We start from the raw sequence: 251,959 nt of genomic DNA, 5'->3' as shown, positions 1-251,959 counted from the left end.
AACTCATTTTATGAGGCCAGCATCACCTTGATCCCAAAAACCAGACAAGGATCCCACCAAAAAAGAGAGCTATAGACCGATATCCTTGATGAACACAGATGCGAAAATACTCAACAAAATACTAGCCAATAGGATTCAACAGTACATTAAAAATATTATTCACCACGACCAAGTGGGATTTATTCCAGGGCTGCAAGGTTGGTTCAACATCCGCAAATCAGTCAATGTGATACAACACATCAATAAAAGAAAGAACAAGAACCATATGATACTCTCAATAGATGCTGAAAAAAGCATTTGACAAAGTACAACATCCCTTCCTGATCAAAACTCTTCAAAGTGTAGGGATAGAGGGCACATACCTCAATATCATCAAAGCCATCTATGAAAAAACCCACCGCAAATATCATTCTCAATGGAGAAAAACTGAAAGCTTTTCCGCTAAGGTCAGGAACACGGCAGGGATGTCCATTATCACCACTGCTATTCAACATCGTACTAGAGGTCCTAGCCTCAGCAATCAGACAACAAAAGGAAATTAAAGGCATCCAAATCGGCAAAGAAGAAGTCAAATTATCACTCTTCGCAGATGATATGATACTATATGTGGAAAACCCAAAAGACTCCACTCCAAAACTGCTAGAACTTATACAGGAATTCAGTAAAGTGTCAGGATATAAAATCAATGCACAGAAATCAGTTGCATTTCTCTACACCAACAGCAAGACAGAAGAAAGAGATATTAAGGAGTCAATCCCATTTACAATTGCATCCAAAACCATAAGATACCTAGGAATAAACCTAACCAAAGAGACACAGAATCTATACTCAGAAAACTATAAAGTACTCATGAAAGAAATTGAGGAAGACACAAAGAAATGGAAAAATGTTCCATGCTCCTGGATTGGAAGAATAAATATTGTGAAAATGTCTATGCTACCTAAAGCAATCTACACATTTAATGCAATTCCTATCAAAGTACCATCCATCTTTTTCAAAGAAATGGAACAAATAATTCTAAAAATTTATATGGAACCAGAAAAAAGACCTCGAATAGCCAAAGGGATATTGAAAAAAGAAAGCCAACGTTGGTGGCATCACAATTCCGGACTTCAAGCTCTATTACAAAGCTGTCATCATCAAGACAGCATGGTACTGGCACAAAAACAGACACATAGATCAATGGAAACAGAATAGAGAGCCCAGAAATAGACCCTCAACTCTATGGTCAACTAATCTTCGACAAAGCAGGAAAGAATGTCCAATGGAAAAAAGACAGCCTTTTCAATAAATGGTGCTGGGAAAATTGGACAGCCACATGCAGAAAAATGAAATTGGACCATTTCCTTACACCACACACAAAAATAGACTCAAAATGGATGAAGGACCTCAATGTACGAAAGGAATCCATCAAAATCCTTGAGGAGAACACGGGCAGCAACCTCTTCGACCTCTGCCGCAGCAACATCTTCCTAGGAACAACGCAAAAGGCAAGGGAAGCAAGGGAAAAAATGAACTACTGGGATTTCATCAAGATCAAAAGCTTTTGCACAGCAAAGGAAACAGTGAACAAAATCAAAAGACAACTGACAGAATGGGAGAAGATATTTGCAAACGACATATCAGATAAAGGACTAGTGTCCAGAATCTATAAAGAACTTAGCAAACTCAACACCCAAAGAACAAATAATCCAATCAAGAAATGGGCAGAAGACATGAACAGACATTTCTGCAAAGAAGACATCCAGATGGCCAACAGACACATGAAAAAGTGCTCCATATCACTCGGCATCAGGGAAATACAAATCAAAACCACAATGAGATATCACCTCACACCAGTCAGAATGGCTAAAATCAACAAGTCAGGAAATGACAGATGCTGGCGAGGATGCGGAGAAAGGGGAACCCTCCTACACTGTTGGTGGGAATGCAAGCTGGTGCAGCCACTCTGGAAAACAGCATGGAGGTTCCTCAAAATGTTGAAAATAGAACTGCCCTATGACCCAGCAATTGCACTATTGGGTATTTACCCTAAAGATACAAATGTAGTGATCCAAAGGGACACATGCACCCGAATGTTTATAGCAGCAATGTCCACAATAGCCAAACTATGGAAAGAACCTAGATGTCCATCAACAGATGAATGGATCAAGAAGATGTGGTATATATACACAATGGAATACTATGCAGCCATCAAAAGAAATGAAATCTTGCCATTTGCAACAACATGGATGGAACTAGAGCGTATCATGCTTAGCAAAATAAGTCAAGCAGAGAAAGACAACTATCATATGATCTCCCTGATATGAGGAAGTGGTGATGCAACATGGAGGCTTAAGTGGGTATGAGAAGAATAAATGAAACAAGATGGGATTGGGAGGGAGACAAACCATAAGTGACTCTTAATCTCACAAAACAAACTGAGGGTTGCCGGGGGGAGGGGTTTTGGGAGAAGGGGGTGGGATTATGGACATTGGGGAGGGTATGTGATTTGGTGAGTGCTGTGAAGTGTGTAAACCTGGTGATTCACAGACCTGTACCCCTGGGGATAAAAATATATGTTTATAAAAAAATAAAAAATTAAAACTTCAAAAAAAAAAAAAAAGAAAGGGCAAAATACAAGCCAAGACTGCCTCCAGGTGACGGCCATGAGAGGCAATCAGAGGTTGCAGGTTGGGCTCAATATTTACGAGTCCCCAGAAATAAACAAAAGATGACAGCTCTGGTTGATACTGGAGCCAAGTGTACTCTCAGACACCGTAACCCTCAGAGGTTTCCTGGCCCCCTCAGTGCCATCAGTGGTTAGGGAGGGCAAATAATTATGCTCAAAAAAGTCCCTTTGACACTCCAAATTAGAGTTCTTCACCATGACAACTGGTATTCCTTCAATACCAGAGAACATACTGAGCATATCCTACAAGGTCAAACTCTGCAAACCTCCATCAGTGAATTCCACCTCTGGGTTATACAGTAATCAAACCAGTCCTGAGGGGTAATGCCAACTGGGAACTAGTAAGTCCAACACCCATGAGAAAAATAGTATAAATTGCCTGGGAGCATAAGGAACTAAGAGAATTATCCAAGAACTGCACCAAACTAGTATTACATGCTTTGCTCATAGTGCTTTCAATAGCCCAGTATTGCCAGGTGGCTCATGGCAGATGTCCCGGACTCCCAAGAAACGAACAAGATAATGTTGGGGCGCCTGGGTGGCTCAGTGGGTTAAAGTCTCTGCCTTTAGCTCGGGTTTTGATCCCAGAGTCCTGGGATTGAGCCCCACGTCAGGCTCTCTGCTCCGCAGAGAGCATGCTTCCTCCACTCTCTCTCCCTGCCTGCCTCTCTGACTACTTGTGATCTGTCTGTCAAATAATAAATAAAATATTTTTTAAAAAAAGATAATGCCACCAGTCTACGTGGCTGTGACCAACATTGCCACCACCTTGAATACTTTGGCCATGGTCCTAGGAGTGCCCTGTGCTGTACTAGTTTTAGCCAGTGCTTTATTCAGTATATCCTTTGCTACCAAGTCACAAGATCAATTTGCCTTCATGTGGGAGGGGCAATAATGGACCTTCCCCAAGGATACCTCACAGCACTCCAGTATGTCTAGTGATTGTAACATGAGACCTGATCCTGTTCTCCTTCCCCACAACAGTTACACTAATGATATAATGTTAACATGTGGAGACTCCCCTCTGCTGCAGGACACCCTGAAGATTTTGCTGGAACATCTGCAAGGGAAAGGATTAATTCACCAGAAATTCAAGGCCCAGATACCACCACAAAATTTGGGGGAATTGTTTGGTCAGGTAAGATGCATGTTGGCCCAGAAATTGGGATTGATAAAATACAAGCCTATCCAACCCCTTGGTACATAAAAGAAATGCAAGCCTTTGTAGTAGACTGAGGGTTTGGTAGGACTTTTATTCCCCACTTGGCATGATGCCTCCACCCTTTAAAAGAAAAAAAAACAACAACAGGTGATCAGAGCTGCAAGCCACCTTTGAGAGGCAAAAACACTAGTGAAAGAGATTAAAGCTCTGGACATCTCCAAAGCAGATCTACCATGTGAATTAGATGTTTCTGTGACTCTAGAATGTGTGGGTTGGGCACTGTGCAGGAGACGACAGAAGGAGAAAATACCTCTAGGATCTGGGTCTTAGCCCTGAAAAGGGGCAAAACCCTGATATACCTCCATAGAGCAAGAGCTCCTAGCAATGTGCACATATCATGGTAAGAGCTTCCCTTTCTGCCAAGGGATGGGTAGAGACCATATTCCATGGACCCACTTCTGCCATGACTCAAACTCCCACTTTAAGTGGCAGGCCACCAGTCCACAGAAATGTGGGTGCTACACAGCCCTATAGAATATAGAGATCCTCCAAATGCCCCCACCCTATTCTGTGGCAGTCCCTGCAGTCTATAAAAAGGGCATAAAGAACACTGCTAATGCCTGATATCCCACAAGGAGTGCGGAGACTCCGCAGCCCAACACTGACACCAGCCCAATGGAAACAGAAGGAATCTGGCCCTTAACCCTTTACATAGACAGTGGAGTGGTTCTAAAAAGATTAACCCTATGGCTTAGACAATGAAAAGCTGAAGTGCAGATGATCATAAATAAGCCCTTAGGAGGTCAAGATATGGGGAAAAAACATTTAGGTTTGCCTGCAAGAGCCTGCGGCAGTACTCACTGTTTTCCACATCCCAGCTTGTGAGGCACGAACACTCTCTCGCCATCAGGGAACTGATGTCCTAGCAGCTAACTCCTCAGTAGATACAGCAGATGGGACACATAGAAAGAGAGGCTACCATAACACCCAGATTAAATGGCATTATTACCAAGAATGCCAGATTGCCCTTAAAATACAGTGGCCTGGAGCACCTGGGTGGCTCTGTGGGTAAAAGCCCCTGCCTTCAGCTCAGGTCATGGTCCCAGGGTCCTGGGATCAAGCCCCGCATCAGGCTCTTTGCTCAGCGGGAGGCTGCTTCCCCCTCCTCTCTCTGCCTGCCTCTCTGCCTACTTGTGATCTCTGTCTGTCAAATAAATAAAATCTTTTAAAATTTTTTAAATAAAATACAGTGGGCTGGTTAATGCAGTAATTAATCCTGTGTGTTCTAAACCATCCTCAAGGCAACTACCAAAGGGATCTGGGACCATCCACTGGAGTTTACAAATGGTGAAGGATTAGCAAACTGATCACATCTGCTCCCTCCCTCCAGGTGAGGATTCTACATATGCCTTCTTTCAGGTGCACTCTATGGCTGGCCTCCTCCAAGTTTCCACCAACAGGGGATCGTAGAAGCTGAGCACCATGTACAGCTCCTGTCATCAAATAGACAGCGATCAGGGAACACATTTCAAAGACCATGATATATAAGAGTGGACAAAGACATGACGTTAAACAGAAGAACATGCCTATAACATGCAAGCGGCAGGACTGATAGGGAAAAAAAAAAAAAGAAATATTAAAGCAGCAGATTAATTTACTATCAAGTAAAACCACCTGACCAAGTATTATCCCAGGCTTTAATACATTTACATGATCAGCCAGTAAGGCCCATTACCCAATATGCCAAACTAGGAACCCCTCTGCCAAGGCACCCAATATGGACCATAAAGGTATAAAAGTCAAGGGAGGGGTGCCTGGGTGGCTCAGTCAGTCAAGTGTCTGCCTTCGGCTCAGCTCATGATTCCAGGGTCCCGGGATCAAGTCCCATATCCTGCTCCCTGCTCATTGGAGAGTCTGTTTCTCCCTCTACACCTCCCCTCCTCCTCATGATCTCCCTCTCATGCTCTAATAAATAAATAAAATTTGTATTTAAAAAAAAAAAAAAAGCATCTGCCTTTGGCTGAGTTCGTGATATTGGGGTCCTGGGATCAAGCCTGTGTCATAGGGCTCCCTACTCAGTGGGGAGCCTGCTTCTCCCTCTGCCTCTGCCCCTCCAACCCCAGCTCATGTTCTCTCTTACACTCTCTCTCTTAAATAAATAAATATTTAAAAAGTTAAAAAACTGAAGTCAAGGGAGACAGCCTTTGCCTTGAGTCTTACCATAAATTAACATTCTATCCTGGGGCGCCTGGGTGGCTCAGTTGGTTGGAGGACTGCCTTCGGCTCAGGTCATGATCCTGGAGTCCCAGGATCGAGTCCCACATCGGGCTCCCAGCTCCATGGGGAGTCTGCTTCTCCCTCTGACCTTCTCCTTGCTCATGGTCTCTCTCACTGTCTCTCTCTCAAATAAATAAATAAAATCTTTAAAAAAAAAAATTAACATTCTATCCTGCTGAGAACATCCCCCATCACGCCTTGGAAGGGCATTTTGTCCCAGAATTCTCAATAAGACATCCCGCCAGGATAGATGAATTATTTCCCACCAATGCAAGCCCATTGTCCTGCGGCAAGCCAGGCCTGCTGAAATGCACTATACCCAGAGCAGAACATCCTCCATTGAAAGAGGGGAGCGTCCTGGTCTGGTGTATCCCACCCCCAGTCCATCTCCTTATTCCTGCCTGCTGCCTTCCCCAGCCAACATGTATGGCATGCACAACCAGGTCAAATTTCTAAAGCTATAGCCACATTAACATCTAAGGATCAGGCCACAAATGTAATTCAGAAGGACAAGACTTTCCCACACAATTACCTCTCTTTCACCCTTAGATTTCTGCTGCTCCTAGAGTATCCAGTCATGAGACAGACTCCTAATATAAACACATTTCTACATTGGGCCCACTTGTATGCCCAATGAAAGAACTACTCCAACTATCGGGTATATGAGCAGCTACCCCTTCTAGCTCATCAGGATTATCACCACTCCAAGGAGAGAATTAAGAAGTCCAAAAGCAGTATGTGAAAAAATAACAAGCTGGACTAGTCCTCTTAATTCATCTGATATTATAAATACAACTCCAGAAACCAGGACTATGGTACCCACTATCATTAACACTGGACATTCTTTTCTTGAGACTCAAACTACTGGGACAGCCCATCAAAAATGACCAAAGGGGCCCTAAAAAAATGCCATTTGAGCCACAGGTGACTGGGCTCAGAGTTGAGATATAGTCACAGGGCTCACCCTCAGTTATAGACATTCGAGCACTGAATCACCCGGAACCCCTATGTCGGGAACAGAAAAATCACTCTAATCAGAACCAACCCAGCTGTACCAGAAATATGGATGTCACTGAAACTAGTTGGTCATTCTGTCACACTGAAGGATGGCAGTTAGTTTGTCACTGACTGATCACATTGCCCAGATATTTTTTGGGAAGCCCCAAATGGAGCCCAGTGGTTTGGTGGCACAGATTTTTGGCCACAGTTTCCGCCTGTGTGGCTGGACCACTGAACCTGGCTTTCCCTGGGCACAAGGAGAATCGGCCCCGTCAGAGCAGGGGGCCTCCCTCTCCTCAAGGCCAGAGGGGCATGTCCTGTTTTCCACTGGTCATTTGGCTGCCATGTTTGTACCTTCCAGTGGCCTGGAGGACACTGAAACCCACACGGAAGCCCTTACTAAATTAACCCAGCAAGCCCTACCTGACAGCCAGTAAGGGAAAAGCCTGCCCTTACTAAACACCAAAATATCTCTAATGAGAAAAGCTGTCCCCCAACATAGGATCACCTGAGCATTATCACTGCCTCGCAAGGAGGCACCCAGGCCATCATCCAAACAGAAGGCTGGGCATTTATACCTGAGAAATCTGCTAATGTACCATCTCTATTAAATCACATAAAGAAACAACTAAATATCCTGAGTTAGCCAACCCCCAACCTAGAGGACCTAATAAATCAATGATTCAGGTCATGGGGCTCTTAATTTTAAAAATCACAACTTATTTTGGGAATCATTATCTTCCTCTGTGTTTTTTCTTGCCTATGTCTAAACTGTTGTTGTGGCACCTGCCTCCAGTGTGGCCAGAGTCACCCAACAGTCCACCTCCCTGCTAGTAAAACTCTTGCAGACTGCTCAAGGCACACTGCAAAAAAGGGCTACCTGTAATTACAGGAGCCAGCCCCAAGACGCAGAGCATTGGAGGAGGTCATCCAGAGGGTATGACCGCCCTTTGATCCTGGAGCTGGACCCAGGCATCTGGAGGCTCCTCCCCTCTCCCCCGTCCTTGATCTCAAGGCTTATTCGTGCACTCTACCTGCCTACCTGCCCTAAAAGCTGCCTCAGGAACACAGACTTGAGACAGTAATGTGTTGTTGAGACCATCCGGACATGCAGGACTGGATATACCATCTGGTAGACATGACTGAACCCGATTAAGGCCTCTGTATAAACTTTTAGGATTCTGACAGGAGGGTGTGAAGATCTGCTCCTTGCGCAGCCCCCCAAGGACGAGCCTCATGGGCAAGTCCCCTGGCTTCTTAAAACTGCCACCTACCGATCTGGCGGGCACTGCCTCTTTCTTGGGTCTGTTCTTGCTCCCCATGCCCAGGGTCCAATTTCAGATTTCACCCAGGAAACTCCCAAGGTCAGGAACCACCAGGGTGCAAGAAGAGGTTGTCGCCAGAAGAAGCCACCGGCCACTGGGCGCTGCTGGCCGCCCTGCCCTGAAGAGCTGAGCGCTGGAGATGCAGAGCACTGGAGATGCTGCTGGAAGAGCGGCTCCGCGCAGACGCCTGAGCGGAAACCCGCGCATGCGCCTGTGCAGCCGCCGGCCAAGCCCCCGACAAACGGAAGCAGGCCTGTTTTCCTCCTACGGTGTCTCTCTTGCCCCCTCTACTGACAAAGCTTAAGAGCATGGCCCGCCGGCAAAGGACACATTGAAAGGACCCAGATCGGTTCACAGGCTGGGCAGTGAACGGAAACCTTGGTCAGGAGACCAGCTCAGCGAGTCTTCAGGGAGAGAGTAAAGCCAAATAAAAAAACCATCACAGATCCTTCAGGAAAGACCTACAACCCTAGATTGAAACAAAACACGTGGCTGCACAGAAAAGAAAGCAGAGGGCGAGAGACAGGTGAGAGGTCTGATGACTGTGCTGTCCTTCGAGTAGCCGGGATGCATCCCCGTCCTTTGATTCTAGGAGACTCCTCTGTCTGTTTTTTGTTTGTTTGTTTGTTTGTTTTATATATATATATATACACACATCGATATTTATTAGCAATTTTCCTCTCAGAGGCACAGCAAGTATGGGATGGAATGCGATTTGCTCATTCCTTCATGTGGGAGACCCAATCCTGCTTTCAAACCACCCCTTCAAGTGCACACAATGTCTAAGATCAAAGGTAATTAAACAAACATGGCACTTACTGATACATTAATCAGAGAAACACTGGGCACACAATTCATGTGGTGACTTGAGAGCTGCAAATAGTCATCAAAGCATCAGGAGACCAGCAACATCCCCGTGGGATTTAGCCTTCCTATGCGAGTCACCACCCAGAACTCACATCACCCACTGTGGATCAACACTTGGTCACATCCATGCCCTAACTTGGAACGGAACGAGGGGTTCCAGGTACCCAGAATTTGGATGAGCAGTCGAGAAAGCGGACAGCTCAGCATCATTAACCATGTTGGGGTGGCAACATACGCACACAGGGAACTGCCAGGTGCCAGACACTTTTGTCAGTTTAAACTAGCTGGAACTGGCTTTAAGCCCTGCAGCAAAGTCGTCCAGGCCAGCAATAATAGGTCACTGAATTAAAATCTCAGTTAATCATTTTATCATTGCCAGGGCCTTGTAATAGATTACAGTTGTTTGCACCTGTGGTATTCTTACCCTGTCGAGTTTTCAGAAGCACTCTTCCTTAGGGACAAATACTATCATTAAACAAGTTAAAATCCTTTTTCCTTAGAGTCATTACTGCTCTCTAAGTGGTGTCGCTAGATTTCATCTGGGTCCTGTTGTTCATTTTCCCTGGACGTTTCCTCAGATTCCTCATTAGTATTAAGTTCTTGTAAAACCTATCAATTGATATTTTAGAGCAAGGCTATAAAGACTTCCTCGTTAGTCTCATATTTAATTTTATTGAATGTACTGTCATGCAGGCGATTAGTAAAATCCATCTGATCTAATAATTTGGGCAGGTTTTCTACCATCATTCTCATAAACAGTGAGACACAGTCTCACTGCTGTCTAATCATTCACCCACATAATGCTTCGATGGAGAGCTGTTCCTGCTGCAGCTTGTCTTGTAGGTTCTTGGATGAAGATGCTCTAGCCATCTTTTAATTTTTAATTTTAATTTAACTTTGTTTTCTCAACATCTGATTTTTCTTTTCACCAAATTCCTTCTGTCTCATGCACGAAGTCCATCTTTTCTCCTGGTGTTTCTCATTACAGAACAGCCTTGTTCACACGATCACAATCCATTTTCATCTTAATGTACTCCTTACAAGCTTCATGGTGTATGTGTGCTTCTCTATTCTGTTCCAGCTGGTGATTCCCTTTCATTGTCCCCCAGGATCCTATGTCTTGTTGGGACAGACATTTCTTCCATTTCTAATGACATTTCTAATGACAATCCCCTTAGTTGCGGGGCAGGCATCAATTACCCCCCACCCCTTTCTCACTAGGCCTGAGACCACCATAATAGGAGAGAAACACACACAGACGCTGCAGACTGGATCAGTGATTCCCGAAGCATGCTTGTTAAAAATGCAGACTCCTGGGTCCCACCCAGCCCTCCAGAATGCCGCCTACAATCTGCATTTTAACAATCTCTCCAGGGGATTTTTTTTTTTAAGATTTTATTTATTTATTTATTTATTTATTTATTTGGGAGAGAGAGAGAACAAGCAAGGGAAGTGTCAAGCAGAGGGAGAAGGAGAAACAGCCTCCCTGCTGAGCAGAAACTTGACGTGGGGCTCAATCCCAGGACCCTGGGATCATGACCTGAGCCAAAGGCAGACCCTTCACCAACTGAGCTACCCAGGCGCCCGCCCCTCTCCATGTGATTTTTATGCACCCTTAAGTTGAGCTGCCAGGGAGGAAGACCTCCCCAGATGGGTATCCTGTTCTAAAAGTGGAAGGCGCTGGTCTAAAGTTAGAAACAACCTTCTACAAAGTTTCTCAAGACCCTGATGCTTCCAGCAAGTATTACCTCCGCCCACAGAAATAAAGATCAAAAGTCCCCTTCTGAGGATCTCTGCCCTTAGGTGTCATAGCCATGTTTCAGAGTTCATCTCTGGAACTTAACGCTGGTTCCCATAAACAGTGAGGTCCTTCTAGCCGGACTAAGAAGCAAACTGACATGAGACATGTTAATAGGAGAAAATCAAATTTAATAGTGTCTGTAAGAGGAATCCACATAGGCATGGAAATTCCAAAGACAGTCAGGCAAAATGAGGTCTATATGTCATCCTGAACTAGGAAGAAGGGGTAGGGGTCTGCGATTTCAGATGAAAGGAATGGAGGGTGATTAGAAAATGAACAGATGTTTGGTAATCAGATGTTTGCAACACTATACAGGTGGGTCACTCAGATAAAATTTACCCTTTGCTCAACACCTTTATTCTAGGAAAGACCCCGAATTTTCAAATCTTCTTCTAGTTAAGGGAGGGGCAAAAGTTTCTCTTGAGGCCATAGGGTCTTGATTGCCTTGAGCTTAGAATAATCTTCATGCCAAAGTGGTCTATCTTGGGTAGCCTGCCCTCAGCCCCTACCTACTCCACCATAGGAACACAGGGGCAACATTAAAATTTGAGGACACATGATTGAAAGGGCCGTAGCAGTGGCCCACCAAATTCACATTTCAAATTCAGAGAACAACTGGAGTCACTGGAGCTGGCCAAGGAGCCTCACCACGCTTGCAGAAAGCACCATTTCATGAGATGAACATCGTTCATTTCATGAGAACTGGCCATGAACCCAACAGCCCACCTCATTCCCTGGGTTATCTAAGAGGAAGACTGGCTCTGTGAAGGAGGGAGAACACTTGACTTGTCCATCTGTGGTCCTCCAACACTGAGGGGCCTCCAACCACATCCCTCCATGGGTCGTGGTAAGGTGATTGTCTGAACAATTGCCAAGACCACGTGTCATCACTAGGGCCTGGAGAAGGGAGAAGGTAATTGCAGAGGGAAGAGAAAGAGTACTTGGATATGGCATAGAGCAGCAGACATTGTTACTACTGGCATCGGGAGGATAAAGGAATATCCTGAGAAAAGAGTGGAAACCAAATTAGTAGCAGGGCTTGAAACTGTTAAACCAGTAACTGAAGACTGTCTTAGGGCAGGAGCTGAAGAAGGGGAGAAATGGGTCCAGCCTGAGCTCCATCTCTCAATGGCAGGGGACTCATGACAAAACAGCAGCACTTGGGGGCACGTGTGTGGCTCAGTCAGTTGGACGTCCAACTCTTGATTTCAGCTCTGCTCGTGATGTTGCAGTCATGAAATTGAGCCCATGTTAGGCTCCACACTCAGTGTGGAGTCGGCTTGAGATTCTCTCTCTCTCTCTCTATCCCTCTTTGCTCCTCCTCCCACTTGTGCTCTCTCTCTCCCTCAAAATAAATAAATACAATCTTTAAAAACAAAACAGAGAGGGGCACCCGGGTGGCTCAGTGGATTAAGCCACTGCCTTTGGCTCAGGTCATGATCTCAGCGTTCTGGGATCAAGCCCCGTGTCGGGCTCTCTGCTCAGCGAGGAGCCTGCTTCCCCCCCGCCCCCTCTGTCTCTCTGCCTACTTGTGATCTCTCTCTGTCAAATAAATAAATAAAATCTTAAAAAAAAAAAAAAAAAAAAAAAAAACAGAGGCACCTGGATGGCTCAGTCAGTTAAGCATCTGCCTTTAGGTCAGATCATGATCTCGGGGTCCTGGATTGAGCCCTGCATTGGGCTCCCTGCTCAGCGGGTAGCCTGCTTCTCCCTCTCTTCCCCTAATGCTCTCTCTTGCTATCTCTATCACTATCTCTGTCTCCTTCTTTCTCAAATAAATAAAGTCTTTAAAACAAACAAAACCAGCAGTGCTTGCAGGCCTGCCAAGCAAAAGAACCTATGGAAGTTTGGCACTAGAGAGAGAAAAACAAGAGAAGGGTTCAACCTCCCCCTCCACTAATGTGGGCCTACCCACAAATGAGGGTAAACTGTAATCAGCCAAAACTGAGGAAGTTCACATGGCTGGTCTCCAATGACAGGGGCATAACTGACTGATGGTCCCAGCACAACACTCCGCAATCTGTTACTGTGTTCCATGGCTCACATCAAAGCCAGGCTTCCCTCAGGCCACTCCCACCCAATTACTGGGTGCAGCAAGGATAGTAAATTGGGGCTCATTCTTTTGATATGAGGGAATCCCCTGGTGGGTGGCCTTGGGTAGAGGACTCTCCAGTGGCCTTGCTGAGCTTTTCTTAGAACTGGACTGACACCAAAGATACCTCCACCCTGTCTTACTCCCTCCCATCTCTCCTCTGGTCAGGTCAGACTTGTGTCACAGTCTGCCAGCTCTTCCAGCCTTCTGCAGAGCTCTCCCCATTGTCTCTCAGGACTTTTCCCCCTCGTACATGTCTTCTTCCTATCTCAAGAGCCCATGCTAACACGCATGAGTTTGCTCTTTTGGCAACAGTCTCAAAATAGGTTTCTTCCCCACCCCAACACTGGTGCAGAAGAGCAGGGGAGAAGGAGGGGCATGGATGTGCAACAGACAAGCCACCTGTCAAAGAAAAATTGCACCAGAGTTCAACAGGGAAGGACGACTTTATTCAAGACTATTGCAATAGAGGAGAGAGAGATTGAACTCCACTTCAAGTACAACAGGGGCATGTAGGGATTTCTAGGCAATGGGCAGGATGAGGAATTGGATGGAAAACTACTAAGAAGAACTTGGTTAAGAAGCAAGGGCAGGGGGGAGCAATGTGATTGGATACCAAGAGTGGGGGGCTTCTCAATAAACCAGTTAAATAGGATTCTTTGCTAAAACTGACTGGGCAGGCGAAAGACAGACCCAGGATGACACCTCATTGAAAAGAGGGCGCAGAGGAGCCTGACTGAAGTGCGGGCAAGGGGGGAGTCCTTGCCTCACCCTGAACCAAAACTCCAGCCCACCAGCCAGCCTATTCTGGAGGGTTGGCTGGGGAGGGGGCTTGGAATTGAATGTCAATTGAAGTTTAAAACAAACAGGATGGGGCACCTGGGTGTCTCAGTGGGTTAAGCCTCTGCCTTTGGCTCAGGTCATGATCTCAGGGTCCTGGGATCGAGCCCCACATCAGGCTCTCTGCTCGGCGGGGAGCCTGCTTCCCCCTCTCTCTCTGCCTGCCTCTCTGCCTATTTGTGATTTCTGCCAAATAAATAAATGAAATATTTTTAAAACATTTAAAACAAACAGGACTGGGTCTGAACCAAAACGAAATGGTTTTCATAACTGATAGCTATTGCAAAGTTTCAGAATTGGACTGGGAATTGTTACAGGAGCCAGCCCTTTGTCCCCATGGGTCAGAGCACAGCTGGTAGCACCACCAGACACAGCGGGCGCTCAAGAAACAAGATTGAAAGAAATCCGAGCATGGCCTGAGCAGGCTCCTCAGGAAAGCGTTTCCTGTGTGGCAGGAAGAATAATGTCCCCTAATATGTTTGATGACTGCTGCAAGCTGCTGGACACAGCAGCAAGGAGAAACAGGTTTCAGGAGCTCTGAGAACGAGCGCCATCTAGTGGACAGAGTGCATAAACACAGAACCCAGATAAAAGGTGAGCTTGCAGGGCCAGCAGAGGCTCCAAAGGCTTGAAGGGACAGTAACTGGCCCACCTGAAGAGTGCTCATGCCTCCTACAGCACTTCCCCCACAGGCATAAAACGCTCCACCCCACAAAGGCTCTGGGAAATCGGTGATCCCCCAGATCCTAGGAAGAAAGCTTGAACCCAGGAACCAGCCAAAGAGTGGGGTGTGGAAGGGGTGGGGCGGGGGGGGGGTGTCTGAGTGAAAGATGCAGCTTCACTTGCCCTGATGGGGGCGCCACAGACAGAGCCGGAAACTCCTGAGAAATGGGGCTGAGGAATGGGGATGAGGAACCGCACAGCCAGGTGTGACCACCACAACCCAGGATGCCGCAGGCATGGGCCCTGGGACAGCACCTCCAGGCAGGGCAGCGCAAACAAAGGGAGTGAAACACACCTTCCTGAGTATGTCCTTGAGCACACTCTCCGAAACTTACCTTCATAGTGGAGTCAGCACATCCATGCAAATCGGCATCAAATTTAGGTTCCAAACTGCAATTGGATTCTGATGCTTTAAGTGAAATGGGGATAATAATAGCACCTGCCTCCGGTCGGGGGGGTGGGGGCCTAAATGAGATAGTCAGTCCTGTTCCAACACTTATTTTGAAAACGGAAATTGGACCGGATGCAATTGATGTAATAGGGGGACATTAGAGTCTTACCCAAGCTGCATATTTGATTAGGCAACTCATCCACCTAAAGTACTAGGTGAACTCAGGAAACCGCACTTGACTGAATCAAGCTGCATGGGAGCACACAGACCTAGCACACACCCCACACATCTGCCAGCGACCCCTGCAGACCAGGTGTCCTGAGCCTCATGCAGCTGCATCTGTGCTCCAGCTGTCCACCTGACTGCAGGGAACTCTCCTTCCACCTCTTCACAAGAACCCACACACTTGCTTCCACAATCTAACCTCAGGTCTGTGACAAAGGAAAAAGCCCTGTCATAGTATTTATTTCTTAATCATTTAACATGTGTAAAACTATGCTACCATTTTCTTTTTTTTTTTTTTTTTTTTAAAGATTTTATTTATTTATTTGACAGAGAGAGATCACAGTAGACAGAGAGGCAGGCAGAGAGAGAGAGAGGGAAGCAGGCTCCCCGCTGAGCAGAGAGCCCGATGCGGGACTCAGTCCCAGGACCCTGAGATCATGACCTGAGCTGAAGGCAGCGGCTTAACCCACTGAGCCACCCAGGCGCACTATGCTACCATTTTCATTAAACTTTTTATTTGCATTGTGTCACTGGCAACGTTTTTTTTTTTTTAATTATTTAAGACCTTTATTAATGGGTGCTTGCCGTTTGTTGACTTTTTTGAAAAAAATCAAGTTTTAAACTTTTATTACAAATTAAAAATGAGGTTCTTAAAAATCTCAACTTGACCAGATATGAAACAATTTAAAAACCTTTAAAGGTGTATTGAGAAAAACCAGGCTTTTTTTTTTTTTTTCTTAAAAAACACGTTTGTCATTACCAAAAAGAGACGTCTTTAGGTAAAAATAATAAAAACCCCATGCTGCATAGATAATGCAGATAGTTCTATTTATCTGGTCAATGGGCAAAAAGCAAGCACTTAAGGTCTTCAGCTCCAATCTTTTGTTCATTTCTTATTGCTGGAATTTCATCTTCATTTCTTCGTGTTGGATGACTAAACCGGATGATGGTAGAGATGGTAAGCCGGCATTTACTCAGCCCCGCCCTGCTCAGCCTCGGGAGAGGACGAATCCTCAGCTGGTTGATCGGCCGCTTTTGTCTCTTTGCCTTCTTGTGGTTTAGGGTTTTCTGGGCGTCTGCGTCGGTAATTGAAGTTGCGGCGGTACCGACGTTGAGGTGGCTGCTGACCCTGGGTCTCATCTCCTTGATTTTCCTTATCTTCCTCGTTGCCATCTTCTCTAGGTTGTCTTTGCCGAGGAGGAACCCTGCAGAATCGTTGTCTATAACCCCGATACATATTTTGTCTCACTGGTCTACCTTGTTCTCCTGCACCCTGGTTGTCAGCACCTTCCATCACTTCTCCCTGCACAGGAGGGTTGGAATACTGTGGTCGACGCCCATAGGATCTCCTCATGTAGTAAGGTGGGAACCGTCGCCTGCGGTAGGGCCGGCACTGTTGGGCCTGGCCTTCGGAAGCACTTTCCGATCCCTCGTTCTTTTCCCCACTCTCACTATTCTGGTAATTTTGCTGGTAATTGCGTGGAGGACCCCTGCGACGTGGATAGCGTCTATAATGGTTACGGTCTGCTGCATATTTACTGCCTTGTACTGGAACTCCACCAGGGCCTGTCACATTTGCTGCCTCCGCACCCTTTTCTCCTTCAACAACATCAAACTCCACAGTCTCTCCATCTCCTACACTGCGAAGGTACTTCCTGGGGTTATTCTTCTTTATGGCAGTCTGGTGTACAAATACATCTTCCTTGGTGTCATTCCTGTTGATGAAACCATATCCGTTTCTTACATTGAACCATTTTACTGTTCCCAAAACCTTCGTTGCGATGACCTTCTTGTCCCCTCCGGCAGGCGCCGCCAATGTGAGGCCGCCCGGGCCGCCGCTCCCTGCGCCGCTGCCGGTGGTGCCGGGCTTGGTGTCCGCAGCGCTGAGGGCGGGGGCGGCGGGCGGCTGCTGGGTCTCGGCCTCGCTGCTCATGGTTGCCGTGATGGTGACTGGGGCCGGCTGCGGCAGCTACGGCTCCTCCCGGGGTGTGATGGTCACTGGCAACGTTTTTGAGTCTGTGTCCCAAGCCCCACTTCCCATAAGCCCTGTGCCTGTGGTTTTGCTGGGTGTTGTGATTTTTAGTAACTAGGAAGTTATGTTATAGAACTGAGTGCGTAAGTAAAACACCCAGCTGTTGTTATGATCATAGTAACAATTATTATTGAAACTCCGATGCTTGAATAACACTGGCCCCCCTTTTTTTTTTCAAAGTTCTTTCCCAATTATGGATTGACTTCATCCTCATGCTTTGCTTGTGGGTTATTTTTCTGATTATACATAAAAGAAAACACAAACCCAGAGAAGTGACTTGCCCGAAATCACACCACCAAGTCCTAGCTGAAAAAGACCTATTCCTTGTCTTCAAATTTCTTAAGGAAAAAAAAAAAATGTGCAGATACTACTTGTAAAACCTACATTCAAATGTTGTAAAGCAAAATGTACATCAGAGCAGGGCCATTTGGGAGTCAAAGGTGGCTACGAGAAAGGGCAGTTCATCACAAAGAACCCTTGAAGAGGAGACTTGGGAATATGGAAAAAGTGGGTAGAAGGAGGAAAACTGCAGCATGGAGACAAATCAGTGGATAGCAAGGGTCTCAAACTCAAATGCCAACAGGGGCCATGCACAAAACAGAAATGGATTAAATGCTCCAGGTATAAATGGTAGAGAAGGGTGGGGACTGCAGTGACTCAGGTCTCACCGGAGGAGTAGCCTCTGGGAATTGCTGACCAATTTGTGCCATGCCTACGGAGTGGATCCAACATCTGATTTTTTTAGGAGAAGCAAAAAAACTGATTTTATATGACAATTTTGGGTTGGGATTTTTTTTTTTTTCCATTTTCATTGTGGTTTTCTAAACATTGGCAACCAATTCAAGTATTCTAGAATCCTCTTCAGGCCAAAGTCACACATGTATAGATATGGCCGTACAGATATGCCAGTATTCAACCTCTGATGAGAGATGAGGCTCAGGGCTTGGGGCCAAGCAAAGAACTCTGAACGATGATGGACACAAAATATGTTATTTATTGTCAATTTCTGCAAAGACACATTTAAGCAACAAAATATACATTTGTCGACCTTTTAGAATTTGTTTTATACATTAACAAATACAATGTGCTACCATAGCAATAAATTAAATGTACATTATTTACATTACATAGGCAGTCGGGGTCTACGAATCACCTCCTCAAGAAGAGGAAAGAAAGAAAAGTCATCAGCACACGGATCACCATTTCCGAGCTACACATCTTAAGTTCTATCACACAAAGGGATCTCTTCACACTAGAACATCAGCACTCCCCGGGCTGGAGTGTAGAAGGGAAATGCCCATGACGGGAGCGCTGGCATACATGCTAAGGAGCGGGAAGGAGGAACTGACCGTTCCAAGTGGAAATATTACAAAATCAAAGATGATGGCCTTTCAATTCCAGTCTTCCAGCCAAACACCCTCTCCTCAGTGCCACTAAGGCACAGGACAGAGCCATTGTCCCAACAGCCTCTCACTAGGCAGGGCTCTACCATCCTTGGCCCTGGTAGGGGTGGTCTCCTTTCTCCCAAGGGGCAGATGGTCTGACTGAAAGGAGGGAGATATAGTGTTGGGGTGGGTGAGGGGCGGTAGTAAAACAGACAGCAGAGCTTTTAATGTTCCTTGGCAGACTTGACAGACTCCACTGACCCACTCTCACCTTGGAGAAAGGGAGCTAGAGTTCTGGGGAGGAGTAATGGGTCCCCTGCCAGCCACCTACCTGACCCTGGCCGTTCCCCAATAACAACCTGTCTCTGTTGACTCAGAATCAAATGAGGAAGGTAGTGTTTGTATTGGCACCTTAACCAGTCAGTGTAAGAAAGTGACTCTGGCTCTCGTCCCACCTCAGCACAGGAGCCTATATTTTATTAACGACCCTTGTTTAAAGATCAGGGAGAAGAGTTTTCTTTAACCACTTTTCTTCTGAACTTGAGATGGGGAAACTGAGGGCTTGCTAACTGCTCTCTTCCCTGGCCTCCACCCCCATTACAGACCAGAGCTGAAGAACTGAGATTACCAGGAATGGTCCACTAAAATCTTTCTTTGCTCAAGCTGCACCCAAAACCCCAGCCCCCTCCCTGGAAAACTGAGCACATAAAATGAAGAGACTGACATCCCACATTGACCACAGACAGCTCCCAACCAATGCCGAGGTACTAGCTGGCCAGGTCCTCCGAAACTCAGGACCCCAGCAAGCGCAGCCACCAGTTCTACCGACCATGTAGGTGGAGCTGAAGAACAGGCTGGGCTGTGGGCTCCAATCCCAGCTTTGCCACTCGTTGGCTGTGCAACCCCCAGTGAGCCATGTCCCCTCACTGAGCCCAAGGTTTCTCAGCAGGATGAGAGTATGGATGGATTAGATGTCAGTAGAGGCCTGGAAGCCTTAGACATCGAGATGATACAAGGCTTTGTATTTCAACAAGGCTGAAACCATACAACAGTTTTCACTCATTTTTCATTCATTCGTTCATTTCCCTTCATTAGAAACTCTAGCTCCAACCTTCTCTCTCAAGCTCATTCTGCATCTGTAGTTAATTAAGTAAGAATCACTGAGCAGAGGCATCTGGGTGCCCTGCAAAGCCTGACCAATACAGCTTCTTCCATGAGTCAGGCCCTTCCCAGAGGCAGAGACATGTCCAGGAAACACTTCTTCTGTGTCCAGATCACAAGCAGAGTGCCTCAAATACCAGCATGAGCACCGTCAGGATGAGTCTGGTCCCAGGGACCAAGGAGACTTGAGCAAATCTTTGAGCCCCAAGATTGGGCGCAGCAATAAAAGGAAACTTTGGGCCAGAGCAGATGCAAGAGGATATGGGGGAAGCAGCCTTCATGAACCCAAGCTATCCACCCCATGGTCCAGAGGGGTGACATAAGACTGCCCACTCCCTGTCCTCCTCCTCCCCCTCAGCCCTAGGACCTCAGGGGTGCTCATGTGTACTCTAGGAGCCATAGATGGGCTGGGCTTTCTAAAGAAGGTAAAACAGGACCCAGAGAGAGGGACATTTCAGATTCTGCCCAGTGCACCCTCCAGTAGCTAAGAGCAGGTAGAGACCACTTCTCAGGTCTGTTTTGTAGGGAGCATGTCTGTGCCTCCCGGTGTCCCTGGACACTCTCAGCCATCCTGGCTCAGAGGCGGGGACACAGCCCTCCCAGCGGGTGGGGGCTGCAGAAGGAGCAGCCGGAGCAGCAAAGGAAAGCAGGTATGAGGTTCCCAATGCAGGTATGAGAACAGGGTGGGGATAACCAGGAAACTCCAGAGGACCTCCAGACCACAACACAACACAACCACCAAGCAGCTGTAAATACCAGCTACCTGAGAGGCAAGCCAGAACCTGGACTAGTTGGGCTTTTGTTATTGTTGTTGTTGTTGTTTCTTTTAAATGCAGTTTGACCTTTCAAGTTCCTTCAGCAAGCCAGCCAACAGAACATTGCCAGAATCCGCAGACCTCATTCCAGCAGTGGGTGCTGCTACAGTGATTTTTAATAAAACCTAAACAGACGTTTGTTGACCTTCTCACTGGAAGAAATTTTACCAGACTAGTATTTTAAGTAAACACATATCCCAAATAGTGTGAGAGGACAGGTCCACCCAGCCTGCAAACAGGATCCCGCCATGTCCACACAAGTGAGAGACAAAGGATCAAGGTTTTGCTCTAATGGCAAAGCAATGGGGAAACTGTCACATCAGTCAAAAACAAGTATGACATTGACTTGGGATTGCTTTGACTTTGGAATAGGCCCAGATCCCAATGCAGATGAAACAGGTGGTAGAAATCTGTGTCACCTGCTCCCAGAAGCAGGGGCCCAGCCTAAGGCCCCGGGGCTATCCCGTGTCACAGGGCCCCACACACCCGAAGTGCCAGCACCCACAGAGCTCTGAAGAAGACCCCCCGCCTTACCCTCCACCAGGGGCCGGGCTGCAGAAGGACGGTTTCCACCCTGCAGACAAGGACGGTTGAGATGCAGAGAAAGGGGGAGCTTCTCCCAATAGTGAGCTGGCTCTGGCCAAGGGGGCAGGAGGCAGGCAGCCTCTGAGCTGCCTCCAGCTGGGACTCACGTCATAAAAATCCCGCCAACATGACCATCGCCTCCAGACCCACGGTTGAAGGGAATCAGAGGACCAATCAGGCCAAAGGGCACAGCAGCTAGAAAGAGCCCCAAGGTAGTTCTGGGCCCACCACAGACGCCAAGAGTAGAAATCCCAGAGGGATGTCGCTCCTTCCTCATGCCTACATGCTGCGTCCACACATCGACCGAGGTGTACAGGTCAGCACCCCACCTCACCTCCCCGGCTGTGACCTCAGCGGGGGGTTCAGGCAACTCTTCCACTAGCCTCCACCACCAGCAGGGGCCTAATCCCCACCCAGCCAAGGCCCCAGAGCACAGCTCGCCAGCTTGTTCTTCCTCAATTCCTTCCTGCTTGAGGGTTACCCATCCCTCCTTAGGGAAAACACCCATTCCAAGGGGAGAGACCCACCCGGGGCTTGTCCCACAGCAATGACGCGGGGCCACCTCCACACACACATAGTTCTGTCTCGCCTCTGCTGCCGGCACCCAGGACACACTGGCCACAGGACCAGAGGCAGTGCCAGGCCCGAAGTCAGCAGGTGGGCACGAAAGCAGCCCCCAGCACAGAAGCACAAGGTGTGGGAACAACACTGCTGATTCCTGTCACAACATCATGGAGGATGGCTACAAATCTTAGTTCCGCCACCACTAAATGGATTCACTGTGCCTGCCACGTCCAGGGCACAGGCTGCCCCCCTCCCCATGTTGCACTATGCTGATGGCCCCCATGCCCAACCTCACCACTCTCTGCCCCACTAGTCTCTGACCAAGTCCCCAGGGCCCAGATCCCCCCAAGCCCAACTCTTTCCTCTGTGCACAAAACAAGATGACGGATGGGCCAGACACATATCACATGGGCGGTCAGGAGCAGGAGGAGACTGGAGGGAGGAGGCCTTGTCCAGAGAAGGAGAGTGCTCACAGAGTGCCTTAGCTAGGGGACAGGCAGGGCGGTGGCCAGATCGGGACATGGAGACAGACGGCTGGTCTGGTGGGCAGGTGGCTGGTGGGGCAGCAGGGCTGTGACGGTCAGAGTCATGGTTGGCACCCCCAAACTGCTGGGCAAGGGCCTTCTCCAAGACAGAATCGGGGCTTCCCTGGAGGAGAGAAGGAGAGAGAGGATGACCAAACACGGCATAAGGAAGGGAAGGAGAACTTGTGCCTATGGCTTCAGCCCCCTGAAAGGGCTTGGGACATGAGGGGCCAAAGACAAGGGTGCCGGACATCAGGCAGCATGAGCAACTGGACATAAACACCGATGTGGTGAACAGAGCCAGGTGAAGGTGAATGTGAGAATTCCCATGGTCTCTTCGGCTTTTTCACAGATGAGGTTTATACAAAGTGGCCCCCACTTGGCTCCAGCTGTGACTCAGCCCCCTCAGCAGGGAGAGGGCTGGGAAGGCAAATGGCTCTCTAGTAAATTTACCAGCAGGGGGGCGGGCCTTGGTGGGGACAAACTGGAACCAGGCCCGACTCTGCTGAAAACCACGCACTCCCGCAGTGGAGGAGCCTCCCTCGGGTCATCCCACACAATGTTGAGGGACTGGGACATCTCTGAACATGCAGAGAGGACACATTTCAGGCCAGAGCCCTGGCTGAAGATACAAGGAGGGAAAGGCTACCAAGAGCAAGGAGACAAGGGCACAAATGGAGGAATCCCTTGTCCAAGGGAGGAACGTGAGGTCTAGGCTATGGCCCGTCTGTCTCCTAGAAGCCGTCCCCTCCCAGGGCAGGGAGACTGGCTCAGTGAGTCTACAGATCATACCTGGCAACCCTTCCCACCTGCACCCGAGGCTCTCTGCTGTCTTCCTCCACCCAGACCCGGGCCCCATCCCAGAGGCTTCAGGGAGGAGGCGAGCGGTCTTCCCCAACTCAGGATCCCTTGGGTTAGTAGACCACGAGTACTCTGATCTCAACATGGACACATCTTCCCTCATGGCCACAGCACGACAAACACTTGACCCACCTTTGACAAGCGAAGGACTCCTCTTTCACATTAGTGACCCTGTTTCAAGAAAAACCCATACAAGAGTTTTAAATAACTAGACAACATAATCCCCACTGACTGAAGCTTCTGTGCGCTCAGCTCGCAGCTCTCAGGCGAGCTAAGGAAGGGACGTGAGGCCCCAGGAGCCAAGAGTTCCCAACTCACACCTGCATGTGTCTGAGGGTGTGATGCTAACACAGGAGGTGTGGCAGAGGTGGCCAGCACCCCTAGGCCATGTACCATGCATGGTACATGCCTATACCATGTGGGGACTGCGGCATCACCACCAGATCCGACCAGAACTTTCCTTCTCCCAGTGCGCTGTATGAGCCACCCCTTCCTCTGGCCCCCAGGAAAGACAGCTGGCTTTGGGAGGGGGTTGGAAGGTGGGATGAGGGAGGCTCCCTCCCACTCCCCCACCCCCTCCACCCCTACCCTCATGTCCCTAAGCCTTACCGCACTAGAGCTGGCGTGGCTGAGCTTATCAAAGCGGAATTTTAGGTTTGACCTCGGAGAGTTTCTGCTTTTGGGATCTAGGAAAAAGAGAAGTTTCCATGAAAGGTGGGCGGGTCTGCAGAGGTCACTAGGGCTGTTTGGGGGAGTGCAAGTGGGAGGGCCTCCTCTGTCCCCTAGGCACTCCAGGTGACCTGTAGCATTTTATCAGAGCCAACTCTCAAATCTTTAGAAATTTTTAGAAACGTGAGCTGTTTGGTAAACCCAGGAATTTTTTTAAATTAAATTACAGAAACTTATAATTCAATAAATGATATTCACCAAAGATAGTGAATACCCAAAAGGCCCCACTCCCTAATTATTGCACTGATTTTTACTGTTATCAGCTGTCGTTGGGTCACTTCTGTCCGTGGCCATCTGTCCGGCAGCGCACTGCGGGCCAGCGCTCAGCCGTGGTTGAGCCCTCCCAGGATGGAAAGCAGTGGATGCTCCAAAATCAGGGCTTGACCTACTGTTTCATTGTCTAGGCTTCAAATAATGAAGAAAATGTTAAAAAAAAATATACTGATGAGATCTGAAAAGGCGTCGGGTCTGCACCCATTACATTAGGACCAGTACAAACATGGGAGTCAGTTCTCATCTGGCCCTTAAGAATTGGGAGGTGATTCAGCAAAGAAGTGGCTGGCTGGCTTACATTCCTGACAAAAGAGCGATCGTCAGTCGTGTTAGAACTACACCTTGCTGGGGACGCCTGGGTGGCTCAGTCGGTTAAGCAGCTGCCTTTGGTTCAGGTCAGGATTCCAGGGTCCTGGGACTGAGCCCCACATCAGGTTTCCTGCTCAGTGGGAAGCCTGCTTCTCCCTCTCCCTCTGCCTGCTGCCTTCCCTGCTTGTGCTCGCTCGCTCTCTCTCTTTCTCTCTTGCTCTCTCAAATAAAGAAATAAAATCTTTAAAAAAAAAAATTACACCTTGTTGGTCCTCTGCAATTTTCAGTCATCCACACATAAAGAGGTTAGACAAAGAGCAATCAGAGTGCTTGGTGAGAATCATTTGGCAATATGAGATTTAGAATAATGAAGTCTAATGCAGCGTTACCTGTATCAGTACACAAGTGTGTGTGCACATGCACATGTGTGCCATGGGAAAGCTGGGCGTGGAACATGACCAGCACAGCCCTGGCAGGGGGAGCACTCGGCTTTCTGGCTTTCCTTTGCCTGGGGGAGTTTACAGGTCAGTACACTGCAGCCAGAGGCCACTAGCTTCCTTCTGGTGCTTTGGATGAGGGGCTCCAGCCAATACTGTGAGTACCTCTCATTCAGACCTGCCAATCCCCTCTCAGGACCCCAGGCACCCAGATGTGACATGACCGATGATGGGGGATCAGAGACCACAGATGCGGGACATCAGGCCTTCCCAGGGGATCCCCCCCCTCCGCTTGGCCCCATCTCTCCCCAGATGCAGCCAAGCAGCTTACAACAGGTTCCCAAAGGTCTGCAAACTGACCCCAGTCAGCGGGTCCCCAGCACAGCCTCCATGAGGCTGGCAGCAGGAGGCCAGGGGTTCAGTACTGCACGGGGAAAGGGCATGACAGCAGCCCATGTGTGGTGCAGGAAACCCAGGAGGGGGTCCTCCTATGCCCCGGGTGACCTTCAGCAAGTGGCAGACCCTCTCGAAACCTCCCACTACTCAGAACCTTCTTTGATTTGGTATTTATTTAATATCAAGTAGGAGCCAGGCTTGGTTACAGATTTTTTCATTCATTCCTTCAATATTTAATTACGTCTTATTAAAAATCACGGCATTTATATTAGAACAAGGAGTTCAGGTGTTTGGGGGTTTTACAGAAGGGGAGACTGAGGCTCAGAGAGGTGATCCTGTCCTTGCCCCAGCCAGAACTGGAAGCCAACCCTGCAGCCGCCTAGCACAGGGGCCCTGTGACAGGAATGGGCTCTCTCTATGCTTCTATCTTCAGACTCCAGTTTCTCAGCCTCAGCTGATGGATGTTTCGGGCCAGAAAATCCTTTCTTTGGTGGGGGCCTGCTCCATCCTTTGTCGATGTTTAGCGGCATTCCTGACCTCTACCCATCAGATGCAGGGCACTCTCCTCCCACAATCATGAAAAGCAGAAATATCTCCAGATGCTGTCAAATGCGCCCTCGGGAACAGGATGCCCCAGGTTGAGCACTATTAACTACACTATTGTTTTATTCCTGCCATTTAACCTAACCAACATTCAGGTTAACAGTTCTAAGTCTTTGATAACTGTGAGTTCATCTAATCTTCACACAACCAACCACAACGAGGTAGGAACTATTCTGCTCCCTCCAACCTTTGCTCGGGGAAACTGAAGCACAGAAAGGCTCAGTAACCTGCCTGGTGTCACCAGTAAGTCGCATATCAAGGATTTGAATCCAAACCCCACAGTCCTGCACCTGCCCCCACATGATGCTGCCCTCCTCGAGGGCCGGACAAGGCTCTGATTTCTGGGTGATGGTGCCCTACCATACCTATCATGCACGTCCCCTCCAGTGCCAACCCCTCCGCCCTCCCCAGAGCTGTTGCCTCATACTCTGTCTGACCACAGGGATCCCAGAAGCCCCAAGGGCCCAGATTCTTTGCTCTCCCTGAACCCCCACTACTGAGTGGAAGATTTTACCTCCTTGCTATCTCTTGCATCTACATCTTTCTCCGTTGCTCCAGACAGCCCCAACCCACAGCCCAGCCACCCTCACTGCCCACTGTGACCCCTCACTGATCTCCCTTCCTGCCTCCACTGCCCACCCACCCCGTCTACTCAGCCAGCTGCAGACACCTAGTCCAAATGGCACTTCAGTGGCTTCTCTTGCCAGCAGACAATACCCAAGTCCTTGCCAGGGTCTCCACAGCAGCCCCAGCCCAGCATCCTATCTGCCATCTCCTCTCATACCTGTCTCCTCTGCAAACTGCACCCCAAGGAACCACTCACGTTTCCCTCCAGCTGCAACACTCACCCCACTTTGTACCCTTGAACTTGTCATGGCCATCACTGCGGCCCAGGCACCCAGCATCAGGGATGGGGTGCAGCCAAAGAGCCTCCACTTTCAAATCCCAACTCCTCTACCCAATCACTGAGCTTCCAGAGCCTCGGTTGCCCCATGAGTAAGGAGATGATAAGAACACTCTGCGAATAGACAGAACGAGCTAGCAGAGCTTAAGGGCCTAACACTTGGGGGTTGGAGCGGAAACCAGGTGGTAGGGTATGGCTGGAGCTCAAGCCCATGGTCACAACACAGGCCCCGCCCCTCCAGCCCCAGGGCACACAGCCCCAGACCCCACTGACCTGTAGGACTCCGACTCATGATGATGGGGGTGGCTGCGGCCCCCAGGCTGGGGTTCTCGCTGCTCGGAGATGGGCTGTAGACAAACACCTCCTGCTTGAAGGGTGAGGTGGTGGACGGCTGGCTGCTCTGGGGAGAGAGGCTGGGTGAGTGAGGCCAGCTCCAGCCTCAGCGGCCCCACAGGGTGGCCTGTGCCATGGCAGGTCTGACACCGACACTGCCTCCCACATTCCGCATGAACCTGCTCTGTCTTTCTGCTGACCCCAGAAGTGCCCCTGATCCTCTCCTCTCTGGCCAGGAACCCCACAGCAGGGACCCCACTCAGTGTGGCCCCTGGCCCTCTGTTGTTATTCCTATGTCACTCCCAGGGAGAAGAAACAGCTGACTGGCCCATCTCTTTCTTGTTTCCATACCTTCCCTTCCCCGCCTCCCCCCACCCCCATCCCCAGAGCCTGGATGGGGCTCTACCCACAGCAGCTAGTTGAATGCACACAGCCGGAGTCTGGCTGGGCCCAGAGTGCCTCTCCCTGCTCCCCAGGGTTGGAGGGAGCCACACCTACCCCGCTGTCACACTCCTCCATGGCCTCCCCCTCCCCCGCCGTGCTGCTGAAGCTGCTGGTGCTGGAGGATGAGCGGGAGATGTTGGCTCGGCCATTCTCCTTCAACTTTATGAAGGGCCTGTGGGAACGGGAGCGGGACAGGCCTGGTCACTCACCGAGACCATCCCCCAGACAGGTCAGACCTGGCAGTGACTCCTCCTCCCTGTGGCCCCTGCCTGCTGGCTTTTGTGTTTCACAGAGTTCTCAAGGCAAAAAGGCTGGCTCTACCTGGTGCATTCCAGGGCTCCAGGCAGCTCCAGCCGGCCCTGGGCCCTGCCCCCACCCTCGCTCTCTTACTTCTCCTTGTTAGGGCAGATTTCCGGAGAACTGGGGTTGGATGAAGCCTCAGACTTCATCTCCTGAGAAGAGTGTGCACCATCTGGGGTCTTGGGGTTGCTGGATGCACTGTCACTGAGGAAAGAGGAATAAAGAGGGGTGAGGTCGCAGAGCCAGCCCCTAAGCCCCCATCCCACCCCCAGGCCCTAGACAGGCCCAAGCAGCTTTCAGTGCCACAGGGCCTGTGGGGTGACAGCATCCCCTGCCAGAGCACAGCCACCAGGACCTCCATTCCCCCAAGGCCCATTCGAGCTGCAGCGGACAGCAGGGGTCCCTGCTCCCTCAGTGGCTACCGCGGGCTCCTGGGTGAGTCAAGAGAGATGGAGCAAGAGTCCTGGCTGGATGCTTCCAAGCCTATATCCATTCCCCACTGACGCTGGCCATCCCACCTGGCAGGGCTCGAAGTCAAGAGCGGGAGGGCCTATGATGCACTTCCACGGTGGAGGGTGGGGGGAGTAACCCAATGGGCATGCACTCTGTGGCGGGGCAGGCAGGGTCGCTGTGCATGACACCCTTTATAAAGACCACAGGACGAGCTCCCTGGAACTGTGTGACAAGGTGGCTGGGAGGGGCATCTTAGCCAATGGGCTACTCTTGGCCAAGGGCTCAAGGGATTCCTTCTGCTGGAGTTTAACAAAGACCAGGTACTGCAGCCCACCATCTGTCCTGTGCCCCCTGCTGGGGACAAGGTGGCCTTGTCCTCAACGCAATTTTTATAGCTTTACTGAGAAACGATCCACATAGAATTTACCCAATTGACAGTGTCTAATTCAATGGTTTTCAGTTTACTCACAGAGTTGTACAACCATCACCACTATCTCATTTTGGAACAATTGAGACTCTCTTAAAGAAACTCCAGACCCACACATAACCGTTCTCTGTCCACCCGTCCCCCACCACCTGGAAACTACAGATCAGCTTTCCATCTCTCTGGATTTGCTGGTTCTGGACAGTTCATATGGATGGGATCAAATGACCTGCTCTGGTCTTTTCTGACTGGCTTCTTTCACTCAGCACAGTCTTTTCAAGGTTCATCCAAGTTGTAGGCATATACATATCTACATATATATAGATATATACATATATATAGGCATATATACATATATATAGGCATATAAAGTAGCAGTACTTTACTGCTTTTTATTGAAAAAAAAATTTTTTTTAATCCCATTTTCCAGAAACACCACATTTTATTTATCCCTTCACTGAGCCATGGACATCTGGATCCTTTCCACTTTGGGCTATTATGAGTAATGCTGCTAGAAACATCTGTGTGCTAGTTTCATGCCGACATACGTATTCTTTCTCTCGGGCGTAGACCAGGAATGGAACTGCTGGGTCATATGGTAACTCCACGTTTAACTCGCCAGACTGTTTTCCAAAGCAGGTGCATTAATATCCGATCCTACCAGCAAAGCCCAAGGATTCGAATTTCTCCACATCCTTGCTGACACTTGTCATTACATGTCTTTTTGATGACAACCATCTCAGAGGCATGAGTGCCTCAGTGCACTTTTAATGAGGCTGCTAATGACCTCCTCATTGTCCCCCCAAGCAAGGGTTTAGGCCCTGGTGTAGGGCTTCTCTGCACTTCTGACACGGTGGGCCCTCCCTCCTGGAATTCTTCCTCTCCAGGCTTTCTCGTCTTCCTTCCCTTTCTCCCCTTGTCCTGAGAAACTGGTGTTCCCCCAGGTATTCTACACACTCCCTTGGGGGAGTTGTATTCATTGATCCGTCTTTAAACACCACCTGTGCCCCAGTGACTCCCTTCTGCAGTCAAGGCCTCACTCCTAAGCTCAAGGCCTGCCGTCTGATCACTCAGAATTCTGCACTTCTCTTCTGGGTAGGCCATAAGGACTCTCACAAGTACAGGTTCCAAACAGAGTTTTTCATCCCCCTCCATGAACTTGCCCTTCACCCTGCATGCCTGAGCTCAGGGGCTGATGCCACCACCATCCAGGGCAGCAACCTGGAAGTCAACCAGGTATGGGGCTTCTGTAGTTCTTGCCTGAGCATAGACCGCAGCATGTAGCAAGCACTCGAACACTGCTTGCTGAATTAAATAACAAATGGGCTCACCATTAAAGGACGAGAAAGACAATTAGCAAGAACAGGTTGTTAAGGATGGTGCAATATGAAAGCTGCTTTTAATAAAAGGGAAAACATTCTAGAAGCCCTAACGTAAGTTCAGGGAACTATCTGGCAGAATCGCAGAAGGCTTCGATAAGAGTGAACATCTGAGTGAGCATTGGGAAAGCATTGGGAAAGGAGTTAAAGAAAAGAAAAGAACCCAAGCAATGTTTCTAGTTTGGGTCCAGACACCACAGACAGTTCTGGAAAGTCCCAAACAGAGCCTGGCCAAATCTGTCTCAGGGGGTGGAGAAGAGGGAGTGACCTAACGCAGGGACCAAGTCTAGAAGGCTGCCATCTACCAGAGCTGCACAAAGCCCTCCCCAAGGCTGGGCATCTGGCAGTGGTGGCAGGACCCACAAACACATGCTGGACAGTTACCATCGTGTCCGGCCATCGCCTTGGCCTTCAGAGCCTGTGTGCAGCCGGGGGAAGAGCCCTGACCGCCGCTTGATGGGGCTCCGTGACTGGTTCTTCGCCGCTGCTGCTGCCGACGCCGCCGGAGGCTGTCAATGAAACCACCGAAATGAGTGCCCACAGCCCACCTCGGACCCCGACTCCTTCCTCTCACCCCCTTTTCTGGTCTACAAACAGCTCCTGCAACCCCCAAGTCTACAGGAGATCCCAGAAAATAGGGAGGCCGCTTGGGAGGCTAGGATCTACGCAACAGGGGCTGAGACCCCAAGACTCCTGCCATGGCAGCCTGTTCCCCTGTGTGCTTAAACCAAAGCTCGTGGTCCCACGTAATAATCACCAAAGACCAAAATTCTTGGAGGAACAGGGGTCAAGGCCACCATAAAGACAGCCCGGCATACCAAGGTCAGGGTGTTTCAGGGGGTCAAAGACTGAGAACCACACGGCTGAGGGGGCCCTGGGAGAGACCTGGTCCAACCTCTTGCTTTACCACTGAGGAAGCTGAGGAGCCAAAGGACAAGGGGATTGGGCAAAGGTCACAGAGCAAATTGATGGCAGGAAAGGGACGAGAACTCAGGACTCTGACTCTCCTTCCATTCCTCACAAATAAGTGGGTCCAAGCCAGGCATCTCTATAACAAGATGGAACAAGAGCAGCAAAGCCAGGTCCACAGGCCAAAGGAACCTGCCGAGAACCCACCAAGAACGTGGCTCTGTGTCAGCACATGCGGGGGGATGAGCACGGGACTGAGGAAAGGGAGACTGCAGTCATTCTTCAAAGCCCACCAGGCCTCTAAATAGGCCCCAATCTCCTCATCCTCAGAACAGGGATAACTGTCCCGCCCTGCTCCTTTCATAGACCCTCTCGGTGGAACAAGATAGCAGCTGTGAAAATATCTGGTAAGTTCAATGAATTATGTAAGATCACTTAGAACACTAATCCTGAGTATCAAGGTAGGTGTATTCTATTTGAAAAGAAAAGAAAACCCTTGTCTATATAAATCCAAAGTCACTTTGTTTTTTATAAATGGACCAACTATGTGGTTCCTTCACCTGGCCAGTTGCTTGTGCAAGGAGACCAGGCCCAAACCCACAGCCACACCAGGCTCCGGCCTTGGGAACTGCACACACAGTGATTAACAGCAAAGACTGGGTCAGGGAGACATGGATTCAAATCCCAGCCCTTCAGCTTAGCTAAGGGCCCCAGGGCAGGTTACTAAGCCTCTCTGGCCCTCCTTTCCTCAAGTCTGAAATAGAGAATACATCAGTTCCCACTTCAAATAGCTGTTATGAGGATCAGATGAGAGAATGTCCATGAATTACTTCGCTCAGTCCCTAGTGCACAGCAAGGTGGGTTGGCTACTGTGATCGTTAATAAAAAAGTGAGGACACCCCTCCTGAGTCCCAAGACACTGGGCAGAGAAGTATGCCCCAGAACCACTCTAAGCGGTGAGCCCCAAAAAGGAGGCCCAGGTGTCAAGGGAACTCCCAGAACAGGACAATGGGTGGGCTTCTAGTCTGGGCCAGCTGCAGCAGTGCCTGGGATAGAGACTGTGAATCACAGGCAGGGCCTAGGGTCACCCTCAAAGAGCCTCGATCTCCCCAGTCCCTGCTCTGGACTCCCGGCCCAAGCCTGGGTGAACAGACCCTCCTTCACAGGCCTGGGGCAGGGATGGGGGGCCAGAAGAGGCACCCTCCCTGGGAACCATGTGCTGCCCCAGGGCCCGAGGCACTCACCGAGAAGGTAGTCTTGGTGACCTCCATACTGTTGTGTGAGATGCCCCCACTGAGGCTGCCAGGGATGCCCCCGCTGTGTTGCTTTTTCTGGCTGCTCACCATGGTCTCCATGGAGTGGCTGCGCACACGGATGGCCCTCTGCAGGGAAAAGCGACAGGGACCTGATCGATGGCGCTCAGCCCACCAGATGCCCCTGTCCTCCCAGGGGTTCTTTAGATACAGCCCTTCGCTTGGGCACGCTTGGGCACGCTCAGGCCACACAGGGCCCTGTGCCCACTTAGGACCACCAAAGAGCAAAGGGCACGTCGGCAAACAGTGACACATCCAGGAGGGAACACCAAGATGGTCAGGACTTGCTGGTCCACGTGCATGGATAAGAACAGCTATAGTCAAGAATGCTTTGAGACTACAGCAGGGACAGGCCTGGGAGGTGATGACTGCACCTCCAGCCCACTCTGCAGGTCTCTGCTGTTCTGGTACCAGACCCAAGAGTGGTGACCACAGTGAGGACAGCTAGTTAACATAGAGCAAATCCTCCCACAGGCCCTGGGCTTTAGAGAACTGCCCTAATTTTAGGAACACATCTGGTTCCCCTGACTGGATGCTCCTTAAGACAGAGGTCAGGCCTGACCTCTGACTCCTCTCCTGAGACTCCCCTGGTCCCGGCACAAGGACAGACACATGGGCAGCACGCGGAAAAGAAGAGTAGCCACGTTTACTGGGGACTTATGATCGCCAGACTCTCTGCGAAGAGCTCAAGTGTAATCTCACCACTAGTCCATGGTGTGGATCTCCTCCAACCCATCTCACAGCTAAGGCTCGGAGAAGCCAAGGGACCTGACCAGGGGCCCCCAGCTAGTAGGAGGTAGAACAGAGGGCAGACACATGCCAAGATACACAAATGGAGGTATGTGTTCCTCACATAAAATGGCCATCCCCACCATATTCCTCAGTGGCAGAACTGATGTCTTGTCCAATTTCACCTCTTCTTCAGTGGAACAAGGGGCTAAATCAATCAGTCTAAGGTGGTTGCCAAATCTCTCCCCTTGCTAGTGGGGCCTGAGGGGATGGTGGCTGGGAGCTCGAGGATGGCCAAAGAGAGGTGACATTCTGCACCAGAACTGCAGTAGCCACCCTGGGGTGTGGGGATCAAGCCCATGGGATGAAGGCAACAAGCCAAGATGGCAGAGTGGGGAAGGGAAAGAATCTGGATGCCGAGGACCCCACAGAGCCATAAGTCACCCCAAGCCTCCTCGTTAAGTGGGCTCGTGGATTTTCCTTACTGTGGGAGCCGGCTGAGATCCTCAGGAATGCAGTTTCAGAAAACTACCTCAGAAGGATAACAGTATGGATGTGGGGAGCCAATTCAGGAAGAACGGCCATCTGCAAACACGGCCGCCCTGGAGACTCACTACTTTTGCAAATGAGGCACAGAGCCCCCCAGCCTCCTGCCCCTGATGGGTGACCTCCAGCCCCTCCTGGGTGAGTCAAAGACACCGCTTGAGGGACATCATGGCTCTCCCTTTCTAAACCACAGAAGAGAATCGCCTAGCAACAGTTTGCAGCCCATACATTCTATTCATTCCAGCACAACATTAAGTCAACATTAAGTCGCACACCCTTTGAAAAACTGAGAGCAGGACCGGTTGTGGCACCACACTAAGATAAACACTGGGTTAAACAGCAAGGTTCCAAAAAAAAAAACCCGAAACAAACAAACAAACAAAAAAAACAGCAAGGTTCCTTAAGTGAGTCAGTTCTCCATAAACCTCAGCCCCGTGACATTCTGCTGGGGCCCTTGTGGGTGCCGCCACCATCAACGATATCGTGTGTGTTCTGACACATTCCTCACGGTCTCTTTCCAAGAAAGACCAGCTGTTGTGTGCTAGGATCTGGTCTACAGAGCTTCACAGATGTGGACTTACTGAATCCCTGCACCTCTTAGAGGCAGACAGGACAGGTACTCACAGAAAAGGTCCTTAAAGGCCAAGGAATGATCACCCAAGGTCACACTGCATGATTGAAACTAGGACCTAAACCCAGGCCTCTGGGCTCCAGATGAAAGGGTCCCTGGTATCCCAAAAAGGGGTCGAGATTGAATACCAAATTAAACTGGTGGTTGGAGAATTAGAAATCAAGGGCTCCTAGCCTCTTCTCCAAAAAAAGTCTCCAGGGCTGATGTTAGGAAGGATGTTTTCCCCTCAAATGACCTTGGTGCTGCTGTCTGAGTCAGCAAGGAATCTGAGGAAACAATGGGCTGGCAGAGAATCCCTGGGATGGGCATGGTGGCCATCTGCTTGCTGCTTGAAGCTAACAGAAAGAGGGCTGCATCCTGGTCTTCCCAACACCATGTATGAACCTCTCTGGCACATGGCCTCCTCGTCTATACAATGTGGTCATGGTCCTGCGTGAGGACGTTGGGAGATCATGCATGCCAGATGCCTGGTGTACAAGCCGCCCGCTGGGGGGCCATCTCTCCCCCCACCCACTCTGAGGGATGGAGCTGAGGGACACAACGGCTAACTCAAAACCTTGACATGAAGCCTGAGTTGGACAAAATCACCCAGTGATATGGTCTGAAGTATTTCACGTTTCAATGTGATGTTGAGCTGGAAACACTAGCCTTCTCAAACCGGGCAGAAAAGTCAGGGAAAGGGCCAAGAAGAGAATGGACAGACTCCCCTCCGCTTGCGTCTTCCCAAGACCAGGCTGCTCTTTACGTTCAAAACTGCCTTTTCCCATGGTAGAGAGCCTGACCTTGGAAAGGTCTTCTGTGCACTGAGCTGAAGTCTTACCAGTTGTAGAGCGTGGAGTCTTGGGCCAGTCTGTTTCGTATCTCACCCAACCGTCCCTCAACTGTCTGAGGACACCACTGTCCCCAAGAGTCTGCTCTCTTCCCAGTTGACCACCTCTGGTTCCGGTGTCCCTCCTCAGTCTGGATGGTTTTCCAACCCTCAGCTCAGCCCACAGCTTACCTCTGAACAGGCTCTCCTTTGGGCAGGGGGCAAGAAAATAGACATGGTGTCACTTTCTCTTTATCACTGCATGTCGGGCAGGGATATGAGCTACTAGTTAGCATTATGCAGGGAACAAGTCTCTTCTGGGCCCAGCACAGGCCTTGCTTCTTATGGGTTTGTGCTTCCTTATGCTTCCAGATGGGTTTTGGGAGTTGTTTCAATTCCACAAATTTAATGGACACGGAGCACAGACATGAGCACTAAGCGGGGGGTGGTGACAGGATGCTTATCAGGCAAGCAAAAGAGAGAGGGCAGCTTAGGGAGAAAGTTGCCAACTGCTTGCCTCCTGAGATCACACCTAATTGGGAGGCACCCTGAGGGACCTTGAGGACTGGAACGGGGTCTTCTGTTCCGCCTAGAAGGGCAAATAAAGAATAGAGGTTGACAGGAGAGGGCAATGTTCCCTCACATCTGCACAGACCAGAGCTCTGACCCGTGGGCCACTCAGGCTGCCCCAGCTGCCCCAGCTCCAAACCCAACTGGGGGTTGGAGCACACTGGCACCTTAACTGCCACTACCCCCCCAGAGTTCTGGGAGAAATGCACCTGCAGTGGTCCCTGTTTGCCATGGTCCCCATTCTGTCCCTGGGCCTCTTCCTCCCTGGTCCTCCATTTCCCCTTCTGCACGATGACATTAATGGAGGACTGGGCTAGCTCCCCGTTTCTCAAAATGTGGCTCACACGTGCTTTGCATATAGATCGTGCAGGAGCGCTACTTTTTCTTTTCATTACAGACCAATAAAAACTGCATCAACAGCTAGCAGTGATAGAGAATGGCATTTGAGAACAATGGTCTAGAGATCAATACTTTTCAAAGGTGAATAACATAGAGCTCTTTTATAAAGGAAAATATTTCTGCAAGACCAAGAATCCATCCACAGACTCCCCCTACCCCCCAACAGTGGTCCCACCGACTGCATTTGCAAGATACCTTCTTATGCCACACAAATTCTTTTCATTGTGAGTTTCAGTGCAAACGTTTGGTCTCTATAATTGGAAATATGTATATTTTTAGATTATCATCTAAGTGAAAATGCAAAAATTTTAAGTGTTGGTAGAACTGGCAGATTCCTGAGACTATCTCAAAGCACTCAGTTTGAGAAGCAGGTCTGGACATCCATAAACCAACTGTTCCAATTCTCATGGAAGAAAAGCTTAAATGACAGCCAGCAGAATCGAAGTGAGAAGGGAGGACTAGCCTGCCTGCATGGTGGGAGGTGCCGGGCAGCACTATCTAGGGCAGCGATCAGTCTGCTTCCTGGAAGAGGGAAGAACCATCCCAAGAGGCCAGGGGAACGGATGGCCGAGACTGCTTTTAGTCCTGGGAATTCCCAGTTGTTTCCACAGGAGATGAGACCTTTCACCAAAAGGAGACAGAAAACACAACTTTTTCTTCTGGAATCATTCTGTGCACTTGTTCCAAGAGGGATCCTTTGGAGGTGTGGGTAAGGAACTCCATGAGGAATGAAGAAATACCAAAATGAGTGGTTTCCTGAACTAGTTCAGACCTTAGACCTGGCCACAGGCACAGCCCAGGAATCCGAAAACCCCAGGATCCCCAGGTTCCATGCTGCTGTGCTGGCTGGCCCCTAGCTTCGGCCTCCACAGCCTGGGAGATGAGATGGTCATGGTGGAAGGGACAGGGCAAAAGAGCCCATGTTCCCAACTCTGGCAAGCTCATCTTAATGATCAGAGGCCTGAAGGCTTACTCTGTGTCACTGCTGGTGACAGCCCCTCCTTCACGCGGTAAGAGCTACCTCAGGGACAGGCGTGGAAGCAGAAGGCACAAGCGAGCTATCTTCATCTGCAAGTGGAAGGAGTAAGGGCTGAAAAAGAAAAGGCCCTGGACTATTGGATCAAAGACGAGTAACGATAAAGTCTTGAAGCCTCTCCCCTCCTAGAGACCCCTTCAGTTGGAGCCCCAGGAGTCAAGGGCAGATCAACAGCTTCTCCTCCAGAGGCAGGGGACCAGACAAAAGGCTTCAGGCCGCCCTCCTTCAAGACCCCCAGCTCACGTGTAGCTGCTGGGCCATTTTCTCCATGGGCACCATGGGCAGTGTCCAGAGCCCGCAGGCTTTTCTAGTTTATAAAAACCTTTGAAACTTGAGAAAAAAATCACGGTGAACTTCCAAATACAGAAAGAAACTTGCAAAACTGAAAACAACACACTCTACTTTAAAACCTGCAAACTATGCCACATGATGGCAGCTGAAGCCATATATAAATTCCAGTGGGACGTGGGAGCATTGTGATCTTCTGGAGGGGTGGAGCCTAAACGGGTGTTCCCATTTACGGGGCCTCACTCCCCACCCCACCACCACTGGGCTAGCTGACCTGGCACCTTCTTTCTTCCCCAGCCCTTGCCCTCCCTCACACCCCTTTCCTCTTGATCTCCACTTTCTCCTATTTTGCCCTGGCTGCCGCTGTCCATGAGGCCTGAAACAGATGCCCCAGGAGTGTCCCACCAGCCTGGACAGGCAGCTCAGCTCCCACCCTCCTACCCCCGCCCCTGGAGGGATATCAGCAGCTGCCCCAAAGGGGGGCCAACTGAGCTGTGCCCTGCTCTCTGCAAGGCCAGCTGAGCTGCCAGGGACAGACCCCAGGCTTGCCCAGGCATGGGTGGAATCTTAATGGACCTGGGAACCAGGGGCAAGACAGTGGAGAAGATGGGTTCTGCAATCCAGCAGACTCGGATTCAAATTACTTTGTCTCTTTAAGCCTGCATTTCCTCATGTATAAAATGACATGCATGACTCCTAAAACAGGAATGAATTAGTATCCCCATCAGAATGGCCTTCCTCACAGGGCACAGGAGGCACTGTGAGGCCTCACATGGGACGGTGCGTGTTCAGCATCCACCGGAGCCAACACCAGCCGCTGACACTCTCACTGAGCATCCAGTGTCCCAGGCAATGCGCACTCTCCCAGTCAGCAGGTCTTATTTCGGGGATCTCCTGTGGCCACTCCAGAGGTCCAATCTATCACTCCCATGTTGTAGAGGAGAGAGCCATAGCTCAGAGATGCAGATCACACCGAGCTGGGATTCTAACACAGGCACACAGTGTCACGTTACCAGTCACTCTGCAGTGGGCAGTCCAGCAGAATGCTAACCTAAGAACCAGAAAACCGGAGCTGTTCCTCTACCTCTAAGTAACTGTAAGGTGTTGAGCAGTCCTGCCACCTCCCTTAGCTGGTTCCCACCGTGTGCGTGTGGGAATGATGAGATCTGCCGCTCTGAGAGCACAGGAGAACAGCCAGAGTTGGTGCTGGCTATTGGGGCTGTGTGGACCACAGAGCACTCAGTAAGCGTGGGACGATACACCCCCTGTAGCTCACGCTGGCTCAGGGGCTGGCCGAGCTCTACTTGAATACCTCCAGGAACTGGAAGCTTACTGCTTCTCTTAGCAGCTTGTTATGTTATGACTGGAAGTTCTTCCTTTTGCGAAGTCCGAAGGGAGTTACTTGTCTGTAACTCCATCGCACTGGCCCTGGCCAGGTCCTCCAACACCCTGCCAGCTAGAAGAACTCATGGCAGTACCACACACTGGCTGCTAAAGACCCCGAAGACTGTGTCCTTGCTCAGGTCCTCCTGCCCTGGGCTCCTCATCCTGACACAGAAGATGACACTGAAGGCAGTAATGTGCCTGGTTTGTACCGGCTACTCTCCCACTGCTAACTCTCTCCCTGTCCCTGCTTCTCAGACTCCCTGGGCCCAGAGGTCATGATCTACATCAAGGAAGGATGGAGAGGACGCTGGAGACACCGCTGGCTGCTCTGACGGCTCGCGCTTCCTGAGGCCCCGCCCTCTGCCAACACTGCAATGCTGCCATGAGGGCTCTAGGGACAGGACCCCATGGACCTTGGGCCCTTTCCCTTGTGCATTCCCCCACCCCCACCATGCAATATGCCAGCCACTCTTGTGCCCATACCTTGAAAGACTCCAGGAATCCCCCATGGCCCCCATTCTCAAACTTGTCCTCTTCTGGGCCCAGTCCCAGCATAGCCTGAGTGTGGCTGTGAAGCTCATCGTGGAGGTTGTCCAGCAGGGCGGCCCTCGTCCGGTCCTAAAAGGAATGAGGGTGGAGATTACAGGGTGGGCATGGAGGAGGAGAGAGGTGTGTCCTCTCCTGGGGGCTGCCGACACCTAGCCACCAGCATCTGGGGCTCCATGCTCACAAACACTGCAGTTACCAGGAAAGCTCTGTGGCTGGCCTCTGATCTCTCCCCACCCTCTCTCCATGGGCCACCCCACAGCTCTACCCTGCCGACTCCCAGCTCAGATCTCTGCCTCAAGCTCCACAGCCTGGTGTACCCAACTGCCTTCACTGCTGGTCTCCATCCAGGTGCTAGGCCAGGGCCATGCATTCAACCTCCAGGGGGCACCATTCACACATGCCAGCAGCAGCCCCTGTGGGCACCTCCAGATCAGCAGAATCTCACAGACCTAGTCTCCCAAAGGCCCCCAGGTCAGTGAAGGGCCCCAGCAAAAGACCCAAGAGCTACCCAACCATTCCACTTCGCCCTACCCTAGACACAGGATCCTGACCCCAAACCATTTTCTCCTGCAGCCCGTGTGAGCAAGCTGCCCTCATCCGTCCTGGGTTCCTTTTATTTTTTCCCTTTTTTTTAAGATTGTATTTATTTATTTGACAGAGAGAGAGACACAGTGAGAGAGGGAACACACGAAGGGGCAGAGGGAGAGGGAGAAACAGGGAGCAGAGGAAGGAGCCTGATGCTGGGCTCGATCCCAGGACCCTGGGATCATGACCTGTGCCCAAGGCAGACGCTTAAGGACTGGGACACCCAGACACCCCTGTCCTGGGATCCTATAACAGCTTTAACCTGCCACCCTTCCTGCCCTCCTCCCTAGCGAGCTGCTCTTCTCATTGCCGCCAGAGTAATCTAACACACAAAGCAAACCATTACTCTAAGTACTTTATGAGCACCTCATCACTTCTCAAGTTCAAAGCCCTTCCTGACCTGACCCAAACAACACCTCCACTGAGTCTCCACCCCAACATGAGTCCTCCTCTCAGGCCCCCCTCACACCCTTAAAAGTCATGCTCTGATCTGCCTGGCCTTTGCCTATTGCTGTTTCCCATGCCTGGAATAGCCCTCCCCAAGCTTTCCTCCTGGCAAAAGGCTCTTCAGAGATCCAGATCCAGCAGCTCAAGGGCCACCTCCTCCAAGAAGCCCTCTGAACACATCCCAGTTCTTCAGGGGCAGAAGCAGTCACAGCCCCTGTGCTGGCCTCCATCATGGCCTGGTGCCAACAAGTACCATAACCAGTCTCTTAAGTAATGGCCCCTTCCCAGCAGCCCAAGTGCTCTGGAAGGCAGAAACCAGGCCTCACTTACCCCTGTATCACAGGGAAGAGAACAGAGCCTGGCACACAGCAGGTGCTCAATAAATGACTGGTGAATGGTTGGCTATACCTAAGGTTTAGGTGGAGACCTAAGGTTGGCTGAAGGCTTAGAGGGGTGGGCAAAGACAGTGCTCCTCGCCTCAAGCACCCCCAAGAACAGACCCCCAGGAGAGGCTGGCTAACAAGCAGCCAGGAAGGCAGGAGGAAGACGTCCAGAAACAGCGCTCTCACCTCCAGCTTCGCAAACTTGTCTGACTTGCAGCAAGCGTTCTCTGCGTTGGTGAGCTTGGTGAGCAGAAACTCCCTGAACTCCGGGCCCTGGAACAGACAAGAAGCTCTGCAACTCCACTGGCCCCAAGTGTGGCTGAAAGAGCTTTCAGCCACAGGAACAGGTATGCAGAACAGGGGTTCTAGGAAGACCCCCTAAAGGATCCCCTTCTGACATGTGGTCATCTTTTAGCCCAGACCAGGACCACCTGCTAAGATGCCAAATGGTGGAAACCAGGTGTCCGGGTCCCAAGAAATCAATCCCCCACACACTGTTTCCATGACTGGAGGCCAGTCTTGCTGAGGCTGCTTGGACTGTGGCATACATGTGAAAACCCTTCTTCTCCCATAAAGGCAACCCTGGAGTCAAATACCCTGACAAGGGGTGTTGTGCTAGGCCAGACTGGCAGCACAAGGAGAGGCGAGAGAGACCCCCCAAGGGAGGAGATTCCCCCAAGCCTGCCAAAGGGGCCTCTAGCCCAGATTTAGCCCCCACTCCAGCCACTGCCACTCAGATCCTGAAACCTGGAGCCTTGGAGAAGAGAAGAACGGAGAGGGGAAGTTCTTACCTTCTGGAAAACAGGAGGGCTAGGCAGAGGGGGGCCAAAGGCAGGCACATCTTCCCGGGCTGTGACTGAGACCTGAAACAGAGTCTTGGTGTGGGCGAGGAGGGAGGAGATCCAGCCTGAGGATGATAACGCTTCCCGAGCCCTGGCCCTAGGGACGTCCACGGCTCACAGCACATGTCCTCCCTACCCCAAATTCAAATACAAGCTCCCGTGAGCACTCACCAGCAGGGCCAAGCAGCTGCCGCTACAAGCAGACCCAAGCTGCACAAAGCCATCCACACGCTCTCGTCTGCCTTCCTGGAGGCCGGCAGGGAGTCTGGCAAGATGACTGCCCAGGACTGAGCAGTTGCCTGGGCCCCGGCTTCTACTGCAGTACAAATGCCCAGGAGACCTTTTCTGGTTACCTCATCTGACTGGATATTAATCCCACGGAGACGGCGAAGTGAGAACTGTTGACCCTGTTTCACTGATGAGGAAACAGAGGCCCAGAGACTGGGGCCATCCAGATTTCCCGACCCTGCCATGGGGTTTGTTTCCCACAATACTGACTCCTGAACCTGGCCCTACAGCAGAATCACTGAAAGTGGTTGAAAAATAAATACCGACTGCATGGGCTCCACCCCAAACCTCCTGAATCACAAGCTCTGGGACGGAGCCAGTAATGTGCAACAATTATGTGCTCCTCAGAGCCTCGGTGCAGTGGGTAAACTAGTGCTCTGGCGCCCTGACCCCACATGCGGGGTCAGACAGTCCAGGCGAGGCTTGAACTAATGGAGCGCCAGGGCCCAGGCTGGCAGCTATGGGTCGGGGGGACATCAAGGCACTCTGCACAGGGCGCCCCAGGCTCTAGGCGTGCTGTACCCTTCTGGCAAGCCCAGGGAGGTGGGAAATCATGGAGTGAGAGCACCCAGGTACTCTGTGGGGGGGGCTCCCAGGCTCAGGACAGACCCTACACGCCAGCAGCTCTCCCTGTGTGGAGATGCCCTGGTTTTACCTGTTCTCAGCCCACAGGGCCACAAGCCTCTCTGGAGACTCTGCCCGCTCCCTTTCCCAGACAGCCGCTGACGTGAGCCTGGCTCTGGCACACTGCCAGCCTCCCTGGCCTATGAAGTAGGGCAGATGCAGGGATTCTGCCAGACCAGGCGAGCAGGCAGCTTGGAGCCCAGCCAAGGGAAGGCCCTGCCAGGCTCTGGAAGGAAACAGTGGGAGAGAGCTGGTCAGTACAGCTTTCCCTCCCCAAGCTAAGGCTGTCTGCATGCCTGGAATTAAGAAATGGTGTGTGCTCAGCTGACAGGATTTCAGGCTGTTTCCTACTGCCAAACACAGTCCCCCAGCACCACCCACTGTGCACAGGAATCTGGAGGGGGGTGGTAGGAAGGTACCTGGGAAGAGGTCAGAGGTCAGGCCTCTGCCTTCTTACCACCCCAGTGCCCCCACTCCAGCTTGTGCTAGAGTGGTCTGTCGTGGCTGGCTAAGGAGCTTTAGTCATCCATTGGCCCAATCTCCCAGCCAGATAAGCCCACCACAGAAAAGCAGGGGACAGGACCCTTCCTGGTGATAGACGTGCATCGTCGTCTATCCCCACAGGGTTCCCTCTCCTGACCCCTTTCCAGCACAGTGCCTGGGTCTTTGCTGTTTTTTTGTTTTGTTTTGTTTTGTTTTGTTTAAGATTTTATGTATTTATTTGACAGAGTCAGTGAGAAAGGGAACACAAGCCAGGGGGAATGGGAGAGGAAGAAGCAGGCTTCCTGCTAGTAGGGAGCCTACTGAAGGGCTCAATCCCAGGGTACTGGGATTATGACCTGAACCAAAGGCAGACGCTTAACTTAATGACTAAGCAACCCATACGTCCTGCTGTTCCCTTCTCCTGAGGACAGGTGCGTTGCTGGGTGGAACCAGAAGCTGCCAGAACACAACCCCACCTTCCGTTTTCTAAAGTCCATAGGCGTCTCCCAGCAGGGGGCAGAGCAGGGCTGAGAGAGGATGGAAAGCAGGAGGCGGCTTGGGCCATGAGGACAAGGATACACCAGGGAGGTGGGGCACCTCCCAGGACTGCAAACCTGAGATGCCACAGCAGTGCGGCCTGGCAGGCTTCACGATCTGTGCCGGGGTGCTCAAGCACCAGATCAGCGGGGAGGGGAAGGGCATACCCAGACAGGCCCCCTCCCCGGTGGTGTGCTTTGCATAGGGTTCCAGAGACCTCTGTAGGATTTCAGAATCAGGGCCAGTGCGAACTCAGACAGGAAGAGAGGGAGTCTGAGTGATGGCTCAGCTTCCAACAGGGCAGAATAGGGACAAAATTCATGTCTGAAAAATCATGCAATGTAACCTTTTATGTACACCGGAGTTTGGGAGCCAAGTCCCCACCTGCTCCGACGGCTCAGGGATGCAGAACAGGTAAGCCTGGACATCGACTCTGACTCCACCACTTCTGGGCTCTGTGGCCTTGGGCCTTAAGCAACTTAAGCTCTCAGCCTCAATTTCCTTCCTAGGAAATTGGGCTAGGAATAGGCTACTCCTATTCCCCCGAATTGGCCTATTCCTAGGAATAGGGCTAATGAGAGACCCTGCCTGACCAGGGGCTTGGGAAGATTCCAGAAGACTGTGATTCTAAGAATCCAGCACAGTGCCTGGTACGGAGCAAATACCTGGGGAGGGATAACCTGCTACCTGGTGCTTTTGGTGTTTTTTTTTTTTTTTTACTTTCCCTACTGACCTGCACCTAATAAAGGACACCTCAAATACTACAGAGTTCCCCTAAAACACTTCTTAACCTCCCTCTCTCTCTCTCACCCCTCCTTCTTCCTCAGCACCCCTGCCCTGGCCCCACTTCCCTTCCTGCAGTATGTCAGGGCTAGAGGGAACTCAAAGACTGTCTAGTCCAACTTCCTCATTTCACACAAATGGAAGCTGAGGTCCAGAAAGGGAAGGAACTTGCCCAAGGTCACAGAGCAGTCAGAAGCAGGGCCAGGACCAGAACCCCAGTTCCTGAGGCTCTCAGTGTAGGGGGCCCTTCCTGAACATTCTTACCCCTGTCCTTCCCTCCCTTTCCTCTTCTTTCCTCCCCTATAGACAGCTCCCTGGGGCTATCTCAGCCTCTTCTGCCATAGCCCCTAAATCTGCAGAGGTCAGCAAACGTCCCATTTTACCCTGGACCCCTTGAGGAATCTCACGGGGTCCTCCCCAGTCTTCTCATCCCCTGGGGTGCTGCTGGCAGTGTGACTGGACAGAATTTGGGGAGTACCTAGGAAGGCTGGTCTCCCCCACTGCGCTCTGCACCCCTGGCCCCCCATTCACAGGTCTTGCCTTTCTGGCCCAGATATTTCCCCTGCAGGTGGACTACACGGTCCTGCAGCTTGGGACAGTCAGGCTCTTCCTGTGGGTCCTACCTCTCAGTGATCGCCACCATCTCTGAGGACAATGCTTTTCCCTGGACCACAGGCTGGGGTTGGGAGGATGTGGTAAAGACTTCCAGCTTCAAAGCTGGAGGTGAGGTGCTGCTTTTTTTGGATCACTATATTTTCCCACTCCACTAAGCTCTTGGGAAAGTGGAGAAGCCAGTTAGCTGAGTTCCATTTCCTAGTGGGAGCTAAAAACAAAAACTAAGCATCCACAAGAGGCCTCATTCTGCCAGCAGGGGCCCAGCAGACAAGCCACACATGAACCCATGACTGCCCGGTAGGGGCTGGGAGCCTTCCCACCACACAGCTTGATCTGTAAGACCCTCCTCAGTGGCCCTCTGCCTCTACTGGCTGTGGAAAGAGCCACTTGTCTGTCTGAGTGGCCCAGTGGCTGAACTCCACCTCAACGGTCCCCTCTCCCTCCCGGGAGGCCAGTTCTATACATCACTTCCACATGCCCCATCCCTAGCCAGGCCCACAGGAGGCACCAACTGAATACACTTGCTCCCATCAACAAACTGGGGAGCCATCTGACATGAATCCCCATTTTGGTCTAGGAAGTTGATCCTTCAAGGAAATGCCCAAACCACAGCTTTTCTGACTTTTCGGCTGAAACTGCTCAGTGACAGAGGAGCAGGAACGTGAACAGGGGGATGTGAAAGAATTAGCTTCCCTCATAGGAGAGAGTGTGGGGTTCTATTTGTAATCTCATATTGAGTTTTAAAGTTGATGTGTATTATGCACTTAAAATATGTGGGTTTCTACTGATGTAACAATTACACGACATCATTTTTCTTTTCCAACATCTTTGAGAGAGAGAAAGAGACGGGGTAGAAGGAAAGGATCTCCAGCAGACTCCCACTGAGTGCAGAGCCCAACTCAGGGCTTGATCCCATGACCCTGAGATCATGACCTGGGCTAAAACCAAGCAAAGTGGATACTTCGTGAAGGTGGCCATGAAGCACTAGGGACTCGTGAGCTCAAGAGATGACACAGTTATTACACTTTCAGGTTTCCCAATTTCCCTTTGGCAACGATGCGCTCATTTCCCTGTTAGAACAGTGGTTCCTAGCACTTTGGGGAACAGGGAGTCCTCTGAGTATTTGAGCTTTGGTCTCTCTCCCCCTAAAACATAAAGCAGCACCTAAACTCAACACTCTTTGCATAAACATTTTGCATATAACCACAATGGGTTCAAAGACTGACACCCACTTCAAAGACCCTGCCTCAATCTATCTCCCTTGGATCCCACACCCCCAACACCACTGAGATGGAGAGCAACTGTTGCCCAAGAGGTCAGAACTGCTTCTCATGGAGAAGAGAAGGACAGGGCTGGTGGTACAGTCACCAGGAACAGGCAGGGTGAGGACTGCTGGGCTTACCTGCATTAGGGAGGATACTAAGCCATTCTGGAAGACCACTTGTTGATCTGGAGGCTCAGTCAGTCACTTGCAACCCCACCTCCCTGGAGTCTTCAAATTAAGATCAATCATTTCTTCCAGAACAGCTAAACCAAAAGGACCCACCCCATGGCCAGGGTCTACCAGGCCCCCTACTCCCCACCATTCTCACCATAAACATTTCTTCTTTTACATTCTTTCTCTTTGTTACCACCCTTCTTCCTCTCCCATTCCTGATGGTCCCTCCATCCCCAACCTTCTCTTTTTTTCTCTCCTCTGGCTCTGCCGTAGTCCAGCCAATAGCATCACCAGATTCCAAACAGAGGCACCAGGGGCTTCTCAACCCTTGAGTGAGATGCTATTGAACCCAGAAGCAGCCAGATGGATGATATGACCTCAGAAGGTGACTTCCACCAAGAGTCCAGCTCCCAAATCCCAGAAACCTGGGATTTCTAGAAAACTAATCACACCAATGCTAGGAGTATCATTTTGGAGAATGGCCTGAGGAGCCATGGAGAACTAGTGGCCCTCGACATTACTAAATCCAGAAGGTATGGTGAAGTGCCTGAGCCCCCCAGTTCCTCCAACGAGCATTATTCTCACCTTGTAGGACGGGGTCTCCGTGCCTGGGTTCTCAGCCTGCACGACAATGTAGGCATGTAAGAAGTTGGAGGCAATCATATCTGGGACAAACGGTGTGTTTTCTTCTTGGAAGATGATGGCCACAATGTCATTCCCAATGTGTCTCTTTCTCTGGAGCTAAACAAAAAGTGGTCCATTGTTATAAGCCAGCTAGGAACAACCTGAAAACAAACAAGATCTAGACAGGAAAGTCCTCATTATTCTACCTTATTCAGAAACCCTGTAACTCTGAGACCTAGCTCTCCAGGGGAGTTTTTCCCCCCAATCTTCAGAAGCCACCAAAAAGAAAAAAATGGGGAAGATTAGATAGGTATCAGCTAGCAAGCATGTTACTGAGCTCTAGAGGAGCCAGGGTCCTGACACAGGACTCGGGGAGAATGGTTAAAAGGTGAGGAATGGGTTTTGCCCTGGCAGAGCCTGTAATGGGTCTAGAAGGGACAGAAACACAGATGAAGCCACCTGAAAACAGTAACAAAGGCACCAGCCAGCACGTGCTACGTCAGTTGCCACACACAAAACATCTGGCGCTCTGCGGGCAGACAGGAAGGCAAAATCAGAGGCCTGGCGCTAACCTGAGAAGGCTTCCTGGAAGAGGAGATGGGGTGGGTGGGCAGTGCTTGAAGGAAATGTGGATGCACAGGGATTAGCGAGCAGAGCATTCTATACCAGAGGGAGGGAGGACCACGCTTAGAGAAAGAGGGCAACCTGGCTTGGCAGGGGTCATGGGAGAGAAATCCATGCCTGATTCAAACTGGGCCAGGTCCTTGCACAGGCGCACTCAATCACCGAGCAGCTACTGTGCGTCAGGAACCATGCCGTGCTGTTCACATGTGTGGCTTCAAATACTGGGGCCACCAAGTCCTGGCTAGGTGCCTACCTATGCATTTGTTCCTCGATTAAGCACCTCAGGCATGCAGGCTCTACGTTTTATGTTGACTTTCATATTTATGGAGCACTGCTGTAGACTGAGCCCCAGGTTGGACACTTTTACACGAATTACCTCACTTATCCCACCCACCTCCTCCCATTTCTTGGGAGCAGAAAATTAATATTATTCAGCCCTTGCAGAAAGCCAAGCTCTGTGTACTTCCCACTGAATATAGGGGAGACTGAAAGAGAGCCCCAGGCTGGGGCAGGGGGCGAGAAGGCCATGAGGGAACAGAGACAAAGGTGAAACGTGGAGAGAAAAACCTACTTTGGATTCAAAAGGAATCCTGCTCCCATTTGTTTCTGGAACATTCCATGGTTATTTTTGAGCCAAATCACAGTCTCATTTGCCAATTTCCTTTTTCCCTACGAAGCCAGGCACTATGTTTACAGTATTACATCTGTGCTCCCTCCTCAGTTCCCTGCTCAGAGAGGAATGGGTCAGAGACTGGGGAAGAGCCTACCTTCCTTTCTGAGTTTCCTAGAGACTGAAAAGGCACAAAGAGTGGGAGGGGGCAGATGGTGCAGCAGCCAGGCCTCAGCTGCTGATTTCAGGGCTCCCCGAGAAAAGAGCTGGGCCACCTTGGGGACACACTGCTCTCCAAAGCAGCAAATGAGAGGGAGGGCAGGACAATGCTGGATGCAGAGGTCTCATCCAGGTTCCCTGGTTGAGGTGAAGGCTGAACTCCTGCCCATGAGCAGGTGCAGCAAGAGATGAGACTAGAAAGGTTGAGAGGCGGGGGGCAATGACCACTGTTGGGGGGGTCCTGCCACCCATCACTGGGGCAGGAAGGAGGGCCATGGTCAGGAAGGAAGCCTGCCACAAGCCAGGCACTACTGAACCATACCTTCAGAACCTTCTGTGATGCCCCCAACAATCCTGTGACTTAGGTGGTCTTACCTGTTTTGCAGCTGAGGAACATGAGACCACAAGGTTAACCAGCTTTCCCGGAGTCACATACCCCCGAGTGACAGAACTGACATCAAGCTGCTACTTGCAAATGCCATCATGTCCTCCTCACCACCGCCCTACACAAGCAGGGCACTTGGACTCTGCTGCCAGCTCTGCCCCCAACCACGCTGAGCTGCAAGTTCCCCACCTGTCAGAGTGAGACAAGCAGGAGCCCTGTCCTGCCTCCCACACCAGGTGCCGTGACAGGCCACAAGGGTGAGACAATACCATGAACAGACTGGCCTCTGGATTATGAAAGTGGGAAAGGGGCCCAGCCTCTCAAGTACCCAACACCAACAGCAGGCTTTCACCTCACATGCCCCATGCTCCCAACACCCTCCCAATCCAGGTTACCTGCTGGGCGTCTCCCTCGGTAAACGGCAGCTTTGTGGAGACATGAAACATGATCTCTCTGTCCCGGAATATCGTGTACACAGATTCCACCCCCGTCTGTCCGTGGGTCACATCCAGGCCTCCGCGGAAACTGTTGGCAAAACAGGGTAAGAGCAGGAAGGGAGTAAGTGTGAGGAAAAGTAGGCTACATGGTGCCTTTCCTGAGGATACGGGGGCCGGAGAAGGAAAGAGAAGACACGCAAGAGTGTGGACACAGACAGAATGATGGGCCTGGCGCAGGGGGGTCCGGGCTCCTGAGTACACAAGCCCCAGAGGTCTACTCATAAGCCTCTTGTTTAAGAGATAGAGGCAGGGACGCCTGGGTGGCTCAGTTGGTTGGACGACTGCCTTCGGCTCAGGTTATGATCCCGGAGTCCCGGGATCGAGTCCCGCATCGGGCTCCCAGCTCCATGGGGAGTCTGCTTCTCCCTCTGACCTTCTCCTCGCTCATGCTCTCTCTCTCACTGTCTCTCTCTCAAATGAATAAATAAAATCTTTAAAAAAAAAAACAGACAGAGGCAGAACATCCATCCAGCCAACAAGAAGGGAGGTCACCCATCCTCAATTCCAAATGCCATCCCGGGTGCCAGTTGCCCCCACAGCTGGGCATAAGCCTTTCCTCTCTGCAAGGCCATGTCCAAGTCCTCAGCCCAAAACCAGGGCAACCAGCTCTCCTGTGGGAGCATCCAGAGGGCAGCTTGAAGAGGTGACAGACTCTGGATTTCTGCCTAGCCACTCCGTCATGTGGAGACCCAGCCACAGGAGCACCCACCCCAGCGGCATCCAAGGAGCCCCTCTCCGGTATCTCCTCAAAGGCAGGAAAGAAAAGTACTAAGACCCTGGGTGGGCTTCCGGGAGCCACCCCTTCTTCCTTTCTAGACATGGGCTCCCGGCCATGGGTCACAGTCTTCAGCAAGAGGAGGGGAGGCAGGTTCCTTTAGAAAATGAAATAAAGCACAACCTGGATGTCAGTCCCCGAAAACGTTGTAAGACAAACCAGAAAATGTGCTCCGCTCAGCATGGCAGGAAGCTCAGCAGGCTGGGGGTCGGGCACTCTGGGTCCAGCCGATAAGCCAGCACGTGACCTCGGGCACATCACTTTACCTGTCCTCATCTGCCTCAGTTTCTTCCTCTACACGATAAGGGCTAGAAATCCATGATCTCTGGGGTTCATCCTGGTTTTAACAGCTTTTACTTCATCTATTCTAAGGCACACCTTTTTTCATACTTGAACATCTCTGAAACCAGAATGCATCTTACAATGATGGCTCCTTAGAGTCGATGGAAGGGGGCACAGGAAGAGCAAGAATGTAAGGACTCCCCACGCTGACTCCGCATGGGGCCCCAGCCCTGCTACATCACATACAGCATCTACTTGAATCACTCAACAACCTGGCAGCATCAGCACTATCTTTACCTCCCAGCTACAGATGAGGAAACTGAGGCTTTCAGGGGTTAAGGCACTTGTTCAAAGACACAGAGCCAATAAGTGGTGGAGGTGGGACTTTTACCAATGTGTGTCTGATGCCAGGTGGCAGTGATGACCTTGGAGGGGGAAAGAAGAAGTGGAGAAGAGAAGGGAGTGGAGGAAGAAAGTAATAACTGAACACCACTACACACCAGGCCCAGAGCCAGGCACTTTCACACCTGATAGGAGATCCTGTCAATCTGGCTGATGAAGCAGGGGATCCCTGGGGCTCAGCGGCATGTCAGCCTCAAAGCACAGAACAGGCTGGCCAGTTCCGGTCAAATATTGCCTTTGTCAAGGGAAACCAAGGGCCAGAGTTTTCCAAGCATAGTCCCAATATTCTTTCTTTCCACTTAAGAGAACCAGAGGCTACTGCACAAATTTCTGCCAGGGAGATTACTGTATCCACCAATTCTTAATTATCCATTGTTTTTGTGTATTCTCTGAAATGGGCCCCTTCCCCCAACAGGGCCCTCTTTCCTGAAGGCCTGGCCAGTGAGTTACAGAGAAGGTGGATTCATTTCACTCTTGGTTGGAGCAGTTTCATCACACATTGGAAGACCAGTATCAGTGCCATTCAGAGAATGTGCCATTCTGGGTTATCCCCCACGTCACCCGTTTTCTTAGGGATGCAGGGGAATATTGGTCACTTGCTAAAAAACAATACCAGGTTTCCTGTGTGTATTTTCACCTCTCACATACCCCCAAGACTCAACTGTTGCCCCTCTCCCTTACTCCAGGCTTTCAGCTCTAGGGCCAGAGCCCTTGACAGAAACTCACCCTTTGAAATCCTGCAGTGTGATCGTGTCCCCCAAAAGGTCCAAGAACTCCTTGAAAGCTGGGCTCTCCTCATTGTTTCCAAACAGCTCTTCCTCCAGGGTCTGAAAGAGAAACAGAATCGGGGTAAGAGTCAGAAAGAAAAGCCTTCTTGATGCCAAGGGAAGGAATATGGCTGCCCAGCTACCTGGTCCATTTCTTCCTTTCTCCCCAGCCCCAACACATTTGCCAACCACTGGCTCTGCTTGACTGGAGGAAGAACAAATAGAATTCACTCAGCAGAGCCGGAACTTCGGGGCTGGTTAGGGAGGACTTGCTAGCACAACACAGTCTGCTGGCCAGCGCAAAAGGCAGAGCTGAAGCAAAGAGTTCTTAGACTTGATACCAAAAACCATTCCATTAATGAAAAATTAATAGTTGGACTTTTGACACAGGACTAGTAGTTAGAATATATACAGAACTCTCAAAACTCAGTAGTAATCAAAATCATAATCTCTCTCCCTGGGTGGCTATAATCAAGAAGAAAGACAAAAACTGACAGTGGGGGTACCTGAGAAGTTCAGTCAGCTGAGTGGCAGACCCCTGATTTCAGCTGGGGTCAGGAACTCAGAGGCCTGGGATCAAGCCACATGTCAGGCTCTAAGCTCAGCAGGGAGTCTGCTTGAAGAGTTTTCTCCTCTCCCTCTACCCGCCCCCTGCTTGCTCTCTCTCTCTCCATCTCTTTCTTAAAAAAAAAAAATACATCTTAAAAAAAAAAAAAAAGAACTGATGGTGAGGATACGGAAAAGTCAGAAGCCTCATACACTGCTGGTGGGAATGTAAAACGGTGCTGTCTCTTTGGAAAACAGTCTGGCAGTTCTTCAAAAGGCTAAGCATAGAGTTACCATATGGCCCAGCAATTCTACTCCTAAGAATATATCCAAGAAAAAGGAAAACATAAGTCCACACAGAAACTTGCACATGAATGTTAAAAGCAGCATTATTCATAACAGCCCAAAAGTGGAAACAACCAGAATGTCCATCAACTGACAAACAGATAAACGAAATATGGTATGTCCATACAATACATAATTCTGCCATCAAAGGAATGCAGGACTGACTATGCTACAACATATATGACCCTTGAAAACATGTTAAGCAAAAGAAACTAGACAAAAAAGACCACATATTATGATTCCATTTACACAATGTGTCCAGAACAGCCAAATCCATAGAGACAGAAAGTAGATTTGTGATGACGGGAGCTGGCAAGAATGGATATGGATTGACCGCTAATGGGTATGGGGTTTCTTTGGGGGTTGATGAAAATTATCTGGAGTTAGATAGTGGTGATGGTTTTATAACTCTGTGAATATACTCCAAGCCACTAAATCACATTTGAATCATATTAAATGTGAGTTACACTTCAATAAAGCTGTTATGAAAAGTTTCAAACAGTTAAGAAAAAAGATCCAATTAGAAAATGGTTATACAAGAGACACCTGGCTGGCTGGGTTGGGACAGCATATGACTCTTGATGTTGGGGTTGTGAGTTCAACCCCAATGTTGGGTGTAGAAATTACTTAAAAATAACATCTTTTAAAAAAACAGAAATGTAATGGTTAAAAGACATGAATAGTCATTTCACCTGAAGAAATATATACAGAGGGCAAATAAGCACATGAAAAGATAGCCATCACCATTAGCCATCATTAGGGAAATACAAATTAAAACCATTATGAGACATCACTACACATCTATCAGAATGGCTAAAATTAAAAAATAGTAACAACACCAAATGCTGGTGAGGATATAGAGGAAATGGATTACGCATACACTGCTGGTAGGAATGCAAAATGGAACAACCACTCTAGAAAACAGTTCAGCAGCTTCTTACAAAACTGAACATGTAATTACCATAAACCCAGCATATGTTCCTCGACATTTACCCCAGAGAAATGAAAACTTATGTTCACCCGAAAACCTATATACCAATGTTCACAGCAGCTTTATTCATAATTACCCCAAATTGGAAGCCACCCAGATATTCCTCCAAGGGTGACCAGTTAAGCAGACCACAGTATAAACACACCACAGAATACTACGCAGCCATGAAAAAGCAAGGACTCCCCCCCCCCACACACACACACAGATACACAGGAATCTCCCTGAGTGGGAAAAAGAGCCAATATCCAAAGGTTATATAGTGTATGATCCCATCTATGTAATAATTTTCAAATAACAAAGTGTTAGAAAGTGAAGAATACATTAGTGGTTGCCAGGGCTCAGGGACTGGAGGTAGGAAGGGATGATGGAGGCAAGAAGGAGGTGGGTGTGCCTATGAAAGGGCCACATAAGGGATCCTTGTGTCAGTGAACTTCTTCTGTATTTTGACTGTGAAGCCTACACTGTAATAAAATTATATACAATGAAATACACACACACACACACACACACATCCCTATGGTCACATGAAAACCTGGAGAAGTCTGAATAAGATCTGAGGATTGTATCAGTGTCAATATCCTGGCTGTAATTTCACACTGCAGTTTTATAAGACATTACCTTTGGGGAAAACTGGGTAAAGGGCACACAAGAGCTTTCTGTATTATTTCTTAAAACTGCATGCCAATCTACAATTATGTAGAAGTTAAAAGTTTAATAATTTTAAAAAAGTAGAAAGCAAAGCTCTGCCCTTGTGACAGGCTCCAAGCAGTGCACAGCCCTGCCTGATCAGCAGGCTCTGCCCACCGAGGCAGGATCGGCAAAAAGCAATGACTCTGCAGGCATCCACAGATGGCAGTTCACAGCTGCAGATGACCCGGGAAACTCCAGCATAAGCAATCCCCTCAAGGAGGAAGTATCTAATAAGTGACTCTTTAATATCTCCTTAATACCTGCTTCATCACAAAAAAGAGCAGATCCCAGGTTCTATGCCTTCAACAGGCAGCAGAATCTAGCTAGATTTCAATAACTTCACTCTTTTTCATGGTATTTCCTTTTTAGAATGACCTTCATTTCATGCAAGGGATATTGATTTTCTAATTAGAGTGGTGATACAAAATTTCCTTTAAACCATGCATGTAAGGTGGAAAAAAAGTTTTTTTAAAGAAAATGTGAGGTAGTTAATAGTACAGGTGTGATAAAAAGTGTAAGAGAGGCAAACAGGAGAAAATATGATCTTGGATGTCATTTGTGAATGTCTGAAGTTTGGGAAACATGGCCCTCTAGCAGGGGTCAGCAAACTGTGGCCCAGAGGCCACAACCAGTGTGCTACTTTATAAATAAAGCTTTATTGGAACACAGGCAGGACAATCCATTTGGTTCTGTCTATGGCTGCTTTTGCACTACAAAGGTAGGGTTGGGTAGTTAGCTCCACAGAGGCAGTACGGCTCTTGAAATCTGAAATATTATTTATCTGGCCTTTCACAGAAAGTGTGCTGGTTCCTGCTGTATAGAGAGCATGCCTCAAAGGCATCACACACAACTCTGACCCAGCAGGCTGTTTACCCCAGGTCGTGAGGCCAGAGTGTGCGAGAACAGCTGCTTCCAGGTAACACACATCTTCTCCAGTGAAAGCAATCCAGCTTATTCAGCAGGGCGTGCAGCTCTTGCTAGGATGGACACCCAGCCTGGTGCTAGCAGTATATTTTTACACTGGCCATGAGTCTGACCATGCGCTCAGGAAGGGAGTCTTAGTCAACACTGTGTCTGATAAACAGGAGAATTAGAGGGGACTTACTTGTATCCTAAGAACAGCATAGAGCTTTCATGCAACAAATGTTCATATAACCTGCCCCATGGGTGTAGGTCTGCAAAACAGTAACTTTTTAAAAAGTTTTTTAAAAAAGACTTTTTTCTCCCTGTGTACCTCCACCGGGGCTCAGCAGCATCCAGTAAATAGACAACACCCAGACTCCTCCCAGAGGTGGATGGTTAATGTTTGGTAATTATAATTTTGCTGGAACACTGGGTTGTAATCATCTTATGAGATCTGCTATGGTAAATTTCACAAGCAAAAACTTTAATTAGGGGGGTTATATTAGTAGACCTGTACAAAATAAATATGCAATATATAAAAATAATTAGAGAAGCTACCTGAATAATCTCCCTTCAATTATAAGATTCATCCATGTTGGCCTCTCAGCTCCTAAACTCTTCACTTAATTAGACTGTTTTTAAGCAAACACATTTCTCTTGTGATCTAGTATCTTCGGACAAGGAAGTCCGCTATCAGCTAGCCAAGAAACACACCATCACGGGGCGGGGGGCTAACAGATAATGTTGAAAGATACTATCAACTGACCTACCATAAGAGCACCAAAACTTTTATCCATTGATTCACACAGAAAAAAGTTATTGAGTGTTATTTCCATAAAACCACCACACTAGGCTCTTGGATGATACCAGGATGAACCTGGTGTAGAACCTTCTAGGTGAGGAAGCATGGATGTGTTCAGCAGTCCACTTCTCAGGGTGTTAATGCATGTCCATGATAGGCAAGATGGGAAGTTTGTGGTCAAATAAGTATGGGAAACACTATGTTCAAAAAAGCTCTGTGAGCTCTTTACCCTGGGATTCTTAGAGCCTTTAAAATGTTCCCACACAATTGCCCCCACCCAAGGAATTTGTTCACAGAGTACCCATCAGGCCAGCGTCTCATGGAACACACTTCGAGAAACATTATCCTGACCACCTAACCTCAAAGCAGCATAGAAGTGCTACGACAGACAGAGGAGGGGGAGCAGTAGTGTACCGGGAAATTTTTTTTAACAACCAGGTTTCCAAAGAGGAAAAGCAGAAGCCCTAGTTTGTGAATTTCCATGGTGTAAATACTTCCGCCATGGCTGATTTCAAGCCACCGGCATGACATTGCAGCAATCTAAGAAAAGTCCAGGGAGAAAGAGCTAATTCCCAGCTGGGAGAAGGGCAGGCAAGGAGAAAGCAGCTTGTGCTAATCCATTCCCTCTACCCAGTCCGATTATTCTTAGGACAACAGCCCATAGTTCAATATAAGCTGAGGTAGCCAAGAAGAATTAGAAGTTCCTTTATGAAAAATGACACTGCTGTTTAGAGGATGTGCAGGCCTTCTTGTGAGGAGGAGCCCACCTTGAAGATCCTGTCACCTCCAGCCTAATTCATCCTGTAACGTGACTGTTGTACTCAGCATGTGGAAGAAACTAGCGCAGAGCGTCTGTGCTTGAGGGGAGGCAAAGAGGGAGTCCCCAGAGAGAAACCACAGGGTATAGTGACCAGTATGGATTCGTGATGCTTACCTGCCTGGCTTTTTGATAAATAACCCCAAATTTGAACGTGTTGTTGACATCGTGTTCATCATAGGACACAATCATTTGGGAAGCCTAGAAAAATGTAGAAAGAAATCAGACTGTTCATTAATTGAGGGACAAGGGAGGAAGCAAAGGAAAGGGAAAGCACTCATTCTGGTGGAGAATGTGTCCCCATGGTGTGAGACATCCACACATGTGCGGGGAGGCACAGGGGAAGCCAGAGGTTTCAGCTGGTTCCCAGACTGGGGCTCTCCCACAGTGGCCACACCTCTGGATCTCTATACCATTCCCATCCAGATGGGCCAGCCAAGGCCTGGGAGTCCAGCAGGACTCAGGGAACAGACTTGCCCCAGTGTTTTATCTGTGATGTAAAAAGTGATTGGCCCCAAAACTGGTCAGCGAGGATGATGCTGGCCCTAATTACCTCTGATCAGCATATGATTTTAAGCAAGGCACTGCTCATGCCCAGACTTCAATCCCCCTTTATCCATTAAGTGAGGTCTCTAAGGAGGAACACACAATATGCAAAGGGAGGGTGGGGTGGGAAACCCACTGGTTTCCCACTAACCCAACTAAACCCCGACCACTGGTTCAGTTTAGTTTTCCCTTATGCCTCTGTGTTGCTGTCCAGGGCTCAGAAACACCAAACTCTGTATCTTAAATCTGCTGCTTTTACCTGCATAGCTTTGAGTGAGCCACTTTACTTCTCTGGACCTCAGTTTTTCCATCCATTAAATGGAGATGTGTGGCTGTGAAGATTCAGTAACACCAGGCACATAAGGTGCTGAACAACAGAGCAGCTATCACCATCATCATCCTCATCATCTGTGTAACCCTCCAGAAAGGTCGGAGCTGAACCAGATTGTTGGGAAGGAGGAGACTTGGGCTTTATTGGGATAGTCTCTGTAGTAAAAAGGAGGGATCTGACCACATATTACATAGGAGGGACAAACAAGGCATGACTTGTGGTTCAGCATATACAACCCAAGGGAGGCTCTGAATCACCCAAGGAAATGGGTGCCTCTCAGCTCCACCGGGAACGTGCCACTGCCCAGGCCCAGAGGGAGACCATACCCACATGGAATGGTCAAAGTTGCAGACCAGCTGCCCTGCCAGAAAAGAGGCATCCAGCGATGGAGAAGGCCCCACAGAACATTCTAGACTCTATGAATTACAAACACATACACACACATACCCCTCCCTCAGCCAGATTAACACCCCAGCCAGACTAAGTGGTCTTTCAAACACAGAAAACAAGAAAATACAGCTGCTTTTCCATTATTACCAGAGCCAGAGGCTTTCCAAGTCACAGGGAGAACTGTGCAAATGAGCACCGTCCCCAGCTTCTCTCGGCGGACAGGATTTGATGACAAAAACTGCCAAGCTTGTAGTTAAATAAGGCCTTCGTGACAGGGTTTTAATGTTTAGTTAAAACTCACTAATTCAGCTTTAATTATAAAGGGAAGGGCAGCCTGAATGAAAGAAAACGCTCCATGGGGGGCAGCTTATTCTGGGGAGAGCCTCCAGACGTGCAGAGGGTGTCAGAGAGGGGGACTCTGGCACATTCCTATGCAGGTGAGGATCCTGCCATTAGCTCAGCCACAGCACAGAGATGAATGGTGTCAAGCACAACCATGAACATCCAAGCCATGTGTTCCAGGGGGAGCCAGATTCCTCCGCCAGGACAGGGCCTCTCTTCCCACCCAAACATTCCAGCTAGCCATCCCTCACTACAAACAGCGGGGTCCAGGGAACGGACTGAGCCAGCCCCAGCAAGCCTCTGCGGCCACTGTGTGGGTGCGCAGGGTGAGCTTCGAAGCACCACTTACTTCCCCTTCCGGCCTTCTAGACCCTGCCAACTCATGAAGCAGTCTGCACACCGGCTCTCTTCCCATGACCAATTTAAAGCAATTGACTGTCCATGAGTGATTTAGGTCCTGTCGTGCCATAATTGTTCTTGAGTTGGCTTGTTGGTTTAGTTTTGTTGTTATTGTTCCTCTGCCCACCCACACTCCCACAGCTGGGGTCAAATTCAGGCCAGTCCGAAGGAAACTGATAACAGAACCAGCCTGTTTATTAACTAGGGCTGTGCAGGGGCTGTAAGGCCTCAGAGCTGCAGTAACACTGGCAACGGGAAGCCACGATCTGGCCTTTTCTCTCTTAGCGGGGTTCTGCCCCCTCGCTCCTCCATGATGACAGACTAGATCTGCACTAACCTTCCAGCTATAGGTGGAATTACTCCCTACATCAGAAGGGCCTCCAGGAAGTATGACGAGAATAAGTGGGAGAGGTCACAACACTGCAACCCCTCTACCGCCCCCACAACAGATGGGGACCAATTCAGGTGGGCCTCTCCCCAGGCACGGCCTAGGACAGGTTTCCAGTGGACCAGTTTGCAAAGGGGTGAGCAGGGAGAGGGAGAGACATGGAGGTTTATTGGAGACCCCACAAAACCCCACCAAGATGCACAGAACATCCCACAGAGCCACCGATAAACAAATCCATGACAAGCTACAGAGCCCTGGGCAAGGGGAGGAGGTGAAGGTCCTCACCTTGGGGTACAGGACAGGGTTGAACTTCAGCCCCACAGCGTCATCACAGAAAGCCTAAGCAGGAAGAGAGAAACACACAGTTCAGGGGCCTTTCCACTGAAAACATTGGGGCTGCAGGGTCAGAAGGCCTGGGGCTGAGTCCTGGCTCTGCTGCTCACTAACTAGAGGCCAGGAAAGCCAACTCACCTTCCTGGGGTTTCCTGATAAATTGAGGCCACACAGAAGGCATTCAGCACAATTCTGCTTGGCATTCTCACTCCTAACATGTGGGTCCGACCCAACTGACCATCCTTCTCACCCCACTTTGCTGACTCAGTTCTCAAGCTCCCAATATCTCAGAGCAGAGACATGGTCCCTCCACCAGCTGACGGACAGCTCCTTACTCAAGGTGTCCAGAGGAAACCTGGGGGGTGCCTCCTCTGTCTGGACCAACAGCCTAGCCATCCTCCAGCCTATCTCTCCTGTGTTGTAAAGACTGTCTGGCCACCCCACCTCTCTTCCTCTCAAGTCCTACAGTACTCTGCATAGCCAGCCCTTTCTTTCCATGTCTCTGGTCCCCTGAACCAGCTGTGAACTTGGGGGTGGAGGCCATGAGCAGCCTCAGCTGTGAGGATGAGATGGGGAGGTTGTAGGCAAGATGAGGACATCTGCCAATTGCCCTCCCTCACCCCAACCATGGTATCAAGGGCCAAAGAGCACAGTGGCCTTCCCCCTCTCCAAGGACAGAGCCTCTCTGGATGAGCCTGCACCCCCGCCCCAGCCCTGGGCTTAAGAGAGGAAGCCTGCTTCTCACAAGGGTTGGTTGTTACCTTTGCAATCTGAGGGACGCTGGGCAACTTGTTCAATCCAGCCAAGGGGATCCTTTCATGCACTGTCTTCACTTTGGACCTGCACATGTGAATGAAGGTGAGAAAAGGGGTCTATGAGAAAAGAAGTCCATTAGATTTAGTCAAAATATAAAGGGGATGAAAGTTGCTTTATAAAGGGATTCACCGTAAGACTCTAAATTTAGCCTGTTCCCCTGATTCCTTTAGCACATTATGAAAGTGTTGAATTTTACTGAATGCTTTTCTGCATCTGCTGAGATAGTCACATGGTTTTTAATCTGTTAACCTGGTAGATTACACTTCTGTTGAGCCATCTTTTCGTTCCATGGGTAAAACATGTATTATTTTTTCATATCCTGCTGACTTTAATTTGTTAATATTTCCTTGAGAGTTTCGTATCAATAGTGACACTGGCTTTTTGTTTTATTTTCCTTGTACTTCGCTTGTCAGGTTTTGATATCAAGGTGTTATCCCAGCCTCATAAAATTGCTGAGGAAGATTCTGAACCTTTGAATTCGTTTTTATACACCACAGGGACTTACTGTTCCTTAAAGGTTTGCTAAAACTCATCCTTGAAATCTCTCGGCTTCCTGGGGGTTTTGGCGGGGGAGTGAGGTGGGGTGGGATAGCTTTGGCTATCAATTCAGTTTATTTAATGATGAATATTTAGGTTTTCTACTCCTTATTGAGTCAATTTCGGTCATTTTTTTTTCTATATAATTATCCAACAGTGCAGTGACATAGTATGGGTTTTGGTCTTCTCTTAGGACTTAACCTGTACTTATAATCACACCCCTCCCTTCAGTGTCTTAACATGATCTGTTTGTATCTTTTCTCTGTTTTCCATAATCAGACCTTGATGGGAGTGTACGTATTTTATTAATCTTTCCAAAGAGACAATTTTTGGCTTTGCCATCTCCATTCCTTTTTATTGTTGCTTTCTACTTCACTAGCCTTGTTCTTTGTCTTTTATATTTCCTTCCTTTGTATTTCCTTTGGGTTTTTTTTTTTTTTCCTGCTGTTCTTTTTCTAACTTCTTGACCTGCATGCTTACACAGTTAATCTTTCTTCTTTTTTACAAATGCATTTTAAACTATCCATCTTTCTCTCTAACTACCACTTGAACTGCATCTCACAAAATGCTGGGTGGTATTTTCACTGTCATTCATTTCTAAATATTTTGTCAGTTCTTTCGTGATTTCCTCTTTAATCTGTAAGTTATTTAAAGGGTCGCCTTCTTTTTTTTTTTTTTTTTTAGCTTTCTAAATGTTCTCTTCCTTCGGTAATTGTTGATTTCTCACTTAATCTTCCCAAGTTCAGAGAACATAATCTGTATGTTAATTATTTTAGATCAGTTAATGTACTACACAGGCATTTTTCATGTTCCATGTGGGTTTAAAAACAATGTATTGTTTTGTTTTGTTGAGTTCAGGAATGTATGTTACAAGATCAGATTTGTTAACTGTATTGTTCAAATCTTCTACGTATTTACAATTATCTGCTTGTTCCATTGGTGTCTGAAAGATGTTACTAACTCTCCTACTATAACTGAGGATTTGTCTATTACATTCCTATCTGTTTCTGCCTGTCTGAATTCAAGACTGTCTTACTAAATACAGCTCCATGACTGTTAGATCTTCGAGGTGGACTGTTCTCTATCATCACGGGGGCCAAGCCTTCTGTGGGTCCAGTAAAGGGCATTTTTCTCCACCCAGGTAAGGAACAGATTCAGAAACAAAAAAATTAAGAGCAAGGGATTAGAAGTCAAAGTAACGCCTTCGTTCCTGATAAAAGCCGCCCATTTTAGTACACAGATGAAATGGGTCTTCTAACTAAACCCCAGGATTGTCCTTCAGGTCCCAGCTGCTACCCGGCAAGAGGCAAGCCTCCTCTGGAGGGGGTTGGCTCAGGTTGGGCCTCCAGCACAGAGCAGTGGAGGGTGTACCCTGTAGGCAGCCAATTCCAAGAGGAAAAACAGAAAGGGCTACACATGTCAAATTCTTGCTCTCTAACTGATCAGAGAAGGCAGAGAGAGTCAAGGGTGTTACACAGAAGTATTCCTTCCATACAGGAGGAAATACCAAGAGTGCGGAGAAATATTTCCAAGCTACAAAGGAATGTACTCCCTTTACCCTTACTAATGCTTTATTCCTGAAATTCTATTTTGTCTAATATTAATGTTGCTATACCACCTGGAAGCACTGGTTAGGATTTTCCCAGTGTATATTTTCCATTTCTATTATTTTAAACCTTTCAACATTATTTTTCTTTAGGTAGTTATCTTATAAGAATAGAGCTATAAACCCTATGATCCAGTAATCGCATTACTGGGGTATTTCCCCCCCGAAAATACAAAAACACTAATTCAAAGGGATGCACCCCTATGTTTATTGTAGCAATATTGTAGCCAAATTACGGAAATAGCCCAAGTGTCCACTGATAGATGAATGTATAAAGAATCTGTGCAATGGGATGTTACTCAGCCATGATAAGGATGAAATCTTGCCATTTGCAATGACATGGTTGGAGCTAGAGAGTATAATGCTAAGTGAAACAAGCCAAAGAAAGGCAAATAACATATGATTTCACTCATATGTAGAATTTAAGAAACAAAACAAATGAGCAAAGGGAAAGAAAGAGAGAGAGAGACAAACCAAGAAACAGACACTTAACTCCAGAGAACAAACTGAATGTGAACAGAGAGGGCGTGGGGGGAAGAATGAGGGAAAATAGGTGATGGGGATTAAGGAGTGCACTTGTCATGATGAGCACTGAATAATGGAAGGAATTGTTGAATAACTATATTATATACTTGAAACTAACATTACACAGTATTCACAATACTGGGATTAAACTTAATTTTAAAAAAGAATGGCAAATGTGGGAAAAGAATATAGCTGTAAATTTAGTTCAGTTTTAGTCTCCTAGTCCAGTATATTCATATGGTAAATTAATCTATTTAAATTTATTGTGATTACTAATATATTTGGAATTAGAGCTATTATTTTATGTTTTCTGTTATTCTGTGCTTTCTTTCCTTTTTAAAACTCCTCCTTTCCTGCCCTCAGTTTAATTTTTTTAAAAATTCTCCTTATCCTTCTGCTAGTTTGAGCTGCAGATTATATGTCTATAACTTCCAATACACATTTTTATACATTTCTCTAACAAACTCTAAACTTACCTTGCTGTGTCTCTTCTGAGGAGGGAAGAGGAAATAGTAACTCAGTGAACTCTTCCCTCCCTATGGTCCTTCCTACTTCTGTCCTTCCAATCGTCCTTCCCACTTCCTAGTGAACTCTTCCCTCCCTATCATCCTTCCTACCTCCAGCAACCCTCAGATTGTTTCCTATGATTAAAAGTCTCATAGGGGGTGCCTGGGTGGTTCAGTCATTAGGCATCTGCCTTTGGCTCAGGTCATGATCCCAGGGTCCTGGGATCGAGTCCCACGTCGGGCTCCCTGCCTTGGCAGGAAGTCTGCTTCTCCCTCTCCCACTCCTTCTGCTCGTGTTCCCTCTCTCACTGTGTCTGTTTCTGTCAAATAAATAAATAAAATCTTTTTTTTTTTTAAGTCTCTTATGGTTTGTCTCCCTCTCTGATTTTGTCTCTTTTATTTTTTTTCCTCTCTTCCCCTATGATCCTGTTTTGTTTCTTAAATTCCATATGAGATCATATGATAATTGTCTTATTTTGATGACATTTCACTTAGCCCTAGTTCCATCCACATCGTTGCAAGTCAAGCCTCTTTTTAAACACACAAAAACTAATTCTTTTTCCCTCATCAGTAATTAAATTTATCAAAACAGTTGACCTATTTCTTGCCACTTTATTTTTTTTAAGATTTCTTTATTTTGAGAGAGAGAAAGGGTATGCACACACTTGAGCAATAGGAGCAGAGGGAGAAAGAATCCTAAGCAGAGGAGTTTTCCTCGCTGATCACAGAGCCTGACATGGGATTTAAGTCCATGACTCTAACCTGAGCCCCTGAGCCAAAATCAAGAGTCATACACTTAGCCAACTGTGCCACCCAGGCACCCTTGCCACTTTTTACATCTTTTCATCTGGTTTCTCTTTTCTTCTGGCTGAAGTACATCCTTTAGTAATTCTTTCAGGGATAGCCTGAAATTCTCTTGTCTGAAAACAGTTTGACTTTGTGTTTGCAGAGAGCTTCTCTGGGTATAGAATTTTAGGTTAAAGGATTCTTTCTGTTCTTCTTTCCTTTCTTTATTTCCTCCAACATTTTAAAGACACTGTCCTATTGTCCCATAGCTGATAAGAAGTCTGCTCTCAGCCAGGTTGTCATCACTTCATAGAGGAGTGTCTTTATTCTTAGGAAGCTTTAAAAATGTTCTCTTTCCCTTAGACGTTCTAATGCTTCACTTCAATGTGTCCAGTGGTACTGCTTTGTTTTAAAATCATGCTCAGTACCACAGTGTGGTGCTTTCTTCCATTCTGAAATATTCCCAGCCATTCTTTCTTTTCTTTTTTTAAAAGGTTTTATTTATGTGTTAGAGAGAGAAAGAGAGAGGTCACAAGTAGGCAGAGAGGCAGGCAGAGAGAGAGGGGGAAGCAGACTCTCTACTGAGCAGAGAGTACGATGCGGGGCTCCATCCCAGAACCCTGAGATCATGACCTGAACCAAAGGCAGAGGCTTAACCCACTGAGCCACCCAGGTGCCCCACCAGCCATTATTTCTTTAGATATCTCTTCGCCACTAATTTTCTCCTCTTCCCTCTGAGACTCTATGACAAAAGCTATCAGTCTATTATCCACACATCATCTTTCTTTTTCACGTATTTCGTCACTTTATCAGCGCTGTACTCTGACTGAATTCTTTGAGACTATGTTCCAATGCACGGATTCACGCCTTGATTCCAAACCAATTATATAAGACTAGATTTTATCCCATGTATTGAGGTTTTCAATTTTAACTGTTTTATTTCCCATAATTCCAACTGTTTTCATTTTGTACCCATGTGTATCCATTCTTGATTCATCCGTTCATTCAATGTATCATAATTTATTATCCCTTTTACAGATGCTATTATCTTCTTCAGATATTAAATATATTTAAGTCATTTGAAAGTATACCATTATTTTCATTTCATTAGCAGTAAAACCAGTTCATTTGTTGATATTTTCAGCTTTTTTTTTTTTTAAGATTGTTTATTTATTCATTTTAGAGAGAGAGTGCATGTGAGAACACCAGCAAAGGGAGAGAGAAGCCCAGGATCCTGGGATCACAACCTGAACTAAAGGCAGACACAACCAACTGAGATACCTGGGTACCCCTCAGCTGTCTTTCTTAATGTCAATTTTCCCTGGGTGTTTTGAAGCTTTCCATCCATTTTTCTCTATCCTCAGTGCAAAGCACTCTGGTCCACTTCCCATCAGAACTGGTTGCAAACACCTTATGCAACCTGATGGCCTGTCTAATCATATGATAACAGCTGACCCTTCACAGCAGCCTGTCACTTCCTGCTCCCTGCTTCTGGCCTTGCCTTCCCTCCAAGACATTCCCCTTACTCTAGCCAGTGATCATTCTACAGCGCAAATCATATCATGACATTCCCTTTTCAGGAGCTCGCCTCTGGCTCATAAAAGAAAATCTAAGTTCCTAGACATGGTCCAGATCTGACTTTGTTTTTCCTTGCCTCTCCAGCATGACCTCTCAACCTTACTTACACTTACACAGACACACACTCCACATTCAAGCTCTTATAAACTTCTTTCTGTTCTCCCATACCATCTATCTTTGGATCACCGTCACTAGACTAAAATAGTCCATGTCCATAAGAAGATGATAAATGAGAATGAGAACAGGAGTAAGAATACCTAATCCATATTGAATGTTTTCTGTAGCCAAGTAACAAGAGATGAGCTAATTCCTTACATTAGCTCCATCCCTGGACAAAGTCTGGGATGTATTAAGCCCTGATTGAATAAGACTTTATGTTCTATGAAGAGATAATAGCCCTTTTTGTTACACTGATTGCTTTTTTTGCCTCAAATTCTACTTTTTCATTTAATACCGCCAACCGTGCTACCTTTTTATATTTGCTATAACTTTTTCTCAACACTTTTCTTTGTTGAGTTACTTTCTTTAGTAAACTGAGTTACTTTCTTCAAGAAAATACAGATACATTGATTGATTGATTAGTGGGGTGAGGGGAGGATGAAGGGATGACTCAAACTGAGAATCTTTGCTATTTAATAGTGGAATTTCCCTCATTTATATTTATTATACATCACATGTACTCAGACTTCCATTTTATTTATTTATGGTTCTTTATTTCCTATCTTTTTATATACATTAATGTTTTCTTTATCTTCCTTTATTTTGGAAGGTTTTCATTCTACCAGTGATTCTATATCCATGGAATACTACATTTTCATCAAAATATGTTCAGCTTTTAGTTCTCTTTTACTGATTTTGTCTGATACTAGGTGAGTCATTTTGATCTGCAGAGTTAAATCTTCAATCAGCTTAAGAACATCAATTATCCACATGTTTAATTCCTGCTCACTGTCCTCCCTATTCAGTACAATTTTGCTCATCATTTTAGAGTTGTGTTTTCCTCTGAATTATGTGAAAGCCTCTCAAACTTGCTCTCAATATTACTAACTGGGTTTCCCACAAACTAGACTCTGCTCTTTAGTGCTTCTAAAACCATTTAAAATTCTTTTGACCACTTTCAGTTTTCTTATATTCTTTCCTTAATTTAACCAGCAATTTTTCATCTCATTCTGCTGTCCTATTTTATCTTTTGTCTTTTCTTTCATACAGGTTTGTTTTTTTTTTTTTTTTTTTGGAAGTTTGCTGGAAATACAAAGTTAACAGACATCTAAATTTTACTTGGCTTTCTGTAGTAAATCCTTCTTAAAATTTGGTCATTTCCCTACCTTCTAAATACTAGGTTATGCTTTTTTTGATGCAGAATCTTTTCTTTCAGTAACCAGTGAGGGCTTTTTTCCCTACTTCTTCTTTATATCCAAGCTTGAAAAAGAAGAAATCTTTGTTGACGATTGAATGTTACCATTTCCAGTAGTGGATAAACTCCTCTTGGCTACTCTCATAGCACACACAGAGGCTGTCAGAATACTCTTCTCGGATTTTAAACTGGAGAGCTGGTTCTCTTAAAGCACCAGTTAAATAATCTAGAAGACTACAGGGAACAAGGAAGATGCTGGGACAAGAGTCGCTGCCAACGAGGGAGTTTCACCTCTGTATAATTTCTTCTTTGTGTCTGGTAAAGCTTCTAAAGCTGTGGGGCCAATTTTTTAATGTCTGGTTTTCAGTCTGGCCTGGCCATCACCCCAAGTACATGATATGATTGTCCAACTTCCTAGCTGGTGTATGGCTTCTCCCTGCCACCCTACTCACTGGTTTTCTATTTCAAAAAGCCACACTTGAGTTTGCCCTTGGGCTCCCCAGGGGATCGATTTTAAATGCTGTTGACCCAAAACAAAAAAGTGGCTCCATGTGGAAAGAGTCCTGACTCCCCCAGAATCTCCAATTTCATATACTCCCATACTACACTGCTATCTAAGGAAGGTGAGCTGGATTTTAGCTCTCAATGTTGTCTACATTATAGTCCTAACTGCCCCATAAATTATTTCTTAAAATATTCAAAGTGTGTGTTGTGTTCCTGACATCTTTCTCTAATTTTCAGTTCTGAAGCAGCATTTCAGATAGGATATAATATTAGAAAAAAGGAGTTAGATCCTTGTGTTCGATTGTCATCTTACTCAGAAATCTGATTTTTACTAAGAAAAGAAATGATTGTCTTTACAGAGATTCACCTAGCTCGAAATCCTATTTGGAGATGGGGATCCACATATCACTCCCTCAAAAAAATTTGCTCTAACAATTTAGTTACTACCCTCTCCTTGCCTTGCAAATATGATTTTGCTAGCCAAGTAAACCTCAGTAAAGAAAACTGTTTCCTTTCTTAATAAAAAACCAAGATTGGACAGGTGCTGACAACATCCTTGTACCATACACACGCGCGCACATGCGCGCACACGCGCACACACACACACACACACCCCTCCCCCACAGCACAGATATGTGCCCCCGCTCCCTCCTGTATTTTATCTCAAAATCTGGGCAGAAAAAAAATGTTATTGCTTTTTCCAAACACCATCAAGAACTTCCAATTAGATTCAACAACTATAGACTGGGAGCTTAACAGGTTCATAGCACTTCGCTGAGCACTAACACGTGGACTCCCAGGCTTTTCCACCAGCCCACCAGGGACAGAGATAAATAAGATACAGCCTCTCTGTGTTCCCACAGCATCCTGTGCCTATCACTAAAATAATACCTGTGACACATACTAAAATCCTGTTTTTTCTCTCCCATTAGACCAGAAGCCTTTAGAAAACAGACCTCCACTCAGTCATCATTGCATCCCCAGCCCTCATGACGCTTCCTGGTGCAAAGGAGGTTTTACAAAACATGTTAGTGGAACAAAACGGACATCAGGTCTCACTCCTGCCTTGAACCAAGAGAGGTACCCTGGCTTAGCTATAAAAAGGTGCTCCCGTTGGGAACACTTTTCCATCCCGAGGAGCCCAGCACACACAGAGAAGCTTCGGGACGTATCTTCATGATGGGACGCGCACCACAAGCAGTGTTCTGGCAAACCCTCTCCCAGGACGACTTGGAATGATCCAGTTCAAGTTTCTCTTCCCAACTCCTTCAGAGCCAAGGTCCCCACAAGACAGAAAGGCAGGTGGGGATTGGCCTAGGTGACCTTGAGACTAGGATACCCCTCTGATTCCCACAATCCACTGGCTGACAGAAACACCTGGTCTCTTGGCCTGGCAGCCAGAACAGAGCCCCGGGACTCCAGTCAGTCGGCTCCCCGCCAGCACACCCAGACCAGACTGGTCAGACGGGTATTTCTGGGTCCCTGCCACTAGAGGCGTGGCCTCCAAAGGCACAGCAGCCCCACCTGAGAATGACCCGAAGGTACTCGATGCCCTCCGCCTCCTCACACTTGATGGACAGGAGCAAGTTCCCCAAACTGCTGCCAGTACAGTAAAAGTTTAGGTGATCCTAGAAACAGAAACCAGGTGTTAGTAGGCAGGAGGGGACCTTCCAGACATGGCCCCCCAAATCCCCTCCTTCCCCAAGAGCAAGAAGCCCCACAGCAGCGAGGAGGAAAGACAAGGATGCTTCTGCTACGGCTGCTGCTGAGGAGGAAGAAGAGGGGGGAAGGAGGACAAGGAGGAAGAGATCACAGGAATAGATTCCAATAGTCGTTGGGGTGCACCAGGCAAAGGACTAAGGACTTAAGGCACATTGATTCCTTTAATCTTAACCACAACTTTATGGGGGAGATGACATCCTCATTCCCATTTCACAGAGAAATAAGCCAGTTAAGTAACTGCCCAGGGTCACACAACCAGGAAGGGACAGACCCAGCACTCAAGTCCACCTTGAACGCTAATACTCAAACTCTTCTCCAAGGACCCCACATATCCACCTCCTTGCTCCCAGGGGGCAGCTCTCACTGATTCAGACCATTTGCAGGAATAAAGCTAGGAGGCCTCCGGCTCCTCCACCCATGAGGAGCTAGGAGGTCCTCTGGACAGCAGGTCTCTCTCAGGCTCAGGGAGCCCACCGCAGACCTGCCATATCAGCGTGGGGCCCTGGAATCTGAATTGGACCATGCAGATGAGACTCTGCGAAACTGCCTCAGGCTAGAGACTTCCAGAACCTGCCCTCGGGAACCAGGCAAGTCTGAAGAGCAGAATGTATTTGGAGAAATGCGACTGTCACTTATAAGCACTCAAGAGGCTCACACTGCATCATCCAGAACAAGTGCCCTGGGGACTGCTGGAGTGAGGACAGGGGAGACTGGACTACTTAGATGGAGACAAAGACTTCCAAGGTGTAAGAACACATTTTCTCCTTCACCCTCCTTCACCGCCCCCCCAACACTATCCATCCCATCACCTCCGAGAACATCTGCTGGGAGCGGTACCTCCAAGGACCCATCTCTCTGAGCCCTCCTGACTTCTGCACACCCCTCCCCCAACCCAGGAGTAGCACTAATCAGACTTTCCCAGGATAGCAGGAAGCGGCAGGCAGGGCCTAGGGAGGGGGAAAGCCAAGGAAGGAGGAGAGACAGAGACAGGGATGCTAGAGGAGGCCAGGCCAGGCAGGTTTCCCTCCCCGCCCTCAGATGCTTTGGTGTGGGGCCCTCAGCCTCACCTTCCCCAGGAAGTGCCTGCGGTAGGCCCTGGCTTCGCCCCTGCACTCGAGCTTATAGCCAAATGTGCTGGGGCTGAGACTGTCCTCTTCCTCCTCCTCACAGATGCTGCTGCCAAGGGAGGTCGGCGTCCCCACGTTCTCTGGGTCCTCGATCCAATAGCCCCCAAACTGGGGCAGGACAATCAAGGGGTACGGGCCTCCCTTCTCCACAACCTGGGGCAGAGAGAAGGTCTTACACTAAGGCCTGCCCTGGCTTTACAGGGGGAAGGGACAGGAGGGTTGCAGGTGGTATATACCCCCCACCTTTGAACTGCTCTAAGGTGAAGACCCCTGTATTTGAGGCCAGACATAGTAACACAAACTCCAAATTTAAGCCCAACAACATCTGCCAGCTTCACCGACGCTGGACCAGAGTTACAAGGCTTCGAGCAGCACCCCCGTCTGAACACAACAAAACTGAGGCCATAGAGCTACAGTCTCAGGCCTGAGGTCCTCTCCCACGTCGGGTGGAGCAGGGCCATTAGCACCACCAGCTCACCCAGCCCTACCCCAGAGATGAGACCCAGGGCAGGCTACAGCTACGGGAGGGCCAGGGGGCTCCTACCTCATCAATGCTGGGGTACGGAATGTAGTCATCCTGCAAGACAAATCAGACAAGGCTGCCATTAGCCCCAGCAGCGCCTGTGAAGTTTGAGTGTTACTTCATTCCCCTCTCCCAGATCAGGGGGTTGAGGGTGCCTGGCAGGCTACACCAGAGCTTTGAGAGCATCAAAGAGAATAACACCAGATCAACAACAGCAGAGAGGCTCTGGGACCTGGCCTCCCTTGATGCTTCCCCAGACTGACAGAACGCAAACCTGCCTAGCTAGACACTTGGTACATAAAGGCTGTGAATTTCACACCTTTCCTGACATCAGCTTCACCCCTTAGGAAGCTTTAACAGGAAGACGACCCCTGATCCCTTCAGGCAAGGGAGCTGACCTCCAAGTGTTGAGATGCCCAGCCCCAACCCCGGGCCTCAGGATAGGAAACTGAAGCTGAGAGCTGCTGGAGCCCAAAGCCTGATGCCCTGAAATGCCATGTGCAGTTCATTTGCAGAAGCAGGTACAGAAGGGCTGGGCTGAGACACAGGCATTAGGTCTCACCCAAGGCTTCCACCCCAGGCCACTCTAAGGCTGCCCTGAAGGCATCAAGCCAGAGCCTTCCTACTGCCCACTGTGCACCCACGGACACGGGCACACCCACTTAAAGAGCTCTTGGTGAAAGGCAGATGGCAGCCTACAGACCCCAGCATGCCAGCCATCCCCCTGCCGGGCCCACCAGGCTCCCTCGCACCTCATCCACACAGCCCACCTTGTTCTTCTGGGGGCCCGGCTTCTGCTCTTCAAGCTTGATCCCCTGTGGAAACAAGGAAAAGAGGATCCATGGGAAGGAAAAGGTCATAAAACAGGGGCCAAATGGAGGGTTCCCTTGGGATTCTCAAGGACCTGCCTTGATAGGGTTGGTAATAACAGTGACAGCGGATATGTGCTAGGTGCTTACACATTACGCGCCTTGTCACACTCAGTCCTCACGGCAGCTCCTAGTAAGGCAGGAGGAGAGGAAGGGAAGAGCCCAGACTCCAGCGAGATCACCAGGGTTCAAGTCCCAATACTGCCACTTACAATCCTGGGCAAGTCCCAAACCTCTGTGGCTCAGTGTTCCCATCTGCAAAATGGGAATGGTAGTAGCAGCTACTGCTGGAATCAAGATTAAACACTGAGGACGTGTTCAGCCCTTGAAAGAGTGACTGGTTTTGCTTTGGTCATTATCACCAGGCAGAAGTATCATCCTGCCACTCAAATCTCTCTCTACCAGGCCCTTAGAACCAGGAGGTGAGGGGCAAGGATGGGAACCCATGTCTGAATGGTGTTGAAGCCAGCACTCTGGACCCACTGCCTCCACAGCTCCTCTCCCTCACGGGGGTGAAAACTCACAGGTGACAGGTGGGGGGGCCTGGGGCTCATTCGCTTCCGGGAAGCAGTGCCTTGGCCAGCGTTCCTATGGTCAAGGTCTGACTTAACTGGGTTTTTTTCAAGAGGGGAGCACATGAGCAGATTAAATATGTGAATACATTAAGTAAAACTGAATAAATTAAATAAGGGTATGAAGTGGTGGGACAACTAGGAGAGAAAACCACCCTAATCATAACATGGGGGTTTTAAGCTTTCTCAGCAACTTCCCACTGTTGTCTCCTTTGAAGCCCTTGGCACCTTTATACCAAAGGGAAACTGAGGCACAGGGAGCAGACTGCTTCTGAGCTTGCACAGCTAGTGACTAATGGATTTGAAACCAGGCTGTCCGTCCGAGTGCACTATCCTATTCCACAGGCCCTTGAGCCCAGGGCTCCTGCTCACTGACTGGATTTAGACTTAAGCGTCTCCGGACTTCTCCAGGCTGAGTCACTCTGCAGCATTGCTCAGGAGGGCGTGGGAGGACCCCTCCCACTGGACAGGTGCTCCTCTCCCCACACGGGGAGACAACCACCTGGGTGGCCCAGCAGACCCTGTCCAGGGAAGCAAACTGTGCAGATGGGGAAGGGGGTGATGTCAGGAGTTTGTTTTGTTTGTCCTGCATTAGTCACCCATACCTGGGAACAGCGCCTGGGCAGGAAAGCAAACCTCCTCCCTTCCCCTTCCCTCCCTGACAACAGAGCCACGCCCAGCTCTGGGCCCTCTCCCCTCCGTGGGTCTGCCTTTGCAATCAGCATTGTCATCATCCCCCTTTTTTCCTACCATGAAGAAACTGAGGACCAGAGAGCTAAAGCCACTTGACCAAGTACACTCAGCTAGACAGTGTTAGGGTTAAAACTCGGAACCCAGGACCAAATGGACGCAAAGCTTGTCTACTTAGTCCACGTTGCTTCATAGGGATTGTGCCCTCTTCCAATTCCTCCCCTCTCAGATAGGGGGTCAGGAGCCCCAGATCTGAGTTTCAGCTTACCATGACTCACAGAGCACTTGACGGCTCTGAGACTCAGTGTCCACAGCCACAGCCTGGGAAGTGGTGGCACCCACACCCAAGCACGGGATCTGGCCACACCATGCCACCTGCTTCACTCCCAGTATTTCCCCATATGTGAGGTTTTGTCCATACAGAGGAGCTGGAACTGTGGACCTCTTGGAGGCCAGGGAAGTTCTTCAGTCCCTGGCCGTCTCAACAGAGATGGAATAGGCAGACCTTTGAAGGTACGCTGCCACAAACATATAAAGGGAGCCTAGACGTCATACTACCGCCCTCAAGAGGGTCTCAATCTGGTTGAGAAGTCAAGCCCAGCAGTGTAGTAACAGAAGCAATGGAGGCCAGTTAAGTGAGGCTGAATTATGTGCTCAAACAGAGAGCTCTTTGTGGGGGGGGCTGGGGTCTCCAGATGGGGGTGAGGGACTGGTGGGTTGTGGGAACAAATGAAGAGAAAGCCAGGAAAGCCGCAAATCCCCTGCCAGCTTCCCCAGAAAGCTGGGATTTCAAGAGCTCAGGGTGAAAATCCCCGCTTTACTCTGAGGCAGCTGAGCACGTAATTACACGCTAGCTCCCACCACTCACTGTCAAATCGCATGCCAATCCTCTTTCCATAACCTGACCAAGGTCCCTAAATGTCTATAAAGTTAGTGTGCAGTCCACACACTGCTGGGCCCAGAGGAGGCTCTTAGTCACTTGTTCGTGACAATGGCACAACAGTTAGCAGGATTTTTCCCTCCAATGGTTTCTGAACTTCCCCAGGGCTAGGGAGACCTGGCTTCCCTGTGCACACCTCACGAGCTCCCCCTGCACCTCAGGACCCTATCTGCCTCTCCTCTTGTGCCTCCAGACCATTGCCACAGAGCCTGCCTTCCTTCCTTGAGCTGGTACCATCTACTTAGGGCAAACAGCTTCATAACGGCTAAGATTTCTGGCTCGGAAACTGCTTGCTACCCACAAGCGCTTGAGTGCTTTAAGCAAGACCTCTGTGCCTCAGTTTTCTTACCTGTGAAGAGGGGACATTGGTGATAATAGAGCTGCTTCCTATGGGTTTCACCAGGAAGAAAGGGGCTAACACTTGTCAGAGTCTGAGCTGAGAAAAGTGCTTAAAATACATGTGCTAGAGACGCCTGGGTGGCTCAATCGGTGAAGCGTCTGTCTTCAGCTCAGGTCATGATCCCAGGATCCTGGGATCAAGTCCCTCACTGGGGTGAGAGGGGGATTCCTTGCTCAGCAGGGAGCTTGCTTCTCCCTCTCCCTCTGCCTCTGCCTGCCGCTCTCCTGTTTATGTTTGCTCACTCTCTCTCTCTCTCTGATAAATAAATAAATAAAATCTTAAAAAAAAAAGAAAAAATACATGTGCTGTTGGGGCACCTGGCTGGCTCAGTCAGTTAAGCATCTAAGTCTTGATTTCGGCTCAGGTCATGATCTCAGGGCCATGGGATCAAGCCCTGCCCTGGGCTCCACGCTCAACACACAGTCTGCTCTCGGTATTCTCTCTTTCTCTCCTGCCTCTGCCCCTCCCCATCCTTTCACTCCCACTAAATAAACAAAATCTTAAAAAAAAAAAAAATACATGTGCTCTTGTCCACATCATCTTCTCATCCTTCCCACTTACATCAGTTAAACCTTCCGGATGCGCCGCCCCACCCCCATACTCCCCACGGCAGCAGTTCTTACCTAGGAGCCCTGGCCCCTTGGTGAGGAGTGATTAGAAAGGCTCCCAAATCCATTTTGAACACTGATTTTTCTGCAGTGCCTAGCAAGTATTGACATATATTATTTTATCCCAACAACTCTGTAAGTGGGTATTTAATCATTATTTATAGGGGCTGTGGCATAATTTATAATAATAAATATTTTGGTCTTCACCCCATCCCTGGCAGAGAGTTCCTAAAACCTGTTGAATTTCCTAAGCGATGAGAGCAATGGGAGCGTTTGGAAGCATCTTTTGTTATAATCCTTCATCTTTTGTACTTGGTTTCTGAAACAGCTCCAGGGCCATAAAGGTGAAAGCTCCAAGGTTATTCCTTGTTAAAGAGGTACCTTCTGGGACACCATTGAGGACAAGCTGGATGCCCAGGGAACCAACCACTATTAGAGGGTTGGAACATGCAGTCCCACCCCTCCAACCTCCCAGGAGTTTGAACCAATCATGCCTAAGTACTGAAGCCTCCATAAAAAACCAAATGATAGGCTCAGAGAGCTTGAGTTGGTGAGTGCATGGCGGTGCAGGGAGACAGGTGCATCCTGAGGTCAGGGAAGCTCTTCCCCTCCCCCCACACACCTGGCTCCCTGCAACTCTTCCATCTGGCTGTTCCTGAATCATATCCCTTTATAGTAAATTGATAATCCAGTAAGTAAACTGTTCTGAGTTCTGTGAGCCACTCTAGCAAACTAACTGAACCTGAGCAGGGGGTCAGGGGAACCTCAAATCTATAGCCTGTTGGTCAGAAACACAGGTGATAACGGACTAATGACTGGCATCAAAAGTGGTAAGGAGGCGACCTGTGGGGCAGAGCCCTTGCCCTGTGGGATCGGAAGTGTTCTCTGGGTAGACAGGGTCAGAATGGAGTTGACTGTAGGACAGCCAGCTGGTGTCACAGAATTGCTTGGTGGGGGAAAAACCACCACACATTTGGTGTCAGAGGGAGGTGAAAATAGTGCTGTGAGTAGACAGAAAACAGGAGCCAGAGGCTCAGAAAAGGGAAGGAACTTGTGCTAGCGAGTGTTAGGTGTGGGTTTGACCTCTAGTGGGTCTCTCCCACTCCAGTCTGCCTCCCAGATACAAGATGACCTCCCCTAAGAAAGGGCTTTTTCTTTTTCAGACTTTCTTTCCCACCCATTTCAGGAACAATAGACCATTTTAAGCCCTCCCCACATCTGTGGGGGTATACCCACATCTGCTCTGTTGGAGGGGTTCTGCTTTCTGTCTTCTCCCCATCTTCAGGCAGGAGCCTTCCCAGAATCCTCGGTGCCACTCAACACAAAAAATGGCCTGAGGTAGTCCCAGCAATGAGGCTGGCAGTTCACTCTTCTCTGCCCCACCCTCCAAGGCTCCCATGTTCTACCTGGTTTTGTTGCCTGCACGGTCACTGCAGCACGCCCACCCCCACCCCCACCCAGGGCTTGGCCTCCCCACTTTGGGGATGCTCACCTGCATTTTCTCCAGCATCTCGAAGAACTCTGCCGACTGAAAGACACAAAGAGGTTACATCAGCTTGGAGGTCTGCTGAGAAAACCTCCTCACCAATTTTCTGCAGGCCTAGCCCAGGGCTTCCCTGGAGACAAGAGTCATTTGAATCGAGACAGAAGGTAATTTGATTTTGCCTTTGCAGGGCTGGCGGGCCAGAACACCCCCTAACAAAAGAAAAAATTACATGCGCCCAAGTTGGCAAATGGCCCTGGGAGAGCATGCACTCAGTCTCTGTCAAGAGAGAGGGGCCTGTGGGGCCCCAGGGAAAAGTCAAGTTCCCTAAAACACCTGTCAGCCCTTGGATTCAGTCTCCGGGAAGAGTCCTGTTTAGGATATTTTTCAGCCCAACGGTGGGGCTAAGGTGTCCAACACAAGTAGTTTCCCAAACTTTTGTGGCCACATGGCCCTCCTATCTCCAAACTCACTTAGAACTCCAACATATAAAACCATGCCAGAGCAGCCATGGGGCTTGAGCTCCTGTGGTGCCGGTCCCAGTCCCCTGTCCCCAAAGCAGCTCTTTGGGACCCTAGAGGTTGTGAGCAAAGCCTGGAAACCACTGAAGTGGAGCCTCCAGGGACTTGGACAGATTATTCGAAAAATCTCGAACTATGGAAGTCCAAACGTTTAACCTACTTTGGCACCCTCCTTGTAAACTCCAGGTAAATGCAAACAGCAGAAAAAGGAAATGGAACAGAGGGGTGAGGGCCAGAAGCTCTACCCTAACAAAACCCACGCAGAGATCTCTCAGCAGTTTCCCCACTTCCCCTTCCATAAAAATAGCTACACTTTCTTGCCTTAACATCACTGCCCACATCTGGGCCCTGGCAAGCCATGAGTTAATGAGCACCCAGAACACAGTCCTCAGATGAATAGGAAAGGAAAGAAAGCAGTGATGATGAAAAATAAGGAGGTCCTTGTCACTTCATGTGGAGGGAGAGCGTCCCTCCCTTCCTCTGCAGTCAGCAATGGGCCAGAATTACCTGGAGACCCCTGCCCACAGAATTCCCAGAGAAAGCCACCATGGGAAGGATCTTTGTGGAGTCTCCTGGCTTCAAATGAGCTCCCCTCAGGCCACAGTTGGGCTTTTGGAGGCAACAGTCTCTGACCCCCAGCAGTTTGGGCCCCAGAGTCTGGAAACCCCCTGTGGGAATGTACAGTGTGGAAGACAAGCTTCAGGCCCCCACATCAAGCATCCTTGACCAGAAGCAGCCAAGAAACACACGACTCCTGAACCTATCCTTCCCATTGGCTCTGTGCACCCTTACCAACTCCAGTCTCCAGGAGACCAAGATTCCTAGACAGAAAGAATTTATACAAATCAATAGGGCTAGAAAGATGAGCAGGAAGAGGACAAAAGGGCAGAGACAATCAACAATCAACACGCAGACATCTGACCCAGTGATTCCGCTTCTAGGGATCTGTGCTAATAAGCACGCTCCATGTGAGCACAAGGATGGACGTTCCCTGCAGCAGCGTTTCGTTACAGTGAGCTACATTCGGATAGTATGAACAACTGGATCCCATTAAATTAAATGGCTTGGATGAAATGGACAATTTCTAGCAACACACAAACTACCAACACTGACTCTAAGAAATGGAAAATCTAAAAAAATCTATAATAAATAAAGAAACTGAATTAGTAATCAAGAAGCTACACAAGGAAAAGCCCAGGTCCAGATGGCTTCAGCTGTGAATTCTGCCATTAAAGAAGAATTAATACTAGTTCCTCAGAAACTCCAGGAGTGCCTGGGTGGCTCAATGGGTTAAGCCTCTGCCTTCGGCTCAGGTCACGATCTCAGGGTCCTGGGATCAAGCCCCGCATCACATCATCGGGCTCTCTGCTCAGCAGAGAGCCTGCTTCCTCCTCTCTCTCTGCCTGCCTCTCTGCCTACCTGCGATCTCTCTCTCTCTGTCAAATAAATAAATAAAATATTTTTTTAAAAAATCTTAAAATAGGAGAGGGAACACTTCCCAACTTATTATAGGAGGCTAGCATTACCCCAACAACAAAACCAAAGACATCATAAGAAAACTACAGACCTACATAGCTTATGAATATAGACACAAAAATACTCAAAAACACCAGCAAACCAAATTCAACAATGTATAAAAACAATTACACATTGTGACCTGGTGAGATTTATTACAGTAAAGTTGGTTTATCCAAAAATCCATGCCTATAATACACCAGACAAATAGAATAAAAACAAAAACCATATGTCAGTTCAACAGACATAAAGAAAGCATCTTACAAAACTCCAAACCCTTTCTTGATTAGAAATCAGGGGGGCGGAAAAAAAAACTAGATAGACAGGAAGTCCCTCAACATGAAAAAGGGCAGCTACAAAAAACCACATGTAATAATATTCTTAATAATGGAAAACTAGGGCTGCCTGGTGGCTCAGTGGGTTAAGCCTCTGCCTTCAGCTCAGGTCATGATCTCTGGGTCCTGGGATTGAGCCCCGCATTGGGCTCTCTGCTCAGCGGGGAGCCTGCTTTCCTCTCTCTCTGCCTGCCTCTCTGCCTACTTGTGATCTCTCTTTCTGCCAAATTAATAAATAAAATCTTTTTTAAAAAAAATAATGGAAAACTAGATACTTTGTCCACAAAATAAGGAATAGAACTAACTACTGTCATCATTTCTATTTATCACTGTGCTAGATGTTCTAGCCAGAACAGTAAGGAAAAAGAAAAAGAAAAAAAAGAAAAAAAAACTATTATAAAAGGCTTCAAACTGGAAAGAAAGAAGCAAAACTATCTCCATTCACAGATGACATGATCATGTATATAGAAAATACTAAAGGGGCGCCTGGTTGGCTCAGTCAGTGCTCTTGATTTTGGCTCAGATCATGATCTCAGGGTCAGGAGATCAAGGATCTCCTGTGTGATCTCAGCACAGTGTCTGCTTGAGATTCTCTCCCTGTCCCCACCCCCTACCTGCAATCTCTAAATTAATTAATTAACTAAATTTTTTTAAAAGAAAATACTAAGGAATTCACTAAGAAAACTATTGAAACTGATATAATAAATGAGTTCAGTAAACAACCTAACTGTAAGAGCTAAAATTTAAGAACTCTTAGAAGAAAACACAGGAGTAAGTCTTTATGATGTTGCATTTGGCAATGGATTCTTAGAGAACACCCAATGTATAAGGACCACCAGCAAAAAAAAAAAAAAAACCACACAATAAATTAGACTTCACCAAAACTAAAAACTACTGTGCTTCAATGGACACTGTCAAGTAAGCAAAAAGACAATCTCACAGAATAGAAGAAAATATTTTGCAAATCATCTATCTAATAAGGGACTTGCATCTAGAATAAAGGTTTCTTACAACTCAATAATAAAAATAATTTTAAGATTTTTTTTATTTTAGAGAGTGAGTGTGTGCACAAGTGGGGCTGGGGCAGAGGCAAAGAGAGAGGGAGTAGACTCCAAGCTGAGCAGAGCCCAACATGGCGGTGGATCCCAGGACCCCAAGATCAAGACCTGAGCCGAAACCAAGAACTGGAGGCTTACCAACTGAGCCACACAGGTGCCTCCAAAATGTAAAACTGAGCAAGGGATTTGAATAGGCATTTTTCCAAAGAAGATATATAAATGGACAATAAGCTCATGCAAAGATGCTCAACATCATTAGTCATTGGGAAACGTCAGCCAAAACCACACTGAGAAACACTTTCCAGGCATGAGACTGGCCGTAACCAAACAGAAATAAGAGCAAGTGTTGGCAAGAATGTGGAGAAATTGGAGGCCTCACACACCGCTAGTGAGAATGCAAAATGGGGCACCCACTGTGGAAATAAATTTGGTGGGTCCTCAAAAAGTTCACCATTGAGCCACCATTTGACCCAGGAATTCCACTCCGAGGTATGTAACCCAAGAGAAATGAAAACACATGGCCACCAGGAAAACTCACACACCAACATTCATAGCAGCCATATTCATAATATCCAAAAAGTAGAAACCACCTGAACAGCCATCAACTCATGAGCTAACAAATTCTGGCATATCGACACAGTGGAACAGTATTCAGCCATAAAAAAAAGAATGATGTGTTTATTCATGCTACACACAACACAGGTAAACTCGAAAACAGTGTGAAAAGCCAGAACACAAGAGGTCACCTATTATGATTCATTCTGTAGGAAATGTTCAGAAAAGGCAAATGTATAGAGACAGAAAGTAGCTCTGTGGTTGCCTAGAACTAAAGGAAATGGGAGATGTGGAGAATGATGGCTAAAGGGTATAGGGTTTCTTGTTTTTGTTTTTGTTTTCCATTTTAATACCAGTACAGTTAACATACAATATTATCATAGTTTCAGGTGTACAAGCGTTTCCTTTTGAGATGATGAAAATGTTCTACATTCAATTGCTGTGATGGTTGCACAATTCTGTGACCATACCAAAAAAAAAATCCTTGAATTATACATTTTAAATTGGTGACCTTGGTACAAAAATTGTATCTCTATAAATCTGTTTCAAACAAACTAGGCGGCCATTCAAAAGAAGGCAACAGAGTTACTGCTTCCATGAGACACTCTCCAAGATACATTAAGGGGGTAGGGAGAGCAAATTGGAGAATACACACAATATGATACCATTTTTATAAAAACAAAACCAAAGGTTGCCTATCTGTATATCGAGAAGAGGGAGTAGGAAAAGTAAAGGGGAGCGATGCTTTACATACAGCCTACTTCACAATCACACAGACCTACAGAACTCACATAACCAAATTTCAAATAAATACATTTTGTAAGGGAAACCACAAAATGTGCAAAAGATGTGAACAATTTGCTAAAGGAGAAAAATTAAATGAGCAGAAAAGACACAGCACATGTCTAACCTCCCTAGTTATTAAAGAAATTATAATAATAAAGCAACATCTTTTATCTGTCAGATTGCCTGAGATTAAAAAGAAAATTTGGTTGGCAAGGATATGGTATTAAGGATACAGGGACTATGTAGGTTAAGTCTGCACCGGATACAATCTTTCTGAAGGGCAATTTGGTGGTCTCTATCCACAGCTTTAAAAATGTTCACATATTGAGACACCTGGGTGACTTAGTCGGTTAAGCATCTGCCTCCAGCTCAGGTCATGATCCCGGGGTCCTGGGAGCAAGCCCCACATTGGGCTCCCTGCTCAGTGGGGAGTCTGCTTCTTCCTCTGCCTGTCACTCTCCCTGCTTGTGCTCTTGGTCTCTCATTCTCAATCTCTCTCTCTGACAAATAAATAAAATCTTTCCAAAAAAATGTTCATGTATTTTGGTCCAATAAACCCACTCTATTTGGGCAACTACATTGTTTACAGGCAAGAAAGTAGGAAGAGCCAGGGGCACCTGGCGGGCTCAGTTGGTTAAATTGATTAACCGTTTGTCTTCTCAGGGCTTCCTCCTCAGCAAGGAGTCTGCTTCTCCCTCTTCCTCTGCTCCTCCCCCTGCATGTGGGCTCACACCCACATGTTCTCTCTCTCTCTCCATTCCTCTGTCTCTGTCTCTCTCTCTCTGTCTCTCCCCCTCTCAAATAAATAAAATCTTTAAGGAAAAAAAAGTAGAAACAGCCGAAGTACCCACCAGTGAGGCAAAGAATAAATAATGCATGAGATGATGCCCCTACAAAAAATACTATAAGAGGAGATCTATGCTAATTATACAAAAACAAAGATTCGAAATGGACTGTGAGAAAAATGGAGTTTAGGCAATCCCATTTTTTTAATTAAATATAAAAATGATGTTTGTGTGTGTATTTCCTATGTAATATTCATGGATGTTGATATACAGATACAGAATATATATGTGTATATAAGTATAGATACAAATGTATAGGTCTGCATGTGAATACACACATCCCTCATCCAGAAAAAAAATAACCTGAAGGATAAATGCCAAAATAAGTTATAGGTTAAGGATAATTTTTTTTTTCCTTTTTGCTTTTCAGTGTTTTTCACATTTTCTGTAGCAACTATAAATTATTTTTGGAGTAATAGGTTACCCAGCAGTAGTTTTTAAGACTTCAACACATAGGGGTTCCAGGTGGCTCAGTCAGGTAAGCATCTGCCTTCAGCTCAGATCTTGATTCCAGGGTCCTGGGATTGAGCTCTGAATCAAACTCCCCTCTCAGCAGCATGACTGCTTCTCCCTCTCACTCTCCTCTGTGCTCTCCCCACTCCATCAAATAAATAAATAAAATCTTCAAAAAAAAAAAAAATTCAACTCTTAAGTGTAAGCTCTGGCATTGTGTTCTTTGCTTCTCTCAATGCCTGCTCTGGGCCCTTCCCCCATCTTCATCACAGGGTGTTCAGGGACACAATGACGCTGACTTTGGTACCCAAGAACGCCCCTGGATTCAGGCCAGTTCACCTCCAGGTCTAACCTTGGCTGTGTGGATTACAGCCTGGGGCCCTCCTGAATTACCCCCATATCCAGCTTACTCTCTGTTATCCATGCAAACTGCCAGTTAAAAAATCCTTTGTATGAAAAAAAAAATCTGTGTTCTTAGACAATGCCTTTGTACTATTTAATGTTAACCCCAAATGACTAAGCACCTGCAAGGCATGGGCCAGACACTGGAAGTTCTAGGCAAGGCCCCAATTTTCAGCGCACTTGATCTGCCAGGGCTACAGTACAGCTGCCCAGTGCCCCAGTGTTCAGAGGAGGCCTGAAGCACTTCTGGCTGGAAGGGCAAGTGTATTATTTCTCTATTGCTGTGTAACAAATGACTCCAAAACTTAGTGACTCGAAATTCTCTTGGTTCAGGAATTCAGAGGTGGCTCAGTTGTATGGTTCTAGCTCAGCACTTCTCAAGTGGTTGCTGTCAGGATGGGATCAGGAGCTGCATCATCTGAAGACTTGACTGGGACTGGGGTGTCTTCTTCCAATGAGGTACACTCACAAGGCCCCATTCCTCAGCACATGGACCTCTCCATAAGCTGCTGGAATGTCCTCAAAATGTCACCCCCTCCCCAGAGTGAATGAGCCAAGGGACAAAGCTATAGTACCTTTAATGACCTCGTCTGTGAAACTGCACACTGTCATATCCCCCTCTGTCCTCTTCATTAGAAGCCAGTGTTCACAGGCAGCCCACACACAAGGAGAGGGGAATCGTGTTCCACCTCCCGAGAAGTACCAAAAAATGTGTAAACACATTTTAATACCACCACACCAAGGAAGGCTTCTTGCAAGAAATGGGATCTCACTAGACCTTAAAGGATAAACAGAAATCACTTTGAATGGAAGGGGGACACAGGTGGAAAGATGGAGAAGCATCATAAGTGCTCAACGAAGAGTAAGTGAGTGGATCAACCTGGCAGACACGCCTCTGAGTCAACATCCTGAAGATGACACTGGAGAGGGGGCCTGGGGTCTAGGCCTGAGAGACTCCACATGCCAGGAATTCAGGCTTAACCTGCAAGGTGCAGAGAGCTACAGACACTCATGTCCTGTGGAAGGACACAGGAGGCAACAGAATCCAGTGGTCAAAGCCAGGTTTGGGAAGTAGTCAGCCCACTGCCACCCACCCCCCACCCCCGTGTAGCATGAGACACGATACCCACACTATCTTCACTCCCTCACCTGAAGGCAGAATCAGCCCTGCCTTTCAGGGGCCACAGAAGGAGACAGTAAGAACGTGGACTTGAGAAGTACCAGGGCATGGTCCATAGCAAGCACTCAGTGCCTTCTGGTAGTTGCTATTTACTGTTAGAAAGCTCATTCTGCAAGTGAGCTTTGTCCTGTTGGGAGATGGTCTGAAAACTTTAGGGGTGTTCCTGATTGAGAAGACAGCTTTTCTTATCTTTTTCTTGACAGTCTTCCCAGAGGCAGTGTATTTAAGTTACTGTTAAAAATGGGTTTTTTAAGGATGCCTGGGTGGCTCGGTTGGTTAAGTGGCTGCCTTCAGCTCAGGTCATAATCCCAGGGTCCTGGGATTGAGTCCCACATCAGGCACCTTACTCAGCGGGGAGCCTGCTTCTCCCTCTGCCCCTGTCTGCCGCTCTGCTTACTTGTGCGCACTCTCTCTCTCTCTCTCTGACAAATAAATAAAATCTTTAAAAAAAAAAAAAGGTGGGGTTGTGTTTCCTACATGAAGATGCTGGGGCACAGGTTGGGAGCTGAAAGGGCGGAGATCCAGCCTCAGGCCTGAATAACGCAAGGGGCGGATGATTCCTGAGTGGACAGCATCCAGGAGCAAAGAACAGTGGCAACTTGGCCTCAGCTGTGACGGCCCCACTTCTCAGTGACTCACTGAACTTTCCGATGGGACAGTTCCAACTTTGGCAAAGAGCAAGTCTCTTTTTCCACTCAGAAGCAGGGTGACTCAGGCCAGCCCAGAACAGCAACTCCAGCCATTTAGACCTATCCTTGTCCACACCCCCCCGAAGATTGTGTCATACAGCCAAGGGCACACAGAAGGCATGCAATAAATGCTCACTGACTCACCCCCACTGTCCCATAGGCCCTTCAAGCCCGAATAAAGTCCTACTCTCAGGAAGGGAATCCCCCTCTGTCAGGAAGCCAGGCATCGGGTTTTCACAGAGAAATGTAACTCAGCCTCCTCATCGACAGCAGCGTCCGCTCAGCTGTCCAATTTATTATTAGCAACCACCATTGCCACCCAGATCGGAGCCACAGCCGGCGCTTCCCCTCGGGCCGCACTTCAGCAGCCAGTCAAGTAGGCCGTCAGATAATCACCGAGAGCCAGCGCCCAGCCAAGGAAATCACAGGCTGGGCCCCAGGGTTTTGTTTGGGTTCAATGCCGTCCTCTCCACCTCCCGATATAGAAACCATCTGGTCTTCCTTCAGAAGGGCAAAGCCAGTCCTTGCGGGTAGAACCCAGGAGGAGGGCCAAGGCAGCAGGAGCAGAAGTGAACGGGACCTGCAAGGCCAGCCTCGAGAAATGCTCTTGGTGGCCCTACTTGTTCGCTCCGGCACCAGCCCCCCACGCAGGCAATGAAGCAGCAACCACGAAGGAACACGGCGTGTGCAAGGGGAGGAGGGCCACTGCCTCCCATCTCAGCACCCTGTGTCCTACCTCCCTCTGGCCCTCAGCAGCTGTGCACACAGATTCGGCCTTTCCCTGCAGACAATCGGCCACCTGCTTTTTCCTTCTTGTTCCATCTCCGCTTGGGAGACCTGCCACCAGCATGTTCCCTCTCCCTCCTCCTCTTCCCTGACCCTGTTTGGAGAGGGATACCCACTACCACCCATCTGCAACCCATCAGGTCTGAAGCTCCTCTCCTCCCCTCCTGGAGTTGGGGTGTGTTTACATATGAACAGCCTTTCTATCGCTCCTGCCCAGGAGATACTGCACCCCCACCGCTCCCAGCACAGGACAGTGTTGCCTGAGCATCTGCGCCTTGGAGTGGGGCTGTGGCTGGGGTAACCTGAGCCCGTCTGCAGAGCCCAGCACGGCACCCAACCCAGAGCACGTTCCTGCATGGTAGCAGCTGTCTCCTAACCCCTGCTGATGGGAATCTAGAATGCAAAGGGGCAGAGTCATGTCGACAGCAACAAGACACATGAAAACAAGACAAGGATGGAGGAGAAGATATTTTCCACCCTACAACAGCCCCAGGAAAATGGGATGGAGATGTGGGCTGGGCAGTGCCAGCTGAGGAAGAAACCAGAGCGAGCTTCTTATCCCGCAGGCAAAGAAGGCACTGCAAAAGAAAAGGCTTTCTGGACAGTTCTGGGAAAAGATTTTTTTGGAAAGCTGGGAGAGCTAAGAACCCAGAGCACACACATCACAGGGAGCTAGATGAATGTGTCCCACGGCTGCCTAACCACAGCACAAGCCTCACGGCACTAACTCTGCTGCTGGCTCAGGGGCCCCTCACCCATGGCATAGGAAGGATGAGGGGGTCAGATGGCCACCAGGCTAGCTCCCAAGGCCGGTGGAAAACACTGGGGCTGCTCCCCACGAGAAGGCAGAGAGTAGTGCCTTAGAGCAAAAGGTCCTCACAGGCAGGCTCTTTATTTTGCTCACTGCTCTTTGGGCCTAGAATTGCCTGGCATGTAGTAGATGTTCAAGAAGTATCTGCTGAATGACGGACTGATCTCTCTGCCAAGCAAGCTGAGAATGAAGCAGGAAGGGAGGCTGTCTCGGGCCTGAGAGTCTGGGCTGCACCCAGCCAGTGTTCCTCCTGGTAAGCATTGTCTTCAGCCACACACTACACACCTCCCCGCGGAGAGCAAACCCCATCCCCAACAGGGGCCTCCATTAAGTTGCATCCCAGTACAGGGCCTGTTCCAAGCAAGCCTCCTTCCACGCCTCTCCCATCCTTCCTTCTTGCTCCCTTTCTCTTCTTTGGTCACCAATGCCACCAGTTCACACTGGACCCCATCCCTCTGGAGCTAGCATCTGCAGGCACTGCTTCAACTATGTCAGCTTGGGCCAGGAGCCTACAGCACTCCTGATTTTCTCTGGCAATGATGACTCAACAGAACCACCTGGATGGCTTGTTGAAAACTGGGTTTGTAGCCACCCCCCAACCCCACTCTGAGTTTCTAATGCTGAGCCAGAGATTCTCCATTCCTAACAAGTTCCCAGGTGATACTGACACTCCTGGTCTAGGGACCATGCTGAGAACTTCACTAACCTGTGAAATTAATCATATTTAATGCAGGTGGTATGTAAAAGGGACCAACCTGGCCAGAGTAGAGACGGAACAGTGCCAAAAATAATGGGAAGGGGCACCTGGGTGGCTCAGTTGGTTAAGCAACTGCCTTCGGCTCAGGTCATGATCCTGGAGTCCGAGGATCAAGTCCCACATCAGGCCCTCTGCTCATCAAGGAGCCGGCTTCTCCCTCTGCCCCTTGCCCTTTTCATGCTCACTCTCTCTCTCTCAAATAAACAAAATCTTTAAAAAAAAAAAAAGGGGGGGGATGGCTGGGTTCTTAGAGGACATCTTAAAATTAAACAGAATTCCATTTAAGTCTCCAATAGAATTCGAAAATGCAAATGACTACAGATACCACGCAAGTAACATAAGAGTGAAGCAACAAGTAAAGAGATTGATTCAATAATCAAAAGCTTCCCAACAAAGCAAAGTCCAAGATCAGAAGGCATCATGGTAAATTCTGCCAAGTGTTTCAGTAAAAATTACCACCAGTCCTTCATAAACTCTTCCAGCCTACAAGGCCAGCCCTATCAAAACCATACAAAGAAACTACAAGGAAAAGGAACTATAGACCAATATCCCTGATGGATATAGATGCGAAAATCCTCAACAAAATACTAGCAAACCAAAGTGAACACCATGCCATAAGCCATGACCAGGTAGGATTTATCCCAGGAATACAAAGTTGGTTCAACATTAGAAAATCAATGCAATAGGGCACCTGGGTGGCTCAGTGGGTTAAGCCGCTGCCTTCGGCTCAGGTCATGATCTCAGGGTCCTGGGATCGAGTCCCGCATCAGGCTCTCTGCTCAGCAGGGAGCCTGCTTCCCTCTCTCTCTCTCTCTGCCTGCCTCTCCGTCTACTTGTGATTTCTCTCTGTCAAATAAATAAATAAAATCTTAAAAAAAAAGAAAGAAAATCAATGCAATATATTGTATTAATAGAATAAAGAGGGGAAAATCCCACATGATCATCTCAACTAATTCAGAAAAGGCACTTGACGAAATCCGATAATAAAAACACTTAGAAAAATAAAAATAGAAAGGAACTTCCTCAATATGATAAAGGCCTTTTTTTTAACCCAATTCATTCTCAATGACACTGAAACAGTATCCATAAGACCAGGAACCAAATAAGGACACCCACTCCCACCACTACTACCCAAGGTGATGAAATCTTTAGCCAAAGCAATTGGACAAGAGAAAGAAATATCAGGCATCCAAATTGGAAAAGAAGAAATAAAACTATATATGTTTCAAGATGACATGATCCCACATAGAAAAACGCAGGGCTTCCTTGGGGATTCAGTTGGTTAAGTATCTGACTCTCAATTTCAGCTCAGGTCATGATCTCAGGGTCATAAGATGGAGCTCCACGCTGGGCCCTGTGCTCAGTGTGGAGTCAGCTTGGGATTCTGTCTCTCCCTTTCTATCCCCTCTGCCCCTCCCCTGCCTGCACACTCCGTCTCACTCTCTCTCTAATAAATAAATAAAATATTTTTTAAAGAGGAAAGAAAAAGGAAAACCCAAAGAACGTACACACACACACACACACACACACACACTACTAAAGCAAATAAAGGACATCAGTAAAGCTGCCAATTATAAGATCAACAAACAAATATCAGTTGTTTTTATATATGAACAATAAAAAATCTAAAAAGAAAATTAAGAAAACCATCCCATTTGCAATAGCATTTTTAAAAACCTAGTATAATTTAACCAAGGAGGTAAAACACTTAGACTCTGAAAAGTACAAAACAGTAATGAAAAAAATTAAAGAAGACCTAAATAAATAGTATGACATCCTTTGTTGGTGGGCTGACAGATGCAGTATTCTTCAGATGGCAATACTACCCAAACCCCTATTAGAATCCCAGCTGGATTCTTTGTAGAAATTGAAAAGCTGATCCTAAAGCTGATTTGGACACTCAAGGGAAAATATTCAGCCCAAACATTCTTTCTTTAATCTGAATATAGCTGACACACCAATGTCACATTAGTTTCAGGTATACAACAGTGATTTTTTTAGATTTTATTTATTTATTTGATAGAGATAGAGAGAGAACACAAGTAGACAGAGCCACAGGCAGAGGTAGAGGGACAAGCAGGCTCTCTGCTGAGCAGGGAGCCCAATGTAGGGCTCAATCCCAGGACCCTGGGATCATAAATTTTTTTTATTTTTTTTAATTTTATTTATTTATCAGAGAGAGAGAGGGGAAGAGAGTGAGCACGGCAGACAGAGAGGCAGGCAGAGGCAGAGGGAGAAGCAGGCTCCCTGCCGAGCAAGGAGCCCAATGTGGGACTCGATCCCAGGACGCTGGGCTCATGACCCGAGCCGAAGGCAGCTGCTTAACCAACCGAGCCACCCAGGCGTCCCCAGAACCCTGGGATCATAACCTGAGCCAAAGGCAGACGCTTAACTCACTGGGCCACCCAGATGTCCCAAGTCTTTAGGATTTTCTATGCATAATACCATGTCATCTGCAAATAGTGACAGTTTAACTTCTTTAACAGTTTGGATGCCTCTTATTTCTTTTTCTTATCTGATTGCTATGGCCAGGACTTCCATAACTGTGTTGAATAAAACTGTCAAAAGTGGACATCCTTGCCTTATTCCTGATTGCAGAGGAAAAGCTCTTGGTTTTTCACCACTGAGTGTGATGTCAGCTGTGGATTTTTCATATTTCTTTACCATGTTGAGGTATGTTCCCTCTAAACCCACTTTCAAGAGTTTATCATGAATGGATGTTGAATTTTGCCAAATTGTTTTTCTCTTCCTTTATTGAAATGACTATATGATTTTTATCCCGTCTCTTTTGGGATATCACATTGATTTGCAAATACTTATCTATCCTTGCATCTTCAGAATAAATCCCACTTGATTGTGGTGAATGCTCTTTTTAATGTATTATCATATGCTGTTTGCTAATATTTTGTTAAGGATTTCCGTATCTATGTTCATCAGGGATACTGGCCTATAGCTTTCTTGTGGTGTTTTTGGCTGGTTTTGGTATCAGGATAATGCTGGCCTCCTAGAATATATTTGGAAGCTTTCCTTCCTCTTCTATTTTTCGAAATAGTTTGAGGAGAATAGGTACTAACTCTTCTTTAAATGTCTGGTGAAATTCACCAGTAAATCCATCTGGTCCTGGACTTTTATTTTTAGGGAGTTTTTTGATTACTGCTTCAATTTCATTACTTGTGATTGGTCTGTTCAGATTCTCCATTTCTTCTTGCTTTAGTTTTGGAAGACTGTATGTTTCTAGGAATTTATGCATTTCTTCTAGGTTGTCCAGTTTACTGGCATATAATTTTTTCCAATATTTTGTTTATTTAGGGGCTCCTGGGTGGCTCAGTTGGTTAAGTGTCTGCCTTTGGCTCAGGTCCTGATCCCAGAGTCCTGGAATCAAGCCCCATATCGGGCTCCCAACTCGTGGGGAGTCTGCTTCTCCCTCTCCCTCTGTCATGACCCACACTCATACTCATTCTATAGAGAGAGAGAGAGAAAGACAGAGAGACAGAGAGAGGGTGGGTCGGGGAGCACAGGAAGAGAGGGAGAAGCAGACTCCATTGTGAATATGAAGCCCAATGCAGGGCTTGATCTCACGAGCCTCATATCATGACCTAAGCAGAAACCAAAAATTGGAGGCTTAACCAACTAAACTACCCAGGCTCCCCAACACATAATTTTTAAAGTATGCTCTTATAATTCTATTTCCGTGGTGTTAATTGTTATTTCTCCTCTCTCATTTCTAATTTTATTTATTTGGGTCCTTTTTCCATTTTTCTTGCTGACCATCAACCAAACACTCTTGAAAAAGAACCCACACTTCCCAATCTCAAAACTATAGTAATTGAAGCAGTGTGGCACTGACATAAGATAGCCACATAGAGCAATGGAATAGAATTGAGAGTCCAGACAGAAACCCATACATTTACGGCCAACTGACTTTGGACAAGGATGACATGACCACTCACTGGGGATAGAATGGTCTTTTCAACAAATGGTACTGGAAACACAGGATACCCACTGCAAAAGAATGAAGTTGGACTCCTACACTTTATACCATAAACAAAAGTTAACTCAAAATAAAGCAACAATCTAAACCTAAAAGCTAGAACTATAAAACTCTTAAAAGAAACCAAGGGGGGTGGGGGGCAATGCCTGGGTGGCTCAGTTGCTTAAGCAACAGCCTTTGGCTCAGGTCATGATCCTGGAGTCCCAGGATCAAGTCCTGTGTCAGGCCCCCTGCTGAGCAGGGAGTCTGCTTCTTTCTCTGACCCTCCCACCTCTCATGCTCTAAATAAATAAAATCTTTAAGAAAAAAAGAAGAAGAAAACATAGGGGAAAATATTCATGACCTTAGATTTGGCAATGGATTATTAGATATGACACTATTTTTGTTAATTAAGAAAACAGAGATAAATTGGCCTTCATCAAAATTAAAACCTTTTGTTCTTCACTGGATAGTACCACAGAAATCAAAAGAAATCAACAGAATGGGAGAAAATATTTGCAAATCATGCATCTAATAAGAGCCTAGTATCCAGAATATATTTAAAAAAAAAAACTCATAACTTGGGCAACTGGGTGGCTCAGTGGGTTAAGCCTCCACCTTCAGCTCAGGTCATGATCTCAGGGTCCTGGGATCGAGCCCCGCATCAGGCTCTCTGCTCAGCAGGGAGCCTGCTTTCCCCTCTCTCTCTGCCTGCCTCTCTGCTTGCTTGTGATCTCTCTCTCTCTCTCTCTGTCAAATAAATAAATAAAATCTTAAAAAAAAAAAACTCATAACAAAAAGGCAAACAACCCAATTTATAAGTGGGCAAAGGACTTGAACAAACATTTCTCCAAAGAGGATATACAAGTGGACAATAATCACAAGATGCTCAACATCATTAATCACTGGGAAATGCAGATCAAAACCACAGTGAGATACCACTTCACCCCTACTTGTCTGGTTATAATGAAAAACATATATATAGAAAATAACCAGTGCTGGACAGCATGAAGAGAAACGGGAAAGCTCATGCACTGCTGGAAGGAATGTAAAGTGGTGTAGCCACTATAGAAAACAATTTGATGATTCCTCAAAAAAGTTAAATGTAGGGGCGCCTGGGTGGTTCAGTCAGTTAAGTGTCTGCTTTTAGCTCAGGTCAAGGTCTCAGGGTCCTGGGATTGTGCCCTGCTTCAGGCTCTCTGCTCAGCAGAGAGCCTGCTTCTCCCTCTCACTCCACCCCTCCCCCTGCCTGTGTTCTCTTTCTCTCTCTCTCAAATAAATACATAAAATCTTTTTTTAAAAAGTTAAATATAGTGTGCTACCATATGGCCCGGAAATTCTACCCCTGAAAAGGACTGAAAACAGGTAATCAACAAATACTTATACACAAAAGTTGTTCACTTGTATAGTGAACAACAGCAGCACTAGTCATACCTGCCAGAAAATGGAAACAATCCCCGTGTCCACCAACAGAGGGATGAAAACACTGTAGTGTCCCGACACAGCGGAATATCATTCAGTCACAAAAAGGAATGAAGCACTGACACATGAACTCCGAAACATTTATGCTAAGTGAAAGCTGCCAGATACAGAAGGTCACAGTCTATGGTTCCATATCTCTGAAATATCCAGAGCTCTAGAATCGATAAATCTGGAGCGACAGAAAGCAGACTAGTTTTTTCAAGGAGCTGGAGGGAAGGGAAATGGAGAGTAACTGCTTAAGGGAGTTTCATCTGGAGGTAATGAAAATCCTGCAGAACTAAACGGAGGTAGGTCTTGCACGACAATGTGAACAGACTAAATGCACTGAATTGTTCACTTTAAAATGATTAACTTGGGACATCTGGGTGGCTCAGTTGGTTAAAGCCTCTGCCTTCAGCTCAGGTCATTATCCCAGGGTCCTGGGATTGAGCCCCACATCAGGCTCTCTGCTCTGCAAGCAGCCTGCTTCCTCCTCTCTCCTCTCTCTCTGCCTGCCTCTCTGCCTTCTTGGGATCTCTGTCTGTCAAATAAATAAATAAAATCTTTTAAAATAATTAACTTTATGTTCTGTAAATTTCATCTCAACACCCACCAACAGAGTGAACCACTGCTGAGCCGCAGCATGCATGCCCTTCCGAAAGGGGCAGCTGGCTGGTGTCTGCTACCAGCAGAAATGGAAGCTCAGTGTACACAAAAGTTTTCAACTCTTTTAATATAAGCCAGGGGCACCTGGGTGGCTCAGTCAGTTAAGCATCTGCCTTTGGCTCAGGTCATGAGCCCAGGGTCCTGGGATCGAGCCCTTCATCGGGCTCCCTGCTCAGTGGGGTGTCTGCTTCTCCCTCTCCCTCTGCTGCTCCCCCATGCTCTTTCTGTTAAATAAATAAATAAATTCTTTTTTTAAAAAAAGGCCAGAAATCAAATTTGTATATGAACTTTCACAATTTTTATTCATTGATAGCCAACTTAAAGTTTTAGAAATCTCTATGCAGGCCAAACAAAATACATCTATGAGCCAAATCAGCCCAGAAGACCTAAGTTCCACCCTCTGCCCTGGACAGCAGCAAGTTCATGAATGTCCCTGAGCTGGAAAATGGGATGACAGAAGCAAAGTGTTAGGAAGCCCCAAGGTGTCCTCTGTTGGGCCCCTGTGATGTACCAGGCACTGAATCGGACACTTCACAAATGTCACCATATAAGCCTCAAAGGTGTCTTAGGAGGAGGCGGGAGGGTGGAGGGTCTGTCCTCGGAAGGTCTGAGTGGTTAAGAAATTCGCCCAGAGTAAACACATGCAAAAAAGGCAGAGCCTAGACTCAAGTCCAGATTCACCTGGGTTTGCCACCTCCACATCTCACACATGTCTGACAGGTGTCTCAGACTTCACAAGGCCCCAAAGAATGCTCCTTTTTTTCCTCAAAAACCTTCCTCCACCCATTCCTGATGCTCAGGACAAAACCCCAGAGTCACCATCACTGGATTCTTTATTCCTCACTCCCCACCCCCCATCCTGCAAGCCCACTGCCAAAATACATCCCAAGCCCGGAGGCTTCTCAGAAGCTGCCCTGCCTCCACCACTCTCACTGTCCCTCATCAGGACCAGGCAGCTGCCTCCACGCCAGCACCTCCCTCGTCAGTTCCCCCAAATGACTGCCACACTGTCTTTCTGAAAGATAAAGCAAATGACATCGGCACCCAACTTAAAACCCTCCAACACACCACTCCATACCCCTACCAAGGCCCGGGGACGTGTGAGGCCATTTTATTTAGTAACAGGATCATTAGGCTCAACCCCTGTCTTAGGGCAGCATAGCCTAAGATTTGCGGGACTCTACCCCCACCCCCAAAGAAGTGTCCCACACTGTCCACACTCATCCCTAAATAGTCACCCTCAGCTCCCCTAGAGAAAGAAGGGTAACACAGCCAAGGAGGGGGAAGAAAGGAAAGAACACAGCCCACCTTGGCCTACGGCAGTCTGTGAGCAACGAAAAGCTCAGCAGACCCGAGCTCACCCAGTCAATGGAGGCCCTCCCATGTTTCCTAGGAGGGTACAAAGAACCTGGCACAGCTGAACTCGGGGATCACTAAGCCTCCAAGAACAATCTGGCTTGGCAGAAAAGGACCTTGACTCTAAGGCTAGCCAGGAACATCACACACACACACACACACACACACATACACCACTCCCAAGTACACACTAACTGCACAGCTCTGAGGCTCTGGGACAGGACACATAGCCCCTGCCAGGGCCATTCAGAGCACTACGGCACAAAGGGGAAAGAGGGCTGGACCTCCAGGGCAGGCCTGGCCAGCTCTAAGTGTCCATAGCCAGGCAGCAGCCCAGCTAGAGAGTTCCCCCTCCCTCCCTCGCCTGGGCACCCCCATTTGCAACACAGCCTGCGGCTAGCTGTGGGTCCCCTCTGGCTCTGGTACAGTGCCAAGAAGGCTGTCAGGGTTATGCAGAGATGAGTTCTGTCCAGTTCCATGCCAGGACCCTGTTTCAGCTCTACAGGCCAGGGAAGAAAGGCTCTGGTCCCCAACTTTGGCAGGGCCTCCCACAATTTCTTCTACACACACACGGTCCCCACTGTCCCTGATCTTTGTTCCTCCTTCCCCTCAATGACAGGTGGCTCCCCTGCCCTAGAGTAGGCCAAGAGCCACCAGGGGCTCCCTGCCAGGCAACAAGAGAAGGGACTCTGGTTCCTCCCCTGCCCACCCCCTCAGGCAGCAGGGCCTGGATGGGCATTCCTCCACGGCCTGGGGACACTCACCAGAATGTTCTTTAAGAAATCCATCATCTTCCACCAGTGCCCTCCCCTGCAAGTCGATAGTGGGGGGGAGGGGGCTCTGCCTCCCCGAGCACCACTGGAGCTGTTGCTGCTCCCACCCCAGCTGCTGGGCTGCTGCTGACGTTGAACAACTTCCTTAAGATCAAACAAGGAACTGCAGGATTTGGGTGTCCGCCCGGAGCTGTTATTCCACATTGACTGGCCCTGACCTTTGACCTCCTCCTGTGCCAGTGCTGTTTTCCTGGGAGCCCGGGGCAAGGAGTACCCCCCAGGAGAGAGACACCACGCCAGCAGGATGTAAGAGGAGACCCCCTTGGGGGCATAGGCAAGTCGGGGTGCAGGAAGCATTCCTGTCCTTTCTGTCCTTTCATGAGCTCTCCATGCTGCTGGCCTGTGAGGTGGGATGGAAGGCAGGACCCCATGTGCTTGGGGCCTCCATGTTCCTATCTGTGAGCTAGAAAGCCCAATATATAAGAGAATAAGAACAAAGCTAAAGCAAGTAAGCAGGGGCCTGTATCTTTAAAGGCATTCTCATGGGCCTCCCAGATCCTAAATCATCCTACCCAAAGGCCTGAAGAAACACCGGCAAGAGTTAAGAAGTGGCTCCTTTCCAGGTGGGGCTTATGGGAGGAGGGCCGGGCACGGTGAACTGGTTTCTTTCATGAACAGCCTAGGGGTTTTTTTTTTAGAATCATTACATGTATTATTTCGTTTAAGAAAAAAAAATTTTAATGTGCTTTAAAAAAAGAGAGCAGTCCTCATGACCTATGGCTATCCCATAAGAAAAATTAAAAATAAATAAAGCAAATGGCTTGGAGAAACACGTGGCTTCAACAGCTCAGGGCCCAGAGGCACCAGAGTGCTGGGGCTTTTTTTTTTTTCCAAGATTTATTTATTATTTGACAGAGAGAGAGACAGCAAGAGAGGGAACACAGCACGGGGAGTGGGAGAGGGAGAAGCAGGCTTCCTGTGGAGCAGGGAGCCCAATGCAGGGCTTGATACCAAGACCCTGGGATCCTGACCTGAGCTGAAGGTAGACGCTTAACAACTGAGCCTCCCAGGCGCCCCCAGAGTGCTGTGCTATTAACAGGAGCACAAGCGTGGAGGAGCAAAGAGCCAGGTCCCGGAGCTCAGCCCAGGGCTCACCTGGGTCTCAGAGTCTTTCTCCAACACTAATAAACACATTAGGTTCAATACCCATTCACAACCCTCAATCCCATTCCAGCTTTGGGCAGAAAGCAATGTCCCTGGCTCAGAAGGAAAGGAATAAATCTTTTTTTTAATCCCTCCCCAAAAAAGGCAGTGTGGTATGGTGGAAATAGCCCCAGCCTTAGTGGCGGAGGACAAGGTTTTAACTCGTGGCTCTATTGTTCACAAGCTGTGTGAGCTGGTCACTCAGCCTATGAGCCTTAGTTTCCCTGTCTGTAAAATGGGGAGATCTGACCCACTTTACAAGGTGCTTTAGAACAGGATGTGGTGTATATAACCTGTCTAGTAGAGGGCAAAACTCAAAGACCCTCAGCCTTCTAGTTGGTGGTATGAAAAGTACCCCACCACCTGCTCTGCCACACCCAAGGAGCCAATTTTATCTCTGCTTTCCCCACTCTGCCCCAGCCCACCACGAGGTGCATGGACCATCTCCTCTCCCCAGTCCAGCGCGCCATCCTGCTACTGCTTGAGCTCCAGAGAACCCAACAACAGCCATGGGTGAACAAAAGCCAGGAAATGCCCTCAGAGGCTGGAAGAGGGCACAGCTCAATTGAGGTCAGCAAAGTCCTGGGCATGGGTCCATGGAATGGATTGACACTGGAAGTCATAGGGGAAGTCATAGAGGAAGAAGGGCAGAGTTCTAGGATGTGGACTGGGCCACTGCACACAGTCATAGGAGCCATGTGCTAGGGGTCAGCCCTGGCTGCAGAGAAGGGTGACAGTGTCCCTTCCAACTCTTAAAATTCTGATCAAAAATCAGCCTCCCTGCCTGGGGAAAGGTACCCAGAGTAAGGCTCTGGTGCCCTCACCAGAGGATGCACTGAGGAGAGGGCAGCAGCTATGCTACAAAGGAAGGACTTTCCCTGCCACACTTGCTTCTGGTTCATCTGCATTCCGGCTCAGAGCCAATGAGTCATTTAGCAGAGCCCCTACCCCACCCCTGCAGGCCCACTCCCCAGGCTCACAACCCCCTGCCATAGCACCCCAGGGCCCAGGAAGCCTTGTGGTCTACCCCTTGCCTCTGCACTGAAATGCATTCAGAGGCAGCTGGCTGTTAGGAAGGAGAGAAACAGGGAACTAACCCCTGCTGAGCCAAGCCCTGGCTTGAGGCAGGAGACCCAGAGAAGACCAGCCTCCGTCCCTCTGATCTGGTTGACTCCTACTTGCACTTTAGGTTTTAGCTTGCAATTCACCTCCTCTCGGAGGCCTTCCTGGCCTCCCCTCCTCCCCATGCCCTATGAAATCACTTCTCTCTCTGTGTTGTAAGTTCTTGTTTGTTCCCTCCACTTCATCTGGCACCTCAGCGCCTGGCACACAGGTGCTCAATAAACACCTGCTGAATGAATAACGGAAGAAAGGAACTGAGTTCCATCTAGTGACTAAGACAATCACCTAAGTCAATAATTACAACACAGTAAAAGAGGAGCAGTAACGGGGATGAGCCGACCCTCTGGATGCACGGAGGAGGGGGCAGCGACTATGCTACAAAGGAAGGATGTTGCATTACGTCTTACCACTTTGCAGGTAAGACCACAGAGACACAAGAAAATTACATCCTGCACCTAAGGATACACTGTGGTAGAACAAGAGTCAATATCCAGGCCTAGAATTTATGCCCACTACCCCCCATTTAACCTTCATGATAATCCAGCTGGGGAGGAGTTGGGAAATGAAGCTCAGAGAGGCTGATTGACCTGCTTAGGGTCACAGAGCCTGTTGGGAACAGAGCCAAGGATTCCAGATGAGAGAGGGGATGCAGTAGAGGAAATGGAGAGGAAGGAGGGGCAAGGTGGGGGGAAGATCAGTGTATCTGCCTTTGCTAAACTCAAGAGGGCAAGAAGGAGGCTCTGGGTACAGAGGCCCACACCCCCTGGCAGGGTCATGAGCACCTATAGCAGTGGGACCAACCACTGGCATGCGGGTGGGGTGGGCCCACCAGCCCACATAATGAGTCTGGAGGACAGCCACACATAGAAGAAGAAAGGAGGGCTAGGGAGCCAAGCAGCCATTCTGGTGGGGACAAAACTGCCCTCTGACCAGTGGGAGGTAGGGAGCAGAGATTAAGACCTGAACAAATCTCCCCTCTGTCAAATTAGCCTCCTGTGCCTCTGAAATGAGACCTCTCTTCCTTCTACACCAGAAAACCTGCTATTTAGAATGCCTGACAGTAATAATTTGATTATAAAATATCTTGCCTGCAGCAAGTTCACCGGGACCCGCAGGTTTCCCTCCCTGCCTGGAACTTCTTGCTGCCAGCAGCTGTGGTCCAGTAAAAAGAGCAACAGGGTAGGAGTCAGGCAGGCCAGCATCCAAATCCCAGCCCAGTCATAGGCCAGCTGGGTGACCTGGGGCCACACTTTCTTCGTTTGTAAAACTGGAATAGTGATTCCCCACCCCCGACCTTCCTTCCTGGGTACATGTGAAGAACAAATGAGATGACAAGTGTGTGTGTACCTAACACAAGGACAGCAACTAGGCAATAAGCGTCTACTCTAAATCCATCAAATTTATATAATTAATTTCATGATGGGAGCAGCTGACATGCACTAAGCTCTCATGACACATGCCAGGCCTTCGACTGGGACCCTCATGACCATCTGTGAGGCAGTCATTATTACTATGCCCACTCTACATCTGTGGAACCTGAGGCCAACAGAATTCACTAACTAAGTCAACAGGCAGCACTGGCAAAACAAATACAGCCTCCAGAGTCCAAGTTTGGAAACACCACACTAATAGGGCCTGGCTGCACTGTTTTGATCAGCTGCTGGGTGCACAAGAGGCAGGATGCCCAGGGTCCCAATCCCACCTATTCTTCCCTAAAATCCTTCTGAAACCCTCAGCCCAAATACCCAGAGCACCTGACTTGATTTGGGTACATACCATATTCTGTTTCCTCTTAATGGCCAGGACTGTCTGCTCTTTCCTCTAAATTAAAAACTCCAGGGGGCCCCTTGGTGACTCAGTCGGTTAAGCGTCTGCCTTTGGCTCAGGTCATGATCCTGGAGTTCTGGGATTGAGCCCCACATCCAGCTCCTTGCTCAGTGGGAAGCCTGCTTCTCCCTCTAACCCTCCCCCTGCTCATGTTCCTGCTTGCTCTTTCTTTCTCCCTCTCAAGTAAATAAATAAATAAATCTTTTAAAATTTTTAATTTAAAAGTTAAATAAATACGGGCACTTGGGTGGCTCAGGTCATGATCTCAGCATCCTGGGATCAAGCCTGCATCAGGCTCTCTGCTCAGCGGGGAGTCTGCTTCCCCCTCTCTCTCTGCCTGCCTCTCTGCCTATTTGTGTACTCTCTCTGTCAAATAAATTTTTTTTAATCTTAAAAAAAATTAAATAAAAAATAAAAACTCTTAGCACGTAGACGCTATGTCTACACACACCAGACTTCTTCAAATCTAAAACGACCTCCACTGTAAGATACACACTATCTTATGTATCACTAACAAGGCAAAAACAGGGCCAATTACAAACTGGGGCCCGTATCGCTAGTGAGATGCAGCCTGATCTCAGAGAGTTCAATGAGAGGGAAAACGTGTATCTCAAAGCGATGAAATACAGTTATAGCTACTTGGTAATTATTTGTACTCAGTAATTATTTCTCGGGATAGTAGAAAGAATACTGAACTAGAAATCACAAGCCTCGAGGTTCTGTCTTCCAGCTGGCTAAGGGGAGTGCTCCGTGTATCTAAGACTTAATTTTCTCATCTATAAATTGGGGGAGAGAACTCTTCCCTTCAGGGTAGTTGGGAGAACCAGAAGCATTCAAGAAAATGCTTCATACAGAGAGTGTCAATTACCATATGGTTTCACTTACTTGTGGAGCATAAGGAATAACACAGAAGACAGTAGGAGATGGAGAAGTGAAGTGAGTTGGGGGAAACTGGAGAGGGAGACAAACCATGAGAGACTTGAACTCTGAGAAACAAACGGAGGGTTTTGGGGAGAGGGGGATGAGCCTGGTGGTGGGTATATTAGAGGGCATGTATTGCATGGAGCACTTGGTGTGGTGCATAAACAATGAATTTTGGAACACTGAAAAAAATAAAATTAAATTTTTTTAAAAATTGAAACTGAAAAAAAAAAAAAAAAAAGCTTCATAAACTGTAAAGCAGTGTCCCAACTAAAGCTGGTTGAAGATGAAAGGTAGAAGGTGGACGTTATCCATGGTTATGTCCAAGGCCAGACCCTGTGGGTGTTTGTAAGAGGCACAGCCTCTGGATAATCCAGCTCCCACCTTCTAGGAAAAAACCAAGGTTCCTGCTTCTAAGATGTCCCTACTTTGGAACAAGGGTGCAACACTTGTTCCCAGGCCAGCACTGATTAAGGAATCGTAGAGTCTACACAGCAGAGACTCTCCAAGCTAGGCTTTGGGGATCTGATTCAGTCTGTGGCCTGCAACTTGCAGGCTTCCAAATAAAGGTGGGCTCAGCTTCAGGTCCAAGCCTCCCAGTGGTGAACTGGAGAAAGAGCTCTGTAAGTCTCATGGGGTCGTCAAGTTAGAGGCCATCCACCAGGGTGAGCAGGGGCCTTAGGCAGCAGCTTGAACAAAAGCTTGCAGGCAGGAAAGTGATGGGGATAGCCTGGCTCGGGTCTCACCAATGGCCATACTGTGTTCCCCTGCTCATGTCTATCCTGAGGAATAAGAAAGGGCAGTGTTGGCCTCCAAGAAAATATCTGCTTCCCCTCAAGCCTTCTTGTTCCTGAAATGCAAAGTGTCCCACACTCCATGGCTGTCGTCTCTCCTAACTGGCACTGGGGGTGGGTGTCTGGCTGAGTGTCAGAGGCATGGCTCCCTCCCTCCATGACTACTTAGTGATCTTTGTTCCCCAGGCAAGTTTCCTGCATAAACCAGGGCACCTTCCCACTCACCCTGTCCCATTAGGCTTCCTTCCCCTTGCCCTGGTCTCCCCTCTCTGTTCTGCATGCTCTCCTGCTGGCTCTCTGGGAGTGGGTACTGCAGCCATGCTGTCCAGCACATCTGGACACTGGGTCTGCAGCGAGGGCAGCAGAAGCCTTCCATAGCCTACTTCTCCCCCTCTCCCTCTAACAAGGAGTTTGAAGGCCCAGGCACTACTGACCTTGGTGCCAACTAGCCTCCTCCCACAATCCTGGCCTTGACCCCTGGCCTGGGAGAGAAAAGGGGTTGAAGAGGCTGCCTCCAGTTTGCCCATTCAGAGAGAATCCAGCCCCATCATACCCGGACATGGGACCTGCGCCCTTCCCAGCAGACCCTGCTCCCCTTCCTTTATCTCAGGAGCAGCCCCCTGCCCTCCCTTGGGAGTGTCACTGCCCTGTTAGTGGTCTAGATGACCTCAGGGAGCCATGAACATATCCAGCTACTTGTCTCCAAAATAACGATTCCTCCTATGCTCACTCCCCAGCTCACTCCAAAGGCTTCAGGCAAGACTGAGTGGAAGGACACAACTTCACACCATGTCTAAAGCAGGAAGCAGCACAACTCAAGACACACACCACAGATCAACCAACCTTCTCTCCTAGCTCTGTGCCTCGGCTCCCACACTCATTCAGAGTCTACAGGAGCTGCTCTCTCCTCCCCAGAGAGACGACCAGAGCCCTATCACCCGCTCTCAACGACCCAGCATTTGGCCCAGCACGCTACTGCCTGAGAGATGCTCCCAGCTATAAAACTCTGCTCTGAGACAAAGAAGGAAAACAGAGCTCTCCACACACCCCATGCCCACACCAGCACATTACTAAGTGACGACAGCAAGGTCTAGAGATTCTCTAAGCCAGAATTTCAATGTTAATGGGCTTTCCCGTTAACACCTCCTCCATCCAGGACAAGAGTCCAGCACACTGGCCTGAGAACCCCACATGTTGGGCTGCTGGGCTCGGCCAAGTGAAGGGCAAAGTCAGAAAAGAAGCCATAGGAAACAGGTAACTTGGGAGTCCCAATGTGCCTGAGAGATGCCACTGGAGTCCTCCCACCTCAGCCCCAGCAGTCCACTCTCCAAAGGGAGACGGCAGAGGGAAGGCTGGGGCACTGCAGCCTCGGGTGGTTTGGCCAGTGGCTAGCCAGCAAGAAGGGGACAGCTGCAAATTGCACGCTCTTTCCCTTCCCCATCTTGCAGTTAATAATTACCCAAATAAATGCTTTGGTCCCCAAGTGATTCTAACAGGCCTGGAGCTCCACAGCCTAATTACACACACACAACTGTATGGGGACATTGACACTGAACATCTCTTTCCTGTAAACCGTAAATCAAGTGCCATGATTGCCCCGCCCACTTTTGCCAGCTGAGGCTGATGAATGGGTGCTGAGGCAAAGGCATGCCCTGGTAAGATCTGGGGCAGGGCTGCAGGGGCCCCCCACCCCAGGCCTGGCTGTCCTGGCTCGGGGGCAGGACAGGTGACAAAGACACCACACCTGTGCAGCATCCTACAGCAGCCACCCCCAAACAGACACCACCTCCCGCAGGGAAGGACAACAAAGAAGAGCCCAAACATTCACAGCCACGCCACGCACACACACACGCGCGCGCGCGCACAACCCTTCCTCAGGGATGCTGGGGTGGAGTGAGCACCAAGGTGAGCACCATCAGTCAGCTGCACTGGTATCTGCTGCCTGTATCTGCCACTGTTTCGATGGTGCCTGCCCCAGAGTGACCTCCTAAAAGCAGAGAGACAACAGAGGAGGTATGCAGAGTGAAGGAGGACCAAGTACAAGCTCTTTGCCTTTTTCTCAGTCCGACTGCTTCCTGCCAGATCCCAGCATCTGGCATCCAGCGGATGTGTTGGGAGTGGTGCGGACACCTGGCTCAGAGGGCTTGTGCCACTTTCCAGACCTCAGCCTGAGGCCATCGGCAGGGCAGGAGCAACCCAGCAGATGAGCCTGCCATGGAGGGAACCTGGAAGCCCACGGCAGACGCACTCACTCGGACCGAGGAGGCTACCATGGACCCCACCTAGGCCTGGTCTCCCCTGTGGATGTCTCCAGGAGCACCTGAGTGGTAAGACAGGCAGTGGACACAGTGGTGGGGTCCCAGCTCCTGGCAACAGGAGGTCTACCCTGCTGGCTGCTCCCCAGTCCCCCGCAGCCCTGGCCCCAGGCTAGCAGCTGGTGTTGATGGTACTGGCCACAAGGGGGCCTGGTGAGCTATACGGAGGGTCCAGACCCACAGCGGGGCTCCAAGTCACCCTACAATACAGGTGGATAAGGAGACAGGCAATTGCCAAAGATCTATCCAAAGAGAGCTCTGGCTTTTTGCAGAGCCAGACACACCTCCAGGACACTTTCAGCTCCCCAAAGGGCAGGTGATATGCCCTAACCCCAAGGCACAGCCACATTTTCCTGAACTGGGAATTCCTTTGGCCCCATGACTGTCCAGACGGAGGAGAGGTAAACTGGAATCCCGGGAGGTGACCAGTATGAAAGGGCCATCAGGAGGTGAAACCATGACCCTGCTCTCCCAGGCCTAAAGGACAGGACATGTCTACTGAAGAAGGAAGGTACATTTGTGATTTTGGCTGAACCTACAAGGCTTGGGTTCACCCTTATGGCCATCCTCTCATAGCACCATCGGGCACCCTGGATCTGTTCTGCCCCAGAAGACAGGGCAGCCTGATCACAAAAGGAGCCCCCTGCCTTCTTGGGGCAGGATAGTCATGGGGTCCTAGCCAAGAGTACTGTCTGACCGTGTATGGAAGAGACCCCATCTCCAGCTGTGCTTGGCCGCTCTGGTCAGCTCTGTGGAATTCTGCAGATGAGTGACATAGCCTTCCTGTCCACTGCTAACCAATCTGGCCCCAAAGCTCCCCTGAAACTGCTCTTCTCAGGGTCACCAATGACCTCCATGTTGCCAAGCCTAAGAACTTTTGCCCTACCTCGTCTCTCGGCACCACAACCCCCCTTCTACAGTCCTCTCCCTGGGCTTCCCAAGGGAGCTGCTCTCCTGTTTTCGCTACCTCCATGGTAGCGCCTCACAGGCTCCTCCTTTCACCTCCATCTCTGCTGTCTTCCCAAGCTACCTATCTGTCTCCCTGCGTTTAATACCTTCTCTAGGTTGACTCCTCACATGAATGTCTCCCACCTGGACCTCTCCTCGGACCTCTAAATTAGCATTTTTCATTTTTAGCATATTTGGTTTTCCCACTTTGCTGTCTCATGAATAGCTCAAACTCAGCATGTCCAAAACAGAGCCCCTGATCTTCCTCAAGAAACTTTCCAAGTCTTTCCATCTCAGAAAAAATGGAACCAAAACCCACCCATTGCTTAAGTCTCATCTAGGACAACTAGACATCTAGACTCCTCCCCCACCCAGTCCAACAACATATCCTGTTGTCTCAACCTCTTCAACATAACTCAAATCCACTCATTTCTCTCCATCACCGCTGCCAACCACCTCCAGTTTCAAGCTCCCTCCAACATTTTGCCTAGACTAGAGCAAAAGCCCTGATCTCCCTCCTTCCACTTTTGCTGATCTACAGTCCAAAGGGGCCCATGCCCACCACAGCGATCTCTCTGTAGTCCAAGGCTGAATCTAGACAGTAGCCCCAGAGCCCTGAGATGGGACAGGCTGAAACTGGAGGCTTCGGACTGGATAAGAACAACTCCTGCCCTTGAAGCCCCATCCTGCTGAGGAGTCCAGGCCAAACCCCAGGGTCTCCCAGGAATCTCACCCAGGTGACCAGGGTGATAGTCTTCATGGGGCTGAGGCTGTAAGTCCCCCACCCCCTCCCTGTCCCTCACAACAGCTGATAGGCAATTCCCAGAAGAGACCATCTGGGTCTTGGTGCAGAATGTCCCCCACACTCATGCATCAAGGAGATTCAGAGATTATCAGTGAGCTGGAAGGCCCTGCCGGGGTGTTTGCACACCCAGTGATACTGAGTTTTAAACATGTGTTCCTGTTTACTCTCCCTGCCAGAGCTTTGCTGGCTGCCCTGTAGCCAGGCAACGCTATCTGACCTGGGGGACCAAGAGGGGGACTTTCCGTGCCAGTCAGGTCACCTGAAGAGGGTTATCTAAGCACAGCATAATGAAGCTCCTGTCTTCCTTCCCACACCTTCCCTCCCTCACCCTGAAACGATCCTGGGCTCACCGGCCACAGAGCAGACCACTCTGATGGGAAGAAGTAGGTTAAATGGGAGGAAGAGGACAGTGTGTGGTAGGAGGCAGGCAATGGCAGCTCCTTTCACAAAAACACTGGACAACCCCAAGTCAGGGCTGGGTGATACTCACATATGTCACTTTTTTGCCCTCAACGGAGGGGTGATACTTCCACCTAGATGGGGGGGGGGGGGGGTCAGTAAGTTGCTGACCTAAGGCAAGAGAATCGAGGTCACATCTCAGCTCCAGACTGACCGTGTGAATGTTGTGTGCCTTTCGTTTCTCTGTGGAAAAGCTTTGGGACAAAAGACATGCCTACCTTTCAAAACCCATGGTCGAGAGAGGACAACATCTGAAATTATATCATTGGTCCCAGGCTTACAAAGCAATGCAATCAGGCAGATAGAGAATCAGCCACAGAAACACGGAAGCCCATAAAAGGAAGACGTAGTGTGGCCGGGGCGGGGGTGGGGGGTTGTGTGCAGTGGAGGAGGACTTCTAGGGTTTCCTTAGGAATGGGTAAAAATCCTCCAACTGACAGACAAGGAACTCCCACTGAACTAGGGAGGGGGCCTGACCTTGACATAGGCTGAATAATGTCCCCGTCCAAAAGATGCTCTTGTCTCTGTCCTCAGAATCTATGAATATGTGATGTCACAGGGCAGCAAAGGGGAAATAGGTTGCAGCTGGGATTAAGTTTGCTCAATCAGCAGACCCTGAGACATGAAGAGGATCCTAGACTATACAGGTGTGTCCAATTTAATCAAGAATCCTTATAACTAGGAAGCCAAAGAGAGAGAAGCAGAGAGACAGCAATGGTGGAAGGACTTGGCCAATGTCGCTGCCTTTGAAGACAAAGAAGCAGAGCCCTGTCAACACTTTGATTTTAGCCAGTGAGACTTCTCACCGCCAACATTTTGACAATAAATCTGTGTTGTCTTAAGCCACCCAATTTGTGGTATTTGTTTCAGCAGCTGTAAGAAACTAGTACAGACCTCCTGACAGTAACGGTTCGATAAGACTTGACCGAAGGGAGGAGCTCTGACACTCTAGCACCATGTCTCTGATGGGGAAACCTCTCTCCGCTCCCCAAATCTGAACTGCTCTGTGGCACATAGTCAGTCTGGAGTGAACTTTTATCTTATTATTTTGATACCTGCTTAGAACCTCTTTGCTGACCTCCAAGAAACCAGGTGTGAACTTCTAACTTTCACTGAGTCTGGGACTCGTGCAACAAGAAGAAAGGCTGTCCAAACAGGTGGCGGAGAACCAGTCATGCAAAGAAGCCTGGGGCACTGCCTGTCCATGGCAACTCAGGCTGGTCGGAAAACCTGAGATGCTGCCAGCCCTTGGACTCTGGGTCCCTGCATCAGCCTTGCTGACTGGGTGACAAGGCCCAACCCTGACACTTACTAGACCCTCCAAGCATTAGAAGACCCACCTTCCTGCTCCCCAGATTGGACTGTGGTTCTTTTTTTTTTTTCCCTTAGACTATGGTTCTTTTTTTTTTTTTAAAGATTTTATTTATTTATTTGACAGACAGAGATCACAAGTAGGCAGAGAGGCAGGCAGGCAGAGAGAGAAGAGAAAGCAGGCTCCCTGGTGAGCAGAGAGCCCGATGTGGGGCTCGATCCCAGAACCCTGGGATCATGACCTGAGCTGAAGGCAGAGGCTTTAACCCACTGAGCCACCCAGGTGCCACCTGGACTATGGTTCTTAATCTACTTTCTGCTTCACTATTTTGGTGTCTAGGACTAGACACCAAAGGATTGACTGGGGCAGACACCAAGATCCATTACCTCATGGGTAAGTGACAGAGACAGCATCATGTCAGGATTTCCGGCCTTTGTGAGCTTACCCAGGTTGTCCTTATCTCTATGCCCAGGCAGGGACCACTGGCCTCCTTAGTGAAGGTCATGTCCTATCTTGGGTCACTCTCAGAGGTAGTTTCGGGGGCTTTTGCCTCCCTGTAGGCATCACACCCTCAAAGAGGAGCAATCATATCTTTCCACTTCCACAAAAGTCACCAAACATGAGGAGACAGATAAATAAGTCACAGCTCCTGCCTCCTGATTCCCATGGCCTAACTCACCAACCCACAGAAGGACTTCCCCAAACTCCACCTGGACAGGGACTCCCAGAATCATCCTGAGCCCCACCGCATCTCTGGGGTAAGATGCAATTCAGGTCTCCTCTGAGCCCAGGCCACCCACCAGGACCAGCCCATGGGAAAGCAGAGCTCTAGAAACAGCAGCAGGACTTCTGGCAGAGGTCAGCCGCCAGGGAGGATATGAAGAAAACAGTCACTGGAGAGGACACGTCCCTCCCAATGATATTCAAATGAATCTTTTAACATCATGTTGGTCAAAAGAAGCCTAGGTGAGGGCAAACTGGGGCTAGGCCACTAGCTGGTGATCCTGGATGAGGCAACCCAGCCCTTCCACCTTCCCTCTCCCTCCTCCCACTTCTCGCCTCCTGCCCTCTCTTTGCCTCTTCTCCTCTCCCCACTTCCTCTTTCCTTTCTCCTTAGTCCCCCTCTTTTCCTCTTCTACAACAGATGACACCACCTGGCCATCCACCCCTCACTTCTGGCTTTCCTTGCCAACCAGCCATCATATTAACATCTGACATTTCAGAAACTTCTCTATCTTACAGACCAATCAAATCAGCTCATTTGCTAACAAACCCAATTCACTCCTGAAACAGTCTTGATTTCCACATATAACCAAGCCAGAGGGTCCAGAGGCTCCCTCCTTGAAGGAGACCCTGCTAACCCAGCCTCCTGCTAAGGGCACGGCAGTTCCCCTCCAAAAGACTGTGTCACGCCCACTGAGGGGCCGAGTTCACAGAGGACACCGCTCTCCTCCAAGGAGCTAACCACTATGTTACAAAGTTGAAATAATTTAGGAAAATAATAATAATAATAATAATAATGTCTCTTTCCTAGTCTTTTACCTCATCTTAAAGGACTCTTCTGGAAATTAATATCTTTTACAGAGAGGAAACCTTTAACTGAACTTCAGCCATTCCTTCTGAGCTACTTGATTTTTTTTTCCTCACTGGTTAAACGCAAGTAAAATCAAATTTAACTCTTTTTATTACAAAGGAGCACAAAGAGTGAGATCCCATGTATTCACACCACTATCTGTGTGGATGATGCCAAGATGTCTGGACACTTAGCAAATGGTAAGGAGGAATATGTCTGGATGGCAGAAGTACTATTAGGGCTTTCTTCCTACTTCCTTTGTACTTTACAATTGCTCAAATTTTTTATAATAAGCACGTATCATTTTATTAAAAATAGTTTGGTTTTCCCTGCTTGTCATTTACTTACAGAAAGTTCTTATGGAAATTCTCCAAGAAAATGCGGGGTTTTGTCTGTCCAGTGCCACCGTCGCAAGGCTGGATTGATCCCTGCATGTTCATCATCACCTGTTATGAGCATTATTAAGCACTGACCACTCCGTATTTACAAAGCACCTACTCTGGGCCCCTAATGTACCAGGCCCCATGGCAGCAAGAACACACTCTGCCCTCTCAGGACAGAGCTGGGGCTGCCCTGAGCCAGTCTCTCCCCCGCCCCGCCCCGCCCCCAGAACACCCGCCCCCATCACACTTGAATGACCTCCAACCACACAGGGGTGAGCAAGTGGTGGCAGAGCTTCTGGGCCTCACAAGCTCCCAACAGGAGATCCCGAGGAGGGCAACCCAAACCCTATCGCAGGCTAAATGGCAGCCCCCCAAAAGATATGCTGGCACCCAGGAACCTGTGACTGTCACCTTATTTGGAAACAAAGGTCTTTGCGGACGTAATTAACTTAAGGATCTCAAGATGAAATCACCCTAGACTACCCAGGTGGGCCCTGAATCGAATGGCAAGGGTCCCTATAAAAGACTCGCAGAGCGCAGACAGCCACAGAGAAGAGAAGACCACGTGAAGACAGGCCCCAAGCCGAGGGAATGCCTGGAACTACCCCACACTAGAAGAAGCATGGCTTCCCCGCCCCTCGTACCCTGGAGGGAGCACAGCCCTACCAGCACCTTGAGGGCAGACTTCTGGCCTCCAGCACCGCAGAAGAGTCCGTTTCTGTTGTTTCCCGCCACCAAGCTTGTCAGACGTTGCTACAGCAGCCCCAAGTAAGGGCCTGAAACTCCACCTCCACCCTCTATGAGGAGCAGAGAATGTTCCGGGGGTCCAGTAGGGGAAGCCAAAAGGAAGGGGCACATGGGAGGTACCTACTTGGACTTATAACTGTGCGGGTAGTATCTCTTCAGGAACAAAAAAGAACCCACCATCCAGTGCCACCCGCAGCACCAGACACACTGGGCTGCAGTGTCAGGTGAAGGACACACAGGCATGTGAGCAGGTGACGAGGGCGGCGCATGGCATCTGGTAGGACCCCATCCCTGGCCACTCTCTATGAGGACGTATCTACAGCAGCTACAAGAAGGGGATTACCAATGAAACATCCCACAAGCATTTAGCTCACTGCCCACAATAATAACCATTAGTATCCATCGCATGCCAACATATATAACATGCGCACGGGTGCTATGAAGCACTCGCTCACCCACTTCCTTTATAATCCTCCCAGCAACCCTGGGAGCCCCTGGGGGGACTCAATCTACAACTGAGGGAACTGAAGTTCATAGATCACCAAACTGCACAGTGTCACACAGTTCCTAAATTCCAGGCTCAGGCCCAGGGCTCTGTCCTGCACATTCATCACAGGAGTCAGGACCCAAAACAAGCAGGGATATCATAGAGGCAGGCTCTAAGTTGGGGGCAGGACAGCTGGTCAAGCCCTCAAAAGGTGGCATGGCTAAGGCTGGAGCAGGGAAGGGAGAGCCCCCAAGGAGATTCTAGAACACCAGCTGCATTAGCAGGGCACAAGACCTGTCCAGAAGTAGAGGGTCATTTTAATATTAGCTGTAGGCAAAAGGAATTAAGGAGGACACTCCCCAAAAAGACAGATATATCATGAAAGGCATTCCAAACCCAACCCTGGGCTCTCCAAGGCCGTGAACTACCCAGGTCTACACTTAGTCCAATCCCCAAATCCTTTATGCAGATGCTGGCCTTGCAGGGTCTTGGTGCCACTGTGGGAACATGATCCAGAGGGATGCTCCCTCCCTGAAGACCCCTCCCCCAGAGGCAGGACCCTTGGTTTGGGCCTTTTTCCAATACCCTCACAGTCGCCTACATGTCAGGCAGGGTTTGGCATCTGAGACACAAGGCTCAGGTGGGACCAATCATACAAAATGCAATTTCAGTTTCATCCATCAGACCTGGAAAGGCACCTCAACCATGGGCACCAAGCAGGGCAAGAAATGAGGAGAAACTACACTAACAACAGAAAAATTGGTAGATTTCCTTCTAGACTTTTTCTCTAAGCATTGCTATCCTATGGAGAAATCATAACGACTAACATCTCTGCAGCACATGCTACAGGCCTCTGTTCTAAATGATCAACACAGATCATCTCAATCAGCCCCCATTACAACCACATGAGGCACGTTCTCTTATGTCTCTATCCCATCAGTGACAAAACTGAGGCACAGAGAAGTTACACAGTGAGGAAGTGTTAAAACCGAAAGCCCAGGCAGACAGGCTCCTGAAACTGTATTTTTAACTATGACTCAATACTATTTCACATTTTTTGAGAAAAAACACCAAAGGGGCCCAAGTCCAGGTCAAAGGAATGGGATCAGCCTCCACAGCGGGGGAGACCATGTGGCCTGGCAGAACGACGGGCAGAATGGGCTGGAGAATCAAAAAGGGGAAGAAGGCTCCCGAAGAAAGCATTCTGGAAGCCTAGCCATTCCCCACACACATGGGAGAGAAAAAACAAGGCCCAAGTGGTCCACGTGGCTAGGCCAAGGCCTGTGGCTTAGGCTTCAGTTGGCAACATCTAGGAAGTAGGGCTCCCCTCTGATGCCTCCAGCTCAGAAACTAAGAATCCCAAGGCTACATGGGAGCAGATCAGGGACTCTCCTCTGTGCTGGTGAATCCCAGTTCCCTGGAGAGAAGCCCTGACTACATGTTTCTCAAGGGTAAAAACCACATCATCATTGTCAAAATTATCATCACTATGAGGAGCACCCAGCTGGCTCAGTCAGCAAAGTCCGTGACTCTTGATCTTGGGGCTGCGGGTTTGAGCCCCATGTCAGGTGTAGAGATTACTTAAAAACAAAATATTTTTAAAATTATCGTCTATTATCACAACTACTTATTAACCACCTACTATGCAGTTACTACTAGCTACTTCCTGGGTTACCTCATTACTCTTCACACCCCCTCCTCCAGGTCAGGCAGCTGCTGTCCCTGTACTACAGGTGAAGAAATTAGAGGTCAGAGAGATCAAGTAACATGCTCAGATGATTCACACCCAGGACTGTGGAGTAGAGCTTAAGAGAACACAGTCTCCAGAGTCACACAGACAGACTTGAGCCCAAATCCGGGCTCCACACTCACCAGCTGGGGGACCTTGAGCAAATAATTTAACCCCTTCTGACAATCTCAGAGCTGCCAGAAGTGAGCCATCCCATGTCTCACGTCAACTCTAAATGACTGGCGGTGGGGGGCTGCAATGCTTTGGTGGCGAGGTTCTGAGACCACATCCGAAGTCAAGGGAGGGAGTGCTGTGATCCATTATTGACCTCCACCATGGGACAGGAGGGTGGAATCATGTCTGGGCCATCCCCCACCTAGAGGAACACCGTGGCTCACAGAAATACCCACACGAACTCACTTCTATGGCCAGGGCACTTCTGACTAAAGCACCAAAGCAACTCACAGCCTTTGCAATGACCAGATAGCTACATGGGGATAAATGGACCTGGATTCCTCTGTCCACCATATGCAACTAAATCGAAGTAGATCGTAGACCCGCAGCTAAAACTGTAAAGACTCTAGAAAAAAAACATGGAAGGAATCCTTGTGATTTGGAGTGAGCACGGACCTCTTAGGACAGAGAAGGCAATAGATGTAAAATGAAAAATCAGACATCAACCAAACTAAAGCTTCTGCTCATCAAAGGCATCGTTAAGAAAAGGATGAATTAGGGGCCCAGGTGGCTCAGTCATTAAGCATCTGCCTTCGGCTCAGGTCATGATACAGGAACCTGGGATCAAGGGAGCCTGCTTCTCCCTCTCCCACTCCCCCTGCTTGTGTTCCCTCTCTTGCTATGTCTCTGTCAAATAAATAAATAAAATCTTAAAAAAAAAACAAAAACAAAAAAAGGGATGAATTTGTATCCAGACAATGTAAAGGAGGCCTATAAGAAGATGCTATTTTAAAGGGGAAGAAGGGGCAAAAGAACTATAAAATGGTCAACAAACATGTAAGGAACTGCTCAACATCATTAGTCATCAGAAAAATGCCAGTGAAAACCACCATGAAATGCCCCTCCAGGCCCACTCAAGTGGCTAAAAGGACTCAGACTGAAAAGGGCAAGTGTTGGCAAGGCTGTGGAGCCATCAACCTTCTCACACCATTGCAGGCAGCAGTGGGAAACGGTACAGCCATGTGGCGATTGGCAGTTTCATATAAAGTTAAAATTCACCTCCCTATTGACCCAGAAGTTTCACGCTAGATATTTACCTAGGTGAAATGAAATCACATCTCCAAAAGACAAAAGCATCAACACAAAACAAATCAGACTGTTCCCAGTATTTGGCTAGTCATTACAGCCAAAACTGGAAATAACCCAAATGTCCCTCAACAGGAGAATGAACCAATTGCGGTGTATTCACCCACTGGTAACAGAAAGGCACAAGCTACTAACCCACTCAGCAGCATGGGCAAATCCTACACACGTTATGCCAAGCTGGACACAAAGGAATACATACTACATGACTCCTTTCAAATTAAATTCTAGAACAGGCAAAGCAAATTAAGTGTGGGAAAAAAAAAACACAGAGCACTAGCAGTTTCTGTGGCAGGGGCAGTGCGGGTGGGGGTGAAGTTGATTAGAAAAGGACACAGTGGAATATTCTGGGGAGACAGAAATGTCCTACACCTGAATCAGAGTAGGGTCACATGAATGAACCCATTAATGGAGGTGTACAGTTAAGACTTATGCATGTGAATGTAACGGAATTTTTTAAAAAGCAGTTACACCTGAGGTGATTTGCAAGAAGTGTAAGCTAGTTGGCCTTGGAAGCATGAACAAAATCAGTGAAGACACACACATGTGCAGATATGCATGCATGAGGGGCAGCTTCATGCAGGGGGTGCAAACGTAGATATCGCCATGTTCTTAAAGCCTCCCAGGTCCCACAGACCCAGATCCAGGCAAGGCCTCCCTCATGTCTGCACTATCCTCAAGCTCCCGGGGAGTAGCTCCTAAGGGGATGACATCTGGACAGGAGACATAAATGGGGGTCTTCGTGGAGACCAGAGACAGCCCTCCCAAGGCCCACAGAGTATCACCAAGAGAACCTGTGCAGTGGCGGTAACGCAGGAACAAATATTTTTCCTCACTTTCATGTCACCCTCCAGGGCTTTCCTGAAGGGGGAACCAAACCTTCCTGCTATGTCCTTGAGCCCTTTCTGCCCCAAGAAGGCCCCCAACATCCTTTTCACAAACGCCTCCTCACCTCATCCACACAGAATTGGTAGATCTCAGAGGGGCTGACATAATCTCTACTCAACCCTGACAGAAGGGGACAGCCTCCCTTCCCAGAACCAACAGAAGAGAGGAGGCTGGAACTAGCAACAAACTGGAGAGCTGGCATCAGGCCTGAGGATAAGCTACAAGCTGGAAAGGAAAGTCCAGCCCCGCCCCCGGGGGAAGAGAGGCTGATGGGCAACTGGTGAGCCTGGGAGGGTGGGAGGAGGAGACCAGCACAGCTTGGCCCAAAGGGAATGAAGAGGGTGCAGAGAATAAGCTCCTCAAACTCCATTTTCTTCCCTAGCATCTGGAGACTTATATACCTGCTTGACCTACCCCTGAGGGTTTCAAGGGTATTAGTGAGTCATGGAGAGCAGAGTACCAAAGGACAATGAAGGAACAAGACTTACTGCTCATCCCCACAGCAAGAACCCCAGGCCCCATTACCTTCCTCTGGAAAGAAATCTGAGAGGGATTGCCCTCAGACTCTCACAAAGGGGGATGGGGAAGGTCTCAGGGGAGCTGTCCTCAGGCTCTCACAAAGCAGGATAGAGAAGGTCCAAGAGGGAGCTGCCCTCAGACTCGCACAAGAGAAGATGGAGTAGACTGAGCAAGGGTTGCCTCCCAACTGACCAAGCCACCAAAGGCCTGGTGGGGATCCAAAGACAAATATGACAGTCCAGGTCAAGGTCAGAACAGGTCCAAGCACTGTCACCTTCAACAAAATGCCCTGCACACTCAGTGTGAGCTGGGAGAGAATCAGGAGGGTCAACCCCAACCCCTTCACTTCATAAGGCCCAGAAAGGTTGTTGTCTCCGGTCAGTCCCAGGGGTTAGCCCACCCCCGCGCTTGCCATCAGGGCCCTTCTGCCCACCCCACCCTGCCTCCCCAGGAAGCCATCCTCACTCCCCTCCACCCCACTGAGAAGCCACATGACACATTTGAGTTTGTCACATGCTGAGCCATATGGTTTCTTCTGTTCAGTTGAGGCCCCCTGCAGACAGCAGGCTCTTTGAGGGGTGAGGACTGTGGCCTCAGTTCGACCCCACAGAGCCCAGTGCAATGCTGGGCACACACAGGCAGCCCTTTCTAAATGCCTATTGATCCATCTGGGTATGAAAACCAGATCATAAAAAATGCAGACCTGGAAACAATCCACAGCATTCCCAGGGAGACAGTCCCAAACCCCTTTCCCAGCCCATCCTGCACCATCCACAGTGTGAGTTCTGGCTGGAACTGGGCTCTCATTCAGCCCATCTGCTTAGCATCTCTTTGGTTGCTTTTTCTCAGTTTCATATTAGAAAAAAAAAAAAAATCCCCCTGAACAACACAAACAGCAGAGAGGCGGGGGAGGAGAAGCAAAGACCGGTAGCATCAGGTGCTCAGTAGGGGCAGAAGCCCAGGTTGAGGAATTCTCAGGGGGGCTGCAGGCTCCCTCTGCTCCCGCAGTCCCTTTCTGGTGGGAGAAGCAACCAGAGGAGGTGCTGTCCTGGCTGTGAGAGGTGGGATGGGAGGAGCACTTTACCAAAACTTATTGTATTGACCGAAGGGGGAGCACCACTATCTTCAGGAGGACCTTAGGTGAGTCCAATTTCCCATCCAATTTATCTATAAAAGAAATTACTCATCCCTCACTGATATTCTATGACTCCCAAGCTAATCCCCCCAAGGGGGAGGCCTGCCAGCGCTGCCCCAAGCCTGTACTGCCCCCACTGCCCAGATGCTGGGGGTACAGCAGGGTCATGCTGCAGAACCCCCAAGGCCAGAAACCCTGGAGAGAGGCTAGCTTCTACTCTGGATGTCTCAGACATCGGTGTGCCCTAATAACCTGGGGAGCTTGGGAGCTTGGCAAAGCAGAGGTCTGAGCCCGACATCACCAGTGGAAGCCCAGGTCCGTGCAGGTAGAAATACCCCCATGACAGATGAGGAAAGAGGGAGTTTTGGTCCGCATCTTAACACAAGGCTGGGGGCTTAATTCAGAAAAGTATTACCGGAGACAGACGGTCTGTCTGCCAGGATATGAGATTCAAGCAAAACCAGAGAAGTAGAAGACCAGTCACAGGTTCCTCCCACCCGGATGTCCCAGACAGTCCGCGTGCCAAAAACATGCACCAGCAGAGAACGGGAGAGTCGCTGCCCTTGAGGAGCTCAGTGCAGGGTGGTGTCGAATGGCCAGCAACAGGGCTTGGGAAGTACAATCACGAAAGGGACGCTCCCTCTGTGATGAGCACAGGCTGGCAGGAGGACTGTGGTTTTAACTGTATGAGTCAGTATGCTTTGCCAAAGGACAAAAAAATAGGCTAGCCAAAGACAGCCTCTTAACCATGGCCACAGGCTAAGTCTTTCCCACAGAACAAGCCCACATAACAGTCATCAAGAGACCCCTAAGTCCAGGTACACCCACACCCACACACACTGACCCTCAACCCCAACCACAGAAGGGTACCAAACCGAGTGTGAGCCTCCAGGGTGACCCATCATATCTTCCTCTGAGTCCTCAGCTCTGACCTTGTCCTTGAGGCTTTGGACAGGAAAGCCACCCCAATAGGTTAGCGCTCTGCTCGGAGCCTGCCTGGAGTTCCAGTCAGGCCAGCCTTAACCCCAACAACCCATCAGGCCCTGTACAGGCCAGAACAGAGTAGGCTTGGGCGCCCAAGGCAAGTCATAAATGTTTTGAATGAATCACTATACTAACTAACAATCTCTTACTTATGCTCTGGATTCCTGATCAGTACCCCTCCCTCTTGTATCCACGCACCCTCGTGGCTCCCTTCTTCTAACATTTCCACTCACTCCTCAGCCCACCCCTGTCTGCTGTCCATGCCTCCCTCCCCAGAACTGTCCCAAGTCACGGCCAGGCCACACGTGCTCCCCCATACTTGGCCTCTCTGCCCCACTGACACAGCTGTCCATTCTTCCTTCGTGAAACGCTCCTCCCACCCAGTCTCCAGCTTTCTCCACATTAGCCTTTGCTGGGAGAGACCCCCAGGGCGCCACCCCAGGAATCTCTCCTCTTCTCACTCCACACTCTCCCTGGAGCACTCACTGGCCCCAGCCCAGCCCTCCGCCCCAAGATTTAATGTCCTACTCTAGAAGAATGGCTCCAGATTACTACCTCTAGTCCAGACCCTCTTCTGAGTCTGGCCCCCAAACACTGAGCATTTGTGTCTCAAACATGAGCAATGTAGCACTTACACCTTCAGCCCTCATCCTCCCTTGGGGGTCCCCCATCTCAGAGAGCAGCTTTGCCATTTACCAGTTGTTCCAAACCTGGGGTCACTCTTGCCTCCTCTCTCCCCCCAAATCCTCCTATCTCATTTATCTACCTCCTGGGAAATCAGAGATCCGACCACTTCCAAACAACCCCACAGAACCCTCAGAGTCAGGCCACCATCGTCTCCTCCCCACCCCTGCACCAGACTCCCTCAGTGACCTCCCTCTGCTTCTCCTACAAACTCTCCACCCAAGAGCCAGGGTGATTTTCCGAAAGTCCCATCCTCTGGCTACTGCTCAGACAAAAATCTTCAATGACATCAATGTCCTTAGTCAGGATAAAGCCCAAAATCTTTAACAAAACTTCTAAGGGTCTAGGTGGAAGGGATGGGCAGAGTGGGTGAAGAGGAGTAGGGGGCACAGGCTTCCAGTTCTGGAATGACTAAGTCATGGGGATGAAAGGCCCAGCGTCAGGAATACAGTCAATGGTGCTATGACAGCATTATGTGGGGACAGATGGGAGACACACTTGTGGTGAGCAGAACCTAATGTGCACACTTGTCGGATCACTATGTTGTACACCAGAAACTCATGCAACATTGTGTCAACTATACTTCCACATAAAAAATGTGCTCAGATTAAATTTTTAAAAATAAAAAATAAAAGAAAACTTCTACAGGTCTGCCTCTTTGTCCCTAACTGTGGGTGCTCTGGCCCTTCTGGTTTCCCATTCTGCCCACGCAGCCACCTCTCTCCTGCTCCGGGGGGCTCACGGAGCCTGCAGCGCACATCTGTGTACCCATCCTGAGATTCTGCACTTCTAAGGCGCTCCCACATGATGCAGGCCCTGCTGGTCCCTTGGCCTCACATGGAGCAGCAAGCATGTAGAACAGTCTCCTCCACCCTGACAGCACCTTTGCCAAAGTCCTACTCAACTCCCAGGGCTCAGCTTCCACGTCATTTCCTAAGAAGTCCTGCCTGACCCTCTCCAAGTTTCGGCTCAATTCACACATACACATATACGCACGCCTACCCCTTATATAGCCCCGAGCTAGGCTTTACTTCTCCTTTGGAACGTTCATCACACCTAACTGTCCATCCTTCATCTTCAAATTAGTTTTTCAACTTTCACCTCCCCTTCCCCAACTCGATGACAAGCTCCAGAAGGGCAGGCACCATGATGCCTTGGCACACACAGAAGGGCAGGGATCACCGGACCTGGCACACGGCAAGCACCTGTGGTAGAAAGCTGTTTGTTCTTGTCCGCCCTGCCTCCATCCCCCCATCTTCTTCTAATGAGCCTTCAATGTTCCTTTGAAAAATCACCCCTCTCCCACTCTCGGTTCTCTGGGCTTAGATAGCAAGTCGTGAGACCCAGGTCTGGCCAATCAGAGCCCCCACCCCTCTGGCCGCAATGATTGCTTCAGAACTGGACAGGTGACCTACACCAGGCCCTTCAGCTTCCTCCCTGGGACTTTTGCTAGAAGTACCGTGGGAAAGAGACTCTTCCTTCCACTGAAGTTACTCAGCAGGTAAGGAGTTAGGTCACCATCTTGCCACCACGGAGACAGAGCTTAACAAAGAACAAAACCAAAACAGAAGACAGATGGAATGAGACAAATCTCATAGATGCAGCCATGCCTAGAGTCCATATTTGCCATCACAAAGCAATACATTCTGTTTTATGCTTAAGCCAAAGTGAGTTATGTTTCCATCACTTGTAACCAAGAGTCCTGACTAATACAACATTCAAGCAAGTACTGGGTGTTGAATGAATTAAATGAGCATGTGAGTAAGGGAAGCCTGCCAAGAGAACTCAGTGACTCCTCCTCGGAAACTTCTAGGTTTCTTCCTGCAAACTTCCGCCACCCAGAAGCACAATGACAAGCATTCGACAACCAACTTTGCAGACCAAGGGGCTGAAACTGAGAATGGTGATATGTTTGTCAGTGTCACCCTAGGCAAACAAAGCCCCCAGCACTTGGCTCAGATGCCTGCACTGGATTAGGCTAATGGAGGTGCTCTGCCTTCCGGTGCCCATGGGTACCCCACCAGGAGGAAGGCAGAGCTGTCTGCAGTCAGCCCTGCACCCCACCAACTCCTGAACTCCTAATCCAACCAGGGCAGGCTCTGGCTGTCATTCTAGGACATTCCCCCTTGATGCATATCACACAGCTCTCCGAGTAGTGGGCATTCAGTATGGGGTGATAACAGAAAGGAGGCTTTTATCTACTTCCTTTGGGGGGGGTCATTTTCCAACAGATCAGGTTAGGGGAGCAGGGATACAACAAAGACCAAGAGGAGAGAGAGGCGTAATTATTTCCCTGCGAGTCATCCCACAGCAAAGCTCTACGGCAGAGATGGAAGGCGGACTAGATGTCCCCTCAGATGACTCAGGAAGCAAGTCCTCGGCCTTGTTCAGAGCTAGTCCTCACCTGGCCAACTGTGAGAAGGAGGAAGGGTGGGAAGGACCATCATGCACTGCTGCTTAGGTGGGAATACTGGCTGAGCCAAAGTCCTCCCTGTGACCATCCTGTCAGGGGGACTGAGAGCTGAAGGGAGACGAGCATGGTGCGGGGAGGGTACAATGCCTCAGCTCCTCTCCAGGAATGAGCAGTCAGGGCCAGGGTTCTGGAAGGTGGTCTCCCAGGAAGGAGACTTGTAAACAAAGTACTAATAGGAAAGAATTATTGACCCCCAGAAGCTCCAGAGCAACTCTCCCACAGGGACTGGCGTGACAGGGCCACCCCAGGAGGGCCAGTCAGAGGCAGGCAGACCACCATGCAAGTGCCACCCAAGTCCTAGGAAGGGGCCACCCCACAGACCTGCCTTCCACAGCCCCGCCACCAGGCAGCTCTCCTGGGAAGTAGCCCCCTAAGACACCAGGCTGCAATTCCTTCTAGGCCTTTTGGCTAAGATCAAGTGAAGACACCAGGCTGCACTCATTCCTGCCTGGACCCCACAGCTCCCCAAGGCCTCCTTCAGCCCCTGACACCCTCAAGTCTCAGTCATGGCTCCTCCCGCCTTGGTGAGCTCAGGTGGACACTGCCTCCTGAGGTTGTCAGGGGACTACATGGCACCCACTGGACAGCAGCAGCTGGGCCTGGATCAAAGGGACAGCTACTTCCCTCCCCACTTACCAACTCTAACTAAGCTTCTTACCTTCATGGTGGGAGGTGCCGTGAGAGGAGGGGACAGCGGCCGGTCTGGGAAGGTCACATCCGAGCTGTTGGCCAGCTCCTGCTTCCTGTGAAGAGGCCACAGAAGACAGAAGAGGTGAGTGAGGGCCCGCCTGAGCCATTCCCTCTCTCTGCCAACAGAAGCTGGGCATGGGGACCCGGTCTAATACACACCATGCAAAACTAGACTTGGGTGCATTCTCCACTGGAATGTGGTAAACTTTATTTTGTTTTGTTTTAAAACCTAACACAGTCCAGGGGCGCCTGGGCAGCTCAGCAGGTTAAGTGTCTGCCTTCAGCTCAGATCATGATCCCAGGATCCTGGGATGGAGTCCCGTGTGGGGAAATCCCTGCTCAGCAGGGAGTCTGCTTCCCCCTCTCCCTCTGCCCCATCCCTGCTGGTGCACTCGCATGCTCTCTCTCCCTCAAATAAATAAATAAAACCTTAAAAAAAAAAAAAAAACCTAGCATAGTCCAGTGTAGACAGAAAATACCTTTCATTGTATTTTTTTAAGATTTTAGTTATTAATTTGAGAGAGAGAAAGAGAACGAAACAGGGAGGCAGAAGGAGAAGCAGACTCCCTGCTGAGCAGGAAGCCCAACGAGGGGTTTGATACCAGGACCCTGGGATTATGACCCAAGGTGAAGACAGATTTCCAACCAACTGAGCCACCCAGGCACCCCTATTTTATTATTTATTTATTTGAGAGAGAGAGAGCACACATGCATGCACACGTGTGAGCAGGGGGAGGGGCAAGGAAGAGGGAGAGAGAATCTCAAGCAGACCACCTGCTGAGTGCAGAGCCAGACCTGGGGCTCGATCTCACAACCCTGAGATCATGACCCAAGCTGAAATCAAGAGTAGGAGGATTAACCAACTGAGCCCCCAGGGGCTATTCCTTGCATGGTCCCTGCACCAGCCACATCAGCATCATCTGGGAACCTGTGAGAAATGCAAATTCTCAGGTGCACACCAAGGTCTCCAGCAATGGGTCCTGGGAATCTGGGTTTACAATCCCTCTGATGTACACTGCAGTTTGAGAACTGCCGTTCTAAAGACATAGAAGACCCACAACACCTACAGGCCTCTGACACACGGACAAACATTGAAAGGCATCAAAATAAATGTAGCCGTTTTACCGCAATGACATAGTAGAAAATAATTAGGCCCTGAAACTATAGCAGTTATCGTTTATCCTCAAGTATTTTCATTTGCCAAAATTACAGTGGTTAATAAAATGCAGCTATACATTTGATAGATGTATTCAAAATACATTTGAATTCAGGACCAAAGAAAGAGAGACAGAACAGGAGTATAAACGTCCCCTTTGCCCCTATGACTGTGTGCACGTGCGTGTACACACACACACACACACACACACACACACACACACCCCATGGCCAGAGAGCTGACCTTGGGAGAATGGGGCTGCCTGCTGTGTGAGCTGCAGGTAGAACTTATTTTAGTCCATGTGGGCTAGGACCATGGAGAAGCAGCTCAACAGAGTTGTGTCACCATGACAACATGACAGCAACAAGTTCACTGCTCTCACATACTCCCCACTTTCCATCTGGCCCTTGGTGGTGACCAAGGAGCGCTAGTTTCCAGACCAATCACCAGGCAGGATGTTGGCAGAGAGAAAAGGCTCTGGAGCACTGGTTACACAACAAGGCCAGCTGGACAGTACCTGGGGGAGCCCCAGACAAGGCGCTCTGGAGTCCTGGACATGCCCTGGCTGTCTCCTGGGACAGCAGGGAGAGAAGAGGGTAACTGTGTTAAGAGCCCAAGACCAGGCTAAGCCACCAAGGCTTCCAACTTTGCAACTGTTTCCTTTTCCAGAACCCCAACCTGAAGCAGAGTCGGTCTGATTCCAGGGTCCCACCTTGATGTCCAAAGGACCCCCACTGCCACCTCAAGGGAATGCTTCTGTACTTTCCAGTGCACATCTTGCCAACAGGGAGGACAGCCCCAACCCCAGGCTTCCTACAGAGCCCCACCCTCTGCATTTCCAGAAGAAGCCCTTGCACGGGAGACAGGCACCACCCCAGGCTGGGTTTACAACCCCTTAGCCCACAGGGCAGCCCAACCTGAAAGAAAACCAGACCAGATGATGCCGGGCCTATCTACCCCGACACGACTCTCGCCTAGCCCTGCAGCAGGCCATGCCTCATTGTCCTCTAGACAACCAGGTAAGAAGGCTGCATGAACATCTGACTTCGTACAGGATCCATATGACCCCCATTAACCTCGACCTGCCTTTCTGATCAGACCCCCTTTCTGATCCTCCATCTGTCTTTTTCTTCATATCTTTCTGGACCTATGTCTCACTCTGAGGGTGTGGGTGGAGGAGAAGGAAGGTGCCCCCCTCCAGATCCAGACTATTACTGGCACAAGAACCAGCAGAGCCACGACTCAGCATGTGTAGATGTGCACACACTCACACGCAAAGGAATGAACAAGCCTCCTTCTACCTCTTAGTCAGGAGCCACCAATTCCCCTTCCATTTCTGGCCTTGGGCCAGTGCAGGGTCCAGCCCAGCTGCTCTGGCCCCCACCTGCCCGTGGACCCCACCGAGCTGGATCCTGGCACAGGCTTACCCACTCCAGCCACTACGCCATCTCCCACACCGCTATGGCTCCTCCTCAAAGCGCCCAGCCCCTGAAGAGCTAAGATGGGGGTAAGGAGGTGAGGAAGGATGAGCAGGGACCAGGGCACCAGCCTCAGGTCCCCTGAGGTGAGGATGGATGAGGGCAGCCCCTCACTCCCAAGGGACTGGGAGCCAAGAAGGAAGAAGCATGCAGGGAGGGGACAGGAGGCATGCCCCCTGCCCAAAGTCTACAGTAGGAGGCTGTGGCACACTCGCCTAAATGCAGTCCTGGCTCTCCAGGGACATCAGTTCTAGAGGGCAATGTTGCCAGGTTTTTACCATCCCTGGTCTAGGGACACTCATTTACAGAGTCATGCTGTCTGCTTCTCCCCGTAAGGTGAAAGATGTCCACTCCCATGGGTCCAAAGCAGATGTGGTCATTACCCAAGACCCCTGAGTCTCAGGCAACGGGCCACCGCATCAAACCCCTCCTGGGCTCACCCTGCTTCCCTGCACCAGCCTGTTTTCCCTGGAGGCTGGCATAAGCTCCTGGGACCACTCTCCAGGGAGCAGTGAGGACAATTCAGTGAAGGCATGAGGTGTTTTCCAGCCAGAAGGATTCCCTGAATGGTGTCTGGAGCCTGGAAGGTGCCAGAGCAGGAATGAGCACCAGTAGCTAGCAGCTTTGTGCCTATTCTAGGGCTCTGTCCAAGACTCTGGATGGGATGCCAGCATGGACAGGAGGCAAGACTGTGGCCCTCAAAGAGAGCAGAACTCAGAGTACACAGAGGCCCTTGGTCACAAACCCTGGTATAGCGATGGCTTCAAATGGCACCTGTGGGAGTGGACAAGACACAATGCTCCACCCCCGTTCTCACCTCCTAGATGCCAAAGCTGCCTGTTACAGGTTGAATTTGTGTCCCCCAAAAATATATGCTGAGGTCCTAACCTCCAGGACCCATGAATGTCCTTATTAGGAGATGTGACAAGAGGTCATTAGGATGGTTCCTTAATTCAATTTGACTGGTGTCCCTACAAGAGGCGAAGGCAGCCATGTGAAGCCACAGACACGCAGGGAGAATGCCAGGTGACAACAGAGACAGAGACCAAATTGACGCCAAGGGTGACCAGCCCCTACTGGGAACTTCAAGACTTGAGGAAGGCATCTACCCCAGAGCCTTCAGAAGGAGCAGGTCCTGCTCACACCTTGGTCTTGGGCTTCTGGCTTCTAAAACAGAGACAACAAACATCTAGTTGTTTTGAGGCAGTGTCCTTACTATTATTTGTAACAACTTTCTTATGAACCATAGTGATCTTGACATGGTCACAGAACTGAGTCTGAAACTGCCTTTCCGACCAAGCCAGCCAAATGCTCACACACACCTCCTAAGATGTGGGGTCCCAGAACCACACAGGCACCCAAAGGAGGAAGGAAAAAAGGGAATGAAGAGAAGGCAGAAGAGGGAGGAGGAAGCTCATATACTGTGCTCAGAGAAAGGTGGCAAACGCAGACAGAAGTGGTCAGGGGCCTCCTCCAGCCTCTAGGGGCCGTGGGGGTGCCTCCCACTCAGCATCCCTCTGCCCCAGAACCACGCGGCACTGAGGTTCTCTGCTCTGGGATTCCTTCCCTAGAAGCATGGACAAACCTGGGGCAGCTGGGAGTGGGTCTAGCTGCCTTTAGCCAAATGCAGGTCTCAAGAGGAAATGATCAAGGAGCCTGTGGTGGAAGCTGAGAAAGTCAGATGCGACTGTTCATCCCCCCAGGTGAGGGTCCTACTTACAGCACCCAGGTCTTCTAGCTCCTTCCGTCCAGACTCAGATTGGGACCCTAGACCCAGACCCTCTGAGGTCATCTCCCCACCACTTCTATGAAAGTGCCCCACACTAGGGATCAAGAGACTCCCGGGTTCCAGTCTGCCTCTACCTGTTACCCCACTGTGAGCCGTTGGGCAAGTAACCTCACCTCTCTGTAACCTCACCTCTCTGTGTCCCACTTCCTTCATCTGCCAAGATGTAGGCAACGTTGTTCTGAGGAATTAAATGCAATGGCTATGAAATAAAACATAAGGTCCTACACAAATACAGATCATTATTACTATTATCACATTTATTGTTACTGTAACCCCAAAAATGATGATCTAATGTCCAAGTGGAGAGAGAGAAGCAAGGAAGGGTCCGGCACTGTTTAATGTCTTTGAAAACATTTCTGGCATTTCAAAAGAGCACCCGTTCTAGTCCCAGCAATCCATTCTCGGGATCATAACAATCGGTTAATAATCAACAGAAAAAATACCCACCTCTCAGCAGATGGCTCTGGGGCCAGCTTGAAGGCCTCCTTCTGGAAGAAAGTTCTCCCAAACCTACAAACTCCCTTTGTCTCCATCTCTCACCCCACTGGGTCCCCAGCCACCTAGCCATTTCTGGCTCTACTTTCTCTGGCTTCCAAAGAGCCACGCTAGAGGAATGCAGACCGCTGGCCTCTGTACAAAGCTTCCCAGGAAAACTAAACCAAAAGGAATGAGACATACCATTCACAACAGCCAAAGGTGGAGATGACCCAGTAATGAACAGAGAAACACAAAATGTGGTCTAGCCACAGGATGGAATAGTATTCACCCATAAAACGGAACAAAGTACTGACAGGCTACAGTGTGAATGCACCTCAAAAACATGATGCTACAAGAAAGAAGCCAGACATAAAAGGCCCCATATGGTGTGATCTTATTCACAGAAAATGCCCAGAACAGGCAAATCCAGATACAGAAAGTAGACTGGCGGTTGCCAGGGGCTGGTGGGGAGTGGGGAGGAATGGGGAGTGGCGGCTAATAGGTTCAGGGGTTCTTTCTGAGGGGATAAAAATATTCCGGGAACTACACAGGTGATGGAGGTACAACTGTGTGAAAATACGAACCAGCACTGAATTATATACTTTAAAGGGTGAATTTTATGGTGTGTAAATTATAACTCAGTTGTTAAAAAGGAGGAAGAGAGAAGGGGCTGAAAGGGCTCTATATCTGTCGTTTCTGCTGCTTATTTTCTGCACTGGCTGCCTTCTGGTGCCCCGAGGGCCCTGGGCTGCATGCAAGTTCTGGCTTTGAGACTATGGTTCAGACACCAATGAGGGCTCCCTTACTACCTGCACCTGCAAGGTCCTCCATCTCCACTCCCAACACTCAGAAGTACCTGCATTGTCATTTACTTGGAGCGATCATCTGAGTCCTAACTTTTCCTATTTCCCCATCCTATATAGCTAACTAGAACATAAACGATAGGGATAACATAAAAAGCCTATGGGAAATTAGCACAAGAAGCAGACATGCTAAGAAGGAAGAAGAATTAGTAGCCAGAATTAGCTTGAGGCCTGACAAGCTGAACCTCAAAGTCTTTCTGCTTTCTCTGCTCTCTCTGCTTTCTCATCTGTAGAATGGGCAAGTTAACTCCCAACACCTATTCCCTGAGCAGGACTCAGAAAATTGGGCTCAACTCCTTGATGACTAGTGTCTTAGATGGCTTTTATGGTGGCAAACTATTATGTGGTCCCTGGGCAAGGCAGGCCAGGGGGAGGGATGAGCAGAGGGGGAAGGCAGGATACAGGTCCATGTCCAGGGGAGTCTGCCTTGTTGTCTACAGAGACCCCAGGCCCTGTGGCACAATCACGATACCCTCACCCTAGCAGCCAGCCATCCTGGGGCATCCCTGCACCTGGAAACATATTCGAGAAGTTCTGTCCAGGCTTGGCAGGAGATCCTGGCAGCAGGCTAGATGGAGGAGAGGGCCAGGCAAGTGGGCAGCACGTACAGTGGATCAAAAGCACTGGCTTTATGGTTCAACAGGCCTGGATTTGAATTCTAGCCCTACCCCAATCAGCTATGTGACCCTGGTCAGATCACTTCACCTCCATGCCCCTCAGCTTCCTCATCTGTAAAATGGTATAATTACAGCCCCCTTCCCAGTGGCCTTAATAAGGCCTACAAGGCACTCAGCTCAGGGCCTGGTTTCAGAAGACCTGGTCACCACCACTCTGTTGCCAAGGCTGCCATCGAAGAGGGGGAGGAGTGGGTATGGAGGAGAGGGCTAAGGCAGAAAGCCAGAAGGTGGAGGAGAGGGGCAGGGCAGCTTCAGATCTAGGGAAATTCAAATGCCCATATACTCTGGACTCTAAGCCTGGAAGGCAGGGACAGGAAGGCCCAGCCACTGTGTGGGCCAGGTCCTCAGCAGACGCATAGGGCCTGACTGCAAGCCCCAAAGGGACAGACACAGACACGAGGGGGTTAATGTCCATCCTGTGCTGGGGCAGATGTGGAAAGGGAGAAGAAGAGGGCCCAGCAGAGCTGGCAGGGTAGCAGACGGACAGAAGGGAGCACAGGATTTGGGAATGAGAGGTTGTAGCAGGTAGAGAAATGCACCCCCGAAGAGCCTCTTAGGAAGGAGCAGCTCCTGCTCACCTGGCAGCATCTGGCAGGGTTGACTTTGCTGTCATGTCCCATCCCTGTGCACACTTCTGATGCCTAGGAATTTGGAGCCCAACCCTGGACCACTGATGACTCAAAACTCTCCAGGGATGCAAAATGGCTACTCCCACCCCCACCACGCCCACCACTTCCTGGGATTCGTGGACACAGACCAGCAGCCCTGGGAGAAACCATCAGAAGCCATTCAACAGTGGCACCTGGGTGGCTCAGTAGGTTAAGTCTCTGCCTTCGGCTCAGGTCATGATCCCAGGGTCCTGGGATCAAGCCCCACATGGGGCACTCTGCTCAGCAGGAAGCTTGCTTCCTGCCCACCCCCCCCCCGGCCTGCCTCTCTGCCTACTTGTGATCTCTCTGTCATACATAAACAAAATCTTTTAAAATAAGAAGAAGGAGAAGGAGGAGGAGGAGGAGGAGAAGAAGAAGAAGCTGCCATTCAACAACCTAATGCCACAGACAAGGACACCAAGGCCCAGAGAGGCAATGGGAGATGCCCAAGTCCCCCACGCCGGGCTGTCTCCTGGTCTCCAGAGGGTGCAGTTCCAAATCACCAAAGCTTAGTTCATGAAAAGTGAGCAGGTTGTATCTCAGGAAGAACTGGTCAGGAATTATAGCTGGTCTATGCACACACATTGATAAAGCCTGAGTGTTGGGGCACCCAGCTGGTTCAGTCAGTAAAGCATGTGACTCCTGATCTCAGGGTTGTGAGTTCAAGTCCCATGTTGGGCACAGAGCTTATTAAAAAAAAAAAAAGGCCTGAGTGTCAGAGGTCCATAGGGTCTATGGGCCCCCCGATAAGGGATGAATCGACAGCACAAGCCAGGGCTGCACAGGAGGTAAACAGGCCACACCCTGGGCAATGAGACGGGGCTCCCTGTGGGACCAAGGAGAAGTCTGGCGATAGTTCGTGCCTGTAGCTTTAAAGAACATACTGGCTTCTCTCTGGCTGTGCTGGGTGAGGGTGGCACTGCCCTTTCTTGGAGGACCATGAATCCCAAAACTGGGCAAGGGGAAGGAAGAAGGCAGGCACCAAACAGGAGGGTTACTCAGCCCTGGATACCCAGCCACAGCCCCTGGTTCAAGACAACCGAGTCTCCCCCACTATTACATCTCAGAGCCAATGGACCAGCCCACACACAGGCACATCTCCATGCTCCTGGGAAAAGCCTTACCAAACAGACAAGTTTTAGAACTGATGCCACATAGGTCCCATATGAGTAAGAGCAGAACTTGAGGGGTCTGGTGTGGGCCTGTGAGTCACAGAATCAGAAATCTGAGAGCTGGGCTTCAACTCCCAGACCCCTCACTCCAATCCCATTGCCCTCTCCCATCACACCTGTCCTGTGTGCCACAGCAGAGGCAGAGAAGGGAGGACACCAGCCAGCACCTTCTCATGTCCTTGAAGCTTGAGTTCTTGGAGATCCAGGGTGGGTGGGCTGTGTATTGTTTACCAAGAGTAGTAACATCAATACTATTTACAAGCACCCAAGAAGACAATCCAGGCCAGAGAAGTGAAAATGCAGACACAGTCCTGAAGGCACAGTGCACCCACGTGAAAGACCCACTTGCCAAGTACCAACTGTGGGTTAAACAGAATAAAGAGCCATGGGACACAGGGAAGGGAAGGCCAGGTCTCCCTGGGAGATCAGCTCAGGTATCACAGAAGAGGTCACAGCTGAGCTAGATCTTGAGGGCAAGGCCAACACCTACCCAGGAGGGAAAAAAATGGGGAATGGCAAAGAAGCAGAGACATGTAAGAATGAAAGCAAAGAGCACTGAGTCAGACCATCCAGTGTCACCAAAGCAGAGGAAACACTTCCCTAGCTTTAACAGGCCCTCGAAAGGAATAGTAAAAAACCCCAGTCCCCTAGTTTACCATGGACCAGGGCTGTTGGAAGCCTGGCTCACTGAAGACTCATGACAGCCCTTTGCAGCAAATATTATTAACCCCATTTTACAGAAGGGGAAACTGAGACTTGGAGAGATTGGGTGACTTGTCCCAGTTCCCACAGCTGGACCTGGGGCAGTCCAGCTTCATAGTGCACTGACGGTGGGAAAAACCGGGGCTCATTGGAGAAGAACATCAGCATCACACTTTCCCAGGGTCAGGCATGTACGTCACCAGGTCAAGCTACTGGATCACGAGGGGAGAATTCGAGAGATAAGTGATACCATAAAATGAAACAATATTAGAATAATTGGGATCCCAGAAGAAAAAGAAAGAGAGAAGGGGGCAGAAGCTATATTGGAGCAAATTATAGCAGAGAACTTCCCTTAATCGGGAAAGGAAACAGTCATCAAAATCCAGGAGGCACAGAGAACCCCCCTCAAAATCAACAAAAATAGGTCAAGCAGTCATCAAAAATGTTCCAACAAACAAAAGCCCAAGGACAGATGGCTTCCCAGGGGTATTCTATCAAACACTTAAAGAATAATTAATAGTGGGGCACCTGGGTGGCTAAGTCATTAAGCAGCTGCCTTCGGCTCAGGTCATGATCCCAGGGTCCTGGGATCAAACCCCATGTTAGGCTCCCTGCTCAGCAGAAAGCCTACTTCTCCCTCTCCCTGTGCTCTCTTCCTCTCTGACAAACAAATAAATAAAATATTTTTTTTAAAGTCTCACATTTGAGACTTCTTTAAAAAAAATTAATACCTATTATCCTGAAACTGTTCCAAAAAATAGAAATGGAAGAAAAACTCCAAACTCATTTTATCAGGCCAGCATAACCTTGATCCCTAAGCCAGACAATACCCCACCAAAAAGAAGAATTACAGACCAATATCCCTGGTGAATATGGATGTAAAAATTTTCACCAAAATACTAGTTAATAGGATTTAACAGTACATTAAAAGGATTATTCACCACAACCAAGTGGGACTTACTCCTGGGCTGCAAGGTTGGTTCAACATCTGCAAATCAATGAATGTGATATAATACATTAATAAAAGAAAGAAGAAGAACCATTTGATACTTTCAGTAGATACAGAAAAAGCATTTGACAAAGTCCGCATCCTTTCTTGATTAAAACTCTTAATAAACCTTAATATCATAAAACAAACCTTAATATCATAAAAATCCATCTATGAAAACCCCACTGCAAATATCATTCTCAATGGGAAAAACTGGGAGCTTTTCTGCTAAGGCCATGAACACAGCAGGGCTGTCCACTATCACCACTGCTATTCAACATAGTACTAGAAGTCCTAGTCTCAGCAATCAGACAAACAAAAGGCATCTGAATCAGCAAAGAAAAAGTCAAACTCTCACTCTTTGCAGATGATATGATACTTTATATGAAAAACCCAAAAGATTCCACCTGAAAACTGCTAGAACTCATACAGGAATTCAGTAAAGTGTCAGGATATAAAATCAATGCACAGAAATCAGTTGCACTTCTATACACCAACAACACGACAGAAGAAAGAGAAATTAAAAAGTCAATCCCATTTGCAATTGCACCCAAAACTATAAGATAACAAGGAACAAATCTAACCAAAGAGGCAAAGAATCCGTACTCAGAAAACTAGAGAATACTCAGTTGAGGAAATTGAAGAAGACACAAAGAAATGGAAAAATATACCATGCTCATGGATTGAAAGAACAAATATTGTGAAAATGTCTATGCTACCTAGAGCAATCTATACATTTAATGCAATCCCTATCAAAATACCATTAACTTTTTTCAAAGAAATGGAAAAAATAATCCTAAAATTTCTATGGAACCAGAAACGACCCCAGAAAAGAATAGCCAGAGGAATGTTGAAAAAGAAAGCCAAAGTTGGCAGCATCACAATTCCAGACTTCAAGCTCTATTACAAAGCTGTAACCATCAAGATAATATGGTACTGGCACAAAAACAGACACATAGATCAATGCAACAGAATAGAGAGCCCAGAAATGGACCCTCAACTCTATGGTCAACTAATCTTCAACAAAGCAGGAAAGAATGTCCAATCGAAAAAAGACAGTCTGGGGCGCCTGGGTGGCTCAGTGGGTTAAGCCGCTGCCTTCGGCTCAGGTCATGATCTCAGGGTCCTGGGATCGAGTCCCGCATTGGGTTCTCTGCTCAGCAGGGAGCCTGCTTCCCTCTCTCTCTCTCTCTGCCTGCCTCTCTGCCTCCTTGTGATCTCTGCCTGTCAAAGAAAGAAAGAAAGAAGGAAGAAAGACAGTCTCTTCCACAAATGGTGCTGGGAAATTTGTACAGCCACATGCAGAAGAACGAAACTGGACCATTTCCTTACACCACACACAAAAATAGACTCAAAATGGATTAAAGACCTCAATGTGAGGCAGGAATCTATGAAAATCCTAGAGGAGAACACAGGCAGCAACCTCTTTGACCTCAACCGCAGGAACTTCTTCTTAGAAACATCACCAAAGGCAACAGAAGCAAGGGCAAAAATGAACTACTAGGACTTCATCAAGGTAAAAAGCTTTTGCATGGCAAAGGAAGCAGTCAACAAAACCAAAAGATAACAGACAGAATGGGAGAAGATATTAGCAAATGACATATCAGATAAAGGGCCAGTATCCAAAATCTATAAAGAACTTATCAAATTCAACACCCAGGAATAAATAATCCAATCAAGAAATGGGCAGAAGGCATGAACAGACATTTCTGCAAGGAAGACATCCAAATGGCCAACAGACACATGAAAAAGTGCTCCACATCACTCGGCATCAGGGAAATACAAATCAAAACCACAATGAGATACTACCTCATACCAGTGAGAATGGCTAAAATTAACAAGTCAGGAAACGACAGATGTTGGCGAGGATGCGGAGAAAGGGGAACCCTCCCACACTGTTGGTGGGAATGCAAGCTGGTGCAGCCACTCTGGAAAACAGTGTGGAGGTTCCTCAAAAAGTTTAAAATAGAGCTACCTTATGACCCAGCAATCACACTACTGGGTATTTACCCCCAAAATAGAAATGTAGTGATCCAAAGGGGCACATGCATATCAATGTTTATAGCAACAATGTCCACAACAGCCAAACTATGGAGAGCCTAGACGTCTGTCAAAGGTGAATGGATAAAGAAGACGTAGTAGATGGGTGTCTGGGTGGCTCAGTGTGTTAAGCTTCTGCCTTCAGCTCAGGTCATGATCCCAGGGTCCTGGGATAGAGCCCCGCATTGGGCTCTCTGCTCAGCAGGGAGTCTGCTTCCCCCACCCAGTCTGCCTCTCTGCCTACTTGTGATCTCTGTCTCTCAAATAAATAAATAAAATATTTTTTAAAAAGATGTGATATACATGTGCACACACAATGGAATACTATGCAGCCATCAAAAAAATGAAATCTTGCCATTTACAACTACATGGATGGAACTACAGGGTATTATGCTAAGCAAAATAAATCAATCAGAGAAAGACAATTATTATATGATCTCACTGATATGAGGAATCTGAGAAACAAGAAAGAGGATCATAGGGGAAGGGAAGGAAAAATGAATTAAAACGAAACCAGAGAGGAAGACAAACCAGAAGAGACTTAATCTCAGGAAACAAACTGAGGATTGCAGTGGATGGGGGGAGGGAAGGATGGGGTGATCAACACTGGGGAGGGTATGTGCTGTGCTGAGCTCTGTGAATTGTGTAAGACTGATGAATCACAGACCTGTACCCCTGAAACAAATGATACATTATGTGCTAATAAAAAATAATAATAAGGGCCACCTAGGTGGCTCAGTGGGTTAAGCCTCTGCCTTTGGCTCAGGTCATGATCCCAGGATCCTGGGATCAAGCCCGGCATCGGGCTCTCTGCTCAGTGGGGAGTCTTCCTCCCCCCTCTTTCTCTACCTGCCTCTCTGTACTTGTGATCTCTGTCCACCAAATAAATAAATAAAATCTTTAAAAATAATAATAATTATAATAAAAATGAGTTCGGGGGCAACTGGGTGGCTCAGTCAGTTAAGCATCTATCTTTGATTCAGTTCATGACCCCAGCTTCCTGGGATACAGCCCCACGTCGGGTTCTTGCTCTCCTCCCCACTTGTGCTCTTGCTATCACTGTCACTATCTCTATCAAATAAGTAAAATATTTTAAATAAATAAATCGTTCATTCAAGTCTTAGACACTGAGCAGTTACAGGAAACTATTAAACAACTACCACAGGTGACACCGAGACCTGACAGAAATGGGGAAGGAGGTCAGCAGATGGGACTGCAGTTTGGGAAACAGGCACCATGCCATATGAACTCTATTTCATGGGTGACAGGAAGCGGCAGTTTTGGAGGTAGGGCTCTGCTGCAGGGCAGGAGGCAGAGGGAGGAAGAAAATGGGAAGAGCCCCTGCTGCACTTAAACAGCCACAGGAACAAAACCAGGGGGTCCCAAGGCATCTCAGAGGCAAAGCCAAGATCACTCCAGGATAGAAGAAGGGGAAGCTCAAAGGCTGGTTTCAGAAAACCAAGGCATGGGTGCTTTGACCACCACACAGCCTGAGGAGGAGGAGAACTAGCTTGGCAGGAGGCAGACATTCATTCTAGACACACCGCAAGTCATGGGTCCAGGGAAACCCAGGTGGGTTGAGAAAAGTACCGAAGACTTAGCAGAGAGCGAGGGGTACAGGCGAGGGAGGTCATGCAGCCTGAGTGCATGGCAGCCCCCGGAGACCGCCAAGGGAGCAGCTGCCCTCACATGGTTGGCCGCCCCACTCAGCATCGTCTGGCCTCAGATGAAGGAGCAACACCACAGTCAGAGCAAAGACGGCCAGCTCCGAAGGTCATGGCCTCAGATGGCTTCAGACTCAAAAATCACAAAGCCATGGAACCCCAAAAGCACAAGATATCCGCATTCTCCCAGCCTGTTAGAATTTCTTTACCCAGATGGCAAGTACGTGGATGCTTACTGCCTAATTCAATTTGGGTGTATGGAATGTATCACAATAAAAAATAATTCTTAAATAGTTCTCTCTTGCTTCCTTTAGGGGAGATGGATATAAATACAGAAAGGGACACAGACATAGAGGTAGAGACCAACATTGTGTTCAGCCTATTGAGACGTCCACAATGAACATATCAAATGGCTTACCTGCATTTATTTTGCTTCTTCTGAAGCCCCTTAAAATAATAGTTTTTTGATTTTTTTTTTTTTTACAATGTGAACTGGCAAGAGCAGATATATTAGAAGAGGAAAAGGGAGCTCACTGGTACCTGCAAGATAAGGGGATGGATGACCCTGGGGGAGTGTTTCATACTTAAAACACTTATGGCCCTAGCTAAGTGAGCATCCTAGCCATCTCCAGCCCTATGAGCCATCCAGAACGAGGTCAGACACTGCATAGCAGAGATGAGCCACCCGTCATCTCCAAGGCACCCCACCTGAAATCCTAACCCTCAGAATCTACGCATGACAAAATGTTGTCATTTTACCATAATGGGAATAGTAAGGGATAGAGCGCTCTGAAAGTGAGGTCTCCTGATGAAAAGAATGGAACTGACAGGAGACTTTATAGGTGCAAACTCTTGGCAAAAGAAACACTATTCAAGGAATTATGATAGAATAAGTAAAAATGGTAAAATCGAAAAGTAAAGATAAGTACACAGAAAACTATGCTAATGGGGGGAACATTAGTTAATTACTAACTCCAGGGAAAATAGAAGCTTATACAAGAAAGGAACTAGGGGTGCCAGGAAGGCTCAATCAGTTAAACGTCCAACTTAATTTCGACTCAGGTCATGATCTCAGGGTTGTGAGGGCACGTGCTGGGCATAGAGCTTGCTTGAGATTCTCTCTCTCTCTCCTTCCCTCTTTCAGAAAAAAAAAAAAAAAAAAAGGAAATACAATTATAGTGACTACCTTGGCTCAACAATAAGTGAGTCTTACATAGTCATAGTGAGTAAACCTTGACTATTGCACTGAACCAAAAACGTGATGCTAACGTAAGGATATACTGCGAACTATGTGATCCCAAGTCTTGGCAGAATTCCTGTACACCTTCAGAGAGAAGGAGCCCCAGCTCCTCATCCCTGGCACAGGCATGTATTAAACCACCCATGCTAAGGAACCACCCAGCTATTGGCATTGGGGTTACCCCTGCCGTCCCAGAGGGGTTCGGCCTCCCTAGTCAGCAGTCACTCCAACTCCACTCCCAGACTCTGCCTCTAACTCTGGACTTTTCTGGATACATTATTAGCAACATGACAGTCAGAGAGTTTCATCATTGGTTTATACTACTGAGTCTCAGTGGAGACAGACCATAGAATTTCAAGGTAAATATGCATGGTCTTTCCAATTAATAATGTTATTACCAATCTCTGAAAGCTTCATTCACTAGAAGGACAAATGCTTGGAACTGTTTTCCAATACCCAGAAAGAGCGCAAGGCCCATCCTCATTCTTGCCCTTTCTTGTTTGTGACCGTGGTCCAAGATTGGGAGATGAACGCCCAGGGAAATGGGGTCCACCTGCAGCCAAGCTACCAAGCACAGCTGAGTCCGCCCCGAGGGACCAGGGCTACGATCTCACCTTACCAACATGCTCGAACCCAATGCTGAGGAACCAAACCAGTGACACCAGAAGTCTTGTCTCCTTAGCATCAGCTTCTTTCTCAGGGACATTAGGAAAAAAGGATAGGATAACTGTGCATGCCTCTGGGGATACACTGGAAAATACCAGGCAGTATCCTATGGCTGGAAGGCTCAGAAAAAGGACCTGGTTACCTGGAACACCAAGTGATCCAAGATCTCCAAGTGATGAACACAAACTCACTCCCCTAGCCAGGCCGACCTCCTAACTCAGTAAGAACAGAGGGCCTTAATGAGCCACCTCTGTCCGCCCACGCCCCTTCCCTGGTCTCCGGCGTACACCCTGACCACTGGGCCAGCCCCCAGCAGAGTGACTGGCACTGAATGAACTCAGCAGTGACTAAGCAAATGAGAAGCTCACAGACCCTCAGAACTAGAGGGCTAACTCAGAGCAGCAGGGGACAGGCCAATGTTCTCTCCACTGCAATTTGGTCTGTCCACCCCTGTGGCTTTGACTGACCTCAACTCCCTGTTCAAGAGTCACAGGCAAAGTTAACCTATTCCCCACTAGTTTGATCCAAGCTCGTGTCATTGCCTCGACCTTGGATCACTCCTCTGGACAGGGATGGTAGACAAAATAAAAGTATCCTTCAGGGGTGCCTCGGTGGCTCAGTGGGTTAAAGCCTCTGCCTTCAGCTCAGGTCATGATCCCAGGGTCCAGGGATGGAGCCCCGAATCAGGCTCTCTGCTCAGCAGGGAGCCTGCTTCCTCCCCACCTCCCCCTCTGCCTGCCTCTCTGCCTACTTGTGATCTCTCGGTCAAATAAATAAATAAAATCTTTAAAAAAATAAATAAAAGTATCCTTCAGCATCATCCTCATCTTCATCCTAATAGCAGCTAGTATTGATCTAGTACAATGCAAAGCTCTCAACATGCATTATTTAATCTTTTCTACGACCCTATGAGTTAGGTACAGAATTATGTTCCTGTTTTACAAACAAAGAAACTGAGGCTCAGAGAGGTTAGGTGACTTATGGACGGCCCTAGAGCAATTAAGTGGCAAAGCTAGCAATCCAAGGGACCCTGGATGGCAAGTTATAAAAGGCTCCCCACCCTGGCAACCCCGGTCTCTGGGAACTGGCAGCTCAGGCAGTAGGAGCAGCCATTAAACTCTGCTGGGAAAAGGGTGGTTCCAGATCCCTGAGGGCTCTCTCTTGGACCAACCAGATGTCCAAGAGCTATGCAGCTTGGGAAGAGTGCCTGATATGAGTTATTTTTGGTTTTTTGGTTTTTTAAAAGAATGTTATTTTTCATTTGCTAAATCCCTACAGAAGTATCTTTTTTTTAAGTTTGTTTGTTTGTTTGTTTTGACAGAGATCACAAGTAGGCAGAGAGGCAGGCAGAGACAGTGAGGAGGAAGCAGGCTATCCACTGAGCAGAGAGCCCGATGTGGGGCTCGATCCCAGGACCCTGAGAATGACCCAAGCCAAAGGCAGAGGCTTTGAGCCACTGTGCCACCCAGGCATCCCCAGAAGTATCTTTTAAATACAAATAAGCAGGATACCTGGGTGGCTCAGCAGGTTAAGCCTCTGCCTTTAGCTCAGGTCATGGTCTGAGGGTCCTGGGATTGAGCCCCACATTGGGCTCTCTGTTCGGCAGGGAGCCTGCTTCCCCCTCTCTCTGTGCCTGCCTCTCTGCCTACTTGTGATCTCTCTCTCTGCCAAATAAATAAATATATAAATAAAATGTTTTTTTGAAAACAAATAAATAAATAAATACAAATAAGCTATCCTGGATTGTTTCGAAGAACACCACCAAGTGAGAGACTATCACTCCATTTCTGAATTTTACATTTTTATTATAAATATCAATGCATATTCATGGGGCACGGGGAATCCTAAGAACCCAGAGGCATCTAATGAAGTGTACTGGGTGTGGGGAAGGGCCTGCCACATCTGCTTCCTGCAGCCCATCAAACCAGAGCACGCGAGGCCTCAGGGAGCAGACCCAGCACCTGCCACAGGGAATCGGGGCTGAGAAAAGGCTGCTGTTCTGGCTCTCCTGCTGCGTCACTTCCAGCTGCCATGGTCACGTATGTGACAAGATGATGCATCAATGTCAATAACGCTGGAAGGGTCTGTCCACAGAAACAGCATCATTCTCCCCAGGAGGCATGAAGTCGGCCTCGACAGGCAGCTGGGGCCACCAAGAATTAAGTGTCTCTGTCTGGGGCCTCTGTTGCCCTCCCCCAGATCTACTCCCTGCCCCAGCTGGCCAGACCAAACAGTGAAAGGAAAAAGCCACACCTAGGCCAGCCACAAAAACCCTCCAGTGACTGAGCGCTGCTGCAGCCTCTGGACTCAGAACTGAAGAGCATTCGGCGGGACGCAGAGGACACGCAGGCTCCTCCTGCTAGAAGAGCAGGTCCCAACTTTAGGACTCTGTGGGGTACCTGGGCCCTTGCTGGCTGGCCTCCCGTGTGCGCCTACGCATCACTCAATCACTCTTGGCTGAATGAACTGAAGAGCTGTAGGGCCATGTTGGGCCAGTGTCCCACGTGAAAACACGATGAAAACCTTCCAGCCAGGTGCTCCATGGAATGTGTCTAGCGGAAGGCCAGGCTGTGCGTGCTTGGAGGGCAGGAGTCTCTAAACAGCCCACAGGGCCCAGGGCCAACAGCCTTCCCTGCAGGCCTTCAAAAACTGTCAATACTGAAACTTTTTACTGTCTAGCAACTGGTACTGATGACCTTTCTTATCACCTTCTCTGCCAAGCACAGTTCCATGAAGATGATGGAGACAAGGAGCTATGTTTTCATCTTCTACACAGATAAGACGGCTGACACTCGGGAAACACAGCTCGTTCCTGGAGGGACCAGAACCCAAACACAAGAATTTTGATGGCATAACCTGTGGCCTGAGCCATCCTGTTTCTGCACAGAGTGAACGAGCAGGCAAAGGAAGGAAAGAATGGAAGCAAAGACAGAGGCAGCCCCTCTGCCCCCTGCCCCCACCACCTTCTGGCAGCAAAGCCAGGAACTCGCCAATCTTCATCTTTCCAGCTCGGTCAGGGTCCTGCCATACGAGCAGGGCTCTTACTCGCACTGCAAACTCCAAGTATCTGAGGACAACACCCTGTGCTCCTTACACACACATCCCCCACAAGCCTCCAACAGCGCAGAACAGTTAAGTTACCCCTCTTGCTAAGCAAGGTCACAGCCATGTGCTTGTTAGCATAGCACCTGGCGCTGTTGCAAGGTTCACCCGGCTCTGCTTAAGCCAGGAACACAAGCCACCAGGCAGAAGCGGCCCCCAGCAAATCCTCCCTAGGATCCCCACACTCTCCCTGGAGAGAAGAGAGCAGGCAGAGAAGACCACAGTCCACACAGACCAGGAGTGACTTCAGTAGCCTGTCTAGCTTTGCCACTGCTCAGAGGCTAGCTCAGGTCTCCAGTCCCTCCAGTCCCCTGCTGGTCTTCCGGGGTCCCTCTCTGGACCATAAGGTGAGTAAATGGCCACCCACCCATCTATCTGGGTCAGAGCCTCTGAGGCTGGGCTGACAAGGCCCCAGGCTGCAAGGCAGTAGCCTGGGATTTTCCGCCAGTAGCCCCAGGCGGCATGGAGCTCACTAATGCCCAAAGCTCAAAAGCCAACTCCCAAGGGAGGCAGCCACTTTACCCTGCTCAGAGCTGCAGATGGACTAGATGAATGAGATTTTTTTTAAGTGTGTTTGTTTTACAGATTTACAGAACAGGGACAGGGGGAGGGGCAGGGGAACCAAGCAGAGGATGAAAAGGGAAAAGAGAGAAAAAAGACAGGGTGGACAAAGGAGAAAGAGAGAAAATGGAAGCTTTCCCAAGCTTCCCAGTCAAAAGACACTTCCCTCCCCATCTAGCTACCATTCATGAGTTAAAAGGCCGCACAGCTGGAGAAGCCCCAGCAGGTTGGGGGTGGGGTGGGGGGGCGGGGAGGGGGGGACACCCAGAGCCGGGGGGCCTGCGGCAGGAACATCCATGAGCACCACTAGAAGGGCTGGGCCAGGTCTTTCTGGGTCCTCCCGGGCTCTCTGAGCTCTCCCTGAGTGTCCCTGGAGGAGCAGTTTCAGGTGGCATGACCTGTACACAGGAGTGCTTTTGGCCCAAGGCTGGAGACCTCAGAAAAAGTTTGGTATCCTCAGAGCTGCCTGTCCAGCCCCCGACTGCCCCCACAGGCTTAGACCCTCCCCCAAAAGGCCATTCTCTCCAACTCTCACCCCACCGCCACATGGTCTCCTGAGGCAGGAGACCTTGAAAGGAAGAGAGGATGGAGATGGTCCAGAGCAGGGAGCTCTGTAACCCTGCACCCCCCTCAGAAGAGGGGCTGCTAGGCCTCTCTTCACCCCTCCCCTCTGAGACGAAGGACACTATCGGGGAGCAGTCATGGGAAAGGCCCCCAGTTAAAGCACAAAAGAGCTTCAAAGGCCCCATTTCTCCTCTTGAGGAACCTGGTGCTCAGTGAGTACCCACTATGTGCCAACATCCAGGGACATGATGTGACGAAGTCATGCTGGAGCCCCTCTTCCCCACCCAAGACCTCTAATGCATCACTAAGTCCTCACCACCTCCTAGATTGGTTCTAATTCTTCCACCCCACTGTCTCCCGTCACCTATCAATCTCTCACCCGGACAACGGCACTCCCATCCTAATCCCTCTCTGCCCACGACACCCCTCCGTCTATTCTCCAGGGAGCAGACACAAGGATCTTTCTAAAGTGAAAAGCTGATCATACCCACCAGGATAGCCATAATTTTTTTTAAGGTGCAGCCTCTTTAAAGATTTTATTTGTCAGAGAGAGGCAGAGAGAGCATAAGCAGGGGGGAGGGGCTGAGGAAGGGGCTGAGGGAGAAGCAGGCTCCCCACTGAGCAAGGAGCCTAACGTGGGACTCGATCCCAAGACTTTGGGATCATGACCCGAGCTGAAGTCTGACTTAACCTATCCTCCAAAAGTTAAACCCAGAATTACCATATGACCCAGCAATTCCATGCCTAGCAACATACCCAAAAGAACTGAAAACACACGTTCAAACAAAATCTTGTACATGAGGGACGCGTGGGTGGCTCAGTGGCTTAAAGCCTCTGCCTTCTGCTCTGGTCATTGTCCCAAGGTCTTGGGATCAAGCCCCACATCGTGCTCTCTGTTCAGCAGGGAGACTGCTTCCTCCTCTCTCTCTGCCTGCCTCTTCGCCTACTTGTGATCTGTCAAATAAATTAAAAAAAAAAAAAAAAAAACCTTAAAAAAAATCTTATACATGAATGTTCGCAGCAACATTATTTACCATAGCCAAAAGGTGGAAATAACCCAAATGTCCATCAGCAGATGAACAGATCAATAAAATACAGTACATCCACACAAATGTTATTCAGCCTTTAAAAGGAAAGATGTGCCGACACACACCGTCACACGGATGAACATGAAAACATTACAGCAAGTGAGAGAAGCAAGTCACAAAAGATCACAATATGACGGGATCCCATTTAAAGGAAATGTCCAGATAGGCAAATCCAGAGACGGAAAGCAGATGGGTGGTTGATTAGGGTAGTGGAAAAGAATGGGAGTGACTGCTGCTGGGGACAGAGCTTCTGTCTGGTGATGAGAGAGTTCTGGAGAAGAATGGTGGTGTTGGGTGCACCACACCACGAATGTAATTAATGCCACCTAAACTGTACACGTTAAAATGGCTAAAACGGTAACTTCCATGTGGAACCCAGAGTAAGAAAATGAAAGTGAAAACCCAGTACAAAGTAATAATGGCACCCTCCTTTCAATGGCTTACCTCAACCACTAGGACCAAACCCAACTCAACATGCCCTCAAGGAAGGGCCCCTTATCTGGGCCCATCCAGCTCACCTCACCCCTTCACTTCCTCTCCTCACCTGGGACCCGCGCCCCCTATTGACAAAACCTGTCAGCTCATCCACTGGGCCCCTCTCACTCATACCAGAGCCCCCTGTGAGGACCTTCCTGCTTGCCCACACCCCCTCTCCAGACTTAGTCCACCTGGGTCCCCACCAGAATGTCCCTTCCTTAAGATGATGTGCCAACCCTGGGTTGGGGCCCTGTGCTCCCCGCTGCCACAGCACAGCATCCCATGTCCCAGCACCCAGCCCCTTTGCTGCAATGACCTGCTGGGAACCCATCTTGCCCCCTGGACTAACTTCCAAAAGCAAGGGTTCCCTCAGCCCTGATGTCCCTTGGTGTAGCCTCTCCCCCACTCAGTCTCACCTATACGGGGGCTGCCTGTGGCGTTCCTGTGAGGACTCCCCACTGTCTGTCTCCCGCTCGGGCATCTCCTCTGAGCTTCAGACCCCAATGCAAACTGAACATCTCCACTTCGGATCTCACTAGTCTCAAAATCAACATGCCCAGAAGTGATGTCATTTCCCCCCCACCAGTTCCTCCTCCCAAGTTCTGTCTCCCAAACAAAGGCACTGAGCACTCCTGACTCCTTCTCCTGCCTTAGGCCTGATATCCATCCCCTAATAGACAAGGTGTGTCATGGACCAGCAGCAGGAGCATCATCTGGAAGCTGGCCTAAATGCAGGTTCTCAGGCCCACCCCAGACCGGCCAATGGGAATCTGCATTTTGACAAGATGACCATGTGAGCTACACACACAGTAAAGTTTGAGAAGTACAGCTCTAACAATCCATGATCCCTTCATTCTGCCCCCTGCATTCCTCCCAGGTCCATCAATGTCCCTCTATCCCTCCCCCACCATCATCTCAAAGCCATTGGTTAGGACATCTTCCTAACCAATCCCCACAATCCCACTCTTGTCCCACTCCAATAACTTTTTCCCAGGAGCTTGAGTGACCCTTCAAAATGTAAATCTGATCATATGAGCCTGCTGCATAAGGCCTTGAAATGTCATTCTATTACCCTCACTATAAAAACCAAATTTCTTTCATTCAATCACTCAATTTTTATTGAGCATCTTCTACGTACCTGGCACTGTTCTAGGCAATGGAGAGAGAAGAGTGAACAAAACAGACAAAAACCTCTGCCCTGTGGAGCTCGTATTCTAGTGGAGGAAAGAGATAATAAAAAGTTTAAATAAATAAATGAAAATAAAAATTTTAAATAAGAAGCCTATCAAGTGATGACAAACGCTAGGAGGAAAAATAAAGCACAGAACAGTTTGCAATTCTAACTGGGGTCATCAGAGAAGCCCGCAATGAGAAGATGACATCAGAGAGAAGACCCGAAAGCAGCCAGGAAGCAAGGAGGGAGGGTGGCTGGGGAAAAGCATCCCAGGGAAAAGTAACAGCAAGCACAATGGTCCTGAAGCAAAAGCATACCTTAGCTGAGAGGCCGGTATGGCCAGTGAAGAGAGAACAAAGAGTAAAGAATAGGAGCCGAGGGCAAAGAAATCACAGGGAGCCTGTGACCAGGGTCAGAACGCTAGCTTCGACCCTGAAGAAACAGGAAGCCACGGAAGGCAGAGCTGTGAGCAGAACAGAGATGTGACCTGACTTACAGGTTCAAAAGATCACCCAGACTGCAGTGTTGAGAACTGTAAGGGGGCAAAGCTTGGGAGCAGGGAGGCCCGCTAAAAAGTCACCTCGATTGCACAGGGTGAGAGCGACCAATGGGCTGCACCGCGTTGATGGTTACAGAGATGATAGGAGGTGGTCAGACTCTGGATGAGTACAAAGGTACAGCCAACAGGATTTGACAGATCGGATGTGGCGAATAAGAACAATCCAGAGAAGTCAAGGGTGACTCCAAGAGTTTGGTCTAAGAGACTGAGCTGGGGAAGGCCACAGGAGGGATGAGTAGGGAGTTAGAGAGAGAGCAGGAATTTCACTGTGCACCTGCCACTTCGGGAATGCCTTTCAGACACCGAGGGGGATCACCACTGAGGGAGACAGAGAAGAGGAAAGAACCTGGGCACAACCCATGCAGGTCCAAGGAAGAGGAGGAGGGAGGATTAAGCTGTGTCAAATGACTAAGCAGAGGGCAAAAAGGCAGCCATGAGGTGTGGTGGGGAGCAAAGCCAAAGAAGGTCTTCTGGAAGCTTCGCCATGAAGGTGCTCAGCGAGAGCAGTGGCTGCAGGTGCATATGGGGCTGAGGGAAGTCAGCGCTCATTGGTTTGCCATGGCAACTGATGTGGGAAACAAAGGCAGAAGAAAAATTATTACATATCCTTACAACTTGCAGCCCATTGACAAGTCCTTGAAAGAGGCAGAGTGGCTGTCCTCTAGGGACTCAGCTGCCTTGACGCTGATTCTTTGCTAAGAGCAAAGGCAATCTTAGCCCGACCCTCCAGGATCCTGCAAGTCTGCTTAAACATATAAAAATTCCTTCAGGGGCACCTGTGTGACTCAGTGGGTTAAAGCATCTGCCTTCGGCTCGGGTCATGATCCCAGGGTCCTGGGATCAAGCCCCACATCGGGCTCTCTGCTTAGCAGAGAGCCTGCTTCCCTTCCTCTCTCTGCCTGCCTCTCTGCCTACCTGTGATTTCTGTCTGTCAAATAAATAAATAAAAATCTTTTTTAAAAAATTCCTTCAGAAACTTCCTTTATCTCTACCCACCCCACCCCAAGATACACATTGGCAAATCATCCCCCAAGCATAGGACCCACCAATATACATTGGAAGGGTCTCATGACTGAGGATTTACCAAACAGTAATAAATGACCTTTTCCCAACAAGAGCTAGACCCCTCAGGATCCTGGAAACCTTGTTTCCAAATATTTGGAAGGCTTATGCCATCCCTAACCCCCTCCCAACTGGACAGTGTATAATGGGCCACTCCTCACAACCCCAGCCCAGCTCTTGCTGTCCACAGGCCCTGTCCCCGTGCTTTAATAAAACCACCTTTTTGCACCAAAGATGTCTCAAGAATTCTATCTTGGCCATCGGCTCCAAAGCCTAATGTCTTTCCTACATCAGCTGCCTCATTTTCTCCAGTTTCAAACCTTCAGGCTTGGACCTCTCAGCTAGTTCAGGCTCTGCCCGTCTGGGGTGTGAACCTGAACTGTTTTTTCTCCCTTCTCCTAGCTCACCCTCTTTCCCTGGCAGGGCATTTATTCTCCAGCTTCCAACCCAACCACCTGGGGCCACTGGGAGGATAAGGTAAAAGTTAAACTCTCCCCAGGAAATGAAAAGACCTAATTTTCCCCAGACAGGAGCTATAAATTTTTCTGAAATTCCAACCATTCCTCCCTTTGAGTCCAGACTGTTTTCAGTCTTCACAAGTCTCCATTAAAATGCAAATGTTCCAACCAGTGAGAGGGAAGGTGGTAAGGCTCTCCTGGCTATCCTGCCCTTCCTCCAGAGCTAACTCACAGGGGGAGGCCCACCATTCCCAGGCATCATTCTTTATCCCTAACGTCTCTATATAGATCCTAGATATCAACCTTTTGTCTGTACTGTCATTTGCAAATATCTTCTCCCATTCCCTGGGTTGCCTCTTTGTTTTCTTGACTGTTTCCTTTGCTGTGCAGAAGCTTTTGATTTTGATGAAGTCCCAAAAGTTTATTTTCGCTTTTGTTTCCTTTGCCTTTGGAGACATATCTTGAAAGAAGTTGCTGTGGCTGATATCGAAGAGATTATTGCCTATGTTCTCCTCTAGGATTCTGATGGATTCCTGTCTCACGTTGAGGTCTTTTATCCATTTTGAGTTTATCTTTGTGTATGGTGTAAGAGAATGGGAGTTTCATTCTTCTACATATAGCTGTCCAGTTTTCTCAGCACCATTTATTGAAGAGACTGCCTGTTTTCCACTGTATATTTTTTCCTGTTTTGTCAAAGATTATTTGACCATAGAGTTCAGAGTCCATATCTGGGCTCTCTACTCTATTCCACTGGTCTATGTGTCTGTTTTCATGCCAGTACCATGCTGTCTTGGTGATCACAGCTTTGTAGTAAAGCTTGAAATCAGGTAACGTGAAGCCCCCAGCTTTATTTTTGTTTTTCAACATTTCCTTAGCGATTCGGGGTCTCTTCTGATTCCATACAAATTTTTGGATTATTTGCTCCAGCTCTTTGAAAAATACCGGTGGAATTTTGATCGGAATGGCATTAAAAATATGGATTGCTCTAGGCAGTATAGACATTTTAACAATGTTTATTCTTCCGATCCAAGAGCATGGAATGGTCTTCCATCTTTTTGTGTCTTCTTCAATTTCTTTCATGAGTGTTCTGTAGTTCCTTGGGTACAGTTCCTTTACCTGTTTGGTTAGGTTTATTCCAGGATCTATAAAGAACTCCACAAACTCAACACACACAAAACAGACAATCATATAAAAAAAAATGGGCAGAAGATACGAACAGACACTTCTCCAATGAAGACATACAAATGGCTATCAGAAACATGAAAAAATGTTCATTATCACTAGCCATCAGGGAGATTCAAATTAAAACCACATTGAGATACCACCTTACACCAGTTAGAGTGGACAAAATTAGCAAGACAGGAAACAACATGAGTTGGAGAGGATGTGGAGAAAGGGGTACCCTCTTACACTGTTGGTGGGAATGCAAGTTGGTGCAGCCACTTTGGAAAACAGTGTGGAGATTCCTCAAGAAATTAAAAATAGATCTTCCCTATGACCCCGCAATTGCATTACTGGGATTTACCCCAAAGATACAGATGTCGTGAAAAGAAGGGCCATGTGTACCCCAATGTTTATAGCAGCAATGGCCACAGTCACCAAACTGTGGAAAGAACCAAGATGCCCTTCAGCGGACGAATGGATAAGGAAGATGTGGTCCATATACATTATGGAGTATTATGCCTCCATCAGAAAGGATGAATACCCAACTTCTGTAGCAACATGGACAGGACTGGAAGAGATTATGCTGAGTGAAATAAGTCAAGCAGAGAGAGTCAATTATCATATGGTTTCACTTATTTGTGGAGCATAACAAATAGTATGGAGGACAAGGGGAGATGGAGAGGAGAAGGGAGTTGGGGGAAATTGGAAGGGGAGGTGAACCATGAGAGACTATGGACTCTGAAAAACAATCTGAGGGTTTTGAAGGGGCGGGGGGTGGGAGGTTGGGGTAACCAGGTGGTGGATATTAGAGAGGGTACGGATTGCATGGAGCACTGGGTGTGGTGCAAAAACAATGAATACTGTTACGCTGAAAAGAAATTAAAAAAAAAAATCCCTAACATCTCATGCAACCTTCAGAATATTGACTCTTTTATTATCTATACTTCACAAATGACTAAACCAATCCTCTGAGAAATGAAGCCATTTACCCACAGTCCCAGAGCTACAAAGTAGCTACGGCAAGATCTGAACACAGGTCACCTGACTCCAGAGCTCACACTCTGTGAGGTTTCTATATTTATTTTTTTTGTTTTTCCACTCTTTTGGTCTGTTGACTTTTTTTTTACTCTTAAAATTGTGGGGGGCGCCTGGGTGGCTCAGTGGGTTAAACCGCTGCCTTCGGTTCAGGTCATGATCTCAGGGTCCTGGGATCGAGTCCCGCATTGGGCTCTCTGCTCAGCAGGGAGCCTGCTTCCCTCTCTCTTTCTCTGCCTGCCTCTCTTCCTACTTGTGATTTCTGTCTGTCAAATAAATAAATAAAATCTTTAAAAAAAAATTGTGGTAAAATATACACCAAATTTCCTAGCTTGACCACTTTAAAGTATACAATTCAGTGACTGGTTCAATACATTACCACAAAGGAGGGTCTGGTTCTGAAACTTGCCTATTACCCCAAAAGGAAACTGATACATTGATTTTTGAATAATACTTGAATGTAGTTCAAAATCCACAATTTATTTGATGGTATAAGGTGAAAGGCATGGTCTTATCCTTGTCCCAATCCGTCCAGCTCTCCACCCCCAACCCAGTGAAATGGTTTCTACACGTCCTTCTCCAGTTTATGCAAATATAACCCAACATAACAACCCTATTTTCCCCCTTTTCTACACACACACACACACACACACACACATAAAAATAGTACATTGTACATTCCATTCTGCACCTTGCTTTCTTTACTCCAAGTATCTTGGGAGAACTTTATCTTGGTCCATAGAAAACGTCCTTATTCTTTTTCAAATAACACAGCAGTCCAGTGCCCAGTTCACTATCACTAGGCATTTGGTGGTTTCCAATGTCTCACTATTTCAACTAATACTGCAATGAATGATCTTGTATAATACTGTTCCACACATGTGGAAATACAGGTGCTGGATAAATTCCCAAAGGCAGATCTCTGGTTCAAAGGGGATATGTGCATGCATAATGGTTGCCAAACTGTACTGCTCATGGGATGGTCTCAATCCATCTTTCATTAAATTGGTATGAGAGTGAGGGCCCACGTGCCCACTCTCCAGTTCGCCAGGGCTGGAACAAACGCCAAGGCAACTTCCGATTCTGGTTTCTGCCCGCCCAACTCACTTTATCCCTTCATCTGATAATGAAACTCTCCACCTTTACTTCAGAGAGCTGATCCTCTCGCAGTGGAAAGGATGTTTACAGTCACAATACTCACACCAGCCGCAGGAATAAGCCCCTGACTCAGATATAATGAGCCCCTGACTCAATCATAAACCCCCAACCCCACCTGCACACATAGATTAATGCAGAGATCAGCGTGTGATCCAAGCCAATCAGCACTCCTTGGGGGTTGTCTAACTGAAGCTGGTAGAAAGGAGGGATTTTTTTGCTCTCTGGAGGGAAAAGCATTAAAATGTTAAGCCCACAGTGGTCTGTAACCATGGTTTCAACATCATATGTAGAGATGACCCAAGAGAATGCAGTCAACACAAAGAGAGACAGAGACACAAAAGACAGAGAATCAAGAGACTGCTCAAAAGTCCTGGATCCAGCTGTTCCTGAGGCCCAGACTTTTCTATAGATGGGTTATGATTGCCAATAAATCCCCTTATTTTTGTTTGATTAATTCAACCTGGGCTTCTGTCACTTGCCCCCAAGAGTCCTGACTAATATACTGTATCTAAAGTATAATCCCAATTTTGTTATAAAACAAAAAAAACAGATGTAGATGCAGATGTAAATACACTGTGTGGGAGGATATATGTTTAGGGAGAAAAAAGACCAGAAGAAAATATATTAAATGTTAATAGTGGTTATCTCTGCAATCCCCCATCTGGGATTGCAGATGACTTTTATTTTAGTCTTTGTACTTTTCTGTGTTTTCCAAATTTTCTGCAAAGAACATGGATTTTAAAAATATAATAAACATTTCTTTAAAAAAAATCAGATGGGCAAGAAGCAGCCCAGAAAATGCTCAGAGGAAGGTTCTAAGCTCATGCAAAGGGACAGCAGAGAGGTCCAACCCTGAGGCCTGCTCCGTGGGGACAGCAGATGCTGGAGTGGCTGTTCCCCATCTCAGGGCTGGCTAGCAGGTCACTGAAGGCATCCATGTTGTCGACACTAAACCCAAGCCTTCCATCGTGTGGCCACAGGCTCTGGTCTGTGCCCAAAGGTCAGCTCAGAGCCAAGACTCTTCTCTCCACATTCCTCCTGGAACCCAAGCTGAGCCCCCAGAAGTCCTCACCCACCCACTACCAGTCCCCTTGGCCTCCAAGGAACACCCTACAAGGCACTGGCAAACACCTGTCCATGAGTCCTCAGCAGCAGGAACAGAAAAGACTGGGCTAAAAGGAGAGCTCACACAAGGTGGTCCACTCTCTCCAGAGCCTTCTCCCTTATCAACACAGGACCACTGGAGAAGGGGGGGTTGGACTTGGAAGGACAAAGGTCTTGGGGACCGTCAACTTCAGAACATGGCCTATAGAGGAGAGCAGCCCTTGCTTCCCAGGAGTCCCAGGACACTCTGGCCCCAAATATATCTGGGTTTTCATAGAGACCGGACTAGAGCTAGCCCCACCTGCCTGCCCCATCTCTGACCAAGGAAACACTCTCTTTTATCTTTTTTACATATTAGGGTCTGAATAAGATGTTTTCCTTTTACCATAGCCATTTCTGAGTATGCAGTTCAGTGGCATTCAGCATTACACAGCCATCGAAGCCATCCATTTCCAGAATCTTTTCATCATTACCAAAAGAATTTCTAATCCACTGAACAATAACTCATGGGGTGCCTGGGTGGCTCAGTGGGTTAAACCTCTGCCTTCAGCTCCAGTCATGATCTCCTGGGATCAAGCCCCGCATTGGGCTCTCTGCTCGGTGGGGAGCCTGCTTCCCCCTCTCTCTCTGCCTCCCTCTCTGCCTCCTTGTGATCTTGCTCTCTATATCAAATAAATAAATAAGATATTTAAAAAATAATAATAACTCTTCCCCACACCCTGTTAACTCTATTCTACTTTCTGTCTCTATGCTTTCATCTATTGCTAAGTACATTGTACAAATGAAACCAAGCAACTTCTGTCCTGTGTCTGGCTTCGTCACTTAGCTTAATGTTTTCCAGGTTCGTAAATGGTGGATTGGAATTCCATTCCATTGTACAGCTGAATAATATTTTGTATGGATATGCCACATTTTGTTTATCATCCAGTCCCCTGCAGAAGGACACTTGAGTAGCTCCCACTTTTATCTGTTCTGAGTAATATTGCTATAAACATGGGTGAGCAGATAATGTTCAAGTCCTTGCAATCCACAAGTAAAATCATTCATTAGCCCTACTCCTATTTCACAGATAGGGAAACTGAGGACCACAGTCTGAACACCATGTACCTTCAGGATCATACACAGTACTACCTCCCCTCGGTTTTTTCCCTGAGGCTTCAGGCTGCCCCTCCACCCTGCTGCAGTCATTTCCTTGTAATCTAGGGGTCCCTACCTCTCATATCCCTGAGATCTCTGCTGGGCCTGGGCCTCCGGCAGGAGAATGGACCATGGAGAGTCCACCAGGACCTTGGGACCAAGAGCACCCATCGGCTAGATGGCCAGAGGAAGAGGCAATCTAAATGGAAGGAATCCAGAGTTTCCAGGTTGAGGGGGAAATGAGCCCCACAAAGCAACAGCAAAAGAGGACGGGGAAGCATCATTCAACCCCAAAGCTGAGCAGCAACCCTGAGCAATGCCAGGCCATTCTCCCAGACAAGGTTTCACTCAGTCACACACATATGACTGCCTCAATGTTCACAATGGACTCTTGGGAAAGGGGTCCCAAGGAGTGTGTTTGATAACGTTGGGGATCCAACAGGCTATGTCAGGGAAGAGAGAACACCTCACCCATCAGAGGCAGAAGGGGGCATCTGGGAGAGTGCTAGCCCCTGCAGCAACCAACCAAGTGGACAAGACTGAGCAAAGACCAACACCAGTGAAGCCACCAGGGCCAGCAGAGTGGACAGCTCCTGGGTTTTCCTGACCAGTGTCCATTCCCTGGTCTACTGACAGCAACACATCGAATGTCCCTAGGTGACCTGCCCCTCCTTTTTTCTCAGTCCAGGTGACACCATCCCTAGAACCAGGAGGGGGCACAACACCCAGACTCAACTAATCAGCGTATCCAAGCCCTATAACCAAAGTTCAGGGATGGGCACATGAGCCACTGTGCCCAGTGTGAGTCATCCCTGGGACTCCTGCGAAAATTACTAGAAAACAGATTTGCTCTTCCTGTTGGTGTTGCTAAACTGGCAGAATGTAAGCCTGGCACAGCCATCATCTTTCTTTGTGGATAACCTAGCCCAGGATGAAGCCAATCCAAAAGAAAGAACAGCTCCGAGATGGGGAGAGAGAATGATTCCAGCCTTGGATCCAGTCATACCTGAATCTGTCCCCCATGAACCTTCCAATTACCTAAAGCAATAAAATTTCTCTCCTCCTTTAGGTTAATTAGAATTGGGGTCTCTTGCAACCAAAAGATTCCTGACTCATTTACCTAAACTGTCAGTCAGAAGAGTTATTTTGGGGGTACTACTACTCCAACTCAAAGACCCTCTAGCCCCAAACCTTCATAAGAAGAATTACAATAGAAGTTATTTCAACTGTAATGCTGACTAATTCTGTTTTTCTATGCCAACTAGGGTACCAAACTGCCACATGAGTTTGGGGGGGCAGGGAACAGAGAAGCCTAACCAGTCCTTCACTCCTTGGCATTTATAACCAACCACAAAGTGGCCTCAGGTGACCCTGACAGCCTCGTTTCCCTCTATTGCCCAATATGAAATCCACACCACAGTCTAACTGAGTTCTGAACAGGTCCCCTGCTCTCCCTACCTCTGTCCCTTTGCGTAGACTGTACCATTTAACTAGAATGTACTTCCCCACTTGATCTCTCTTCAGAAATGTTGTACAGTCGCCATGGCCCACCTTAAATGCCGCCAATCCCATGAAGCCCTCCTTGGGGGGGGGGGTCCCTCTTTCTGTTGACCTCCAGAGTGTCTTATACCTCTTCTCCAGGACGCCCCATCTTCTGTATGGGGTTCACAGTATGTGTCTGGTTTCTCCTCTGGAGCACAGGTGGCTTAAGGCAGGGAGAGTATCTTACTCTCCTCCTGGACCCTGTTTGTCCAAGGACTGGTACACAGCTGGCACTCCACAAACATTGAGGGAAGTGACTTGAAACCACACAAATGAACATTTGGAGCACAGTCCGCTTCTAGGCAGGACTGCTGCCTGTGTTTGCATTCATGGAGGAGAAAGACAGGTGAATCCTGTAGGGATGGATGGGAATGCTTTCCAGAAAGGGAGGAGTGGGGCCAGAGGAACTAAGCTGTGAAAGCCAGGTGTCCCCATTCCCATGGCTTGCACCACAGGCTGTGTCCTGCCACCACGCGGTTGTGCCCTTGGGGGACCTTCTCAGCTATCAGTAACTGGCCTCTGTTGATGTCACACTCAAAAGCCCTTCCTGGCACATTGGAAGATCTCGTTTTCAGACAGCCTGTTTCAGTCATCTCTTGATTTACACACTCCTTCCATCTTTGCATCTCGGATTAAATCTTATTAAAATAAATGTTCTATTAAAATACAGATGGCACAGGTAACCCAGGCTCCAGCCCAGACCTTCCTGTTCTCATAGAGAAGCAGAAATTTCTGTTCTAATTAGCAAGGACGGCAGCCAAGAGCCCTTTCAGCTTATCTAAAGCCTGGTAAATCAGACTTTCCCCCAATCTAGCCTCCACTGCCCTTTCCCTTGCCCCAGCTTCAGCCGCATATTCAAAAGAAGCCCAGTTGCCTGAGAAACCAGTCCAATCTCTTCCTTAAAAAATAATGAGAATGTGTTCAGGTGCCATGATTCTTCAGGTTTTGAAGCATTTTCACACACCTGAGTGACATCATCATCCACCTCGTAGAGAGTGAAAGTCAAGGGCAGAGAGGTCAAGTAATTCAGCCGGGGTCACCATGAAATTGGAAATGGATGAAAAGGCACAGGGTTTGGCATCAGGCAGATCTGGGTTGGATTCCCAGCTCTGCTGTATGAGCTGGAGGACACTGAAAATGTCACCCCATTTGAACCTCAGCTTTCTCCTCTATGAAAAACATAGATGGTGATAGTAAGTGTGGTGCAGAGAACGGGATGCCTGAGCCCCAGGTGCCAGCCTCGTGCCATGCCCACCACAGACCCAACAGGAGCTCCCAGCCCAGTACTTCTCTTATGATTCCTGACTTTTTATACTGTTAACACATAACCTCCCATACTTCTGTTATTTTCCTTAGGGGTAATAAGGGAAGGAAAGGGAGGAGGAACATCTAAAGACAAATTAACAGCGGCCATTCTGCAGCCCACCTCCTGCAGGGAACCCTCACTTCCAATCACAATGGACCTGCCCCAAACCAAGGGCATTCAGGGCTGGAACCTGGCCCCATCTGGAGCTCCTGACCCCTGTGCTTCGCACACTGTACATCCAATCCCTGGGGATGGGGGAAGGGGCACGGGCACTGCCAGATGTGGCCAGGTGGTGGTGCAACGGTGAGCAGAAAGGGACCAATCCCACACTAAGCTGGGTGCTGAGAGTTTAGATGTGATGCAGAAAGAGAGGCCTAGCCAATGTTGCCAAAGCTTCTGATTTCTCAAGAGAAGACGGAAAAAACCACCGGTAACACAGAACCTTCCAATTTTAAAAAATATCCATTTAAAAGGGAAAAACGCATGTAGGCCTAATAAAGCCCTGGGAGAATGCGCAGGGTTGTGCACCTGTGCCATTCCCTGCTGTATCCCAGCACCCAGAACAGAGACTTCGTGAAGCTTTGAGGACTCGGCATGGGCCACATCCCACCTCGGCCTCATACACCTGGCAAACTCCCAGGTGCCAGGCTGCTGTTGTCCCACTCCCTGCAGACAAGACTGTGTGGTGTTAGAGCATGGGGGTGGGGATGGGGGAATGAGATCCCTTACTAGGGATCTGTCCTGCAAACCAGGGGAGAGGTGTGACTTGCTTGGGGGCTGTTTCAAGCTGCTGTACCCAACGAGGAAGAGCTCATGACCACAGGCATCTGCACAGCCTCCTTATTCTGCCCCCCATATTCAGTGGTCGGTAAAGATCTTTACAGTAAATACATGGAAAGGGGGAGGGGGCTCAATCAACAGGACTGCTCCCTCCTTTGGAGAAACAGACTAACCCTGAGGCCTGGCAGGGTCAGCCCGCCCCTAGAGGGCTCTGGCAAGGACTTGGCTACTGTTCCAACTTTCACGAAACAGAGTGTTCATAACTGATAAGCTTAAAAGCAAGTGACAATTTTTCAACCCACCCTTGCTCCAAGGACAGTGAATAAACACAGCATTGGCTCCAGGTTCCTACAGAGTGTGTCGAGAAGGAGAGGGGAAGGTGAAACCAAGCTCACCCACCCCTAGAAGTCAATGTGGATTCTTTGACACCTTCTTCTTCAGGGTCGAACTAGGGTTCCCCACTTAGAATTGCCAACTCACAGGGGCCCCTGGATGGCTTAGTCAGTTAAGTGTCTGACTCTTGATCTGGGCTCAGATCTCAATCTCAGGGTTGTAAGTGCAAGCCTCGCATTGGGCTCCACGCTGGGCATGGAAACTACTTTAAAAAAAAAAAGTGCCACCCACTGGGTGGCTCAGTGGGTTAAAGACTCTCTCTTCAGCTCAGGTCATGATCCCAGGGTCCTGGGATTGAGCCCCACGTTGGGCTCTCTGCTCAGCAGGGAGCCTGCTTCCCCATCTCTCTATGCCTACTTGTGATCTGCTGTAAAATAAACAAAATCTTTAATAAAAAAAAAAAAAGAAAGAAAAGAAAAGAAATCCCAACTCACAAACTCCCAAATATACGCTTCCTTTTATTACGGGTTCCAAGGTGACCCCAGGTCCCCCACATACCAGGCAATGGGCCTGCCTCCACAGTAATTTTAACTGGACTGTGACTGGACTGTGGAGAGGGAAGGAGGAGTCTGCTGGGGTGCAGGAAAGTTCTATGTCTTGATGTGGACAGTATCTACACAGCTGGATACATATGTGGAAATCCACTGAGCTGTGCCCTGAGATTTGTTGTACTTCCGTGCCTGCATGAGAACAGCAGCAGCGTGTATGGGGAACTTCTCAGAAGCCAGGCACCGCGTGAGTGCTTATCCTGGGTTCCAAATAATAGAAGAGTTAAGAGGACAGCCCCTGGACCTCAAAAGACCAGGGTTAAAATCCCTGTTCGTCTCCCTCTGATTTTGCCCTCTAGGTGTTCCTCAAAATCTGAGCCTCTGTGTCTCTACTGGAAAACAAAGATAATAACCAGTGTAATTAAGACAGGTATGCGACCCTAGCAAACAGTAAGCCTCAAAAGATGTTGGCTTGTTACAACCATTCAACGTTCAACAACCCCAGGACCCTAGTGTTGGGGGCCCACTTGACCATATGAGAAAAGTGACTCCTTCCTTCCCACTGTACTCCCCAAACTGCAGACATTTCCACATCATCTTCTCAATTTTTTCCCAAATCCATGTACCACCTGACTGTTACTTTTCTTGATACTTCTCTTTAAATTGATCACAATTTTTTACTTAAACAAATTTACTTTTCGAAAATATTATGTAACCGTCGTACATGGAAAACCAGTATCACTTGCCAGAATTCATTTTTTAAAATAGCAATTAAGATAAAAGGCATTTGTCCACCTGAAATCATCTTGCCTACCTCATTTACTTTTTATGGATTCAGGAGGCAAAGAGACTCAGTTTGCAGGGCAGGCGGGGAGTAGGGAGGGCAAGAGGGCCTCATCTACTTAAAATGACTGAGAAGATTCCTAAGCCGTGCAGCAGACCCCGTCTGCCCAGAAGTGATTTTCGTTGGTTTAACCAAACGGGCTTGGCAGGCCCTATATTTGGCAACATCCTGGTAACCAGCCATCTGTGTACCACACGGGCTCCAAAGAGATAGAACTGCATTCAGAAAAACCATATATTCACTAATGGCGACTGTTCACCAATTCAGACACCCAATGGCCCCCGCTCTTTGGCATGAATGAAGGGAGCCCGCCTCTGCCTCTCAGACAGCAGCTCCAGGACCTGAGATCTAGGAACTCAGTGTCAGAACAGCCCTGGAGCTGAGCTCCAGGGCTGAGCCTGGACCCTCACGTGTTCCCTAACCATAGAGGGACAGGACAGGAGTCAGAAGAGTAATAGGGCACGCCGCATGTACACATCATCAGTTATCTTTCTCTCCAAATCTCTTCCAAAGGGGAACGAAGAAGAGAGAAGGGGAGAATACCTCAAACCCACATAAGAAAAGGACACCTTGAAATCTGTGGCAGAGGGCACTGCAGTATTAAGAGGACCTGGGGGAACAGGCGGTGTGGAGTCAGTGAGTCTCATGTGCACCCATTCGTTCACACAGCAAATATTTACTAAGCACTTCCTATTCCGGGCAATGGGGGACCCAGGAGTGAAAAAGGCAGAGTCCCTGCTCTTAGAGAGCTCACATTCTAGGGGTGGGAACGGTCAGTAAATTGTTTATTACATAACCCAGATAATACCAGTTAATGATAAGAGCCATGGGGGTAATAAATCAAGGTAAAGTAATGATGGCTGGAATGAGCTGCCCAGATTGGATGGCAGGGGAGTCCTTTTAGAAGAGATGACAACTGAGTTGGCACGCAACAATGAGGAAGCACCACTCAATTAAGTCACCATAAACAGTGCAAGTAAAGGGCCTAGAGCAGGCACAATGAGAAAGCACCACTCAATTAAGTCACCATAAACAGCACATGTAAAGGGCCTGGGGCAGGCACAAGCTTGGCGTGTTCCAGAAACAGAAAGGCCTTTGCAGCAGAAATACAGTGACTACAGTGAGTGAGAGGCAAAGTGGAAGTAAGGTCAGAGAACAAGAGAGAATAAGGCAGGGGATACAGGCCGGGCTTCAGAGTCTGGATTTCATTTAAATTATAATGGAAAGCCTATGGAGAGGTTTCTACAGTGGAGAGACTTGATTTTACCTGAATTTTTAAAACTCCACTCTGGCCACCATAAGAATAGATAAGGAGGACAAGAGTAGGGACACCAAAGAGGAGACAAAAACAGTGGCTCCAAAGGAATCACAAAACCCCTTAAATTCTCTCCCTGAACTCTAGGTGTCTAACTCCCCAGGTGCTCAGTGAGGCCTAAAATGGGAAGCTGGCTAAAGGGAGATGTTTGTTCTTTAAAGCAATGACAGCCAACCAAATGGCATTCAAACATCAGACAAGAGAGGCCAAGAAACAGGCCTTTCCACAAAGGGCAGGACCCGGCCACCTCCCAAGAAGAGAACAAGCAGCCATCTGTTCCAGGGCTGGGGAGTAGATAAGTTCCCGCCATGCACCCCTTCCAGCCTTGGGACTCTGGGACTCCAAGGCCAGGCCTCCAGCGCTCCACAGGCTCGGGCCCCGAATCCAGCCAGCTCATAGGCCTATCGCAAAATCTCCTGTGGCAGAAGGCAAGTACCCTCCATGACACCAACCTTCAACCTCCAAGGACAAATCAGTCAACTGCCAACATCACCAAAACAGACAATCAGGGATGCCTGGGTGGCTCAGTGGGTTAAAGCCTGCCTTCGGCTCAGGTCATGATCCCAGAGTCCTGGGATAGAGCCCAGCATCCATCCGCCTCTCTGCTCAGCAGGGAGCCTGCTTCCCTTCCTCTCTCTCTGCCTGCCTCTCTGCCTACTTGTGATCTCTGTCAAATAAATAAGTAAAATCTTTAAAAAAAAAAAAAAAAAAAACTCCAGTGTGAGGTCTTGCCCAAAACAAACAAACAAACAAACAAACAAAAAAAGTGATAGAGCCTCAAAGCTAAATACCGACTTACAATATCATAGGGGACAGCAGAACACGTTAGATGACACCAGGAGATAGCATCCACAAAATCCTAACTATGGGCAGCTCCCCATGATGATCAAATTTCTCCAATAAAGAAATTATAATGAAAAAAAAGAAAGTAGCAGTAGAAAATTCATAAGGTGACATATGACCAATTACACTGGGTTTTTTGAATCCTGCCAAAAAAAAAAAAAAAATTTGAAGGGCACCTGGGTGGCTCAGTTGGTTAAAGGTCTGTCTTCAGTTCAGGTCCTGATCCTGGGGTCCAGGGATCGGGAATCGAGCCCCATATCTGGCTCCCTCCTCAGTGGGGAGCCTACTTCTCCTCCACTTGCCCCTCCTCACCCATCCTAACCAACCCTCACCACACCACATATGCTCTCTCTCAAATAAATAAATAAAATCTTTTAAAAATTTTTTGAAAAACTTATAAGACAATTAGGGGAATTTGAACACTAATTAAATATGATATTAAGAAATTACTGTTAACTCAGGGAGTACAATATGGTAGTGTTCTATTTTCTTAGAAAACTTCTTTAAGGTGTATACCAAAACATGTAAGAATGAAATGATATCCTGTCTGGGATTTACTTCAAAATAATCTTGTGGGGGAGTGGGGTGGTAAATAAATGAGGTAAGATTGGCCAAGAGTTGACAATGACTCAAACGGGGTATCATATTACACAAGTCTCTCTACTTTTGTGCACGTGTGAAATTTTCCACAATAAAAAATTAAAAAAAAAAAAAAAGCTCGGGATGGACTTTTGCTTGTGCAAGGGACCATGCTAATCTTCTCTGTATGATTCCAATTTTAGCGTATGTGCTGCCGAAGCAAGCATGGGGTGAACTTTTTCTAATAACCGACAGGGGACTAACCCGCTAGACATTATATCCCACAACAGAGGAGTGTGGATTACTCTGCCTCTGCCTCCTCTGCCTCCCAGAGACTTTAGATTCACTGTTCTGCCCCCCAGAGCCTGCCGCAGGGGGGTTGCTGAAATTCATATTTTCCTCCTCACAAACCCCATGATGAGGGTTGTCTTAAAATAACTACTCCCTGTAAGAAGACGATGTCTTTTCATTTATGCCAACTGACCTCTGTCCAGTTCAGAATGTCACTCTTAAGGGCACACAGCAACATCCACACCATTTGGAACCTACCTATTTTGACTGTTTCTCTGCCTCAACCCTTCCTACAAATGGTACCTGTTTTCTACCTCAGAGGACATCACTCCCCCACACCCGCCCATCCACTTCTACATGACCAAGGTGGGGCTACGGATCTGACCCCAATCTGCCACAGCGACGAGGAAGCAAGATCTGAAAAGTCAAATCACTTGAAAGGAGATTTCCCACTAAAGCGGTCCCCAGAGTGCCATCTGCAAGGAAAGCTTCATTCAGGTGCCTCCTTGGAACCCTGCTCCAATCAATCCCCCCTTGCAAACACACCATTGTTTTTGAAGGAGCCCAAGCGGTGGAGTCCCTGGAAGATGGTCAGAAAGAGGCAGAACCTCCAGGTTATCCCACAACTCCCAGACGGAGTCGTCAGGTAAAGGCTGACGAGCACCACAGTCACTTCTCCAGGATGCAAACCGAAGCTGGAGCTTTCAGCAGAGTTCTCAGGACCCACCAACAGTGTGACTGGAGTCTTCTGGTTCTGGGGCCGTTTGAGGTACCCGTGTCATTACCATCCTCCCTGGCACACCTGCCTCCCCCAATATGCCAATATATTTCTAAGGAGCCTGGGGAGGGCAGGAAGATGACAAGGACCCTGGGGGCCATCACTGCAAAGCTACACAGGACCACTTCATCCCTTAAGGCCAACAGCTGGGAGGGTCATCTGCATAAGCTTGTCAATTAAAGGTGCTGGGAAGATGGATGGATGGATCCAGCCTTCTGAAAAGGATAAAGATGGGGTCTGAATCTGACCTGTGATGAGGGTGGGGAGGAAGCAGAAACTCCGCAGACCAAACACCCACCCTGGAGTCTGGGAGCACTTAAGAGAGGTGGGGCAGCTATAGCCTGCTCCAGCACACCCCCCCCACACACACACACACCTGTCCACCCCACCCCAACCCCCACGCCTGGTGCCCACAAGGCAAGGGTCAATAGTGATCACCGCACTTCAGACACTTAAAGACAAAGAAACTCCAGATTACAGCAAGCAAAGCAAAGGTCATTTAGCACCAGCAGGAGATCAAGCCCTCTCTCTCCTTGGGTAAGTTAAGTCTGTTGGCCAAAGCAATCGGGATGACAGAAGCCAAAGCAGACTAGGACGAAGGCAGGAGTTGGGAGGGCCTCAACGCCTGCTGCATTGCAGGGAAGGGCACAATGCGTCTAGGAGGAAGGACAAGATGTCAAGAGCCATGAGCAACCTTCTTGTCCTGTCCCCTGTCCAGTACTTCCCTGTGCCTCATGCACAGCTGGTCTGGACTAGTAGTGGGGCTGTTGCCACCAGACTCCTTGCCCTGCTCTCCAAGGGCACAAACCCACAGAGAGGCAAACGGGAACAGTTCTGTTCAAACCCTTTCATCCTCACGTGGCATTTCACACCTCTCAGGTGCGTTCTTCACCCACATTATCTCCCTTCCGCTTCTGTATGGACACAGGAATAGGCTCAGGGAGACTACATTGATACTACAAGGTCATAGTCAATGGATGAGCCAGGACTGTGCAGGGACCTTCCACCCTACCATACACTCTGTACTCAGAAACAGGAACTGGTCTGAGGCAGCCGCCTGTAGGTCAAGCACACCATCCTTCTCATTCCTCAAAACAGGCGCCAGTGGTCTCAGAACAGCCATCCCCTATCCCTCTGACTTTAGAGGGCTGGCTTAGTCATCACACCTCTACAGATAAAATGCTGAAGGACAGGGAACAGGAGAGAGTCAAAGTCTAGACGGGAAATGGGGCCCAGACCTGGAGCAGCGGGCTCTAGAGTCCTGCTGGTAGCTTTACTGCTAGAAAGGTTTGTCCCCGGCATCAGCCATTCCCTAACATCACTTGCAGGATTTCTGCCACACCCTATACCATTTGTACTATCACTCTTTCAATTAAATGGACTCATTCTTGGGACTTTATACATTTAATTTAAAGTGATGCTTTATATCAGGACCACTGGCCATGACAAGGAGAGAATTCTAAAAATAAATAGCATAAAAACAACCTAAATTGTAGGCAGGCACTGCTCCCCACTTTAAGGCCCAGAGCCAGAGGTCTGCTTTCTCTTTGTTATGAGAGAGATCAGTAAGTGTTAAGAGGGTGTTAAAGCCAGACTAGCACCAACCTGAAACTTTCCCCTTGAAGAAATCACATGCATTAGTAGAGAACTGAAAAGGGAAGAACCTTCTCACTGGGTGACTCAATGTTATTTCATGCTTAACCACCTGAAGTCATTTCACTGGCTAGTCACCTTAGCTATGGGAAACATCGAATCAGACTGCATCATAGGAGGGGGACAAGAGGGATGAGGGGCAACTACACCACAGAGGCAACCCATGCCAGCTTCTCAAAGTGCTCTAATCCATTGCCCTCCACTCCCCCTCACCAGGCATACCCAGCTTCTGGGCAAGCCCAGGGGTCACCTGTCACCACCCAGGTATCTCTGGCTCCACTGTCCTTGTCTTAGCCTTTGCCTAATGCAGAGCACAGCACTAACCACTTCAAACTCATCTGCAAATCAGGACCCAGCAGAGCCACTGGAGTCACCCCAAATCCTTACAATATCTCTGTGGACAGTCAGCTCTGATGAAGCCCAGTTGCCGGGCAGCTTTGGGCTCGTGTACCCTGGCAGAGAAGTGAGTGGGTGCCAGCGGGTGTAAGCAGCTCCCTTGGGTTTTGAGGACATCAAGCCTGCAACAAGGGACTGGAGCCCGGGAAGCTGTCCCAGAAGCTCCTTTGCTGGCCCCAAACCCCTACCTCTTTTCCCCACAGGTCAGCTCAAGAGGACAATTTCCAACATCCAGGAGCAAACAATTAGTACAGTAAACCCAAGAAAGGTGAAGATGGAAAGAGAAAAAAAAAAATCCAAAAAAGGGGGAAGGGGGCTCCAAACTTGCTCCTTGCCTGCCCGCACTGTGTGCAAGGCAAGCGGATCCCAGCCTGGCGGGCACCTCACAGGCTCAGCCAAGTTGCAGAGAAGCAAACGGCATCTCGGCACATTGGGCCACTTGGGCTAAGCCAAGGACTGTCACCCAGGTCGGATCAACGCTACCCACGCTGCAGGCTTTGGAAAGGGCGCTGCGATGGGCAAATAAGAACGAAATGGGCAAACGGGAATGGGGACGAAACACTTGGTGCCCCTCTGTTGATGATGGAGCCCGAAGGGCCCTCCCAGCCTCCCTCCGACCCAGTCAAAGTCCTGCCTCAGCTTTCTCCCAACAGCCAATGTCCGGGGCGAAGCTCCTGAGTTGCTCCCCCGACAGCGCACAGAACAGAGGTTTTTCCCAACCAACTCGGGGCCAAAGGCCCTTTTGGAAAAGTCCATCCCAAAGAAAACGGGGATTTAGCATGAGAGTGGAGGGAAGGGGGAGGCGGCGCTGCCAGCCTTTACCTTTTCTCTTTATTCTGTTTTCGCGATTTGTGCAGGAGTCCGATGAGCACCACCGCCGCGCGGATCCCTGCCTTTCGGCAATGCATCCTCCCCGTGGGCTGGGACATGGCGAGGCCACCGGCGGTGCCCGGCCGCGCCCTCGCCCGCCCGCAGCGCGCCCCCGTCCGCCCGGCTCCACGCGCTCCACGCCGACGGCTCCCAGCCCCTGCGCCCCGGCCCCCGGCCGCCCGCCTCTCATGGGCCCCGCCCCGCCTAGGTGCGCCCCGGGGGTCAGGTGACCGGGCGCTCACTTCCCGGCGACCTTCAGCGTCTCCTCGGAGCCTGCCGGGCGGCCGGCGCCCGCTCTCCCAGCGCAGGCATTTCCAACGCTCGCTCCGGGCGCGGCCCGGACGGGCGGCTCCGGGGCTCCGGCTCCGGCTCCAGCTCCGACGCGCCGCCCGCGCCGGGACCCCGCCCCGGCCCCGCCTCCCGTGCCCCGGGCCCGGGCACCCCGGCTGCGGGCGGTGCAGGCGGCCCTGCCACGAGTGGAGGGAGGCGGTCCGCCTGCGCTCAGCGCCCCGGGGGGGCTCGGCGCCGCGCGTTCGCCCTCTGCTCCGCGCCTGGGCTCCCTCCCTTCCTCTCCTGGCGGGCAGCCGCACCCCCCCTTCTCTCGCCGCTCCCTCTCCGTCCCCTCCTCTGCGCTCCCCCGTCCCCGCCTCGCTGGCGGGGCCCCGGGCTCCCTCCCCAGGCAAAGGCGGCTGACGTGCTCTCTCCCAGCCCGGCCCGCCGGGATACTTCTCCAATGCTGTCACTATCTTTAAAACAGGGAGAAAAAACATCCACCGAGACGAAACGCGTGTCCTCAGCCCGTGCGAAACTGCCTTCGCACACGGCACCGCCGCTGGCCTCTCCCGGCCCGGGGCCAGGCGGGTAGAGAGGGCACCCCGCACCCAGCGCCCACCTTCCCCGGCCTGAAGCGCCCAGGCGTTTTGACTCAGCGGGATCTACCTTCTACCTTTCCCCGGGGAAGCGGCTGTCCTGGGAGGCTGAAGGGGGCAGGAGGGGACTGCTCCAGCAAGGGCGGCGCTACCTGAGCTGGAGTCAGTCCCCCGTTAACCTTTGTTTCCCCTGCCCTGGAAGCCTGACACACCACGGGGTCAATGATCCATTTCACCGAGGATACACCTCTGCCTGGCGTCCCGGGTTGCCAGGGAACCAAGGGGAGCCCCCACCCCACCAGCACCTCACAGACACCCCATATCAGTTCTTCCCTTCCTCCCGCATACCCCATGCAAGCTTCATCTTCGCTTCAGAACCTAAGGAAAGGTCACTGGCCAGTTCGTAGGGAATGGGCCAGGGCTGAGTCCCTGATGTGGACGGGGCTGCTCAGAAGCCTCTCACTCACTCACTTCCATCTGGGGCCACGAAACCTAGCCCCTTCTCACCATCATCACCACCACTCCCTCCAACATCCACACTGGCTTTGCTTCTCCCTCCCCCACAGAAGGGACTTGGGCAGAGGGCTGGAGGGAATGAAAATAAGCCCAATTAGTCCATCTTCAGAAACAGCCCTTTGGGACCATAAAGGTCCTGAGGCAGTTTGCCTTGTTGTGGGTTCTGTTGTTTTGTTTTTGCTTTTCAGATAGCCTGGTGTTCGTGCAAGCACAGAGAATCAGGCAGGGAAAGGGACTTACTGGAGAGGGACAGGGTTGGAAATGAATTCCAGGGCCTGAGGCCTCAACCCCACCTCTCCAGTGGGCACATTTTCTCGCTGGCACTGGAGCTGGGGTAGAGAGGAGGGAACACCAGGGTGCTGCCAAAATTGTGCATGGTTTATTTATGAAGCATCCATTAGCAATGGCCCAGGCCCTCCTGGGCCTGCCTGGATGGTGGGGGGGCATCACAGAGATAGCCATGGACATTTATTTATAGCCAGAGAGTGAGTGACCCCAGCCCCACCCCTGGGACTGCAGCTAGGCCTGCTGCAAGGAGTACACCAGTAGGGACTGGAGAATCAGTCTGGAAAAAGAATGGGGAAATGAGTGTCCTCAGGGGGTTAGAAGGCAGAGCACAAGCACAAGCAGCTCAGGGCTTTTGCCTACCGCAGAACATGAAACTGACAAGTTAACTGATGGACTATTTCAGAACTCAGAGGGTGATGGGGGCACTGGCCATAGGTCTAGCCCAGCATGGGTGAATATCCACCCACACATAGAAGCAAGCTGCATTCCAGTGCAAGGCCTGACCCTTTCCCAGGTGAGTGAGTATGGGGTGGCTCCAGCCCATTCCCCACCACCTGGGAGGTATTTCAGGTCAAGTGCATCAGTGAGCAACAGGGCACTGGAATGAAGGCAAAAAAAACTTTTCCATCAAGCAGGTTATCCTTCTTGTTCTAGGGTTCCAGGCTCTCTCAGTTCCTCTACAACCCCAATATTTCCAGCCCCAACGTGGCTGAAAACACAAGGTTGTCCCTAAAAGACCAAAACCTGATCTGATTCCTGAGGCCCTAGAGGTAGAAGTTTGCTGACAGTGAGGAAGCCCTTCCTTCTGTCCATACCGCGCACCAAAACACCAAAGCATAACAAGCTGCCCCGCGACCGTCTGCCTTTCAGTTCTGAAGTGAAGATGAAGCCTGCATGGAGAATGCAGGAGAATGAGAAGAACTGACATAGGGTGTGTGCCCCAATGGGGCACCAGGTGCTGGTGGAAAGGGGGCACCCCTCCATCTCCCTAGTATAAGGCAGAGAATGCAATGGCCATCCATGCTAGACTTCCCCATCCCACCAACATTTATTAAGTACTTTGTGCAGAGGGACTAAGGTAAGTGAGAAAGAGAAGACCACCTAAAACAAACATTGCTCTAACACACAGGAACCACGAAACAACCCCATGCCAGGCTACCTGGTGCAGTGTGACCCAGCCACAGTTCCCCAAAATTAGGCCATTCACATACCCCCTTCACCATTTTTTGGCTCAACATCACATACCCCGTCATTTAATATTATTTCCCCTTAATTAAATCAACTCACTTTTTAACTTAATTACTTTTAAAAGAAAACATTACTGCCCTAAATGAAAACTTATGATCGCTTGTCATTCATATCATGAAAACAAATACAAACTTATTAAAATCTAGCTCAATATTATTGCCTGACCAAGTCTCTGAGCTTCAAACAACTTTGTTAAGAGAAAAAAGAGGCAAGTGTTAGGTGTTAGCCAAAGCACTTGCACCAAACAAAGACATGGTCTTTAAAGAAATCACAAAGTTTGAAAGAGAATCAAAAGGGAACACTTTTCGGGACACCCGGGTGGCTTACCCAGGTGGCTCAGTCGTTAAACGTCTGCCTTCGACTCAGGTCATGACCACAGGGTCCTGGGATCCTGAGCCCCACATTAGGCTCCCTGCTCCACAGGAAGCCTGCTTCTCCCTCTCCCACTCCCCCTGCTGTGTTCCCTCTCTTGCTGTCTCTCTGTCATATAAATAAATAAAATCTTTAAAAAAAAAGAAAGAAAGGGAACATTTTTCACATCAGTGAGTCAACAGAGAAGGCTGGACAGAAGCAGACCAGAGCAAAGGAGGTCAGGGAGGACTGCAGGAAAGGGGTCTCCCAATCTTTACCAGCAGTCTATCCCTAGCAGTGTCCCAGCTCACAGAACCTCAAAGGTCGGTTCCCGCCCACCCCTACCCCCCCCCCAAACCCCCAGTCCCTGAGACAAAGTGCCAGGCAGCTGCCAACCTGGGTCTCTGCCCCACTGGGGGTAAGCCCAAAAGCTGAAGGGACCTGGGTGGGAGTCGGAGGAGGGCACCACAGGGAAGTTAATCATGAACAGAGGGCAGACAGCTGCACACCTCGTTCCTAAGGGGCCAGTGGGGTGAGACAGACAGACACGCATGCTTGATCCTAAAGAAAAGGGCCTTCTGTGCCTGGGAACCCGCTCCAGGAGACACATCCGTGTGAAACTGGGACTTAGCCCAGCGCCCAAGTCTCAGAGAGAAACAGGAGCAAGGGCTCCTTCTCCACCCCATGCCCCCTCGAGCTCTGGGACCTCCATGCTTCTGGAAAATGACTGCAACCCCTTCTTGGCTAGGACTGGGAAAAGATAGGCAGCAAAGAGGGGCTGGGAAGCCAGCGGGGTGGGGCCTTCCATGAAAACCAGACTTCTTTCAGACGCCTCGCCCCTCCCCTTCTGCAGGGGACAGCTTCTCCAACCACCCTATAGATCGCATAACCTTAGGCCCACTCAGGACAGGCCAGGACTGCCACTCTCTTCTGCCTTTGGGGCACATCCGCATATACAGCAGCTCGGCGAAATCACTCTGAAGCCTCTCTCACTCTCACTTCTATGGAACACCCACACCTGTGCTCTAGGCAACAGGATGACATTCATTCTTGGCAGGTACATCAGCGCCCCCTGCTGGGCCTCATTACAGTTGTGTCTCTGGGTTACTAGACCAGGAAGAAGAGAAAAAAGGGGAGAGGGGTGGGGGTGGGGGGTGCTCCAGAGGGAAAAAGAGGGAGGGAAAGAGAGAGGAGGGAAAGACTGGAAAGGTCTGAGGTGTGGAAGCCATTTATACTTTGTTCTGTTTTTAAGTAGGCTCTATGCCCAGCATGGAGCCCAGCACAGGGCTTGAACTCACAACCCTCAGATCAAGGCCTGAGCCACAACCAAGAGTCAGATGTTTCACTGACTCTCTCATGCGCCCACCATTCCTACTTTGAAAAGAGAGATGCAGGAGGGGTCTTTGCCAACACCCAATGAACTGCCTCTCCTCCCAGTTCCCAATGTCCCCTCTCAGAGCCCACCAGCAGCCCCCAAGGGGGCCCATACCACAACACGTTCCTTCAGTGACTGCACCAGGTGATGCCCAGGCCCATCAGGGAGGCCGCAAAGACAAGTCTCAGGAGCCCTGGCAACAGCTGTACTTTCCTGGAGCCACACATTTCATACTAAACAGAGGATCTGCCTAGAAACTGGCTCAGATTTTGGAAACGGATCTTGGTAACTTGTGTGGCATTTCCGAGCTCCAAGGAAAGGAAACTGTGCCTGAGGAAACCCACAGATCCCACTCTGTGGCAGGGATCCAGCCTTCAGGCTGCACGTCGTTTGGGATCCAGAGCCTGCCATGCACGACGTCAATCAGGACTGAACCCATGAATCTAAGTGGCATGACTATAATTTTTCCCTCGATAGAAACATTCGAGAGGACTTTTCTGTGTGTGACATATCTGATGCACATGAAGCAAATTTTGCATGGTGGCCACCCAGGGCTCCCCCCAGAGAACCAGGAGCGGAAGAGGCTGAGGACTGAGTGGCCTGCAGCCTGTCACACTGAGGACCTCCTCTCACACCCGGGGTTCCTGGTCCCCAAGTCACATCACCAAGCCTCGCCAGCTGTAGCTACCCAAAGCCACTTCTACTCCCCAACTTCCCAAGACTGAGTGGAAAAGTGAGGAGGAAAGCTGTCTTTCCATAATATTAGCAACATTGCTTAGCAACATCGTTCTAAGCAAGAACCGGCAGACTCTCCAAAAACCTATTCTGTTTGGATCTACAAAGAACAGAATGGTTTCTTATACATGTATTATTTATATACTCTTTTATACACCCAGTCACGCCTTCTGTCTCTGGCTTCCTTGAGAAATGACGTATTACGCCTAACTGAGATTTCCAGACAACTAGAGCTCTGACTTGCAAAACTTTTTGGTGCCTGCTTGCTCTTAGCGTAATAACCTTGGCCGAAAATCTCTCTAAAGTCTTACACATTTTCGTTCTTTTTAAAGGCAACCTTTCCTTGGTGGCTCAGAGCCATTATGATCAATACCAACCACTGCACCACGCTAAAACTCCGTTATGGGGCACCTGCATGGCTCAGTCGGTTGAGTGTCTGCCTTCAGCTCAGGTCCTGATCCCAGGGTCCTGGGATCGAGCCCCATACCAGGTTCCCTGCTCACAGGGAGCTGGCTTTTCCCTCTCCTCCCTGCTCATGCTCTCTCTCGCTCGTTCGCACTCTCTCTCTCAAATCAATAAGTAGAATCTTAAATAAATAAACAAAAATAAATAAAATGGACAGTCCAAAAACAAACTGTGTAATATCCGTACCACGGAACACCACTTGGTAGTAAAAAGGAACAAAATACCAAGACATGCAAAAACAGGGATGACTTTCTGAAACAGTATGCTGAGTGAAAAAAAAGCTAGATACAAAAAAAAGGTATGATTGCATTTATATGAATTCTAAAACAGACAATCTAAGGTGTAAGAATTAGGGCAGTGGTTGCCTCTGGGGGTAAGGAAGCTTCTGGAGAGACAGAAATGTTCTATTTCAGGAAAGGGTGGTGGAATCCATTTGTCCAAAATGTACAATTAAGATCTGTGCATTTCAATATATGTAACTTTTACACCCAAAACACTGAAATTAACAGTAAGCGCAGTAAGGAGTGGGCTGGGTGGAGGTCTGGCTGACCCAGGCACGGCACTAGCTGCTGGGGGCACGATTCTATTTACCGTGTATGTGCTTGACATTTTCCATAATCAAAGTAAGAGAAGATGTTCATAGTGGGAAGAAAAGGTTAACAGATTATCTCTGGAAGTAAATGATGTTTTTTATTGTCATCTTTGTGTTTTTATACTATATACAAATTTATAAGGACTCCATTTTTGTTTTCTAAGTAAAAAGATGGCTATGGTCAAACTTTTTTTTTTTTTTAAGATTTTATCTATCTGACAGAGAGAGACATAGAGAGAGAGAGAGAGGAAACACAAGCAGGGGGAGTGGGAGAGGAAGAAGCAGGGACTCGATCCCAGGACCCTGAGATCATGACCTTAGCTGAAGTCAGCCACTTAACAGACTGAGCCACCCAGGCGCCCCGTTGTCAGACATTTTAAATGAAAATGCCTGTGACACCCCTAACAAGTACTCTTGGCAGGGGTGGGGGGGCTTTGCTCACTATGTTGTTTTGAATCCTCGCTCAGTGACTGTTCACCCGGAAACCAAAGAACTGAGCTTGACAACAGTGAGAGTGAGCACTGGAGGGCTGTGGTGAAGCTCACTTTAGACCCTTTTTGCTCCTGACTTGTATGCATTTGCCATATGCAAGAGTTTTTAGAAAGACTGAGGCACTGCTGTGTATGAGCAGGCAAGTATTTAACACATACACACACACACACACACACACACAGACACCCTCAGGTCAATCTAGGATTTAGGTACCCACACAGTCCATCTGCATTCCCTGCACCACACATTCCACCAAGGTATGTGTCTGTGTCTACGTGTGTACACACGTACACGTGCATGCACACACATGTGTGCAGAGGCAGGGTTGGGATGCCGAGCTGCTGGCACCAGACCAGGCAGGAGTACCAACGTCACCTCTGAGTCAACACCAGGAGGACTGCTGTGTGCACCACGGACAGCTCATGAGCCTGGTCAACCAGAAACTTCATAGGTGAGGGCCCCATCTACTGAACCCTGATAAAACTTAATCTGTTTTCTGTTGTCTGAGCTAATCTCTCGCTTCCTTAGGATGGACACTCCTTTCTAGAGGAAACTGCCCCATGGGTGGGGGTAATCAAAGCTCTTCGGCTCCACGAAAGGTGCTTCCTTCACAACGGACTCTGCACTGGGACTCACTGATGTGTTAATAGCTCTTTCCCACTCGGACATTAAGTCCTCTTAGCCTCAAACACAAACACAAAGTTGATCTCCAGTGTTGACACAGACTCCCAGGGCTTGGAGCTTTGCCCCGTGGGACCCAGCCCTGAGGCTCCTGGAGAGCAGCTGTCTGAGCTTTGCAAGCTTTCTACCAGGCAGGCTTTCCAGGGCTCTTTCGCTCTTTACATCAGGAAAGTCCTTCCAGCTATCTAGCCTGCATTACTTCTGCTGTAACCTGCGCTCTTTGGGTAAGCAACTCCCCTCCACCTTTAGAGAAACCCCATTTAGTTCCCAAGTCCCAAAACTGTGCAGGGTTGATGATCCTTTTACCCAAGCCTCCAAAGTCTTTGCTTCCATCCATTTCCTCCCTTGCCCCGGCCCTCTTCACTCAGTCACGAGACAGGATCAGGGACTGCGTGGGTCACAAATGATGGGTTGCAGCTCATCACTAAAGAACCAAAGCCTCCCAATTCGTCCCTTCTTCTTCTTAATAGATTAGAGCCATTTCAAAGTTGTGGGGAGCCAGGCTCAGGAGCTGGCTTTATGGGAACACCATCTGTCAAATCTGTCATGGCAGGGGACATGTAAGGAAGGGTGTCCTAAGATAGTCTCCAGGCAAAGCAGTCAGTGACCTTCACATGACCCCCATGTCAGTTATGAGAATCACTCTCTTCACCAACCTGGGAAAGCAGGGGTCTAGAACAGAGACAGTTGCAACCCACCCCACCCTGCAAAGCAGTGGGTGCCCCAGAGGCAGGACAATGAATTGACAGTGTAATGTACCCAAAAGATCCAATGGGGAAATCAACTGAGCTGCTTTCTCGGCTGTTGATCCGTCACAAAAGAATGCCTCCTCCCCAGAGAGGCCTTCGTTGAGCACTTACCTAGAGTACATCCCCTTGGTTACGGGGGACCTAGCTTGTTTTGTTTGTTCTGTTTTTATTGATTTGTCTGTTCACTTGTTGTTTGGTCTTTCTGTCCCAGTGGACCATAAACCGCACAAAGGCAGACACCATGGATGTCTCAGACATCACCACCATTTCCATGCACCCTGAATGGCATCTGACCCACTCCAACGCTCAGTAAACATCATTGGAAGGGAGGAGGGATGGAAGCACTGGGTGGGGAGGGTGGGCGGTGGAGAAGGAGTAAGATAGGAGTAAGGAAGGGTAGCCCTCCAGGAGGATCTTGTGTCCTGGAGTCTGAGCTTCCTTGGCCCCAGAAGATCTTTAGGCTTTTGACTTGACAGAAGGGTTTTGGCTGGCTGTAAGGTAAGGCAGAGCACTGAGGTCCCAGGGTTAGAAACCCACCCTCCCCTCCTCACAGATGGAAAGATTCAGATGGGGTGGCTAAAAGGATGCCTTCTTAGGGCCCTGCATCAAGCTGGGGCAGCCTGGGGAGTCTAGAAACTGCAAGGCAGCTGCTCCAACTCTAAGGTTTCTTTTGGAGTTCCTGAAAGCCACCTCAGCTTTTAGACAACCCCAGGGAGGAGAGGGCTCCAAAAATACCGTATTTCCTGCCAAGCCTAGAGGGAGTTTTTCTAAGAGTGTTTTCTCTAAGAAAAATAAAAGCGTTAAATGCAGCGAAGGTACAACTCTCTTAGGTGGTCCCGAATCTGGTTCATCGGACACCAGCCACCTCCACCATGAGGCCTAAGTTCAAGCCCAATGAAGTCGAAGTCATATACCTGCGGCATACCGGTGGGGAAGTCAGTGCCACGTCTGTCTGCCCTGGCCCCAGAGACCGGGCCCCCTGCGGCTGTCTCCCAAAAAGCCTGGTGATGATGTGGCCAAGGCAACCGGTGATTGGAAAGGTCTGAGGATGACCATGAAACTGGCCATTCACAACAGACAGGCCCAGACTGAAGTGGGACCTTCTGCCTCTGTCTTGCTTATCAAAGCCCTCAAGGAACCACCAAGAGACTGAAAGAAGCAGGAAAACATGAAGCACAGTGGAAACATCACTTTTGATGAGACTGTCAGCAATGCCCGACAGATGCGGCACTGATCTTCAGCCAGAGAACTCTCTGGAAGCACTGATGAGCCCCCAAGGACTGCCCAGTCTGTGGGCTGCAATGTTGATACCATCACCCTCCCAACCCCACAGGTGACCTCAACAGTGGGGCCGTGGGATGCCCCACTAGTTAAGAACTATTAAGGAAGATATTTCAACATGGGATCATTTGACAACCCCCTCCAAAGGAAAGTAAATATGACAAAAATCAAACAAGGTTATTATATTTCAGCTCACTGGACACTGTAGCCTGCCCAAGGCCCTGAGTCTCTACTAACAAGGAAGAATAGCAAATGTTACAGAGATGTTAAAGACATATTAGCACCTAACTGAGATTTTCTCCTTGAGGTTGTGAGGAGCTCCAAAAGAGACCCAAAAAGGGGATGGCTTTCTCTCCAGTGACCAGTGCCAAGCCATGCTGTGTCCCTGTACCATCTAATGTCACTTTTCCCAGTTCCAACTTTGGAATCAGCCCGTGCGTTTCTACCTTCTTCCTCTCCCCACATGGAACTCAGAGAATGAGCTAAGGGCTCAGATGATTCCCCGTGAAGAAATCACCCCACCAGTCCTGAGGTGTCCACAGCCTAGTGTAGGTCACCATCCCAGCTGTTCCTGTCCAGGAACAGCTCTGAGGGCAGGTGTTGCTCATCCTGAGAAGCCTGGGTGACTCAGTCAGTTAAGCATCTGCCTTCGGCTCAGGTCCCTGCTCAGAGGGGAGTATGCTTCTCCCTCTCCCTCTGCCCCTCTCCCACCCCTCGCTCACACATACACTCTCTCTCCTTATCTCTCTTTCTCTTTCAACTAAATAAATAAATAAAATCTTCAAAATATATATATATATCCTCCCCATTTGCTAGATGAGTAAACTTAGACACAGAGAGGTTAATGCTCCTATCCAGGATCACACAGCTACTAAGAAGCAGAGCTGGGAACCAGCCACAAATGATCCCCATAGATACTGACCCCCACAAAATCCAAAATGAAGAGTACTGGAGACTCCAGGAGAGTAGGTAGTGATTGGGCCAGAGGCTCCCCAAGCCTTTCACCAGATTTCTGCCTGTTCAGTACCCAGGCCCCCCTGGTTGACAGACCTTGGAAAGCACTCTGACACCATTGTTGTTTTTTGTGACTCAGGTGGGGCTGTGCTTCTCCCAACCTACCCATTCTGAACTCTCAGGTGGGTACCATGGTCCAGGCCTGACCAATCCATGTATTCCATTCACTAAGCCACAGTGATCACTTTAGGGAAGAGCACATTAACCTGGTAAGTCCAGAGTGAACACCTGAATCTTTGCTGGCATCACAGGAAGAAGCAGCTTACTAACCTTGGAGCTTCCAGATTTGGTGGCTGTGTTATGAGAGGAGAGCTGCCTACAAATGAAGTGAATGTGGAGGAAACCAGAGCCAAACAGACTAATATTTTCTGACCTACCTGAATCCAGCCATTCCTGAAGCCGAGTTTTCATAAAGGTATCCATTACAAGAACTTTTTTGGATTTGTTTTTCCTTTTGATGTCTTTTTTTTTTTCCCTAAGCCAATGTGAACTAGGTTTCTGTCATGAGTGACCTAGTTAACTAACGTAGATCTGTACCCAATGGGTAAGGACACACATGGGGGGGGGGGCAAAATTAAGCTTTAACAAGTAAGAGGGCCAGATCACTCCCTCACCCCAGGGGACCAACCCCCAAGGTGGACCATGGAGAAGGCTTCCTGGGAAGAACCCCCGAAACTGCTTCTCCAATACAAACAGACCTGGGTGCACCAACCCACCCAATGAGCGACAGGCTTGGGGACAGTTCATGGAGAGTCCTCAACACTATCAAGGGGAAAGCAAATGGCACAATTCTGACCCTGAGAATAAACCAGGAATTTCTCTCTTCCTCTCTGCTGCCAGCATGCAGGTCACTCATTTCATCTTTCTTCAATAAGATCAAGGACTATTCAAGGAAGATGTTTAAAAAAGGAGGGAGGGGGAACAGACCAACAAATCCAAAATGTGGGACATTCTATAGAACCACTTTGCCAAGTCTGCTGTTCTATATTTAAGGAATCTAAAGAAGTGTGACAACCCAGTGCAGTGGCCACTAACAAAAAGTCAATAATATCACCTACTACACGATCCATATTCAAACTTGGAACAACTGGAAACATTTATACAGAGACTGTATGGTAAATTATCTTATTACATTAATATTAATTTGCTTATGTGTGATAATACTATTGTGGTTACATCAGAGAATAGTATTTATTATTGGTGAGGTTTTGGTGAGTATTTTTTTTAAAATTTTTTAAAGATTTTATTTAATTATTAGAGAGATGGAGAGAGAGCACAAGTAGGCAGAGCAGCAGGCAGAGGGAAAGGGAGAAGCAGGCTCTCCACTGAGCAGGGAGCCCGATGTGGGACTCGATCCCAGGACCCTGGGTCCACGACCCAAGCTGAAGGCAGATGTTTAACAACTGAGCCACCCAGGGGCCCCTTTGTTGAGTATTTAGATGTAAGGTGTCCTGATGTCCACAACTTGTCTCTACCTTACCATCCTTATACAGACAAAGAGAGACAGAACCACTGACAAATGGACCAGATCTCTCCTCTTGTTATCTGTAGGTCCCTTCCCTAGTCTGTATTCTCTGCTGTAAGATGAGGGCTAAAGGGGCACCTGAAAAAAGAACTAAAGACAGAGGCTAAGATGAGATGGTCCTTTCCAAGGTATTGGTGATAGGAGCGGTCTCCTAGGTCACCCCCTCTCTCCCCAGTTGTTAGTTCTAGGCCTCTCAGGGGACCCAGTTCTTAGAACTTGACCTTAAGATGGGCAGACAACACCCTAGACCAGCCCAGTAAGATCTGACCTCTCAGTTTTATCAGCAAAGAAAATGTAGCTGGGCTCTAAGCTGTGGCTTCCCCCAAGGCACCTGCAGGGTGGGACTGGTGTCTTGTAACCATGACAAGGTGAAAAACCATAGCCAGCCCCTCTGAACGTGACTGGGAGGTCACTGCATTCAATCTCATGACAACTTGCCAGCCATCTCTCCTGTCAGTAAGGCTCTCTGGACTCCTGGGGCTTCAAAAAAGGGAGGGGTGGAAGATATTCTCCACAAAAGAAGCTTCCTGCGAAGATCCCAGATACATGCAGACAATTCAGAGGGCCACAATCCACTGACTTAGAGAGGACTGTGCTGCTCGGGGCGGATGGTGTGGTGGGCAGTGCACAACTGGAGAGACTCAAGAGAATGAGAAATCAGAGAAATGAGATCCTAACAAAAAGGACATTTCACCCAACAGACTGGTGAACGTCCACACCCACCCGTGGTGGAATAAAAGCTGTTGACAATTTAGCAGTATGGCTAAAAGAAGTCACCTACCCTACCCCCAGCAGTATCACCCCTAAGCTTTACTCATGTCTAGAAACATATTCCCCCATGCACAAGCATGTATACTGAACATGTACAAGCATGTTCGTTGGAGCACTTTCTATAAGAGTTAAAAAACATCAGGAACAATTGTTTAGAGGGAAAACAGGTAAGCAGAATGTGATAGATTCACAAACTAGCTACTATGCAATGGTTACAAAGAGTGAGCTCAGCCTGGGGCACCTGAGTGGCTCAGTCAGTTAAGTGTCTACCTTCAGCTCAGATCATAACCCCAGGGTCGTGAGATCAAGCCCCATGTCAGGGTCCCTGCTCAGGGGAGAGCCTGCTTCTCTCTCTGCCTGTGCTCCTTCCCCTCGATCGTTCTTTCTCTCTCTCTCTCACTTACTTTGTCAAATAAATAAAATCTTTAAAAAGAAGTATATATGTTCATATTATATAGGAATTTATACAGAAGGACTGGAAAGGACCTCTTAAGTGGATTTAAGGAGGTAACAGGGTGGACTCGTTCGTAGTAAGAGGCAATCTTCTCACTGTATATATTTTTATGTCAATTTGCTTTTTGAACCAAATACATGTAAATACATCTACTATTCAAAGGAAATTATAAGTAAATAGTTAAATAGTATCAGTCAGGATAACCACAATACTTTAGACAGCATAGTGGAAACACTTAGCAATACTCATAAAAACAGAGGTCCAGACCCTTAGGGCCAGTTATTCCACCCTCAGGAATATATAGCCCAAGGAAATAAATTCTGCACACTCAAGAAACTACTTTCATCAAAATGGGTGTTCCTTTGGCATTTCTGGGGATGGAGAACTTGAAGCAACCTAAATGTCAACTAATAAGAGATCAGTTCATTTATTTATGCCCTGGAGACAAGGCTGCTGGGTACACCGTGAGCCGCCTCCCTTGGGATGCTCCTCGATACCTCTCCCAACTCAGGACAATGACAACCGAGTGCAGGTGACCAGCCTTCGGGTGATGAGATCGGCGGACAGCACAGGTGAAAGCCACTGATGCTCAGAGTTTCCAAGGGGAGCCCCACACTCCATGTGCCCAAGCACAGTCTGCAGCCATCATGAAAGCTGCAGGTCCCAGGTCCACCCTCCAAATTCCAGTACAACACATCTGGGGTGAAGTCCAGGAATCTGAATTTTAACAAATACCCCCAGATGGTCCCCTTTGGTAACCACTGGCCTACATCGGTGCAAACCTGGGAATAATTTCCATGAGGGAGAAAAGATTAATCACAGGAGCTTTTTGCTTCACTTTTCTCATGTTTTCTTTTACTTCTTGTATTTTTTTTAAGATTTTATTTATTTGACAGACAGAGCTCACAAGTAGGCAGAGAGGCAGGCAGAGAGAGAGGAGGAAACAGGTTCCCCACCAAGCAGAGAGCCCAATTCGGGGCTCGATCTCAGGACCCAAAGGCAGAGGCTTTAACCCACTGAGCCACCAAGGCACCCTACTTCTTGTATTTTTTAAGTAGGCTCCACACCCAACGCAGGTTTGAACTCACAACTCTGAGATTAAGCATCGCATGCTCTACCCACTGAGCCATGTTTTCTTTAACATCATGTGATGTCATCTTTCCAGTAAACACACAGACGCGCACACATGGATAATGATTTTTGTATATAAGCACAAGCCCAGGAAGCTGAGGTCTTCTGGAAGCAAATGTCTCAGTCCTGCCTTCTAGGGAGACCAGAAAGCCCTCTATAGTCTTACTAAGAAGACGTTACCATTCTATTGCTGTTATTATATTAATATTAATATCAATTAATTACTAATGTATTACAAGTATAAGCTTTATTAATCATTAATAAATGTTATTTTAACAAGCAATTTCATTGCATTTACCATGTGTACTGTTGGAAGCACTTTACACTTGTTGACTGAATTAATCATCATGACAATCTGTGTGGTATTACTCTTAATACTCCCATTTTACAGACTTAGAAGCTGAGAGATGGAAAGGTGAAGCCATTTGCCCATGGTTTCAGGTAAGGTACAGAGCTGGACTCCCCACTGGGCAGGGGGCTTTAAGAAACCAAGCTCTTAAGCACTCTGCTCACCCAACAGCCTTGATCCTGCCAGATGGGCCAGGAGGTCAACACCAGGCTGCAGCCAGTTCAGTCTGAGAAATCACTCAAAGAGCATGTCTGAAGCATGGAGGGAGGGGTGGAGGTTGCTTTATCTCTGTGGCATAAAATGACCTTTCCCTGACAGTCTCTATGGAGCTCTTCCACTGATTCATGTGATCCCTTTTGCTGTCCAGCTCTCCCTTCTTGGGTCAAGCCCAGGTTCCCACCACCAGGGGTGATGTGAGACCAGTGCCACTTGCTGGAGTGCTACAGGTGAGCTGGACGAGGCACCGGGAGGGGTCCCAAGGGGTTCTAGAGTGAGGGGCCCCCCAGAAACATTCTCTGTTGATGGGGGTCGCTGGCCTTTCCCTTCGTAGAGAACTGAAGCCCCGAGAAGGAGGCGGTAGGCAGAGAGATTAAAAAAAAAAAAAAAAAATGCCTTCCTAGCCCTAACTCACCACACCCTCCATCTGAAGAAAGCAAGTAATTAATCACTGAGACAGGAACCAGCTGCACCAGGAGCAATGGGAGAGGGGAGGAGCAGAGACAGAGAGAGAGCAAGACAGAAGAGCAAAGAGAGATGGAAAAGATGCAGATACCCAGAAATGGGGAGGGAACAGTCACCAACAGAGAAGATGAGCAAAGAAACACTGAAAATGACACAGCAGAGGGAGCACAACAGTCAGGAAATCGTCACCCGCTCTTCTGGCCCTGGCCAGGGCTCCCTCGTGCGTAGACCTCATCTCCCCAGAGAGCAAGAAGAGAACGCATCCCAAGTTCTAAACCTGAGCGAGCGCAAGGCACCTGTTCTCCCTTCTGCCCTCGTGGCCGCCAGGAGAGCAGGCAGTCTGTGCTAACAGCGCCACCTGCTGGCGTGGGGGAGAACTATGTGTTCTCCCATCTTGCCCACCAGGCAGGGGTCAAGCCTGACAGGTCTTAACCCATTTCCCACCCTCCTTCTGCATCTTCCCACCTCCAAGCCTCCAAGCCTGTTCCCGCCTCAATACATACATCCTGTTCCCACTGCCTGGGATGCTCCTCGTGGCTGGCCCCTTCTCTTCACTCAAATGTCATTTCAATGAAGGGATTATTTCTGACCATCCAAAGTATCCCCTGTGCATGCCCCTTATTCACCTCACTGTCCTGCTTCCTTCACAGGACTGGGTGTTATCTGAAACCACCCAGGTTCTCTATTATGTTCCTGTCTGCCTCCCTCATTAGAAAGTACCACGAGGCTCATCTAGATCTTAACAGTCTACTTTTGTATGAACTGGCTCCATATTCACTTAGCTGAGCTACCCTGAGCTCAAGAACCCAACTTTAAACTCCATGGAGATGGGCCACAAGCTCTTCAAACTCACCCTGTTCAAAGCCAAAGTCATTATCTTCCCCATGAAAACTGGGTTTCCCTCCTGTACTCCCGGCTTGGTGACCCACAGGACAACTCTGCAAATCTTCAAGGCATGAAGCCTAGCTTCATGGGACTCCCAGCTTCTCTGGGACTCCCCCACTCACACAGACAGACCCCACGTGGACCAGACACCTGCTCTGAAGATTCCCCTACACATGGCCCTGGCCAGGGCCCTCCCCTCCAGCCCCAGTCCCTGCCTCCAGTTTCCTCAGGAGCAAGTGTCCTCACCTCCCAGTTCCACCCCAGGACTGCCAAAGCTGCCTTCCCAGGGGCTCTCCCTCCCCCTAACCTGGGGCCCCCATCCCCTCCTTAGTCCCACATCGGAGACACCCCCACACTCCCTGAGCATACCCCACACTCACCTCAGTACCTGACTCACTGTTTCTCAAATAGCTCCATACATTTGCCAATCCCATGACTTTGCCCTTATGCCCTGAAATGTCCCCCTACAACTCTCCCCTCTTGTGGGATTCCTTTTCAACCGACAAATGCTACCTCCTTCAGAAAGCATTGCCTGATTCCACAAAGAAGAATTCTCTGCTCCTCCCATATCTCTACCAGCATTGCCTCACATCCCAAGCTTTGCAGTTAGCTGTTGAACGTCTGTCACCCACACACTGTGAGCTCCTTGGGCACAGGGACCAGGCCCTGAATCCCGTAACCACTCTCAGTGTCTTCAGTAACAGCCACGGTCATGAGCAGTAAGGACTGTGCTAAGCACTTTTCATGTGAGTGCATTCAACCCTCAAATATCCCTATGACGTAGGGGCTTTCATTATCTTCACTTTCCAGATGGGAAAACAGAATCTCAGAGACGTTCGGGAGTTTTATCCAAGGAACGTCATTACTGAGTGACAGAAGCAGGATCTCCAGCTCCCAAATCAGCGCCTGGCACAAAGTAGGTGCCCAATGAATATTCATTAGCTAAACAAACAGCTCTCTTTCTCCCACAGTAGACCTCAGTGCTGTTCACAGTTCAAAGGCATGAACACCCCATGCTCTTGCTTTCTCTGTGCCAACTCTGACCCAGTTATAGGAGCCAAGTTTCTTGTCTTCTGTCTTCCCCCTCCTGCCCAAACTGTGAGCCAAAAATGACCCTGCTGTGTCAGGTGAGAGAAATGCTAGTGATGAGCCTATGTTCAAAGGGCATGACATGTTTGGAGGTAAAAGCAGGCACTGTACAGAGGCAGCCCTCAAAGCTTCCAGGTGTCCCCTTCAGACCCCCCACCAGCGTCGACACCTACTTCCCCTTCCTCTTCTTTAGCCAAATCTCCTTACTTCAGCTTGGTATACAGAATCTGCAATCCATACACGACTTCCCATTCAATTGTGTTGTTTCCCCGCTGTGTAATCAGTAATCGCTCCAGTAGTGCTTGGCCCTCTCTCCAACTGCCTTATTTATTACACAACCACTCAAGAACGTGGCTGCCTCTTCTGACCTTGACTCAGGGTGTGAGCTGTGAGTTCTGGATAGCTAACCCAAGAGGTGGCACGCAGGGCACCGTCGCCCCACATTCTTCTGTACGCGTGAGGCCCACCACAGCCGATGCATTGGCGCTTACTCTGTACTCACAGTTGACTAAAAGATCAAGAAAAAGATAAAGGCAAAACGGATTTTTGACTGAATTAGCCTCCCAACAGTATTCCTGTCTCAGACACAAATTCCTGAACCCATACCATTCAGGAGGCAGGACATGTTGACATCACTGGGGCCCGCCCCCCGAACAGAGCCTGGGTCCCACAGTTCACTCCGAGGAACTTGGACCCCAGATTGGGAGACCAAAATGCATCAGGCATAGTCATGTGACATATGGTCTCATAACACAGCCCCCCCAGACCTATAAACCAGAAACTACCTCAGTCCCAAGGGGAAGTGGGAGGGGGAGTGGGGCGGAGTGTCCAACCAACCCCCTGGCTGATGCGGCTTCCACCACAGCACCGAGAAGTCCTGGGTTCAGGTGTGAACAGAGGAAGTGCCCTGTCTCCCCTGACATGGAGGCAGCAGCCACCCCCCCCAATCTGGATCCCTCCAGGTGTCCCCCGAGCCTCAGTGGGACTAGCAGCATCGATGTGTGTCCGTGTGAGTGCAGAGCACCATTCCATCCTTCCATGCCTGGACCTGTGTCTGAGCGTGCCACTGGGTCTGCCTTCGGGCTTGTGCTCAAAATTAAGTATGATCCAGAGAGCAGGGGCATCTGGGTGGCTCTGTCGGTTAAGTGTCTGACTCTTTGATTTAGACTTGGGTCTCAATCACAGGGTCGTGAGTTCAAGCCCCACGCTGGGCTCCATAAAAAAAGAAAATGGGAGAGAAAACATAATGACAAAACCTGTGGAGCCAGACAACCTTGGCTGAGTCCTCCTTCATCCTATACCGCCTGTAGGGCAGGGGAGGTCAGTGTACCACCCTGAGCCTCGGTTTCTTCCACTGTAAAAGGGAAAGAACAGAAGGGGCGACTTCACAGGACAGTGGGGAGGACGAAATGAGGTAGAATAGCCAGTGCTCTGGAACTGGCAACTCTCTTTATTGCTGTTACAACAGAACATGGCAGCAGAAGTCAAACAAAAGTTTGTGCTTTTTAGGGACAGTGTTTCCGAGAGTGGGTGTGACTGTGTGTGTGACTCCGGATAAGGTCCTGTCTCAGTGCACGTACCAGTGTGTGCACCTGAGTGCCAGGGAAGCCAGGGCCTACGACTCACTACACGGGGCTGGACCTCACCAGGTTCTCTCAGCTCCTATTCCCTGGCCAGAAGGGACAGCTGTGTGTGAACTCCGGCTCGTGGCCACCCCCAGGGCGCCACCTAGTGGCACTAGATCCAGGCAGCCTGACACCTTCTGACCCAAGGGTCCAGGAGCATGTAGGCAGCAGGAGACAACATCACAGACTGCAGAATCTCTGGGCTTGTGCAGCTCTCGGAAAACCACCAGGGGAGTGTGGCCTTCTATTTCTAAACAGTGCCATCTAACAGAACTGTCCGTGATGGTGGAAATGTTCTGCACCTGGGCTCACCAGCACAGGAGCCACCAGCCACATGTGCCTACTGAGCACTGCGAATGTGGCTAATGCAAATGGGGAACTGCATTTCTAGCTGTACTAATTTTAATTAATTTAAATGTGACTCACCAGACATGCCTGTACAGGACAGTACTAGCCTGAAGGACTGTTTGATCCTGGGCATCCAGCTATGCCCGCAACAGACAGACCAACTCCCTGGACCAAGGCATCTCCTTTTCACACATGCCAGTTTGACTCTAACCACGTCTGCAGAGACCCGACTGACCCGGTGATGAAGAGCCAAGAAGTCAGATCCTCTCCTAGAGCCCCTGGGGGTGCAAGCAGGTCCCAGGCAGTGTGCCACGCCTCCAGGACACAGCACACCCTGATCCTGGAAGAGGTGGGGGCCCTGTGACTGAAGAGCCTCCTGAACACAGACAGAAGCATGGACTCAAAGACAAAGAAACCAGCTATGTGATTTAAGCCAGGGACATCTCAGAGGCTAATTTTCTTCACCTGTGAAATAGGACTCGGAGAACGTAGCCCAGAAAGACTAGGTGAAGATCCAGATAAGGCATATAAAAGCATCTCACACAGTGCAGCTGCACAGAATACACAGGAAATGTTGGCTAAATTATTAACAGTTCTATAGAACCCACATATACCCCTGGCAGCAGTGTTAACAGTAAAACCTCCTTTAAAAATATAAAAATAAAAATTATATCTATACTATTCATATAATGCATATTACATATACTTGGTTTTATCACAGCATACATGACATAGAATGTTCCGTGACTTTCAGCTGTACACACAGTGACTGGCTAAGTCTGCACATCAGGCTATGCTCACAAGAGTAGCTGCCATCTGTCACACACAACGCTACTAATGGACTATATTCCTGACGCTGTACCTTTCATGCCTGTGACTTACTGAATCCATAACTGGAAGTCTGTACCTTCCACACTCTGCCCCTCTAACAACCATCGGTTTGATCTCTGTATTTATGAATCTGTTTCTGCTTTTTGTTTTTGTTTTGTAGATTCCACCCATAAGTAAAAATCATAAAACCCTTTTTATTTTTTTTTTTACTTTAAATTCCAGTATAGTTAACCTACGGTGTTATATCAAAATAAAATAACAGTGTTGGGGCGCCTGGTGGCTCAGCGGGTTGGGCCTTTGCCTTCAGCTCCAGTCATAGTCCCAGGGTCCTGGGATCGAGTCCCGCATCAGGCTCTCTGCTCAGTGGGAAGCCTCCTTCTCCTCTCTCTCTCTGCCTGCCTCTCTGCCTACTTATGATCTCTCTCTCTCTGTGTCAAATAAATAAATAAATAAAATCTTTAAAAAAAAAAAGAATAAAATAACAGTGTTATATCAGAATAAAAAGTTTCTGCACAGCAAAGGAAACAATCAACAAAATTAAATGGCAGCCTACCAAGTTGGAGAAGATATTTGCAAATGACATATCCAATAATGGGTCAGTATCCCAAATCTATAAAGAACTTATAGGGGGACCTGGCTGGCTCAGTCGGTAGAGCATGTGACTCTTATTCTCAAGGTTGTGAGTTCAAGCCCCACGTTGGGGATGGAGGCTACTCAAAAAAAATAAATAAATAAAAAACCTAGGGTTCCTGGGTGGCTCAGTGGGTTAAGCCGCTGCCTTCAGCTCAGGTCATGATCTCAGGGTCCTGGGATCGAGTCCCGCATCGGGCTCTCTGCTCAGCAGGGAGCCTGCTTCCCTCTCTCTCTCTCTGCCTGCCTCTCCATCTACCTGTGATTTCTCTCTGTCAAATAAATAAATAAAATCTTTAAAAAAATAAATAAAAATTAAAAACCTATGGAAAAAATTAAGAACTTATACAACTCAATACCCAAAAAACAAATAATCCGATTAAAAGTGGACAGAGGAAATGCACATAAAACCTCTCTTCAGGGTAATCTGGCTACATCTGGAAGAGGGGCAACCCAACAGCCTCACCTGCAGGTATGCCCCCAGGCTCTCATGCATATGCACAGAAGGTCACACAAGGACACAGTCACTACAGCATTCTCTGCAATATAAGAAAACAGACTGCGGGGAGGGGGTGTGCGCCTGGGTAGCACAGTCTCTTGAGCATCCAACTCTTGGTTTCAGCTCATGATCATGATCTCAGGGTCGTGAGATTGAGCCCCACATAGGGCTCCAGGAGGCTTGAGACTCTCTCCCTCCACATACTCCCCCACCCTGTGTGTTCATGCTCGTGTACACACTCTCTCTCAAATAAATAGATCTTTACAAAAAAAAAAAAAAGAAAATGTTAACGACCCAAGAGACCATCAATAGGAGATACAAAGGGGAAGCAAAAAATACAACATATTCGTACACATAAATACCACATGGCAGTTAAAAAGAAGGAACTAAATGCATGACACCATGGATAGATTCCAAAATCCACGTGGAGAGGCACAGATGCAGAACTATGGCGGTAACAACAAACACTGTTCTAAGCACTAGAGATATGCAGGCTTACACAATTCCCAAAATAGTCCTGCAAGCAGGTTTTAGGCTTTACTATTATTCCCATCTTACAGATGACTAAAATGAGGCACAGAGAAATTACGTAACCTGCTGGGACGTCTCAAAAGCTGGAAAGTGGCAGAGCCAAGACCTGGACCCCAACAGTCCGATGCTAGAACATGACCATGACACTCATATAAATTTAAAAGGACATGATGCATGTGGATTCCTAACACACAGAGAAAACTATATAATGGCTCTAGACACCTACCTAATCATGGATATGACTGCATTAGAAAGACTGAGAAAAAAACACCAAATTCCCAACAGTGCTCACCTCTACGGAGGGGGGAGACAGGGTAATGGAGACAAGGAGAAGTGATTACAGGGATTTAACTTGAGGATGCCATTTCCTTTATTTAAAAAAAAAAAAAAAAAAAAGCTCAAAAAGTTTAATACAGAAGTACCATATGATCTGGCAATTCAGCTTCTGGGTATGTGCCCAAAAGAACTGAGGGACTCCTCAGAGTCTTGTAGATTCGTGTTCAGAGCAGCATTATTCATACCAGCCAGAAGGTGCAAGCGTTCCTCGACAGATGAGTGGATAAACAAAATGTGGATAAATAAAATACTCTATGTGTATTTTATCTTAAAAAGGCAGGGGATTCTGACACATGCTACCACACGGATGAACCTTGAGGATACTACGCCCAAGTGAAATATGCCAGACACAGAAGGGCCAACCCTGCACAAGCCCACTTCTCTGGGGTTGCACAGTGACCAAATTCACAGGGACAGAAAGCAGAATGCTGGTCAGCAAGGGGCTGGGGGTGGGGGGTGGAGACAGGGAGTTTCAGCTTGGAAGGATGAAAAGTTCTAGAAATGACTAGCGGTGGATGGTTATATAACATTATATAACATTATAAATATAATGCCACTGAATAAGTAATAATGTTATTAAAATAATAGGTATATTTTACCATCATTGTTTAAAAAGGTTTGGTGAAAAGGCAACAAAATGTTCACAACTGCCAAGTTTGGGTCATCAGTACTCCAAGGTGGCCATGACACTATTGTAAAAATCAGACAAACAAAACAAGAGCCTCAGGATGGCGGAGGGTGTAGAAGCAGACCCAAGCCCATGCAGGCAGGACGCCCCTCATCGCCACCCCCTCAGGCTTTCCCATCCCTCCCTGCCCCTCCTCCTATTTCTACTGCACTGTGGTTGCTATAGAAACAAGGCAACTTGGGCTCCCAGAGCCCAGCCCAGGTGCTGCTAACTCCAGGAATCATGTCAGAGTGTGAATGCAACAAAAGCCGGATCATCCGGGCCTCATACACACACACACACACACACACACACACAAATATGCATATACACATACACATACACACACATATACACATACATACACACACATATGCATACATATACACACATACACATACATCCATATGCATGCACACATACACATATATACATATGCACACACATATACACACATGCATACGCATGCACACACACATATACATAAATGCATACACATATACACATACACACACATACACACACGTCTGCTCTCTTGGTAGGTTTACCAAATCAGGGTGTGTCTGTGTAGGTCCCCGCACTAATACCAGCGGCTCATTCCCGACAGCCGCAGGCCTGGGTCTGGATGCATACAGGTCCTGTTTGCCCCGGGGGGTATGGCTGCATGCATGTGCACATGTCACATGGGCATCAGTGTCCACACAGTCCAGGACTATGATTACTAATACCAAAAATCCTGTGGCAGGTAACATACTCCACGCCTCCCCTGGATTATCTCTTTGAAACCTTACAACAGTAGTACCTATATGTATTATCCCCAACGAGACATAGAGAGACTGTGCAGCTTACATGAGGTGACCCAGAGCATATGAACCTCCCCACATGACTGTGGGGAGAGAGCTTTAAATGTCACCAGTTCCCAAAAAGCCACAAACACAGCTGCCTCAGAATACCACCCCTGGCCTTGCTAACACCCGGGTCTCCTGGGCCCCACCTAGGCCTGAGGAAGCAGACTCCCCAGTGTGGAGGGGCACAGCAGCCGGGGTTGGGGGACCCCCTGGTCCAGCCTTGGCTGAGCTGGCAGGGTGGTCTGGACAGGCTGTGGCAGGCTGAGTTCCCTTTAAGTCCTCTTTCCGGGCCTAGAAATGGGCCTGGAAAGCCTGCAGCCCAAAGACCCTCAATTCCAGACGGTGTCTGCTCACAACGAGCTAACCAAGAAAGTGCCAGTGACTGCCACCTCTCTCTCTCTCTTTCACATGCGCAAGCTCACACGCGCGCGCGCACACACACACACAGATCTCTCGGGGCAGGGCTCCAAAAGTCAGTTATGTGGCTTTGCGGCCTGCCAGGCACGGATTTCCGCCCACTCCACCCTCTAAGAATGAGTGGGTCATGGGGTGGAGGTCTACACTGCGGTCACCTCCTAGTTCACAGCTCAGCCCCAGGCAGGGAGGGGTCAGTCACCTCACCTGAACAACAAACCATGACGAAGTGAGGCTGGGCACCTGCAAGGCTCCCCCAGCCTCACACTTCAAGGGGAGAGGGACGCAGGCAGAAACCACTGGACCACGGCAGGGCAGGAAGAAATAAAGGCATTTCCTGCCAAGGAAACAACATCAGCAAAGACGGCAAGGCTAAAAAGTGCCAGAAAACACCATCTGGCTGGAGCTGAAGATCAAGAGGAGGTTGTAAGAAAAGTGAAAGAAGAAAAAAAAAAAAAAACCACCCTAGAAATGTACTGGGGCACAGAGAGGTTAAATACCTTGCCCAAGGTCATGGAGATGGTGGATCAGAATTTGAAACGTAGGCTGCCTGACTCCAAAGCTCACACGTCGACCGCTAAAATGGGCTTCACTGCTCGGTAGCCTTCGCTTCAGCTCATGTTCTGGAAAGCTATGGAAGGCTGGCTAGGCCTGCAGCAGAGGTCATCTGTGTGGTGGGAGAGCATCTGTGCCCCTTCCCCCTCAAAATTAGCAATGTCACTGCTAGAGGGTAGGTTGCTGGGATCTCGTAAGCAAAGGCCAGGAATGCTGCTCAGTATCTACAATGCACAGGACAGCCCCCACCACAAAGAGTTATCCAGCCCCAAATGTCAACAGAAACCTTGACCCAGAGTGACTCACTCACTGGGAGCCCACTTTAACATCCAACCTGACCTGAGACAATCATCACACTTGCTCACCCCTTGGGCGGGATCCCAAATTTTGCTGCATATTAGAATTCCCTGGAAATCTTAAAATATATATATATTGATGTTGGGTTGCACTCCGGGCATTCTGATTTCCAGTTCTGGAACTGGGTGCAACCCGGGCATGAGAATTGCTTCTTTTTTTTTTCTTTTCTTTTTTTTTTTTTTTCCCAGTGTCACTTGGCACCAGGGAAATACAAATCAAAACCACAATGAGATACCACCTCACACCCATCAGAGTGGCTAAAATTAACAAGGCAGGCATGGGAATTTCTTAAAGCCTCCCAGGTGATAGATAGCAAAATATAAAAAGTCTGGGAACTACTGCCTTGGCAGGGAGGGAGGATCAAATTATCTGCTAGGGGCCAAAGACTTTCGTGGACGCTAATGCCAGAAAGAGACGACCAAAGACTGCCCAGCCCCCGACCACCATGGGGCAGGACTGTCCCAGCAACAAGCCTGCATGGAATCAGCAAGAACAAAGCCTGCCATGGGTGCAGGGAGGACAGAGCCAAAGATGGCTTGGGGGTGACGGATTAGTCAGAGCTGGCAGAGGCCTGGGGAGGACGTTAATTAGAGAGCCTCTGTCACTGTCTGAGCAGGAGATAATGGGCCTGAACCGGGAGGAGGGCGGGAGAAGACCCCGTGACTCAGGGACTTCACAACCCCGTGACAGAAAGAACTGGACTGGAAGACAGAAAAGGTTAATTAAGAGTGAGTGCAGTCTGGGCACAGAGCAGGAAATGATCTGTTGGCAGCTGAAGGTGGGGGTGAGCCCACCAGGGTGGGGGTGACCTGGGAGAGGGACTAAGGAGTCGGCCATGGGTAAACAGGAGCTGGAACCTGAAAGGGATGACAGTCCCAGAACAGGGGTGGCCCAGGGGTGACCCCTGTACTGAATCTATCCTACAGGGCAGGCCAAACGCAGCTTGAGATTGCTGTGAAGATTTTTCCTCAAATTCCAGATTTCCAGAATCTCTTGGACAGTGGAAAACATGGTGAGACAGAGAGCATCCCAGCAGAGTGCTGGTGTGTGCCCCAGACCCCTCCCTGTGGCCCTGCCAGATCCCTGCAGCCAACAGGCCTCTCTTCAGAAACAGGAGACAAGATGACGTGATACGTCGGAAAGCAGTGACGACCAAGGGGTGGCTGGGGAAGCAGGAAAGCAGCCAGACACTGCACGGAGCCAGACCCCAATCTCTCATCCCAGCCCTGCATCCCCCACCTCTGTGTAGTGCCATCTCAGCTTAGGAACAGCCCTCCTTGGGGTCCCATGTACTGATCTGTAAACAAGGAGGCTGATGCCCATGACATCTAGTTGTCCATCCTCCTGTCCACTGGGCTCCTGCAAGCTCCCCAGGTCAAGCCCTCTGGCCAGGCTTTGAGATGAAGCCTGAAAAACCTGATTCTTTCCAGCAAAGAGCAGCCCAGGCAGGGAGAAATCCCAAATACAGCTGAAGGACCCAGCGATGACCAGCCAGGGAGAAGAGGAAACACAAGGAACAAGAACCACCATCCAGGGGTGCCTGGGTGGCTCAATTGGTTAAGCATCTGCCTTCAGCTCAGGTCATGATCCCAGGGTCCTGGCACTGAGTCCCATGTCAGGCTCCCTGCTCAGAGGGGAGCCTGCTCCTCCCTTTCCCTCTGCCTATAGCTCCCCCTCGTTTGTGCTTAAAACTAAAAAAACAAACAAACAAACAAAAACCACTTTCTAAAATCTGAAGGGGTCTCGGGAGAAAGCGGGATTAGCTGGGGGATGGGGGACCAGAAACAGCAGTTACAGAGATTCCAGATGAAAGGAATAGTCAGCTTTGAATAACTGAAGCTGTATTATAATAGAATAGGCATCCTTACAAAGTCATGAACTCCCCATCACCAGAAGTAACCAAGCTTGGGCTCAGTGACTAGTTTCAGGGGCACAAAGAATCCTCATAGTCATTAATCTTTTTTTTTTTTTTAATTTCAAGTTCTAAGATTTAAGGACTCTAGAGATCTAGCAATCTCTTTTAAAGGCTCTCCCCTCCTCCCAATGCCCATGGAAAGCTGTCGGGGATTAAGTTCTGGACTCTGCCTTCTAGAAAGGGATGGCCTAGATGGTCTGGATAAAGCACAAAACATCCACCTCCCTGCTGCCCTCGCCCTTCAGTAAGACCACAATCCTCCGGCCAGACCCAGCAACCCTTGCTGCACAGTCCCCACCCCAGAAAAGTCTCACCAGGGACCCCTCCAAGGCAGAGGGAACTGCTAGATGGCCCTCCCAGCACAAGCCAGAGAGGCCATCTACATCCCCTCCCAACACTCCCATCCCCAGTCCCTGCTCAGTCCCCTGGCAGGAGGAAGGAAATGGAAGGAAGGATCCCCCACACTCCCAGGAACCTCTGAGTGCTACACGGGCCCCTGTCCAGTGGGAGCCTCTCTAAGGGCAGCAGGGGGTCCTGACACTCCCACGAGTCCACAGTGTATGGACAGGAAGCACACGGGATGCATGGTGTGGAGGGGTCAGAACCTATCTCCAAACCTCACAGGAGCAACTGTTCCCGAGTCCTGGCCAAACCCAGCTTCTGGTAAGCCAAGCAGAGCCAACTGGCCTCCTCTTCACGGGACCCTGGGTCTTCTCCTCAGGTCAGGTGAGCAGGCCTCTAGGCCTGGGGAGACCTGTGAAGAGCTCAAGCACACGGCCAGGCACCTGGGGCTCGAAGGACACTTTTAGGGAGCTGAACAGGGTGAGAGGGCTCCGGCAAGGACAGCTGGGCCAGGCCGGTGGGCCAGAGGCTGCCATCTGCATCCTGCTCTCCTGCTTCCCTGTCCTTGTCTCCCACAGTGACACACTTAGCCCTATCCCACGGGATCCATAAGGACCATTCAGCTCACCAGCCACATGGCAAGTACCCTCACAGGGCCCCAGGAATAAGCAGAAGCCCTCCTGCCCTGAGCCCCATCCCCATCTCAGAAGAGCGCAATGCCCAGTGCCCACTGGCCAGAGCTGCCAGCCAGCACCCTGCTTGCCCCTCAGCAGACATCCACCGGACCTGGTCAAGACCCACGGAGCTGCTTGTTCATCAAGAAATCAGAACAGGGACTCACCAGGGCTTCCTAGGCATGGCAGGGACCAGCCGGGATGAGAGCCAGGAACACACAAATCCCTGGAATTTGCAGACCTTGCTGCCTGGCAAACAGCACCTCCAGGTGCATCCCCGGTGCTTGGTAATGCAATCAGGCCACAGCCTGACTGCCAGCTAAGCGCCCGCCCGCCTTGCTTCTCCCTGTAGCCACTCACGCCCTGAGACTCCAGATCCCGAAAGAGACATGTTCGTGGTTACCATAGGAACTCGCTAAAGCCAAAAAAGGCACCACACAGTCACCCACATGGGCCCTCAAAGCTCACGTCCACCTGCACAAGCAAGCATACACACACGCCTACACTCCCCAACACAAGTCTACACTGTTCTTAGGCTTGGGGCCTGCCAGGTGTCAGAAAGTGGGTTCCTTGCATGCGTGGTCCAGCCAGGTGCAGTTACAGGCCAGAGGCACCAGCCAGTGCTTACATGGTGCTCAATTGCTTACTTGGCGCTCACCTGCTTACCTGGCGCTCACCTTGCCGAAAGCTTCCTCAGGGCTGAGCCGGGTGGGGCTGAGAACCTAGGACCACCACCAGGTCGGCTTGCAAGGTCAGGCCTGAAGTTTCTGGGCCACAGACCAACTCTTGCAACCCTCCTACTCCTCTCCTCTAGTCCCTCCAGGAGGGGGCAGGTATAAGGATCAGGATCTAAACCAGTCACCTGGGACACCTCGTGGCTTAGTCAATTACGCAGCTGCCTTCGGCTCAGGTCATGATCCCAGGGTTCTGGGATCAAGCCCCACATCAGGCTTGCTGCTCAGCGGGAAGCCGGCTTCTCCCTCTCCCACTCCACCTGCTTATGTTCCCTCTCTCGCTATGCCTCTCTCTGTCAAATAAATAAATAATCTTTTTAAAAATTAATAAATAAATTTTTAAAACCAGTCACGTGAAAAGGGAAGACGGGAAAGAGCCCTACACCCTCATCTCCATAAATGGGACCAACATGCACCCAGGAGCTCAAATGAAAACTTGAAAGTCTTCACCTTGACCCCTCCCTTGCCCTTACCCGCAACATCCAAACCAATCCAGCCTGGGGAGACCACTGCCTCAGTAGCTCTCCAATATGTTTCCTCTCTTCAACCCCACTGCCCCCACCCTAGCCTCCAACCTCTCCAATGGGTCAGCAGACGGCAGCCAGGGGGCCCCTCAGACTCACATCTTGGTCCTATTCCCCTGGAAACCCTTCAATGGCTCCCACTCACCCCAGAGAAGCCATACTCCCAGGGGCAGCCCCACCTGCCCCCGAACTCCCACCCCAGTATTCCATCTGTAATAGTCACAGCCCCACACCCTTCCCACCCCTGAGTTTCTAACCTGTCTATGCCCTGCTGCTGTGACCCAGAGTACCTCACCCCTGGAGATGGCTCAGGCACTCCCAAGTCTGGAGGAAACCCCTTCCATCCTCTCAGAGGACATCTCTGCTAGCCCTCATCACATACCACTGCAATTCTCTGTTTAGATGTCTACCTGCCTGCAGGGGCCAGCTTTCATGAGCAAAGATGCCTCCTTTTCATCTTTGTTTCCCCTACCCCAGGGCCTGGCTTTGAGCGTGGGCTATAAGTGCCCAGTAATTGTGAGCTGAACTGACATAGCATCCTGACCCCCTAGAACAGCAAGTTCCCCCATCCCTGACAACTCTCAGTACAGGCTCTGGGTGTGTAAGAGGAAGTGACAAAGGAAGAAGCCCCAGAAGATTCTAGAACTTTTTGGTGGTACCTGAAGGATTCCTGTCCACTGCCACCACCCCCCACCCAGTGTTCCCATGCAGTTCCATGCCTCCTGCACCACCTGCCCCTGAGGGGGCTCATCAAACTGAGTCTCCACCAAGGGCACGTGCAGCGAAGGCAGACGTGTACTCTGTGGCCAAGTGCATGCATGTCGGGGGTAACAAGGGTGGGAAAGCAGCATGGGGAAGGTTCTGAGAACTAATCAGCTCCAACCAAGACTAAACCAGCCATTAATACAGACCTGGATTCAGATCCCAGCTCCACGACTTTAACCACGTGTCCTAACCTCTCAGAGACCCTCTTTTCTCATCTGCAGAGGCCGCTGCTTCAGGAGGGAGCCATGAAACCTCAGGGAGACTGTGCAATGTGTGACAACTTAGCACACATACATGCTCAACACTGCTGGGGCCAGAACCCCCACATTCAGAGCCGTGTGGCTCAGGGACACCTCCAGGAGGTACATGACTGACTGTGTGGAGAGGACCAGGTCCCTAGAGGAGGAGCCAAGGCAACTGGCTCAAGGGCGTGTTAGGGGCAACACTAATTGACAGAAAAGATGTCTTACCCAGCAGACGCAGAGGAAAAGTGGCATCTTGGGGCCAAGGAGAGGGGTAGCCTGGGTAGCTGGCTACCTAAGGGTCATGTCAGGGAGCAGAGCCACATCCTGGCTTCCAGGCAGAACTCTGTATTAGGTGCTATCGATGGGGGAGGAAGAAGGATGGATGAACAGGTACTGAGCTCCCTTTTAGTACCATGGGAGCAGGGGTGGATAGATAAAACCCTTTATGGTGTCTGCCCAGCCCACAGTCCACTCTTCCTGTCTGGGAACTAACCCCTCCCACAGAGAGAGAGGACCACAGCAACCACAGCTTATCCGTAAGACCCCATCTCTCTAGCTAAACTGACTGGACTGGGAATACACAACTGACCCAAGCTGAGCCGGTAAGATGCTCCCTCTTTTTTCAGTTTTACTGAAACGTAATTTATGTACCATACAACTCACTGTTTTAAATTGTGCAATTCAATGGCTTTTAGTGTATTCACAAAGTTGGCGGTGCTTTCACCACTATCTAGGCCCAAGGCACTTACACCACCCCACAAAGAAGCCTGTATCCTCTAGCCCTCATTCCCCTTAGTCCCCCCCAATAACCTCCCCAGCCCTAGGACACTATGAATCTATTTTCTGTCTCTACAGATTTGCTTATTCCAGACGTTTCATATAAACGGAATCACGCGGTATGTCGTGTTTTGGGACTTTCACTTAGCATGTTTTCAACTTTCACCTGTGTTGTAACATGTATTAGTACTTGATTTCTTTCGATGGTCAAATAACATGCCATTGTACCAATATGTCACATTTTGTTTACCCATCCATCTGCTGATGAATGTCTGGGTTGTTTTCACTTTTTTTAATATCTTTTAAAGACTATTTATTTGACAGAGAGAGAGAGAGCACAAGTAGGCAGAGAGAAGGGGAAGCTGGCTCCCCGCTGAACAGAGAGCCCAATGCGGGGCTCGATTCCAGGACCCTGAAATCATGACCTGAGCCGAAGGCAGTGGCTTAATCCACTGAGCCACCCAGACACCCCTGTTTTCACTTTTTTTGAAGATTTTATTTATTTATACTACGCAGCCATCAAAAAAAAAAAAAAAAACCAGAAACGAAATCTTGCATTTGCAATGACGTGGATGAATCTAGAGGGTATTATGCTAAGAAAAATAAGTCAGTCGGAGAAAGACAATTATCATATGATCTCTCTGATATGAAGAATTTGAGACGCAGGGCAGAGGGGTCGTGGGGGTCAGGGAGGGAAAAATGAAACAAGATGGGACCTGGGAGGACCTGATGAACCATTAGAGACTCTTAATCTCAGGAAACAAACTGAGGGTTGCTGGAGTGGAGGGGGGTAGGAGGGATGGGGTGGCTGGGTGATGGACACTGGGGAGGGTATGTGTTGTGGTGAGTGCTGTGAATTGTATAAGACTGATGATTCACAGACCTATACCCCTGAAACAAATAATACATTATATGTTAATTTAAAAAAAAAACCCAACTGGCTCAGTTAGGAGAGTATATATTTGCAGCTACAATAAAGTTACATAAAACAAAAATAAACATGGAAAAAGTAAAAAAAAAAAAAAAAGAAAGAAAGAAAGAAAAAAAGATTTTATTTATTTATTTGAGAGAGAGAAAGAACTAGCAGTGGGGAGGGGCAGAGAGAGGGGGAAGTGGATCAGGGAAAAAGAAGCAGACTCCCTGCTGAGCAGGAAGCCCAATGTGGAGCTTGACCCCAGGATCAGGAGATCATGACTTGAGCCCAAGGCAGGCACTTAACCAACTGAGTCACGCAGGAACCCTGGGTTGTTTCCACTTTGAGTTATTATTAAGGAGGCTATGAACAGGGAGGGGCACCTGGGTGGCTCAGTTGATTAAGTGTCTGCCTTCAGCTCAAGTCATGATCCTAGGGTCCTAAAATCAAGCCCCGCATCAGGCTCCGTGCTCAGCCAGGAGTCTGCTTGTCCCTCTCCCTCTGCTCTCTGTTTCTCTCTCAGATAAATAAATAAAATCTTTGGGGGAAAAATATATGCTATGAATGTTTGTGTTATAAGTTTCTATATGAACATATATTTTCATTTCTCTGGGATACATACTTAAGAAAGGAATTGCTGGTCATTTGGAAACTCTACCTTTAAACTTTTGAGAAACTGCCAGACTATTTTCCAAAGTGGCTGCACCAGTCTGCGTTCCCAGTAGTGGCATATGAGAGTTCCATTCCCTCCTCACCCTCACCAATGTTTGCCATTATCTTCTTTTTGACTATAGGCATTCTAGTGGGTGTGAATGAGTGGCTCCCTGTGGCTTTGGCGTGCATATCCCTTATGGCTAATGACACTGGACATCTTTTCTTGTACTTACTGTGCATTTATACACTTTCCTTGGAGAAGCAGGGAGCCTGATGTAGGACTCGATCCCAGGATCCTGGGATTGTAACCCGAGCCAAAGGCAGACGCTTAACTGACTGAGCCACCCAAGGAATCATTCTCTGCCCATTTTTTTAAAATGTGTTGTCTTTGTATTATTTTACTGAGTTGAAATGGTTCTTTATATATCTTGGGTATGAGTCTCTTACCAGATATGTGATTTGCAAATATTTTCTCCCACTCTGTGATTTGTCTTTTTACTTTCCTGATAGTGTCCTTTGTAACACCAAGTTTTTAATTCTGAGGAAGTTCAATTTATTGATGTGTTGTTGGTACTGTTACTTATGCTTTTGGTATCATATCTAAGAAACCATTGCCTTACTCGAAGTCATGAAGATTTCCATCTATGATTTCTTCTAAGAGCTTCATAGTTTTAGTTTTTACATTTAGGTCTTTGATCCATTTTAAGTTAATTTTGGTATACAGTGTGAGAGAAGGGCTCAATTTCATTCTTTTGTATGTGAATATGGTTGTCCCAGCACCATTTGCTGAAAACCTATTTTGCTTCATTGAATAGTCATGACACACTTGTTGAAAATCAACTGACCACAAATGTGAGGGTTTATTTCCAGACGCTATGTTCTACTTCATTGATCTAGATGGCTATCCTCACACCAGTACCAAATTGTCTTGATTGCTGTAGACTTGTAGTAAGTTTCAAAATGAGGAAGTAGAGTCCTCGAACTTTGTTCTTCCTTTTCAAATTGCCCTTAAATTTCCCTATGAATTTTAAGATCAGTTTAGCAGTTACTGCAAAGAAGCCAGCTGGGATTTTGATGGGGAGGGTTTCCAGTTCCTGTTCAACCTCTCCTGAACTCTAGCTCCACCTCCTCCCCTGGGTTCCCCGAGACACCCTGGGATCTTTTCTGTAACTTCTGCTTAACCTGGTTACCCTGAGTTTTTCTTTCTTATAATCAGAAGACTCTTCACCAGGCACAAGTAAGAACACAGTCCTACATACTATCCCAAACAATCATCTCAACACCATCTCCCCAGGACTAAACCAGGGTCCCGATCTCAACCACTGGCCGGTGTTCCCAGCCACCTTGTTACCAGTTCCCTTCCAGGTTACATACATCATCTTTACCAGTTAAATAGGCCCTCAATAAGCACTTGTGAAATTGAACTAGGAACCTAAAACAGCACCAAAAGAAACACTCCTACCACTCTGTGCCCCTTAGTAATCCTGCTTTATGCCTACATCCCATTCAATCTATAGATAAGAAGTTCTAGGAAATCAGACACCATTGTGCCCCCTCGACAAGGGATACAAACCCTGAAGTCTGGAGAAGTTAAATGTCTTGCCCAGGAATGACTTGCCCTGAACACTGAGCTGCACTGTGGCACACACACCCCATGCCAACCAGCACAGGCACAGGCATACCCATAGTCCCACCCCATCTTCAAGAGTTGCCATAGAGGGTGCCTGGGTGGCTCAGTGGGTTAAGCCGCTGCCTTCGGCTCAGGTCATGATCTCAGGGTCCTGGGATCGAGTCCCGCATCAGGCTCTCTGCTCAGCAGGGAGCCTGCTTCCCTCTCTCTCTCTCTCTCTGCCTGCCTCTCCATCTACTTGTGATTTCTCTCTGTCAAATAAATAAATAAAATCTTTAAAAAAAAAAAAAAAAGAGTTGCCATAGAAGCTACCTCCTCCTGGCAGTCTTCCAAGACTGCTCCCGCTGCACCTGTGTCACCAACTCTACAAAGAGAAAGCTCTCAGAAAGCAGGGACTGTTTGCATGCACTCCTGCCCTGCTAACCATTCACCATCACCCTTCTGAGCAAAACAGTCCAAAGTGGGAAGCCTCATGCCCTGTATTCCAACCCTCAAGAGCAACTCTGCCTTGCCCAGAAACCTGTGCCCAGGGACTACACAGCCAATGCTAGCAACCAGATGGCACGTAGAGGGCAGCTGGCCCAGAAAATCTTTCAGCTGAGATGGAGGGTTACAAGCAGGAAAAGCTGCCTCTGAAGGAGAACACTCATTGGAAGAATTCTTCATGCACAAGCTAATTCACATATGGCAGGATAATATTTTGGGCTAGCGACCAATGCTATATTTTCCCTCCTAGAATTCCCCTCTTTTTCAATTCACTCAACTAGAGCAGATGGTTGGTCACTCACTACCCAGGGAAGGGATGGAGATGGAAGCTGATTTTGTTAAAATCTGAAGGGGAAAGGGGGTCAGGGTGCAAACAAAATGGTTTGCCCAGAAACACCTGGAAAAGGAGCAAAGATGATGATGGAAGAGGAGCGAGGTGTGTCTGCTCAGGGCTTCCCAGACAGAGGAGCAGACGTATGGCCAAGCACGAGAGACAACTTCCAGACCCCAGATCTGAGACACCCAGGGCCAAGTTCACAGGATGACATCTGTCTGGTAACAGATGAGTCGATGACCAACTGACCACACACACGTGCATGAGCACATGCACATGCACACACACTGGGGTGTTCCATGAAGTTCTAGAACTCTGTGGCCCAATTTTCCAGGTAGGCAGGAATGTCAGAAAGCCCGATGGAACTGGGGCTTCACATAATAATCAAGACAATAGGAAATATAACTATCTTTCTTACACCCCCAAGCTGTGGCCTAGAAGGCACTGCTATACACATTACCATCAATCTGGCCCCTGCTGTTTCCAGTCCAGCATCTCCCTTCTTCAGATGCCCCAGGAATCAAGTGCCTGGTCCATCCTTTCCAGCCCCAAACCCCTAAGACTGAAATGGAGACTCTGACAAACACAACAGCCCCATTCATGTCTCCCACAACTGAGGGGGAAATGAGGTCCCCAGAGGACCTCTGGCCTACCATCATCTCCGATCACTACATAACAGGAAGTGGCTACTTACTTGACCTTTAGGCTTGCCAGCATGGTCTTGTCGATCCTGCCAAGAGAAAAGCAAAGGCTTTGGTCAGTGCTGAGGCTGAAGGCTCCCACCCAGTACATGCAGGGGAGGTGGTCCCTGGCCAGTCCAGACCACCAAGCCAACAGGGTCCTTCAGGGAACAACCACTGCTCGACAGAGGAGCTCTCCTCGAGCCCAGGAAGGAGGGCTAGACCCACACATAACCCTGTGAGGCAGGTACTGCTATTCCTCCCATTTTAGAAATGGGGAAACAGAGGCTCAGAAAGATAACATCAGTGGCCCAGTCTGAATCCGAGTTCTGGCTCCACACCCAGAAATCGCAAGCACTGTGTAGATGGCATTTCTCTTCATCACCCCCACTCCACAAGAGAAGACTGCAAGCCAGCTCCATCGGTCACTGGCACCTAGACGTTCAACACAATACTTCCTGGGCTTCTGCTCTGAAAGATGTCAGCACCAGGGACCCCTCCCCATGCCCTGTTCCCAGAGCTGCCAGTCCATGAGAGGAGACAGACCCCACTCCTGAGACAGAAACCCAACAGCAGGCTCCAGGATGCATGGGCAAGTGTGATCTGTCGGTCATGGGGTTCAGAGCAGAGAGGATCACGTTCATGGCAGACTGTCCTGGCAGCCAGCTCCTCCACCCCGGCCTGCACCCACCCTTGCTGGAAGACAAGGCAGAGCTGCTAAGCTTCTATTTTTACCCTCTGCATATGCCAACCCTTATGGCTGGTAAAAGAGTCCCCCTCCTCTCTGCAGAGACAGAAAGGTGGGCGAGATTCCCACCACCAGTGTCACCCCCGCCGTGTCACCACCAGCCCATGTCATCAACACCACCTTGTCACCACCATCAGTGTCACCACACCTCCATGTCCCCCTCACCATCAGTGTCACCATCACCACCCCGTGTCATCACCTTCAGCGTCACCACACTCCCCACCCCATGTCACCACTACTACCATGTCAGCATGACCATCAGTGCCACATCCAGAATGCCTTCAGCCACCCTCTCCAGGCAGCTCAGCTTTGCCACAGGCTTCCTATGGGGCAATGCTGGAATGGGAGCAGTGTCAGGGCCACACGGGGAGGACACAGAGCTGCCCCAGCAATCACAAGTCAGCACCAAGCCCTTGAGCTGGGAAGCAAGATCCTTTTGCTCTGAGTAAACTTCCAGCACCTTCTGATCTTGGTTCCCAGCAGCAAAACAAGCCACACCCCAAGGCTCCCAACCCAGGTCCCTCCCAGCTTCTTCACTGTGTCCTGGCCCCTTTCATGGAGCCTCCACAACTGGGCCCCTAGGGCTCATGAGGCCCCATCCCTCTGGCATGCAGACATTCCTCTTCTCCCATTCTGCCCACCAGATGGGGGTAGGGTGACTCCAGGGGCAGATCCCCACATTCTGCTGTAAAATTTATAGCCCAGAGCTACCTAATTGTAACCCCCAATAACAAGCCCTTACACTCTTTTCTGGAGGAAAAGAGACCCAGAGAGGGGAAGTGACCTGCCTGAGTTCTTCAGAGTCAAGGTGGGGGGGCAGCACTTAGAAGCGGGACTCCTAGTGTGGAGCCCTCTTAACCCAACCACCCACCACCGGGTGGCACTGTGGGTCACAGGAACCCCAGGCTCGACACCCACACCCACACCCAGTCAGCAGTCTCTCCAGAGGGTCCCACGCTGGGGTGCGGCCCTGGGAGGGCGGGACCAATGGCCTTGGCAGGACTGAGACTACAGACACAGCAGCAGCCTGTGTCACTGGGCTTCTCTCTTTCAGAAAGCCAGACTTCCCAGATTCTCCCTGGCACCTTCTCTCCTCCCCACCGCCCATCCACCCCACCCCATTCCCTCTCCTCACCATGTCCACCCCTGATGCCACTGGTTCTCCACCCTGACATCCAATGGAGCTTCTAGAATACCAGCCCCCTGAGATTCTGGTCACAGTCTGGAAGGGACCACGGCTCCAGAAATGTGCCCTTTAGTCTCCAACCCTCCCAGCTGGTGTCCATCTCCAGATGATGCCTACTCTAAAGACTTTTTTTTTTTTTAACTTGACAGACAGAGATCACAAGTAGGCAGAGAAGCAGGCAGAAAGAAAGAGGGAGAAGCAGGCTCCCCGCTGAGCAGGGAGCCCGATGCGGGGCTCGATCCCAGGACCCTGGGATCATGACCTGAGCCGAAGGCAGACCGTTTAACCCACCAAGCCACCCAGGTACCCCCAGATGATGCCTACTCTTACCCACCAACCCCACCAGGAAGCCCTGCTGTCCCCTCAAACTCAATGAGGCCTATAACCAGATGCCTGTCATGGGCAAAAAAACATGTCACATAGTCACTCCATAAGCATGGACTGAGCACGCACGATGTGCCACACACATCTTCCTGGTCTGCTCCACACGTCCCAGAGAAGCATGGCTCTTAGACAGAAAGCCTCTCATGGCCCGAGCCCCGCCCTGTAGTGATCCCAGCCAGCCTGACTAGGAAGCAGATGAGGTGATTTGAACCCAGAGCCTACACTCAGCACAGCAACCCCTTGGCCCCAGGGGAGGGAGGGGACATGGGGAGGGGGCATGAGCAGGCCCCAGGTTGCCCTGTGCCAGCCCTAGCACGATGTCATCTTCATTCTCCCCATCTACCAAACATGCAGCACCCGCAACTCCTTCCTGCTGGAGGACGGATGGCAAAGTGCCTTTGGAGAGAAGGGAGAGGAAAGTCAAAGTCTGCACACACACAGAAGCGAACCAGCCAGAAGAGCAGACGGAGCCCACCTCTTCCCAGCCCTGGCGGCCTCTCCTTCTCTCCCTTGCCTCAGTGTCCCCCCACTTGGCCCACCAGGCTCCATACCAGGGCACCCCAAGCCACGTTCCTTGCAGCAGTTGGGAACCTTTCCTCTGACAACGCCCCAGGCCCAGAAGCTGAAAGGAAACCGATAATGAAAACCACGAGACCCCGCTCCCCAGCTGAGGAGAAGCTTCTAACAGCTGGTAACCAGAGACAAGTCTTTGACCTCAGTCTCCCCATTTTCTGGCCCCCTGGGGAGGGAAGAGCCTCTCCCTTGTTCTGCATGGAAACCTCGTGGCCTCAAAGACCAGGCAAGAGGCTGGAGCACAAAGCCAGCAGCTCATACTCAGATGGAGCTGGGATTGGCTGCCTGTGGTGGGAGGAGGGATATCTGGACACAGCCCTGCCCGTCCCTCACAGCTCACCCCCACAGTGGTCCAGTGGGCCACAGGCACCCCCATCACAAAGACACACACGCACACACACACACACACACACAGAGATGATGCAGATAGCACACGCGCACAGACAGGAGCACACAAAGCTACGGACGACCAGAGGAGCCAACACCTGCTCAGAAACGCAGAGTGCACACGTGGTCACACGCCACACACACACCTACGCAGCCAGCCACACGCTTCATACACGGCCACCCCAACGGGCAGCTGCAGGCATGCCGCACTCAAGCACGCACACAACCACAATCATCACAGAGGCGCCGACACACACACGGGAGCACACAAGACACATTCAACCCCACCCCTCCGGTGAGCTAATGCTGGCACCAGCTCCAACCTTGTGGAGCTAGATCCACCCTTGTGGGTCCCCTAGATCCTACTCCAGGGACGGCAAGGAGACTTGCCCCTGTATCTCAAACACCCACCTCCCCACAGGTCTCAGGCACAACCCGAGTCCCCTCACCACCGCCCCCCAGGCGGCCGCAGCAGAAGCAAGACTTCCCAGCTGGGTTCGCTCCCATCCCTGCGGCCACCCTCCTCTGCCACCTACCATCCAAAGCCCCCAAAGGAGACGCTGCGCTTCCTGCGAAACATGGTTGTAGCCGGGGGGCCCCGGCTCCCCGCAACGTCCCCAGGGCTGTTGGCAAAAGGGCAGTGGCGCAGCCGGGTCGGTGGGGCCATAGGCTGAGAGCAGGACAGCCGGTGTGGCACCTCCCCTGTCGCCTGCCCCCCAAGCCCAGCACTTCCTGTGGGTGAGGCTGCAGGGCTGGGAGGTGTGTCCTGCCCCCCAGGAGGCACGGAGACAGACAGCAGCAGGGGAGTTCGCAGAGGGCAGCTTCCCCACGCCCAGAGGAACCCGCAGCTCCGGAAGGGGCTCGGCGGGCAGATTGCACCACAGCCCGACTTGGCAGCTCAGTCCCACACAGCCCCAGCTTCCCAGAACCCAAAGGAGGGCGAGGCACAGGCACACACAAACGTGCCTGTGAGGGAGATAGAAAGCTGGCTGGAAGGCTCGGGAGCCTTGCAGACAGGCCACTCACACCCACTCCCCTGAAGGCAAGAGACGGGACCGCTGCCTTCCTGCTCCCGCAGGGCTCCGCACATGCCAGCTGAAGCAGCCCCACGCCTGCAATGTACCTGCGTGTAGATCTCGTGTCTGTGTAACTCCCCACAAGACACAGGCTCACACAGGGAGGGAGACCCATGTGTACACGCCCAGGCACACACTCAGACTGCACACATGCCCACATACCCACGCACAGGCACAGACCCCTTCAAGGGTCTAGACAGAGGTCAGCGGGGTCACCATTCATGCTGGTGATAGTGGGGGTGGGAGGGTGGCCCATGTGGGCGAGTGGGTTTCTTTCCTGCTGGAACTCAGCTCTGCGTGCACCCATGCCAACCGTGCGGGGTATGCAGTAGGTTCTCACTAATGACAGCCCAAGGAAGGGTGCGGCACACCCACTAGCACTGGCCTGAGTGGGAGGAACCAGAGCCAGGCACCGGGCACCAGGCCCCTGCCCTGCCCCCAAGCAATGCAGAAAGGGAAATACAGTTGCCGTGGCCTTTTTCACTGGCCCACCCTCCCCACAGCTTCCTGTTTGAGACCCACTGCCACTCTGGGCGTCAGATGGGTGGGGCAACCCCCAGGTCACAGACAAAGGACACAGGTGTTTCTATTTTCTGGACGTTTCCACAGCAGGAAAGGCCACACAGGTGGTGAGTAGCCCCCTAGATGGGCCAAAAGACCAGCTTCAGGGCCAAGACCACTTCTGATCCATGAGCGGTAAGAACGGGGTCCTTGCGTTGAAGGCAGCTGGCCTCTCAACAGAAGCCGGGCGGTCCTCGGTTCCACTGCATCCTCCACTCCCGCCTTCACCAGGAAAGGAAGGACGGTGTGGCCCACCATCTGGGGTTACACCAGACCAATGGCTTCCCACTGGATGTCCACTCCACATCCAGACCTCTCCCCACACTGCACCCACCCCATACCCAGGAGCTGCTCGACAGAAAGCATGGATGCTTAGGGTCCTGCCGGCCCCGCGTCCATGTGGCCTCCATCTGGGTAAAACAGCTCTGTGCCCCACGCACACCCAGAAGGAGCCCCGGGCCAGCCCAGCTAACCAGGGTGCCTTCCCTGCCAGCCACCGTGACGCACTCAGGAGTGGGCAGGAGAACTCTGCGGACCTCACTCCTAGAGCACAGCCCCCTCCTGCCAAGGCAGCTAAACCACAGGATGGACACACAGTACATAGGAGAGTGGGAGAGAGTACAGGAGAAAGCAGGTCTTCGGGACATCAAACTCCTGGAGCAGCCAGCCTCTGGGCATGCAAGGGCCTGACATATATCCCATTATTCCTAAAGCCAACAGGAGTTGGATTCCTCTCACTCTCCACTGAAGAAGTCCCAATTAAGATCAAGAGCTTGGTGGGTGCAGGGGTGCAGGCGAGAAAAGCCAGCGGGCCGCTCAGCCCACCCCTCCCCAAGCCAACTCCAGTTCTAGGCCCACCACGGTTCCGGGTACAGAGAGTGCCAGGTGAGAGCTGGGGCTGGGTACCACACGGGTGACTAATAACACAATTCCTGTTGCAAATTACTTCCTTTTTTTAGTCAATTAGAGGGAGATCATAGCGAACCCATCACTGGAGCCCATCATGTGCCGTCTTTCATATGGGAGAGAATGAAGTGGGGTCACCCCAACAAGCTGGGGCGCTTCCAACCACCCATCAGCTAGTCTCACCTGTGCACAAACGTGACCCTGTTTTCATGTTATCCATCACCTGGGGGAAGAGGCGGACTAGAGATGCACTCACGCAGGCCCTCCTAGTAGACAGAGATACCTGGGCAAACACTGGGTGAGAGGCCACAGCCCAGGATTGCTGCAGGCCCAGGCCCAAGCATCTGGAGGTCAGCAGTGCGGCCCAGGGACCAGACAGGAAGCAGCATTTCAAGGCCCCAGCTGGGGCCACCTGGAGGCTGGATTCTCCTACTTGGGGTTCTGGTCTCTTACATGGTAACCACAAAAGACAGGGCGCTTTGTGACTCAGACCCCAGGCCCAGGACCAGCAATGGCCTGGTGGCATCAGCAGGAAGGAATACAGAACTCACAGCATCCAAGATCCGGGAATCTTGGAGAGACCAGACAGATCCATGCCCTCCTGATTCCTCAGAGTGAGGGCCCGGAGACAGAGAAGGGAGGTTCCCAGATGGCTTATATTTTACTCTCTGAGCTCTAGAGGGAGCTGAGAGCCAATCTAGAGCATCTCCCACTTTCCCTTCCTCAGCTCCAGTCTCCCGAAGAGCCTTACAGCCTTGTGACCTTCAGCAAGTCACCTAACCTGGGAGGCCTCAGTTTTCCCCCCTGGATTGTGGAGGCTGCCACCACGGCTTACAGGATTAAGTGCAGGGCTCCCACACCATTACGGGAGCTGTTATAACTAGAATCTATTACAATCCCGCCCCCTCCCCTGGTCCTGCTCAGCTTCCTGTCGCCCCTGCTCTGACCCCACAGTTCCTGTTCTGTAGGGGGGTGGTGGCAAGGGGTCCATGCACTCTCTGGGAAAGACCATGAGTCAGAGAAAAGAGAAGCATGCTGTGAGCCAGGCCCAGCCCTCCTACCCCCACCACGCACAGCCCAGCTTCCTCCCAGACCTCCGCTGACTCAGATGGCCAAGCCGTCAGAATGGAGACAAGGACAAGCCACGGGGATGGGAGAGCCAAGAGCAGGGCCTGTATCTGGGAGCTTCCTATGGGCGGTGCCAACCTAACCGCTTAGCTCCTCTTGGTCTCACAGCAACCTCTGAGCTAGCACCACTGTTTCCCCCATTTTACAGATGAGGACACTGATGCACAGAAATATCAAGGAACTTGACCAAATTTGCCCAGCACAATGGTAGCCAAGTTAGGTAGGACGCTGGAGACTGAGTTATCAGTCATTGTCCTATATGACACCCTGTACCGGTGCCAATGGCCAAATCAACCTACACAAGGGCCCAATTCATGCAGCACCCATTTTACAGACAGGAAAACTAAGGACCTGGAAACACAGCACAGCTCAACAGCTACCAGGACAAAGTCAGAAAGAGCAAGTCCCCGCATCCTTCTAATACCAGGCAAGATGAGCTCCTTCCCTCCTGAGTTTGCTCCTTGCCCCATCCACAGAGCCAGCTTGGGGTCACCAAATCACAAGGCCCTGGTTTCTGTGCTGGAGGCCTGTGGGTGTTCCTGGTCCAGGTGACGGGCAAGTTCCAGCCAGAGCCTTAAGCCCAGGACAGAGCTCCGGGGGACCCAGCCAGCTATCCAGGCTTTAGAGGGATGTGGAGCTGAGAACGCCAGCTGGGATCAGAAGAGGAAGCAGTCCAAGTCCCTGCCAACAGCTCCTGAGCCAGGTCTACAGGCCCTTGGGGGCAGGAGGGAAGGAAGTGACCATGGGGTTTCCTCTGCTTGGACAGCTCTGTCCTCACAGCCACTAGTGGGAGCTGAAAGAGGAGACAAACTCCTTTTCCAGGCATGGGGATGAGCAGTTATGGGAAGCTCAGAAAACAGAGGCCCCTGGAGAAGCAGGCACTATGTCATTTGGCCTAGATCCTCCCCTGTCCACATGGTATGACCTGGCACCAGCAGTGACCAGCAGCGGCTCAGCTTTCTTCCCACCCTGACCACTGAACCGCCCAGAGCAGGCCACATACTCCTCAGGGGCTTCCGCTGACCTTTCCTCAAAGGGGAGGCTAGATTCACCCCTGCTTCCTTCATAAGCCAACTGAGGACAAAGGATAGTGGCAGAGAAGGACACGGATCTCCAGGAAGACAGGGTGGAATGGCATTCAGACCCAGCAAACCCGAACTGGTGAGAAATCCACACTTTGGGATGGCGACAAATGCACATCTAAGATCTGCACTGTGATTTAGGCTGCACTGATCACTTCCCCACACGCACTCTCAGGGGCCAGAATGAATTTCTCATTGCACAAGTTCTGCAAAGCAAGACGGTGATGAAAATTTGCAAGAGCAATGCTAGTGAAAACCGGACTCCTGACCCCTGACTGCACGGTTTATTCTGACCTGCTCAGTACTGCCTGCCAAAAGAACTGCTCACAACACATGGCTGTGGACTGAACCACTATCAAATGGACCACAACTTAAAAGTGTTTAAACAGGACACCTAGTGGGCTCAGTCCATTAGGCATCTGCCTTTGGCTCCATTCACAGTCCTGGGGTCCTGGGATCCAGCCCTACATCAGGCTCTCTGCTCAGTGGGGTGTCTGCTTCTCCCTCTGCCTGCCTCTCCCCCTACTCATGCTCTCTCTCTCACTCACTCTCTCTCTCTCTAAAATAAATAAAATCTTTTTAAATAAATAAATAAAGTTGTTTAAATAATAACAAGGTATCCCTTTCAGCCATCAGATGGTAAAGGTTAAAAGAAACCTTGACAATGGTATGAGGATATAAGGGAACAGGACTACCATCATTAGTGTAGATATTTGGCAATATCTATCAAAATTTTAAGTGCACACGCCGTTCATGCCAACAGTTGTTTTGTTTTTAAAGATTTTATTTATTTATTTGACAGACAGATCACAAGTAGGCAGAGAGGCAGACAGAGAAAGAGGAGGAAGCAAGCTCCCTGCTGAGCAGAGAGCCCAATTCGGGGCTCGATCCGAGGTCCCTGGGATCATGACCTGAGCCAAAGGCAGAGGCTTTTACCCACTAAGCCACCCAGGTGCCCCTTGTGCCAACAGTTTTGTCTTCAGAGATTTATTCCACATATAAACTCATACAAGTTGACAAGATCTATGCATACAGATGTTAATCACACCATTGTTTGAAACAGCAAATACAAAAAAACCTAAATGACCAACATTTAACTATACTGGAAAACAAGCATAAGATGGGATGCTATGGGGGTGCCTGGGTGGCTCGGTCAGTTAAGTGGCTGCCTTCAGCTCAAGTCATGATCCCAGGGTCTGGGACCAGAGTCCATGTCAGCTCCTTGCTCAGTGGGGAGTCTGCTTCTCCCACTCCCTCAGCTGCTCCCCTGGCTTGTGTTCGCGCCCTCTCTCTCTCTCTCTCTCTCTGTCAAATAAATAAAATCTTTTAAAAAAAAAAAAAAAAGATGGAATATTATGGAGCCACTGAAAAGAAGGCAGAATATATGTGTTGCTATATAAAGATAATCTAAGAATTCAAGTTTAAAAAAAAAAAACAGCTAGGATTTCATTATTTTAAATAAATACAGAAGTTCTTCTTCTTTTTTTTTTTTTTTTAAGGAGGGAGAGGGAAAGGGTGGGACAGAGAGAGAATCTTAAGCAGGTTCCAGCCTCAGCATGAGCCTGACCTTACCACCCTGAGATCATGACCGGAGCCAAAATCAAGAGTTGGACGCTCAACCAAAATCCTACACATGTCTGGACAATTTTTGGAATGGAACATAAGCAATGGTCCAACACTAGTTACCTCTACTAGTTACAAAAGAATGGGACCAGAAGTAGAAATTTGGGGGGAAGGGACTTTTCACTTATGTTATTCTGTGCTGCTTGTTTTTTGTTCATTGGGGCTTGGTGGGGGGGGGGGGTTGTCATGAACGTGTTATAATTAAAAGAAAAAGATGTTAAATATATGAATGGTTTGCTTTAAAAAAAAAAAAAGGCAGAAACAGTAGCAGCTACAAAGGCTCATTTCTTTAAAACCTTCTTATGCAGGGCCCCTGGGTGGCTCAGTTGTTAGGCATCTGCCTTCAGCTCAGGTCATGATTCCAGGGTCCTGGGATCAAGCCCCGTATCATGCTCCCTGCTCAGCGGGAAGCCTGCTTCTCCCTCTCTCACTCCCCCTGCTTGTGTTTCTTCTCTCGCTGTGTTGTCTCTCTCTGTTAGATATATAAATAAAATCTTAAAAATAAAATAAAACCTTCTTATGCTATTTCAGGCTCAAACAGACACTGATCTCAGTCCTGGGACCATCTCTTCTACTCTGAAGGGAACTTTGTCTTGCCCCAGAAAGAGCAGACTAGGCTCTCTTTCACTGGCTGACTCCAGATGGTTCCTCCATCCACTCTTCTTTTAAGCAAAGAGTCTATGCTTTAATCTTGAGAAAACTCAAAGGAGACCAACATACAATTATGCTGGCGGAAATTTGGATCTGGTGTTCATTTTACATTAGTGTATCAAGTTTATGGAAATTCACCCATACCCTTAAAATCTGTACACTTTCTGTATGTGTATTATGCTTTAATAAAGAGGTTTGTTTTTTCTTTTTTTTTAAGATTTTATTTGTTTATTTGACAGACAAAGATCACAAGGAGGCAGAGAGGCAGGCAGAGAGAGGGGAGGGGGAGAAGCAGGCTCCCTGCTGAGCAGAGAGCCCCATTCGGGGCTTGATCCCAGGACCCTGGGACCATGACCTTAGCCGAAAGCAGAGGCTTTAACAAACTGAGCCACCCAGGCGCCCCAAAGAGGTTTGTTTTTTCATACACATGCTTTTTGACCTGGCAAGTCTGTTCCCAATTCCACAACCTCCCAAGGAGAAAAAAATCAGCCAAGTTTTACCTTCAAGGGTCTCCTGTACACTGCTGTCGTAACTATGAAACTATGGAAATGACCTAAATTACTGACAGGGTAAATTCAAGAAAGATCCTACCCCCCAACAACTGAGTCCATTCCAGTCAATATAAAGTATAAGTACAGGGGCGCCTGGTGGCTCAGTGGGTTAAAGCCTCTGTCTTTGGCTCAGATCATGATCTCAAGGTCCTGGGATCAAGCTCCATATCAGGCTCTCTGCTCAGCAGGGAGCCTGCTTCCTCCTCTCTCTCTGCCTGCCTCTCTGCCTACTTGTGATCTCTGTCTGTCAAATAAATAAATTTTAAAAATCTTTTTAAAAAAATAAATAAACAATAAAAAATAAAAGGAAGCAAAAGGAGGCAAGAAAGGGGATAGTCCCAGTGTTATAAGTTACTGGTTTTCAAATGCACTGGGCGTGAGAGTCACCTGGGGCTTAAAATAACATGGGTTCAGGGGCATCTGAGTGGTTCAGTCATTACACATCTGTCTTGGGCTCAGGTCATGATCCTGGAGTCCCAGGATCAAGTCCCGCTTCGGGCTCCCTGCTCAGAGGGGAGCCTGCTTCTCCCTCTCCCACTCCCCCTGCTTGTGTTCCCTCTCTGGCTGTCTCTTTCTGTCAGATAAATAAATTAAAAAATCTTTATTTTTAATTTTTTTTAATTAACAAAAATAAATAACAAGGTTCAAATTCCAGCACTGTTGCTTACCAGCAGTGTGACCCTGGGCAAGTCCTTCAACTTCTCTATGTCTCAGACCAGACTCCCCATCTATAAGGGGTGAACGGTGAGGGATATATGAAGCCTTCAGAGGGGTACCCAGCATAGACCTACATGTGTGTTAGCCCGTGGGACTGCTAAAATCCTGACTCCATCATTCTGGGTTAGGGCCAGGGAATCTGCATGCTTAACAAACTCCTCTGACAGCTCTGGCTCTTGCCCAGTGAGGAATACTGGAAGGAAATCCACTACAATGTTCCCATTATTTCTGGTGGCCCTGAAACTATCTGCAGGAAGTCTTAGGCACTAAGAACTGTCTGAAAGAGATCTCTCTAAAGGAGATCTCAGAACCCCCTCTTCCAACTCTGTCCATCCTCCATTCTCCATTCTCCATTCAGCTAGGTCACTCCCAACCCTCCCCTACACCTGCAGAGACTCTCCTGAATGGCCAGAGTGTGGGCATCAGCACCCTCTGCAGGCACCTCTGGGTAGTACAAGTAGGAAAAGGGGGCATCTCGCTTGTATTTCTTGGATGGCAGCCATACTGCCCCCTGACATAAGGGATTGGGGGTTGGGGGAAGCCTATGTCTTGCAGGAAGGAGATAAGCAACAACAGCCTGGTGTCAGAACACACAGGTTCCAGCCCTGACTCTGACGTTAAATATAGCTGAGGAGAAACCACTTCAGCACCCTCCAACTCCATTTTTTTTTTCATCTGTAAAGAGTAACGGCATTCATTTCTCGAGACTCTCCCGTGAACCAGTTACATCATACTTTCTACTTTATTTTATCCTGGCCACAACCACATTCTCTCTCCCGGTGAGGAAATGGAGCCAGAGAGAAGTTAAGGAACTTGCCCAAGGTCACAGGGCTGGTGGTGGGTGGCAGTGACAGGATTCAAACCCAGAGGCCTGGCCTGTAACTCATCTGCCATTCCTAGAGAGAACAAGGGCAGTATTAGACGTGAACTAGCGCCAGGCTGGGCGCAAGAAAACAGATTCTTCCTGGGCCCCCACCAGTGCCGAGCTGAGGAGCAGCCCCAGCCTGGGCCAGAAGGAACACACCCTGGGATTCCTCCCCAGGGCCTGACAGACAGGCTGGGGAGGGAGCCTTCCAGAAGAGGAACAGTGACTCAGGTGGAGGCAGGTGGGAGGGAAGACAGAGGAGAATCAAGGCACTCCCTCAAACACAGCATGCTCATGATGTACTTATCATGATCCCCTGAATAAAGGTGGCAGTCCTAGTGAGGCTTGGCCTCCCAGGCCCAGAGAAATCCTGCTGGAGTCCCAGCCTTGTGACATCGCTATCAATACTTGTCCCTTGCCCCTTTGAAGGGAGCATGGCTAACTAAGGATGACACAACAAATGGAGACAAGCAAGGCCTTTTCCACTCAAGGTCCCCTCTTCTGTCCCCACTGCTAGACCCACCCTCAAGAGGCCTCTGAACAGTGAGGTGCCACCTGTACTGCACATAGATGGGTGGGAAATTGGTGCTGGATCCTTCAGCGTGGTGAAAGCCTGAACCAATGCCCCACTTGGGGCTGGGGATCTCTAAGTGGAACTACAGACCCTGCTAAAGAAACAACCCAAACAAGTAGATGCTAATGTTGTCCCCATTTTACAGATGGAAAAACTGGGGCACAGAGAGACTACGTAATTGGCTCAAGGTTACACTCCTAGGTTGTAACTGTGGCAGATGGGTCGTATTTTCCAAAGACAGCCACACCACCCCACAATACAGCCCCATCCCACTTGCTCTTATTGCCATGGAACACTGTCCTCCTCCATTGAGAGGTGGCATCTCCGTTCCCTCCTCCTGGATCCGTGTGGGTCTGGCTGGGACTACAGCAGGAGCAATGCTGCATCATCTCTGAGACCAGGTAAGAAAAGGCAAAAATAGCTTCTGCTGGCTCTTTCCTGGAATTCTTGCCCCTTAACCCAGCCACCATGCTGAGAGGAAACCCAAAGTAGCACAGGGGGAGGTGGCCTTTGCAACAAGAAGACTGAGCCCACAGAGAAGCCTGCATAGTAAGGAACTGCATCCTCAAGCCAAGAGCCAGCATTAAATGCCAGACGTGAGCAACTGAGCCTTCAGACCATTCTGATCCCTGCTCTGAGCCACCCCAGATGATGACCGCTCTGCCCCAAGTGCAGATTCTGGAGCAAAATAAATACTGCCTTTGTTTTCAGCCGTGAGCTTGTGGACAGTTTGTGATGCAGTATGAAATAACCAGAAGAGAGGCAGAGCCAGAACTGAACCCAGCAAGCCAGCTTCAGAGCCTGTGCCCCTGGCCACCCGGCGATGGTCTCTGCCGCCTGAGAGACAGGACAGAGGGGGTGAGAGCCTGGGCCTTGAGGCAAATGTATCTTCATATACTCATTCTCTCATTCATTCATTCAATAGGTGCTTATTTACTGCATCCCGAGATAGTGTGATTTATAAGAAATACATGTTTGGTCTTTGTCTACCGTTCCTGGCTCACAGCTCCCCAAACCCTTGGAATTTCATAAGTGCCGAGAGTGATAAGGGTGTCCTGTCATGTGAATGAGGTGACTTTTAGAAGCACCAAGGGTTGGAGGCTGGTTGCCAAGAGAACCAATCATGTGATTAGAGGGTTGGAACTTTTAGTCCCACCCCTGACCTCCAGAGAGCTGAGAAGAGCAGGAGACTGATTCAATCGCCAATGGCTAATTTAATCAATTGCGGCTATGTGAGGAAGCCTCCATAAACATGCACAAGGACAGGGCTGGGAGAACGTCCGGGTTGGTGAAAATGTGGAAAATGGGGAGAGAGCATACCCTCTCCCCTCTCCCCACACACTGTCCCACACACCTCTTCCACCTGCCTATTCTTGACTTACATCCTTTCATAATAAATGGGTAATCTAGTAAGGAAAATAAACTCTGAGTTTGGGAGCTGCTCTAGCAAATTTCCCCAACCTGAGCAGGAGGAGGTCCTGGGAAGCTCTTTTGCATTGTCAGGGGTCAGAAGCACAGGACAACCTGGGCTTGTGACTAGCCTCTGTTAGACTGAACCCTTCCCCTGTAGAACACAGGGCTATCTCTGGGTGGGTCGTGTCAGAATCGAGTTGAATTCTCATTATCCCTGTTGGTGTCCAAAAATTGTTTCATTATATATAAGGCAAGACTTACCCATCCAATCACAACTACAACCACACACACACACACACACACAATGGAATTGGTCTCAGACCATCTCTGCTATGTTCCAGACTCTGCTAGTGCTGAGGATAGAATGGTGAACAAGGCAGATCCCTGCCCCGCGGGGAATGGGAGGGAGGAGGTGAAAGAGGAAAACTGGTAGGATCCAAAGGTGCCTGGGTGTGTGAAGAGACCTGTTTGGAGAGGGTGACTGGGACAGCCATTCAGAAGGGGAGACAGCAAGGACAAAACAGTCCAGCTTTGTGAAGAGTGAATGGAACAGCAGCAAATGTAAAGAACAGAGCTGGCGGGCTCCGCTACTTACTAGCTCTGTGATCTCGGGGAAGTGACCCAGCCTCTCTAAGCCTCTACTTCTTCATAAAATGGGGATACTTTCAGAACCCACGTCATAGCATTGCTCTGAGGAGCCAAGGAGCTAACACATGGATGGTGTACAGTCCAGGACCTGGCTCAGGAAGAGCTCCAGAAATATAAATGATTGTGGTGACAGGAATTATTCGAGGCGAAGGGCCCCCATAGAATGCTCAGAGCCCCCAGAGACCACTCTGCTCCCTATCAGAAACTGCTGGCCACAGCAACCAGGACGTGGACAGTAGGGGGGGCCTCCCACGGCCGCACTGATACTCGGGCCCCTGGGCAGCAGGGGGGAGGGTTCAAGTGTGTGGGGCACGCACACACTTCCCTGAAGCATGCTGACACATACAGCCAGGCTTCAGTCCACCCCTTGCAGCCGTTCCTGACTCATCTCCTCAATCCAGGGCTCATCCACCTGCCACTGGATGTTCAGAGCTCAAAGGCTGGGGCTGGAAGGTGCACCAATTATCCCTCCCAGGCCCTGCCCCAAAGGCAATGCCCCTTCCCCACCCTGAGTCAGTGGGGAAGAAGCAACTCCCTCAAGGCAGAGGGAGGTACAAGGACAGGAAACTTGGAGAGAGGGCAGAGCACCGCAGGGCAGAAGACTCACGAGCCACAGGGGGCCAGGCAATCATGCTGGGGCCAAGTATCACCAGCCATCAGACCTGCATCTTTGAGGACTCTGGAGGGCGCCCAGTGAGTGGCCGACATGCATACCCAGGGGAAAGCAAAGGAACATACAACAAAGCACAACAATGCACACAGGGACACACACATACAGAGATGCGCAGCAACGTCCCCTCCAGACACGCGTGCACAGCTCCCTGTGCCCAGCCGCCTGTCCCTCCCCTCCTGGTCTTGCTCACTACTGGTCATCTCATCAGCAAGGTCCCCCAGGGGCCTGTGCCTGCTGCCATCTGCTGACCCAGACCTGGCAGAGCCCAGTCAGTAGACCAAGCATAATTCAGGAAGCAGGCTGCCAGGCCTGGATCGGAACTGGAGAAAGGGACGGGAAACCAGCTGGCTCTGAGACCCCAGCACGGCCAGGGCCAGGGGCTCAGCACATTCTGCTTTCAGGCCGAGTCCCCCAGAGCCCAAGCCTTGCCTTGGGGTCCCACCTGCCATGGGAGTCCCTGTGGCAGGTGGAAAGGAATCCCCCTTATAACTATACACAAGTCCTGAAGGGTTGTGGCAAGCAGAGCAAAATAAAAAATAAATAAATAAAATAAAAACCAACTACAGCATCGCTGATTAAGATCAGACATGAAGCAGAACTTCCTACTAGAGAAGCACCGAAGCACTCAGAGAAAGGTGTGAGCAAGAAGAGACAGTCATGTGGCTCCATAAAGAAGTCCTCTTTAAAAAGGGAAGAGGTGGTGGGGACGACGCCTGGGTGGCTCAGTCAGTTAATGCAACTGAAAATGTTTTTCAAAACTAAAAAAAAAAAAAAAAAGCATCTGCCTTCAGCTCAGGTCGTGATCCCAGGAGCTGGGATGGAGTCCTGCATCAGACACCCTGCTCGGCAAGGAGCCTGCTTCTCCCCACTGCCTGCCGCTCCCTCTGCTTATGTGCTCTGTCTCCCTGAAAAATAAATAGATAAAATCTTTAAAAAAAAACAATAATAATAAATAAACAGGGAGGAGGTAGATACACCAGCATTACTGATTTTTTTTTTTTACTAGATTTATTAAAAACAAAAGGAGTCCCAAATTGCAGAGGTCAGAGAGATCTTTAAATGGCTGTAAATGAAGATAGTGGCTGCTGAACATCCCTGGCCTGGGCTGCATGGGACCTTGCCTGCAGGCAAAGGGATGGATGCAGTGACCTCTGGGCTGCCGGCCTGAGCTGCCTGGGCATAAGCACGAGGCAGCTGGACCCTGTCTCCACTGTGTGCCATCTCCCTGAGGGGGTGGCATGTTTCTCAGAAACAGTGGGTAGGCTAGGGACACCAGGGCCACCATGGTACATAGCCTTGGCAGAAGCACATCCTCAACAGGACACAAATGTCTGCAGACAGCACCTAGGCTGCCAGAGCAGGTGGTATGGCCAGAGAAAGGCTGGGAGCCCTTGGGGGTCAAAGGAGGATGAGGAGGCCAAATCTAGGTGCCCCACCCTGAAATACGAAGCCTGTCCGGCCTATGTCCTGGGACCACCAACTAATTCTCAACCACTGTCATCCCTCATCTCATGCTAACCCCCGTCGCTCTCCCAGAGGCCCAGCCTGTCCCTGCCACCTCGGGCACCAGGCTGCCTACCTCGCCCCACAGGCCTGGCTCCTCCTCACTCTTGGCCATCCCCTCCCTTCTCTTTCTGCTATTTTCTTTCCCCTTCTTCCATCCCCTGTACTGAACTCCCCACTGACTGTGGCCCAGACCAGTGCCCACCACCATCTGCCAACTCCACACGCCAGCACCTGCCCTCCTGCCACTCCTCTTCCAAGTACTTGCTTCAAGCCGCCCACACCCCCTCAAGTCCCACTGCCCGCTGCCAGGGACAAGCCCAGCAAGAGGCACCTCCGAGCAGCCGGCCCGGGGGCAGAGCAAGCTGGCTCCAGTCCACAGACTGCACTGCAGGACATTACAGGGGATCTGGGAGATGGGGCCACAGCTCCAGAAGGAACTGCCTGGGGCAGGTGTCTGGCCCTAGAACCCCAGATTCTACTGCCAGGGGCCAGGGGTGGGGAGGGGGGTACATATTTAGAGGTCACTTAATCCACCTCCTCCCCCACTCAAGTGAATGAATGTCTGAGCTCCCCACAATGTGCGTTCTTCCCAACTATACAGAAATACATTTAAGGACGCATTGCCAGGTTCAAAAATTTAATAAATACCTTATTTAATGCTGATAATCCCCGATAAGAAAACTGAGGCTCAGAGAAGACAGGTATTTGCCCAAGGTCATGCAGCATGTTGGATACAGTATGCAGCTTCAAACCCTCTCTGCCACATTTCTTACTCCAGCCACTTCAGCAACAACCAGCCTTCTGCAGCCTTGGAGCTGCAGCACACGGCCCTCATGCAAAACTTCACCAAGGGCTGTGTGGGGCCTTCTCTAAGGCTTCAATGTGGGACGCCCTCAAGAACCCACTTGGGCCTCACACAGGTGTGGCCTGGAGGCATGTGGGAGTTACTGTCCACGGAATCATCCTGTCCAGTGGGGAAGAGAGCTGATGGATGAATGCTTCCCTGTCTCTCTCCACAATGGGGCAGTTCTGAAATGCATTCCATAAGGCTCCTCAGGAGACTGCCCAGGACAGACTGGTGGTCAAAAAAATAATGTACTCTGGGGCACCTGAGTGGCTCAGTTACTTAAGCGTCCAAATGTTGGTTTCTGCTCAGGTCATGATCTCAGGGTCATGGGATAGATCCCCAGACCAGGCTCTGCACTCAGAGCCTGCTTGAGATTCTCTCTGCCCCGCCCTTCACACTCATTCTCTCTCTCCCTAAAATAAATAAATCTATTTAGAAAATGCATCCTTGGGGCACCTGGGTGGCTCAGTTGGTTAAGCATCTGCCTTTGGCTCAGGTCATGATCTTCGGGTCCTGGGATGGAGCTCCATGTTGTCAGGCTCCCTGATGCGGGGGGAGTCTGCTTCTTCTTCTCCCTCTACTTCTCCCCCTGCTAATGTACACACACACTCACTCTCTGTCTCAAATAAATAAAATATTTTCTTTTAAATTCATCCTTGTACTGCTTTCCCCTTTTCTTTTTTTTTTTTTTTTTTTTTTTTTTTTTTTTTGGCAAACTACATCCAACATGGGGCTTGAACTCACAACCCCGAGACCAAGAGTCCCATAGTCCCATGCTCCATAAACTAAGCCAAACAGCCGCCCTTCGCTTTCCCTTTTTCCCCTTCATGCCCTCTGCCGTACCCTTGTTTCCCAAGACCACTTCCCAAACAAACCACCATACACAAGCCTTTCTCTCAGCTTCTGCTTTGGGGGAACAGAGGTGGAGACACAGTGAGAGGATGGTGGGGCTGGAATACGAACCCAGGCTTGAGTAACAACAGGGCCTTTATGCTTAACCAGCTGTTGCTGCTATGACCATCCATCCCAGGGTCCCTTTTCCTCAAGGTTCAAGTCATCCTGAAACAGCAACTCAGCCACACTTGCTCCAGACAAGGTACAGGAAACAGGGAGAAGAGGGTATGAGGGTACCTGCAGGAGGAGGGTCATCTCTCTGGAACTAAAGCCACCTCCCTCAAATTGCTTCAACACCCTAGGTTGAGCAGGAGTCTCAGCTAGGTATGCATCTTTAACATCTGCCTCTATCCAGAAACTTCTGTGGCTCTTCAGCTCCAGTCCCCCATCCCAGCCCCCAAACAGGCCCCCCAAGTGCACCCCCACTCTTCAACATCTTTCAAAGGAGAGGGAACCTCAGATAGCTTCTTGAAGCCTGAGCAGCCAGAATTAGCAGAAACCCACACTGCCTCACCCTGGGACTCAGAAAACCAACACACCTGCTTGGAGGTGAGGACAGAGCCTCCCCCGACTCCTGCCCAAGTCACAAAGATGTGATGGGACTTTCCTGGGAGAAATCACTCCTGGGACCTCACAGCCCTGAGTCACTCCCAGCCTCCCTGCCCCACCCCACCCCTACTCTGGCCCCTGTTTGAATCCTCCCTAACCCGTAGCAAAGAGGGGGGTGGTTCTTCCCTCTGCATGGGAAACTGAGGCTTGTGAGGCTTAAGGTAAATTCAGTGTCACAAAGCATGAAAAGAACCCAAGAGTCCTGGCACCCGGCCCAGGACAACCCTATTATTCCCTTAGGGAGGCTGCTCTGAAGGGGACCACTCAACAGAGGCAGATCTCCAGCATTCAGAGCCCAAACCCCACTTGCATATCAATGCCCTTTGGTTAAGAAGGGTGTAGAGGGAGCTACAGGAAACAGATAAGGAGGAAGAAGGATGTCCCCCCAGCCAGCCTGGTCCAGACATGCAGCATCTGGTCGTGGCAAAACCAAGTGGACTCTACACAGTCCTGAGGTCCCCTGAACACACACCTGCCCTAGCCCCCCACCCAAGGCTGGCTCTGCCACACTCCCTCACTCAGGGCCTCCAGAAATGAACAGCGGGCTGGTAGCCTGCCCTGCCCCTGTGGTCCATCAACGCCTCTCTGCCAGCACCCCGCCATCCTGGCTGCCTTCTCCGCAACAGGCACAGGTTAGAGTGAGGATGGGGTGGGATTTATGCCCGTTGGAGGGGGAAAAAAAAAAAATTTAACCCAGACTAGCCCCAGGGTCCCCCTGGATTCCTGGCTGTTTCCTTCCGCCACCACCTGTAAACACCCCACCTCTGACCTCCACCTCGGTCAGCTTCTCTAGCCAAAGACTTTGACGGGAGCTGAGCAACGTCTCTCACACACACACACTGATACGTGATGTGTGTGCGCAATGCCCCACCCGCATGGATTGCCGGGGACAGTCACCCCATCTCCCAAACAGAACCCATTACGCTTAATTGCCCTGTAGAACCGCACCACAGAGCTCGCACACGTACGAGCTGCATTTCTCTTTGCAAACACACGCATTTACACTCACAACATCCACCCCGATTTCACGTTCAGTCACACCCAGGACTCGCGCCCCGACCCAGGCTGTTTCTGGAATCAGCCCCGGACCCACTGACCTTCTCCGATGCACGGCGCCCAGAGCTCACTTCTCGACGTGGACAGAATGTCAACAGTCAGCCACGGCGGCGGCTCACCCCGCCCGTACGCCCGCAACGGCGGCGTCCTACTGTCTCCATCCGGACCCAAGCCCCCTCCCGGCCGCGGGCTTCCCTCGCAGCCCGCCCAGCCGCGTGCGCCGTCACCGCGGCGCGCACACGCGCGCGGCCGGCCGGCGGCTGCGAACGCACAAAGCTGCGCCTTCCGCCACCCGCGGCCGCCCGCACACCTGGCGGGCGCGCCCCCAGCCGCCCGAGCCGCGCGCCCGCGCCTGCTACGGGCGCGCCCGGCCCGCTCCCCTCCGCCGCCGGAGACGCCGCGGCCCGGGGCCCGGCGGGGCCCGGCCCGGCCCGGCTCCGCTCGCCCCGCACGCTGCTGCGCCCCTGCAGAAGGGGCGCACAGGGAGGGGCGGGGGGCGGGCGGGCGCGGCGGGGTGGGGGGTGCGGCGGGTCCCGAGCGCGGAGCCCGCAGCTGGGAAGCCCTAGTCGCTGCCGGCGTTAGGAAACTGCCTGAGGCGGCTCCTCAGGAACAAAGGCGCGAGGCGGAGCAGGCGCACCCAAGGGACCCCGGGGAGAGGAGGGAACAGCCCACCAGCCCACAGAAGTTTCTGGAGCGTGGGGCCCCGGGGCTGTAGGGAAGGGAGGTGGGGAAAGATCCCTAGGTTCCTGGTCTCCAGCTTTGTGGGGGTGGACCTAGGGAGGAGGTACAGTGTTACCTGGACTTGGAAGTAGGAGGCCTCTGGGATCACCAAACCCCTGAAACTGCCCCTGCTTTGCACCTGGCACCTGGGAGCTTTCCTTCATTCACTCCACAGACTTCTTTCCAGCTTCCGCCAAACCAGGGACGCTCCCGAGGTTGAAGGGGTTGAAGAAATGAAGGGGTCCTGTAGGCAGCCTTTGGGATGCCTCAGTCCTTTTCTTGGTAACCTCCACACCAGGCGGCCTCTGGAACATGGCTTATACACCTCAGGGATGAGAAGCTCCCTCCCTCAGGAGGCAGCCCACACCGTCCTCAGGCAAATCTAAGTGCTAGAAAGCCATTCTTAAGCTTCATGGAAATCTGCCTCCCTTCTATCTGCTGACCATGGCATCACCCTGCTGTGGCCACGGTGGCTTTCTGCTTCTAGAATATACTTAGGGCCTTGTCCTTGCTGTTTCCTGCCCCTGCAATTCTCTTCCATCACATCTCCTGTGTCCCCTTCCCCCATCCACCAGCAGCTTCTCCATATGGCTGCCCTTTGTGTCCTTCAGGACTCATCTTCTCAGAGAAGCCTTCCACCTCATCCAAACCCCCCCCCAAACACACACACACTGGTTACACTTTCTCGATGCCCTGTTTTAGCACCTTCAGCACACTGATCGCCATAGGGAATTCTCTTGTCTATGTGTCTGTGGTCTGTCTCCCACTAGAATATGTGCCCCATGGAGGCAGAATCCTTTTCTGTCTCACAACGAGGCCCTGCAACACCAAAGCCTGACTCAGAGCAGGGTGAAGGAAGAAAGGAAGACAGAGGTGGCCAACCCATGGTCTGAGTCCCTTCAGCAGCTCTATCCATCATCCTGAAATGCAACCTGCTCAGCCATTCCAGGGTCATACCCGGCATGGTGTTACCAGAGAAAAGGCACTCAGTCCGTGCCCGCCAAACAAATGAACAGAAGAAGGAAACTTCCTATTAGAGGAACCTTCCTCTGAGACTCAGAACGGCAGGGCCTTCCCTTCCCCTGCCCTGGATTCTGCCCCAAGCTCTTACAGCCTCGAGATGCGAGCATGTTCTTAAAACCTAAATCATGGGGCTAGACCCCAGCTTAGAGGCAGTCAGAACCCATCAGACACCTCTGAGTCCCTTGTCTCACTCCAGGTATAGGCAGGACTAGAGGCCAAAATAAATTTCTCATTCATCCCTGTTAAATTGTACCTGCTAGACTTGGACTTAGGAATCCAGCCTCCAGGGCACTATGGATCTCAAGTCTGCCATCTTGTCTGTTGGGGTGGTGCCCAGTTCCTGCCACCAGCAATGTCACCAGCTCTCCATGTGGAGCAGGATGCAGCCACTGGCAGCCCACTCATCAAACTCAGAACTAGTCTTCTGCTCTGCCACCATCAACCTACTTTCTAGTCTAGAAAACTAATCGGGAAAGCAAATAAGCTTCTCCCAGCAGAATGGGTTCTCAGGAAATTCACGTGCTGAATTCTCAAATCCTCTCTTTAGAAATCAACTCTGAAATTGACCCAGACAAATCCTGAGTTCCCTATATACAGTTTCTGGAGTTATTTCCTCCTTGTCAAGACAGACATTACCTTAGCTGTCTCCTGCCTTTGGGCATGTGCCTTATTCTCTGAGAGGCAGGGTGCATGGTGGTTACATGCATAGCAACTTACTAGCTATTATTTAACCCCTGTGCCTCGGTTGAGTCATCTGAAAAATGGGGAGAACAAGAGTACTTAAATCAGGGCGCCTGGGTGGCTCAGTGGGTTAAGCCGCTGCCTTCGGCTCAGGTCATGATCTCAGGGTCCTGGGATCGAGTCCCACATCGGGCTCTCTGCTCAGCAGGGAGCCTGCTTCCTCTTCTCTCTCTGCCTGCCTCTCTGCCTACTTCTGATCTCTCTCTGTCAAATAAATAAATAAAAATCTTTAAAAAAAAAAAAAGAGTACTTAAATCATAGCCTTGTTATGAAGATTAAATCAATTTATTCTTACAAAGTATTTACACATGACACATAATAAGCACTCAAAACGTTAACTATTAATATTCTGTCACAGAAATTATCACAGAGTAAGGCAGCCTCCTCTTCAACTCCCCTGGGATGGAGCCTTCCCAAGTATGAGAGCTGATTTTATTCCAAACGGCTCCATCCCGTCTTAGGATTGCAGCCCTCCTCCAAGGACTCAGCTCTACTCCTGTGACTCTTAAATGCGTTCTTGGCCTTCCACTCAGAAGACAGAGCAGCTCTGTCAGCTCTGGGCCACCGGAATGGGCAGGAGGTCTCAACCTCCTCTTCTTGCCTTGTTGTTACCCTGGGCAGGTACAACTGGCCCACCTGTCATGGAGTCCAGGAGGCTAGCCTCTCTCCCAGCCTTCCTACAGATTCTGTGCCTGCATTGCCCTTGTTTGTCTTTCCCCCAGTACCTGCTTCATGAACTCCTTCTCTGACACAGAACCTCAGGACACAGCAAAGAACAAGCTGGAAAAAGCCCTGCCCTCATAAAGCTTACATGGTCGGGGGAGGGGCGTTGTCATGGACAATGAACAAATAGGCAAACAAGAGAATGGCTCTCTCTGACAAGAGAATGTCAGATCATGGCACGCGCTTTGAAAGCAAGGAGAGAAGGGGAGGGAGAACCTACTTTAGTATATCAGAGGGGAATGGCACACAGTAGGGTTTTGCACATTGCCTGCAAGTGACCTGACCCTGTGGCCTTCCTGTCCATGTGTCACTAGCCTCTCCCACACCACACCAGCCTCTTTCTTTTCCCCTGCAAGCATTCACTGATATACACTCAGAATTTCATTTTGGCACCCTTCCTAATAGTCTTGCCTCATGCTCCAGCGAATTTTCTGTCTTTTCTGTACATTATCTGAAATCCAACCTCTGGAATCCAGGACGCTTGTCTGACTACCCATTCATTAACTACTGAGAGTTCCCAGGTGGCCCGAGTCACCCTTCCCAGAGTTCCTGTCACTTCCACATCATCATCCAATTCATTCTTCTTCCAGAGTGTCAGACCGATATCCAGAGTACCCAACCAACTCGCTATTTCCCATACCTACTGAAAGCTTGATGAGACAAGAGAGAGCACTGCTCTTAGCTAAACAGGATTGCGGGCAGATATCTAGGAAGTGAAGTCTCCCACCAACTTCTAAATCTTATTCCTGGGGTCATCTGGGGAGCAACGGTAGAACACTACCCCTGTTCTCTTGTGGGCCAGCCCATGACATACCCCCCCAAATGATACCACCTCCACTCTTCTTTCATTTAAACCACCCCAGGGAGGTGTGGCCAGCTCATTCTTGGCTGTGAGGGTCCTGCTACTTTAGTTCCCCTTGAGGGGGAATGTGGAAGAAAGTTCAAGATCAGGTCTAGCAAAAGCCTTGGGAAGGGGGTGAGGCCACAGCAGGTTTACCCAGGATCCCTGTGGAGACCACTAATGCTTGTCACATCTATCCAGTGTGGTGGAAGAGAGGGCAGGAGCCTGGGAGCAGGAATCTGGGTCAGCAAAAGCCCTCTTCTCCCAGCCCCTCACTCAGACGCAGGCTCCCAGCTGGACGTCTGAGGAGGGAAGGAGGAGAGGAGGAAGGCAAGACTAGCTCCACCCACCCAGGTCAAGGAGGGGTGGGGAGGCTGCCCAGCCAATCTTCCAGCCACTCTTCCTCTTAAAGAGGAACCACCTGACTCCTAGGCCTTAGAATTCTCTGCAGGCATCATTTCCCTTGAGACTCATGGGCGCCTGGGTGGCTCAGTGGGTTAAGCTGCTGCCTTCAGCCTAGGTCATGATCTCAGGGTCCTCGGATTGAGTCCCGCATCGGGCTCTCTGCTCAGCAGGGAGCCTGCTTCCATCTCTCTCTCTCTCTCTCTACCTGCCTCTCCATCTACTTGTGATCTCTCTCTATCAAATAAATAAATAAAATCTTTAAAAAAAAAAAAAAGAAATCCCTTGAGACTCATGATCTTCATGATAATCATACCCATTTTACAGAGGAAAAAGCAGAGGCAGTGAGCTCCCTCAAATCACTCTGTGCCTTCTAGGCTGAACTAACACCCAGGCTGACATACTCTTTCCAGAACGCTGGGAGGAGGATCCTCTGCCAGTGAGGGCAGTGGTCCCCATGGCAGATTTGCAGACCTGTGTGCAGCTAGCTACATAAGTACGACCTTTGGAGAGTAAGGGCTGTGGGTCCCTTTACCTGGAGGGAGACTCAAGGTCGGCACGGCTGAGGATACGATGCTGCTGTGGGCTGTAGAGCCACTGGAAGGCTGTCAATGTCCTCTCCTCAATTCGGAACCGTCCCTCCTGCACGTACCTGTGGGCAGGACAGGACAGAGTGAGGAGATAGGCAGGTCGTGCTCTGCACAGCTTCTTTGGAAAGTTCACTCGGCTTGCTAGAAAAAGATGAGGGGTACCTGTCCCCAAACCTCCCCACTACTCATCTGCCAGAAAGCCCTGTTTCTACAAGGTCCCAGTTGGAATACCCTGAAGAGGATGCAGCTACAGGGTTTCAACTCAACAATGGAGAAGCTTTCTAAAAGTTAGCTATCTGGGGGTGCCTGGGTGGCTCAGTGGGTTAAAGCCTCTGCCTTCGGCTCAGGTCATGATCCCAGGGTCCTGGGATCAAGCCCCACATCGGGCTCTCTGCTCAGCAGGGAGCCTGCCTCCCCCTCTCTCTCTGCCTGCCTCTCTGCCTACTTGTGATCTCTGTCTGTCAAATAAATAAAATCTTTAAAAATAATAAATAAATAAGTAAGTAAATAAATAAATAAATAAATGTTAGCTATCTGAAGTTGAAAGGAGTCACTTGGAAGGGGTGAGTTCCCTGTCACTGGAAGTATGTAACCAGAGGCTGGGCAGGGGATTCAAGCATTAGACCAGGGTTTATTTTCCAAGCTCCTTATAGGACTGAGATACTGGACTTCTTGATTTCACAGCAGGAGAAGGGCTGCCCTGAAGTGGGACTCATGAGTCAGATGTCAGGGTTAGTTTCTTCCAGAAACTCTCACAGGGTCTCAGCCACTGTCTGGAAGGAAAGTGAGTCTACAGTAGGAATGGAGGAAGCTGGGCTGGGCACAGTGAGGACAAGTGGGTTCCTCCCTCTCTGGCTACCCGCTTCTGGTAGATGTGTGAATCCATTCATGAGTTCAACATTTACTGAGTATCTGTGATGATGAGCAATAGAGACTTAATCCCTGGAGTTTACAATCGTATGGAGAGAGAAACCACCAAATAGTCACATGAGCAAATATATCCATACGATATATTAGGGATACATTACCGGCAAGAATGTCAGTCGGTATAAATCTTCTGCAGGAGAACCTCACAACACTTGCCTAATTACAAGTGCAGGGCCACCTGGCTGGCTTAGTCAGTAGAGAGTGTGAATCTTGATCTCAGGATTCTAAGTTAAAGTCCCCATGTTGGGTACAGAAATTGCTTAAAAATAAAATCTTTAGGGGATGATGCCTGGGTGGCTCAGTGGGTTAAGCCTTTGCCTTTGGCTCAGGTCATGATCTCAGGGTTCTGGATCGAGCCCCGCATCAGGCTCTGCTCAGTGGGGAGCCTGTTTCTCCCTCTCTGCCTGCCTCTCTGCCTACTTATGATCTCTCTCTCTCTCGGTGTGTCAAATAAATAAATAAAATCTTTTAAAAAATAAAAAAATAAAATCTTTAAGAATATTTTTAATTTAATTTAAAAATAAATTAGAAGTGCAGTTCCTCTGTAGCAGAAGGATCCACTTTCAGAGAATTTATCTACAGATTCTAGCATGTGAACAAGGGTATCTGGGGCATTTGTTGTTGTTTTCTTAAGGTTTTGTTTGTTTGTCTGGTTGGTTTTGAAGGTTTTTTTTTTTAGTAATCTCTACACCTAACATGGGGCTCAAACTCATAACCCCAAGATTAAACCCCAAGATCAAGAGTCTCATGCTCTTCCAACTGAGTCATCCAGGTGCCCCTCTGTGGCATTGTTTATAAGAACAAAAGTCTGGGAACAGCCTAAGCAGTCATCAGTATGAAATTAGTTAAATAAATCATAGTACATCCATATGGAAAAAACAGGATGCAGTCATTAAAAATACTTTAAATGAAGGTGTTCTCTGTTCCCTATCATGCAAAGATCTTCAAGATACATTGTTAAGAGGAAAAAAAAAAGTGAAGAAATAGCTGTATGTGTAATCTATATTAAAAGTGGGGGGAGGGGGATGCCTGGGTGGCTCAGTGGGTTAAAGCCTCTGCCTTCAGCTCAGGTCATGATCCCAGGGTCCTGGAATAGAGCTCCACATTGGGCTCTGTGCTCAGCAGGGAGCCTGCTTTCCCCCCACCCCTGCCTGCCTCTCTGCCTACTTGTGATCTCTGTCAGATAAATAAATTAAATCTTTAAAAAAAATAGTGGGGGGATGCCTGGGTGGCTCAGTTGGTTGGACGACTGCCTTCGGCTCAGGTCATGATCCTGGAGTCCCGGGATCGAGTTCCACATCGGGCTCCCAGCTCCACGGGGAGTCTGCTTCTCTTTCTGACCTTCTCCTCGCTCATGCTCTCTCTCACTGTCTCTCTCTCAAATAAATAAATAAATTTTTTAAAAGTGGGGGGAGGGGATAAAATATGAACTCATATTTTATCTTTATAGAGAGAAACTCTGGAAACAAAAGAGCTAATAAAAATAGTTAGCTGGGTGGGGAGAGGGAGAACTGGGTGAAGGGGGGCATGGGAGAGTGATTGTAACAATGTATGTTTTGGGGGCACCTGGGTGGCTCAGTTAGTTAAGCATCTGCCTTTGGCTCAGGTCATGATTCCAGGGTCCTGGGATGGAGTCCCTCATTGGGCTCCCCGCTCAGCAGGAAGCCTGCTTCTCCCTCTGCCACTCCCCTGCTTGTGTTCCCTCTTTTCCTCTCTCACTGTGTCTCTCTCTGTCAAATAAATCCATAAAATCTTTTTTTTTAAGATTTTATTTATTTATCAGAGGGAGAGAGGGGGAGAGAGCAAGCACAAGCAGACAGAATGGCAGGCAGAGACAGAGGGAGAAGCAGGCTCCCTGCTGAGCAAGGAGCCTGATGTGGGACTCGATCCCAGGACGCTGGGATCACGACCTGAGCCGAAGGCAGCTGCTTAACCAACTGAGCCACCCAGGCGTCCCTAAATCCATAAAATCTTAAAAAAAAAAAAAAAAAAAGTTTGTCTTCATACAGGAGAGGTATTACCTATTCCACATAGAATATGGGGGCAGGAGGGAGAAACTACAAACTGCAGAATGTTTGTGCAGCTGCTGTGATTCTGCCCAATGAGCCTGGCTATCTTCTGGGCGAGGGGAGTTCCCAGAAGGCAGGGGATGGGAGGGCAGAGAGAGCAGAGTGCTTTCATGGGTCCTGGGACCTCCCACATCAGAGCACTTGTCTCCTTTCACTCTCCACATGATCCCAGGGGCATTTGGGGAAGAACATCCAGGCTGCTGGGTGGAAAACGGCAGGGCTGCCAGGGAAGGGGTCTTGCAGGAGTCCAGAGGGGACTGTGGTGACCTGTATCAGGGGACAGTGCTGGACGTGGAGTAAAATGAGAGGATTCTTGAGGGTTAGCTGTACCTGGTGATGGGTTGGATGTGGGTGAAGGGGAGACAGGCAGCAGAGCTGTTTCCCAGTTCCTAGCTGGAGCCAGCAGCTGGCCACAGTGCCATTCACGCTGGACAGGAACAGGTTTGCGAGGGAAGATCGTGACTTTCATTTGGGACATGACTCTCTTCTGTGATATGCTTCCTGCCCCAAGATGACTCCCCTCCAGTAAAACCCAGCTCAAAACGTGATTCTTCCAGGAATCCCACCCTGATTAATCCCATCCTCTTCTGATGACAAGTTTCCATGCCTTTCCTAGTCCTTGGACTCCTTGGGACTCAGTCCTGAATGACACTGTTGTGATCTCTGCGGGAGAAACTGATGACACCACTTGTCTCCAAGAAGGGGAACTGAGCGGCTGAGGAGCACTGCATAGTGCTTCTTCAATTTGAACCATACAGGTATACTATGTTTTCAAAAAGTATCTTTTTGATCCTCTGATCATGAAGTCTTAGGTCATTAGTGATCAAGAGGTCACTCATCTGTTCCAACAGCTTTATTTTACAGGATGAGGACAGGAGGCCCAGAACAGTCTTGCCCAAAGATGTGGCAGAACCAAAACCTGCTAGTGATGTCCCCTCACTTCCAGGATGATAGACCATACTAGGGTTGCCCTTGACCCCACCAAGCACACACAGGCCCGCAGGCTGCAGGAGAAGTAGACCCACTCAGGAACCACCCCTACCCCAGTTCTCTCCTCACTCACCACCACCCCCCACCCCATGCCTCTGTGTGTAATGTAAACCAGGAATGCAAACCATGTCAGCTATAAGCACCCCGTCTGCCTCTGTGGGCACCCTGGCCTGGATTCCACTTACCAACAGTAGATGAGCGATTTGTCCACCCCGAGTCCCAGACTCCTCACGTATAAAATGGGGGTGACGATAACACCCACTTTGAAGGGTTGGGGCAAGGATTACATGAAATAATGTGAGTGAGTCCGTTGCCACGTGGTCATCTTTATCCCTTTCCCTCCCCACCATTCCCATCAGCCTTCACCAATTTCACCAAGTCACAGGTCTTACATGCTTTACCCACAACAGACAGATCCACCCCCTCTAAGGCTTGCAGTGAGCCCCTTGGAATGGGTGGATCCCATTTTAGAGATGAGGAAGAAGAGGCCAGGGAGGGAAGTCAACTTGTCTGAGGTCACACATGTAGTCAGCTCATGGCATCCAGTGTCCTCCTAACCAGCCCCCTACACACAGATACACACACACACACACACACACACACTCTCTCTCCCTCCCCCATACCAGCTCCCAGACCCCTGCCCAAAACTGTTAGTGTCTGCGTATCACATTACCACAGTGTTAGAGTCTGCATATCAGGTATCCTCCAAACCGCTCCCCTGAGAGTCCAAGCGCTCCCACTTTGTTCCCTTCCAGCCTTTCCCACCAGATCATCCCACCCCCCTCCACATCACACATAGGAGCCCCCGCATCTGTCTGTCTCATCTGTTTGTCCTTCTCTAAGCATGCCCTGCCTGTTCTTACCTTGGAGCCCTCGCTCAGGCTTTGCTCTAACCTGAACTGCCCTCCCTCCATCTCTACCCCAAATCTGCCTCGCTGCAACCCCTCAAACCACACTGCCTCTAAGAGTCTGCCCCAATGCTCTCACCAGAATGGAAGAGCCAGGACTCCAGGCAGGCCTCGCTTAACTTTGATCAAAATATTGCTCTCTATCTGCCTTTATATGAGTCATTTACACGCCTGTCTGTCTCCTGCTGTCAAGATAGTGTCTGAGCACCTCTGAAACCCCTGCAATATCCTCATGCAGACCCCTCACCAAAGGGTCACAACAACAACGGCGGGTCACAACAACAACGGCGGGTCACAACAACGGTGGGTCACAACAACAACTGCGCCAAGTCATCACAGCCTGGGGAAGCTTCCTTTCTAGAATGCTCTGACACAGGTGATCTCTATTAATGAATCCAATTTATTAACTTAGCGGGTTTGCTATATTGGACCACTCTGAAGAAACACCACCCATCCCCACGTACATCCCTCATTAACCTGCCATGTACCTGAAATCCTGTTGAACTGTACTCAAGGAGAGATTAAACACCACAGAGGCTCACCCTGTAAGCCACTCTCAACCATTAAAACCTGAACAAGAAGCACCTTCTCAGATTATCCCTGGGAGAGTAGGGGCCAAAGCCTGGGGCATTGTCAGGGACATTTTGAAGGGTATGAAAAGAGGGAGGATGGAAGCTGCTCCTAGAAGCAGACCGCAGGTTGTGGGGGTGGGGTGACCCCTCCAGAAGGACACAGCCCATCACCAAAAAAGAAAACGGTCAGGCACTTTACAGGTTACAGGTTTACAGGTTATTTTTTTCAGCTGAACACTGGGGTAGGTCAGGCAGGCACTGAACCCTGAGGCTTCAACAGCAGGCTAAGTGAAAGAAGTCGGTCACAAAAGACCTCAGACTGTACAATTCCATTCATATGAAATGTCCAGAATAAGCAAATCCATAAAGAAAGCAGATTTGTCCGTGCCTAAGGGTGGGCTTGCGGGGAGGGGGTGAGAGGGGCGTTGGAAGCTAATAGAGGTAGTGGTTATGGGGCTATTTACAGGGAGATGAAAATGTTCTAAAATTGATTATGGTGATGGTTGCACAACTCTGTGAAATACTTAAAGCCATTGAATTTTACACGTTCAATGGGTGAGTTGTAGGATTTGTGAATTCTATTTTAATAAAGCTCTGGGGGCCCCTGGGTGGCTCAGACAGTTAAGCGTCTGTATTCGGATCAGGTCATGATCCCAGCATCCTGGGATTGAGTCCTGGGTCAGGCCCCCTGCTCATCAGGGAGTCTGCTTCTCCTTTTCCCTCTGCCTGCCCCACCCCCTGCTAGCTCGCACGCGTGCTCTCTCTCTCTTTCACTCAAATAAATAAATCTTTAAAAGAACATTTTTTTAATTTTAAAAATAAAGCTCTTTTTATAAGAGCAAACATCCATGACTGCATACTGATACAAATAAATGAATACATAAAATAAAGGGGAGAAAGAGACAAATCTTCCATGCACAAGAATTCCAAACAATGTATGTAAAAACTCTGCCCTCTAGGGAGCAGGTCACAATTCTGCCCTACTTAAAGGTGAGCCTCATACAGTAGCTTCCTTCCCAAGAGTACTCTGTGGGAAGAGGGAGGGGAACAGTAACCTTTCAGTGGAGAAGCCTGACAAACACTAGCTCAGCCAGGTGACCAAAGTCAATATCAACAGTGATAAATCCTGATGATGGTATGTAGCCTCGATATGATGTGATGACACAGCACTCCATTCCTGTGGTCCTTCTCCCAAAACTCATAGCCCTTAATCATAAGGGTTCTTCTCTAATTGTGAGAAAAACATCCAACAAATTCCAGTTAGGGGATGTTCTACAAAAAGACCAGTACTTCCTGAACTGTCAAGGTCATCAAAAACAAGGAAAGTCCAGGGGGCACCTTGGTGACTCAATCAGTTAAGCGTCTGCCATCATCTCAGTTCATGATCTCGGGGTCCTGGGATGCAGCCCTTGTCAGGCTCCCTGCTCAGCGGGGAGTCTGCTTCTCCCTCTCCCTCTGTCACTCCCCTGTTTGTGCTCTCGCTCTCTCTCTGTCTCTCTCTGTCTCTCTCTCTCAGATAAATAAATAAAAATCTTAAACAAAACAAAACAAGGAAAGCCTGAGAAACTGTCACAGCCAACAGGATCCTAAGAAGGCATGACAACTAAATGTAATGCAGTATCCGGATGGGACCCTAGAACAAAAAAAGAACATTAGAGGCGCCTGGGTGGCAGTCCTTAAGCGTCTGCTTTCGGTTCAAGTCACCATCCCAGGGTCCTGGGATCGAGCGCCGCATCAGGCTCCCTGCTCAGCGGGAAGCCTGCTTCTCCCTCTCCCGCTCCCCCTGCTTGTGTTCCCTCTCTCTGTGTGTCTCTCTCTGTCAAATAAATAAATAAAATCTTTAAAAAAATAATAATAATAAAATATCCTAATTCTCAAAAGATTTTAATTCTCCAACAAATCTGAACATGGCAGCTTACTACAGGTAAAGATTAAAAGTGGTCCTGCCTTGAGTTTTCACTTTTTTAAAAGATTTTATTTATTTATTTGAGAGAGAGAGTGTACACAAGCAGGTGGAGGGGTGGAGGGAAAGGGAGAAACAGACCTCACTGCTCAGCAGGGAGCCTGATGCAGGGTTCGATCCCAGGATTCTGGGATTATGACCTGAGCCAAAGGCATATGCTTAACCGACTAAGGCATCCAGATGCCCCGGATTTTCACATTTAAAAATCACTTGAAGCATTTTATTTTATGAGAGAACTACTAAAGCCTTGCCCCATATTCTGTGGCTATTTAGATGTGTCTCTGCTCTTATGTACCATGAGCACATTAAAAGAGTAGCTGATCTGAACAGCTGAAAATCTTTTTATTACCAAGGAGTTCAACAGCTCGACAGATGTGTTCATTTCCTGTGGAACTGGTACACACTATATCTATACCTTAGGGTAAGAATTTGATCAGATCTCCTCCCCCCTCAACCTCCGTTATTACATTATAAAGTTTAATATCTTGCTTTTGAATGCTCCCCAAACCCCAAAGCCTTCCTCAGTTCTGCTTCTGAAATACCAGATGTAGAGAGAACTGTAGCCCACAGCCCTCTAGTGCGCTTGCTCTCAGCACCACAAGGTGGCACTGTTGAACACCAGTCCTGCACAGCCTGGTGGAGACTACACTGCTGTAGTCTACACTGCTGTGGGGAGGTCCTTGTTCTGTATGAGCTCTTTCTGCAGCGATCCCCACATGTGGGCTCCCTTGCTTCACGTTCAGACATCATTCCCCCAATGAGACCCCGAGCAGCATCCACCAGCTTCCAGGGTGTTGAGCCTGAATCATTCACCATTGAGACTCCCAAGTGTTTCTGGGTAACTATTATGGACTGAGAGTTCGTGTCCCTGTCCGCTCACTCCCCACCTCAAATTCATACATTGAGGACCTACCCCTGCAATACAACTCTACTGGGGCCTTTGTGGAACTAAGGTTAGGTAAGGCCCTGATTCAATAGGATTCAAGTACTTATAAGAAGAGACACCAGAAGAGCTTCTATGCTCTCTCACCATGTGGAAGACACAGGGAGAAGGCAGCCAGCCCTAAGCCAGGAAGGGGGCTCTCCCCAGAACCCGACCATGCTGGCATCCTGATCTTAGATTTCCAGCCTCCGGAACTGTAAGAAAACGTCTGTTTTCTGTCAGAAAACTGTCTGAAAAAAAACTGTCAGAAAATAACTGTCAGAAAATGTCTGTTGTTTAAGCCACCTAGTCAGGAGTCAGGAGTGGTTTCTTCCTTATCTTTTTTTCTCTTTAAGTTTGTTTTTTTTTTTTTTAAGATGTATTTTTTCATTTTAGAGAGAGAGAGAGCGGAGCGCGCGCATGAGCATGAGCCTGAGCGGGGGGAGGGGCAGAGGGAAAAGGAGAGAAGCAGACTCCCTCCCTGCTGAATGTGGAGCCTGACCCAGGGCTCCATGAGGCGTTCCATCTCAACTACCCTGAGATTAACACCTGGGCCAAATCAAGAATCGGACACTTAACTAAGGGAGCCACCCAGGCGCTCCTTCAAGCTTATTTATAAGAGCACTTCTTACATTTAGCAAATTAGCAGTCAGCCTGTTTTGTGTAAATATTATTATCCAGTGTCTAATTTACCTTTTAGCTTTATTGTGGATTTGCAACAGTTTTTGTTGCCCAATAATTTACCATTCGTCACCCTCTCTACCACTCAAAATTCTGTGGTTGAGGTACTGGTGACCCCAGCCCTCAGCTCCCTATGTGGGCACATGGCCCAACCTGGCCAAAGGGAGCAGTCCATCCCCCTGATCCTGGTGATTGGCTCTAGGATGGTCATATGACCCAAGCCAGGCCAATGACATGACATCCTGAGGCCGGCTGAGACCACTGAGAAAGGAGAGCTCTTTCCATGAGGGTTGCTAACTGGAGAACTGCCTACAGCTGCTGATAGCCCACTTGCCTCCACAAGGGACTAAAAGCAAAACAGAAAAACAGAGGGATGAGCATAGAGCATTATTTGGTGACATTTGAGTGCCTGGGAGCAGTTGTGCCTGAAACATGAAAAGTCCCTGGAGTTCTCAGTTCTGTGAGCCAATAAATCCCCTTTTTCTCTTGAGCCAGTTTGAGTGAAGCAAACCAAGTCAACGTGAAATTCTGGAACGAGGGGCCAAGGCTGTCATGTTGGGAGCATGCCAAGATGATCAGAGGGTGTCCTGCCCTCAAGAGTGCTCCCTACCAAATGCCTGACCACTCAAGCCACATCTTCAGGACCTTCTCACAGCAATGGGGGTGAAAAGTAACCCCAAACCTAATTAGGGCACTAACAAAAATTCATGCATCATTCGGTTCAGCCCAAGATCCAACCCAGTCAGGCAGCATCAGGGCAGAGAAAGAGAGAGATTCAGACCAGGAATCTAAGCTCTACCCCTTTAAAACTTCCTATTTCCTCCTCTATGAAGCGGGGGAGGAATTAAACTAAGAACACTGATCTGAGAGGTCCTGCAGTCCTGGGGTACTGCCTCCTTACCAGGGAGAGGACACTAAGTAACTGCCAGCTTTCTACTAACTCTTTAAGCAGATTAACTCTACTTTTATCTGTTTTATGTACTGGTGACTTAATTTTAAAAGTGATTCCACTTCTAAATGACAATTTTGATTACTTGGACTTTGACTTTTGGGATCTTCCCAGCGCAGAGGTGGGCTGAGCAGGCTGGAAACCCAATGACCCCTTCTGCTCTGACATGTTAGAGTTTTCTGACAATGGGAACTTGGCCGTCCAGACAGGCTGGGTGGGATAGTCCAGGTATAGGCAAAACAGAGGAGAAGTTAACCCCCTGGGCAAGACCTGGGCAGAAACCCTGACTCGGCCACTTATTTGCTGGGTGGCCTTGACTAACCACTTTCCTTCTCCAAGCCTCAGTTTCCTCATCTGTAAAATGAGGATGCTGATACCTTCCTCTGAGCATCACTATGAAGACTAACTGCAACACCCCAATCCTGGAGACAGAATAAAGTGTGCAGGAAGCTCAGGTTGTTATTATTGATGATATTATTCTTCTTTGTATTCCATTTACAGAATATGCCTGGTTCGATGTGTCCACAATGTTACTTCAGAGATGCTCCCTGGTCCTGGTGTAGGTGGGATGATGTGGAATGGGGAGGGGCCCCAGCCAGACATTCTCCTTTGATTTTTTTGACTTCTCCCAAAGCAGGTTACCTTGTATTCGAAATCCCACCAAGCAGAGGTCAGGCCTCCGGCGGAAGCAGCCCTCAATGTTCGTTTGGGCACTGGGGACATAGGCCCAACCCAGATGACTCCCGGTGCTGCTGCGTCTGAAACCGGCTCAGCCTGCAGTCAGGTAACCTGATACCCAAAGGCCTGGGCAGGACTGCGGTGGGGGCAGGGGCAACGACCCACCTACTCAGGGACCTCTTCCTTCACCTTTAAGCCCCCATCTCTGAGCCCCCAACTCCAAAGTGCCCCATCCTTAGAGGTCCCTGTATAGATAGGGCTATCTCCTTGAACAGGGCCGCTGAAGGTTGTGGGTTGTGCCCCTGGGGCTCAATTCGTTGGCCCAACCAAAGCAGCAGACGGAACGGAGGTGGGCGGGGGACCCCCAAGGCACAAATCAGAAAGCTGAGGTTGGGGTGTGGGGGGAAAGGAAGGAGGAAAACCCAGCCTATGAGCCTGTGGAAGGAGGGTAGGGTCCCCCAAAGACTGACGTCAGGGACAGGGTCCCAGGTTCCAGTGCCGACCTCTCGGGAGAGCCGCAAATAACCCGCGCAGGGACGCGGGATGGTTACGACCAGCCAGTCCGGCGCCTCTCTTGTAAACCTGTCCCCGCAACCTCAGCTCAAGAAGAAACTTCGGGCCAGCGCCCCGCTCCTTCCCGCGCCCAACCGGACCTCGGGGCGCGGGGCGCGCGGGTTCGCTCCGCACCTGGCCCCGCAGCCCCCCCGGTGCCCACTCACCAGCGCACCAGCTGCCAGCGCTTCTCCCCCGGCGCCCGGCGGCCCGCCATGCCTTGCCCCGCCGCCCGCCAGCTCCCTGCCCGCGGCGGGCCACTAAGCGGAGGCAAGTCCTGCTGCCGCAGGCCAGTGCGGAGGGCGCGCTCGCGGGCGCGGGGCGCGGCGCGGGTCCCGGAGGGCGGGGCGGGCGCGGCGCGACTCCGCCTGGAGCCTGTCGGTGCAGCTCGCGGCGCTCACCCCGGTGCGGCCGCGGCCCCGCCCCTGGAGCTGGCAGGGACTGGCTTGGGGCTGGTGCTGGCTGCGCGCTCCTGCGTCGCAGCTCCCGAGGCCACAGTAGGTCGGGTCACTGCCCAGCGGTGCGGAAGAGCCGGGTTTCTTGGGCGCACTGCGTGAGAAATCAGGTTCTCAGAGTTCTACTTCGAGGGAAACCGGACTTACTGAGTGACGAGCCCTTTCTCCCTTACGACCCTGCTCTACCTCCCTAGAAAGTTATGCATAAAAATTAAATCTCTCTCCCTAAAATGAAAATTCGTGTGCCCTACAGATTGTTAAAAATATTTTACAGTGACTGTATTTAAAACAGTAGGACCTTGGCCCAGCGTGCTGCCCATCCGGGCTTCAAGCTACTTCCACCCCAGGATCGCTGACATTCCTGTAACTGAGCAGAGACCAGTCTGGCCCACAGCACCATAAGCGAATGCTTCTCAAGCCTAGTTTGAAGCAGCTGAGTTTTAGAAATGTTTGTAAATATAGAGGTTGCCTACACGTTGTAGAGTGCCCTCCAAATTCACCTGCCTCCCATACCAGGACAAGCTGCATCCTTTGCAGGAGGGAAACATGCAGAGAGGAGAAAACCTGGCCTCCAGTGTGAAGATCCTGAGAGCCTGCCTACCTCTTACGGATTGTTGGCCATACCCAGGAGTACTGAAAAAGTTTGCAGGGAAATCCAAAAGCTACTGACATTTGCCATTATATATATCCATAGGTGACTTCCCCAGTGTTCAACGAAAACCAAGACTGCATATATCCTAAGAATTCTCACCAAAGCTTTCCACCATGTCTAAAGAAGTGACAGGAAGCAAAAGGAGATAAGAATGTAACCAACATAGAGGCACCATATAAAAAGAAAACAGGGAAGGACATACAGACAAGGTAAGTTGGTAGCTTGTCTTTGAACTTCAAAGGTATTCTGAGTCTACCAAATGCCTTTGAGCATCCCTTTTGGAGGGGGAGCAGAGGGAGAGGGAGAAAGTGAATCTTAAGCAGGCTCCATGCCCTGAGGGGAGCCCCAGGAGGGGTTGAATCCCTGAGATCATGACCTGAGCCAAAATTAAGGTTTGGACACTTAACTAAATGAGTCACCCAGGCGCCCCTGAGTATCCTTTCTTTAAGTTTTCCCAGTTTAATTAACACAGAAACCAAGGAAACAAACAGAAAGTCCAGAAACATCCCCAAAGATGTGTGTGATGTGTATTTCAATTTGGTGGGGGAATTGGTGGTGGGACAATTAGTTAACCATTGGGGGGTAGGGAGTGTCTATTTCACATCACAAAATACAGTTCACATCTACTTGTGATCTCTCTCTATCAAATAAATAAATAAAATCTTTTTTTTAATCTAAAAAAAACGAATGACGTACTGTATGATGACTAGCATACATAATAAAAAGTCAGTAAATCTTTAAAATAAATAAAATATAATGAAGAAATCAGTTACCATAAATAACTAGTGTGTGCGTATATATATTATTTATTTATTTATTTATTTATTTGACAGAGAGAGAAGAAGTGAGAGAGGCAACTTACAAGCAGTGGGAATGGGAAAGGGAGAGCAGTCTTCTGGTGGAGCAGGGCATCCAATGTGGGGTTCAATCCCAGGACCTTGGGATCATGACCTGAGCTGAAGGCAAATGCTTAACAACTAAGTCACCCAAGCACCCTAAGAACTAGTATATTAATGTATTTGTTAGAAAAATCTGGAATAATTATTGGAACATATAAAAAGGTGATTTATGTATGGATGGGTGAAGTCATAATGATTTTTATTTTACTCTTTTTCTAATCCATATATCCTAATTTTTCTAAATATGTGCAATAAGAAAAAATAAAATAATAGCGACAATAAAAGTCACTTTTCAAATGATTACACTACCAAGATATTCATCACATTACAGTTTATAACTTTAAAAAGTAGAAACAACTAGGGGCACCTGGGGGCCTCAACTGGTTTAAGCGTCTGCCTTCAGCTCAGGTTATGATCCTGGGTCCTGGGATCGAGCCCCATATTGGGCTCCAGCCCCACATTGGGCTCCCCACTCAGCGGGGAGTCTGCTTCTCTCTCTCCCTCTGCCCCTGTCCTCACTCATGCTCTCATGCTCTCTCACTCTCTCTCTCTCTCAAATAAATAAATAAAATCTTTTTTTTAAATGTAGAGGAGCACCTGGGTGGCTCAGATGGTTAAGCGTCTGCCTTCAGCTCAGGTCATAATCTACAGGTCCTGGGATTGAGCCCCATGTTGGGCTCCCAGCTCAGTGGGTAGTCTGCTGCTCCCTTTCCCCCTGCCTCTCCCCCTGCTTGTGCTCTCTCTGTCTCTGTCTCTCTCTCAAATGAATGAATAAATAAATAAATCCTTTTTAAAAAAGGAAGAACAACCTGATTATCAAATAATAAGAAAATGGATTGATACATTGTACTATAGTTTGCACGTATAGTGGAATTATACTCTGTAATGGAGAAAAATATTCATGCTATATTGCTAAGTTGAAAAGACTACAGGAGAACCCAGGTTAACTCAATTCTTTGGGTGTCCAACTCTTGATTTCAGCTCTGGTCTCCATATCAGGATCTCATGGTCATGAGTTCAAGCCCTGTGTTGGACTCTACGCTGGACATGGCACCTACTTAAAAAAAAATAACAAATATTAAATAAAAAGACTACAAAATAAGATATTAAAATTATATATTTATATATGCAATGGAAAAAGATTTTTTTTTAATGCCAAATGTTACAGGTGGGGAACTTATCGGATTCAGAGCTCAGCAGGAAGTGGGACACATAGAACTTATTAATGATGGAAAACTTTGAGCAGAAAAGTTTAAGACAATGGGGACAATGAGAACAATGATGGACAATGAGGAGGTTTTTACTCTTTGAAGCATCAACATGTCCTATTTTTTAAGGTGTTTTTAAGAATTGTCTGGGGGCGCCTGGGTGGCTCAGTGGGTTGGGGTCTCTGCCTTCAGCTCGGGTCATGTTCCTGGGGTCCTGGGATCAAGCCCCGCTTTGGGCTCTCTGCTCTGCAGACAGCCTGCTTCCTCCTCTCTCTCTGTCTGCCTCTCTGCCTACTTGTGATCTCCATCTGTCAAATGAATGAATAAAATCTTAAAAAAAATTGTCTGGATATAAAAAGAAATTATCTCTATAATATGTATATAATTCTGTATTACCTGGATGATGAGATTGTAGGTTCTTTATTTTCTTCATTAGAAATTTAAAAAATTTTTTTTAATTTTTTACAATTTTAAGTAGGCTCCACACCCAATATGGAGCTAGAACTCACGGCCTTGAGATCAAGAGTCGCATGCTCTACTGGCTGAGCCAGCCAGCTTCCCTAAAAATCTTTTTTTTTCTTTTTTTTTAACATAGATTCCACACTGAGTGTGGGCTTGAACTCACAACCCTGAGATCAAGACCTGAGCTGAGATCAAGAGTTGGACGCTTAACCAACTCAGTTGGATGCCTACCCACACAGGCAACCCCCTAAAAAATCATTTTAAAGTAGTAATTTCGATTTTTTTAAGATTTTACTTATTTATTTGAGAGAGAGAGAGAGAGCACGAGCAGGGAGGGGGCAGAGGAAGAAGCAGACTCCCAGCTCAGCAGGGAGTCTAATGTGGGACTCAAATGTGGGACTTGATTCCAGGGCTCTGGGATGGTGACCCGAGCTGAAGGCAGACAGTTAAATGACAGAGCCACCCAGGTGCCCCAAGTAATAATTTATCTCTAACAAATAAAAGGCAAAAACCAAGCAGAAATAGATAGCCAATTATTTTTAAGAGGTTGCAAAACTATAAAAACTATACAGAAACGTGAAAAAAAAAGTTATGATCCAATGTGGTGGAAAAAAATCAGATAGTTATGGCATGGAAACAACTAGGTGAGTCATCATGCATATGAAAATACTGGAAGATAATTCACAAGTGATATTAGTTATACTAGGGCAATAGGATCACAGGCACAGTTTTGTTATTGCATTCATTTCCCAGTCTTTCTAAAGTGTAGTTCTAATACTTCTCTAATAAAACATATTAGAAAGAAAAAGCTGTAGAAAGTGACACATTTAAGGCAAAATGAAGAGCATCATGTGGTACAGTTAATATAAATCCTGGCGCGCCTGGATGGCTCAGTTGGTTAAGCATCTGCTTTCAGCTCAGGTCATGATTTTGGGGTTCTGGGGTTGAGCCCCATCATTGGGCTCCCTGCTCAGCAGGAAGTCTGCTTCTCCCTCTGCCCCTCCCCCCATTTATGCTCACTCACACTCTCTCTAAAATAAACTCTTTTTTAAAAAAAAAAGCTAATATAAACTTAGGGGAAAATAAAGGAAAAAAGGAGCCACAGTTACACCAGATCACCAAGGAGTTTGGAGCTAGTTGCCCAAGATCATGGAACATGATCTAAAATGGATGGATCTGTAGCCACCTGGGTGGCTTAGTCAGTTAAGTGGCTGCCTTTGGCTCAGGTCATGATCCCAGAGTCCTGGGATGGAGTCCTGCATCAGGTCTCTGCCTCTCCCTCAGCCTGCCACCTCCCCAGCTTGTGCTCTCTCTCTTGTCTCTCTCCATGTGTCAAATAAATAAATAAAATCTTTAAAAGTAAATAAATAAAATTAAAATGATGTATTTGAGACATAGGTAGCAGAACCCCTAGGGTTCTAACATTCAGTATTTATCCTGCTTATTTCTTTTAAAGATTTTATTTATTTACTTATTTGACAGGGAGATAGAGAGCACAAGGAGGTAGAGAGGCAGGCAGAGAGAGAGGGAGAAGCAGGCTCTTCACCGAGCAGGGAGCCCCATGTGAGGCTCTATCCCAGGACACCAGGATCATGATCTCACCCGAAGGCAGATGCTTAACCAGCTGAGCTGCCCAGGTGCCCCATTTGCTTATTTTTAATTTATTTATTTTAAGAAAACCTCCCTGAAATTTCAATAATATCTGTTGGGAGAGCTCCTGAGCTCTCTTCCCTAGGGGGAGGACGGTGGATGTAAGCAAGGTTGAAGCAGAGGGTATGTGTCTGAGGCCAGACTGCGGCCCAGTACACACACACACACACACACACACAGCTCATTCCCATCGCCATGCTAGTGGTTTAGGAATAATCAAAGACTGAACTTCAGGTCTGAGATTTTGAGACCATCTTGTCCAAATCAGGTATTTTTTTTAAAGATTTTATTTATTTATTTGACAGAAAGATCATAAGTAGGCAGAGAGGCAGGCAGAAAGAGAGGGGGAAGCAGGCTCCTTGCTGAGCTGAGAGCTGGATGTGGGGCTCTATCCCAGGACCCTGAGATCATGACCTGAGCCTAAGGCAGAGGCTTAGCCCACTGAGCTATCCAGGTGCCCCTAAATCAGGTATTCTATCACTGAGGAGAGTGCAGCCTTGCTCCAGTTTGATCTTTCATTAGGAAGGTGAGCTGTCTAAGAGGCTCACCCAGATGACCACTGGCCAGCTTTTCCATCCCAGAACTCCCTACCCACCATCGCTGTAGCCACAGAATCCTAAGGGACCCAGGGTGGGTAGTCTTTAGGCTCCAACTCTTAACTCAGGAGGTGAAGACAACATAGCCAGGGTATTTGAAGAAAAGAAAGAGACTGCCGCTGTAACTCGGTCACCTGCCTCCTTGTTCCATGGAGAGGTGGTATTGGTTCCCACCAATGCTAGGGCACTCAATGGGCAGTGGCCTGACAGAGAACAACAAATGAGACCCAAGTCAATAAGGAAGGTTGTGCCAGATACCTCATCCCTCCAGAACCTTTCACCATCTTTTACAACCCTGCTTGTGCCCAAGCGGAGTTAACCTGTCTCGGCAATGTCAATGGCCTCCCTTCACTTCTGGCTGCTGACTGGGATTGGCTAGAAAATGCATCAGCAGGGTATTGGGAGGCCAGAGGAGAGTGAGGTCAGTCTCCTTATTCCTCAGCTCCTTCCCTGCTAGGTCTCTGTGGGTGCACTGATTCCATTTAAGGAAAGCTACAGCTCCCAATAGGCCGCTCTTCTCCCCATATCCACCCTTTCTGAGTTCCCCAAACTGCCTTCTCTTGTCCCTCCAGGCCTAGGGATGGTTAAGAGCTCTACCTATATCTTGTCCCTTAAACTCCAACCACAGCTTTGCAAATAGTCCCTTAACTCATTTTATTTTTTTTTAAAGATTTTATTTATTAATTTGACAGAGAGAAATCACAAGTAGACAGAGAGGCAGCCAGAGAGAGAGAGAGAGAGGGAAGCAGGCTCCCTGCTGAGCAGAGAGCCCGATCCCAGGACCCTGAGATCATGACCTGAGCCAAAGGCAGCGGCTTAACCCACTGAGCCACTCAGGCGCCCCCCTTAACTCATTTTAAATGTGCTGTCTATTCCCTGCCAGGACACTGACCCATACAGAACTGTTACCCAAACAGAACTCAGAAAGCCGGTAATCCTAAGATGTCACAAAGAGATGAAGGGAAATTCTAGGCCTTCTCTGCTACTCAGACCTTATTCTTCTAGCTGGTATGCAGCTTCACTTAAAGCTCATGACACATGTGAAGGCCTTCCTCCAGAGCTGGTTTCAGCCCCTCACTGAGAGGCCTAACAAAGTTACCTCTGGCCTTGACTGGGCTAGGGTTTGAGTCTAGGCTCCACTGCTTACCTTCTGGGTGTTAAATTTGACCTCTCTTGAGTCTCATTTTCTCTACCTACAAATGGGAATCAATCTTTCCAATAAGATTTCTCTATAGTTTAAATGACATTATGTGGGTAAATTGCTCAGCTCAAAATAATGGTTATTTCTGATGTGAGATGTACATTTTTTTTGAAGAGTCTAATGTTTCTATTTTTGTTTTTTGGTTTGCTTGTTTGTCTTTTTTTAAGTAGGCTCCACACCCAGCCTGGAGCTCATCTCGGGGCTAGAACTCATAACCCTAAAATTAAGACTAAGCTGAGATCAAGAGTTGGACATTTAACCAACTGAGGCAACCAGATGCACCGTGTTTGTTTTTTAAGTAAGCTCTACGTCCAACCTGGGGATCGAACTCACGACCCAAAGACCAAGTGTCACTCACTCCACTGACCATGCCCATCAGCTGCCCCAAATGTACACTTTTTATACTCTTTGGTTTCCTTAGACTTTATTACGGGTTTAATTTTGAGGGATGCATGCTGTCTCGGTCTATAGAACATGCAACTCTTTTTTTTTTTTTTAAGATATTTATTTATTTATTTATTTGATAGAGATCACAAGTAGGCAGAGAGGCAGGCAGAGAGAGGAAGGTAAGCAGGCTCCCTGCTGAACAGAGAACCCGACGCAGGGCTCGATCTCAGGACCTGAGCTGAAGGCAGAGGCTTTAACCCACTGAGCCACCCAGGCACCCCAGAACATGCAACTCTTGATCACGGGGCCATGAGTTTGAATCCTATGTTGGGGGTAGAGTTTACTTTAAAAAAAAGTTTAATTTTGAAAATAGTAAAGATTTTTAAGCACTGTTTAGTAGATTGCCTAGCACAAAGAAAGTGCTTAATGGACGTTAATTATTATCAACATCATCATTTCCAGTGTCATCTCCACAGACACATGTCTGTGTCCCCCTACAACCTGAAGTAGAGGGCCATGCAGTCCGCTTTGCTCAATATTACTCTGTGTACTGGCTTTATGACTGTTCACGTCCTCAAGGAAGTGCCCCTGAATCCCCTTTCTCCAAGTCCAGGCCCTAACTCTATTACTCTCTTATCTCTATTGGCCCATCACTTTCAGTTATTTTATGGGTGTTTGTGCACATCTTTTGTCGTTTCACATGTTGCCAGAGATGTTGTTCGTGCCCTGAAGACACCCCTTAGAAGCCAGGCCTTCTGTGCCCAGCTGGGAGCTTGGCTCAGAGCATAACTCTGTAAGAAGTGCTTCTTGGAGCAAGGCTAGAGCTTCACATGAAGTAGGGCCACCCCTCATACACACAGCTAAAGCAGGACTGTTTGGGGTGAAAAGCTGCTGATACAGAACAGGGAGAAAAACATTTAGGATGTGGTCATAACAATCCCATCTGTACAAAACACATTCACTCTCACCCCCTGACGCCACCATAATGAACCTGTTGGCAGAGTAGATGTTACTTCTCCCATTTTACTGAGGATTGGGCCCCCCCAAAGCACAGCTAGAATCTAGAGTTCCTACAGAGTGGGCTTTGAAATGCCTTTAAACAAAATAGGAACTCCACTTGTCAAGAGACCTAACAGAGAGTCATTTCTTCAACTTTTTGAGGCTTATAATCTTCTAGAAGCATCTAAAGCCCTCCTTTCTTTCTTTCTTTTTAAGATTTTATTTATTGTTTTGACAGAGAGAGAGAGCAAGAGAGGGAACACAAGCAGGGGGAGTGAGAGAGGGAGAAGCAGGCTTCCTGCTGAGCAGGGAACCCGACGTGGGGCTCGATCCCAGGATCCTGGGATCATGACCTGAACCAAAGGCAGACACTTAACGACTGAGCCACCCAGAACCCTTAAAGCCTTTATTGACATCTAAGTCCAGTTAAGGCTTAAAAGTTGAATGGGGAGGGCAGGGAGGAAAGGGATCCACAGAGAGAAGACAGGGTGCCCTCGAGGCAAATGAATTGCCAAAACCCTCTCCAAAGCCCATATGCCAGAGTCTTCCAGTTCTGGAGACAAAGATCGAGGACTTCTCTGGATATTTGGCCCAAAAGCGCAGGGCATGGACTGTCTGGTTGGCAGTGATATGGGAAAAGTCAGATCAGCCCTTTAATCTGAATTCCCTCAGACCCTTCCTCTGGCTCCTAAAGGTAGGGATGGAAATGACTTACCTAGAGCTGGGCTACCTTCCACTCACACAACGCGACCTGGCCCCTTGCATCATGAATATGAATGCCTAAAGAGCATGCAGCACTGTTTTAAGCACTTTACAGATATTAATTTACTTCATCCTCACAACAAATCAAAGACTTACAGCCTGCATAGATCATCATTATCCTATTTTACAGATCAGGAGACTAAGGTCCAGGGAAGAGACAGGTATTTGTAGAGCCCGAATTAGATGCCAAGTAGCCCAAGTCCAGAAGTCTCCCATGTACAGTGAAACGTGTCAAAACCAATGTTCTGGACTTCAGAGTTTATAAAGGATCTTCTCTTGGTTCTTTGGCCCCTCACAGGAAAGAGGATGCCTTATCAACTGGGACACAGAGAGGTGATGTGACTCACCCAAGGTCACACAGCTAGTGAGAGGTCTGGAGTGGCTTCACTGCCAATAGGCACAGAATAGGTTTCCTAACCCCTGGTTAGCTCGCCCCAACATTTCCCCGGGCCAGTTGGGAACTGCTCTGATTCCTACGCCAGTCGGTGGGCAGAGGGGCGGAGCGGATCGCGGCCTACCGCCTGAGCGCTGTCCGCGGTGCTGATCCGCCCGCCGCGCCCTTGCTCGCCAAGCGTCCGGCGGGTTCTCTGGGTTTCCCTTCAGCTCCCAGCCAAAGCCAGCTCTCCGAGTTCTGCCCGCCGGGGTCCTCAGGCCTGGTTCCCGGAGTTCCTGGTTTCCCCCTCCCCCGACTGTGCGCCGCCAGCCTCCCTTCCCCCCGCCCCGCCCACGGCCCCTCCCCGCCAGTACCAGGTCCCTCCCCTCCCCCCTTATCTCTCCCGCCCCCCCCTCGCTCCCCCTACGGCTTGTTCGCCAGTTCCGGTCACGTTGCTGGGTGTTTACGCCTGGAGCCCGCCCCGGACCCCCCTTGGCGCCCCGGAACCCCCCGGAGCCCCGGCCCGACAACCCCGCAGCCTCGCAGCAGCTGATGGCGTCGCAGCCCGGGCGGGTGCTGCGGAACCCAGGGCGCAGCTAGCGAGGGGAAGAAGAGAGCCTCCCCCCACCCAGCCTGGCCCGGTCCCAGGGCCCCGCTGGCCCGTCGCTCCCTCAGGTCCCGAAGGTGAGGAGGTCGGTGGACGTGGGGGGTGGGCGGTGGGGTGGCCCCGGGCGGGGAGCAGCAGGGCCCGAGCTCCAACTCCCCTGGGAGGGCTGGCGTTGGGCTGGGCACCGCAGCGCGCGGGAGGCGGACAAGACCCGCGAGCTGCTGGCAGAAGTTGTCCTCTGCCGCCCAGACTCAGGTCCTTACCGGCCCTGGCGAAGAGTCCAGAGAGGCCTGAGGTCGAGTCACCGCCACCTCCTGCCACCTCCTATCACACACATCTGTTTTCCTTTCCCTGTCCTCGCTGGTACCCCTATTCCCCGTCCTCCTTAGTCTCCATCTCCCCCTCTGCCTCCTCTGGGAGTCATACTGGAGGCATAATCAGGCAGAACACCAGACTAAAGAGGATGGACGCTCCAGTTTCCTCATACAGGCCACTCCCATATCCCTGGATCCTCAGCTTTGCTGAGGTTGGGGGTCCTGAAATCTTCAGTGGAGTGGGGGAAGCCATAGCCTAGGGGTAACAGGGGAGGAGGCGTTCTGGTGTGGAGAGGACCACGAGACCCTTGGAGAAGGTGGCTCCACCACTGGCCAGGTAAACCCACCTTGCAGAGTCCCAGACATCTGTCAAAGGCTGACTTCTTGTTCCCAAGAAAAGTCCCCAGGAAACCAAGGACTTGGGTGGGGGGTCGGGGGTGGGGATTACTTTCTAATACATACACTTACTTGCCCTAGTGACTCCCAGTAACACTCAACTCTTTCTCCCAATTTCACCAACATTCGTTGTACACATATTCCATACAAAGGATTCCCAGAGACAAAGTATTGACCTCAGGTAGCTTATGGTTTGGAGCAGAAGCCAGGGAGGCACACACCATGGGGAGCATGGGTGTAGAAGTGTGATACATGGCATAATGGTGGTTGGCAAACACAGAGATGGAAGAGTCATCCCAGCTTGGTGAGGGTAAGGGAAAAAACTCAGTAAGAAAGGTAGCTTTTGAGAAGTGCCTTGAAGGATGGGGCAGGTTTCAGGAGGCAGAGATAGAGTGGTGGAATGTCCATCCATGTTTATGAAAAGAGTTTGTTGTGAGAGCAGTAAAAGGTAGAATCCCGGGACGCCTGAGTGGCTCAGTTGGTTGAGCAGCTGCCTTCGGCTCAGGTCATGATCCCAGCTTCCTGGGATCGAGTCCCACATCGGGCTCCTTGCTTGGCAGGGAGTCTGCTTCTCCCTCTGCCTCTGCCTGTGTTCACTGTCTCTCCCTCTCTCTCTCTCTGACAAATAAATAAAAAATCTTTAAAAAAAAAAAAAGGTAGAATCCCTAAAAGGAGGGGATCAGACTGCAAATGTGGACTGTGCTTGGATTTGAAGGGCCTTAATGAAGGGTGGGAACCCAATGGGGAGCTCCTAGTTGCCAGCCACTACAGCTGTGTATATTGAGCAACATACTTAACCTGTTTGAGCCTCTTTCCTCATCTGCAGAGTGGACATGCTAATAGAAGCTTCATGCAGGGTCGTTATAAAGAGAAATGAGTTAATGTAAATAAAATGCTAAGAACAGTGCCAGCCATTTATTATTGTTCTGTAAGTAGTATTACCTATGCATTGATGATTATTATAAGTATTATTACCTGTGCCTCCATATCTGAGAAAGACTTTTTAAGTCTCTGTTCTCCCTCAACCCCAGGCCTCAAAGTCAGGTAGTAAAGAGGAATAAGGACTAAGAAAAATAAAGAACATAATTCATTTATACATTTATTGCCATGCCTGTCCTAATATACCTGCCCTGACTATAAAAATGAGTTTAACATTCTCCCTGAACCAAGAAGGCGTACTTAAAATTTTTTTAACAAAATGTGGATATTGATGTTCAGAACAGTACAAGAATATTTGTTGACTCAATAAATACTTTCAGCCCCAAAGAGAAAAGAAACACTAAGGGTGACATTGAAACTGGGACAAGAGAAGCAGTCAGGGGGTGAGGGATGGCAGAAAGTGCAAACTCCACACAAGCAGAAAGCAAGAGTCTTCAGTTCAGGTTCTTCTCCCAGCCACTTTGTCTGCCTGAGGGTGAGATATGGCAGCAGAGGCCAGGGGACATTGAGCAGATTAAGGGAGGGGGAGTAGTTAGCCACCCAAGGAAAGACTGGACTGTAAAAGTTGTTTTCAAACCTTTGATTAGCAGAAGGCTTCTCTCCAATGAACTTGTATGTACAAGACCATCAAAATAAAGAGGGGTAAAAAGAGCAAAGCCTCTAGCCCTGCCTTGTGCCCCTAACCATTTTTGGCAACTTCTGAGACCCCTCTGCAGAACTCTGGGCTCTATAGAGCAAGATTTGCAAACCACTATGTGATTTGAGATCACATTAGGGTGGTCTCAAAGACCCCTCTGAGCCCTGAGTATTATGATTCTTCTCTTTTCATGGTTCTTCCAACCCAAAGAACTATAAGAAGTGGAAAAGGGAAAGAACTACAATTTCCTCCTTGCCATGTCAGTTAGAGTCAGATGGCTCGAAGAAAAATGGTTAGAAAAATAGTTACTCGCAAGCTCCAAAAAGACAAGTAGGGGGGTGAGATTGTTTTCAGAAACCAGAAGCCCAGGCCTTAGAATCAGAATTGTGTAAGTTTCAGACAGATGAGAGGCGCGTCCAAAGTACTTGGAGTTAACTCTATAACTCCACACATAACTCTGTGTTACAGGTCCTTTTTTTAATTTCTAAATAAACAATTTTTTAAAAGATTTTATTTATTTATTTATTTGTCAGAGAGAGAGAGGAGCAAGAGTGAGCACAAGCAGACAGAGTGGTAAGCAGAGGCAGAGGGAGAAGCAGGCTCCCGGCTGAGCAAGGAGCCCGATGCGGGACTCGATCCCAGGACGCTGGGATCATGACCTGAGCCGAAGGCAGCCGCTTAACCAGCTGAGCCACCCAGGCGTCCCCTAAATAAACAATTTTTAATAAACATTTTTCATCAAGCTAGAAAATTAAAACAAAGAAGAACCTAGGAGTATCAGGAGAACGTAGGCAGCAGAAACAATATAGACTCTGAGGTGGTCAGGACGGTGGACAAAGGCAAGGGACCCTTCTCACTTTAACCCATGAGATCAGGCATCTTGGGCTGGATGTGGGCTGAACAGAAAGCTGGTAACCCTAACCTTTCTGCCACTGTCACCAGTCTGGACCAAGTCCTCAGGCACAAGCTCCTTCTCAAGCCAGAGGGCTCCAAGACTGCATTTTTATGGGAATGTCTGACATTTCTATGACATTTTCCTGGCTTGGGCCTTCTGAAGTGTGTGTGACAGCCACATGTGAGAGGGCTGTGTTGTAGTTCCCGTTCCCCAACCCATTTCCCACCCTCCCTCAAACAAACTAAACAATCATGTGTAAGACAGAATATCTGCCAAGATCTTTTGTGACCCAAATTTCTGCCCTGAGAAGAGCAGCCTGCCTAGTTGGAAGCAAACCCTCAAGTCCTTCTGGGAAGGCTCAGAAACAGCTGGTTGGCTCAGCCCCTCACGGTGGCCAGGGTCCAGTCTCCAGGGCTGTATGGAAAGGGCTTTTACTCTTCAGAAATACTTGCATTTCAGAGGTTGGGAACAGACATTTTCTCTCTTCCTCATAAGCAGAGGCTCACATCCCTTCATCCTCCAGATGTACACAGAACAGAAACAGATGCAAGAGAAGCAGGACCCCCCAACAAGCGTATACATATACATGCACTCCTCAAGGCACACCCAGTCTCAGGTATGTGCAGACACACAGGCACACAAATCCCAACATGGTTACGCAATAGCACAGACCCAGCTCATCTGCTTCTCCTGAGTTACACACCAGGATATTCGACTGCGTACTTGGCATTGATGTTTCCTTGTTCAGGTCTCTTGAGCATGTAGAATCTAACATATTTTTTTTAAGATTTTATTTATTTATTTGACAGACGGAGATCAAAGTAGGCAGTGAGGCAGGCAGAGGGGGAGAGGGAAGAAGGCTCCCTGCTGAATAGAGGTCCTGATGTGGGGCTTGATCCCAGAACCCTGAGATCATCACCTGAGCCAAAGGCAGAGGCTTTAACCCACTGAGCCACCCAGGCGCCCCAGAATCTAACCTGTCTTAAGCTTGATCTCCCCTTCTCTGTAAATCTCTCCCTCCTTCAGTCTTCCCCAGCTCCACAAACTCACTCACTCGTGCATTCCCTGCGTATTTATTGAGTATATTTTATTTGCCAGAGATTGTGCTAGGGCACTAGGGAACAGGAGGAAACAAAAACAGAGTCCTTCATCTTGTGTTGCCAACAATCTGGTAGAGGAAAGAGACAAGAAACAAAATGTAATATATTCATGTGGTAATAAGTTCATGGAAGAAAAACAATGCAGATTAAGGGAATGGAGAGTGACAGAGGGCTCTATTTTAAATCAGGTAATCAGAGAAGGGCCCTAAGGAAATGACATTTGAGCAGAATCCTGAATGAAGGGGAGGAGTGGGCCATGAGGGTATCTGGGTGAAGGATATTCCTGAGGATATTCCTGGGAGGGGGGACAGCACAGACAAAGTCCCTGAGGCAAGAATGTGTTTGGCATGTTCAGGAAATAGTAAGGAGGCCCGAGTAGCTGGGGTGGAACCAGCAGTGGGAGCACAGTAGTAGATGAGGGCAAACAGAGCCTGGGGTAATTGTATAGGATCTGATAAGAAATTTGGATTAGGTAGTATGATGGGAAGGTTGGAGGGTTATAAGTGGGGAGCAGGGAGACATGATCAGATTTGCTAAAGGAACGCCACCTGCTACATGGCAAATAAGGAGTGGAAGCAAGAAGCCCGTCAGTAGGCTACTACAGGGTACATCAGAGCGATGGCCATAGATGGGACTGGGGTGACAGCAATGGAAATGGTGAGAACTGATTGGATTAAGCATACACGTTTTCAAAGGTAGAGACAAGTAGATTTGCAGATGGAGTGTCTGGAATATGAAGAAAGAGAGGAATCAAAGATAACTCTTAAGTTCTTGGCCTGAGCCACTGAGTGAATGGGCAAAAACCAGTGCCATTTATTAAGATGGTGAACAGTAGGCAAGGTTTGTAGGATGAAGAGCTCAGCAATGGAACTTGTAAGTTTGAGGGACCCGTTAGACATCGAAATGGAGGTGTTACATAGTCAGTCTAGAGTGCACGGGAGAGTTAGAGTGGGGGTCAGCATATAAATAGTTTTTACAGCCATAGACTTGGACAAAATCACCTAGGGAGTGATTATAGATTAGAGGTCCATTGTGAAAGAGATCTAATGTCAAAGACAAAGAAGTGTAGAAAGAGCCAGAAAATGTGCCTTCACACTTGAGTTGCCCAAACCAGAAAACTGGGAGACATCCTGAACATTCACCCACCCTGTCACCATGACTTAATCATTCCGTTCCCACATGCTGACCATTCTACCCCCCAAATACACCTGAAACTTCTGTCTTCACCTCCCTCATCTGGTCCAGGCCTTCATCCTCTCTCAGCTTGACCACTGCAACATTCTCCCAGCTCACCTCCCACATCCACTCTGTCCCCTCTAATCTACCCTCCCTAGAGCAGCCAGCCAGAGTGATCTTTTAAGAATGCAAATCATATCATGTCTGTCCTCTGCTTAAAATCCGTTAATAACTTACCAATTCACTTAGTATTCATGCAAAATTCTTCGCATGATTTACAAGACTCTGCAATCCTTTTCTTGCTAACCTTACTTCCTGCAACCATTCCCTGACACATTACACT

General features: G+C 49.1%; 3 protein-coding genes, 2 non-coding genes and 1 pseudogene across 13 annotated transcripts in view; 3 read left to right on the top strand and 3 right to left on the bottom strand.

The window, feature by feature from the left end:
- Window positions 1-16,083: 16,083 nt before the first annotated feature.
- LOC123389172 (Y-box-binding protein 1-like) lies at window positions 16,084-17,321 on the bottom strand. The gene has a single exon (XM_045070201.1). It carries the CDS (start codon window positions 17,304-17,306, stop codon window positions 16,344-16,346), a length of 963 nt encoding a protein of 320 aa, XP_044926136.1. The 5' UTR covers window positions 17,307-17,321; the 3' UTR covers window positions 16,084-16,343.
- A 1,060-nt stretch (window positions 17,322-18,381) lies between these two features.
- RAP1GAP2 (RAP1 GTPase activating protein 2) lies at window positions 18,382-224,664 on the bottom strand. Of its 9 annotated transcripts, none has more exons than XM_045070200.1 (25): window positions 224,643-224,664; window positions 199,014-199,049; window positions 120,830-120,914; window positions 76,637-76,672; window positions 71,836-71,880; window positions 71,087-71,119; window positions 70,483-70,695; window positions 69,218-69,321; window positions 60,243-60,321; window positions 59,434-59,487; window positions 56,870-56,953; window positions 51,618-51,718; window positions 49,331-49,460; window positions 47,059-47,214; window positions 41,655-41,726; window positions 41,050-41,136; window positions 39,383-39,517; window positions 32,438-32,575; window positions 30,669-30,793; window positions 28,119-28,232; window positions 27,783-27,900; window positions 27,225-27,351; window positions 23,910-23,986; window positions 23,433-23,471; window positions 18,382-22,563 (listed from the first exon to the last, which is right to left on the bottom strand). In XM_045070200.1, the coding sequence occupies exons 2-24, from the start codon at window positions 199,034-199,036 to the stop codon at window positions 23,463-23,465; spliced, it is 2,145 nt and encodes a 714-aa protein (XP_044926135.1). In that variant the 5' UTR covers window positions 199,037-199,049; window positions 224,643-224,664; the 3' UTR covers window positions 18,382-22,563; window positions 23,433-23,462. The 9 variants fall into 9 exon arrangements, 7 of the variants coding, with proteins under 7 accessions (XP_044926135.1, XP_012908935.1, XP_004746884.1 ...); XM_013053481.2 differs by lacking the exon at window positions 224,643-224,664 and adding an exon at window positions 219,699-219,878; XM_004746827.3 differs by lacking the exon at window positions 224,643-224,664 and adding an exon at window positions 202,814-203,076.
- LOC123389228 lies at window positions 159,280-159,383 on the bottom strand. Its single transcript, XR_006603825.1, has one exon. It is a non-coding gene; the product is annotated as a U6 spliceosomal RNA (small nuclear RNA).
- On the top strand, window positions 170,745-175,091 carry LOC123389173 (annotated as a pseudogene).
- Window positions 184,121-184,193, top strand: TRNAK-CUU. The gene has a single exon. It is a non-coding gene; the product is annotated as a tRNA-Lys (tRNA).
- Window positions 224,665-245,961: 21,297 nt separating the features above from the next.
- CCDC92B (coiled-coil domain containing 92B) overlaps window positions 245,962-251,959 on the top strand; it is a 20,144-nt gene continuing 14,146 nt past the window's right edge. The window contains exon 1 of the mRNA XM_045070263.1: window positions 245,962-246,236. The gene's annotated coding sequence lies outside the window, so the exon portion shown is untranslated. The remainder of the gene's footprint in view (window positions 246,237-251,959) is intronic.

Source organism: Mustela putorius, unplaced genomic scaffold (assembly GCF_011764305.1).
Source record: "Mustela putorius furo isolate JIRA1106 unplaced genomic scaffold, ASM1176430v1.1 tig00003962_pilon_pilon_pilon, whole genome shotgun sequence".
NCBI classification, from domain to species: domain Eukaryota; kingdom Metazoa; phylum Chordata; class Mammalia; order Carnivora; family Mustelidae; genus Mustela; species Mustela putorius.
Note: the sequence above shows the minus strand (reverse complement) of the source record. Positions and strands in the feature narration are given on the sequence as shown.

Coding starts and splice junctions, on each gene's coding strand:
- LOC123389172 (XM_045070201.1), bottom strand. CDS start 17,306: ATGAGCAGCGAGGCCGAGACCCAGCAGCCGCCCGCCGCCCCCGCCCTC.
- RAP1GAP2 (XM_004746827.3), bottom strand. CDS start 202,944: ATGGCCCCACCGACCCGGCTGCGCCACTGCCCTTTTGCCAACAGCCCT. Junction 76,673..120,829: donor CGGCACCTCCCACCATGAAG/GTAAGAAGCTTA, acceptor TGTGTCTTTCAG/TCGGCAGAGTTCTTCGAGAT. Junction 60,322..69,217: donor TACCTTCGGGTCATTCTCAG/GTGGGGCTGCTG, acceptor TCACATGTGCAG/GTCCAAAGTGAAGACAGTGC.